The following is a 288358-nucleotide window of genomic DNA, read 5'->3' as shown; positions in this document are numbered from 1 at the left end:
ATAAAGAAACTATAGAATACCAGTAGTTCAAAAACTTGCTATTATATTTCTGTCATGCTGCATTGTTGACAACTCCAATCACCTCGCGCCCTGGGTATTCAGCCAATCAGCGGCCGCCACTGGGACAGAGGTTTAAATAAGTGGTGTAGGCTACATGAGTGTTTGAAACAGACAGGATTGTGTTGAGGGTCCGTGTCCGAATACCCGTACTTGCGTTCTAAATATTAGGCATTTTGGGTATGCGAAAACAGAATGTTTTATAGTATGTGAAATTTAAAAAATGTTGTATGCTTTAAAATGTCAGGACGTCATAATCTTTTCAGCTTTTCATGTAGTAGAATTTGCTGCACACTATTGAGGAAGAGAGTTGTCTTTCAGATCCACATGTTTGCCAGCAGCTGATAATCAGCTGATAATAAGAAGGGGACGCGCTGTACCAAAATGAACGAATGGCGGGAAATAACGCAATTGCACATTAGATGACACATTCTCCATATGGGTGAGTCTAGTATGTTGATATTTGTTGCTTAGTACATACACTTTTACTAAACAGTATGTTCTAAATAGTGTGTAGTATGATTAGTACACAGAATGCAGTTTTAGTAAGTAGTAGGGAAGACAGGTTTCGTACATGGCCATTGTGACTGGCTTATGCGAGTCAGGCTTTTCAGGAAGAGGTGGGAGGGATGAACGAGAGGATGTTCCGGTTTTCAGGGGAAATGAATCGAGCGCCTGTGACTTGACTTCAGCTTTTGGGCGTTAACAAGGCGACACTCCATCTTAACTCATCCTCCACATTTACTGGATTGGTTGAATAGTGCAGAAGAGAACATCACGACTGTTTTTTATCTTAGTCAAGACTGCTACGTTAGGTTAGAAAATCCCTAATCTCGATTAACCCAGAACTAAAGTATTGTGTAATTGGGCAGATGCTCGATTAAGTTCTGGATCCATACGTGTTAAGAGAAGAGATAGAACGAGGATCAGAACCGGAACAAAGAGCTCCATCCCCTCTCTTTGCAAGTTACAGGCAAGTCTATGGGCCAAATGTCCCCTCCCCTTCCAAAATTCAAAAGATGCTAACACACCTGCGAAATCATGATTTGTCCAAAGCACCGGAACTAATGCTGCTCATTATCTCACACATCCAGTTGTATCATGACACATATACAGTATGTTTACATAGTGTGTCCACGAGAGATAAGAAAAACCCCAATGACTGAAGTTTGCAAGACTTTATTTAAGTTATATTAATTATTCTTTATTTGATTGTGCATTGACTGTGTTGCGTTTGTTTGTTACAGCTAGCGCTGTAATCAGTGTGTCTTTCAGTAGGGTCAAAGGTTAGTAATGCTCTTGATGGATGGATCAAAAGGTTTTGTTCCAGAAAAGGAGCTTCTGCTTCCAAAGAGCAACTTGCTACTGCTACTGGGAAGACTTAGGAGGTGGTGATATCCCTTGTTTATCAGTTCAGAAAAGATAGAGTGGGAATTTGAGATGGATTCCCTCAGAGCACCTTTGGAATGTGAATACAAGATGTGCATGTGCCTTTCTTTGCGTTTAGAATGTGCGAGCATGTTACCTTTGGTGCTGCAGATAAATGTTATGGGGGTGTGAGCAGAGGAGACTCTAGCACCTAAAAGCCTACACAGATGTATTTGGGTTCTGATGGGCATGAGTGGGTCTATCTTATATATGTCAAGTTTTGATTCTTGTAGGAGTCAGGTAGAATTAGTTCAACTCCACAGTGGGAGTTCCACCTCTCTCTGCCTCTATGTGTGGGCTGGGGAAATCTAACAGTTGGACTCTTTGAAGATTTTCACAAGAGAGACTAATGGACAGTTATATTTATTAGTGGGCCTCATGCCAAAAACACACATGCTCATGCTTGCATGCGTGCACGCACGCACACACACACACACACACACACACACACGATAAGTTCTAAACATCCACATTTAATGAAATATTTTGTTGCCATAGCAGGAAAACTGGTCCTGAAGAGAAATAATGTAATCACATAACTAACCTTCACATGCTAAAAATAGCTCTAATAATCAGGGGGAGGCCCCTATGTTTCTCTCCATATTCTCTTTCAAAAAGAGAAGAGGGGCTTCTTTCCCTCCCTCCCCTCAGTCTCTCTCTGCCTCCCTCCTCAACAGATGAGACAGACTTGTGGAAAGACTATCTGCTCTCTGTTCTCATGTAGTGATGATAAAGTGAAAATGCAGCCGGTAGATAAACTTCACAGTGCTCAAATTCCTATCAGATAAAAGTAAAGACAGAAATCCATGTCACATATACAGTTGGAAGTTTGGAAGTCGGAAGTTTACATACACTTAGGTTGGAGTCATTAAAACTCGTTTTTCAACCACTCCACACATTTCTTGTTAACAAACTATAGTTTTGGCAAGTCGGTTAGGACATCTACTTTGTGCATGACACAAGTCATTTTTCCAACAATTGTTTACAGACAGATTATTTCACTTATAATTCACTGTATCACAATTCCAGTGGGTCAGAAGTTTACATACACTAAGTTGAATGTGCCTTTAAACAGCTTGGAAAATTCCAGAAAATGATGTCATGGCTTTAGAAGCTTCTGATATCATTTGAGTCAATTGGAGGTGTACCTGTGGATGTATTTCAAGGCCTACCTTAAAACTCAGTGCCTCTTTGCTTGACATCATGGGATAATCAATAGAAATCAGCCAAGACCTCAGAAAAACATTTGTAAGCCCTCCACAAGTCTGGTTCATCCTTGGGAGCAATTTCCAAATGCCTGAAGGTACCACGTTCATCTGTACAAACAATAGTACGCAAGTATAAACACCATGGGACCACGCAGCCATCATACCGCTCAGGAAGGTTCTGTCTCCTAGAGATAAACATACTTTGGTGGAAAAGTGCAAATCACTCCCAGAACAACAGCAAAGGACCTTGTGAAGATGCTGGAGGAAACAGGTACAAAAGTATCTATATCCACAGTAAAACGAGGAAGAAGCCACTGCTCAAAAACCGCCATAAAAAAGCCAGACTATGGTTTGCAACTGCACATGGGGACAAAGATAGTACTTTTTGGATAAATGTTCTCTGGTCTGATGAAACAAAAATAGAACTGTTTGGCCATAATGACCATCGTTATGTTTGGAGGAAAAAGCGTAAGGCTTGCAAGCCGATGAACACCATCCCAACCGTGAAGCACGGGGGTGGCAGCATCAGGCTGTGGGGGTGCTTTGCTGCAGGAGGGACTGGTGCACTTCACAAAATAGATAGCATCATGAGGAAGGAAAATTATGTGGATATATTGAAGCAACATCTCAAGACATCAGTCAGGAAGTTAAAGCTTGGTCGCAAATGGGTCTTCCAAATGGACAATGACCCCAAGCAAACTTCCAAAATTGTGGCAAAATGGCTTAAGGACAACAAAGTCAAGGTATTGGAGTGGCCATCACAAAGCCCTGACCTCAATCCTATAGAAAATGTGTGGGCAGAACTGAAAAAGCGTGTGCGAGCAAGGAGGCCTACAAACCTGACTCAGTTACACCAGCTCTGTCAGGAGGAATGGGCCAAAATTCAACCAACTTATTGTGGGAAGCTTGTGGAAGGCTACTCGAAACGTTTGACCCAAGTTAAACAATTTAAAGGCAATGCTACCAAATACTAATTGAGTGCATGTAAACTTCTGACCCACTGGGAATGTGATGAAATAAATAAAAGCTGAAATAAATAATTCTCTCTACTATTATTCTGACATTTCACATTCTTAAAATAAAGTGGTGATCCTAACTGACCTAAGACAGGGAATTTTTACAAGGATTAAATGTCAGGAATTGTGAAATACTGAGTTTAAATGTATTTGGCTATGGTGTATGTAAACTTCCGACTTCAACTGTAGGAGACAAAAGACACATACAGTGCCTTCAGAAAGTATTCATACTCCTCGACTTATTCTACATTTTGTTGTTACAGCCTGAATTCAAAATGGATTAAATATATTTTTTCACCCATCTACACACAATACCCCATAAGGACAAAGTGAAAACATGTTTTTAGAAATCTAGCCTGTGCTTAGGTCCATTCTACCTGTAAGATTTATGGGAAGATTGATCTTTATGCATGTTGTTTGTTGTCACTTATTAAGCATTCTAAGTATTTCATATTTTTTGTGGTCCACTTAAAGAATAGCTGTAGATCATGAGTTATTATTTTGTGTTGCCATTATTTACATTTTTTATCCTGATATTTTAGAGTATTCAGAAAATATTTTTAACAAGGGTGGCATTGAGTTTTAAATATTAGTCAGGTATATCAGCAGATCGTTGGCAAATAAGTTTAATTTATATTCATGTTTACCAATACTGATACTTGTTACGTTTTGGTCCTGTCTACTTATTTCTGCAAGCAGTTTAATTGCCAGTGCAAACAGGAGGGGGGGACAGAAGACATCCCTGTCTTATGCCCCTTTCTAAAGCAAATTCATCAGACAACATATTATTTGTGTATATTTTTGCTTAAGGATATTTATATGATTTTTTAAAAATCTATTATTTCAGCTGAAAAGTTGAAGGCTTCCCAAGTTTTGAATAATCAGCAATTATTGATAAATCTACATATAGTTCTTTTGCGTATTGTATTATACTGAAACATGTTCTAGTATTTGTTTGTAAGCTTCTATTTTTAATAAACCCTGTTTGATTAATATGTATCAAGTCTGGTAAGACTTTTGCCATTAAGTTATTTACACCACCTACCTCTCATAACATTGAAGAAATGAAAAGACTGAAGAGAGAGGGAGATGAGAGAGGAGGAATGAACCAAAGAAATACCATTCTCTCTTTCTTTGGTGTGATGCTGTGTGTGTTATATTGTGTCTGACAGATGAGAGACGAGGGTTTCCTTTCTGCCACTTCTCTCCAGAGAAAGACACTAAGGGACTGTGCTGCTGCCCTGACCACACATATGATATATCTGCACATTTTAAATCTGCCTGTCAGCTGAAGAACTGACTACAGGATTTATCTGCAGTGTCAATCAGACAAGTAAGAAGAGAAGGGAAAACCAACAAATATTAAACCACGGCACAGTACAGGGATAATCTGTCAAATCGAGACACTGTGTTGTGTTAGCTTTCAGAGATTGAACTGACATCATGACACAAAGCACCATGATACAAAGCACCTTGCTTTTACATGCTTTGAAAGCTAATATTAATTACAGCGCAGTAATTACAATAATTTAGCGTCTCAGCAACCAACAGTCCACGTAAACATAAAACTATCAGCAATATGGTTCTAATTAATTCATAACTAAACCGTTGAAGGAATTAGAAACCACTAGTGTTGTTTTCTTCTCTTTGGTTGGCTTCAGACTCTGAAACAAGATTTCCCTCTCTCCCACAAAATGTTCCTGTGTTCAATAAAATCTCTCTATTTTCTCCTTCCCGCTGTCCTGTCTGTCATCCATCATTTGCCACATCCCAGAATGGAACAGTATAGCACACTGGATGAACCAGATGCTCCATTGCTTTGTTGGTGCTTGAAGGAAAATGTTATTTTTCTGTTCTCTGCTCTCTCTCTGAATTCTGCAAAAGTCCACATGAAAGTCAGTTATCTGTTTGTTTGTTTTTTCCAACACTGTGAATGGACCGCCTTCTAGGCTGCCCAGGGAGGTTTCACACAGCGGGAGGGTGAAGGCTTCAAACATTATTATTATTTTTACTACAGTATTCCCCAGCCAGGAGTCCCTGCTGCAGAAACCACCGTGGCCCAACCAACCTAATGACCTAATTGCTTCATGGATGGCTTGGGAGGCGGAGCAACCCAGAGAGCCCAACTCAAACCAGCTAATCTAATTGGCCATCTTGAAGCTGCTTGGCTCACAACACTCCAACTACGATGTGGAAACAATCCCACCGACATCGGCCGCAGAGTAATACTTCCAGAGCAACAGGTATAGAAGACAACTGTGTGAGTTATGGAAACCAAACCATAGTAACAAACATCGTACCCCTCTACCTCATTCGTCAGTGTCTAATTGTTCAATCTGACCTCTAGATCATGTTGCAAAGAAAGAATGAAGGATCTAAAATTGACTAGATCAGGAATGGGCAACTGGCGGCTTGCAACAATAAGTTGAGACCCTCAACTTAGTGTTGCGAGTTAGAATAGTAGAATACACAAGATGCAATTTCGAAATTTGGTTGTTCATCATCAGTTTTTCTGTTGTTATGTCAGTCGCTGATAGTCAATTAGCCCTTTATCCATTTATCCAGTGGCCTGTGTCACAACAGGTAGTCATGGGGGGGAGTTGAACAGCAGAGGGAGCTCCTCTCCTCTCCACCCCCCCCCCCCCCCCCCCCCCTTCCCCTCCCTCTCGCCCTTCTCTCCCTTTACTCCCTCTCTCCATCCTCAGAGTACTCAAAGTTGTTGTCCAAAAGTTGTCAAAGGGCTGTCAGAGCCCATTTCATCAGAAACTCTATTATCCCTCCACAGTGGTGATTTTAGCATGTCAATCTTGGTGGGGCAAACAAAACAAAAAAAGTGGGATGCATGCCAGCAAAGCCACTACACAACACAACACTAAACAATACATTAATTGCACTATAACAGTGACAAATGGTGCCCACGAACTGTTAGGGCCTACATAAAGCTGTCCCAACAGCAGAGTCCCAACATCTTACCACTGCTACACCTGGCTATCAGCGGAGCCTTGTCTGGCAGCGAAACAGTTTTCATAATTTACTGCCTTTTAAAAAATCATAGCTGATATGGCTGACTTGCTTAAACAAATGTGGTTTCTAATGACAATTGAGATGTACAAACTATGGCATAAGGGGACGACAAGCGGATAAGAGGCAATCCGTAATTTCGATTAAGACATTAATAAGCGAGCTAGGACAGACGTAGTCAATATAACTATTTGTTTAGCACTTTTGAAATGTACAGCGACAGAATTCAGAACATGGGCCGTTCTTAGAGTTCCCTGTACACCAAGTCAGAACCGTAGGCTAAATAAAGGGGGCATATAAGCAGACAATGAAAGCTCTTACAATATCTGATGATTACATTTCTCTAAAACAGGTTAAAGGCTACATGTGCACCACCAAGTCAAAATTAAGATGGGAAAATAGACCAAAGTATTAGGGTGAGGCACATGGGCTACTAATAGCTTACTACACAACATACACTTAGTATTACTTTCTTAACTACAGTATACATATCTCCCTGGCATATTACATCATTTATGCAGAAGCATACAATACATTTTTGGACTCACCTTGTTGTGCTGTGCTCACTTGAACAGGAAGGTGGCGTGGCAGTCCTTCGTGGGCAAATTTTGTCATCAAAGTCTGGCATTCTGTGGATTTATGGTGCTTTCAAGACAACTGGGAACTCAGAAAAAAAACAAGGTCGAATCATGATGACTTCATTGATCTTCAGGTCGTAGCTCTAGAAAGACAATTTACAATTCCAAGTTGGATGGCCGTTCAAAACGTATTTTCCCAGTCGGAGCTCATTTTTTCCCCGACTTCCCAGTTGTCTTGAACTCACTGAAGTCAAGTTTTCGCAGTTCCAAAACAAATGTTTTGAGCGCGGCACAAATCATGCTTCATTGACAGCATGGCCAATGTTGAATGTTTATCATTTTAAACTTGGAAAAGAGACCCTTAATCCCAGATTTGGGACCACACAGTCACGCCACTGAATAGCAGGCTAGTGATTGCTTTGCAATGCTTGCAGTTAGCCACTGTCACTGATTCCTTCCAAACCACTCATTGTTGAATTTGCGATTTCCAACTTGTTGTGTAATGTTTATGTCCAATGAGCACCGATACGTTTTATCTATAATTTCTCTTCATATGACAAGGATTAAAAAGCATGTTTTTTTTTGCTCTGCCCCACCTGCCCTGAATGACGGGTCGCCACTGTCCCTCCATACCTCCATCGTTCCCCTCCTCCGTAACCTGAAAACATGGGGTGATTGAGACATCTAGTCCCGTGTAGCTCAGTTGGTAGAGCATGGCGCTTGCGACGCCAGGGTTGTGGGTTCGTTTCCCACGGGGGACCAGTATGAAAATGTATGCACTCACTAACTGTAAGTCGCTCTTGATAAGAGTGTCTGCTAAATGACTAAAATGTAAAAAGAAAATCAAAACCACATACCCCTCTGAGTGGTACAGTGTAAAGGCTTCCGCATGCTTCGGTTCGGCTGGCACCTGGACGAACTCGGCTAGGTGAACAGAATGAGTGTTCTCACATACTCCCTTAAAACAGGGGTTCCCAGACTTTTTCCCTTCCAGCATTGGGGAACATCCCGCTCCCACCCTGCGCGCACACGCCACGTCTATTTCTATGGGCACAAGCACTGTTCATGACAAAAAAACGTTCACACCCCTGTTGTTGGTGGAGAGAATTTTGCAGGTTTAAAGCTTATTTCCTGCAATTCTACACATTTTGTCATGGGGTGCAAAGAACATTTTGCAGTTTTAAAGCTAATTTTCTTGCAATTCTATACATTTTGCAATGTCTAATGTGTATTCATGTGATATCTGAGTGACTTAAAAATTACAACAATATCTATGGGCTAAAAAACATAAATAACAAAACGTTAGCTGACATGGGCTAGTTGATCTGGACATTTCTGACAAGTTATAAATAGCTCTCTAAGGTATGCAATGACTAACATGACAAGAGGAACCGATGATGCACTACCCAATTTAGAAATTGCACCTTGTACATTCTACTATTACAACTTTCAAGAGTAAGTTTAAAGCCGGACTGTGTTTGGGAACCACTGCCTTAAAAAATAAGAAAAAAGTGACAATAGTACTGCTTGTCCATCTTGAGAAGACGTAGCCAGTATACACTTTCCTCAAAATAGTCAGAATGAATCGAAGATAACTCAAGATTCTGTCATACATTTTGACGTTTTTGCAGAGGAGATCTTAGTTGCGCAATTTTACATCTAACTAAGATGTCTGGTGCAGTACTTCTCAAGTGAAGAAATTTGCATAAAAACAAGTTGTCTATCGTTGAATGGCAACAAACAGTTCATTGAAGAATCCCTACTGTTAACCAATGACCGACGAAGGGGTGTAGATGTCGGCTACAGATCTTCGGCTTGCCTCCCCCCCAAAAATGTGTGTGCACAAACAGCCGAAAAACCCCTTGCCAAAGACCAAAACAAACAAAATTGAGTTGAATTGCTATCCTTATTTAGTTTGTCTGTATACTCTAGTATTTACGGTATGCTAACAGCTGAACTCAAACATGAAGCAGGAATATGGCTTAAACCACAAGTCTAGTGTTAACAGCAAAAAGCTGCAAATCTGATGTTGAAGAGAGATAGATCTCACTAGACATATCTTATCTCACTAGACATATTCAATTTTACTAATGTAAATCCACCCTAAGATACAAAATGACCATACATGGGGAAATATTTGTTACAGTATCAGTGTTATCTACCTGTTGATTAGGCAACAATTGGATCCACCCCTCCCCATACACTGTGTGTGCGTTTGTTTATGTGCACACATTAGGCTGTGTGTGTGTGTGTAAGATAGAGAGACAAGGCCCATGCATTAACACATGCAATCCACACTTACATTTACTTTATAATAAATGTTTCCTGGAATGTAAAACGTATAGAAGACCTATAGCACGTTCCTGCTTCACGCCCCCCCAACAGTCCTGATCAGTATTATACTGTTATAACTCACATGGTGTCAATATATAGCTAATCCAATCCAAAACTTCCACAGCATGGTTTTGACATTATAGGTCTCTCGGGTTTCATTACCAGCATTCCCCATGGTTCTACTCACTGCTATTCCAAGACACACACACACTCCTAACCATCTGCTACCAAGCTCAATTGAAGGCACCTGACGCTTTACTGTAACCCTGTGAACTACCATCAGAGAGACAGCCACAGTCATGGGGCTCTGGGTAAATGTCTGCACCGGCACCAAATCGGTCACATATGGTCACATACTGTACATATAGTCATATACAGTTTATTAGGTACACCCATCTAGTACCAGGTCAGACCCCCCTTTGCCTCCAGAACATCCTGAATTATTTGAGGAATTGATTCTACAAGGTGTGGTGGCATTCAAGGGTTGCTCAATTGGTATCAAGGGACCTAACGTGTGCCAGGAAAACATTCCCCAGACCATTACAACACCGCCACCAGCCTGTACCGTTGACACTAGGCAGGATGGGGCCATGGACTAATGTTGTTTACGCCAAATCCTGACTTTGCCATCAGCATGACGCAACTGGAACCGGGATTCGTTGGACCAGGCAAAGTTTTTCCACTCCTCAATTTTCCAGTGTTGGTGATGACGTGCCCACTGGAACCGCTTCTTCTTGTTTTTAGCTGATAGGAGTGGAACCCGGTGTGGTCGTCTGCTGCAATAGCCCATCCGTGACAAGAACCGACGAGTTGTGTGTTCCGAGATGCTGTTCTGCACACCACTGTTGTACTGCACTGTTACTTGCCTGTTTGTGGCCCACCTGTTAGCTTGCACGATTCTTGCCACTCTTTTTCGACCTCTCTCATCAATGAGCTGTCGCACCATTCTCAATAAACCTTAGACACTGTTGTGCGTGAAAAGCCCAAGAGGCCGGCCGTTTCTGAGATACTGGAACCGGTGCGCCTGGCACCGACGATCATACCACGTTCAAAGTCACTTAGATCACTTGTTTTGCCCATTCTAACGTTCAATCGAACAGTAACTGAATGCCTAGATGCCTGTCTGCCTGCTCTATATAACAAGCCACGGCCACGTGACTCACTGTCTGTAGGAGCTAACCATTTTATTGAACAGGGTGGTGTACCTAATAATAAACATTTGCAAGATCACAGATTATCACAAGGAACAATAAACCACATATTACAGTGTATGGCAAAGATACTGTATATGCCACTCAAAATATTCATTGAGACTGACATGACATTATGGATATCAAGTCTATTGATAATTTGTTTTTCAGAGATTATTTAGCAACTTTAGAGATTTCAGTTGAGAATCTGTAGAGGTAGAAGATAGCCAAAGCCATCTATCTGAAATGTACAGAGTACTTCACATAATAACTATGTTAACCCAAAACGAACACTACAAATTCCACAGCTAGTGAGCCAGACTGGATCAACAGGTCTCTTATTCACGCCACGCGTCATCTAAAAACAAAACACATGCCTGAACCCACATTGCCAAGGCCCATGCCACCAGTGTTGAATTATACCCCATTACAAAGCATGAACAAGTTTGTCCAGAGGGTAGAAAATAACAGAGTTAGGTAAGGTAGTCTGGTTTTTGACTCACTTTAACCTGGTTGAACTCTACACAGCTCCCAGACCTGTCCCTCTTGGGGTCTTCAGGATTGCCGTCTCCCATTAAGAGCTCCATGTCAAACTTTTTCTGTCCCAGTGGCATCGCCGCTGGGTGTATGTCTGAGTTTCTGTGTGTGTAGACACCGGTTCAGTCACAGGTAAGTTGAGATTCAGCGAGTTTGAGATTCAGTCTGTCTAACTTGACTTCTGTATCCCTCCTCTCTTCTTTTTCTCTTTCTCACCTCTCTCCCTCCGTCTCAGACGTGCCCTACCCACACATTCACATCAACAAGTGTCTGGGTGTGTGTGCTGCCTCAGGTCCTGGTAGCGAACAGATAGAGAGAGGATATCTGAAGCTGAGCCGTATTACTCAGAGTCTTCCATTTGTAGATGGAGAGAGCCTGGCTACTCTAACCACTGCTCCGCTCTTTGGCTGGCCTGGCTCTCTCCTGGCTGCTCCATGCATGTTGTCCCATCCAAAGTAGCTCCAGTGCGGGTGGGTGAGTCAGGCATTGTGCTCCTCTGTACAGGCTAGCTCTGTCTGTCCCTCTCAGCTCAGCATTCTGTCAGATGGAAGATCTGCTCACACACACAGGCCAGGGGGGAGGGGATAGGGGAGGGGGGTAGGGGGTGGGGTTTGGGGCACCCTCCATACAGATTTTAAAAAGGAGGGAAGCAGGGAACAAATCATCACAAATGCCCCACACCCCCTCCCTTTGCTGCCCCCGCCCTTCGTTGCCCGGTCACCCTCCCCAATCTGGTCAACAGAGTTGTGGGGTGATGAGTGTGCATGTGAGAGGGGAGGGGAGGGGGGGGGACAGTGTTTGTCACTGCTTTGCAACCTATACACGCACACACACACACACACAAATAGACACGCTTTATCATTGCAGATATCTGTATGGATGCTGTCACTTAACAGATTATGCGCTATCTCCAAATTCCACACGTTACTCTTCTCCACCTCTGGGTGACTTCTCATAGAACTCCTCTATAGCCAGTCAGCTCTTCAATCGCTCTTCTCCCCTCTCTGTGTCCTCTATTCGCTTATCTCAACCTCTCCTTCCGTTTATGCTTGTAGATGAGAGAGGCCAGGGAGAGGAGAGGGGAGTGGAGGAGACAGTGGATCACTTAAGCCTCTGTGTGGTGTCCATTAGCACATCAGGGGAGGAGCAGGCAGGGTTACAAGGGGTTAATGACTGTCTGGCTGCTGTTGAACACCACACAGAGGCTTAAGTGATCCACTGTCACGGAGGCTCGCCGCACTGCTAAAGCTAACTCTCTCTTCTCTGCTCTTATCCTTCTAGACCTATCTGCTGCCTTTGATACTGTGAACCATCAGATCCTCCTCTCCACCCTCTCCGACTTGGGCATCTCCGACGCTGCTCACTCTTGGATTGCGTCCTACCTGACAGGTCGCTCCTACCAGGTGGCGTGGCGAGAATCTGTCTCCGTACCACGTGCTCTCACCACTGGTGTCCCCCAGGGCTCAGTTCTAGGCCCTCTCCTATTCTCTCTATACACCAAGTCACTTGGCTCTGTCAAATCCTCACATGGTCTCTCCTATCATTGCTACGCAGATGACACACAATTAATTTTCTCCTTTCCCCCTTCTGATAACCAGGTGGCGAATCGCATCTCGCATCTCTGCATGTCTGGCGGACATATCAGTGTGGATGTCGGATCACCACTTCAAGGTGAACCTCGGCAAGACGGAGCTGCTCTTCCTCCCGGGGAAGGACTGCCCGCTCCATGATCTCGCCACCACGGTTGACAACTCCATTGTGCCCTCCTCCCAGAGTGCAAGGAACCTTGGCGTGACCCTGGACAACACCCTGTCGTTCTCCACCAACATCAAAGCGGTGACCCGATCCTGCAGGTTCATGCTCTACAACATTCGCAGAGTACGACCCTACTTTACACAGAAAGCGGCACAGGTCCTAATCCAGGCACTTGTCATCTCCCGTCTGGATTACTGAAACTCGCTGTTGGCTGGGCTCCCTGCCTGTGCCATTAAACCCCTACAACTTATCCAGAACGCTGCAGCCAGTCTGGTGTTCAACCTTCCCAAGTTCTCTCATGTCACCCCGCTACTCCACACACTCCACTGGCTTCCAGTTGAGGCTCGCATCTACTACAAAACCATGGTGCTTGCCTACGGAGCTGTGAGGGGAACGACACCTCCTTACCTTCAGGCTCTGATCAGACCCTACACCCAAACGAGGGCACTACGTTCATCCACCTCTGGCCTGCTAGTCCCCCTACCTCTACGGAAGCACAGTTCCTGCTCAGCCCAGTCAAAGCTATTCGCTGCTCTGGCACCCCAATGGTGGAACAAGCTCCCTCACAACGCCAGGACAGCGGAGTCACTGACCACCTTCCGGAGACAATTGAAACCCTACCTCTTTAAGGAATACCTGGAACCCTACCTCTTTAAGGAATACCTGGAATAGTATAACAGTAATCTTCTTCTTCTTTTTTTTTTAAAGGCTGGTTGTCCCACTGGCTATCCTAAGTTGAATGCACCAATTTGTAAGTTGCTCTGGATAAGAGCGTCTGCTAAATGACTTAAATGTAAATGTAAATGTTGAAGCCTACGGATATGAACTAGCAGCTAGCTAATAGAGAGTAGAGGGTAGAGTATTACTTTATTAATCCCAACTTGGGAAATTGTTTTATCACAGCATGCATAATAACAAGCTAAGATGCTAGCTAGGCTAACATCTATGTTTTCTTGCTTCATCTCACTCTCAAAAAAATTCTGTAACACAAAATACATTCCATATGTCTGTCAGTCTTTGTGCATGTGTGTATGTATGTCATTGTACTTGTAATTGCTGCAAATGACTTGTCCTTTGGGGACAATAAACATTTATTGAAGATCATCTTTCACTCTATAAGCTCAGGGTTTAAGGGGGCTGTGTTGGCTTTCTGCCATAACTGTCTGAAGCTATAAAGCTCTCCTCTCACTCCCTCTGTCTGCTTCTCTCCCCTCACCCACTCCATCTCCCTCTCTCCCCTCTCACCCTCTCCATCTCCCTTCATCTTTCTCTCACCCTCTCCATCTCTCTAGCTTGTTTATGTCATCTGTAGGATGAACTCTTCACTCTCCCTCTGTCTCCTTCCTAAAAGTGTTTACCCATCACTGAAGTTTTATGGCCCCGCAAAATGAAAGGAGAAAACATAAATCTCTTGATATGGAACCAGCAATTACTTTTTTGACTGCTATCCAGGCAGTAAATATAACATAACCTATATTCTTGACATGCCAGAGTTAATCTGCTGAGGGAAAGTTTATAAAGACGTGGTTTACATGTAATTACCATTAGCCTTGTGAGTCTCTGGTCATGGGTGTCTGGTTGTTATTATGCCCAGTCTAGTAACTGGAAGAGGGCAGGTGACAGGTTGAGTCATATAAACAACAAAAAGGTGAGGTGAGTCACTGCCTGGACACGACAGACAAAAGGAAAGGACTCATCACTCAGTCACAGGGGGATCAAGATATTATCACTGCTGTGTGTGAGTGCATTACTGGGTTACATGCAGGTTGGTACTGTATGGGCTTATGTGGTTGGTATGTTATTGTGTCTGGTATGTTATTGTGTCTGTCGCCCTATGCAACAATATATTGATTGTGATGTCAAAATGAGACAAATATTCCTAATTAATGTCTCCCACTGTTAGAGGCTAATATTCCATATGGTGCTACCCCTCCCCCTCTGACGTGCCTCAGCAAACAGTCTGACCTGTGTATCTCCTTATGGCCTCTCCACAGAGACCCCTATTTTTACGACATAATGGTCATTACCTGCTCTTAAGAAACTGCATTTAGTACCTACAGCTTTATTATGTTAGAGAGGGAGAGAGGTGGGGAGCCGTGGGGGCAATATACCAAAATTACACTCAACCCAGGGTCAAGAGAGAGTAAACATTAGGAAGAAGAGAACCAGTGTTGCTAGGCATGGAAAGTATATATGCAGTGACCATAAAGCCTTCATGTATGTGCACTCCAACCATACATCCACACTCCACCAGTTTATATCCCTGGCTTTCCATTGGTCAGTTGGAACAATGGGGCCGTCTATTCCCTCTGACAGGTGTCCTGACCTCCTCTTGGCCATTCGTCATCAACAACGCTCCAGGTAAACATTCCTGAGAAGTGATTGGGTGAGGAGAAGAGGAGGAAGGAGTCGGGGTGCAGTCATCCAGTAAGGTATGCCGTCAATCAGTTGGCTATGCTATAGAACTGTAGTGGGGTTATGAAATGTTTATGTAGCTACAGGCCAGTGGTCTCTTTAGAATTGATTAAAGAACAAGTACACTGAACAGTTGTCTGTATACTCTGCAGAGATAGGTTAACAATACCTTATAGATAGGTTGACAATACCTTATGATTTAGTGCTGTAGTCTATAGAAAAGTTACGGACACAGCTTTGGTATAGCTAGTGACCTACAAAAAAGAACGAAACATAACAATCCTTAATCTGTCCATAAATTGTGGCCTAGCTGGCCCCCAGGGCACATTAAAACCACAGCACACAAAAACAATAGTTGCGGTCAGTCAGTGTTGCAATCCCTGCCTCTGTGATCATGCAGGCCAGGGCTATGTATCAACCCTTCACTCACATGACCGTGTTGACATAGTGATGACTGTAAGAGATAGGAGTGATCCTGAGCATGTTGCAGAAATACCACACATGCCTTTATCACCCCAGATCCAATGTCAGAAAAGCGAAAAGTGAAAGGTTAATGTTATTCTTGAAAAAGTTGAGTGGTTTTAGCAAGGGCTTGGCTGAGCGCGTGTTTAAGGATATCTCTACCTCTATCTCATCTCCTCTGACCTAATCTCCACACATCTGCTCTCACATGGAGTGGTGGGAAAACACTGCGGTTTCCATCTCTCTGAGGAATCCAAGTGTGCATCCCCCTGCATCCTCTTCCACTCACACACCTCTTTCTCTCATTCACCCGATATGAGCTAGGGCTGAAGTCACGCGTGACTTCTTAAAACCTTATGTAATTCAATCATTCTTTAACCAGGCAAGTGACCTGAGGGATGAAGACAGCTTGTCTGTCGAAACGTTGGTTATTAGGTTATCAAATTATTGCATCTGAGCTCCTAGAGTGTGCGGCTCTCCTTTTCTTTTTCAAGTGTTCTACTCCATTAGCCAGCACCTCGCCTAAACAGGTGTGTGTTTCTTTCGCCTCCAAAGTGACCTGAGGGAACCTTGAAAAACAGCAGGTGAGGAGAGAAGAGAGAGCGAGAAAGAAATTGTGTATAATCTACCCACTCATTAGTCTTCTGAGTAATCTTGAGCGGTGTTCTGCATAAAAACAAAGGCAGTGGTGACTACTGACTGTTGTGTCTATTGTTTGGTACAGGGCACGCAGCAGGCTGGCACTGGCAGTAATCATACGGATTCATATTATGCTGGTAAGAGAGAGGTATAAAATATCCATCTCTCTCTCTCCCTCCCTATCTCCATCCTCCCATCTAATTTCCTCCCTCTCTCACATCTATTAAGAACACACAGTATGAAAAATGTATGCACTCACTAATTGTAAGTCGCTCTGGATAAGAGCGTCTGCTAAATGACTAAAATGTCAATTGGATCAAAAAATTAAATAAAAAAGATGTCCCCCAAGCAGTAATTTGTGTTAAATTATCACTGCTAAAGCTGCTTTAGGAATACCACTCATCTATCACATAAAATTACAATAAGAATACGTTTAGTTTTCCACGATCCAGCATGTGATGTACTACCAAGAATCTTAGAGTGACTATAAACCCTAGCGTCTGATCTCGCCAGTAGCCAATAAGCCAATAACTCCAATCACGCATGGCCTTTGGAAGCTGACTCCATGCTTCTGCTCTGACTCAGTTTCCATTGACCCATATTGTGTTTTATACATGCTAAAGTTATCACCATCGTCGATTTTATTATCCGTTTATATTCTCCCTAAGCTGCATTGTCACGATCGTCGTAATAACCGGACCAAGGCGCAGCGCGATATGCGTACATCTTTTAATGTGTACTTTAACAATAACAACCAAAACAACAAAACGATACGTGAAGTCCTAAGGTTAACAAAACACAAACCTCTCAGGAACAGGATCCCACAAATGACAAGTGCACAACAGGCTGCCTAAGTATGGTCCCCAATCAGAGACAACAAGACACAGCTGCCTCCGATTGGGAACCACCCCGGCCAACACAGAAACACACGATCTAGAAAAGAACACATAGAAAACAAAACATAGACACTACACATAGAAACTAACACCCTGGCTCAACATATAAGAGTCCCCAGAGCCAGGGCGTGACATGCATGCTGCTAGCGTGTTGCTGACCTAATTCTGGGGCTGTAGATGCATTTCTGTTGGGTTCAATCCTCTCCATGGCTGACATATGATGCAGGGTCTCGTTAATCTAATTTATAACAGCCATCATGACGCTGTAAATTAGCCCCCTTTGTGAGAGAGGCTCTCTGGCTTCAGTGCTAATGGGAGAATTAGCGTCATCCGCTAACTTGGCTAGCTCGAAGCGCTAATCAGGGCTATTCATCTGCAATGGAGACAATAGCCTAGCATGCTAAAGCCAGGCGGGCAGCCATCAATAATCAGTAAGGGAGAATATCAATCAGCTGGCTAACCCAGCGTGATTGGTCATTAAAAACATCACAAATGTCAAAGGTGAAATCACCTAAGGATGCACATATTGATACATAACATTGCTAGTTATCTTCTGCAAAAACAAACTGATAGTTGAGTAGTCCACTTTATTTTTATTTTTATTTTATTTTTTTGTTGGGTAGATCAGCTTAATATTGCAGATAGATTGTAACTTCCATCAATGTAATTGTCTGCATCACTTCCAATCCCCCATGTTTTATATATATATACTCCCCTTTATTACTTTTCAACCCCGCCATCCTTTCCCTACTTGGGGTAAATTAGTGAACAACAATGCTTAAGCCTCTACTTCCAGCTTATACTTACTTTCTACATTTTATGGACACAGTCAATTTTACAATAATTCTATTTTATTTGTTTTTGCTCCTGAACTTCTTCTACTCTCAACCTCTCTGATCATTTTCATGATGTCCATCCGGTTTGCTTCTATATGCCATATCTTTCTAACTGTGCTCTTTCCCAAAAGCTCCCAACATACAACCTATATACTTATTATGGACACAGTGTGCTTACATTATTAGTTATCTTGTTATTATTTGTTGTTATTTGTTATTAGTCCCATCCTTCAACTCCATTCAACACCTCCCATCTATCTCTTAACACCATCCATATAGGATTTCTATTTGCCATATATATATTTCAACTGTACTGTGATGTTTTACAAAAGTTCTGAACCTTTCTATTCTCATTGCTTCTACAGATTGTGAATTAAAAATAAACATTTTTGCTAAAAGTATTATTATATTATTGATCGATTGACTATGACTTTTCAGATCACCCAGTAATGCTATCTGCAAGGTTAGCTCCAGGTAAATATTGCAATCCTTTAGCCATTCCTGGACCTGTGTCCAAAAACAAGCTACAAATGGACAGAACCAAAACAAATGATCTAATGATTCTGTCTCTTCACAGCAAAATCTGCAGAGCTGGGAAGATTGTATCCCCCATATAAATAACATTCTATTGGTAGCAAGAATTTTATATAATAATTTAAATTGAAAGATTCTAATTTTTGAATCCGGTGTCGTTTTGCATCTCAGTTCATAAACACTATGCCATGGGATTGGTACGTCAAAAATCTCTTCCCAACTATTTTGCAATCTATATGGGACAGCTGTCAATCCTTTGGTCCTTAAATGAAACTGATATACTTTTTTATTTATCACAGTTTTCCTTAAACAATTATGTTCTTTAATGCAAGGCCGACAGACAAGTTCCTTACTTTCTCCCCCTTCCACTTTCCTCTTCCATTTTTGCGGTAAGGCTGCAATTATTTGGTTGTAATTTTGGGTAGAGCAGACATTTCCATATGTTTTTGTTAGCTGCATGTGCGACATAACTCCACCAGTCCTACCGATGATATCATTTACGAAGATTATACCTTTTTTAAACATTTTGTCAAAAAATAAAGGTTTTTTGTCAATTAGTATATTTGAATTTAACCACAATATTTGTTGCATTATTTGTTCTGGAGTTTCTGGAGGATTAAATTGAAATTGCAACCAACTTTCTATGGCTTGTTTTAGAAATAGTGATATTTGGGAGATGATTTCCTTTTCAAATAACTGAAAATGAGTGGTTGTAATCTGAATAAAGGGAAAAAGGCCATTCTTGAACATTGGGTGAGACAATCTTACTAATTTGCTTGAGAACCAGTTCGGATTTAAGTATAACTTGTGTATGACTGAAGCTTTTAGTGATAGGTCTAATGCTTTAATATTTAATAATTTCTGTCCTCTGAATTCATATTCATTATATAAATAGGCCCTTTTAATTTTGTCTAATTGCTCATGTAAGTCGCTCTGGATAAGAGTGTCTGCTAAATGACTAAAATGTAATGTAAATGTCTGGCTTGCCGTTCCAAATAAAATTGAATATTTTTTTCTCATATCATTTCAGAAACTGTTCGCTAGGCGTAGGCAAGACCATAAGCAAATAGTTAAACTGGGATAATACTAAAGAGTTAATCAGGGTGATTTTTCCACAAATTGACAGGTATTTACCTTTCCATGGTAGCAAGATCTTATCTATTTTTGCTAACTTTCTATCATTTATTTCCTTTGGGATATGTATTCCGAGTATATCCACATCACCATCAGACCATTTTATTGGTAAACTACATGGTAATGTAAAAATTGTATTTTTTAGTGATCCAATACGTAATATAGTACATTTGTCATAATTTGGTTGTAATCCAGACAGGTTAGAAAATGTATCTAGATCCTCTATGAGGCTGTGGAGGGATTCTAGTTGTGGATTTAAAAGAAAACATGAATCATCAGCGTACAATGACACCTTTGTTTTTAAGCCCTGGATTTCTAATCCTCTGATATTAATTTTGGATCTGATTTTAATAGCTAACATCTCGATGGCCACAATAAATAGATATGCCGATAGTGGACAACCTTGTTTCACTCCTCTTGACAGTTTAAAACTTTCTGAGAAATAGCCATTATTTACTATTTTACACCTAGGGTTACTATACATGATTTTGACCCATTTTATTAGAGATTCTCCAAAATTGAAATGCTCCAGGCATTTATATATAAACCCCAGTCGTATTTTATCAAATACCTTTTCGAAGTCTGCTATGAATAGCAGGCCTGGTTTCCCAGATTTTCCATAGTGTTCTATTGTTTCCAATACTTGCCTTATATTATCTCCAATGTATCTTCCATGTAAAAAACCTGTCTGATTAGAATGAATAATATCTGACAATACCTTTTTAATTCTATGCGCTATACATTTTGCTATAATTTTTGCATCACAACACTGAAGTGTAAGGGGCCTCCAATTTTTTTAATGGACTGGATCTTTATATTTTCCACTTGTTTCAGTAATAATGAGATCAGACCTTCTTCTTGAGTGTCAGATAATCTACCATTTACATAGGAGTGGTTAAAACATGCTAATAACGGTCCTCTTAGTATATCAAAAAAGGTTTGGTATACCTCGACTGGTATGCCATCCAACCCTGGAGTTTTCCCGGACTTAAAGTCTTTAATTGCATCGAGAAGTTCCTCCTCTGTAATTTCACCTTCACATGAGTCTTTCTGTATGGCTGTTAATTTTACATTATCAATAGAAAATACATCTCTACAATTAGCTTCAGTTAGAGGAGATGGAGGCGACTGAAAAGAAAACATATGCTTAAAGTACTTTGTTTCCTCCTTTAAAATATAATTTGGTGAATCATGGGTGACTCCGTCAATTGTAACCAGTTTCATTAAATTATTTTTGGTAGCATTCCTTTGTTGAAGATTAAAAAAGTATTTAGTGCATTTTTCCTCATATTCCATCCAGTTTGCTTTATTTTTTATAATATATTAAACTTGATTAGTCCACTTTCACTGTAGTCCACTTTAGTGTGGACAAGAGACACAAGACTTGTCATCACAACATCTAGTAAATGTCAGAAGAAATGGGTCAGAATATGTTTTTCACCCCAATCTTGCTGATACTGGGGAAATAATTTGATCCCAATTGACCTGAAATAGCTGAAGCAAAGTCATGTTTGTTCATTGTATGAAGAGTACTGGAAGGGGGGGGAGAGAGAGAGAGAGAGAGAGAGAGAGAGAGAGAGATAGAGAGAGAGAGAGAGAGAGAGAGAGAGAGAGAGGGGACAAACAAGGAAAAGAGAAGGAGGGGAGCAGTCCCTTTGAGGAATTTTGCTTGCTTGCGTGTGTGTCTGTGTGTGTGTGTGTGTGTGTGTGTAGAGGTTTCTCAATGACAGGGGCACATAAGCCCAACCAGCCAGGCATGAGGCTGATGACTAATTTCTGCTTGGAGGGCCAGCCCAGCACCCAGCACTCCTTCTCTGTCAACTACAATCCTCCTCTCATCCTCCTCTCCCTGCCAGCACTTTGCATGGCCCCTCACTCTGATTCTCTGGTTCAGGGAAATACTCTGGAAATACCATTTCAGTCGTGCTATGGCCTATTTCAAAGCAACACCGCCAGCCTTCCCCCCTATACAGCAGCACTCTGTCAGGCTGGCTGAAGTAAACTTGCCATGAATGGAAACCAAATAAACTCGTTTACAGTTTTCAGATGACTGTACTAAAAATCCTGACATTTGTTTGTATCGTTCATGTAGCAGCAAATTCGTCACATTGGACATGTTGTGTTATCTGCAAATAGAGGTAACAGGTTTGTCTACACAGTGTCAAATATGAATAATGGTTTACCGCCAAAAATTACTTTCACTCTCTGACGTAGACGTTTGCAGACTTCAAACGTAGTCTAATAGCTCCAGCTTGATGCCTCAAACCCAAATGAATGGAGAAGATGGACAATGTATAAATGGGGGACATTAGGCAGTGCACATCTTCCGCAGTCATTTGGAAGGCATACAAGTATAGCATGGATCTGCAAAACAGATGACATTGGCCGTGGACCAATCTTAGCTTTAAACCTCTTTTGGGGTTGGAACCATATGAAAAATATAACATTTTAAGTGAGCTTTCACTTTAAATCTTGTTGACAACTTGAAGGATACTTCAAAGCATATTCACTTTTCACTAATGAAGGAAAGCACGTGCAACACATTTACTGATACAGTAGTGGGTCTACATATCAAGTATGCACTGAGTGTACAAAACATTAGGAACACCTGCTCTTTCCATGACATAGACTGACCAGGTGAATTCAAGTGAAAGCTATGATTCCTTATTGAGGTCACTTGTTCAATCCACTTCAAATCAGTGTAGATCAGCGCTTCCCAAACTAGGGGTTGCGACCACATATGGGGTTGCCAGATATGAAAATGGAGTCACTGGAGAATTTCCAAAATCCTGGTAAAAAAACAGAAAACAATTTATATTATAATATCGTCTTTGTCTCTCAAAATCATTATAATGTGGTTAACCTTAAAAATCTAAATGAAAATTATTCAAATCTAAAAGTTAAAATTCAACCAGAGAGGGTCTTTAGATCATGGGAAAAGGCCTTGACCATTGGACTTGATTCATTCCCACAGTGAATGGCTAAGCCCGCTACGCTATGAAACCACACATTATTGCAGAGACTTTGATATTACCGTCCGCAATTGATATGGTGAAAACAATGTGTGGGGAGGCCGCCAGCAGAAGAACAGAAACTCACGTCAATAACTTTGTCAGATAACACTGTGAAACTAAGAATTGATGCTATAGCTAGCAATCATGAGGAAACTGACTGAAAGACTCAGAAACTCCCCAGTTTATGCTCTCCAAATGGATGTTAGCTGTGAGAGCTGAGATGCCCATGCATTTACTTTTGTTGGCTACATGTCGGGGGATGCAATTCACGAGGACATATTGTTCAGTCTCACAATTCCAGAGTATGAAATGGCACAGGGGATGTTCAGTGTGCTGCGTGGCTATTGACGAAAACCTGATTCCATGGGATCGAATGGTGGGCTTTTGCACAGACGGGGCTCTATCTATAACGGGATGGGGCGCAGGCCTCTGCACTCTAGTTATGAATGTGTCTCCCTCTGCCATGTGGACGCATTGTATGATACACCCACTGAGCTATAATGGATACACGAGAGCAACTGGCGGCAAAAGAGCTGAGCGCAGAACTCTGAGATATGCAGCAGGTAACTTTGATTGTAAACTACATTGCACATGCCTGTTTGCAAAACTATGTGGAGATATAGGATCAAATCATGACAATGTTCTATTTCACACCGAAGCTTGTTGGTTATTGAGGGGGAAGTGTTGGAAAGATTTTTTGCGCATTGAGAGAGGAACTGTTGTCATTCGCATTGGATGTAAAAAACAGACTTTTTTGACTTTCTGTGTAATGAAAATAAAATGTGTCTCCTTGCCTATGTAACATACATATTTGGGAAACAAACTGAACGCAAGCAGGCTGGGGAAATAAATAAAATGGTGATGAGATAAGAGAAATTATGTCAGACTCATTTGCAATTTACTGTCATAGCCCCACATAAAAAATATATGATGGTGAGTTGAGAATGCAATCCGAAATACTGTTAGAATGTTTAGCAATTGGGCCTCCCGAGTGGCGCATTAGTCTAAGGCACTGCATCGCAGTGTTGCGGTGCACTACAGCCTGGGGTTTGATCAACGGGCCATGACCGGGAGTCCCATAGGGCGGCGCACAATTGGCCCAGCGTCGTCCGGGTTAGGGGAGGGTTTGGCCGGGGAGGCTTTACTTGGCTCATCGCGCTCTAGCGACTCCTTGTGGCAGGCTGGGCACCTGCAGGCTGACTTCAGTCGTTAGTTGAACAGTGTTTCTCTGACACATTGGTGCAGCTGGCTTCCGGGTTAAGCGAGCGGGTGTTAAGAAACGCGGCTTGGCGGGTCATGTTTCGGAGGACGCATGACTCGACCTTCGCCTCTGCCGAGCCCGTTGGGGAGTTGCAGCAATGAGACAAGATCGAAATTTGGGAGAAAAGGGGGTACAAAAATAAAATAAAAAATGAATGTTTCGCAATTGACTGCCATTTATTTATTTATTTAGCCTCAATTAAAAAAGTAAACATTGGCTGTTAATTACATCTCTTATTTTCACATGGTTGGGGTTGCGAGAATTTTCAGATACCAAAATGGGGTCGTGGGACAAAAAAGTTTGGGAATCCCTGGTGTAGATGAAGGGGAGGAGACATGTTAAAATAGGATTTTTAAGCCTTGAGACAATTGAGGCATGGATTGTGTATGTGAGCCATTCAGAGGGTGAATGGGCAAGACAAAAGACGTACCTTTGAACGAGGTATGGTAGTAGGTGCCAGGCGCACCGGTTTGAGTGTGTCAAGAACTGCAACACTGCTGGGTTTTTCACACTCAACAGTTTCCCGTGTGTATCAAGAATAGTCCACCACCCAAAGGACATCCAGCCAACTTGACACAACTGTGGAAATCATTGGAGTCAACATGGGCCAGCATCCATGTTTAACGCATTTGACACCTTGTAGAGTCTATGCCCCAACGAATTGAGGCTGTTCTGAGGGCAAAAGGGGGTGCAACTCAATATCAGGAAGGTGGTTCCTAATGTTTTGTACACTCACTATGTTTAGGATGATTACACAGACAGCACATACCTCAACACACTAACCATACATCACATTTACGGTACCTTGATGTACGGTAAAAATGTAGGCCATAGCTGAAAATATGTGATCATGATTCTGTAATGTCCTACTTCAACACTGTCTGTTCTATATGACAGATTTACATGCCGCTCTCGAGACTCATGAATAATGTGATTTACCTACATGTATTCCAGCAGTTTCTTTGATGATTTCGATGTGGAAAAGGGGGCACTCGCATGCTCATGGTCAAAGTCTTATTCTTAAAAGGCATTGGCCTATAGAACTTTTCACATACGAAAGAACATGCAACATCTTGAATTCTTGCCATAAATCTGTTATTCAGACTACTAACCAGAACATAGAAAAGTTGTGTTTTGACTAGAGACACTGTGGATATCAGTAATACACTAGGTAACCACTGTGGTCCAAAACGGATGGATACAAAGGCTGTGGATGCTGGTTAATAGAACATGGCTCTTCAGTGAGCTACTATAGTTAGAGGTATTTGTATATTACGGCATTACTCACGTCATTGGGTTTCTTCATTATAGTGTTATTAATAATGATACACATTCAACATTCCCTTACACACCACTGGACATCTGTCTTTTGCAAAAGTGTATGTGTGTGTATTTGTGTGTGTGTGATGATCCAAAAGCAACGGCTCATCCAAACACTATCTGTTTTATTAGACGAGGCAGCAGAGGCTTTTGCCAAATATGGTCATAAAAGCATCACCTTGGTAGCAGTGTTTTCTCATTATGCTGTCTGTCAGTGTGGTGAGAGCTAGCTAGCAAAACAGCTCTATTGCCATCCATCTGCCTCACAGCATAAACTTTATCCATGTTCAGGGTATTGCTGTTACCCCTTTTGAAGAGTAACAATTGCGTGCTCCTGTTTTAATGCTGCCGAATGAGCTTTATGTTTCATGACTTCCGCCGAGGCTGCCTCCTCTCCTTGTTTGTGCAGGCTTCGCTGTTCGTCGTCACCGGCCTTCTAGCCACTGCCGCTCCTCTTTTCATCATTCCATTTGTTTTGTTTTGTTTTCACACACACCTGGTTCATTACATTTACATTTTAGTCATTTAGCAGACGCTCTTATCCAGAGCGACTTACAGTTAGTGAGTGCATACATATCCCCTCATCAGTGTCTGTATAAGTACTCCCTCTGCTCCCCATGTCTTGTGTGTTATTGTTTCCATGTGGAGGTGTCGATAGCTCGGTGGAGCATATTGTACTTTATCGCCGGGATATTCACCCTTGTGTTTTGTTTTTCCCAGTGCGCCGATAAGTCACACTGTAGTTGTTTTACGCATTGCTGCGAACCGCTGTATTGGCCGAATAAACCATTATTCTGTGATTTACACCTCCTGCGCCTGACTCCGTCCAAATCACCCGCTACATTATGTTGGTCGCTCTCTGGTCTCCTCTCAACCACGTTGTCTGTGGATGTTACCACACACACACAGAGACACACAGCCCCATGCTCCATTAACAGGAGAGCCTCTGAGACTCAGAGAGCAGATCAGGCAGGATTTCTTCACCCTATCCCGCTAGTAGCCAAACCCCACACAGGCAATCAAAACCACAGCTCCACAGATCTGGAAACAGGCAGATGGGCTGGCATGTTGGGCAATGCCCAGGAATTCCTCTGGGACTGGCAGCGAACCCACCACTAAGCTATGTGTGGCACCAGGACCTTGCTTTACCCAACTCTAAAGATACCCCTATGTCTGTAATGGTCGCTCTGAAGTTCATCCACATAATAACCTTGAAAATATTTGAACATGTAGCCGAGTTGATTTCTGTAGGTCACTCTGTAGGAGGTCCTTGAAGATGCCATTAGAAGAAGTGTAGTAGGATCATTGGGATTCCCTGGTGGAAACAGTCCTCTACTATAAAAGTCCTCAACTACTATAATGCTTTTTGTCCAGCAAAGCCCAGACCAGCCAGACCTAGCCCAGGCTGAATCCAGGCAAGTCCCCTTACCCCCAGTACAGTGGACCCCAGATGGGGAAGCTGTGAGCAGGAGAGGAGGGACCTGTGTGTATCATGGTGAAATAGAGCAGATCTAATTCCCCCAGGGGGAGGGAGGGATGGGGGACTGGATGGATGGAGGGAAGGAAGGAAGGAAGGGGGGGAGTACAGGAGAGAGAGAGGCTCAGCTCCATGTTGTTGTTGTTTATGGTGGCTGATGATGAGGTCTCTAGACACTCTCCGTGTCCATGGTTATGTATAGCCTCTCCTCCCCCCCCCCCCCCCCTCATCTGCTAACCCCACACTCGCCTCAGTATAAACGGTTGAATGTGTACTAAATGCATTTAGATAGGTCCCTGGATAGTTTGTTAAATACCAAGTCTCCATCAGCATAATTTTTTTTTTTTCACCTTTATTTAACCAGGTAAACCAGTTGAGAACAAGTTCTCATTTACAACTGCGACCTGGCCAAGATAAAGCAAAGCAGTGCGATAAAAACAACAACACAGAGTTACATATGGGGTAAAACAAAACAAAGTCAAAAATACAACAGAAATAAATATATATACAGTGTGTGCAAATGTAGCAAGTTATAATAATAATAATATAATAATATGCCATTTAGCAGACGCTTTTATCCAAAGCGACTTACAGTCATGCATGCATACATTTTTGTGTATGGGTGGTCCCGGGGATCGAACCCACTACCTTGGCGTTACAAGCGCCGTGCTCTACCAGCTGAGCTACAGAGGACCACAAGTTATGGAGGTAAGGCAATAAATAGGCTATAGTGCAAAATAATTACAATTAGTATTAACACTGGAATTAGATGTGCAAGAGATGATGTGCAAATAGAGATACTGGGGTACAAATGAGCAAAATAAATAACAATATAGGGATGAGGTAGTTGGGCGGGCTAATTTCAAATGGGCTGTGTACAGGTGCAGTGATCGGTAAGGTGCTCTGACAACTGATGCTTAAAGTTAGTGAGGGAGATAAGTGTCTCCAGCTTCAGAGATTTTTGCAATTCGTTCCAGTCATTGGCAGCAGAGAACTGGAAGGAATGGCGGCCAAAGGAGGTGTTGGCTTTGGGGATGACCAGTGAGATATACCTGCTGGAGCGCAGACTATGGGTGGGTGTTGCTATGGTGACCAATGAGCTAAGATAAGGCGGGGATTTGCCTAGCAGTGATTTATAGATGGCCTGGAGCCAGTGGGTTTGGCGACGAATATGTAGTGAGGACCAGCCAACAAGAGCGTACAGGTCACAGTGGTGGGTAGTATATGGGGCTTTGGAGACAAAACGGATGGCACTGTGATAGACTACATCCAATTTGCTGAGTAGAGTGTTGGAGGCTATTTTGTAAATGACATCGCCGAAGTCAAGGATCGGTAGGATAGTCAGTTTTACGAGGGCATGTTTGGCAGCATGAGTGAAGGAGGCTTTGTTGCGAAATAGGAAACCGATTCTAGATTTAACTTTGGATTGGAGATTCTTAATGTGAGTCTGGAAGGAGAGTTTACAGTCTAACCAGACACCTAGATATTTGTAGTTGTCCACATACTCTAGGTCAGACCCGTCGAGAGTAGTGATTCTAGTCGGGTGGGCGGATGCAAGCAGCGTTCGGTTGAAGAGCATGCATTTAGTTTTACTAGTGTTTAAGAGCAGTTGGAGGCTACTGAAGGAGTGTTGTATGGCATTGAAGCTCGTTTGGAGGTTTGTTAACACAGTGTCCAATGAAGGGCCAGATGTATACAAAATGGTGTCGTCTGCATAGAGGTGGATCTGAGAGTCACCAGCAGCAAGAGCGACGTCATTGATATACACAGAGAAAAGAGTCGGCCCAAGAATTGAACCCTGTGGCACCCCCATAGAGACTGCCATAGGTCCAGACAACAGGCCCTCCGATTTGACACATTGAACTCTATCTGAGAAGTAGTTGGTGAACCAGGCGAGGCAGTCATTTGAGAAACCAATGCTATTTAGTCTGCCAATAAGAATGCGGTGGTTGACAGAGTCGAAAGCCTTGGCCAGGTCAATGAAAACGGCTGCACAGTACTGTCTATTATCGATCGCGGTTATAATATCGTTTAGGACCTTGAGCGTGGCTGAAGTGCACCCATGACCAGCTCGGAAACCAGCTCACGATCATAGCAAGTATGCTACTGTTGCTATACATTACTGTTTTATTGGAATTTAGTTGGATAATAGCTCATACAAGGCTCTATTTATTCACAAGTGAGTCTTAAAAAATATGTAAAACTACCACACACATGTATAAATCAGGAGACACAAAGCTCTTTTTTTAAAGCAATTCCCTCTGGGTATGATGGGTTTCGGAAGTATCAGTGGTATGTTGGGCTCTCTCTAGTTCTCTTCTCTCCGTTTCTGATGTGGCTGTATTTTGGGTGTGTTGCAGGGTATATATAGTCACATGCATCCAGAAGGCACCAATCAAGTTAACCACAATCCCAAACTCCTCCAGGAAACCCCAACATGTGGCCGCTCTAAAAACAGCCTGTTGATTGGCTGAGAGGGTAGCTAAAAACAGCCCACTGATTGGCTAAGAGGAAGGCAGGAGGGAGAAAGGTTAGAAACGACTGCACTAATTAGGATAAGTGACGATAGGACCAAACTCAATCTTAACTGTTGGTTCAAGCAAAACATTGCTTATGCATGGAGGAAGACATTTTGTTATGCAACATCCAAGTCACATTCAACAACATCACACACACACAGATGCTTTCTCCTCATGGAGTAATTGCCTTAGCAATCTGATGTTATTGTTTTACAGAATGGGTTGTGAAGACACCACCGAGGAGAAAATACATAGATGAATACTAAAAGAAACAAGAGTGTAAGTCAAACCTCTGAGTCTATATGAAAGCAATGGAAGATGACATACTCTGACAAACAACCACATCATTCAAAGGTGGTTAGCCACAGCAGAATTTATGACTGAGGGAGTCCAATATAGGGGGTGGCTGTATGGTGCCAATATAATGCTGATGGCACAACCCCATGCTTACATGATCATGATGATGAATGCTCATGTTTAGCTAATGAAAGTGTTATTCACTGCTTCTAAAGATGTAGAGGCGCTCACTGCTTATGAAGGTGTTGTTCAACTCTTATGAAGGTGTTATGTTGTTCATCTGTCATTATTCAAAGCATCCTGTCTCAGCTACATTACAAGAGCCATGACCTTCCCTTAATGAACTGGTACTTGTTTCAGATGCTGTATATGTCCTCCTGTGTAAGTAAATATCGCAGAAGCTCTATGACATAAACAGCATTCCTCCCTACATATTAATAGCAGTGTTTGTGTGTGTACTGTTGTACTGTACGGTGGGTCAGCAGGAAGTGGCAGTAAGGGATGAACAGGGGGCACTGAAACATGCTGTTCTTTTCCCATCATCCCCCAGCCTGAGTATAAAAACATGTGGCGACCGACCGGACTCCCTACTGTGTGCCCTCTCGACTCTCGAACTCCCACAACCCCTTTCCCTGCCACAATGTATATGTATAGGTTTGTTTGCGTGTGTTTTTTGTGTGTGTTTTTTTTACTATCGTTGTGGGGACCAGAAGTCCTCACAAGGATAGTAAAACAAGGAACATTCAGACATTTCGCCAGTCCAGACAAGGAAAAAGGCTATTTTAGGATTTGGGGTTAGGGTTACAATTAGACAGTTAGGATTAGAATTAGGGCTAGGGGTTAGGGTTAGGGAAACTAGGATTTTTAGCGGGAATCAATTGTTTAGTCCCCATAAGGATAATAAAAAATGTGTGTGTGTGACATGCATGCGTATGTTTTAGTGCATGTGTGCATGTTAGTGTATGTGTATCGGGAGAGTAAGGGGTCAACCCAACAAAGCTTGCCTGGATCTTGCCTCTCCCTATCCCAATTTTCTCCCAGTTTCTCTAGCCTGCAACTAAGGGCCATTAAGGGACAGCGTATCCTCCTATGCCCTCTCTCTATGCTGTTACATAAATCCTCCCCGTCCAAACCCCTCATAGCTAAATATGTGGGAAATACAATCAGCTGTATATCCTCCCATTACACAACCAGTACATGTCATCACTGGAGAGAGAGAGGCAGAGCGAGGGAGAGGCAGAGAGAGCGAGAAAGAGAGAGAGAGAGGCAGAAAGGAGATCAGGTGGGCCGTTTCCTTCCTCAACAAAATTAACTCTAAATGCCTTGGCTTTGTGGCTGAAGCTAGCCCGCGGCTAGGAGTTAGCGGTGCTTAGCGTAACATAGAGCTAACCTCCACCTGTATCCTCTCCACAACATCCCCTCAGGGACCCTGGCTGCTGCTTCTACATGAAACCAACCTCCGGTCAAGCATGAATGTCAGAGGAACGTTGTGGAAATGTGTTATAGGGGTGGTAAAGTGGAGTTGTGGTTTGAAATGCTGAGAAATGTTTTTTGTTGCTGAATGACAATCACCCAAGAAGGAACGTGTGCCTGAAGTACTGTAAGACTATCTAGATATGAATAATCTAACAAACAGCAGATTGTCCTTGCATAACCTACGTCAAAAGGTGAGAGACCCATGGTTTCTAAAGGTAAAGTATTGTAGTAATCTCCTACCCTGAGCCAGGTTGATTGTTTTTCCAAACTTCAATTGCACTCACAAGATTAGGTCATAAAAAAAAGGATTAGGTTAGAAACTACTGGATTACATTACAGTATATACACCACATGAACTGAATCCTTTCATAACAGAGGAGATTTTTGTCTTGAATCCTGGGAAAACAAGAGGATAGTCGTTTACTTTAATAGAGGACTTTGATTGATTTGTTTCTTCCATCATGTAACCGTTACGTGGGCCTGAGGGACGGCAAACAAGGTGCATACTTGGACTACAGAGGCTGCCGGAGAGCATTGTGGAGAGACGGTGGAGTCTGGTCTTACACTGTAGTGTTCCTCAGACTTCCCATTTTCACCGATCAACCATTCTTCGAACACTTTATTTGAAACAACCATAGACCATGATGTGTGTGTAAAACCAGACAAAACTTGTTTACACACACAAACAACAGAGCCAATGTAGGGTGACTAGCTAAATGCTTGTCCTCATTATAGTCTTTGCAGGTAGTAAACAACAAACACTTATCAAACAGCAAATTCTTGAAAGCAGGAAAACAAAACCAGATGGACATGATCTGGCTGAAGCTGTCCTCAGATATGCAGGTACGTTATAAACATCTATGACACGTAGGTCTATACATACTGTATATACAGTGCCTTCCGAAAGTACTCCTACCCCTTAACTTATTCCACATTTTGTTGTGTTACAGCCTACATTCAAAATGGATTATGTAGATTCTCACCCTTCTACACACACACACAATACCCCATAATGACAAATTGAAAACATGTTTTTAGAAATGTATTGAAAATGAAATACAGAAATTTCATTTACATAAGTATTCACACCCCTTTGCTATGACACTCCAAATTGTGCTCAGGTTCTCAAGCTCTGTTAAGTAAGATGGGGAACGGTGGTGAACAGCAATGTTCAAGTTTTTCCACAGATTCTCAATGGGATTCAAGTCTGGGCTTTGGCCGTGCCACTCAGGGACTTTCATATTCTTGTTCTGAAGCCATCCCAGCGTTGGTTTGGCTGTATGCTTGGGGTCATTGTCCTGTTGGAACATAAATCTTTGCCCCAGTCTAAGGTCGTTTGCACTCTGAGGCAGATTCTCATCAAGGATTTTCCTGTGTTTGGCTCCATTCATTGTTCCCTCTATCCTTACCAATCTCCCAGTCCCTGCCGCTGAAAAGCATCCCCATAGCATGATGCGGCCACCACCCATGCTTCACGGTAGGGATGATGTTAGATGGGTGTGTCACGATCGTCGAATACAGTGGACCAAGGCGCAGCGTGATGAGGGAACATACTTTTTTTATTGACCCCCACTCCCTCTCTAACCCCCCAAAGCGCCCCTGGTCCGGTCTGGCCCTGCTGGCTGGAGCTGGACTGAACACTGGTGGAGCGGATCGCTCCAGCTCCGGAGTGGAGCAGCTGACCGGTGCCGGACCAGGCACCGGTGGAACAGGCACGGGCTGTGCCGGACTGACGACGCGCACCACAGGCTTGGTGCGGGGAGCAGGGACAGGCCGAGCCGGGCTGGCGACGTGCACCGTAGGCTTGGTGCGGGGAGCAGGAACAGCCCGGGCCGGGCTGGCGACGCGCACCATTGGCTTGGTGCGGGGAGCAGGAACAGGCCGGGCCGGGCTGGCGACGCGCACCATTGGCTTGGTGCGAGGGGCAGGAACAGGCCGGACCGGGCTGGCGACGCGCACCACAGGCTTGGTGCGGGGAGCAGGGACAGGCCGAACCGGGCTGACGATGCGCACCACAGGCTTGGTGCGAGGGGCAGGAACAGGCCGGACCGGGCTGGCGACGCACACCACAGTCTCGGTGCGAGGGACAGGAACAGGCCGGACCGTACTGGGGACACACACCACTGGCCCTACGCGGGGATCAGGAACGGGCCGGACCGGACTGGCAACACACCCCAGTACCTCTCGCCGTGCCTCTACATCCTCCTTCCCCCTGGTGACCAGTGACTCCCGTAACCTGGCGGCCTCCTGCTGCCCCGTCGTCCACGGCGTGAGCCCCCCCCTAAAACGTCCAGCCTCTCTCCTCCTCCCACTGCTTGACCCAGTCGAGGTTGATGTCCATTAGCGACCTCTCTGGCGTTGGCTCCTGGACACGCTGCTTGGTCCAGTCATGGTGGGATCTTCTGTCACGATCGTCGAATACAGTGGACCAAGGCGCAGCGTGATGAGTGAACATACTTTTTTTATTATTCACCACGAAACAAAACAACAAACGATAACGTGACGTCCTTGGTTACAAACACTTAACCACACACGGAACAAAACACATAGAAACAACACACCCTGGCTCAACAAAACAGAGTCCCAGAGCCAGGGCGTGACAGGGTGATGTGCTGTGGCTGGTTTTCTCCAGACATAGCATTTTGCATTCAGGCCAAAGAGTTAGATTTTTGCCTCATCAGACCACAGAATCTTTTGCCTTATACTCTGTCTTTCACGTGCCTTTTTGTAAACTCCAGGCGTGCTGTCATGTGCCTTTTTCTCAGGAGTGGCTTCCGTCTGGTCACTCTCCCATAAAGCCCAGATTGGTGAGGTGCTGAAGAGACTGTTGTCCTTTTGGCAGGTTGTAGTTCTGTCAAAGTGGTCATTGGGTTCTTGGTCACCTACAGTGGGGAGAACAAGTATTTGATACACTGCCGATTTTGCAGGTTTTCCTACTTACAAAGCATGTAGAGGTCTGTAATTTTTATCATAGGTACTTTTCAACTGTGAGAGACAGAATCTAAAACAAAAATCCAGAAAATCACATTGTATGATTTGTAAGTAATTAATTTGAATTTTATTGCATGACATAAGTATTTGATACATCAGAAAAGCAGAACTTAATATTTGGTACAGAAACCTTTTTTTGCAATTACAGATATCATACGTTTCCTGTAGGTCTTGACCATGTTTGCACACACTGCAGCAGGGATTTTGGCCCACTCCTCCATACAGACCTTCTCCAGATCCTTCAGGTTTCGGGGCTGTCGCTGGGCAAAACAGACTTTCAGCTCCCTCCAAAGATTTTCTATTGGGTTCAGGTCTGGAGACTGGCTAGGCCACTCCAGGACCTTGAGATGCTTCTTACGGAGCCACTCCTTAGTTGCCCTGGCTGTGTGTTTCGGGTCGTTGTCATGCTGGAAGACCCAGCCACGACCCATCTTCAATGCTCTTACTGAGGGAAGGAGGTTGTTGGCCAAGATCTTGCGATACATGGCCCCATCCATCCTCCCCTCAATACGGTGCAGTCGTCCTGTCCCCTTTGCAGAAAAGCATCCCCAAAGAATGATGTTTCCACCTCCATGCTTCACGGTTGGGATGGTGTTCTTGGGGTTGTACTCATCCTTCTTCTTCCTCCAAACACGGTGAGTGGAGATCAGACCACATGACCTTCTCCCATTCCTCCTCTGGATCATCCAGATGGTCATTGGCAAACTTCAGACGGGCCTGGACATGCGCTGGCTTGAGCAGGGGGACCTTGCGTGCGCTGCAGGATTTTAATCCATGACGGCGTAGTGTGTTACTAATGGTTTTCTTTGAGACTGTGGTACCAGCTCTCTTCAGGTCATTGACCAGGTCCTGCTGTGTAGTTCTGGGCTGATCCCTCACCTTCCTCATGATCATTGATGCCCCACGAGGTGAGATCTTGCAGGGGGCCCAGACCGAGGGTGATTGACCGTAATCTTGAACTTCTTCCATTTTCTAATAATTGCGCCAACAGTTGTTGCCTTCTCACCAAGCTGCTTGCCTATTGTCCTGTAGCCCATCCCAGCCTTGTTTAGGTCTACAATTTTATCCCTGATGTCCTTACACAGCTCTCGGGTCTTGGCCATTGTGGAGAGGTTGGAGTCTGTTTGATTGAATGTGTGGACAGGTGTCTTTTATACAGGTAACGAGTTCAAACAGGTGCAGTTAATATAGGTAATGAGTGGAGAACAGGAGGGCTTCTTAAAGAAAAACGAACAGGTCTATGAGAGCCAGTATTCTTACTGGTTGGTAGGTGATCAAATACTTATGTCATGCAATAAAATGCAAATTAATTACTTAAAAATCATACAATGTGATTTTCTGGATTTCTGTTTTAGATTCCGTCTCTCACAGTTGAAGTGTACTTATGATAAAAATTACAGACCTCTACATGCTTTGTAAGTAGGAAAACCTGCAAAATCGGCAGCGTATCAAATAATTGTTCTCCCCACTGTATCTGACCAAGGTCCTTCTTGGAAACTTTCAACACTAGAAATTGTTTTATACCCTTCCCCAGGTATATGCCTCAATCATCACAATTTTATCTCTGCGATCTACGGACAGTTCCTTGGACTTCATGGTATAGTTTCTGCTCTGACATGCACTGTCAACTGTGGGACCTTATATAGACAGGTGTGTTTCTTTCTAAATCATGTCCAAACTATTGAATTGGCCACCGGTGGACTCCAATCAAGTTGTAGCAACATGTCAAGGACAATCAAAGGAAATTGGATGCACGGGAGCTCAATTTGGAGTGTCATAGCAAAGGGGTGTGAATACTTATGTAAATTAAATATTTATACATCTAATTTTTCAATAAATGAGCTATTTCTAGAAACATGTTTTCACTTTGTCATTATGGGGTATTGTGTGTAGATGGGTGAAGAAAACAAACAATTGAATCCATTTTGAATTCAGGCTGTAACAATAAAATGTAGAATAAGTCAAGAGGTATGAATACTTTTTGAAGGCACTGTACATAGAGAGACACATTCTCACGTAGACAAGTTTTCTGTCAGTGAAGAGATGTGCTTGGAGTTCTCTCCAAGTTTTGTTTGTCACTTCCAGATGGCGGATAAGGCAACTATTTGGGTCAGTGATGTTTCACACTTGTTTTAATCCAAAAAAGGCCACCAACTTCATCAACACTTGTTGGCGCTCTGAAGGAAGGGACCTGAGTCACGCAAACAAATCTCACAACTAAACAATGTTACCATCAAACTATCATGTCATGTTTAACACACTTTCAACAAAATACATTTTCACAAAATATGCCGACGGCATGGGCCTAGGCACTTAACCAGTGTTGACTGTAGATCCATGAAATAGTGATTTTATATTAAGCAGATGCTACAGCTCTATTTAAAATCAAGCAATATGTTATGAATGAACCATTAACATCAGGGTTGGGCTATTCTCTTTATTTAGAGTTTATTTACTATTAACAGAGATTGGTTTGTTCTATTTACATGTGCAACTTGGCACATTGATAACCCACTGAGTTGAATGTGTGGGGTAAAAATAAAAACGCCCACCTAGCTAAAACTGCAAGAGAAGAACACTGAATTCCTGGAGTCATGTAGACAATGTTGAACCAGGTCAAAAAGTCTCCCCTGCCTCCTCTCACCTCATCACTAAGTGTCATTCAATGGGCTGATACCCATCTAAGGGCTAGCTTATGCAAGGAATTATGTAAGATAATTCTGTAAGTAACCCTAAACACCTAGCACTTCCATGGTACAGCCCATCTCTCTCTGTCTCTCTCTCTCGCGCTGTCCATTCCGATTCAACTTGCAACAATTTCACAGTCCTACTTCTTCTCATACAGTACGTCTCCCCTAATACAGCTGTTTGAAGTTCATCTAGAAATTATGTGCACAGGGCTATACACTGAGTGCACAAAACATTAGGAACACCATCCTTATATTAAGTTGCACCCCCTTTTGCCCTCAGAATAGCCTAAATTCGTTGGGGTATGGACTCTAAAAGGTGTCAAAAGCGTTCCACAGGGATGCTTCCCACAGTTGTGCCAAGTTGGCTGGGGATCCTTTGGGTGGTGGACCATTCTTGATACACATGGGAAACTTGAGTGTGAAAAACCCAGCAGCGTTGCAGTTCTTGACAGGAAAGAGCACGTCTTCCTAATGTTTTGTACACTCAGTGTACGTTCATTAGTGTGTCAGGTTTACAGCATGTCACTCTGTGTTGAACCTGAAATAGACCTGTGTGTGTTTGTGTCAGTGTGTAAGGGAATGAAAGATGGCTCTCTTTAAGCAGATGAGCCCAGTAATCCTATACGGTACACACACGTTATTGCAGGGCTGAGGAGGCTCCTTATGGGAGGTCTTCATTAAGGAGGTTTCACAGGCTGTCAGTGTTCATTAACACACACGTCCACTCTTCCTCATACACATATCACTGACGCTACTTTCCAACCCATTTTTTGTCCTACGTGCTCTCTTCTTCTCTTTCATTTCCGCTTTATTCATGTTTCACACAACTCCCACCTCTGTCAACCTGACATTTCATCCCTTTCACCTCTCCTCGATTCCCCCTCTCATCACACCTATTTTCACACTTTAGTCCTTCACTCCACAGTTCCAAATCTTGATCAAAGTGTCAGCATACTTCAACCGCAGGCTTACGTGTTTTGACATCACAAATGTAGACAGACCCGTACAGAATATTCTTGTTTAGTAAACAACTATATATATTTTTAAAGACCACAGTAATCTTATGTGCTATATTGGGAGACCTGGCTGGAACCATAATCATACTGTAACTTCGCTGAATCTAAAAACGAATGTGGTCAAAAAAGCGAGAAAAATCCAAACTAATCAATTGAGTCCCGTTATCAGAGACTAGGCCTACTCTACGTGTCCTCCACGTTGGACTGTGCAAGCTAGGAGCATCGATGCTGCATTGGCAGAGCTCTACGCTGAGGGGGAGGATGATAGAACATTCTGGAGACGTTACAGACATTCTCCAGTGAGCTCATCTAAACACATACAAGACCCATTCTGTAATCAAAGAGAGCCTGGAGAGAAGAAGAGGAATGGGGGAGGGTCATTATTTGAATGAGTAGCGGTGCAGCATCTGCTGCTGAGGGAAGGTTTGAGTCAGGAGGCAAAACGTGGCGCCAACGCATGGATGTCCTGCACCTGTGCTCAGGCACGCTATTGGCCAGCGGTGTGTGTGTGTGTGTGTGGGTAGGGGGTCGTAACCTGATCAAATAAGATACTAGAGAAAGGGTGGGGGTGCATGAGAACCTACTAAAAACCCTGTTTGCTATAGCATCAGATAAGCTCTGCTCCATGTGCATAGTGTGAAGCCAGGTCTGTTTACTGCACACACACACACACACACACACACAGAGTCTCTCTAAATGGATACCTGCTTTCTGTTACACAAATGAGGAGCCTTGACCAGGTATCTTCTTCACACACAGTGTTCACATTTTTTTTTTTTTTATTCCAATTCCCTCTGTGGAATAGTACTAAACTGAATATTAAACTGTAGTACAAAAATGAACACCCTATATCTGGAGTATGAAAGAGACAGGTATGCATCATCACTATGTGCCCGTGGCACATTCCCCATCTAATAATAATTGTAATTATGTGTGTGCAATGCTATTCTGAGGAGCCATGATGTTAATATTATCACCATATAAAACTCTGGAACCAGTCAAGCTAGGTCAACAGTGTTTTTGGGTGTTATTTTCTTCAGCACATGCAGAGTGCATTTCCAGAGACTGATAAAAACATGATTATGGAAATGGTACCATGCGAGGAGCCTCGTACAGGAAGACAAGCCCCCACAGCATTGTCTGTTCAGGATAAAGATTAAAGCCTTAGTCAATCGTTGTCAGTTAATGGCTCATTGTTCCTGACAATGACGGGGGCTGTTCAGCTCTGAGGAAGGTTGCTGTTTTGGAGGGGGGTCCTGGTTCTGGTCTTGGTTCCAGCACCAGTCATCCTTATTGACTTATTGCCAGTGCCTAATCTTCTGTCTAGGCACTGGCACTGAGGCCCGGAAACAATCTGTCCTGGTCCACTAACCAGGCCCTGAACAAGGAATATTTTCTTCACAGAGAGACATCCATGTCAAATTCTGTTCCCCTTGGTTAAAGTCTACATCCTGTTAGGGTTTCTCCACCATCAATTCACCTAACTTCTAAAACTTCTAAAACTAATCTAAGTCCCTCCCCCTTACTGTACACATACTTCTAACTCTCACTCCTAAGACTTCATTTAGAGCTAAAGTTAATAATTAAAACACCCACTAGGGCGATGGTAAGAATATTAGAATACCTATTGTGTTGATCAGGTATGTCAACAGTCAGGGCTATTCTTCTGGCACTGTACATTCTTAACAAAGGGCCAAAAGCTACAGCCAATTCCTCTGTGTGTCAATATCCTCAAAAGCTAAATAAACTGGTCTTGATTTCTGCACTGCTGAAGCATACAGTACTGTAAATACCTCTAGACAAAGCCCATGAGAACAATGGAGGATTTAAGTCAAAGGGCGAAAAGTCACGTTGCCACTTCCTCCACATATTTAAGGGCATGCTACCTGAATTAACAGATGGTTTTATTCCAATCTTGAAGTTGAAATGAAGGCATTAAGAAATTCTGAGAATTGGAATGTGGTCATACAGGAATCAAGTGAATGGGGCAATGTTTTTACATTATGGTTGGTCTGAAAATGTCTTCTGCTCAATCTCCAGCCCCATTGACTTATATTCACAGAGAGAAGAGCCAGACAGTGCTGGGGCCAGGCGCGGGCGGTATGACTGGATTCCCATGTGGCCCTCACTCCGCACTGTAAAACAAAGAAAAGACACAAAAACGCACAACGCTCAAATATTTAGTCTGACTCAAGCTTAAGAGCTAAGAACTTTCTCTGCTTCTCCTGCAACTAGGGCAGGTTTTTTTCCACCACCATTTTAAATATACTAATCTGATCCACTTGTGTGACATCATCTGTTTGACAGGAAAGAGCCTATAGAACGCAACCATATTAATTCCTCTCATCTCTCACTCTGAGTTGACTATTCTATTGGCTCGTGCAATATATCATATATCTTAAATATATAAAATCTTAAATATATCTTAATATCTTAAAACAGCCAGAAAACCCAGTTCACAGTTATGTTGTTGTGCCGATATTCAAATGTCAATGACAACCTTTATTTTTCTCATCCTAAATATTGTGCACACTCTTCAACAGCATGCAAACCATTGCATAAAAGTCAATGTCTGTCACAGATTGAGCTGCTGGACGACACCAATGAAATTATTTTTCCAGATCACATTCAAAAAGTGATGTCATTTCAGTCCTGTCTCACTGGAACTCTCCCTGGCCCTTCACTCCTGTAACCGGTCACTGCTAATCAAATCCTGTTCCCCAATAAACTGACAATACCTCAACGATATATCCATGGTAACCAATTGTTTTACAAGATGGTGGCGGGTTCCAACGGGCGAGGTCATTGGAGTGGGCAGATTAGTTCCACATGTACACTAAACAGAATTATAAACACAACATGTAAAGTGTTGGTCCCATGTTTCATGAGCTGAAATAAAAGATCTCAGTAATTTTCCATACGCACAAAATACTTAGTTCTCTCAAATTGTGTGCACAAATTTGTTTACATCCCTGTTAGTCAGCATTTCTCCTTTGCCAAGAGAATCCATTCACCTGATAGGTGTGGCATATCAAGAACCTGATTAAACAGCATGATCATTACACAGGTGCACCTTGTGCTGCGGACAATAAAAGGCCACTAAAATGTGCAGTTGTCACAACACAATGCCATAGATGTCTCAAGTTGAGGGAGAGTGCAATTGGCATGCTGACTGCCAGAGCTGTTGCCAAATAATTGAATGTTCATTTCTCTACCATAAGCAGTTTTAGAGAATTTGTCAGTACGTCCAACCGGCCTCACAACCCCAGACCACATTTATGGCGTGGTGTGGGCGAGCGGTTTGCTGATGTCAACATTGTGAACAGAGTGCCCCATGGTGACGGTGGGGTTATGGTATGGGCAGGCATAAGCTACGGACAACAAACACAATTGCATTTTATTGCATTTAATTTGAATGCACAGAGTTACCGTGATGAGATCCTGAAGCCCATTGTCGTGCCATTCATCCGCCGTCTTCACCTTATGTTTCAGCATGATAACGCACGGCCCCATGTCGCAAGGATCTGTACACAATTCCTGAAAGCTGAAAACATCCCACTTCTTCCATGGCCTGCATACTCACCAGACATGTCACCAATTTAGCAAGTTTGGGATGCTCTGGATTGACGTATACGACAGCGCGTTCCAGTTTCTGCCAATATCCAGCAACTTCGTACAGCCTTTGAAGAGGAGTGGGACAACATTCCACAGGCCACAATCACCTGCCTGATCAACTCTATGCGAAGGAGATGAGTCGCGCTGCATGAGGCAAATGGTGGTCACACCAGATACTGACTGGTTTTCTCATCAACGCCCCTACCTTATTTGTAAGGTATCTGTAATCCCAGTCATGTGAAATCCATAAATTAGGGCCTAATTAATTTTTTGGAATTGACTGCAACTCAGTAAAACTGTTGCGTTTATATTTTTGTTCAGTATAAATTACTCAAACCGAGTTGGATGGAGAGAGACATTAGTCTGTATTGTGTAAACATAGGGGTGTAGGCCCTGGCTGATTGGTCTATGCTTACATCTGGCTAATATAGTCCAGTACATTACAAGAGGCAAAAAGTGGCCTAATAGCCACACTTAGCAGTATCTTCATAACCCCCCCTCAAGAGAAATCATGATTTGACAAGCTCTTCATCAGACAGTACACAGAGAACAGCGTCAGTGCGTCTGAGTGTGTGTGTGTATGAGCACGCCCGTGTGTGTGTCTCCCTGTTTGGTTGAGTGCTAATGCAGCCTTGCGTCACCCAGAGCAGTGTCTTCTCTCATTAGGAAGTAGTGTGGCGCCTAGAGCCGGGAGATAGGAGCTAACTCTCAGTGAATTAACATGAGGGGACGTCCATGGCCATGTGACTGTTAGCAAGGTTAGTGGTTTTGCGAATGCCAGGCAGTCAAAGGGCCGTTTAAGGGACCATATGAAATGTGACTGGGGAAGAGCGATCGACGAGAGTGTAGAGAGAGACATGAGGCAAGATAGGGACAGAGAGGGCAAGCCTGGAGAGAAAACAGAAGAGGGGCGGAAAAGGGAGGGAAGGAGAAAGAGAACATCAAAGACTAGAGGGAGTGCCTGCAGAGGGCATGGGTAGCCCAACAGGGTGAGGGGGTGACAACGGGGAAAGGGGTGAGGGTGGTTGTGAGGGTTAACTTGTGTGCCTCCAGACATCTGCCAGTCAAATCATCGCTTGGTTGAACCCATGACCTCGATGAGATACGTCTCTACCAAATACTGATGTCATTCCTTAGAAATCAACAAGCAAACAAGGCTATCAAGCGCCCAAACGGTTACGTCTCGTCTTGTGCTCGCCCTGCAGCTAGCTCAGTCAGAACAGCACAGGCCCTTAGCGGAATAAAAAGAGCACAGAGAAAGATTGCCATATGAGAATACACATCCATTACAGTCTTGAATTGAGCTTTGATAAAGGTTTTCATCAAACAAAACCTCAATTTGTCTTAATAAAAAGTATTTAATACCTATTTCCACAAAACGCATCATCATGGTTGGTTTTATATACAACAATGGCATGCCTTTGAAGCTCCAGACCATTTCCGGAGACCTTCTCCCTTACCTCACCAACTCATCCTTGACCGCTGGCCATGTCCCTTCAGTCTTCAAGAGAGCGAGAGTTGCACTCCTCCTCAAAAAACCTACACTCAATCCCTCCGATGTCAACAACTACATACCAGTTTCCCTTCTTTCTTTTCTCTCCAAAACTCTTGAGCGTGCCGTCTCTAGCCAACTCTCCTGCTATCTCTCTCAGAATGACCTTCCTGATCCAAACCAGTCAGGTTTCAAGACTGGTCATTCAACTGAGACTGCTCTTCTCTGTGTCACGGAGGCTCTCCGCACTGCTAAAGCTAACTCTCTATCCTTTGCTCTTATCCTTCTAGACCCATCTGCTGCTTTTGATACTGTGAACCATCAGATCCTCCTCTCCACCCTCTCTGAGTTGGGCATCTCCGGCGCTGCTCACTCTTGGATTGCGTCCTACCTGACAGGTCACTCCTACCAGGTGGCGTGGCGAGAATCTGTCTCCGCACCACGTGCTCTCACCACTGGTGTCCCCCAGGGCTCAGTTCTAGGCCCTCTCCTATTCTCTCTATACACCAAGTCACTTGGCTCTGTCATATCCTCACATGGTCTCTCCTATCATTGCTACGCAGACGACACACAATTCATTTTCTCCTTTCCCCCCTTCTGAGGTGGCGAATCGCATATCGCATGTCTGGCAGACATATCAGTGTGGATGTCGGATCACCACCTCAAGCTGAACCTCGGCAAGACGGAGTTGCTCTTCCTCCCGGGGAAGGACTGCCCGCTCCATGATCTCGCCATCACGGTTGACAACTCCATTGTGTCCTCCTCCCAGAGTGCAAAGAACCTTGGCGTGACCCTGGACAACACCCTGTCGTTCTCCGCTAACATCAAAGCGGTGACCTGATCCTGCAGGTTCATGCTCTACAACATTCGCAGAGTACGACCCTACCTTACACAGAAAGCGGCACAGGTCCTAATCCAGGCACTTGTCATCTCCCGTCTGGATTACTGCAACTCGCTGTTGGCTGGGCTCCCTGCCTGTGCCATTAAACCCCTACAACTTATCCAGAACGCTGCAGCCCGTCTGGTATTCAACCTTCCCAAGTTCTATCATGTCACCCCGCTCCTCCGCACACTCCACTGGCTTCCAGTTGAGGCTCGCCTCTACTACAAGACCATGGTGCTTGCCTACGGAGCTGTGAAGGGAACGGCACCTCCTTACCTTCAGGCTGTGATCAGACCCTACACCCAAACAAGGGCACTACTTTCATCCACCTCTGGCCTGCTAGCCCCCCTACCTCTACGGAAGCACAGTTCCCGCTCAGCCCAGTCAAAGTTATTCGCTGCTCTGGCACCCCAATGGTGGAACAAGCTCCCCCACGACGCCAGGACAGCGGAGTCACTGACCACCTTCCGGAGACACTTGAAACCCTACCTCTTTAAGGAATACCTGGAATAGTATAAAAGTAATCCTTCTACCACCCCCATCCCCCACAAAAAAATGTAATAAAATAAAAAGTGGTTGTCCCACTGGCTATCATAAGTTGAATGCACCAATTTGTAAGTCGCTCTGGATAAGAGCGTCTGCTAAATGACGTAAATGTAAATGTAAGAGATCTGAGCCAAACATTCTCCATAACTAGAGCTGAAGAGACTTCCTGCATATCTCAGGAAGCTATTCATTAGAGAGGGCATGGAACCTTTTTCCTGTAGATAAGACTCCTCTCTATCCTAAAATCAGACATGACTAGAGAGAGAAGGCCGGGGCTCCATCTTCAAATGTCCAATCAAAATGACTATGATGATGGATAAATGTATGGAACCAATGGCAATGCCTTCCTTGAATTTGCCATACTTCAAGAACTGTCAAAAAAGACTCATCAGGATTTCCATTTGTAAATATGTTTTAAGGCTGTGAGTGTATGCATGGCATGGCCAACATGTGTATTGTGTTAATGTTTCATCACCTGAGTCACATTTTGAAGTGTTTTTACAGCACAGTGCGCAGGTGTTTTCATCACGTATTGTGTGTGTGAGATTGCCAGGAGATGTCTCATAGCTTCTAATTTTGGTGTGTAATTGTGGTGTTGCGTGTGGCAGAGATGGCAGCTCTGTCATTGTTCTGTCGGTCTACTCTCAGTGACAGATTCAGTGAATACATACAAACTGCATTTCTACTGTTCATGGAAGGAAAAAGAGGGCCCAATGGCTTTTCAAATAACAAGGCTGACAAGCTGGAATTCTGATAGTTTGTATGTGCATGACCCTCATGTGCATTGAGGACACATCTGGTGTGTGTGTGTGTGTGTGTGTGTGTGTGTGTGTGTGTGTGTGCGTGTGTGTACTCGCCTGTGAGTGACTTTCTTCCTAAAGATACATCTGTTGTATCATTTCTCAAAAGCGTACAGACATTAGAGCTCTCTTCATATAATGGCAGAGACACAGTGTACAGTAAAGTCTAACCATTCACACTATAATATCCCAGGAGTGGACTACACAACAGCTCTGTCTCACACTGACAACACTGAGTCCATGTGATGATACACACAAAGATCATAAGCCATGAACTTGAACAAGAGTCAAGACAGACAAACCATGCCATGAGGATCTATACATTATTGAGTAACAGCAACGATGTAATGCCAGTAATGCTTATGTGATACAGGAGGATGAAGCTGAGGTTGAGATTATGATTTGGAGAAGGTATGTTGATCCTACATCTATGCCTGAAGGCAACATCTTCCCGGAGCCATGTGAAGAGGCCCAGACCCACTGGACACAGACATCAGTTCAACGTCTAGTTTTGATTTATATTTGGTTGAGTCGTCAACTAACGTGAATTCAACATGAAATCAACAAAAAATGTCACCATGTCATTGGATTTAGTAAAAAATTTGGGTTAAAAATAAATAAAAAATGCCCTTACATCGATGGCTTTTTGCAAATCCAATCAGTTTTCCACATTGATTCAACGTCATCACATTGATTTTTTTGGTTGAAATGATGTGGACACAATGTTGACAACCAGTTTCTGCCCAGTGGGGAGCTTCTATAATAGACTGATGGATGACAGCAGAGCAGCCTATTCCAATATCCCACTGAACCATTTTACCTCACAGGCCTAACAGAGAGCCAGAGGACATGGATCCCACTTGAGCCTATATCCATTCTCTTCATATCCAGTGGATTTTCCATTCATTTGTCTCATCTAGCTTGGCTGGGTCGCCACCGGACCAGGTGTGAGCCTGAGTCGCAAGAATCTCAATGAAGATTGATAATAAACAGTGGTCTAAGTTGTATGGACTCCAATACACTTTGGTTTATACCAGAGCATAGCTGGGAGCTTTAGTAGTAGACAGTGGGAGAAGGTATAACTCACCTAGATAAAAAAAATAAAAACTCATTCTGATTGGCTGGGCCTGGCTCCCCAGTGGGTGGACCCGGCTCCCAAGTGGGTGGACCCATGGCTGCACCCCTGCCCAGTCATGTGAAATCCATAGATTAGGGCCTAATTAATTTTTTTCAATTGACTGATTTCCTTACATGAACTGTAACTCAGTAAAATCGTTGAAATTGGTGCATGTTGAGTTTATATTTTTGTTCAGTGTATAAGCTTGTTTTATTCCTTTGTTTGTAAACAAACACTGCATAGCCTCAAAACATGGTTAAAACTAGAGGATAACAGGTGACTGACATCTCTGCCTTTTTTGTTGAGTGCTTCTGCCTCAAATTAGTCCTTTTGGAAGTTTTTCCTTGGTAAGCCCTTCTCATGTTCAAGTAGTGAGTCATCATAGATAATACATTGTGGTGTGAAAACCAAATAATTTGCTTGTCATAAACTGCATTTATGGACCACAATTACTGGTACACATCAAGAGTTGAGACGTTTGTCTCTCCCAAGTTTTCTAAAGAAATAGTGGTCATATTCATAATATTGATGTAGTGATTCATGCATAACATGGCCTGAGAATTAAATCAAAGGATATTATGAAGCCCAACAAAAATGTAATAAGTGCCATATTCTGCACTTAAAAAATATGAACTATAGTAAAGTTTGTGTTTCTTACGGTACTTATTGTGAATGGAGGCTTTGGCTGACCACCAAACATCTCCGACACGTATACCTACTCACCTCTCCTAGTTCTATTGTCCACCCAGGACTCAGGGCCCACAGAGCCAGGACTCCCATCACAGAGCAGCTGACAGATTATGATAACACACCCACACTCCCTCTCTATTTCATAAGCACACACAGTAGAACCCTCGGTGGTGACCCCCGCCTCGCCCTGAAATTTGTGTATTAATGCTGAGAAGCAGGTCAAGCATTCTGAAAGTGCAGTAAAGTGAAATAATTGTCACACTGATTTACCCAGACGGTTTAGGGCTTACCACTCAGCTACACCCCCACATCTAAAGGCCCCACCCTCCGGCCCAGTACCATGACAAAAGCCCCCATTTCAAAGGCAATGGTCCCCGATCAGAGGGGAAGAATCCCTGTTTATGACTGACGGGCCCTGGGATGGTCAGCAACAGTATGATTCGTGCCCTGGCTAACGAAGGACCTCTGATGAGACTGTGTGTGGTGGTTGAAAGTCCCTTTGGGTTTGAAATATGAGTACTGGCTCCAGGACCTGAAGACCATCTGAAGACCGAAAGCCTCGGAGTAATACATGGAACCAATGAGCACATTGAGTAGGATCACTGTATTGTGGGGATACAATATGGTCCTCTGTATCTCTCCCCTTACCTTTTATGTAACAAGGTCATTTCACTAAAAGAGCAATACTGGTTGTGTCACCTGACCTGGATTTAATTAGAAGATCTGTCTCTATGTTCCATTCACAGCCATTGTAGATATCTACAGATGTACACTAATGAGTGGTGGAATCCCCCCCAAAATTGCAGCACAAATATCTGTTTGTCGTTTTGATCATATTGATACATTAAGAGTGCCTATGCACATGGTGGAATCAATAAGTACTTTTCAGGTCAACAGCTCTTCCTTTTGTGTGCATGGCAATGGGCTTTTAGAGCGGAGGACAAAAAGGCTGAAAAGGGTAAAGAGACAAATTGTTCATTCCTTGCCCCTGCTCTTTTCACGTTGTGACCGAGTGGCCCAGAGAGGAGGTGCGAGGGGGGCACTTAGTACCAAACCCCAAGTCTACTGGAGTGTCTGCTGACCTTTTCATGTGTTCCAGGGACACAGGCCTGAGCAGGGAGGCGAATGCTGTTAGCACACCATACTGGGGCGGGGGGGGGGGGGGCAACGTTTGGGCAAAGGTTTATGTTTTTAAGCCCAGTGGCAAATGTGAAGCTGCCTACAAAGATGACAGCTTCAGACATAACATCCTCCTATCAGAAATGATATGCATAGACCTATAGAATGGGTTGTGATTCAGAAATAGCTGGATACAGTGAGGGATAGGCAGTGACAGCTAAGGTCTATGTTAGACAGCAGCAGAGAAATCAAATGCATCTCAATTAAGCTTAATTAACCTCCTCATTAAGTGGAAGTGGTATGATTCTGTTTTGGGGGGGGGAGTGTTATTGGGTATTGTTGATATGAAAAATGGGGTTTGGGGAATCACCCAAGGATGGTAGTGACCCACATTTGGGGGGGGGGGGGGGGGGTTCTTCCCCAGTTGATCCCCAAAACCCCCTGGGCAGCCCACCTCATTGGTTCATTACCCGCGGTAAACACGCTTCTCCCCCTGCCAGTCTGTAGCGTCTGCAGCCAGCCCTGGTAAATACCATAGGCCAGATTCCTCCACAGCCCCAGACTCGTATATCGCTCTGCACTCTATCCATCTGTCTGTAGGGTAAACCCATGCCTCTTTGTTTGCCATGTCTACTCTACCCTCCTCCCTATGCCACTTATGGTTTGCAGCCAGGAAGCAACTAACCAACCAATAAGAGGGAAGCTTTTTGGGACCTTGACACACCTTATAAGTGCATAGTCATGCCCATGGGCCATCTATTGAGCGGAAATGTGCATAGCCACATAGGCCTACAGTACACACACTATGCCATACTAGACTGAGACAAAGGACTCCTTTCTTTGTCCTAACTGGTCTAGGCCTATGGTCCCTTGCCATTCAATCATTTGCATACAAACCAGTGCTGGCTGGTTCTCCTTTCTACCTGCAAGCATTTTAACACCATCACAAAGGTAGTCTCCTTTCACTTTGGGTTGAGGCCAGGAGCCATATTTCATGTGACAGTGCAACAGAGGTGAGAAATGTATTGTTACAATGTGTGCATCTCAAGCTGTTCTCTGGGCTAAAACCTGCCAAATATATAAAGCTCACCAGCCTCACCTGGTTTAATGTAGGGCCTACTTTTTTTATTTACCTCAGGGTGGTGGACGCAGGCTGAAGGGCAAAGTTGTTGTATGGTTTACTACATTACCTATGCCGTCCAGAAAAGCTGTCACTTACCATTATTCGGTTCCATTGCAAGGCTCGCGCTGTCCTCAGGCACGGGGTTTGGAATACTGCAGCTGTGCACAAATCGAAGTGATGTCTCCTCAGCCCCACTGCTGTGCATCAATGAATGTATACTGCGGGAATAAAACAAAAATGTCAATATTTACTAAATCAATCTGACACTAAATCAACTGAGTAGCTTAGCTGTTTCTCCAAAAATGTAGCTAGGCTAGTGGTAAGTTAAGTTCAGAAATATGTTAGTGTGATCTACTGGACTATAGTAGCCACAAGAAATACATTAAGCCTTTAAGTACTACTGAATACTAGCCTGACCTTGAACGCTCTCAAATGCAATCACACACAGACTATTGGGGATGTTAGGCCACTAGTGGCCAAAGCCTTAAGGCCTACTACTTAAAAAGTTATTTCAAATGCAAGTTAAAATACTAACAACAGCCATGGAATTGTCTCTACAAAAGACATGAAAATTGCCAGTTGGTCACAATAATGACATTTAAACAAATCTACAGACATTAGATCAATTTGGGCAACTTACATGTAAAACTCCTTTCAAACTCTATTTTCTCACTCTCTGCTCCAAAGCACTTGTTTCACCTATAGGCAATAACATTTACATGATTAACATATACATACAACAAATTTAAATAATATTGATCATTTAAAATAAAAAGTTTAGAATAAGGACACTTTCAAACACTGAAAAATGTAATGACACCAAAGAGACATGGACACATGCTGTAGGCACCATAGCGGTCTTCTCAAAATGGCTGATTGCAGTTGCGTTTTAAAGGGATAGCGGTAATTCATTTAACCCTTTTATTATCGCCCCATAGGTCCCACCTGTTACATTAGTTTCAGTACATTTTACATTTAAGTCATTTAGCAGACGCTCTTATCCAGAGCGACTTACAGTTAGTGAGTGCATACATTTTTCATACAGTAAAGGTTGAAAAAAAAAACTATGCATGATCTGAGTTCAAAACAGTGTCTTATCTGTAGACTAGCCTACAAACATATTTAAAATGCAGGGAGTTGTCATCATCATGCACTTACCTGTGCATGGTGAGGGTGTTCTGTAGCCTACCTGTGTGGATCACAGGATTCACAGACTGCATCAAAGTGCAGGGTTCAGGCGGCAGGTCAAGGATTGCTATGCTATGGCGCCACCAAGTGGGGATTATTTTGTTCTGCAGCCTTTTCCATCCTCTCGCGCCATCTGCTCGTGCGTGCATGTATAAGCACGTGACATATTTGGAGCGGAAAAGGAGTTTACCAGAATTCTTTCGATTGATAATTTGTGGAGTGCACAGGAGTCGTCAATTAAAAAATGTCGAACAGATCGCCTCAAGCCTGAATTGTAAAATATGCGTATAGCTTACACTCTACCAGGTAAATTGTTATAATTCTCCTTTCCCAGTCATGTTGTTTAGAGTTGTAGCTACCTGTCATTGCACACCTGTTGTAATTTCGGTTCACGTTTTAATGAGGTAGCTAGCCATCTACCCAATATACCTAGCTAGTGAAGTTAGCTAGCTACGGTCCATTTTCTGAAGTAAACAGGCACACTATGTACAGTGTAATGCACAAAATGACAAGTTTGAGAACGTTTACATCTTGTTGATTTGAACTAAGGTTATCGGAGTTTGGTCCAGACACGTCACGTCTGCATGCCAAACTTGCACGCGCTAACGTTACAGTAGGGTTTCACAGTATGAGTCAAAATAGCCATAAACCTAGCGGTCAAACAAGGAAATGGTTCCAATCGTTTTTCCACCATTTATTTTTCCCGAAGGGGATTTTAGAAACACTTAAAATAAGGGCTGTGTTTTGTGTAAACGTGACGTTTTGATAACCGTGTACGTCTCTCTAAGACCAGGTGACTTATCAATATATTCGCCCGTATTTAACCCCCCCCAAAATGAAATGCAAATTAGCTGCTAATGTGGCTATCATAAAGAACTTAAAATGCCATGATCATCTGGACTAGACTGCGAATCGAGGCAAAGGTAAGAATCTATGGATTAACTATCTAATGTTAGCTAAATTTAGTAATGAATAAATTGGCAATTTCTTTAAATTGACAATTATGTGCACTGTATTGTGCAAGTTTTAAATTGACACAGTACCAGTTAGCAAAGGTGTCAGCTAGATATGATGTGCTGGAGCTTGCAGGGATTTGTAGTCTTGCATGATGTCTACTTTGATGCTAATTGGCATTTTCAAATCTGAGCGTAAATAGAGCTGAATATATTGATAAAAGTCACCTTGTCTGAGAGAGAGTTACATGGTTATCAAAATGTCATGCCAGGGTAAGCCTACATGAAACACAGCCCTTATTTGAAGTGTTTCAAAAATTATATTTTGGGGAAAATGATTGGAACCATTTCCCTGTTTGACCGCTAGGTATTATGACACCTCCACTGTGGGGCTCTATGGCCTGCCAAGACATTTGTACTGGACCATTATGGCACAGGACAAAATGGGGTTGCTAGATAAAGCACCTCCTTCCCCCAACCTCAACAAACTGCACAAAGTGTCATAAGATACAGTTGAAGTCGGAAGTTTACATACACCTTAGCCAAATACAATTTAAACTCAGTTTTTCACAATTCCTGACATTTAATCCTAGTAGAAATTCCCTGTCTTAGGTCAGTTAGGATCACCACTTTATTTTAAGAATGTGAAATGTCAGAATAATAGTAGAGAGTGATTTATTTCAGCTTTATTTCTTTCATCACATTCCCAGTGGGTCAGAAGTTTACATACACTCAATTAGTATTTGGTAGCATTGCCTTTAAATTGTTTAACTTGGGTCAAACGTTTCGGGTAGCCTTCCACCAGCTTCCCACAATAAGTTGGGTGAATTTTGGCCCATTCCTCCTGACAGAGCTGGTGTAACTGAGTCAGGTTTGTAGGCCTCCTTGCTCGCACATGCTTTTTTAGTTCTGCCCACAAATGTTCTATAGGATTGAGGTCAGGGCTTTGTAATGGCCACTCCGATACATTGACTTTGCTGTCCTTTAGCCATTTTGCCACAACTTTGGAAGTATGCTTGGGGTCATTGTCCATTTGGAAGACCCATTTGCGACCAAGCTTTAACTTCCTGACTGATGTCTTGAGATGTTGCTTCAATATATCCACATAATTTTCCTTCCTCATGATGCCATCTATTTTGTGAAGTGCACCAGTCCCTCCTGCAGCAAAGCACCCCCACAGCCTGATGCTGCCACCCCTGTGCTTCACGGTTGGAATGGTATTCTTCGGTTTGCAAGTACCCCCTTTTTTCCTCCAAACATAACAATGGTCATTTTGGCCAAACAGTTCTATTTTTGTTTCATCAGACCAGAGGACATTTCTCCAAAAAGTATGATCTTTGTCCCCATGTGCATTTGCAAACCGTAGTCTGGCTTTTTTATAGCGGTTTTGGAGCAGTGGCTTCTTCCTTGCTGAGCGGCCTTTCAGGTTATGTCGATATAGGACTCGTTTTACTGTGGATATAGATATTTTTGTACCTGTTTCCTCCAGCATCTTCACAATGTCCTTTGATGTTGTTCTGGGATTGATTTGCACTTTTCGCACCAAAGTACGTTCATCTCTAGGAGACAGAACGCGTCTCCTTCCTGAGCGGTATGACGGATGCGTGGTCCCATGGTGTTTATACTTGCGTACTATTGTTTGTACAGATGAACGTGGTACCTTCAGGCGTTTGGAAATTGCTCCCAAGGATGAACCAGACTTGTGGAGGTCTACAATTTTTTTTCTGAGGTCTTGGCTGATTTTCTTTAGATTTTCCCATGATGTCAAGCAAAGAGGCACTGAGTTTGAAGGTAGGTCTTGAAATACATCCACAGGTACACCTCCAATTGACTCAAATGATGTCAATTAGCCTATCAGAAGCTTCTAAAGCCATGACATCATTTTCTGGAATTTTCCAAGCTGTTTAAAGGCACAGTCAACTTAGTGTATGTAAACTTCTGACCCACTGGAATTGTGATACAGTGAATTATAAGTGAAATAATCTGTCTGTAAACAATTGTTGGAAAAACAAGTTTTAATGATTCCAACATAAGTGTATGTAAACTTCCGACTTCAACTGTATGTTTTTTAAATTTCATATTTCTTTTTAGAGGACGAAATCGTTGTCAATGACCTGTGTTCCCACATCTTCTGCACACTACCTGTCTGCGCTCGCTGGAGTTCAACAATGTAATTCTGGAACCTGAATGCAAGGTACAGTACTGGCACCTGATGTCTGCCATACAACACTACATTAAATTGATGTTCACATACATAGTATTTCAAAAGGGGAGAGGCTGGAAATGCAATGGTGAATGTATACACTTCTTTGTATGTCTATGGGCCCTGTATTTTCACATTTACAGTAACCTATGTCAATGCCAATTTATACTACTTACCGGCAGGCTACTTGGCTGCAGTGTGAATGAGTAGTGTAGTTGTAATATATGAAGTGGTGTCCTGCAGGTTGAGTCCACTCTTCCATAAGGAGGGGTGGAGGGAATGCAGGTGGACAGCATGATCATCTGCCTCATCTACACTGCCAAAATGAACAAAATGAAAAGGTATACAACAATTTATTTCACACACTCAAAGTCCAGGTAGCAGATAATGGACCCTAACAGATATTTATATAGGTGGTGTATATTAACTAATATACATGGGTTCTAACTTTAAATGATTTGTTAGTTTACAATTGTATAATTTATGCTCCCCACATATAAAAACCACAAAGACTGCCAGAAAACCCAGAACGCAAGATCGTAATTTCTATGACTCATTTACATTACATTTACATTTACGTCATTTAGCAGACGCTCTTATCCAGAGCGACTTACAAATTGGTGCATTCACCTTATAGCCAGTGGGATAACCACTTTACAATGTTATTTTTTTTGTTGGTGGGGTAAGGGGGGGGGTTAGAAGGATTACTTTATCCTATCCCAGGTGTTCCTTAAAGAGGTGGGGTTTCAAATGTCTCCGGAAGGTGGAGAGTGACTCCGCTGTCCTGGCGTCGTGAGGGAGCTTGTTCCACCATTGGGGTGCCAGAGCAGCGAACAGTTTTGACTGGGCTGAGCGGGAACTGTGCTTCAGCAGAGGTAGGGGAGCCAGCAGGCCAGAGGTGGATGAACGCAATGCCCTCGTTTGGGTGTAGGGACTGATCAGAGCCTGAAGGTACGGAGGTGCCGTTCCCCTCACAGCTCCGTAGGCAAGCACCATGGTCTTGTAGCAGATGCGAGCTTCAACTGGAAGCCAGTGTAGTGTGCGGAGGAGCGGGGTGACGTGAGAGAACTTGGGAAGGTTGTCTTTTTGTTTTTGTCTCCCCACTTTGGTTCTGAAATCACCATCACCCACTAATTAACTTGTCATTTTTGCAGTGAAGTGTTTGAGCTAGTAATGTATCAATATTTATTGTTTATAAATTAGTTATGAGATATATATATATATATATATATATATATATATATATATATATATATAGCTCAACTTTGGATTTCACCCCATCACAAAATCAAATGGTTTTGATGTTTTTATGGAGAGATCCTCTCCTCTTGCTTCAGCCATGCAGTGCGCCTGGCAAAAGTGATTGCTCGTTAAGAAATGATCAACCCTGTATATCTAAAAATGACAAACTATTGCTGATGGTGAACCTGAACAATAAACATAAAATATATTGTAAGCCCTGTTCAGCAGGTATAGCCAGATGAGTTGTCTCCTGTAGCTTACTTTTATTCCAGTATTCTCTATTTGCACATCATCTCTTGCACATCTATCATTCCAGTGTTAATACTAATTGTAATTATTTTGCACTATAGCCTATTTATTGCCTTACCTCCATAACTTGCTACATTTGCACACACTATATATATATTTTCTGTTGTATTTTTTACTTTGTTTTGTTTTACCCCATATGTAACTCTGTGTTGTTTTTATCGCACTGCTTTGCTTTATCTTGGCCAGGTCGCAGTTGTAAATGAGAACTTGTTCTCAACTGGCTTACCTGGTTAAATAAAGGTGAAATAAAATAAAATTAAATAAAATAACACAATATTCAACATTGCATAGATAACAATAACCTAGCAAATTACATAGGTTGTCACTCAACTAATAAAGCTTAATATCACACAAGCCATTTTAGCATTTGAATGCTGAAGGTGCAGTACAGGTCAGGAACAAGATTAGGAACAGGCCACATACCTCACGAAACTGGGCACAGTGCATGCTAGCAGATCCCCCATAGACTTAGTCATTGCGCTAACGCTAGTTAGCATTGGCTCGCAAAACTACCTTTAACTTCCTTCACACTGGACAGAGACATAAAAATGGTATCCACTAATTCATCTGAATCTGGGGAAGTAGATGAAGGGCCTCATTGCCAAAATACCGAAGTATCCCTTTAATGTGTATTGGGCTTGACCATAATGGCTTTAATCAGGGCTGATCAAATAGTGAGTGGATGTTCCCATTCCTTACTATGGCTATTATTTTTCCTGATGTGTGAAGTGTAATTCCTGCATTGTCAGGAAGGGGGCGCTGGTGGCGGAGTGGAGGCGAGGATGAGGGCCCTGGACACGGCCATGCAGAAGGCCAAGCAGGTCGGACAGCACCCCTCCCTGAAGAGCTACTGCGACCTGGAACAGGTACGCACACGCTCTAAACTGCACCTCCTGGTTGTCGTGGCACTTCAAGGAAGACTATGTGTGTTTATGTTGAACAGTTGCTGACTGTATGTCCAGTCGTTTGACCTGAAGGGTCTGTCTCTGGGCTGAGGTAAGTCAATAAAGTTGACCTGAATTACAATTTGAACGCCCATAGCTATGTGGACTGACCTGAACTCTGCTACTGTAGTTTGAACTCACATCTGACCTAAGGTGCGTGTTTGTGTGTGTTAGCTGTATAGTTCAGCAAGATGAGCTGGTTAGGAGTCTGAAGGTGTGTCTGAAGATCAACATTGGGAATGCCAAGATGTAAGTCCTGTAATTGACAACAGATATATTATTATTTTTATTTATTTTTTACATGGTTTATTTACTACCTTCCTCTGTCTGACAGAGGAGCCGGTCCACATAGGAGAGCGAGAGGCCCCAACAGCAGGCAGTGCCCAACAGGAATGATGAGACCTCCCCCATCCAGCACCAGGGAGCCTGTTCCCCTCTCCAGGAGCAGGTAAGCTTGAGGATGACTACGCCTACCCGGGGCCCCTCTCCCAGCTCTGGCCCTCGCCCCTTCCCCAGATCCAGACCCATCTCAGACTCCAGACCCAACGTCATCATGGAGGAGATTGAACAAGGAGGAGGAGACAAAGGGAATTTAAAATCCAGCCATCAACTCACCACAGCCTCATCCAAAAAAGGTTAGTGACAATGTCACAGCAACATTTGGAGCAGGGGTCGGCAACAAGTGTTTTTTTTTTTTTTTTTGGCCCCCAAAAAGATTGTAGTTTTAAAATAGAATATATATATATATATATATATATATATATATAATAATAATAATAATAATAATAATAATAATAATAATAATAATAATATGCCATTTAGCAGACGCTTTTATCCAAAGCGACTTACAGTCATGCGTGCATACATTTTTTTTTTTGTGTATGGGTGGTCCCGGGGATCGAACCCACTACCTTAGCGTTACAAGCGCCGTGCTCTACCAGCTGAGCTACAGAGGACCAGAAATATATATATATATATACTGTTAGGATTTTATTTTTGGGTAAAAACAGGCTGTAAAATCACCAGAAATTCAGGTAAAAATGATTTTAATTCAGGAAAGCTGTTCCCAAGTAGTCCTACAAATAAAAAGAGACGTGGTTGTCTCAATGTAATCAAGGTATGAAATTATTCATTTTCAAATACAATCTGTTTTTGAGTTTACTTGTGGTCTATTTGCAATGTACAAATTATTATAATTATGTTCTGGCCCCCCGACCATCCGCTTGGACAAATATCGGCCCGCGGCCGAATTTAGTTGCCTACCCCTGGTGTAGAGAGCATGGCAGTCTGCTGAGGTAAACCGCATCCCATTACCCAGAGAATAATAATGGTTTTTCTTGGTTCCTGGTTGTAGTTATCCCAGCACACCTGTCTGAGCTGCAGCAGGCCACTGAGAGCCCAAAGGAACAGTAAGAAGATCCAGGAGGACCTCCCACCTGTCAGTCAGGGCAAAGGTAGAGGAGAGACGTATGTCTAGTCTGGATGCTGTTGATCTATATTTCACATGACAACATACACAACAATTTCTCTCTTGCACTGTCTCGCCCTCTCAGACCTGCGAGCAGTCGCTCCACCTGGACAGCCACAACGTGAATTAATCTCCTAATACCCGACAGGAGCCATGGCCATCATGACCATCAAGGTGACGCCACATCACACACCACACTGTTGACAGTCTGTCACCTCACTGTTGAGTGTTGTCGCATATTTCACCATCCATGATTTAACACGAGTCTCTCTGTACTAACCTTTTCCTCTCCTCTCTAAGAGAACACAGAGCAGCGTCTGGTGCCGGTCTCCAACCGGGCTGGGAAAGACGTCGGCATCGCAGACTTCCTGGTTAGTGAGGACTTCGCCCTGAAAGAGAGGAGGCCACGGTGAGTAACAGAACTCTGTGTGGATGTATGTTTGTGTTTACAGTTGAGTAGAAGATGTTTCCTAGGACCCATGTCTATCTACTGGCTCTACTTATCTGCCCTCTCTCTGTCCCCGTGTCCTGTGCTATGGAGCGTCCCCCATGCTTAAACTAGAGGAGTTCTCCAACTCTGACTCCAAGGGCCATCAAACGGGACACCTGACCCAGAAAACCAGACCCCCTCCTCTGACCAGTTAGTCTCTACCCCTCCCAAGCCGGTTACAGCTCATGAAGTACGCTTCATCACATTCTCACCTCCGTCTCCAGGCTTCTCACCTACATCTTCGTTGTCGTTCAGGGGACGCGCTGCTGCTCTAACTGGCAAACTGCCTTTCCACTCTGATGCTGTAAGTAGCAAGTTGGTTGTCTCTTCTCTCCACTCGCGTGCTGCATTCTGTTGTTATGTGAACGACTGGCTGAGCCAGGCTCGAGCCTTGGATACAGACAGTATTGCTCCACGCGCGCATCACTTGTTCGCTTACAGCCAGTAATGACCCAAACTCGCATATTAGACAAGCCCCCCCCCCCCCCCCCCCCCCCCCCCCCCCCCCCAAAAAAAAAAAAAAAAAAACTGTTGCTCATCTGATCTACACAAGTCACGTAGGTTACCTATTTTGGATTTAAAAGAGCGAATTCCGCCGAAAGGTTACTAGTTTGCATTCCTGGGACTCTCTGGATGGGATGATGCTCAGCAGGATCATGGTTCACCACCAACATGGCTCTGTAGACCAGGTTGTTGCAGGAGTGAGGGTTGGGTATGTTGTTTTAACATTACCCTGGTTTTAATCCTTCCTCTTTTTCTTCTAATAGTCATTGAACCAACACTATTGTCTAAATCCATCTGTGATTCTTCTAAGGAGCTGGTGTCATCTCACCTAGATCTAGAGGACTGGGAGATTGACAAAGAGGTACGTTTGTTATTCACAGTGCCATCTGCATGTAAGATATAGTTTAAAATTGCCTGTATGCACACTGCCATATATACTGCCAATTACATTTATTTATTGAGTGTGAGATAGTCAGTCATTCCCACTGCTGTGCTGTCTTGTCCTGTGTCCAGGGGTTGGATGACCCAAAGCCAGTACTGAGGGTGTTCTCCTACCCTGACCTGCCTGAGAAAGGAGAACTCTTCCGGGTCCAGATCAAACACCTCCGAACCCCTAACGAGGTACTATCCCTAGCCTACCTTAAATCTGAAATTATTTTTTGTGCCTTTGTGTGACATTCTTCTCTACTGTGTGTGTTGGTGTTCCTGTACCCTCTAGAGGGCAGTAGTGGGGAGAGTCTGGAGGAAGCTCTGAAGAGTCCTTGACAGGATGGACCGTTTGGCCATGTTCTCGGACTTCACCATTGGTAAACCAAAACACTAGCAACAGCACTATCCATGGATTAAACTTCACACCTAACCCTTAATGCTTTTACGACAACATTTTCATAGGGTCTTGTGACAGGGACTTATAACAAGAGAACACTGCTAGTTGTAGTGGTAATGTGCTGACTTGTTGATCCTGTGTCTCCATCTCTCCAGAGTACAGTGATGGGAAGTTGGGCTTCGCTGGTCTGAACCTTGTCAAGGTCCTGGTCAGACACGTGGTCTTTGGGTCTGACGACACCCTGCCCACACATACCTCACTGTGGGCCCAATCATAACTGAAGATTGGAGCATAAGTCAATCCCATCGATATGCAAAAGTTTGAGTTATGGGAAGGAATAGGGTGGCTTTTTTCCCCTTCCAATTAATCTTTAGTCCGTTTTCACAAACTCAACCATTACGAAACAAATACGCAAAAGTAAAACCCGGCCCATCAGTTCCCTTGTAAGGCCATCAAGGTGCGAGTGGCGGGCTTCAGACCCCCCCCCCCCCCCAAACTGGAGAAGGAGCGCCTGTCCTGCCGGCCAGTGTGGAGCATGAAAGCTGCCCTGGAGATGATCGGCCCTGCTGCACTGCATCCGTTACCGTGAGCAACATCTGCCTTAGTTACCACCGTCATATCAGTGTCAGTCATAACAAGCTGGATACACAATGACACTGTGTAGTTATGGTAGTGGATTATTTGCATGCACTGTCACTGGCAACATTGGTCTCTGCACAACCAGGGCGATGGCAGCAGAAATCTCTATGTATTGTGGTTATTCACCATATACCGTTCACATACCAATTAGGTCATTGTCCGGTTAGCCATCTCAGCCAATCATCATAATGGTGATTAATGAAGCATGTGTAGTTAATGATAATGGTGTTGTCTTAGGCCACTGAACTGGAGCTGGCTGTGTTCCTGTATGATGGGGATGGAGCTCTGGTCTGCCTGCCTCTAATTAGAAAGGACTGGCTGACTTTGACACTACAGCAAATGTCAAAAGGTGGGTTTGAATCTCACTCAGGAGTGCTTTTCAAAGAAAGTTTAACATATGTTAACACTGCTCAGTTTGGTCAAGCTAGCAATGTCAAGTCTTTCTGTAATCTGCATATGATATCTAGTACTTCTCTCTGCTTTGACCCCTCCAGAGATGTGGACACGTTCTTCAGTTTAATGTTTGTTGTGCATTGAGATTATGCTGCCTGAAAGATTTAAGTACTTTGTGATTCAACATTTTATTTTAAGTTCAGTTTTTTTTTTGCAGAATGTGTAAAGAAGCCTCATGGGCTAAGCACTTTATTTTCTAAATATTTTACATCTGAAATACTGTCTGAAGTTTAATTTTAAACAATACCTGAATGTGCACACCAAGTGATTTGATAAACATTTATTTTACAAAAGAATGTACAATCAACTAAGAAAATAAATATGAATTTGACATTTTTACAAATAAAATAGTCACACACTACATTCAACTCAAACACACTAAAAACCTATTTGTCAAACAACTCTCACCAACAGAAATGTTCAAAGGTGCTTCAGCCTTAGTTCCCATGACAATACCTCATATTGCATAAACAATCCTAGGGCCTGTTGTCTATGACAATGTTGCCATGCTTGTCTTTAACTCTGAGGCGTCCGGTGGGGTAGCGGGTCTCCTGTCTGCCATCTGTATAGACCGTCTTCAAAGTGCCATCTGGGTACTCCCTCCTCTTATAGTCGGCTGTGTGGACCTCCTTCTGGCCTGTGTTGAACTGGATCGCCTTACTGCCATCCCTGGAGGAGAACATAAGGACAGTGGTGAAAGATACCCAAACAAAACCACTAACTTCACGAAAGGGGCAAAGATTGGGAACTCCTCATCAAGACCTTTTAAATGATCAGATGCATGCTAGAGTTAGTGTAGGTGACATTTAGATAGATACACAGGGGTTTGAGCTCCATGGACATACAAGTTAACTTGGATGATGGTCCCGTCAGTGAGCACACTCTCTTCCCTCCCATCTGGATACAGGTTTTTGACTGTCTGGTCAGGGAATGTGATCTCCTTACGGCCATCCGGGAAATGCTTCTCTGCAGAAGGAAATTAGGACTTATACACGTTTTGGGTCAGAACAGTGGTGGAAGAGGGGATCATTTAAGTTTAATAATAAAACAACGTTACTATCGAATAAATGCAATCAAAGTCTCACCAGTCTGGTTGTTGGGGAACTGCAGAACCTCGATGCCGTCAGGATAGGTGGTGTGAGTGGTCTGAGCATCAGCATAGTAGTAGATCTGTAAGAGGACCATATTAGTTGAGATACTTACACATAGATCTGGGATTCATGCAAGTCTAATATACAATTTACACCACTGAATATGAAAAGGTGTTGCGCTAAGGCCAGGGAAGGGTCACTGTCAATGACTTACCACTCTCTGGTCAGCCATGACCTGCTTGATGTCCCCGTTGAAGAAGGTGACTTTGGCTGTCTGTCCGTCCGCTGACACCTCCTTCCTGGTCCCATTGGGAAAGATGATGAGTCTCCCTCCACAGGCCAGAACCCTCTCCATCTAAGACAAGAACACATACCCAAGTCAATGGAAAGCACTGAGCTTCTGAAAAAGCACTACATAAATCCAATAATATAATCTATTAGCAAGACAATACCTGCTTTGCGTGACAAACTGAATTCAAAAGTATTTTCACAATTTCCTCCCAATCCTTCTTCTCACCTTTCCATCAGTGTGGGTGATGACATCCTGACCTGGCTCTTGTTGGTCTTTGACCTCGGTTGTCTCAGTCTGCAGACCTCGAGCCCTCTGTGGGTAAAGCCAGACCGTGCATTCAAACACCACAGCAGCACTCCACAACAAAGGTGGTATATACACAGATCCTATTAAATTACTAATATGTAATTCTATAGGTGCATAGCAGTGTTGAGCTATGCTGTGGCAGTGCTTTCATTAAATAATCAAAAACGCCAATGATTTATGTCAGATGAAGGGTGTATCATCCTAACTCACAGGGGACAGGTTGTGTGAGTGGTCGTGGCTCTGTGCTGGGTGGTGGCTGCTGGTCAAAGATGCTGGTCTATCCTCTGAACTGTAACTGTGAGCGGGGCTGGGTGCTAGTGTAGGGCCTGACCTCTTCAGGATGCCCCTGATACCTCCTGTTAAAGACAGACAATGTAGAACAATACCTCCACCTATAACTGAATACTAAATAGTCCATTGTAAATATCATGATCAGTCCATATTGCAGCTACCTTCCTTGTACCTTGAGTGGAGGGGCTGTGTCCTGATGGGCTGCCTTTTGAGGAAATGCTGCTCCTCACCGTGTCAGGAGGACTCTGAACAAACAAATACACACTGCGTTAGGGTTGTCATCCGGAGTCCAGCACAGGACAGAGAATTTAACGACCATCAGAACACAGAGACTAAAACGGGAAAATCACAAGATGGTGGTGGTAGTAATGAATCTAAACTCACTGCCAATTTGAGGCACCTGGCTTCAAGAGCAATGTAACTGTCCAACGGCCTGGGTCCCTCCCTCTCTCTCTCCTCTCTCCTGTCTTTCTCTCTTTCGCTGTCTGTCCCAATCTTCCCCCAGGTGCTGAGGCGTAGTTTCTCCAGGGTGCGGACCTCGTCTCTCAGGTCACTGTTGTCTGAGCTCAGGGAGTCTATCTGCTGCCGGAGACGGCTGTGTGTGGTGGACCAGCGGCTCTCTCTCCGCTTCAATTCCTCCTGCAGGGAACTCAGCTGCTTCTTCATGGCCTGAGGGCGACGGTGGCAGGGTCAATGGGGGTTATAAGACCTCTTCAAAATAAAGGGGGAAAAGTGTCTCTCACCTGGATCTCGTCGCGCTCCCTCTTGTCTGGTATGGCTCTGGCGGCGGAGGCGTGCTTCTCAAACACCTTGCGTTCCTTCTGCAGCTTCTTGGTCTCCTCCCTCTTGAACTCCTCAAACCTGGCCAGCTCCTCAGCCTTCCGCTGCTCAAACTCTGCCCTCTCCTTCCTGGAATAGAGACAATCTATGTCAGACACTTTTATACCCAAGATTAATCAATTTAATATTGTAGAAAACCATAGACGGGTGGGTTGTTTAGCAACAAAACGCCTTGGGGCAAAAGAGACAAGGTTGGCTAAAGCCCTATTTGGATGGGATTCGTTTTACTGGGGGAGGTTGGGTAATGTAATTATGTGCACGAGCACAAAACACCACTCCAAATGTTTATTGAAAACGTAAATACATTTGCACACTGATCATTTGTCTCTCAACATTACAGTTGTAGGTTAGCTAGCTAGCGATTTTTAGCACGACGTGGTCCTCTGTAGCTCAGCTGGTAGAGCACGGCGCTTGTAACGCCAAGGTAGTGGGTTCGATCCCCGGGACCACCCATACACAAAAATGTATGCACGCATGACTGTAAGTCGCTTTGGATAAAAGCGTCTGCTAAATGGCATATTATTATTATTTTATTATTATGAGTCAAAGCACCTCAAAACAAGACATTGTATCAATAAGATGCAACGAGGCGAAATGAGCCACCTACGATTCCCCACATGGCAGCTTCTTGTCATTGTTCCATAATCATAAAACCACATAGCGTTCTGCCTCTGCGGTGCGCGCGCATTGTTTTTGTGACGTTGTCAGGCAATCCGTCTATTGAGGGAAACCCTGCCCATTCCAGTTCAGACTAAATGTTTGTTACCCGAGTTTCTCCTGGTTCTTCTCGTTCTCCTGTCTGAGTCTGGCCAAGGCAGCATTCTCTGTCCTGAAACGTTCAATCTCCAGCTCCAGCTCCAGCAGCCTCTCCCTCAGCTGCCTGGACTGCTGCTGCTGGCCTGACCACACACGAAACAAAGAGTTTTATGCTGGTGCTACCAACTTTGGAAGGGAAAAAAAGTCAGAGCCCTGCTGTTGACGTACTCCAATGAGTTAAGAGTGTATGCACTGTGTCTCACCTGATCCGTCCTCAGTCTTCCTAGGCTCTGGTTGAGGTGGGGGAGAGGCCTGGGTTTTGGGCTTTAGCGAGGGGAACAGCCTGGCCATGAGCTGGGAAGCGGGAGGAGGATCTGGCTCCTGGTTGGCTGCTGTGATAACAGACACCCTCTCCAGCTCCGTCCCTTTGGCCACAGCCACCTTTCTCTTCAGTGTCCTCTCTGGGGGTGAAATGTCATTCACTGTTGCTGTGGGAGTGTGTCGGTTTCCTGTAGCAGCGCCTCTTGTTCTGCTGTCATCCTCAACGATGCTGCCAGCCTCCTCCAGGTCGTTCCAGGTGTCGTCATCATCAAACACCAACAGACCCTCGTGGTCCCCCTCTTCTCTGTCCTCCAATAGGGTGGAGTCGTCAATGTCACTCTCCCTGCCCTCCTCTGCCTGGCCTGAGCCACCCTCTCTGTCCTGATATGACCTCTTGTCGTATGGAGGGTTGGATGCAGGGAGCGGGTTTTCCCAGAGGTTGCTGGAAAAGGTAGTCTGGTATGATGGTCGGGCTACTTCCTCCCGATCCCCGAATTCAGAGCTACTGCGGAACAAGACGTCAGCGATTTCCTCATGTTGTTTGACGTCGCTCACTTTATCTTCCTCCTCCTCCTCATCATCCTCAGTGGCTTTGCTGTTTTCCCTCATCACAACCTCCTTTGCCCTCACAGCAGATACTCCTGGTGATTCAGATGAGCTGGTCCCTGTGCCTTGGCCACTTCTACTGGTGCCCCCGCTGTGAACCCCTTTAGGCGGCGAGGGGGATTTGATGGGCGTGGAGGAGAGGCGTCGCGGGTGGCGCCCCCTGCTGCCCTGAAGGGGGTGTTGCTGGTCCAGCTGCAGCACCTGTAGGTTTACATTTATTAAGCAACAGTGTAGATAGGCTCAGTGGCTAGTTCAGTGTTTGCGCTGCACTCATTTTGCTGTGGCGCTGCGCCACGGTAAAATTGTTGACACCAGGCAAAAAAATATGAAAAATATTTCTGCTGAGGTGCACTTTGAAGATGCTAGAACAGTCCACATTTACTTTCTCTGCAAACAAAACAAGTAATTTATAGAAAAATCAGACAACACCATAATAAACAAAATTTTTAACCCAGAGTTTTTAGCAGTGGCATGGTTAAGCATGTTACCGCTCTGCAACTAGCAGTGAGTGCATAGGGGAGAGTGGGCCTATAGTAACACCGGTGAGACGTAATATTTTTAGTTGAGTAGTGGCAACAAGGGAAAATGTTGGGGGGGGAATGGTGACATTAAGTTTCTGTGAGAAGTACAGGCAGGGGGCGTATTACACCGGGTGGCAAGTTACCTTAACAGGTAGGCCTACATTATATTCACTGTGTTTATGCATGTTTTTTGGGACATCAAATTCATCAATAGGATAACAACTAGTTAAAAGATCACATTTGGGATCTGACTAATGATCAGCCCAATAGGGTAAATGCAGATAGGCAACCCATGCTTCAGCCTATTTATTTGCACTGCTGCATCTGTTGGGCTACAGGTAATAATGTTTCATGCTAATAGAATACCTGATAACATGGACCATGCATAGGCTATATACATGGCCCAATATGTTCAAATAATTTTACAAATGTGTTATTGGGCTCATTCTGGAGGTGAAAAATATATTTTAGATGGTGTCAGTCAGCATACTTTTATTTTCATTCATTTTGGAGTAGAATGTCCTTTTAAAAACAGTCACCAGAACTGAGCTTCTCAGTCCTTCTACATAAAAATTATAGGAGGGACCCCCTCCCCCCTTCAACTCCGCTCCACGAAACACTGGGCCAGTTTATTAGGTACACTACCCTGTTCACGGAAATTGTTCGCTCCTACAGACAGTGAGTCAGTGAATATAAAACAGGCTGACAGACATTCAGTTACTGTTCGATTGAACTAGAATGGGCAAAACAAGTGACTTAAGCGACTTTGAGCGTTGTGGTATGATCGTCGGTGCCAGGCATGCTAGTTCCAGTATCTCAGAAACAGCCGGCCTCTTGTGTTTTTCACGCACCACAGTGTCTAGGGTTTACAGAGAATGGTGCGACAAACAAAACATCCAGTCAACGGCAGTCCTGTGGGCGAAAACAGCTCGTTGATGAGAGGTCGAAGGAGAATGGCAAGAATCGTGCAACCTAACAGGCGGGCCACAAACAGGCAAATAACGGCGCCGTATAACAGTGTGCAGAACGGCATCTCAGAACACACAACTCGTCTGTCCTTGACACGGATGGGCTATTGCAGCAGATGACCACACCAGGTTCCACTCCTATCAGCTAAAAACAAGAAGAAAAACAAGAATTGAGGAGTGGAAAAACAATCGCCGAGTCAGGATTTGGCGTAAGCAGCATGAGTCTATGGCCCCATCCTGCCTGGTGTCCACGGTACAGGCTGGTGGTATAATGGTCTGGGGAATGTTTTCCTGGCACACGTTAGGTCCCTTGATACCAATTGAGCAACGTTTCCATGCCACGAAGAATTCAGCCTGTTCTGGAGACAAGGGGGTGTCCACCCGGTACCTAATAAATTGGCCACCGAGTGTATGTGAAACATACATAAAATGTTAAGCCATTCATTATAAAAATACATTACAAACCTTCATGACGAAGGATGAGTTAGAGGAGAAGGAGAGTTCCTCGGCTGCCTGCTCCAGCAGCTCAAACTCCCCCAGCTCCACACTCTCCTTCTGACGGTCACAGTCCCAGTGCTGCAGCTTCTCCTGGAACGACAGCTCAAAGGAATACTCCGGAACACCCGAATTTCCCTCTGCTGCTCTATCCGGTCTCAATGGACCACTTCCATTCCTCTGCAGGGCTCCAGTCCTCTCTTCAAGCCCAAACTGTTTAGTTACAGCTGCAGGAGTTCTACTCACAGGCTGAGAAGTCCCACCCACCTTGTTACTAATCACCTCCCTTGGCCTTAGACAGTTAGTCATCTCCACGTTCTGTCTCTGGTGACTGCCCAGGACTCTGGGTCTCACTGCGGCCGGCTTGGCTGCCTTGCCCTCTGGTCTGACACTGTCCAGGAGTGGTGAGCACGGGTCTCTTGGTCTGTTCTCCTTGTTGAGCACAGCAGTCTTGCGCTGTACGGGTGGGCGCTGACTGACCTTCTGGGTGGGCTCTGAGGTCCAACGGGTGCTGACCTTGGCCTGGGGTTTGGGATCTTTTTGGGGTCTCCCTCTGTTGGGCAGAGGGGCTTTGCTTCGGTTGGTGAATCTGGAGAGGCCCTCCCCTCGCCTCAGGAAGGCTCTCTTGGTATTAGCTCTCGGACTGGCTCCCTCAGCTGCCTCAGGGCTCTGTTGGAGAGACAGCTTAGCATTAGCAATGTTCCATGCAAAACAAATGGAATGGTCCTGTAGCTCCAAAGACCACCATACCTAAATCAACCTCAAAACTTGTCATTTGGGTGAGCTACCATTTTAGTTTATCCACAGCCCATATTTAGTGTAGTGACAATAGGGTTTGTCTCTGACCTGCTGCTGCTGGGTGGTCTTCAGTCTCTGCTCCTCCAGCCTCAGCTGTTCCTCCAGGAGCGCCTCAAACGTCTGCTTCTGCCCCCTTATCCCTGGTTTAATGGGCCTAGAGACGACCATAGAGACACGGGAGCACACAGCCAAATCATTTCTTTGTATTCTGTGCTGTCAGTTGACTAAGAATAGTGAAATAAATCATGTTAGACATTTCCATCTCAAATATGAAGTTAAACATTTACCTGTCCTGTGAGTCTAGTTCACAGTCATCTCCTCTGTATGCTTTGCGGTCTGCAGTCATAGAGGGATCAGAATGGGGAGATAACGTGACTTCCTCATCCTCCTCATCACCACCCCTATGATCAGCATCTCCACTCAGCTGATGATGTTTGTGTGGATTGCTCCATGCTTCTGTCCCTGTTTGAGTACAACAGAGGTTAAGTCCATCCTCATGTAAAAGCACTTTTAAATGCTTTTAGGCACCGGAGCACTTTTCCTACCCAGTTTTTGGTCCTGTTCCTCCACTTCCTGCTCCTGGCCCCTTGGCGGCTGCCGGAATGTAGGCCCCTGTCTACAGAGCTGGGAAGACGCAGGCCCTTGTGGGGGGCCTATAGGGAAGCTCTTGGCTGCTGGGGGTCTGTGAGAGAGGGGGGAGCCCCCCAGTAGAGTGTTCTCTCCCCAGTCTGCTCCCGTCAACCTGGAGGTCTCTATGTAATCTGTGAGAAATCACAGTCTTGTCTAAATCAGAGGTGTCAAATTCAATAACTGTAGCTACAGTGAGGGGAAAAAAGTATTTGATCCCCTGCTGATTTTGTACGTTTGCCCACTGACAAATAAATGATCAGTCTATAATTTTAATGGTAGGTTTATTTGAACCGTGAGGGACAGAATAACAACAACAAAACCCAGATAAACGCATGTCAAAAATGATATAAATTGATTTGCATTTTAATGAGGGAAATAAGTATTTGACCCCCTCTCAATCAGAAAGATTTCTGGATCCCAGGTGTCTTTTATACAGGTAACGAGCTGAGATTAGGAGCACACTCTTAAAGGGAGTGCTCCTAATCTCAGCTTGTTACCTGTATAAAAGACACCTGTCCAAAGAAGAAATCAATCAGATTCCAAACTCTCCACCATGGCCAAGACCAAAGAGCTCTCCAAGGATGTCAGGGACAAGATTCTAGACCTACACAAGGCTGGAATTGGCTACAAGACCATCGCCAAGCAGCTTGGTGAGAAGGTGACAACAGTTGGTGCGATTATTCGCAAATGGAAGAAACACAAAAGAACTGTCAATCTCCCTCGGCCTGGGGCTCCATGCAAGATCTCACCTCGTGGAGTTGCAATAATCATGAGAACTGTGAGGAATCAGCCCAGAACTACACAGGAGGATCTTGTCAATGATCTCAAGGCAGCTGGGACCATAGTCACCAAGAAAACAATTGGTAACACACTACGCCGTGAAGGACTGAAATCCTGCAGCGCCCGCAAGGTCCCCCTGCTCAAGAAAGCACATATACAGGCCCATCTGAAGTTTGCCAATGAACATCTGAATGATTCAGAGGAAAACTGGGTGAAAGTGTTGTGGTCAGATGAGACCAAAATCGAGCTCTTTGGCATCAACTCAACTCGCCGTGTTTGGAGGAGGAGGAATGCTGCCTATGACCCCAAGAACACCTTCCCCACCGTCAAACATGGAGGTGGAAACATAATGCTTTGGGGGTGTTTTTCTGCTAAGGGGACAGGACAACTTCACTGCATCAAAGGGACGATGGACGGCGCCATGTACCGTCAAATCTTGGGTGAGAACCTCCTTCCTTCAGCCAGGGCATTGAAAATGGGTCCTGGATGGGTATTCCAGCATGACAATGACCCAAAACACTGGGCCTAGCCAGTCTCCAGACCTTAATCCCATAGAAAATCTGTGGAGGGAGCTGAAGGTTCGAGTTGCCAAACGTCAGGCTCGAAACCTTAATGACTTGGAGAAGATCTGCAATGAGGAGTGGGACAAAATCCCTCCTGAGATGTGTGCAAACCTGGTGGCCAACTACAAGAAACGTCTGACCTCTGTGATTGCCAACAAGGGTTTTGCCACCAAGTACTAAGTCATGTTTTGCGGAGGGGTCAAATACTTATTTCCCTCATTAAAATGCAAATCCATTAAACATTTTTGACATGCGTCTTTCTGGATTTTTTTGTTGTTATTCTGTCTCTCACTATTCAAATAAACCTAACATTAAAATTATAGACTGATCATTTCTTTGTCAGTGGGCAAACGTACAAAATCAGCAGGGGATCAAATACTTTTTTCCCCTCACTGTACCTGCTCCATCCAGCCTGCTGAGTAATAACACAGCAATAATACGGCAATAACACTGAGTGTGATTTCAGTACCTGCCCCATTCTGCTGAGCCACATGCACCATGCCCAGTAACCTTTGTTGCTCCTCCTGGAGATGGACGAGTTCCTCCAGCTGGTGGGCTTTCAGCTGCTCCTGCATGTGCTGCTGCCACTGCCTCAGCTGTACACACAGCACATACAGTACCCATAAGCACCGCTACAACACTAGACGTAGGCCTACCTATCTGGAAGTGACAAGCCATTCCAAACAGTCATCATGAATCTCAAATATTTTATGAACCCATTCAATACTGTTTTCTTACCTGTTCAAGTTTGAGCATTAGGGGTAGGTCCTGAGACTGCTCTACAAACTTCTCCATACTGTCCATCTCTCCAGGTAATGTCAACCCTTGAGACACTGTATGCAGTCCAGCAAATTGTCTGTCAGACAAAGTCCTATCCCCCGGTCGCTGATTCTGTTGTTTGCTCAATTCTGTCCCGGGCTCAGCATAATGGACGAGGGAACTGACACTGAGGCAACTGCTACTACTGGAGACCGGGAGGGGAACAAACTGAGAGGCAAAGGAGTCATTCACGTCCCGGGACCTCCAGACAGAGCTGTGTCGAAGAGACTCAGCCAGGTCCTGGGAGGCGTTCAAGATAACCCCGGCACGGGAGCTGCTCGGCATCCATCGGGCAAGGAAGTTTGTTTGGGACTGCTGAGCCTGCAACCCAGCTGGAGATGACATGACTTGCTCTCCAGACAGGGCTAATCCGAGATTAGAGCAGATTTTAGAGACAGGTCAAGAGTAAGAAGGTGTGCTCCATTCAGCATGCAAGATCAAGTGGCTGGTTACCTAATTTAGCTAATTATACTACATGTCACATTGTGGTTAGGCTTTACCTACAGAAAATTACAGTTTAAAAGGACAGTTGTTAGCAACAGCTTAATACCTGTACTGTAGTTTGCTAACAGTGCATTTCCACATCAAGACAATTTACACAGTAACGTTAGTCGCAAGAAGTGGTACATCCCTGAATAGTAAAGTACCTGTAACTAGTTAGTACAATGACATATGGTTTATAGTGTTAAACTACTTACAGCAGCTTCGTTAGCAGGTTAACGTTACCTGGCACTGCATTGACAACGCCTTGGTTTGGCTAGCTAACGTTAGCTAGCCGCAAGCTTGCAACAAAGTTTTACCATGGCAGGCAAGTAAGACAAAAGTTGTGCTTTCATATTATAATTATAGATACATAGCTAACATACATAACGTACCTTGTTTACAGACAACGAGTTTACGTATTCAAGGTATTTTCAGTGTTTGAAGACAACAAATGAGAGTTTCGAAATATACCGCTATCCCAAAACAAAGCCCGCGAGAGAGAAAAATAGGGCTTCTTCTTCTATGGGTTTTATATCGCGGTTGGCAACCAACTTTAAGGTGCATTACCGCCACCAACTGGACTGGAGTGTGGACCAGCGACAGTGAAGGTCTAAATCCTACCCAATAATCTCGTCTCCCTAAGGAAACGAAATACATAATGAAATACTACATCCCCTGAAGATTTCCCCAGCAGTTCACTTCATCCTGGCTCTTCAACCCCATTACTCCTCAAATCTAATAACAATCGCTCTCTTGCCACTTATTTTTAATCACTGTTCTTATTAATCCCTTGGCTTCTGCTTTACTGCTTGACAATTTTATGTCAACATTAGGATGTTTAAGAGCCTGCTTGGCAATAATATCCACTTCTTCATTCCAATCCATGACCAGGAAGTAGTTTTCGAACAATTCCCATTGGTCAATACAACATTTCAAGAAGTTCAAATGCATTTCTGAAGGATGCACTGGAGTCTCTGTGTCTCACCACTTCCACTGAGCCAGGTAAGACCCTTGCTAAATACTGGACTATTTGGCTAACCGCAACATTTTCTACTGTAATGTCATTGTAAAGAGAGAACTTCAAGCACACACTCAACTGAATATTTTGTGTTTGAAAGGTCTGTTTCAGAGCCCCAGGGTGGTGAGGGTGATGCCAAGCTGATGCCCGCTCCCAGCCATTACAACCCATTCAGCCGCCCAGGGGGCACCGTCCTCCTGCCCTCCTCCAGTACCAGGCCTCAGATGTATGGAGGTATGGAACAGGGCTACACACAAACTTGATATTCTAGCACAGGGTTCTTCAAATCCGGTCCTGGAGGGCCGAAACACCTCTGTTTTTCATCCTCTCCTTCTAATCAGGGGCTCATTCAGACCTGGGACACAAGGTGAGTGCAATTAACTACCAGGTAGAAATAAAAAACAGAAGTGTTTCGGCCCTCCAGGACCGGAATTGAAGAACCCTGTTCTAGCATATGTCTCTCCCCTTTCCAGTCATATTTTGCATTTCTCATTGAGCTAACAGTTTAACTATTTTATAAACTTGGGTCCCTGGAAGACACAATTTCTCATTTGGGAAGTGTCTCATGAATCCCTTCAGTAGTCAGATATAGTCAGATCTCCATTCTTCGTCAGTTAATCTTCTGCCTGTCCCTATCTGTCCAGTGAATCCCCAAACCCAGGCGTTCTATGGAGGCAGGATGACAGAGAACCATCTGCTAATGGTGAAGAAAGCCACCTCTGAGGCCATCGACCACCTCCGCAGCTCCCTGGAGTCCTGCCCCAACCCTGATGCTGAGACTATGGACCCCAAAGGCATCAAGACAATACCTCCTTGTACACTACTCAATGCCTCAACCTTTCTAAACCTCATATTGTACACACTGCTGTCTATGGGTATGGTACCCTAATCTAATGCGATGTTGTGGTTGGTCAGGTGCCTCTATTGGCCCATCAGAGACAAGCCCTGGCCTGGCTGCTGTGGAGAGAGACCCAGAAACCCTGTGGAGGAATCCTGGGTAAGGTCAACCAGCCTCTCTGTGTAGTTGCTTAGATTGCAGTAGCCCCAGGGGTTTTATAAGGAGTTCAAAAAACACTATCAACATTTCTCTCCTCAGCAGATGACATGGGCCTGGGGAAGACCCTTACTATGATTGCTCTTATTCTGGCCCAGAAAAGAAGAAAAAGGAGGAGGCGGGGGAAGAGAAAGATGCTGTATGCCAGTATGTAATTCAACACAAATCAACCACAAACTAATTACTGTAAAACTTCAATTAATAGCCCAGGTGTTTATTCTAATCACTGAACACATGCGCTTATTAGAGACAGGCTTTTATTTGAGCCAGGCGTCGATTTCCTTAATGCACACAGGTTTCGCTCATTTGCATAGTTAATTGTTTAATTCCAGCATTCACTTCCAGCATTTTAATCAATTTCTTAATTTCCTGCACTGTGTTATCATTTACACACTGTCATGTTTCTTTTGTCTTAGTATTTAGGAAAAAAACTACTTTTCCTTGACAGAATAATTCTTATTCTCTTTGACTGTGCTTTTATGGCAGTTCTTATTTTCACCACTAGAGGGCGATCAAGCACTTTCTGGGGGTCTGTACTCCCAAAGTTGCTGTTTTTGTGCTTTCCAGTTGGCTAGCAGTTACCAAAGGCTAGCATTTTTAAATTGCCGATAAAAAAATTAATGATTGGCATAATTTTTTGGAGTCATTACTGATTATTATTTTATTTTTATTTTTTTATCAAACATTAAAACTCGTAAACAATTAATGGTCATTCATGGCAACAAAATTGTAAACAATTCATTTAGACCCGGCGTTTATTTGAAACAGCCGTTTATTTGCTGAATTGTGTGCCGTTGCCCGGCTATTAATTAAAAGGGTCAGGCGGCTATTTGAGACAGCATTTAATTAAAGTTTTACGGTAGTTACATTTTTGTTGAATTCGGTATTGTGTTGCAGACTCTAGCCTGGTGGTATCTCAGGGCACTCTGATCATCTGCCCTGCCCCTTTGGTGCGTCACTAGAAGAAGGATATCGAGAGACACTACTGTCACAAGAATTTGAATCTCAAATTAAACCTAAGCTTGAATCATTACCAGCGGTTGTAAGGCTCTGGTTTTAATCATGAATAATTCAAGGTCCACAACCAGCAAGAATGATCTGTATGTTTAATCATGGAGAGCTCTCCCGCCAAAACACATAACCAGCCTTTATATATGCTTCACACAAAGGAACTTTGCTCCGCCCACCTTTAGGCGGCCTTTAACCAGTTTCTCAGTCCCCTTCATCCTGGAATGTTTGTCTCAGCAGTTTCTAACTCACCCCCTCTGTTAGTGGGTTTATAATGATAACCCTAACACAGTTCACACAGTCATCATCAGTATTGGGGTGAACAATTTTAGTCATAATCATAAATCCTCTATCAATCCACCCTTTGACTACATTTTTTCACCCTTAGGATAAATGTATTTACAAGCATGATCAATCTGATCTTCATATGTCAGAACTAATAAACGTTTCATCCAATTGCGGTCTTTCAGGGTCAAAGTCCTCGTCATCCACCAAGCCTGGAGGATTGTTTTTTCACATTCCACTGGTCAGAGTCCGGATTCCCTCCATATCTCACCATTGGTTTAGACACTGCATTCTCCAATGCCTTACTCACCAACCCTCGGACACAGGGAACAAGACAACAACCACATAATACAAGAATACCCATATAAACACTGGCTGCCCCAAGATGGTGGCTGCTATGGTTTTTCCATTTACCAAACATTTCATCAAACCACCCTATCCAAGATGTACTAACTCCTGAGTTCTCAGCCCATTCTTCACTTAGAGCAGTTAATTCTGCAAGAGCTCTGGTGACCGTCCCATCCGGTGCGGTGTTGTTAGGGATAAATGTGCAACAATGGCCCACCATTCTATAGACACCGCGCCTTTCTGCCTGATCTAGAGCCAACCTCTTTTCCTAAGTCATGAGTGAGATGGCGGATAATTGTTCAGAGATCCCTTTTACTGCATCCCTAGTCTGGCCAATAAATCGTTGTTGGTCGTAATAGATATAATTAATCCAATCCACAATTTTGTTTATTGTCACCCACCAAAAGAACGTGTTTGTAAACCCTTCCCCTAATTGTTTCATAGCTTGGTATCCATCCGATACCCCCCTAGGTATCCCAATCGCATCCATCTAAATAGGGCTATTCTCCTTCTTCTTAAAACTCCTCCTATGTCTGTTTAACCCTTTCCTTGGTTCCTGGTGACTAATTCTAACTAGCTGAATCAGTAGAACCAGGGCGCACGTATCTAGCCACCCTTTTGGCATTCTCTGCCTTATACTGCCTTTACTGGCACACGCACACCACACATCGGTTACAGGGGCTGTAAGGTTCAGAATTCTCTCCTGTGCTTCTGAACTTAAGTCAGTCACATTACTACTATCTCCAATTGATAATTGGTGATGTCTTTGTTTCTCTTTACCCCCCATCTAGATGTTCAGTCCCGCCCGGTCTCATATCCCCGTCCCCAAGTGTGTTTAAACACTTGAGTCTAGGAACAACCCGCCGTGGGGCCAAACACAAATATAATGGGATTTTATAATCCCAAGTTGCTTATTGACATGTACCCCACCCGTTGGCTACGTCCCTAACCCTTATTTTGAATCCTACAGTCTGCCCTTCTCTGACTCCCATTTTGTAGGCCACTCGTCCTTGACGGTCAGTATGTCGGGTCGCTTCTCTTCTCTTTTACTTCTTAACAATGGTAAGGGCATAGCGTAATTGGTGGTGGATCTTGACATATCAAGACCATTGCAGAGACTATGATGCAGCTCAAGTCACCCATATTCCCAAAAACCGCCAACCCTCTCCTGTCCTCAGTCTTTCTGCTTGGTACTACCCCATACTCACACCCTGAGAACACACTACAGTAATGATAGGTCGGGGTAGGATATCTACGTTAACAGAGGTGATCCCCAGACCCTATTGGTCAAGTTCTTCTCTCTAACTCTGCGTGTGTTCAGTGGTGCTTGTATGTGTTCTTACCTTTTTGCAGTGGGTAACGTGGACCCAGGTTGCTCTTTCTGCTATTCTAATGGCAAAGGCAGTGACCAATATAACCTGATAGGGCCCTTCCAAACAGGCCTGCTTCCAGTCTTTCTTCTTTAGGGACTGGATCCTCACCAGTCACCTGGTTAGATAGAGTGGGTCACCTTCTCCTTTAGTTCACCTGTGGGGCACAAAACCTCTGACATACGTGTGTGGTTAATAAACTACCTTCTCACGTGTTCTGCTAGGGTGCTCTCAATTTCTATTTCTGCCTGCTCCGGTCCTCCTAACTCGGGTATTCTGTATGGTCTACCAAATCCCTTCTCCAATGGCAATAACCCTTCTTTATCTGGAGTTCTCCTGATCGTCATTAATACTATCGGTAGACCTTGTACCCCATTTCTTCCTGCTCTCCTGTGTGTTTTCCTTAACCCCTCTCTAATCATACCGTTCACATCAGTATTCTCTTTCTAGACTGTATCAAAAAATTATTTTTTTAAAGTATTTTGTCCTCTCCTTCGTATATTTATTCTTTAATCCTACCATCTACTATCATCCCCCCTCTTGACACATGTCTCTGCCCATATGTCAATATTACCACCTACCTAAACAATCACTTAGGTAATATTGGTAATTTATCATCCAATTGCCATCCCTTATTTATTTTTGAGACTGTCCCTTGCTTCTTTATTGCTCCTCCCACTTCCTTTGTCTATTATGGCGGCTAAATTCGACTTTCATTCAGTTCAGAATCAATAGTAATCCAATCAATCAATCCCTTATCTTGTAAAAACACTCATGTTTAGTTCAAACTCTGTTCTACCCCGGCTCTCCCGGACTTGACCTGAAGACTGATTGTTGGACATGATAGGTCCCTACTCTAATCTTTCCACCATACACAAACCCCCTTCATGCTGTAATCAATCAAGAAGATAGCAAAGGAGAGACAAAGGTTTTAGCCTGAACTCTGCTCAACCCTGGCAGCTTTTTCCTCTCTATTTGAGGAGAGAAGCAAAAGGCTCCCTTCTGCTTTCATTCACTGATAACAATCTGCAAATGTACCAATAAATTCTCTTACCATCATTACTACCCCCTTTTCTGAACACATGAGTCACAACGTCACTCATGCGTTCAAAAACAAAATACCAACATTGTTTTTTCAACCATAATAAAAATGAAATTAAAATGACAACATTTGATAATACCTCAACTTACTTCTATCCCGTAAAGTAATCCAAGATTAGTACAATTGACTAGCAACAGGTATCCCTCATTCAGGGAAAGCTCTCTCTCTCTTCTGTTATTTTATGGTTAAAATCATATATATTATTACCAAATTATAATCTTCTTCACACTTTTCACAGTATTATAAATTACCCTCAACTTGATCAAATAAACTATCTTAAAGTCCTCCTCTCATGCCTTTAGAATTACCAGTGTGGATGATTAATTAACACCAGAAAGTCAAAACAGAGTTCAGAGGCCATTGAAATCATTCAACGAACTGTTCCATCCCAGTATAGTAAACATTACCATCATTCTAAATATTTCATAAATGTTACTTCTCCCAAGTGTTCATTAAGTCCTCATGACACTTAATTTGGTAGCTCACTTTTACGACCTAAAGACTGCCTAACTCCACTAAACTACTCCCCCTAGCCCTGGGCAACATTCCAATGAGATCAGCGAATCTCTTTCTCCAGGAAGAGAAATTATACATTTTGTTAACCTTCAATTACCATCAGTAATCTAAAGATGGTAAGTACACACAAAACATGATACAGATATCCCCAGTCCTAACTCATCAATAATCGTTTGTATCAGTCTAATTCCTCATAACTATTCCATAAAACCACTCAAAATTCCTCGAGTATACAATGATTATGTTTAATTGATTACCCTTCAGATCATATCCTCTTTAAATCTCACAATGATTATTGAACCCCTAAATCTGCTCCATGTGATCTCATCTCAAATGATCCATTATCAATTATTTGATCAACACCATAGGAAAATCTGTCTCCCCTTCTATTGTTCCTGTCGCCCCTGTAAATGTCATATTTCATTCATTAGCCAATACAATCACATACTCCGTGTAAGTAAGACATTATATTTTATCCCAGGCATCCCCTTAACATAATGCTATAGGAGACAATCAATCCTGGAAGACACTAGATAATACCAAATTTCATTAAGTTTACTACACCTTCTAATATAAACCTATAACCCCTTTCTATTAATTTAATCATCGCAACCTGTTGCATTGATGTTATTAAAATATAAACCTATTGTTTAATAACTTCATACTTATAACCAATGTTTATTCAATTCATCATCCTAATAGTCACAACTATATCCCATTGTTCAACGTACCATAAACAGATTATAGTTTTAGAAATCACCAATTATTTTCATACAACACTGGTGTTACCCAACCTATACAATTAAGTAATAACCATTAGAATTTGTCAAAGAAATGCTTTTCATTCAACTATTCAAACTTCTGCTCGATACAGTCAAGCAAGTACAACTCTTTTACCCACGAACTAGAACCATAAATTATTTTCCTTTGTTCTCAATTCAAATCATTGTCCCAACTCTATAGCAATTTTCAGTTTGCTATTCAATTTCTTTAACTGTTCTCTCTGATTAGGCCCTAATTAATAAAACAAATACTTGCTATCGTTGATAAGCATACATTTAATTATATTCCTGTCATTTGAACTATGTACTGTCTCTCACCACCCTCTACATACATTGCCAGTCACTCCACAAAATCTGCGATCCTTTCAAAGCAACTACTTCCAGTTCATAGAGCAAGTGACGTCACCAAATGAAAACCGCACTAGCTCTCACCTCATTCAGCAACACAAAAACTATCTCTCCCCGCACCTATTCCTGTTGAATAAGTGAGTCTTTCTATTGAACCCAAACCACGCTACAAATCTTCCATTCAACATCACCAAACCAAATACTCAGTAGTATTCGGTTACCACCCATACCAGCCGTTGAATTCCACTCATACGTACAGATTTCACCTTATGCCATTGAAATGCCCAATAAACCATAATAGTTCAATGGAACCCTATATTGGCTTTCTACTATATTATACATTACTTCTATAACCACATTAGTTATGGTCCGATTACCCATTAAACCTTATCACATGATCCAACAACGGTACAACCTTAAACTCATATTCTCTACTTTCTCACCCATGACGTACGTCTACGTTTGGGTGAGCAAGTTCATACGTGTATATCGTTAGAAATTTATATGAACCACCCAAATAATCCCTTGTGGTGTTTTTAGCCAATTCTTAATCGACACAAATCACTTCTTCAACTTTTTACCAGCGGAACCAAAACAATAGACTGTCATTTCCCGGACACTGCCCTTTCCTTTATCTCTGCAGTCGTGATGGTTATGACCTGTTTTGTTACATTATTTACACGGGGCCTCACACTCTCTTGCAAAATGACCTTCCTTGTTACAGTTAAAGCACTTCCTCTTATCTCCTCCCCTATTCTGCCTCCCTGACTTATTATAGCTCTCTAATCTCTTCAACTCTCTGTGTTTAAATTCTCTAGTCTTTCCTTACTCTCTTCCGAGCCTCCAAAAGCCATACTCTCGCTGTGTCTAGCCCCTCCCCTCGCTGTTTCTTCAAATCCGTTCCACAATTTACATGCATCTGCCTAATCATAGCCTCTAATTTCTCTACATCGAGATGCCCAATAAATCCATACCTCTTCTCCCAAATGGATCCATAATACATATTTCTTTGATCCCTGCCTAACATACAGTGGGGAGAACAAGTATTTGATACACTGCCGATTTTGCAGGTTTTCCTTCTTACAAAGCATGTAGAGGTCTGTAGTTTTTATCATAGGTACACTTCAACTGTGAGAGATGGAATCTAAAACAAAAATCCAGAAAATCACATTGTATGATTTTTAAGTAATTAATTTGCATTTTATTGCATGACATAAGTATTTGATCACCTACCAACCAGTAAGAATTCCGGCTCTCACAGACCTGTTGGTTTTTCATTAAAAGCCCTCCTGTTCTCCACTCATTACCTGTATTAACTGCACCTGTTTGAACTCGTTACCTGTATAAAAGACACCTGTCCACACACTCAATCAAACAGACTCCAACCTCTCCACAATGGCCAAGACCAGAGAGCTGTGTAAGGACATCAGGGATAAAACTGTAGACCTGCACAAGGCTGGGATGGTCTACAGGACAATAGGCAAGCAGCTTGGTGAGAAGGCAACAACTGTTGGCGCAATTATTAGAAAATGGAAGAAGTTCAAGATGACGGTCAATCACCCTTGGTCTGGGGCTCCATGCAAGATCTCACCTCGTGGGGCATCAATGATCATGAGGAAGGTGAGGGATCAGCCCAGAACTACACGGCAGGACCTGGTCAATGACCTGAAGAGAGCTGGGACCACAGTCTCAAAGAAAACCATTAGTAACACATTACGCCGTCATGGATTAAAATCCTGCAGTGCACGCAAGGTCCCCCTGCTCAAGCCAGCGCATGTCCAGGCCCGTCTGAAGTTTGCCAATGACCATCTGGATGAACTTGAGGAGGAATGGGAGAAGGTCATGTGGTCTGATGAGACAAAAATAGAGCTTTTAGGTCTAAACTCCACTCGCCGTGTTTGGAGGAAGAAGAAGGATGAGTACAACCCCAAGAACACCATCCCAACCGTGAAGCATGGAGGTGGAAACATCATTCTTTGGGGATGCTTTTCTGTAAAGGGGACAGGACGACTGCACCGTATTGAGGGGAGGATGGATGGGGCCAAGTATCGCGAGATCTTGGCCAACAACCTCCTTCCCTCAGTAAGAGCATTGAAGATGGGTCGTGGCTGGGTCTTCCAGCATGACAACGACCCGAACACACAGCCAGGGCAACTAAGGAGTGGCTCCGTAAGAAGCATCTCAAGGTCCTGGAGTGGCCTAGCCAGTCTCCAGACCTGAACCCAATAAAACATCTTTGAAGAGAGCTGAGAGTCCACATTGCCCAGCGACAGCCCCGAAACCTGAAGGATCTGGAGAAGGTCTGTATGGAGGAGTGGGCCTAAATCCCTGCTGCAGTGTGTGCAAACCTGGTCAAGACCTACAGGAAACGTATATGATCTCTATAATTGCAAACAATGGTTTCTGTACCAAATATTAAGTTCTGCTTTTCTGATGTATCAAATACTTATGTCATGCAATAAAATAAAAATTAATTACTTAAAAATCATACAATGTGATTTTTTTGATTTTTGTTTTAGATTCCATCTCTCACACTTGAAGAGTACCTATGATAAAAATTACAGACCTCTACATGCTTTGTAAGTAGGAAAACCTGCAAAATCGTCAGTGTATATACAGTGGGGAGAACAGTGTACTTGTTCTCCCCACTGTATATCTTTCATCCCCCGTTAATTCTCGGACCTCTTTAGAATATTTATTTCCCATGGTAGAAAAAGAAGAAATCCCCCCGTTTCCCTTATCATTTAGTAATAATTCAATCAATAATTATTTTCCTTGGGACTTATTATTAGGTGCGACTTTTGAGCAAATGTTATGATCAGCTTTTGTAATCAACCATTTAAATTATTCAACCCGTAACCCAGAGTGTTTTAAGACCCCGGTTTCATGAAACGGATGGGACAACCATTTTTTCTCGCCAATTTCGCGTATTTCGATGGATCATTAGGTCTCACACGTATACAACCTTATATGATTTTTTGCTAACACTATCCGTAACCCAGAGGTCGTAAAGCTCTAGTTTCATGAAACAGACAGAGTTAGAGCAAATCCCCAGTTGTTTATGACTCTTGACTTGTTTAAATGTATCTATCTCACACAATGATAATTATCTCCCTTCCTGTTTATATTGTAAAGACTGTATCTTGTACAATCTCAATATTAACTAGTTTATTTTGGTATTGGCCTATTACTTTGAGTCATTTCAGACCCCCTTCCTTCCTTTACTTAAGTTACTGTGCTATACCACTCTAGAATATGGCAAGTCTTATGAGATTTTGGTAATTATTCTCTGCGCTTCACAATAATTACTATTCTGATACAGTTCAAATCATTTCACCAAAATTAATGAATAAAAATTACTGACCTCCTCCTTGCAGTTGGAATTTAAATGCTTTTTCAGATCTCGTCAACGTCTTTATCGTTCATAAGGTTCAAACCGTCCTGTTTATAACCTTAACGTCAAAGGTCAGGTCTATTCTATACGGATGTTATCATCCGCCCGTGCACGGTTTTCGGTGTCCTCAGAACAATAAAGACGTATTTTTGAGATCCGGCTCGAAGTACCATTTGTCACGAGAATTTGTATCTCTAATTAAACCTAAGCTTGAATCATTACCAGCGGTTGTAAGGCTCTGGTTTTAATCATGAATAATTCAAGGTCCACAACCAGCAAGAATGATCTGTATGTTTAATCATGGAGAGCTCTCCCGCCAAAACACATAACCAGCCTTTATATATGCTTCACACAAAGAAACTTTGCTCCGCCCACCTTTAGGCGGCCTTTAACCAGTTTCTCAGTCCCCTTCATCCTGGAATGTTTGTCTCAGCAGTTTCTAACTCACCCCCTCTGTTAGTGGGTTTATAATGATAACCCTAACACAGTTCACACAGTCATCATCAGTATTGGGGTGAACAATTTTAGTCATAATCATAAATCCTCTATCAACTACAGTGAGGGAAAAAAGTATTTGATCCCCTGCTGATTTTGTATGTTTGCCCACTGACAAAGAAATTATCAGTCTATAATTTTAATGGTAGGTTTATTTTAACAGTGAGAGACAGAATAACAACAAAAAAATCCAGAAAAACGCATGTCAAAAATGTTATAAATTGATTTGCATTTTAATGAGGGAAATAAGTATTTGACCCCCTCTCAATCAGAAAGATTTCTGGCTCCCAGATGTCTTTTATACAGGTAACGAGCTGAGATTAGGAGCACACTCTTAAAGGGAGTGATCCTAATCTCAGTTTGTTACCTGTATAAAAGACACCTGTCCACAGAAGCAATCAATCAATCAGATTCCAAACTCTCCACCATGGCCAAGACCAAAGAGCTCTTCAAGGATGTCAGGGACAAGATTGTAGACCTACACAAGGCTGGAATAGGCTACAAGACCCTCGCCAAGCACTTGGTGAGAAGGTGACAACAGTTGGTGCGATTATTCGCAAATGGAAGAAACACAAAAGAACTGTCAATCTCCCTCGGCCTGGGGCTCCATACAAGATCTCACCTCGTGGAGTTGCAATGATCATGAGAACGGTGAGGAATCAGCCCAGAACTACACAGGAGGATCTTGTCAATGATCTCAAGGCAGCTGGGGCCATAGTCACCAAGAAAACAATTGGTAACACACTATGCCGTGAAGGACTGAATTCCTGCAGTGCCCGCAAGGTCCCCCTGCTCAAGAAAGCACATATACAGGGCCGTCTGAAGTTTGCCAATGAAGATCTGAATGATTCAGAGGAGAACTGGGTGAAAGTGTTGTGGTCAGGTGAGACCAAAGTTGAGCTCTTTGGCATCAACTCAACTCGCCGTGTTTGGAGGAGGAGGAATGCTGCCTATGACCCCAAGAACACCATCCCCACAGTCAAAAAATGGAGGTGGAAACATTATGCTTTGGGGGTGTTTTTCTGCTAAGGGGACAGGACAACTTCACCGCATCAAAGGGACGATGGACGGGGCCATGTACCGTCAAATCTTGGGTGAGAACCTCCTTCCCTCAGCCAGGGCATTGAAAATGGGTCGTGGATGGGTATTCCAGCATGACAATGACCCAAAACACACAGTGGCTCAAGAAGAAGCACATTAAGGTCCTGGAGTGGCCTAGCCAGTCTCCAGACCTTAATCCCATAGAAAATCTGTGGAGGGAGCTGAAGGTTCGAGTTGCCAAACGTCAGCCTCGAAACCTTAATGACTTGGAGAAGATCTGCAAAGAGGAGTGGAACAAAATCCCTCCTGAGATGTGTGCAAACCTGGTGGCCAACTACAAGAAACGTCTGACCTCTGTGATTGCCAACAAGTGTTTTTCCACCAAGTACTAAGTCTTGTTTTGCAGAGGGGTCAAATACTTATTTCCCTCATTAAAATGCAAATCAATTTATAACATTTTTGACATGCGTTTTTCTGGATTTTTTTGTTGTTATTCTGTCTCTCACTGTTCAAATAAACCTACCATTCAAATTATAGACTGATCATGTCTTTGTCAGTGGGCAAACGTACAAAATCCGCAGGGGATCAAATACTTTTTTCCCTCACTGTACCTCTACCATGGGCCCAACCGCCAGAAGAACGCCAAAGTGTAAGACACACTAACACACACATTTGTCACCTAAAAGACTGTCACACTGTGTCCAAGCTAAAATACCACCACAGCAGGACTAACAACTCAACTCGAACCTGTCTACCCAACAGCAGTCAGTTATTCCTTGTCTATTAATCTCTCTGATCTGATAGGAGGAGCATCGCCTGAAGATGTCTGAAGAGGAGCAGTCTGCTTACGATGTGGTGTTTGCACAGTCCAGGTAACAACTATGTCTGATTGGTATCTGAAACTTCTCTCTCTGGGTCCTTTGGTCATTGCACTACAGCTTATGACACCTGGATGACTGATTCTTTAAACCTTTTCTCTTAGGTCCACTCTGTAGAACTATCTGAAGAGACATGAGGGAGACAACGGTAAAAAGGGAGACAACTCCAATCCCTTCGACAAGGGTAAGAGAGGTCAACTATCTTTCTGTTAAAAAAAATTAGTTGTCTCTTTCTCTAGAGGCATGTGAATTTGGACCGGATACCAATGTGCGCTCTTATTCTATTTTATGTGTGCACGCGTCTCTCTCTCTTCCTGTGTTCTCCTCCCAGAACTCCACCAGCACTGTTCACATCCTGTCTCTACTGCTCCGACTCACAGTCCTGTTAACACCTGTCTCTATTGAAGAAGGTACACACACACACACACACACACACACACACACACACACACACACACACACACACACACACACACACACACACACACACACACACACTTCTACCTGTGCTCCTCTCTTTGATCTCTGGGCTCTATGGAACAGACAGTGTTTATCTGTTTTTACCTGCTGCTCTTCCTTCTGTGTGTCTTGCTCCACAGACTCTGGGTCAGTTGTATCTGTCTTAACCTGCTGTTCTCTTTGTCTCTTCAAAGACCCTGGATCAGTCAGAGCTACAGGGGGGATGGGATCACCCTCTCCCTGGAGGAGCAGCTCAACGTCCTGTGCCTCTCCTTCGATCCCTTGGGCCCCGACCCCAAAGCCACCGTGTACTCAAAGGGAGCAGATTCTCCACTGATCTCTGCGAGGACACCCACAAGAGCACCAAGGTGATGTCAACCACCCCCTGTACACTCAAATGTTTCTGTTTTATTTAGGGCTGTCAGAGTTAATCAGTTCACTCAAGTTAACTCTTTGACATTTTCATTAATCGCATTGTCTGAAAGCGTTCAAAAAACACGAAAACATCCTAAATACATAATCTATTCAGCTAAAAACAACAATGCGATATCAAAACAAGTTGACATTGAGGTTAAAGAAAGTGTGCTTTATCAATTTACCTGATTTTGCTTCCCACTACGTTGGACAAAATCAAGACCTCAATATTCTTGTAAGGCTTTTTGTATAAAACATCTTAAATTACAGCTCAATTTGAGCAAATTCTGAATTTGTGACTAATCACAATTAATCACAACAAATCCTGCGATTTAACTTGATTATTCATTTTTTTATAATTTTACAGCCCTAGTTTTTATATACAGTACCAGTCAAAAATTTGGACACACACACTCATTCCAGAGTTTTTATTTATTTTTACTATTTTCTATTTTGTAGAATAATAGTGAAGACATCAAAACTATGAAATAACACATATGGAATCATGTACAAACCAGATTTTATATATATTTGAGATTCTTCAAAGTAGCCACCCTTTGCCTTGATGACAGCTTTGCACACTCTTGGCATTCGCCAAGGATAAGTTCATTAGAGTTAACTGCACCTCAGATTGCAGCCCAAATAAATGCTTCACAGAGTTCAAGTAACAGACACATCTCAACATCAACTGTTCAGAGGAGACTGCGTGAATCAGGCCTTCATGGTCGAATTTCTGAAAAGAAACCACTACTAAAGGACACCAATAAGAAGAAGAGACTTGCTTGGGCCAAGAAACATGAGCAATGGACATTAGACCGGTGGAAATCTGTCCTTTGGTCTGATGAGTCCAAATTTGAGATTTTTGGTTCCAACCACTGTATCTTTGTGAGACGCAGTGTAGATGAACGGATGATCTCCGCATGTGTGGTTCCCACTGTGAAGCATGGAGGAGGAGGTGTGTGGGTGCTTTGCTGGTGACACTGTCAGTGATTCATTTAGAATTCAAGGCACACTTAACCAGCATGGCTACCACAGCATTCTATAGCGATACGCCATCCCATCTGGTTTGCGCTTAGTGGGACTATCATTTATTTTTCAGCAGGACAATGACCCAACACACCTCCAGGCTGTGTAAGGGCTATTTGACCATGAAGGAGAGTGATGGAGTGCTGCATCAGATGACCTGGCCTCCACAATCCCCTGACCTCAACCCAATTGAGATGGTTTGGGATGAGTTGGACCGCAAATTGAAGGAAAAGCAGCCAACAAGTGCTCAGCATATGTGGGAACTCCTTCAAGACTTATGGAAAAGCATTCCAGGTGAAGCTGGTTGAGAGAATGCCAAGAGTGTGCAAAGCTGTCATCAAGGCAACGGGTGGCTATTTGAAGAATCTCAAATATAAAATGTATTTTGATTTGTTTAACACTTTTTTGGTTACTACATGATTCCATGTGTTATTTCATAGTTTTGATGTCTTCACTATTATTCTACAATGTAAAAATAAAGAAAAACCCTTGAATGAGTAGGTGTGTCCAAACTTTTGACTGGTAGTGTATATGCACATATATGTGAATATAAGGGAGAAATACACACTACCGTTCAAAAGTTTGGGGTCACTTAGAAATGTCCTTGTTTTCGAAAGAAAAGCAAATTTTTTGTCCATTAAAATAACATCAAATTGATCAGAAATACAGTATAGACATTGTTAATGTTGTAAATGGCTATTGTAGCTGGAAACGGCTGATTTTTAAATGGAATATCTACATAGGCGTACAGTGGCCCATTATCAGCAACCATCAGTCCTGTGTTCCAATGGCACATTGTGTTTGCTAATCCAAGTTTATCATTTTAAAAGGCTAATTGATCATTAGAAAACCCTTTTGCAATTATGTTAACACAGCTGAAAACCTACTCTGCATCTCACAAAGACACAGCGGTTGGAACCAAACATTTCAAATTTGGACTCCAGACCAAAGGACAGATTTCCACCGGTCTAATGTCCATTGCTCGAGTTTCTTGGTCCAAGCAAGTATCTTCTTATTATTGGTGTCCTTTAGTAACGGTTTCTTTGCAGCAATTCGACCATGAAGGCCTGATTCATGCAGTCTCCTCTGAACAGTTGATGTTGAGATGTGTCTGTTACTTGAACTCTGTGAAGCATTTATTTGGGCTGCAATTTCTGAGGCTGGTAACTCTAATGAACTTATCCTCTGCAGCGGAGGTAACTCTGGATCTTCCTTTCCTGTAGCGATCCTCATGAGAGCCAGTTTCATCGTAGTGCTTGATGGTTTTTGCGACTGCACTTGAAGAAACTTTCAAAGTTCTTGAAATTTTCCGGATTGACTGACAATCATGTCTTAAAGTGATGATGGACTGTCGTTTCTCTTTGCTTATTTGAGCTGTTCTTGCCATAATATGGACTTTTACATAATAGGGCTATATTCTGTATACCACCCCTCCCTTGTCACAACACAGCTGATTGGCTCAAATGCATTAAGAAGGAAATAAATTCCACAAATTAACTTTTAACAAGGCACACATGTTAATTGAAATGCATTCCAGGTGACTGCCTCATGAAGCTGGTTGAGAGAATGCCAAGAGTGTCAAAAGCTGTCATCAAGGCAAAGGGTGGCTACTTTGAAGAATCTCAAATATAAAATATATTTTGATTTGTTTAACACTTTTTTGGTTACTTCATGATTCCATATGTGTTATTTCATAGTTTATGTCTTCACTATTATTCTACAATGTAGAAAATAGTAAAAATAAAGAAAAACCCTTGAATGAGTTGGTGTGTCCAAACTTTTGACTGGTACTGTATATGTATTTATATGTGTGGATAGATATATGGGCATATACTGTATGTTTCCATGTGTTTGATGCCATCCCATTAGCTCCGTTCCAGCCATTATTATGAGCCGTCCTCCCCTCAGCAGCCTCCAATGATATATTGCCATATAGTACTTTTCCGTATGGGCGTTTCTATGGGCTTATTTGGACCTAAGCTTGTCGCCTGCCTTCCCGCCCTTGGGACGACTCCCATTGTTAGGGTGTAGACATCAGCATCTCATCAGATCTCTGTTTGCAGTCGAAAGTCTTGTGCTGTGGCATTTATTTTTTAAGCCACTAGAGGGCAACACATTGTATAAGGGCGTGGCGTGTTAATTGGGCGTGTCGTCGTGTTATTCTTCTATACAAGGAAGTTTACAGTTGCTGGTAAAGATTGTCCTACAGTGGCAAAATACGTGTGCGTACAGTTACAGCCACCTGTAACATATAATATAAAGTTCTTCACTGCAAGCAAGCCATAGTAACGGACGCCTACTTACGGTAAAACTATTACATATTTTCTTTACAGGTTTTAATGTATAGCATTTTTCCAAAGATACTGATTTTACTGTACCTACTGTCGACAAGTGGGCTACTTACGCAACTGGTTCTGCACTGATTTTAATTTCAGGTTGTGCAGTAGCTGACTGAACTCCACCAACCAAATTCATCAAAAACGTCCTTCACCATGGAGTGGAGTTTGGTTAGCTAGTTGCATAGCTGTATACGACAGGAGCTTATGACTGTTGTTCCGTTTTATGTGCTCACATCCATGTAGTTATATACATTTGATTGATAGTCTACATGTATTACCATTATTTGTCCAGGTAACTATAACATACATTTTCAACCTGACAAAAAGCTAAAATAACTGTTGTTACCCTCGCACTTCCGCATCTGTAACTGATCAAGACTTACAGTATCAAGACTTACAGTACCAAGACCTAGTTGCAGTCCAAACGCAAAGTAGACAGCCCTCGGCCCTAAACCCTCAGCCCTTGAATTACGTTTTACGTCGTCACATCCGAGTGTACCTTAAACGTCCCTTGCCCAAGCGAGGGAGAGTGATGATCTGAGAGGCAACGTCCTTGGTGGAAATCTTGAATTTGAGCTTAAAAACAACCAACCTAAAACTATTAATGTACCTAGCTAGCTAGCACTCCTGTCAGGTAGCTAGCTACAGTTACCCATAGCTGGCTAGCTAGTTTTATAGTTTGGTCATTTATTCCAAAACATTTCAGATTTACCCCAAAATATCTTTATAAATCTAGCTACATTTTATAGGCTCCTCACTATGAGACTAAGCCAATTTGAGCGTCATTCCCATTTGCCAACGCTAAAATCAATGTAATCTATATATATTTTTTTTGCAAGCTAGTGTCATAATTGTTTCTTAGGGGAAGGGTTAGCTAAAAGGTTAAAGGTTAGGGTTAGGGTTAGGGGAAGGGTTAATTAACAATGCTAAGTAGTTGCAAAGTAGCTAAAAAGTAGTAGGTAGTTGAAAAGTTGCTAAAATGCTAAAGTTGTCCATGATGACATTTGAACTCGCAAACTTTGGGTTGCTAGACGTTCGCGTTATACTCCCACCCATCCACCCTGACCAACCACCCTACTTTTGAAGTAACCATCTGTCTTATGTAACAATACCAAACATAACATATCATGCTTAATGGAGTGTCTCGGATTTACGTACAGAATAATACGAAATGCTCTGAGACCAGGATGGTGTGTTTGATAAGACCATGTCATAAAGGTTTTCCTCTCCTTCAACAGCAATGGCTCTGTTTGACAACTGTGTTGTGGTTTTGGAGCTGAAGAATTTGCCTTATAAGGAGAAGATGAGGCTGAAGCTGGCAATAACAGAGAATGGGGGCAGCATTTCCTATGTGATCAATAAGCAGGTCTGGTGCACAGTGACACAAACATTTGAATGTCTCACCTTCATTGGTTAGATTCAAACATGTTGGAGGTAATGATTCATTATTTCTTTCTTTCTGTCTTCCCCACAGTGTACTCTCATAGTGACGAGCAGCGTGTCCAGTCTGAGCTCCAGTCGGGTGCGGAGCATGAAGAAGCACCAGACTCCAGTAGTAGGGGTGGAGTATGTGTCCCGCTGCCTGGAGAAGGGAGTCCTGCTGCCTGTAGAGGACTACTGCCTGTCCCCCCCTACCTCTCCCTCTCTTTTCCCACCCAGGCCTGCCTCTCCCTTGCCCTCTCAGTCAGGTACAAACCAAACCTTTCCCCGTTCAGTCAAGTACAATCTTGCCACTTTCCCAAATTTAAATATGCTTTATTGGTGATCAAATATACAACGTTACACAACAATGTTGCCCAAACAGTTGTCACTAAGGCAGGTAAATAGACTCAGGAATGAATAGATGCTTTATCTTTCTTATCAATGCTTTATCTATAAGTAATCCCTAAGTAATAATACAACTCAGCTTCTTCATCACTGTCATCTTTGAGCATTCTCCTCTGACACAATCACAATGGGTGTCTCTCTCTGTTCCCAGCATGTTGACTCCTTCACCCAGAGCGGTCTTTTGAGTTAGTCAGGAGGCTATTTTCTGCCCACAGTTGTGTCTTTAACTGACAAAGGCTCTGTGTGCTCTCTATGGGTGTGTTTCATCGCAATCTTTTCTTTGTTTGAAGAACGATGCTCTTTTGACGAAGGGGTGTGTGTGTAATTTATGGACGTTTTGAATAGAATTGAACTTTGACATAGGGTGTGTTTGTGTGTGTTAGTGTTGAAGGTGACGAGCCAGCCGGTTGCAGAACAGAAGTCTGAAGTTCAAGCCAAGAAGGTGGGGAATCAGAAGAGAACTGGAACTTACCTGAGTAAATTCAGGTGTGTACCTACTTACCTGTCAATCATTGCCTGACTATATGTCATACCTTTCCTTCCTGACTATAACCTGGTCATGGCTGCACATTCGATTACACAGGCCTTATACCAGAGTACTAACCAGTTGAATAACCTAGGTTATGTAGTTGTTGTATGCAACCTATGTAATTGCCCTGCAATAATGTAGTAACAAGCTACATGACTCGTTTGTGGTTTTATTTTATTATCTTTTAGAGTGTATACTGAAAGTGACAATGATCTTCCAACATATCCAACAATTTTCCTTGTGGCCAAATACTCAATTTTTGAAAAGGTAAGCCCCACCCATAGGGAGTACAGTTTATTTAGCTCACGTCAGCTTTACTTGTTGATCCTGTTCCATGACATAGCGGTCTTTACTTTGGTTGTTTAGTGTGTGTGTGTGTGTGTGTATATGTGTATCATACTATACAGTGTGTGTACCTGTGTTTTCCAGGCTAACAGCAGCACATGGTCGGTGTTGGAGCTGCAGAGTAGCAGCGGAGAGGGGGGGCAGCAGCAGTACCGTGTGGTGAGGTACTGGAGAGAGGACCATGGTGCTAAGGTGAGCTCATGTCTTTGGTCACTGATTCACAGGATCCATGGATTCTTGGCTAGTTATATGATGTACATAGGTTGTCATTAGGTTGAACTATCCCTACTATCCCTATTTGGGTGGACTATCCCTACTACCTGTTTGGTCTGCTGTTTCTCCCTTGTCTTTCTGCCTGTCTGTCTGTCAGTCAGCAGCTGTGCAGGACAAGCAGGTGTTCCTCTCTGTGTCAGAGGAGGCTGTGGAGGTCTACCAGACTCTCAGGAAGGAGCTGCAGGTCAGAGGACTCACACTGAGGACCACCCTCCCTCCAGAGGCTCCGGACCTGGGCTCTGCCAGCCTGCAGCAGGTCAGACACTCCCCCTTATGTATAGATGTATAGTTTCTTAAAATACAGACAGACACAACATATTATATCAGATTTGCCCTTTTTTACCCATCACCTGAGAAATACCTTAATAGATGTTGGCACTCCACTGTAAGATTTGGATTCTATGTGATTCTGTACAGCAATACAGTAATCAATGCCGTGGTTGGCAGTCAGGGGTGGTTGATTGACATGTGTTGTGTGATTGACAGCTGCTGCTGGAGGAGAAGCTGAGCTGCAGCAGCCTATCACAGGAAGTGGGCGTGTTCGTGGAGCTGTTCTGGGCAGAGGCCCTTGGTTGTCTGGACAATGTCCTCAAGGTTCCAATCACCAGCCTCAGTCTCAACGATGTAAGTGAGCTGTGGTTGGCTCGCGGTGTTTATGATGCATACTGTATTAACCTGTCTGTCTGTCTGTCTGTTGGTCTCTGAGTACTTGTGTTCACAAAAGCTGTATTGTTGTTGTGTGTAGGTGAGCAGGGCTGAGGGGCTGCTGCTACAGGTCCAGAGGAGGCTGAGGGAGAGACAGGGGGAGGGGCCAGACCCTGAGGTGGCCTCTCTGATGGAGGAGGTCTACACCCTCCTTCCACACAAAACTGATCTGTCCCACCTCCCTCTCCACACTAAACTCATCTCATCGCGACTGGACCTCTGCCAGGTAACACACACTATGTTATTTTTTAGCAGAATGAACACAGCTTAAGTGACATGGGATCAAATCCCACACCAACATCCATCTATCTATTCTATCTATTCTATCTATTCTATCTATTCTATCTATCTAATCTATCTAATCTATCTAATCTATCTATGTTGTAGTTGATCAGAGACGTGCTGAATGTGAGCGAGGCCACACTGAGAAGCCCCATCCCTTCCTGTCTGGGGAAGTACCGCGCCCTAAGGTGCAGCATTGAAAGAGTTCCCGCTGGTCCTGAGTTTCTGTATGTCACCGAACTTCTACAGGACAGGTACTGACCCACTCCAGCAGGGCCTAAAATCAACCTTTTGGTACACCAGCCACTGTGGTAGGTAGATGAAAAAAATCTACCAGCCACTCAGCCATAACTACATATAAAAAATAAAACAGATGACCATGCTTTGTAATGTTTCTAAAATAATACATGTATTGGTAAGAAGTAATGTGGTGTATTGCTCAATTTCATTACATTTCTTGTGACCTGAGACAAAATGTTCAGCTGCCCCTTTAAGGCCGGGAGGTTACCGTGGTAACAGGGCCACAGGACTCCTGTGGTGTGTGTGTGTGTCTTAACTTTGTAGACTTTCGAGTAAATTAGACCAACTTTTTTGCCTGTGCGCAGCGCCTCCAAAAATGTATCTAACAGCACTTCACTCCGTGCACACAGCTCCCCTGCCAGGCAGTTTTGCTGCGCTAGGTGGAATATAGGATTCCTATTTCTTTGTGCAATTAGCAGCTATGGAACCAAAACGCAGAAATACTTTGCAAACAGCTACTGCAGCATTTTTCAAACCCAACTCGCACATGTGCTCATACTTGACTTTATATTTGCGAATGTAATGCTCGGACTGTAGAGCCCTGCAAATTGACCACCCTCCAACGTGGCTGGTGAAATAGACATTCTTACACGCCAATACCTAAATCTACCCATTGGTGGCGGGTGTTAATTTTATGCCCTGCACTCCAGTGTGCATGTGTGTGCTTGTGTGTTTAACTCTCCATTGCTCTCCTACAGACAGGTGCAGATTTTACAGGTGCTGAGTGTAAACAGAGGGGTGGAGCTACAGATGTTTAGGGAGGAGCTTGGGAATGTTAAGCCCCTCCTCCACTCCTCCAGCCCCAGCAGCTTTGTGGGGATCCTGTCTCGGTGAGCACACACACGCGCACACACGCACACCAATGATTTACATATTGTACATGACTGACGTGATATGTTGCCAATTCTCTGTCTCTAGTGGTCTGTTGCTGCCCAGGGTTGGAGTGGAGCATCATGGGATTGAGAGAACAGACATTGGGAACTTGGGCGGTGGCATCTACTTCAGTGATTCTATGAGGTCAGTCGACAACATTATATGCCAAATAAATTCTATTGCGACAATGCAAATATATTCTGTTTGCATATGAACAGCACTAGTTTGAAATGATGTAATATATTCTCTGTTTATCAGCAGCAGTGTGAAGTATTGTCAATATACTATCTGTGTGTATCCTCAGTACCAGTTTGAAGTTCTCTAAGCCCAGTGTGACGGACGGCTGTCGGCTGTTGCTGGTGTGTGACGTGGCATTGGGGCGCTGTACGGACCTCCAGAAGAGGGACAGCAGCCTGACTCATGCCCCTGAGGGGTACCACAGCGTACATGGGGTTCGCCGCAACCCCAACACACCCTCTGAGTTTGAGGTAACCCTTTTTTATATTCTGTGCCTTCATTTGTTCAGTGCTAATGCTGACATTGTTCAGATCGTGCGCGTGCTTCCGTGCGTGCGTGTCCCTGCGTGTTTGTGTTTCTGATATATGTGTGTGTATTCCAGGATGATGAGTACGTGGTGTACAGCCCGGAGCAGGTGAGGCTGCAGTATGTGGTACAGTTCAGACTGGAGGAGGACCAGCTGAAGGACTTCCAGCCCACCATAGATACTTCCTCTACCGAGCTGCCACTTCCTGTCTCTCTGTCTGACCTCTGTAAGAACTCAATTCAATTAAATAAATATTTATTGTAAACATACAACCAAACTCGAGGCCGTATTTAAAGCTGACCCAATAGAAACAGTAACAAAGCATTCTCTCCACCCCTGTTTCGGTAAAAAGCTGAGGGATTGGGCTGGAGAAATGTAACCCTCTCAAATTCATAGACCGAGCTATGCATTCAAGGACTGACCATCCATGATATCAAAATTATAGTTTTAACCATGTTTTGAGGTTATACATATAAAGTCTAAAAATGGATGTAGCAACTGCAGATTGCCCCTTTTTTAAAGTGCAAAAATATAGATTTACAATAAGTACATTTGCTTATTCTGAGGCTGTTATTGACGACCTGTCTGTCTGTATGTAGTGTCCCGTGATGAGGCTGAGGAGGATGTTGGGAGCTGTAAGAACCCTCTGGAGGAGATGACTGCAGGCCTGTTGGACTGCTCTGGACAACCACTCCCCCTACAGGCTGTTCATGTCAGGGCCAGGCTGATGGATCTGCTCTCCCAGGTACCACTGGACTGGACTATACTTGACTGGACTATACTTGACTGGACTATACTTGACTGGACTATACTTGACTGGACTATACTTGACTGGACTATACTTGGCTGGACTCGACTGGAACAAATGTCACTGAGTTTTACTTGACTATACTTGTCTGGACTGGACATCAGTCCCTAAGTAACAGGCCTCTCTCCTATTGGCTACCAGGTCATCATCTTCCAGACCTACACCAATCAGAGCACCGCCCCCATCGAAGCCAAGTACGTCTTCCCATTGGATGATTCTGCTGCTGTGTGTGGCTTTGAGGCCTTCATCAATGGGAAACATGTAGTGGGACAGGTAATTCACCCCCACCCTCTCAGTAGCACACAGTGATCAGTTCTGCATGTGTAGTATTGTGTTGTGAGCTGTTATCCCTCTGTCCCAGGTGAAGGAGAAGCAGCAGGCGCGTAAAGAGTATAAACAGGCCATAGAGAGAGGCCATGGAGCTTACCTAATGGACCAGGATGCACCTGTACGTCTCTCCCTAACTCCTTACCTCTGCAGACACACTTTGTCACTTTACATCTTTAAAAGTAATTTCCTCTCAATCTTAAATAAACATGCCCCATTCAAAAAATACAGAACTAAGAACAGATATAGCCCCTGGTTCTCCTCAGACTTGACTGCCCTTGACCAGTACAAAAACATCCTGTGGCGTACTGCATTAGCATCAAATAGCCCCCGCGATATGCAACTTTTCAGGGGAGTTAGGAACCAATATACACAAGCAGTCAGGAAAGCAAAGGCTAACTTTTTCAAACAGAAATTTGCATCCTGTAGCACTAACTCCAAAAAGTTTTGGGACACTGTAAAGTCCATGGAGAATAAGAGCACTTCCTCCCAGCTGCCCACTGCACTGAGGCTAGGAAACACTATCACCACCGATAATCTACAATAATCGAATTTCAACAAGCATTTTGCTACGGCTGGCCATGCTTTCCACCTGGATACCACTACCCCGGCCACCAACTCTGCACCCTCCGCTGCAACTTGCCCATGCCCCCCCGCTTCTCCTTCACACAAATTCAGACAGCTGATGTTCTGAAAGAGCTGCAAAATCTGGACCCCTACAAATCAGCTGGGCTAGACAATCTGGACCCTTTCTTTCTTAAACTAGCCGCCAAAATTGTCGCAACCCCTATTACTAGCCTGTTCAACCTCTCTTTCGTAACGTCTGAGATCCCCAGAGATTGGAAAGCTGCCGCGGTCATCCCCCTCTTCAAAGGGGGTGACACTCTAGATCCAAACTGTTACAGACCTATATCCATCCTGCCCTGCCTTTCAAAAGTATTTGAAAGCCAAGTTAACAAATAGATCACCGACCATTTCGAATCCCACCGTACCTTCTCCGCTATGCAATCCGGTTTCCGAGCTGGTCATGGGTGCACTTCAGCCACGCTCAAGGTCCTAAACGATATTATAACCGCGATCGATAATAGACAGTACTGTGCAGCCGACTTCATCGACCTGGCCAAGGCTTTCGACTCTGTCAACCACCGCATTCTTATTGGCAGACTAAATAGCCTTGGTTTCTCAAATGACTGCCTCGCCTGGTTCACCAACTACTTCTCAGATAGAGTTCAATGTGTCAAATCGGAGGGCCTGTTGTCTGGACCTATGGCAGTCTCTATGGGGGTGCCACAGGGTTCAATTCTTGGGCTGACTCTTTTCTCCGTGTATATCAATGATGTCGCTCTTGCTGCTGGTGACGCTCAGATCCACCTCTACGCAGACGACACCATTTTGTATACATCTGGCCCTTCATTGGACACTGTGTTAACAAACCTCCAAACGAGCTTCAATGCCATACAACACTCCTTCAGTAGCCTCCAACTGCTCTTAAACACTAGTAAAACTAAATGCATGCTCTTCAATCGAACGCTGCTGGCACCCGCCCACCCGACTAGAATCACTACTCTCGACGGGTCTGACCTAGAGTATGTGGACAACTACAAATACCTAGGTGTCTGGTTAGACTGTAAACTCTCCTTCCAGACTCACATTAAGAATCTCCAATCCAAAGTTAAATCCAGAATCGGCTTCCTATTTCGCAACAAAGCCTCCTTCACTCATGCTGCCAAACATGCCCTCGTAAAACTGACTATCCTACCGATCCTTGACTTCGGCGATGTCATTTACAAAATAGCCTCCAACACTCTACTCAGCAAATTGGATGTAGTCTATCACAGTGCCATCCGTTTTGTCTCCAAAGCCCCATACACTACCCACCACTGTGACCTGTACGCTCTTGTTGGCTGGTCCTCACTACATGTTCGTCGTCAAACCCACTGGCTCCAGGCCATCTATAAATCACTGCTAGGCAAATCCCCGCCTTATCTTAGCTCATTGGTCACCATAGCAGCACCCACCCGTAGTCTGCGCTCCAGCAGGTATATCTCACTGGTCATCCCCAAAGCCAACACCTCCTTTGGCCGCCATTCCTTCCAGTTCTCTGCTGCCAATGACTGGAACGAATTGCAAAAATCTCTGAAGCTGGAGACTCTTATCTCCCTCACTAACTTTAAGCATCAGTTGTCAGAGCACCTTACCGATCACTGCACCTGTACACAGCCCATCTGAAATTAGCCCACCCAACTACCTCATCCCTATATTGTTATTTATTTTGCTCTTTTGCACCCCAGTATCTCTATTTGCACATAATCTCTTGCACATCTAGCATTCCAGTGTTAATACTAATTGAAATTATTTTGCACTATAGCCTATTTATTGCCTTACCTCCATAACTTGCTACATTTGCACACACTGTATATATATTTTCTGTTGTATTTTTTTACTTTGTTTTTTTACCCCATATGTAACTCTGTATTGTTTTTATCGCACTGCTTTGCTTTATCTTGGCCAGGTCGCAGTTGTAAATGAGAACTTGTTCTCAACTGGCTTACCTGGTTAAATAAAGGTCAAATAAAAATAAAATAAAATAAAAACATTGAACAGGAAATAGAATGTGTCAAACGTGAACATGCTCTCTTTAGTACAGTGTGTCATATGCTGAGCTCTCAGATCATTCTTTTAAATCAGATAATGATGATCCTATGGTTGAAATCATCTCTGGTTTCAGTCATATCATGTCTTGCGTCATGACGGTGATGTAATCTTTGCGCCCTCAGGATGTTTTTACCATCAGCGTTGGGAACCTGCCTGCCGGTGCCACCGTCCTTATCAAGGTTACCTTCGTCACCGAGCTGGTCGTCATGGAGGGCTTGATCAACTTCTCGTTGCCCGGTAGTGTGGCACCATGGCAACAGAGCTCAGCGCTCAACCAAAGGACTCAGGTAGGAGGGACTAGATTGATTGGTTGATTGATTTATTGATTGATTTACATGTTATTAATGATGCGTTTAGGTTTGCGTCATGTGTGTGCCGTTGTGTGTGTCTCTAGGTGACTTTGGAAAAGGTGTGTGTGACCAGCCTGGATTCCCAAGGGTGAGTGTTCCTCTTAACCAGCTCTGTAGATGGATGGGGACACCTTTCCTGTATCGTTATCATTACTTCTGATATTCCCTAATAATCCCTTGTCCTCATACTGACCTGTAGGGTCTGTCTCTCCTCATACTGACCTGTAGGGTCTGTCTCTCCTCATACTGACCTGTAGGGTCTGTCTCTCCTCATACTGACCTGTAGGGTCTGTCTCTCCTCATACTGACCTGTAGTGTCTGTCTCCCCTTAGGCAGTTCAGTCTGGACATGTCCATTGAGATGCCCAATGAGATCATCAACCTGCACTGTCTCACACACAAAGTCAAGATCAAGGTAACACAGCAGACCGAGCAGTGTATGTGCTTGCTTCCGTGTGTGTGTGTGTGTGTGTATTTCCATGTATGTGCGTGTGTGTAACAGTGTGTGTGTTGCGTTAACCCCAGAGGACAGACTGTAAGGCTGTGGTGAGGACATGTCCAGGTGAGACTCTGGGTCCAGATGGGTTCCTGCTCTGCTTCAGTCTGGCTCAGATCCACCTGCCCAGGATGTGGGTGGAGAAACACCCAGACAAAGACAGCCAGGTCAGTATCTCTCTATCTCTCCCTCTGTCTCTCTATACTGTACATCTGTCTCTCTTAAATACAGCCCGGTCTGTATACCTCTATCTCTCCATCTTTCCTTCCCTCTCACTGTCTAGTCATATCCATCTCTTTACATGTCCCCTCCTTCCAGGCCTGTATGTTGGTGTTTTACCCAGACTTTGAGCCCAGCCCCAGCTCCAGCCCCATGTCCGCCTCCAGTGAGGTGATCCTGCTGTTGGACTCGTCTGAGTCCATGAGAGGAGAAGCTCTCCAGAACGCCAGGAGAATCGCCCTGCAGCTCCTTAACACCCTGGACCACCACAGCGTTCGAGTCAATGTCATCTCCTTTGGCTCAGGTGGGCTCCTATTCAACCAGTCTCCAAACTGAGCTAAATCAACTTCTAAATCGATCTCATGTATCATGTCATTTGCATTCGCTTTGTTAGTGGGGGATTTTTTTTGTTGCTTACTTCAGACTGAAGAGTTTGACAGTAAGAGGCTGTAACTTTTTTCCCCATACTCATCTGTCTGACTGTGGTTTTGTCTCATAGACCAGAAGGAGGCATTCCTCTCTGCCAACCCTCTAGTCGAGGCCCTCCAACCAGCCAAGGAGTTCATCATGGTGAGTGCTGACAGAAAGGCCAAGGGGCCAATCGCAATTCCTTTATCATTAGTCTCTAGAATATTAGGAATATTAGAATTTTTCTGAGCATATAAAAAGCATATTTTAATGGAATATTCACAATAATTTGATTATTATGTGCATGTACAGTGCCTTGCAAAAGTATTCACCCCCCTTGGCGTTTTTCCTATTTTGTTGCATTACAACCTGTAATTTAAATAGATTTTTATTTGGATTTCATGTAATGGACATACACAAAATAGTCCAAATTGGTGAAGGGAAATGAAAAAAATAACTTGTTTCAAGAAATTCAAAAAAAATTATAACGGAAAAGTGGTGCGTGCATATGTATTCACCCCCTTTGCTATGAAGCCCCTAAATAAGATCTGGTGCAACCAATTACCTTCAGAAGTCACATAATGAGTGAGATTGCATACAGGTGGACTTTATTTAAGTGTCACATGATCTGTCACATGATCTCAGTATACAGTGAGGGGAAAATAGTATTTGATCCCCTGCTGATTTTGTACGTTTGCCCACTGACAAAGACATGATCAGTCTATAATTGTAATGGTAGGTTTATTTGAACAGTGAGAGACATAATAACAACAACAAAATCCTGAAAAACGCATGTCAAAAATGTTATAATAATAATAATAATATGCCATTTAGCAGACGCTTTTATCCAAAGCGACTTACAGTCATGCGTGCATACATTTTTTTTGTGTATGGGTGGTCCCGGGGATCGAACCCACTACCTTGGCGTTACAAGCGCCGTGCTCTACCAGCTGAGCTACAGATTTGCATTTTAATGAGGGAAATAAGTATTTGACCCCTCTGCAAAACATGACTAAGTACTCGGTGGTAAAACCCTTGTTGGCAATCACAGAGGTCAGACGTTTCTTGTAGTTGGCCACCAGGTTTGCACACATCTCAGGAGGGATTTTGTCCCACTCCTCTTTGCAGATCTTCTCCAAGTCATTAAGGTTTCGAGCCTGACATTTGGCAACTCGAACCTTCAGCTCCCTCTACAGAATTTCTATGGGATTAAGGTCTGGAGACTGGCTAGGCCACTCCAGGACCTTAATGTGCTTCTTCTTGAGCCACTCCTTTGTTGCCTTGGCCATGTGTTTTGGGTCATTGTCATGCTGGAATACCCATCCACAACCCATTTTCAATGCCCTGGCTGAGGGAAGGAGGTTCTCACCCAAGATTTGATGGTACATGGCCCCGTCCATCGTCCCTTTGATGCGGTGAAGTTGTCCTGTCCCCTTAGCAGAAAAACACCCCCAAAGCATAATGTTTCCACCTCCATGTTTGACGGTGGGGATGGTGTTCTTGGGGTCATAGGCAGCATTCCTCCTCCTCCAAACACGGTGAGTTGAGTTGATGGCAAAGAGCTCCATTTTGGTCTCATCTGACCACAACACTTTCACCCAATTTTCCTCTGAATCATTCAGATGTTCATTGGCAAACTTCAGATGGGCATGTATATGTGCTTTCTTGAGCAGGGGGACCTTGCGGGCGCTGCAGGATTTCAGTCCTTCACGGCGTAGTGTGTTACCAATTGTTTTCTTGGTGACTATGGTCCCAGCTGCCTTGAGATCATTGACAAGATCCTCCCGTGTAGTTCTGGGTTGATTCCTCACCGTTCTGATGATCATTGCAACTCCACGAGGTGAGATTTTGCATGGAGCCCCAGGCCAAGGGAGATTGACAGTTCTTTTGTGTTTCTTCCATTTGCGAATCATCGCACCAACTGTTGTCACCTTCTCACCAAACTGCTTGGCGATGGTCTTGTAGCCCATTCCAGCCTTGTGTAAGTCTACAATCTTGTCCCTGACATCCTTGGAGAGCTCTTTGGTCTTGGCCATGGTGGAGAGTTTGGAATCTGATTGATTGATTGCTTCTGTGGACAGGTGTCTTTTATACAGGTAACAAGCTGAGATTAGGAGCACTCCCTTTAAGAGTGTGCTCCTAATCTCAGCTCATTACCTGTATAAAAGACACCTGGGAGCCAGAAATCTTTCTGATTGAGAGGGGGTCAAATACTTATTTCCCTCATTAAAATGCAAATCAATTTATATCATTTTTGACATGTGTTTTTCTGGATTTTTTTGTTGTTATTCTGTCTCTCACTGTTCAAATAAACCTACCATTAAAATTATAGACTGATCATGTCTTTGTCAGTGGGCAAACGTACAAAATCAGCAGGGGATCAAATACTTTTTTCCCCTCACTGTATATACACCTGTTCTGAAAGGCCGCAGAGTCTGCAACACCACTAAGCAAGGGGCACCACCAAGCAAGCGGCAGCATGAAGACCAAGGAGCTCTCCAAACAGGTCAGGGACAAAGTTGTGGAAAAGTACAGATCAGGGTTGGGTTATAAAAAAATATCAGAAACTTTGAACATCCCACGGAGCACCATTAAATCCATTATTAAAAAATGGAAAGAAATATGGCACCACAACAAACTTGCCAAGTGAGGGCCGCCCACCAAAACTCACGGACCAGACAAGGAGGGTATTAATCAGAGGCAACAAAGAGACCAAAGATAACCCTGAAGGAGCTGCAAAGCTCCACAGCAGAGATTGGAGTATCTGTCCATAGGACCACTTTAAGCCGTACACTCCACAGAGCTGGGCTTTACGGAAGAGTGGGCTGAAAAAAGCCATTGCTTGAAAAAAAAAATAAGCAAACATGTTTGGTATTCGCCAAAAGGCATGTGGGAGACTCCCCAAACAAATGGAAGAAGGTACTCTGGTCAGATGAGACTAAAATTGAGCTTTTTGGCCAGCAAGGAAAAAGCTATGTCTGGCGCAAATCCAACACCTCTCATCTCCCCGAGAACACCTTCCCCACAGTGAAGCATGGTGGTGGCAGCATCATGCTGTGGGGATGTTTTTCATCAGCAGGGACTGGGAAACTCGTCAGAATTGAAGGAATGATGGATGGTGCTAAATACAGGGAAATTCTTGAGGGAAAACCTGTTTCAGTCTTCCAGAAATTTGAGACTGGGACGGAGGTTCACCTTCCAGCAGGACAATGACCCTAAGCATACTGCTAAAGCAACACTTGAGGGGTTTAAGGGGAAACATTTAAATGTCTTGGAATGGCCTAGTCAAAGCCCAGACCTCAATCCAATTGAGAATCTGTGGTATGACTTAAAGATTGCTGTACACCAGCGGAACCCATCCAACTTGAAGGAGCTGGAGCAGTTTTGCCTTGAAGAATGGGCAAAAATCCCAGTGGCTAGATGTGCCAAGCTTATAGAGACATACCCCAAGAGACTTGCAGCAGTAATTGCTGCAAAAGTTGTCTCTACAAAGTATTGACTTTGGGGGGGTGAATAGTTATGCACGCTCAAGTGTTCAGTTTTTTTGTCTTATTTCTTGTTTGTTTCACAATAAAATATATTTTGCATCTTTAAAGTGGTTGGCATGTTGTGTAAATCAAATGATACAAACACCCCAAAAATCCATTTTAATTCCAGGTTGTAAGGTAACAAAATAGGAAAAAATGCCAAGGGGGGTGAATACTTTCGCAAGCTACTGTAAATGTTGTCCTTGATCATATTCTCATTTTCTGTATTATCCTTTCCCCTGTTGTTGATGTTAGTCCTCCCCACCTGTTGGGGGCAGCACTGAGCTGTGGAGGCCCCTGCGCAGCCTGAGTCTGTTGCCTCCGTCGCGGGGCGTGAGGAACCTGCTGCTGCTATCAGACGGCCACATCCAGAACCAAACCCTGACCCTGCAGCTGGTCAGACAGCATGTCCAGCACAGCCGCCTTTTCACCTGTGGCCTCAGCCCAACAGCTAATCGGCACATGTTGCGGGCCCTGGCCCAGGCAGGGGGAGGGGCCTATGAGTTCTTTGACACAAAGATAAAGCACACCTGGCGAGAGAAGGTACCAGCACACTTTTACAGCGACCTCTCCTATGTCTTTAGATGTCTATATATTATCTTTGGTTCCAACACAACCACATAACATGAGGTCAATTTGGGTGAACTATCCCTTTTAAACAGATGTTTTTCTGTGTGTGTGTGTGTCTCAGATGGCGTGTCAGGTAAAGCGTATGGTGTCTCCAGGCTGCAGCTCTGTGTCTGTGAAGTGGCAGCAGTTTAACCCCTCAGCTCCCCCTCCTGTCCAGGCCCCCTCTCAGCTCCACGCACTCTTCACTGATTGCCACACCCTGGTCTATGGCTTCGTGCCACACTGTACACAGGTATACTGTCACAGAGGTGTGTGAGTGTGTGTGTGTGTGCGTGGACATGACATGCACAGATCACAAAGTGCTGTGAGACTAATTTGTCCATGTGTCGGGTGCTGTAGGCCACTCTTCTTGGAAACCTGAGTGGTCAGAACATTGAGACCATGGTGTCCACCACTGAGCTACAGAAGACCAGGGGCACGGTGAGACCACCACACTCACCTCACCTTACTGTTTACACTGTCTCAGTCACACCTGTAATACACCTCTGTGTGGACACGTGTGTTTCAGTTCCTTCATAAGCTCACAGCGAGAGCCGTTATCAGAGACTATGAGGATGGCAGTCTTCACACCAACGAGGCCGAACATGAGGTGTGTGAACATTAGATTGTGTATGGAGTAGTGTTGTCACAAGCAGTATCGCGATACTACAACATCTTTCTTGCCAAAAAAGAAAACACAAAGCAGACTAATGGTCCTTTAAAAACCTACTTTATGTAAAATATTGTGTGCTGTAGCTTGGAAAACAAATGTGACTCTGGGTGACAACATAAGGCTGTTTTTTACCAACATTAGGACTGTTTTCCTCAGGAAATTAAGGCTGCTTCATGTTTTTTGTTTCCTTTCCTTCCTTCCTAGTATCGCGATACTGGGTATGGAGTGTGTACACTGTACCTGTGCTGTTCTGTGTGTACGGAAAGTTTTGTTTTATATATATATATATATATATATATAGTATCAATTCTCTCAGGGGAAGAAATCGGTGATGAAGTCCTTCATCATTGAGCTGAGCAAAGAGTTCTCCATCCTGTCTCAGTTCACCAGCTTTGTTGCCATCGAGGAGAGGGTACGTCTGCCAAACACGAGTGTGTGTGCGCACACACGACAATACTTCAATACAAATGTAGAAGAATACAATGTTCTGATGTGTTCTTTCTCTCCCAGGACTCAGAGCAGCCTGACGTGGGCTTCACAGATGTTCCCAAACTCATCTCAGACGAGGACGTCGACTTCTTACCTTACCTTCGCTGGCAGGAGGAGGAATATGAGGGAGATGGGATGGACTCGGGATCAGACTCAATGTCAAACTCGAAGGATGATTGGCCGGTGCGTGTTTTCTGCAAAAATATCTGTCAGGAGAGGGGGGTGGAGGAGGAGTTGGAGGAGCTTGGATCGATGGTTCAATTCCAGATGGATGACGAGCCATGGAAAGGATCTGTGAATAGGAACTTACGTACCAAATTCCTCTCTCAGAGTGCTACGGATGAGGTGTCTCTTGGTAGGAGACATGATTCCTGTCAATTCAAGAGCTCTGTGGTCTCAGCCAGGCCAGTGATCGCGTCTGCTGCTACCGAACCACCGGATATGACTGAAGGAGTTGTGATGGAGAGAATCATGATGGATGAAGAGATGGAGTGCTATGATGACATGGTAGTGATCTGCCTCTTTCTTGCTGTTACCTATAAAGAAAATGATTCCTGTCAATTCATGGTTTAAATCACTGAACTGTTGTCTTTGTTTTACAGGACTTTGGTTTACAGGACTCTGAAGACCCCCTTGGTGGCTCAGTATTCATGCATGCTCTGTCCCCTTCTTACTCCCCAACCTCTCCAACTCGCCACACAATTCAACCCTATATAAGTACGTCATCCATATTCGTTTCGTCAATCAACGCATACGCTGCTTCCAAACAGCTGGATATGACTGTGGAGACAACTGTGGAGACGGAGTTAACCCCTGAGCTGTCTGAGACCTTCCAGTCTCTCCCAGAGAGAGTGAGGCCGGCAAAGGGTGGAGGGGCAGGCTTTGGACGTGCTGTCTTTGGACGGGTGGGTGGACACAGGAAGGTTTGTGCCGATCCGGCCTTTGACCCAGTAGAGCCCCAGATTAAGTCTCTCTCTGTTGCTGATGCTCTTCGTCCTCCTCCCTCTGTTCCTCATCCTCAGCGCAAGTCTCTCCTTGTTGCTGATGCTCTTCCTCCTCCCTCTGTTCCTCATCCTCAGCCCATTTCTCTCCTTGTTGCTGATGCTCTTCCTCCTCCCTCTGTTCCTCATCCTCAGCGCAAGTCTCTCCTTGTTGCTGATGCTCTTCCTCCTCCCTCTGTTCCTCATCCTCAGCGCAAGTCTCTCCTTGTTGCTGATGCTCTTCCTCCTCCCTCTGTTCCTCATCCTCAGCCCATTTCTCTCCTTGTTGCTGATGCTCTTCCTCCTCCCTCTGTTCCTCATCCTCAGCGCAAGTCTCTCCTTGTTGCTGATGCTCTTCCTCCTCCCTCTGTTCCTCATCCTCAGCGCAAGTCTCTCCTTGTTGCTGATGCTCTTCCTCCTCCCTCTGTTCCTCATCCTCAGCGCAAGTCTCTCCTTGTTGCTGATGCTCTTCCTCCTCCCTCTGTTCCTCATCCTCAGCGCAAGTCTCTCCTTGTTGCTGATGCTCTTCCTCCTCCCTCTGTTCCTCATCCTCAGCCCAAGTCTCTCCTTGTTGCTGATGCTCTTCCTCCTCCCTCTGTTCCTCATCCTCAGCGCAAGTCTCTCCTTGTTGCTGATGCTCTTCCTCCTCCCTCTGTTCCTCATCCTCAGCGCAAGTCTCTCCTTGTTGCTGATGCTCTTCCTCCTCCCTCTGTTCCTCATCCTCAGCGCAAGTCTCTCCTTGTTGCTGATGCTCTTCCTCCTCCTCCCTCTGTTCCTCATCCTCAGCGCAAGTCTCTCCTTGTTGCTGATGCTCTTCCTCCTCCACCCCCTGCTTCTGTCCTCTGTTCTCCTGGTCCTCCTCCATCTCGACCACAGTCTCTCTCTGCCGCAGTTTCAGATTCTCTTCCTCCTCCCTCTGCTCTTGTCTCCAATGAGTATCACGCAATTAGATACCAGATGGGGGTTCATCCCAGACCTGGAGTTGGGGCTGTCTCCCAGGTTCTCAAAGCAAGGTTTCCAATCAGCAAACTTCACGGCTCTTTGCACGGGGCCACAGCCAGTACAAGTTCAGTTCCAGGTTTGATGCCGTCTGGTGGTTTATTTGGGGTTTCTTCAGCAGGAGCAGCCATTTCTGTTGGTGGAAAGTGGCCTCCACCTTCCCTTAGCCTTGCACCATCAGCAAAGTTACATTTTGGGGCTGCAACTGCAGGCGGACCACCTCAAGGCTCGCTGTTTGGCTCCCCTTCAACCAGTTCTATGACTACAGGTTTAGCAGCCCCTGGTGTCTCATTTGGATCTCTTGCGGGAATGAAGGCCATCCCCCCACTCCCTCCTCCTGGAGGCTCAGCCCCACCAACGGGGTTCAGTTTTAGGGCATCACCTACTGGCGGACCACCTCAAGGCTCTGGCATCTCCCTTTTACCCACCACTAATGGCGCCCATCTGACCCGTCCGTTAGGGGCCTTACATGGTTCTACAAGGTCCAGTTCTGAGGCCACAGGGCCACCTGGATCCTCTCTGTTTGGTAGCTCTCTCAGTACACTACAACAACATCATGTACTACCACAAGCACAAAAACATCGCGGCGTAAAGAAAAAAGGACTAAGGTATGTGTCAGTCCATCAGTTTGTCTGTCAGTTTGTCTGTCTGTGTATGTACTCTATTGGAGAGGTGTATTGTTACGTGTATCTCTGTGGTATCCTAATGAGGTGGGTTTTGATTTCAGGAGGGGTAGTCTTGAATTCACAGAGAATACTCTTGATGTAGTAAAATGGACAGAGATTTTTGCCCTCCAGCACTCTGTAAGTACAGTAAACTTTCCCTTTTCTCAAGGCCTGTCTCATCTGCATAGGAAAATACTATTATTGATAGAACGGATATACGGAGATATTTTTTTCTATTGTTTGATAGTGCATGGATTGAATTCAGAAACAGATTTTCCAGACACTCAAAGCACTGTACATGTTATGGGGAGGGAAACTCACTTCATCCACTTCCAATGTGTGGCACCATTCACCAATGAGCAATGGCAGCCATTTTGTGCCAAAAGGCTATCACCATGAAGAGGTATGATTTTCTATTTGTTTGTTCCAGGAAGGTTATTGGGAGTGTTCTGCCAGCCTGGGTTCCCTCCTCTGTGTGGATGTGGACTACTTTGCAAACGTCTTCCTGAAGAAGAAAGGCATCAGCTCTCTAGGTAGGCTACACTACAGACTGATACTCTCTAGGTAGGCTACACTACAGACTGATACTCTCTAGGTAGGCTACACTAATAGACTGATACTCTCTAGGTAGGCTACACTACAGACTGAGACTCTCTAGGTAGGCTACACTACAGACTGATACTCTCTAGGTAGGCTACACTACAGACTGAGACTCTCTAGGTAGGCTACACTACAGACTGATACTCTCTAGGTAGGCTACACTACAGACTGATACTCTCTAGGTAGGCTACATTTTACATTTACATTTTAGTCATTTAGCAGACGCTCTTATCCAGAGCGACTTACAGTTAGTGAATACATATTTTTTTAATACTGGCCCCCCGTGGGAATCGAACCCACAACCCTGGCGTTGCAAACGCCATGCTCTATCAACTGAGCTACATCCCTGCCGGCCATTCCCTCCCCTACCCTGGACGACGCTGGGCCAATTGTGCGCCGTCCATGAGTCTCCCGGTCGCGGCCGGCTGCAACAGAGCCTGGATTCGAACCAGGATCTCTAGTGGCACAGTTAGCACTGCAAAGCAGTGCCTTAGACCACTGCGCCACTCAGGAGGTTAAGGGTACACTAATAGACTGATACTCTCTAGGTAGGCTACACTACAGACTGATACTCTCTAGGTAGGCTACACTACAGACTGATACTCTCTAGGTAGGCTACACTAATAGACTGATACTCTCTAGGTAGGCTACACTACAGACTGATACTCTCTAGGTAGGCTACACTAATAGACTGATACTCTCTAGGTAGGCTACACTAATAGACTGATACTCTCTAGGTAGGCTACACTACAGACTGATACTCTCTAGGTAGGCTACACTACAGACTGATACTCTCTAGGTAGGCTACACTACAGACTGATACTCTCTAGGTAGGCTACACTACAGACTGATACTCTCTAGGTAGGCTACACTAATAGACTGATACTCTCTAGGTAGGCTACACTACAGACTGATACTCTCTAGGTAGGCTACACTACAGACTGATACTCTAGGTAGGCTACACTACAGACTGATACTCTAGGTAGGCTACACTAATAGACTGATACTCTAGGTAGGCTACACTAATAGACTGATACTCTCTAGGTAGGCTACACTAATAGACTGATACTCTCTAGGTAGGCTACACTAATAGACTGATACTCTCTAGGTAGGCTACACTAATAGACTGATACTCTCTAGGTAGGCTACACTAATAGACTGATACTCTCTAGGTAGGCTACACTAATAGACTGATACTCTCTAGGTAGGCTACACTAATAGACTGATACTCTCTAGGTAGGCTACACTACAGACTGATACTCTCTAGGTAGGCTACACTAATATACTGATACTCTCTAGGTAGGCTACACTAATAGACTGATACTCTCTAGGTAGGCTACACTACAGACTGATACTCTCTAGGTAGGCTACACTACAGACTGATACTCTAGGTAGGCTACACTAATATACTGATACTCTCTAGGTAGGCTACACTAATAGACTGATACTCTTTAGGTAGGCTACACTACAGACTGATACTCTCTAGGTAGGCTACACTAATAGACTGATACTCTCTAGGTAGGCTACACTACAGACTGATACTCTCTAGGTAGGCTACACTACAGACTGATACTCTCTAGGTAGGCTACACTACAGACTGATACTCTCTAGGTAGGCTACACTACAGACTGATACTCTCTAGGTAGGCTACACTACAGACTGATACTCTCTAGGTAGGCTACACTAATATACTGATACTCTCTAGGTAGGCTACACTACAGACTGATACTCTCTAGGTAGACTACACTACAGACTGATACTCTCTAGGTAGGCTACACTAATAGACTGATACTCTCTAGGTAGGCTACACTACAGACTGATACTCTCTAGGTAGGCTACACTACAGACTGATACTCTAGGTAGGCTACACTACAGACTGATACTCTCTAGGTAGGCTACACTACAGACTGAGACTCTCTAGGTAGGCTACACTAATAGACTGATACTCTCTAGGTAGGCTACACTACAGACTGATACTCTCTAGGTAGGCTACACTACAGACTGATACTCTCTAGGTAGGCTACACTACAGACTGATACTCTCTAGGTAGGCTACACTAATAGACTGATACTCTCTAGGTAGGCTACACTACAGACTGATACTCTCTAGGTAGGCTACACTAATAGACTGATACTCTCTAGGTAGGCTACACTAATAGACTGATACTCTCTAGGTAGGCTACACTAATAGACTGATACTCTCTAGGTAGGCTACACTACAGACTGATACTCTCTAGGTAGGCTACACTACAGACTGATACTCTCTAGGTAGGCTACACTACAGACTGATACTCTCTAGGTAGGCTACACTACAGACTGATACTCTCTAGGTAGGCTACACTACAGACTGATACTCTCTAGGTAGGCTACACTAATAGACTGATACTCTCTAGGTAGGCTACACTACAGACTGATACTCTCTAGGTAGGCTACACTAATAGACTGATACTCTCTAGGTAGGCTACACTACAGACTGATACTCTCTAGGTAGGCTACACTAATAGACTGATACTCTCTAGGTAGGCTACACTAATAGACTGATACTCTCTAGGTAGGCTACACTACAGACTGATACTCTCTAGGTAGGCTACACTAATAGACTGATACTCTCTAGGTAGGCTACACTACAGACTGATACTCTCTAGGTAGGCTACACTAATAGACTGATACTCTCTAGGTAGGCTACACTACAGACTGATACTCTCTAGGTAGGCTACACTACAGACTGATACTCTCTAGGTAGGCTACACTACAGACTGATACTCTCTAGGTAGGCTACACTACAGACTGATACTCTCTAGGTAGGCTACACTACAGACTGATACTCTCTAGGTAGGCTACACTACAGACTGATACTCTCTAGGTAGGCTACACTAATAGACTGATACTCTCTAGGTAGGCTACACTACAGACTGATACTCTCTAGGTAGGCTACACTACAGACTGATACTCTCTAGGTAGGCTACACTACAGACTGATACTCTCTAGGTAGGCTACACTACAGACTGATACTCTCTAGGTAGGCTACACTACAGACTGATACTCTCTAGGTAGGCTACACTAATAGACTGATACTCTCTAGGTAGGCTACACTACAGACTGATACTCTCTAGGTAGGCTACACTACAGACTGATACTCTCTAGGTAGGCTACACTACAGACTGATACTCTCTAGGTAGGCTACACTACAGACTGATACTCTAGGTTTACAGAGGCGCTACAGATGGTACTGCGTACAGCACAGTATATCACTGGGGCCAAGCTTCCTGCCATCCAGGACATACACTACCAGTCAAAAGTTTGGACACACCTACTCATTCAAAGGTTTTTCTTTATTTTTTACTATTTTTTACATTGTAGAATAATAGTGAAGACATCAAAACTATGAAATAACACATATGGAATCATGTAGGAACCAAAAAAGAGTTAAACAAATCCAAATATATTTTATATTTGAGATTCTTCAAATAGCCACCCTTTGCCTTGATGACAGCTTTGTACCAGCTTCATGAGGTAGTCAGTCACCTGGAATGCATTTCAATTAACAGGTGTGCCTTCTTAAAAGTTAATTTGTGGAATTTCTTTCCTTAATGCGTTTGAGCCAATCAGTTGTGTTGTGACAAGGTAGGGGGTGCATACAAAAGATAGTCCTATTTGGTAAAATACCAAGTCCATATTATGGCAAGAACAGCTCAAATAAGCAAAGAGAAAATACTGAAAATGTCAAGAACTTTTAAAGTTTCTTCAAATGCAGTTCGCAAAAACCATCAAGCGCTGTGATGAAACTGGCTCTCATGAAACCGCCACAGGAATGGAAGACCCAGAGTTCTCTGCTGCAGAGGATAAGTTCATTCATTAGCGTTACCAGCCTCAGAAATTGCAGCCCAAATAAATGCTTCAGAGTTCAAGTCACAGACACATCTCAACATCAACTGTTCAGAGGGGACTGTGTGAATCAGGCCAATAATAAGAAGAGACCTGCTTGGGCCAAGAACACGAGCAATGGACATTAGATCTGTCGAAATTTGTCCTTTGGTCTGGAGTCCAAATTGGAGATTTTTGGTTCAAACCGCCGTGTCTTTGTGAGACGCGGTGTGGGTGAACGGATTATCTCCACATGTGTAGTTCCCACCGTAAAGCATGGAGGAGGAGGTGTTATGGTGTGGGGGTGCTTTGCTGGTGACACTGTCGTTGATTTATTTAGAATTCAAGGCACACTTAACCAGCATGGCTACCACAGCATTCTGCAGCGATACGCCTTCCCATCTGGTTTGCACTTAGTGGGACTATCATTTGTTTTTCAACAGGACAATGACCCAACACACCTCCAGGCTGTGTAATGGCTATTTTCCCAAGAAGGAGAGTGCTGGAGTGCTGCATCAGATGACCTGGCCTCCACAATCCCCCGACCTCAACCCAATTGAGATGGTTTGGGATGAGTCGGACGGCAGAGTGAAGGATAAGCAGCCAACAAGTGCTAAGCATATGTGGGAACTCCTTGAAGACTGTTGGAAAAGCATTCCAGGTGAAGCTGGTTGAGAGAATGCCAAGAGTGTGCAAAGCTGTCATCAAGGCAAAGGGTGGCTATTTGAAGAATCTCAAATATAAAATATATTTTGATTTGTTTAAATCATTTTTGGTTACTACATGATTCCATATGTGTTATTTCATAGTTTTGATGTCTTCACTATTATTTTACAATGTAAAAATAAAGAAAAACCCTTGAATGAGTAGTTGTGTCCCAACATTTGACTGGTACTGTATATACTAGGTAGTGTCAGAGGAAGGCCCAAAAAATTGTCAGACCTCAAGTCACCCAAGTCATAGACTGTTCTCTCTGCTACCGCACGGCAAGCAGCACCGAAGCGCCAAGTCTAGGTCCAAAAGGCTCCTTAACAGCTTCCACCCCCAAGCCATAAGACTGCTGAACAATTAATCAAATGGCCACCCGGACTATTTGCATTGACACCCCCACCCCCTTTGTTCTTACACTGCTGCTACTCGCTGTTTATTTTCTATGCATAGTCACTTTACCCCTGCCATAGTCACTTTACCCCTGTACAAATTACCTCGACTAACCTGTACTTGACTTGTTACCGGTACCACCTGTATATAGCCTCTATTGTTATTTTATTGATACTTTTTTAAACTATTATTTTAATATTAAATTTTTTTACTTTAGTTTATTTGGTAAATATTTGTTTAACTCTATTTTCTTAACTGCATTGTTGGTTAAGGGCTTGTAAGTAAGCATTTCATGGTAAGGTCTACACGTGTTGTATTCGGCGCATGTGACAAATACAATTTGATTTGATGTGTGTGTCAGGTGTGAGGGCCCATGCTGACATCCTGAGGCTGGTGGCCAGTCTGCTGGTGCTGCAGCTGATGAGGGTGAGGAGGCTGGAGGAGGGGAAGCTGCTGCTCAGCCTGTTCCGTCTGGACCTGGACCACTCTCCTCCTCAGCCCAGGTACAGTAGGTCTCCTCTCTCTGCTCCACCATATAACACCCCAAGCTTTGTTTAATCTAGAAAGTGTGAGGGGAAATTCATGTCTGTTTTTTTTTGTTTGGTGCATTTCTCGATGCCTGCATGCACTAAATATGGTTACTGTGTGTGTTCTCCCAGGTGTGAGCGCTGGGAGGCGGTGAGGAGGGCGGTGGACTGGGTGTGTTGGGCAGACAGGGAGTACCCGTGTGTGTGCAGCAGGCTGGAGTTTGGCTGGGACTGGGAGTCGTCCACACGCCAGCTCCTGGGGATCGACCCCCCACACCCCCTCTCTCCCCTTATCCTCCTCAGGACCAGAGGGGGAGTGAGGGCCCAATGACTTCCAGAAGAAGAAAGGTGTATGACCAGTATATCTGCAGCTTTTGCTTTTACTCTTTCGCTTATTATGCAGTTAAGGTGTTATACTATACTGACAACCTTTTCACTGATGCACTTTTATTCAAATCAGTTTTGTAATTGAAATATGTGCTTTGTGGGGTAATTCCAAATCTTTGCATTTAAAGGTGTGATTTTATGTTTGCTCAAAATACAAGAACGATCATTTCTAAAATGTATTGATACTCCTCAATCTATGGTCATTTTCTATATCCATACAGCTGTCATTGTGTGATTCAGTCATACTAATAAGACCTTCCTCTAACTTTCTTCCCGTTTTCTGTGTCTGACTGAAATAATCATCTGTGGTGGATAAGCAGAGCAGCAGGGATAATGTGGTCATGCTATTGGTCACTATTCAATCCTTTTCACACAAACCTTAAAGCCTTTCTTAAAGAATGTATTGATTAAAGTGTCTCTGTTTCATGCTATATAAACATAGTCAGCTTGAATCAGTGTGTGTTACAGCACGAAAGTCAAATCCAAAAGAACCTGACTTGCTAGTGTTGTGTTCACTTACCAGGTTCACCACAAGGTGTCGCTATAAGAAAGGTAAAGGTTAATGACTGTATTAATAAAGATGTAAAGCGATGCACACTGGGTGAAGAATACAATGGATGCCTACACCATACAGTAAAGCCACGTTCGTCTTACCTTTCAGCCTGGACTCTATTACTGAGTAATGTCTTCATTTACTACATACTACAGAACAGCTGGTTGAATAAGCCCTCTGGGTGTTCTGGATCCACTAGCTGCTGAAACTCTCCATAACTCTCATATTCTTCTGACAAAAAAAAACAATCAGAATCTGAAATAGCTTGCCATGATTCCACGACATCCACATCACTGTCAGTCCCCCTTCCTGTTGTCCTGCTGTCACTTCTGACCCCTGATGACCTGAAGGTGTCGGAGGAAGATCCTCTTGGCCTACTCTTCAGCTATTTTCTCCAGTTCTGTCTTCAAATGATTGTTCACTTCTTTTGACAGAATTTGTGCCAGATAATAAAGCCCCCACCAACCAGAGGCAAGCCAATGACCTGGGAAAGAAAGTAGATTGTCATATATTTGTCAGTGAAAAGATCTGATCCAAATCAAAAAGTTTTTAAAGTGACAGTTGGCTATAAAGCCACTATTCATCCATCCCTGGGCAGTCTAAATATTTACATAATCATTATATTTTAAATAGGTGTTAGACATATTCACATGTTGGATATATTAGTATTAAGGCAGAGAAGTAATAGCTACTTGTTTGTAGAAATTGCTTCTTCTTCAGATGTTCCAGAGTCTTCACCTGAACGAACATCACAGGCAAAATCATAGGCTGTGTCACACACTTGAGGGGGCATTGTTTATTAGCACACATGTTTTTGTCTAGCAGCCCAGGGGGAAAATAATGATCTTTTTTGGGGGGGCACATTTTTATTGGAAAATGTTACTTACTTGCAACATGGCCTTTAAATATGTACAGTGGGGAAAAAAAGTATTTAGTCAGCCACCAATTGTGCAAGTTCTCCCACTTAAAAAGATGAGAGAGGCCTGTAATTTTCATCATAGGTACACGTCAACTATGACAGACAAAATGAGAAAAGAAAATCCAGAAAATCACATTGTAGGATTTTTAATGAATTTATTTGCAAATTATGGTGGAAAATAAGTATTTGGTCAATAACAAAAGTTTCTCAATACTTTGTTATATACCCTTTGTTGGCAATGACACAGGTCAAACGTTTTCTGTAAGTCTTCACAAGGTTTTCACACACTGTTGCTGGTATTTTGGCCCATTCCTCCATGCAGATCTCCTCTAGAGCAGTGATGTTTTGGGGCTGTCGCGGACTTTCAACTCCCTCCAAAGATTTTCTATGGGGTTGAGATCTGGAGACTGGCTAGGCCACTCCAGGACCTTGAAATGCTTCTTACGAAGCCACTCCTTCGTTGCCCGGGCGGTGTGTTTGGGATCATTGTCATGCTGAAAGACCCAGCCACGTTTCATCTTCAATGCCCTTGCTGATGGAAGGAGGTTTTCACTCAAAATCTCACGTTACATGGCCCCATTCATTCTTTCCTTTACACGGATCAGTCGTCCTGGTCTCTTTGCAGAAAAACAGCCCCAAAGCATGATGTTTCCACCCCCATGCTTCACAGTAGGTATGGTGTTCTTTGGATGCAACTCAGCATTCTTTGTCCTCCAAACAGGACGAGTTGAGTTTTTACCAAAAAGTTCTATTTTGGTTTCATCTGACCATATGACATTCTCCCAATCCTCTTCTGGATCATCCAAATGCACTCTAGCAAACTTCAGACGGGCCTGGACATGTACTGGCTTAAGTAGGGGGACACGTCTGGCACTGCAGGATTTGAGTCCCTGGCGGCGTAGTGTGTTACTGATGGTAGGCTTTGTTACTTTGGTCCCAGCTCTCTGCAGGTCATTCACTAGGTCCCCCCATGTGGTTCTGGGATTTTTGCTCACCGTTCTTGTGATCAATTTGACCCCACGGGGTGAGATCTTGCGTGGAGCCCCAGATCGAGGGAGATTATCAGTGGTCTTGTATGTCTTCCATTTCCAAATAATTGCTCCCACAGTTGATTTCTTCAAACCAAGCTGCTTACCTATTGCAGAGTCAGTCTTCCCAGCCTGGTGCAGGTCTACAATTTTGTTTCTGGTGTTTATTGACAGCTCTTTGGTCTTGGCCATAGTGGAGTTTGGAGTGTGACTGTTTGAGGTTGTGGACAGGTGTCTTTTATACTGATAACAAGTTCAAACAGGTGCCATTAATACAGGTAACGAGTGGAGGACAGAGGAGCCTCTTAAAGAAGAAGTTACAGGTCTGTGAGAGCCAGAAATCTTGCTTGTTTGTAGGTGACCAAATACTTATTTTCCACCATAATTTGCAAATAAATTCATTAAAAATCCTACAATGTGATTTTCTGGATTTTTTTTCCTCCGTTTGTCTGTCATAGTTGACGTGTACCTATGATGAAAATTACAGGCCTCTCTCATCTTTTTAAGTGGGAGAACTTGCACAATTGGTGGCTGACTAAATACTTTTTTCCCCACTGTATCTAATGTGTGATACATTTGTCAGTTACCATTGAACATTTGACAAGCATTGAGTCTTTTTGCATTATATATAAAAAAATTAAAAAAACGTACAAACTGTTACTTACAACTGAGTCAGTCTTGTTTTCAGTGATGACAAGTCTCTCCTCATAGGTCAGGTTTGTTCTACAGGGAAGTCCCACGTGTGGTTGTTGGTCTTATAGCACACATACCAGTCTCAGTTTATGAGAGCACCTATCCAGTTGAGTACTAAAGTTAGAAATGTGATCACAAGTTTGGTAGATGAACAGAAGCAATTGCAGCAGCTGTAATTCCTGAAACACACTCTGCATCTCTTGCGGCAAAACGTCTTCTGCTAGATCTTAACAATTAGCATGATAACACAAGTTATTATAATGGGTGGACACAGCATCTACAGTATGCCATGAGGGCCTATGGGTTATACGCTGTCCCATGCAGGCTTGAAGAAGCACGGAATGTTCAATATGTACTGCAGAATGAAGACAGCCAGGAAAACTAAAACACTTGCAGCTTTGGTCAGCAGGGAGAGAAGTCTCTGAGGAAAGTCAAAACTGAAAATTTGCCATGGTGGCTGAAAAAAGTCACAATTCTACAAGGAATTATTCAAAATAGCAGTTTTTGATTCTATGAAGGTATCGTATCTGAAGATTATGCCTTTGTTAAATGTTTTTCATGACGAAATGGAATGTTGGTTGTTCAGGCCAGAGGGGGGAGGTTTTATGATGTTATTTGAAATGTGCCGCTTGGAGGGTGACGCCCGAGGGGAGACTGGTGATTGGCCAGAAGAGGGGAGTCACTCCTCTTTTTGCATTGTTTATAAATAGGGGGTAAACGATGAGACGGCAGAACGGCCATATCAATCTGGGAGCCGTTCTCCGGACATCGCGAGTCTGTATCTATGCTGTAAATTCGTGATTTTAATAAAAGCCTTTAACACGATGCAGCATGGCGAACTCTTTGTTGACAAGCAATAATTGCCACCATTCATCATATACGACATAATGGCGCCCAACGTGGGGCTGGTTTTGCGTCTCCTCCTTGTTTCAGTCAACCGCCGGCCTAACTCTCTCTGAAGCATGGCCGAAAAAAGGGTGAGTGTTCTTACCGCTTCGGAGTTTGTTAGATTGGATATGACTTGTGTACATTGAAGAGATGTTCCATTATAACCTGGCCTCAGGTGGCGTTGTGGCTGGTCGACTAGAGTCTGCTAAAATTTATTTCATTGGTAACGGGTGACAATGGCAAATTTAGAGCAAAAGGAACGGTAGAACTTTATATTTCATTGGTAACGGGTGACAATGGATTGGCAATTAATGTTGGGATACGTATGCATTTTTAGGGCACCGTTAATCTGGAAAGACCTCAAAACGGGGCGACTCGCAGGAGTGGGCCAGAAATCCAGGGCTTAGTTAGACTGAGTCAGGTTGATTCCTTAAGCGGGAATTATGAAGTGAATGGTTGTATTTATGTTATACTCCTCCTCTGGCCGACGGGAAATTGGTTGGGGGTAACCTCTTGATATGAGATTCATCTTTCAAGGCAGCATAAAGTTAGACGGGGAGAATTGGACGATTATTTATTTGGCAACGGTGCAGGATATTGATTTGTGTAGTAGGCTGCAGTTGGCTAGAGGCTGAAGCTAAGGCTGGATTGTTTTGGGCCACGTGGTACATCGTTGCTCAGGCTAATTTTTGTAAGGCTAAAGTGTGAATCATGCTATAGTGTACCTTAGGTTAAGCTAAATGCTAATGCTACATGCTAATTGTGTTGCGTGCTACATGCTAACGTATCCTTAGAGATTCCGTTGCGACGGGTGAAAGTCTCTTAAACTTGTTTATGTGTTTGTAAGTCAGGTTATATGTTTTGTGAGCGCTGGTAAATGTTGTTTGACTATAAGGGGGAAATGGGGAATTACAGCTGGACTGTTATTATGTTTGGGGAGAGAGAGTAGAGAATCTTCCTTCCACGGTGAAATTGTATTGAGGAATGGGTATGCGCATGCGTTTAATTTTGCGACACTACAGTACCAAACGTGGGAGTTGGAGTTTATGGCACGAGATTAGGGAACGTTTTGTTTTACGGCACCATGAGGGGATGCTGAGACTCAAGTATGAAGTTAAAATGATATTTGCGCATGCGTGATTTTACGGGGCTAAAAACTACAACATGTGGTTATGTGCTAAGCCTACAAAGCACGGCATTATGGGTAAGGGTCATAGGTCCCATGTGGGGGGTCGGAAGGGATAATAGTCACAGAATAAGAGAGATTTTGGGGAAAAATCTCTTAGGTGTTAAACGGCTGTTGTTCGAACGGGAAACTATTTGGCGAGATGTAGTAAAGTTATAAATCAAATATATGTTGACGGAGTATAATTAATTAAATTAAAAGACGATTAAAATTAAATGAAATGTTTTGGAGCGATCTATGTAATAAATGATATTTGCGCATGCGTGGGATTCTGTAAAACAACACATTGGTTAAACTGCAGGGGGAGACAGAGGAACACAGACGACGGAACAAATACGCATAAAGAGATTTTAACACGATGATTCTAGTTTAAACTGCGATTGGTTAAAGATGAAACTTGTTTTGTAGCCTATTGAATTTATACAGTAAATATAGGATAACGGATTATAATAGATTGAATTAAATAATTAAATAACGGATTAAAATAAAAAAGGTTTTTGAGCGATCTATTTAATTCTGAGTTTAGTCTTAGAGTGAATAATGTAGAACGAATGAATATTGAATGGTTGGAAATACTCAGTGATGGCATTAACTACTAAACGCTGTTCTTGTGTCTGTGTCCCTTGTCATGAGAGACAGGAGAGAGGGGGAGCGAGGAGATACAGGAAGTGATCACGTCACGTGGCAGAGGATCAAGTCAAAAAGGTTTTGGTACTGATTATGGTTACAAAATCTTTCCCTAACAGGATATGTGATGTTGTGACCATTTCGCATAAGCTTGGCAAACTGATTCATTAAAAATTGCATTTTGGAGGCTATGTGCATCACTGGGGTTTAATTACAGATGTGTTGGGAATCCAGGATGGATTGAGGATTCTTCTGTAAATTTATGATAATTAGAGCTATAGAGCAAGGGGGTTTATGGGGATTGTAGTATTGAAGGGTTAGAGGCTTTGTTTTTGGGATTGCTTTGAAGTTGACTAATTTACTTGCATTTGATGGGTTGTGGTAATATACTCAACACTAATTGATAAGTTGGTGACATAGGATATAGGAATAAAATTGGGTTTAATTAGTCAGGATTTATTTGGAGTTGTTAGGGTTATATTAATAATTTAAGGGGGAAGCCAGAGGCTATACAGTCTAAAATAACATAGTTCACAATAAAGGAATTTAAAAGGGTTGATATAGGGGAAAATTGACTAAAATAGTAATTATTTAACTAAGGTAGTGTTAGGAGAGACTAATGGCAGATGTTAGTACACCTTTCTCACATACGGATTCAGCAGAAAGACATCATCCAGCAGGGTGATTATGGCATCAGAGATGAAGACGAATACGAGCAGAAACGACGATGAAGATGAATCCAGAAGACGGAAGAAAATGAGATGTCTGGAACGTGAAGGAGAAGAGGATGATGTTGATGAGAGGTCATGGGTGGAGGTGACTCTGTGATCAGAGGGAAGTGGCAAGAGAGGAAAGAAGAAATGGATACTAGAGATTTGATCTCTGATGAAAGTTGAAGGTACAAGAGCAAAGAAGAAATGGAGAAGTGGAAGAAGTAACACGACTGGATGAAGACCTCAAGAATTGAAGGAGAAGAATAATACAGTGAGGCCAAAGGAAAGGCCACTAGTAAGAAGATGATATTTCAAGAACAGAACTTAGAAGATAACCTTTTGAAGAATACTGATAGGTCCACAACGAGAAGAACCGGACGAAGAAAACTCTATCAAATACAACTTATAACTGGTGGTGGAGAAGAAGAAAAGAAGTGTTGGTTATGAAGACTCAGAGTGAATCAAATCAACAATCACTGTTACAGCTTTAACTGAACAATATCAAAGGCAATTGTACCAGCCAAGGGGGGACCAGATGTTCCATATCGACTGTCAGTTTCTGGACAGACACAGAATTGTAGAAGAAGAAACAGAGGAAGATCAAGGAGCAAGTGAAGATCACCTGTGCTTCAGGTGAACACTAAATATTCTAGAGTGCCTAGAATATCCGGAAGGGGTGCATTGCTGAGAGCATCGATTAGAGAAGAAGAGAAAATAGCTAACAGTTGAAACCACTGGCCATTAGAAGTGATAGTGAATAGGGGAAAACTTATTTGGGTTTAGACCTAAAGAGGTTAAACATCTCACTAATTGATAACGAATTAGGATAGGGATTTGAGGTAGTAAAACGGTTAATTACTCTTAAAGTACTAATATTAGAAGATACTGTTATTGTAGTGTTGGGAAGAGAATTGAAGCGTACAATAAGATGCACACTAGACGACTGACTGTCTGGTAGAATATTTTACGAAGTAGGGTTTTTTGGGAATCATTTGCTTAAAAGATAATATCATAGGAAGGATGATAATGTATTAGATTACCTGTTAGACAATCTGTCTGGGAAAATAAACTTAATAGAGTGACTGTTATTCTGGGTTACATCCTGACACAAAGAGATTTGAGGTTAGGCTAAAGGTGTTTAGTCGGTTTTGCCAAGTCTGTGTGTAATGAGTCAGAAGCAGGTGGGAAACTTTCCCAATCACATATTCCAAAAATTTGGTGGTAAGAGATTTTGTCAATAAATCAGGGGAAAAGGTTTTAAATGTTATGAGAGAAAAGATTAGATTAAAATAAGTTAGGGGTAGGCTAGGTTGAAGGAACTCTGAGACAGTAAGCTAAGTTTTAACGGTAGTAGTAAGAGAGAGAGAGAACAGTAATGAATGACACTTTAGAATAGGAAGATCAAGGTAATTGTGGGTACCTTTTGTTATAATCAGAAGGTTTAAAGTTTAGAGGTAGAACTGAAAGGGGGAAAACGTGACACTAGTGGTGATGGATGGAAGTACAAGGAAAGAGTTCAAAGTCTTAGGGGAAAACTGGGGGAAAACTAGGAGTAAATAAGGACATTAACACTTCAGTCTATTAGAACAACAGGGAGAAGCAATTTAACTCTTTCAACATTGATAGGTATTAAAGTCATAAATATATCGCATTTGATTATAAGGGAACCAATACAGCACCAATTTTAGGGGAAAAATACTTATTAGGGTTTAGGATGGGGACGTTTCTCCCATATGGAGAGATAATTATGGAGAATAAGTATTGTTATCAGGACCAGGAGTAAAAGGAGGTATAGTTTAGAAGAGGGTTAGGAGTGACTGTTCACTTATGTTGCGTAATATTATAGAGAAAGGTTAGGGAGAATATATGTGTACTTATCTAGTGCAAGCATTAGAAGTTGTTCCGGTTAAGAATTATGGGTTAAAGGGCTATGTAATTTGTAAGGTGACGCCTATAATGGAAGATTTGAAGTCTGTAGAAGTTTCCACAGTCACAGAGGGAGTTCAGGAAGAGTAGATTACAGTCACTCCAACAGTAGATAAGACACAGAGGATAATGGGAATGGGAACTTTTGCACTAGAAGTAATTAGGGTTGATACAGCAGCTAAATCAACTACTTTAAGGGTAACTTTGGAAGGGATTAATGATACGATGTAGGGAGTATGACATCGACAACAACTTTTCTGAAATAATGACTCAGGAGTTTATGTTACGGATGGAGAGGGCTGTCAATGATAGTACGAATAGGATTAAAATAGGAGAGCAGATATTAATAGAAACAATATAGATTAATCTGAAATGGAGAATATAGATTCATCATGGAAGCTGCAGGATGGGGTCTTTTGATTTTGATGACAGAGGGGGGGGGCATCTGATCAGTGCTGCTCGTTCCTCTGTTGTGAAAATTAGAGATAGATTAACTCATTCTGTAAGAATCAGTGAGGAATCTTGAGGGTTGATGTCTGTTGGGGATGCCAGCCCAAGACGTGTTAGACGGTCGCGCGGCCTCTGGCAGGTGTGGGTCAGGGTTATGCTTTGTCATGACTGTGGTATCGGCAACAGTCATTGACAGATAAAATAATGTAGTTGTCAGACCAGTAGGGTTTAAGTGTTCTTGGGTAAATGGATTACCCTATGGGAATTGTTAGATGGAAAGTAAAGTCAGGTAACAGTGGAAACCTGAAATATTCAGGTGAAATATTGAGGGATAAAAGTTGTTTTTGTTCTAATAAAACATATGAGGTAAGGGGTATGTTTATGGGAAGATCAGAGTGTGATGTTATATGATAATCTTGGATAAGTATGACCTTAAGGGTAGTAATGACAAATAATAGGTTACTTTTTATATATCAGGTAGTAAGAAGAGCAGGACTTTGATGGTTAAAAGATTAGCTTTTGACTGACAATGTGACTATGGGAATTTTAGAGATATTTGGTGGGTTTGTGATGATAGAGTATATTCTTACCCTATGGGGGATAGGATGTTGTTACAGGTCAACGTTTAAGCTTCCATATGAGGTTTTTACCATTAAAAGAGGAGTGGTACCAACACAGAAATCTGAAGCTAGGGTTGAAAATGGGGTGAAAAGAGACATGGCTACATGTCATAGTCTTCAAGCCTATCATTGAAGGGTAAGTCTAAGGGAGAAGGGGGGACTTCATTCATGGTATGGTGTAACATTTGGGAAGATAATATTGATAAATATTAGTTATACTTTGAGTCCAGATAGTTCAGATAATATCACTGGGGTTATAGATGCATTATAAGGGATGTGTTTGGGAGGATGCAAGATCAATTAGGCCAGTAGGGGCAGTGATGGGTCAGATTCTAGTTTAAGCTTTGATAACACTGTGTGATGTTTGTACTGACTTTTGAGAAAGTTATGAGATTGAGATAGGTTGGAGAAGTGGTGCCTGGAGACAACACTCAGATGCCGGTGTTGACTGTTCCTGATCTGGATAAAGATGGACAAGTGGAACTGATGGATAAATATCATTTTTTTTTTTATGAGTTGATTATTTTTCAAATGGTTTTTTCAATATTAGTATGATTTTTAGTATGATTTATGAATCAAAGGGGGGAATGGATAATGTGATTCATGCATCATTTATGTATCATTTTTTAAATTCTTAGGTGAAATGGAGGTTTAATTTGAAAGTGGTTGTTTTGCAAAGGATACTGTTTGGTCGTTTATTTTCTTGTCATTCCAGAAGCATTTGGGAGAACATGTGGAGATTGGAATACTCAAACAAAGACAATATGAAGGGACAATATGACTGGAGGAGATGAAACAAGGAGGGTGTGGCTGATTCCATCATCAACAAGTCCATTGGAAGAGGACACTACAGGGAGAGGAAGTGTAGTGGACTACATTCCAGTGTCTGCAATGAAATATAGACATATTTGATGTGTAATACATAATTGTGTCATATTCTTAGGTATTGATTTTAGTAGAATGATGTTTGATGTTATTGAATGCAGATGAGGATCTTAGATGCTTTTGTTTATTTCGATGGGGTTAGGGACAGAAGGTCTAGGAAGGGAGAGATTCATTGTACGATTCGATGGGTGGACCAGCCGTACAATGGATATTTATGGATAGGATTTTGTTTACATGTGTATTTAATTACATCATAGTTTCAAATGCATTTACATGGTTAATGAGGTTATCTGGAGTACCGACGGTGGTTGCCTGGGGCAGAGGGACCGTGAGAGAATTTTACTGTCTTGATTGATATGGATGGATGGCTGCTGGACAGTTTTTCGCTCTTACACTCCATAGAGATTTCTTCATATGTCATAGTAATGTATTCACACTTCATAAACAGGTATTTCATAGGAAGGTATTTACACTCTAGAGGAGAATGTGTTTGGTTTAATGTTAAAGATACTCAATGAGATAAATGGTTAATAGTCATAATCTTATTCTGTTTGTTTTCGAGACGTTTATGTCGTCTCGAAAGGGGGGAATATCGTATCTGAAGATTATGCCTTTGTTAAATGTTTTTCATGACGAAATGGAATGTTGGTTGTTCAGGCCAGAGGGGGGAGGTTTTATGATGTTATTTGAAATGTGCCGCTTGGAGGGTGACGCCCGAGGGGAGACTGGTGATTGGCCAGAAGAGGGGAGTCACTCCTCTTTTTGCATTGTTTATAAATAGGGGGTAAACGATGAGACGGCAGAACGGCCATATCAATCTGGGAGCCGTTCTCCGGACATCGCGAGTCTGTATCTATGCTGTAAATTCGTGATTTTAATAAAAGCCTTTAACACGATGCAGCATGGCGAACTCTTTGTTGACAAGCAATAATTGCCACCATTCATCATATACGACAAAGGTCTGAGGCTCCCGAGTGACGCAGCGGTCTAAGGCACTGCATCTCAGTGCTCGAGGCGTCACTACAGACCCCCTGGTTCGATTTCAGGCTGTATCACAACCGGCCATGATTGGGAGTCCCCTAGGGCGGCGCACAATTGGCCCAGAGGATGAGGCATACAAAGGTATTGGTATTGGTATGTTTTACAGATCACATTTACCATCCTCCTCCCTTAACTCTTCAATGAATATCCTACAGGCCTCTACATTATGGACAAGGTATGTTTATGAAACCCATTATCAAAACAGTTTTTTTCCTTCACAAAATCCAAGGTATGGATTCACAGACTTCACCCTCCCTACACCTCTGATGAATATAACAGGAAACCTGTTCAATCACCATGCACTGCAAAATCATTCTGGCTATGGATACGGAGAACATCAACACATTAACATCAACAGGCCAGAGGATATACCCATTGGGCTTGGGGCTCAGCTGGGAGTTTACCTCATTTTTTTTTTTTTTTTTTTTTTTTAAACTAAAATATTGTGTTATTGTTATGCATATTATTATTATTATTAATAATAATAATAATAGGAGAGGGGGGGGTAGTTTAAAAATTTACCCCAAAAGGATCTTCAAAGGGGATCCAATAAAAGGAGTTCTTCAAAAAACTTATAGGGGTTCCCCCACAGTTTCAATTTGAAAAACCCCTAAAGGATACTCCAGGAACCTTTTCTTTTTCTGTCCACGTGATACGCTAATCCCACATAGAACAGCAATTCGACATCTTGATTTGATGTAGTCCTGTTCTTTAACTTTGATTCTTCGTTGAGATGGAGATGTGAATCCAACATATCAATTATGAATTTTTAGACAAACTGGAATTAACTGGAAGGCAGTTGCACAAAATATACATCTCCTTCAAATGTTAATATCTGGTTTCGTTGACAACCAAACACAATTCATTATCACTTTTGCAATACAGTAAATAGCCTATTAACTTGTTGACAAGTTAACAAATGTTATGTTGGATTTACTTCAACTAAACCAAAAATACAAGCGAAAGAATAGGATTAAGCCAGTGGCTCAGATGAACTATCCAAGCAGATGCGGTCCTTTAAATGTTGATATTTAGTTGCGTTGACAACCAAACACAATTCAACATTGCTTTAGTAATACAGTAAATAGCCTGAAGTTAAGGCTCTCTTTCAGAATAATGTAACAGTATTTAATTAACCTTAAAATGAGTAACACATCCATGGCCACATTCTGAGGTTAACCTACTGTAATTATAAATGTGTTCTTATGTAATCATAGAAAGAGATAGCAGGTCTGTGGAGATCTTCACAATTGCTATAATAATCTGTGCAGAATCTCGAACAGCATTGATCACTTGCACCACATTTACATTTTAGACGCTCTTATCCAGAGCCTTGCTCAATGGCACAGACAGATATTTCACCTAGTCAGCTCGGGGATGCAAACCAGCTACCTTTTGGTTACTGGCCCAATGCTCTTAACCGCTACGCTACCTGCCACTATGTACTTTTAATGTAATCTCAATTGCAATCCAGGTCATTTGGTTGTGCTATTAGATGAAGCACAGTGATATCACATTCAATTGTATAAATACAAAATATCTGACATTTGTTCCCATTTGAACTTTGTTGTGCTTTTAAATGGTTGAAAGCGCAGTAATAACACATTTAGATGACAACTAAACCAAAAATCAGACAGTGTTTTCCATTGGAATTTGTTTGTGCCAAACCCACTGGCTCCAGGTCATCTATACATCACTTCTAGGCAAGTCTCCGCCTTATTTTAGCTCATTGGTCACCATAACAACACCCACCCGTAGTATGCGTTTCAGCAGGTATATCTCACTGGTCATCCCCAAAGCCAACACCTTTGGCCGCCATTCCTTCCAGTTCTCTGCTGCAAATGACTGGAACGAACTGCAAAAATCTCTGAAGCTGGAGACACTTATCTCCCTCACTAACTTTAAGCATCAGTTGTCAGAGCAGTTTACCGATCACTGCACCTGTACACAGCCCATCTGTAATTAGCCCACTCAACTACCTCATCCCTATATTGTTATTTACATTGTTATTTATTTTGCTCATTTGCACCCCAGTATCTCTATTTGCACGTCATCTTCTGCACATCTATCACTCCAGTGTCAATACTAAATTGTAATTATTTTGCACTATGGCCTATTTATTACCTTACCTCCATAACTTACTACATTTGCACACACTGTATATAGATTTTCTATTGTGCTATTGACTGTACGTTTTGTTTATTCCATATGTAACTCTGTGTTGTTGTTGTTTTTATCGCACTGCTTTGCTTTATCTTGGCCAGGTCGCAGTTGTAAATGAGAACTTGTTCTCAACTGGCTTATCTCAAAGTTGCATATCACGGGGGCTGTTCGATGCTAATGCAGTACGCCACAGGATGTTTTTGTGCTGGTCAAGGGCAGTCAAGTCTGGGGTGAACCATTTTTTGAATGGGGCATGCTTATTTAAGATGAGAGGAAAGCACTTTTAAAGAACAACCAGGCATCCTCTACTGAGGGAATGAGGTCAATATCCATCCAGGATACCCAGGCCAGGTCAATTAGAAAGACCTGCTCGCTGAAGTGTTTTAGGGAGTGTTTGACAGTGATGAGGGGTGGTCGTTTGACCGCGGACCCATTACGGACGCAGGCAATGAGGCAGTGATCACTGAGATCCTGGTTGAAGACAGCGGAGGTGTATTTAGAGGGTAAATTAGTCAGGATGATATCTATGACGGTGCCCATGTTTACAGATTTAGGGTTGTACCTGGTAGGTTCCTTGATAATTTGTGTGAGATTGAGGGCATCTAGTTTAGATTGTAGGACGGCCGGGGTGTTAAGCATATCCCAGTTTAGGTCACCAAGCAGTACGAACTCTGAGGATAGATGGGGGCAATCAATTCACATATGGTGTCCAGGGCACAGCTGGGGGCTGAGGGGGGTCTGTAGCAAGCGGCAACAGTGAGATACTTATTTCTGGAAAGGTGGAATTTTAGAAGTAGAAGCTCAAACTGTCCAGACCTGGATAGTATGATAGAGCTCTGCAGGCTATCTCTACAGTAGATTGCAACTCCGCCCCCTTTGGCAGTTCTATCTAGATGGAAAATGTTGTAGTTGGGGATGGAAATTTCAGAGTTTTTGGTGGCCTTCCTAAGCCAGGATTCAGACACTGCTAGAACATCAGGGTTTGTGGAGTGTGCTAACGCAGTGAATAACTCAAACTTAGGGAGGAGGCTTCTGATGTTAGCATGCAAGAAAACAAGGCTTTTACGGTTACAGAAGTCAACAAATGATAGCGCCTGGGGAGTAGGAGTGATACTGGGGGCTACAGGGCCTGGGTTAACCTCTACATCACCAGAGGAACAGAGGAGGAGTAGAATAAGGATACGGCTAAAGGCTTTAAGAACTAGTCTTCTAGTGCGTTGAGTACAGAGAATAAAAGGGGCAGATTTCCGGGCGTTGTAGAATAGATTCAGGGCATTATGTACAGACAAGGATATGGAAGGATATGAGTACAGTGGAGGTAAACCTAAGCGTTGGGTAACAATGAAAGAGATAGCATCACAGGAGGCACCGATTGAGCCGGTCTCCGCGTGTGTGGGGGGTGGGACAAAGGAGCTATCTGAGGCAGGTTGAGCGGGACTGGGGGCTCTACAGTGAAATTGAATAATAAGAACTAACCGAAACAGCAATAGGCAAGGCATATTGACATGGGAGAGAGGCATAAAGCAATCACAGGTGTTATTCGAGAGAGCTAAGACAACAACTGGTAATGGCGAAGAAAGTTTGGGCTGAGGCTAAACAGATAAACAGGACAGATAAACAGGATGGGGTACTGTGTAAAGGAACAGTCCAGCAGGCATCAGCTGTGTAGCTGAGTGATCATAAGGTCCAGTGAACAGCAATAGGTGAGTCCGGGAGCAGTTCAATGGCTGCTACGGCACAGGCGAGCAGGAGGCACGGCTGTTGATTGCGTGTGCTAGCGGGCCGGGGCTAGCAGATGGATCTTCGTGGTCGTCGCAACGGGAAGCCTGTTGAAACCACATCAGGCGATTACGTCGGCAGACCAGTCGTGATGGATCGGCGGGGCTCCGTGTCGACACTTGGAGGTCCCGTCCGGTTGACAGAGAGGTAGATAGCCGGGAGATGGGCCTGGCTCAAGGTTAGCTCAAGGCTAACTGGTGCTAGCTTCGGGACAGTGGTGATTAGCCAACAACAACATCCATTCGGTTGCAGCTAGCTAGTTGCGATGATCCGGTGTTAAAGGTCCAGCGATTCAGTGATTCCAGCAGAAATCCGATATGTTCTGGGTCGATAGCGCGCTGTGCAGACTGGCCAATAATTGTCCAGGCTAGAGCTGGCTGGTAGGTAGTGCAGGCCACGGACAATGGTGAAAACCGCTAACGGGGGCTAATAGCAAGTAGCTAGTAGGTAGCTAGTTAGCTGGCTAGTTTCAGCTGGTTCGAGATAAAAAGGTATAAGAAATAATAGAATCCGTTCCACATTGGGTGAGGCGGGTTGCAGGAAAGTATATTTAGTTGAAGGATGAAAAGTGAGATTGAGAAATATATACGAAAAAGACAAAAAACAAAAAAACGGGTTATTTACACGAGCACACTACAGAATACACGACCGCACTGCTACGCCATCTTGGTAGAGATATATACATATGAGATGAGTAGTGCAAGATATGTAAACATTATTAAAGTGACTAGTGTTCCATTTCGTAAAGTGGCCAGTGATTTCAATAGGCAGCAGCAGCCTCTAATGTGCTAGTGATGGCTATTTAACAGTCTGATGGCCTTGAGATAGAAGCTGTTTTTCATTCTCTCGGTCCCAGCTTTGATGCACCTGTACTGACCTCGCCTTCTGGATGATAGCGGGGTGAACAGGCAGTGGCTCGGGTGGTTGATGTCCTTGATGATCTTTTTGGCCTTCCTGTGACATCGGGTGCTGTATGTGTCTTGGAGGGCGGGTAGTTTGCCCCCGATAATGCGTTCGGCAGACCGCACCACCCTCTGGAGAGCCCTGCGGTTGTGGGCGGTGCAGTTGCCGTACCAGGTGGTGATACAGCCCGACAGGATGCTCTCAATTGTGCATCTGTAAAAGTTTGTGAGGGTTTTAGGTGCCAAGCTGAATTTCTTCAGCCTCCTGAGGTTGAAGAGGCTCTGTTGCGCCTTCTTCAACACACTGTCAGCGTGGGTGGACCATTTCAGTTTGTTGGTGATGTGTACGCCAAGGAACTTGAAGCTTTCCACCTTCTCCACTGCGGTCCCGCCGATGTGGATAGGGGGGGTGCACCCTCTGCTGTTTCCTGAAGTCCACGATCATCTCCTTTGTTTTGTTGATGTTGAGTGAGAGGCTATTTTCCTGGCACAACACTCCCAGAGCGCTCACCTCCTCCCTTTAGGCGGTCTCGTCATTGTTGGTAATCAAGGCTACTACTGTTGTGTCGTCTGCAAACCTGATGATTGAGTTGGAGGCATGCTTGGCCATGCAGTCATGGGTGAACAGGGAGTACAGGATGGGGCTGAGCACGCACCCTTTTGGGGCCCCTGTGTTGAGGATCAGCGAAGTGGAGATGTTGTTTCCTACCTTCACCACCTGGGAGAGGCCCGTCAGGAAGTTCAGGACCCAGTTGCACAGGGCGGGGTTCAGACCCAGGGCCTCGAGCTTGATGATGAGCTTGGAGGGTACTATGGTGTTGAATGCTGAACTATAGTCAATGAACAACATTCTTACATAGGTATTCCTCTTGTCCAGATGGGATAGGGCAGTGTGCAGTGTGATGGCGATTGCATCGTCTGTGGATCTATTGGGGCGGTACGCAAATTGAAGTGGGTCTAGGGTGACAGGTAAGGTAGAGGTGATATGATCCTTGACTAGTCTCTCAAAGCACTTCATGATGACAGAGGTGAGTGCTACAGGGCGATAGTCATTTAGTTCAGTTACCTTTGCTTTCTTGGGTACAGGAACAATGGTGGCCATCTTGAAGCATGTGGGAACAGCAGACTGGGAAAGGGAGAGACTGAATATGTCCATAAACACACCAGCCAGCTGGTATGCGCATGCTCTGAGGACGTGGCTAGGGATGCCGTCTGGGCCGGCAGCCTTGCGGGGGTTAACATGCTTAAACGTCTTAATCACGTCGGCCACGGAGAAGGAGAGGCCACAGTCCTTGGTAGTGGGCCTCGTCAGTGGCACTGCGTTATCCTCAAAGCGGGCGAAGAAGGTGTTTAGCTTGTCTGGAAGCGAGATGTCGGTGTCGGCGACGTGGCTGGTTTTCCTTTTGTAGTCCGTGATTGTCTGTAGACCCTGCCACATACGTCTCGTGTCTGAGCCATTGAATTGAGGATTTGAGGATCTTAGAAGAACCCTTGTTGAACCCCTAATTTCTTAGAGTGTACGAAGATCGGCCTGCAACACCCTTACAAGTCCCTGAAATGGAACATCCAGGGGGAAAGAAAAAGGGGTCGACCCAGAAACACTTGGAGGAGAGATGTCCAGGCAGAAATGAGAGAGAGCTGCCTAAACTAGTGCAACCTGGAAAAACTTGCCCGGCCCAAACCAAGGGAGATGAAGGACATTCGTCAAAGGCATATGCTTCTATGAATTCAAGGGTAAGTCTAATTGTATTCATATATCCAGGGTTTGGGAATAACTGATTGCATGTAATCAGTTACATGTAATCTGATAACAAAAAAACTAACTGTAATCAGTTACGTTACCAGCAAAAATACGGTAATCAGATTACAGATACTTTTGAAAAACTAGATGATTACTTATTGGATTAATGTTAGAAAAAATAAATACATTATGACACCTTTCTGTTTTCTCAATGACATTCAATTCAGCATTGAAAAAATGCGCAAGTTTAAGTTTGTTCCACCTGAGCACGTCTGAACACAAGTCAGACACCACTATGATGACACACCAAATGCATTTGATGGATCCATTTTGTCTTCTAATGCCTCTTAAGGGGAAAGTAATCAGATTACATTACTGAGTTTGGGTAATCCAAAAGTTATGTTACTGATTACAATTTTGGACAAGTAACTAGTAACTAACAGTGACAATATTGACTCAAGAAGAGTTCAATGTTTGATATTGCACGAATGACATACAGTGGGTGTGGAGCTTCTGTCAATCTCATATGTAGCTGCTGTAGACGACACATCATACGGTACTGTATGTGGACTCTGGTCAAGGGAGCAGCTGGAACTATCATAACCCTGCAAATAAAGACACAGCTACCAAGGAGCCATGGCCTCCCTTGGACAGATCATCTTCTGGGGGTGAGGCCTCTATTCAATGTGTCTTTCTAAAAATATGGTGATTGTTATTCAAGGCCAGCAACAGCTTTCCTTCTTATCACCAACAAGTGCATAGTCAGTTGAACTTTGGATATTGGATATTGTGATGTTCAATTGACTTTGAAGGTTCTTGCTAGATCTTGCTTGATTGTTTTCATCTACATTTCCAGGATGATAGTCATGATCTTCGTAGCCGCTGGACTCATCATCCTCATCTTGTCTGTGTCATTTGCAGGTAAGTCGTGAGCATATGGGTCTTTCTATAAATTAAAGGGCCAATGTGTGACATCAGGGTCAACATTTCTAAATGGTTTGATATACATTTAAATGATTTTCTAGCAGCTTCACATGTGTAGTTACAGGAATAAGTGTCTATATAGGGAAAATGAGACCATAACTCCTAGCAACAACAAAACATCTACATGTCATTCAAAATGTCACATGAAACATGGAGATTGCATGTTTCTTTGTCATGCCTAGTAGTCAGGTCTGTTGGTGCTTTAGTCAACTTCTCTTTAATTTACAGCCATGCTAAACATTCCAGAAGAATTAAAAAGATAAATAACAGCATTTCTATATCTTTTTTTTAATGAAATCATTATAATCAGTAAACTCTTCTAGCTGTGTGTGTGTGTGTGTGTGTGTGTGTTTGTGTGAAAACTAGACATCCCTTTCTTGCTTCCACCATTCCTTGCCTCTCCTTGAAAGTGCATTGGAGCCCGAGGGGAGGACCCTTCCCTCCTCTCTCCCAATGTGCTTTGAGTTGGAGGTGAGGAATGGATGAAACAAGGGGAGAACCTCAATTGCATTTACTTCATTCCTCACATCCTCTCTCCTTGCCTCTTTCTCAATACCCATTGGATAAGGTGAGAGGGGAAGGACCTCTGACCTTCTCATCCAATGAGTTTTGAGAAGGAGACGAGGAGAGAGGATGCAACGAATCAGGTAAATGCAATTGAGATTCTCCCAAGGACAGAGGAAGCAAGTATTTGACAGCTATTAAATGTTTTTTTGACAGTGCCAGACTGACTGACTGAGCTACCATAATACCCATGGCCTGTCCAGAAACCACCCCTAGTCCCTACTGCCCAGAGTCTAGACACTTGTGGAGATCTGAGTGGGATTGATGGGTGGTGACATGGTGAGACCTCCACCTTACCCTCTGATAGGCTTGGTGGAATTTTGGCAGTATTGCTTACACCTGTCCAATTCTCTCAGATCTCCACAAATGTCTAGGGGTAGGAGCTAGGGGTTGTTTCTGGACAGGACCCCAGAACCCTTCGGGTCTGTGGTGGACCTACAACACGACACTTGAGGCATTGGTTGGATGTTTAGTTCCACTGGGTAGCTGGAGACCTGCTGTAAACAGTGAAATGATATATTTACATGTCTACTATTTGTTTCATTACAGTTAGTTAGATGTGCAACCACTGACTAACTATAGCTCGGGTAGATCTCTAGTCTAGCAATGGATACTGTTGTTTTGGCTGTATAGCATCATTTAATAAGATTACCAATGGTTAGCTAGGTAGCTAGGATATATCAGTCAGCTAACTATTTACAGTAACAGCAGTTCATTAATAAGTCAATGCACACCAAATCTAATGCAGAAATTTAGAAATCTTACCTTGTCTTGGCACTGTGGCACGGTATGGGCAGCTATTAATACATTAATTAATAGATAATATGTTCATAGATTCATAGAATGGAGTTAGAAGGGTGACCTCCTACTTTGAAAGGACAGGAAGTGTTGGCTGTGCACTTGGCCAGGCATTCCACATTTAACCCCACCCACATTTGAACATCGAAATATCAAGTTGTTTGGGGGTTTTATATGCATAAACGAAAAAACAAGCAACTTTTTTATTTTTCAATTTCTATTCAAAAACAAATAAATATGCAATTTTCAAGTTCCCGATTGCTCCGTTTTAATTCAGAAAACAAACGGACCGTAATCTTACCTCAATACTGCTGAGCAATTAGTGCTTTTTGAGGTCGGTTCGGTTTTAAAAAACACAGGCTAAAAGGGATTTTTTCTCCCTTTACTCGCATCAGACTGACACTTTACCAGTTGAAAGTATACATAAATACAAGATATTATTGTATTACAAGTTTTATTTAATTTACAATTAAAATATGCAAATGAGGCAAAACCTCCTTAAATATGTGCTAATTTGCATATCACGTGAATCCGTTTTTCAACACATTGCTTCAAGGCAGAATTTTTATTTTTTATTTTATTGTGTTAAGACACTCAATGGTCAGACTTTTACAGATCAGTTTATAAAAATATTGTCATTTCATGGAATTATAAAAAAAAACACTTCACATGTATGACGGATGCATATTTTGCATATATGTACAGATAAAATTACACTTAAAATCAAAACGACACAAGATATCGAAAAAGCCTCTGTAAAAACCTGTGTGTGGAATAATGTGAATGTACGTCAGTTGAAGACTGAGAAAAATGAATTGGCGCACGGGGAACATGTCATTTTGAGAAAATGGCGACAAAGATAGCACGTCTAATACATTTGTTTCAAGCAATAGAGCATATGCTTTGAATACTGGTCTGTTGGGCAAATATGCAGTTTTGGGAAAATTCTCATATCACTTTGCTCAGTTTGACACATACAAGGATTTTGTACGGCTGTTGAAATGTGCAGAACATTAATCAGCTATGCCTGCCAAATATGTACCGCCCTCTTTGAGTTGTTGCTGGTGCCGCTTTACTTTCTTGACGGGTCATGGGACCTGCGCCTACGCTTGGCACACTCCGTTGAAACAGCATCAGCTCTCACAACTCCTCTCTGATTGCTTCCAGTGTCACCAAAGTGCTGTCAAGCCACAATTTGTCCATCACATTTGATATAGCAGTGGCTCCCTCATTAAACGTGGCTACTGCCATACTGGCTGCTGCGTCAATGCGGTTTTTGCCCACGAATACAGTTTTGGAGCATCGCGACCATAGTACAGTGTTCAGACATTCATTTGACATCCTATGATATACAGGTAGCATTTTCTGTGCAACCTCTCCATTAAAAAATGTATGGCGTCCATGGTTTTTGTGACTGGTTGGATTTTCACCATTTTCTAAGGCACGCTGGTACCAGCACCAATGCACACACCTATCCCATAGTTGGAAGTGAATCCTCTTTTGTGCCAAGTGCCGTTAAAGGATACATGAATGTATATGATGGCATCCTCATACTCCTTCAGCAACTCTGCTATGTCTGGGTCTATATCTGCGTATGCTCTTCTAATTAGTTTTGCAGCACTCTCCATTGACTGTAGCCCTCTCTGAATCTCTGCAACTAAAGTACTTATTATGTCTGTCGACATTACAGTCATAACTGCAGGACTAAATATCTGCATGTTACCCTATGCAAATATTAGCATATCAGCATGTATTTACTTTATGTAAAGCAAATGTCTCAGTAATCACAGTAGGCTACAGCCCTATGACACTGTAGGCCTATGTGACAGTCTCATTGTACAGTTATGTTTTCCTATCACTCTGTTTTATTCACTTTGAATATATTTGCTGGAGCAAGGAAATAAATATTATTTATACACAGCAAGTCACCTGACAATAATGGGCTACTCTCCCTTTTTATTTACCTGTCACTCTCCTGTCATGTCTCTGATATGATATGAGATGAGACGCAAGGAAGGAATCCCTAGGACTTTGCTTATTTTCTTTAGAGCTGCATAACCAAGTCCAAGTTCGTGGGCTAGAAGAACCATCCTCACATTTATATAAAATGCCACATCTCCCCTGGATCACTCCTGCATCCTGGAAGAAGTGTAAACACTCCTCCTAAATGCATCACGATCACCTTCACAGTGTGCACATTCTATCATGACAAAATTACAGAATCCCTGGTTGGTGGGGTCTATGGTGATTTTCAGTCCAGTGTTTAGACACTTAGGGCAAATCAAATCATGTACACGTTGGTTTATTTGTGACATGTGGATTAAAAGCCACTGTTGGCTGTCTGGTTGATCGCTGCATGCTGTCATCTTCATCTCAAATAATTTGAGTTGCTGCCGGCTACCTCCTTTTCCTCCTCTACCTGTACTGCCACTGCCTCGATCGGCTGATCTGGCTCATTTTTTCTTTCATTCACTGCTTTTCTCGCATTGGCTAACTGAGATCGCCTATTTTTATTCACATACTGTAGGTACATTCTTCGAGATTTTCTAATTTTGTATTTTTACATGGATTCTTCGCGGGAGATATTTTCAAACAAGGAAGTGCTGCGAGGCACGTGAGGTATTATAACCAATCAGGTTGCCGGAAAGGGCCTTTAAATGCCAGTACCCAATCGGATGTCAGGGAATTACTAATCTTCCAGCACGAAGCGCTACGCCTACAAAGGATATAGCCATGTATGGACTAGCTAACAATATGCTCCGGATAACAAGCTTTTGAATGATATATGATTCAACATGGAGAGTTTTAAAAATAGCGGTTGAAGTTCTACATGAAACGTGCTAACAAGAACGATATTTTTGGTAGGTGTAGTTGACGGAGTTGGGATAAAATGATACAAATCAAGTATTTATATACATTATTGCCGATTTATTTGTACATTTTATGAAAGTATGGAAGTTATAGTTGCAAAATATCCCAAAATCTGAAAATTGACAGATGGAAGCAAAATTATTTCCTGCATCAGCTGATGTTGTTTGATCATGTCCCCACATAACTAAACAGCTAGGCATCAAACGTGCATCAAACAACTATTATGTATAATTATTGAAGAACCCTCTTAATAACAGTATACATTTTTGTTTTATTAATCATATTAAAGTTACTCTCTGTTTGAAACATTGGATTTTGCAATCACATACAGTGGGGAGAACAAGTATTTGATACACTGCCGATTTTGCAGGTTTTCCTACTTACAAAGCATGTAGAGGTCTGTAATTTTTATCATAGGTACACTTCAACTGTGAGAGACGGAATCTAAAACAAAAATCCAGAAAATCACATTGTATGATTTTTAAGTAATTAATTTGCATTTTATTGTATGACATAACAAAGTATTTGATCACCTACCAACCAGTAAGAATTCCGGCTCTCACAGACCTGTTAGTTTTTCTTTAAGAAGCCCTCCTGTTCTCCACTCATTACCTGTATTAACTGCACCTGTTTGAACTTGTTACCTGTATAAAAGACACCTGTCCACACACTCAATCAAACAGACTCCAACCTCTCCACAATGGCCAAGACCAGAGAGCTGTGTAAAGACATCAGGGATAAAATTGTAGACCTGCACAAGGCTGGGATGGGCTACAAGACAATAGGCAAGCAGCTTGGTGAGAAGGCAACAACTGTTGGCGCAATTATTAGAAAATTGAAGAAGTTCAAGATGACGGTCAATCATCCTCGGTCTGGGGCTCCATGCAAGATCTCACCTCGTGGGGCATCAATGATCATGAGGAAGGTGAGGGATCAGCCCAGAACTACACGGCAGGACCTGGTCAATGACCTGAAGAGAACTGGGACCACAGTCTCAAAGAAAACCAGTAGGAACACACTACGCCGTCATGGATTAAAATCCTGCAGCGCACGCAAGGTCCCCCTGCTCAAGCCAGCGCATGTCCAGGCCCGTCTGAAGTTTGCCAATGACCATCTGGATGATCCAGAGGAGGAATGGGAGAAGGTCATGTGGTCTGATGAGACAAAAATAGAGCTTTTTGGTCTAAACTCCACTCGCCGTGTTTGGAGGAAGAAGAAGGATGAGTACAACCCCAAGAACACCATCCCAACCGTGAAGCATGGAGGTGGAAACATCATTCTTTGGGGATGCTTTTCTGCAAAGGGGACAGGACGACTGCACCGTATTGAGGAGAGGATGGATGGGGCCATGTATCACGAGATATTGGCCAACAACCTCCTTCCCTCAGTAAGAGCTTTGAAGATGGGTCGTGGCTGGGTCTTCCAGCATGACAACGACCTGAAACACACAGCCAGGGCAACTAAGGAGTGGCTCCGTAAGAAGCATCTCAAGGTCCTGGAGTGGCCTAGCCAGTCTCCAGACCTGAACCCAATAGAAAATCTTTGGAGGGAGCTGAAAGTCCGTATTGCCCAGCGACAGCCCCGAAACCTGAAGGATCTGGAGAAGGTCTGTATGGAGGAATGGGCCAAAATACCAGCAACAGTGTGTGAAAACCTTGTGAAGACTTACAGAAAACGTTTGACCTGTGTCATTGCCAACAAAGGGTGCTGCAGTGTGTGCAAACCTGGTCAAGACCTACAGGAAACGTATGATCTCTGTAATTGCAAACAAAGGTTTCTGTACCAAATATTAAGTTCTGCTTTTCTGATGTATCAAATACTTATGTCATGCAATAAAATGCATATTAATTACTTAAAAATCATACAATGTGATTTTCTGGATTTTTTTTAGATTCCGTCTCTCACAGTTCGAGTGTACCTATGATAAAAATTACAGACCTCTACATGCTTTGTAAGTAGGAAAACCTGCAAAATCGGCAGTGTATCAAATAATTGTTCTCCCCACTGTACATTATATTGGATATGTGTGCCCATGAAAACTGTCTTCACACCATAAAATAGGGAGATACGAAATGTTACGAGGTTACAGTACACTTCCCGAGATGTCCATACAAAAAAAGAGCCCGACAGCAATATCCAGGAATTTCACAGGATCAAGGTCAATGTGTATTTCAATTGTTAAATGCTTACTATATGATATAACAACAAACAACAGTATCATAAATGTAAGGAAAGAAAGGTAGTTTTGTCACACGACTTTTGCCAAATCTGTGAAGCCTACAAGCATGAGAAAGGGTTTAAACAGGATTTGATTCAACTCGTGAATTATATTGAATGTATCTATGTTCCCCCTTTATATCTTAATGTATTCACATGAAGAAAAAAAAAGGAAATTATTTTTAATGACTTTGTAACAGCTCCAAACAGTTGTCTACTACAATAAATGCTCACTGGTACGCTAGTTTATAGAAAAACCCATATACTGTGTACTCACTTGTGTCATCATCATTGTCAATATCCATGTCATGTCTCTATTAACATGTAACGTGTATTTGAGCATATGTGAGAGTGCGTGCGTACCTGTCTGTGTGTGTGTGTATGTGTACCAGTGTATGTGGGTAACAATAGTCTCTATGTACTGCACACAGTATCTCTGTGTTAATCAAACCTCCTGTATGTTGTGTTCTGTTTTGCTGTGTGCTGTCCTCTAGGTCAGAGTTTCAGGGGTTCCCAGGGCACCGTGGATAGCAATAACAAGTGGCCCATCGGGAACCTGGGGGAGGATGTTATCCTGAGCTGCAAGTTCAAGACTTCAACTAAGAGCGGGGAATTGACCAGTCAGGTGTCAATCACATGGAAGAAGGGACTAAGCGAGGTGGTGTACAATTACGATAAAGGAGCAGTCCAGCTGACGGATCAGAACCCCCAGTTTAAAGATAGAACCCAGCTGTTCTCAGACGCCATAGGTGGAGGCAATGCCTCTCTGTTGCTGAGGAACGTGAAAGTGAAAGATGAGGGGGTGTACTACTGCAGTGTGAACGCCCCTAGTGGCTCGGGGACTGCCAGTGTTAACCTCAGAGCTGCAGGTAAGAAGCAAACTCTTAGGCATTGTCAATATTTCACAATTAATATTTGTAGAACTACACACAAGGTAGCTTACTCTGAAAATATGCTTCATTTCAGCTTTCTCAGCCCCCAAATTGAAGTCGGTAAACACTACCCTGACGGCAGAGGCAGAGAGATGGTTCCCAAAACCAAATGTCATCTGGTTGGATGTCAATGACAACGTCCTAAACGAGAGTGAAACTAGCTTTTTCAACAACTCTGCCGGGATAACACGATTCATCAGCTCCCTTCAGCAAATTACATTGTACGACAGCTACACCTGCATCATCCAAAACCATCTGGTGAAGGCTGTCTCCCAGGCAACAGTCAAAGGTCCAGTAAACACCTTTCAGGGCAAAGAAAATAGTATTTTATACTGAACAAATACCTGGATGAGAAGTGCATGCTAGACGACTCTCTCCCAGTTTAAAAACATTTACACAAGTGAAGTCACTCCCTCAGGTGAGGACACCTACATCCTCTTCAGTCTGTGTCACCATGACAACCTGGCCAACCATGACAGCTAAACAAAAAATAAAGTGACAATTGATGTGGCATTTAACCCTACAGTCTCTTCAGTCTATATCACCATGACAACCTGGCCAACCAGGACAGCTAAACAAAAAATAAAGTGACAAATAAAGTAACTGGTGGCCAGGGTTGGGTAGGTTACTTTCTAAATGTAATCCGTTACAGGGGACGTGTCCGAATTTGATTTAGTGAAATTCACTCATCTTTTCCGACTCACGTGTTTGACAACAGCTGATAATCAGATAAATTGACGCACTGTACCAAAATGAAGAAATGGCGGGGGTCAACACAATCGTGCATCAGATTATGCATTCGGAGCACTATTTTCTAAATTTCACAAACTATAAAACATTATTTTGTCGCTAGTATGGGTATTCGGTCACGGCCAGTTACTAGTTACCTGTCGAATTGTAATCAGTAACATAACGTTTGGATTACCCAAACGTAATCGATTACTTTCAATTACTTTTGGATTTCTTTCCCCTTAAGAGGCATTAGAAGAAAACAAAAAGGATCCAACAAACGCATTTGGTGTGTCATAATAGTGGTCTCTGACTTGTGGTCAAACTCACTCAAGTGGAAAAAATTTAAACATACACCTTTTTTCAATGCTGAATTGAATGTCATTGAGAAAACAGAAAGTTTCTTTTTTTCACAAACAACCTTCCCAAATGTAAAAGTAATCCAAGAAGTAATCATCTAGATTGAAAAGTAATCCATGAAGTAATCATCTAGTTTTTCAAAAGGATCTGTAATCTGATTACAATATTTTTGCTGGTAACGTAATTGATTACAGTTACAGTTCTTTTGTAATCAGATTACATGTACTCCCCAACACTGCTTGTGGCAGTGTGCATACTGTATAGTCAGCATCCTTCCTTTTTATTACAGATACAGAGATATCAGCGATGACTTTTTTCTCCTTCCCTACTGCAGCTGCACCGCCCATACTACAACCCCAATGGCACTTCCAAGCAGCTACAGCCAGTGTCTTTCTCTGGATCTACCAACTAACCTGATGAACACATGCACAGTAACTACTCTTCATAGCCTACAGGCAAGATTACTAAAAGTACTGTCTGTGGTGAAGTGAACTGGTCTGGTGACTATCCACTAGCATTGGGCTGCCTGGAGTTTGATGGACTTTGTGTTGGATTAACAAGTGGTGACAAACTGTGTATGTGTGTGTGTGTGGCTATAGGTTATCCAGTGGTGAAGTGGTGAAATTATAGTTACATAAGGTAATACTATAATAAGCCTACGTAATAAACTATGTTTTGTTTCTATGGGATTCACTGTGGCAATCAGTCTACTGGGCTATCAGTGTAAAATGTGAATCCATAGGACTATATGTTAATTTTTTTTTCAATAAAATGTATCAATTATTTGAAATAGTTTAAGGCTGGTGCTTGTTGAAGTTCATTCTGTGAAAGCCTACATGGGCCATGCAATCTTTCAAACCAGTAGATGGGGACTGAAGGTATTCTGTCTGCTGAGTTGAGGGTCCTGGGACATCCTCTGCTTCAGGTCAGTTCATTTAAGCAATAAGGCCCGAGGGGTGTGGTATATGGCCAATGTACCACAGCTAAGGGCAGTTCTTATACACGACGCAATGTGGAGTGCCTGGATACAGCCCTTAGCCGTGGTACAGTGGGGGAAAAAAGTATTTAGTCAGCCACCAATTGTGCAAGTTCTCCCACTTAAAAAGATGAGAGAGGCCTGTAATTTTCATCATAGGTACACGTCAACTATGACAGACAAAATGAGAAAAAAAAACAGAAAATCACATTGTAGGATTTTTAATGAATTTATTTGCAAATTATGGTGGAAAATAAGTATTTGGTCAATAACAAAAGTTTCTCAATACTTTGTTATATACCCTTTGTTGGCAATGACACAGGTCAAACGTTTTCTGTAAGTCTTCACAAGGTTTTCACACACTGTTGCTGGTATTTTGGCCCATTCCTCCATGCAGATCTCCTCTAGAGCAGTGATGTTTTGGGGCTGTCGCTGGGCAACACGGACTTTCAACTCCCTCCAAAGATTTTCTATGGGGTTGAGATCTGGAGACTGGCTAGGCCACTCCAGGACCTTGAAATGCTTCTTACGAAGCCACTCCTTCGTTGCCCGGGCAGTGTGTTTGGGATCATTGTTATGCTGAAAGACCCAGCCACGTTTCATCTTTAATGCCCTTGCTGATATTTCAAACAGGTGCCATTAATACCAAATACTTATTTTCCACCATAATTAGCAAATAAATTCATTAAAATCCTACAATGTGATTTTCTGGATTTTTTTTCTTCATTTTGTCTGTCATAGTTGACGTGTACCTATGATGAAAATTACAGGCCTCTCTCATCTTTTTAAGTGGGAGAACTTGCACAATTGGTGGCTGACTAAATACTTTTTTCCCCCACTGTATATTGGCCAAACAGTGAGCACCATAATTCATTGGACAGTGACCATTTTTTTGTTATTTTGGTTCTGTACTCTAGCACTTTGAGATTGAAATGAATGACAATGAGGGTGAAGTGCAGACTGTCAGCTTTAATTTGAGGGTATTTTCATACCTTTCGGATGAACCGTTTAGAAATGACAGCACCTTTTGTACATGGTCCCCCCATTTTAAGGTACTACAAGTATTTGTTAAATTGGCTTCACAGATGTGTGTCGTTAGGCAGGTGTATTCATTTGTGTCGTTAGTGAATGCAGGAGAGCTGTTGATGAATAGTATTGATTCTAGACTTTTCTATTGCCTTTGGAGGTTGTTGTTGGGGTGTGACAACATGAGGAAGACAGCAGTGTCGATGCAAATGAAGCTGGCCGTCATAAGGCTCAGAAATGAAAATCAATCAATCAGGAACATTGCAAAAACCCTGGCCATGCCCAAGTCAACAATTTGGTTAATAATTAACAAGAAAAAAACAACCGGTGAACTCAATTATGTCAAAAGACCTGGTAGACCGAGGAAGACCACTGTAGTAGGATGACCGGAGAATACTCTCTATGGTGAAGAAAACCCCCCTGACAACAGCCCAACAGATCAAAAACACTCTCCTGGATGCAGGTGTAGATGTGTCAAAGTCTACCATACGTAGAAGACTACACCAGCAGGACTACAGAGGGTACACTACAAGATGCAAACCACTGATAAGCCTGAAGAACAGAAAGGCGAGATTACAGTTTGCTAAAAAGCACCTAAAAGAGCCCCAAGAGTTCTGGGAAAAAGTATTGTGGACAGATGAGACAAAGATTAACATGTACCAGAGTGATGGAAAGAGGAAATTGTGGAGAAAAAAAAGAAATGCCCATGATCGAAAGTATACCACCTCATCCGTGAAACATGGTGGAGGGGGTGTTATGGCTTGGGCCTGTATGGCTGCCAGTGGAACAGGCTCACTTGTCTTCATCGATGATGTGACTGTAGACAGAAGTAGAACAATGAATTCTGAAGTCTACAGAAATGTTTTATCTGCTCAGATAAAACCAAATGCCTCCAAACTCATTGGACGGCACTTCATCATGCAACAAGACAATGACCCTAAACATACTGCTAGAGCAACGAAGGGGTTTTTGATGGCCAAAAAGTGGAAGATCCTTGACTGGCCGAGTCAATCACCGGATCTGAATCCAATTGAATATGCATTTTACATGCTGAAGAGGAGACTGAAGGCAATACGTCCCCGAAACAAGCAGGAACTGGATATGGCTGCAGTACAGGCCTGGCAGTGCATCACCAGGGAAGATACCCAGCGTCTGGTGATGTCGATGCATCGCAGACTTCAAGCAGTCATTGCATGCAAAGGATATGCGACCAAATATTAACAATGATTACTTTATTCTACATTATGTTAAACAGTCCAATGTATTTTGATGCCCGAAAATGGGGGGGGGCCATGTACAAAAGCTTCAATAATTTCTAAACGGTTCGTCCGATATGTATGAAAATACCCTCAAATTAAAGCTGACAGTCTGCACTTCACCCTCATTGTCATTGTATCCTTTCAAACTCAAAGTGCTAGAGTACAGAACCAAAATAACAACAAAATGGTCACTGTCCAATGAATTATGGAGCTCACTGTATACCACAAACCCCCAAGGTACCTTATTGCTATTATAAACTGGTTACCAACGTAATTGTTTTGTCATACCCGTGGTATACCATGGCTTTATATATATACACAGTACCAGTCAAAAGTTTGGACACACCTACTCATTCCAGGGTTTTTCTTTATTTTTACTATTTTCTACATTGTAGAATAATAGTGAAGACATCAAAACTATGAAATAACTTATATGGAATCATCTAGTAACCAAAAAAGTGTTAAACAAATCAAAATATATTTTATATTTGAGATTCTTCAAATAGCCACCCTTTGCCTTGATGACTGCTATGCCTTGAATGCTTTTCCAACAGTCTTGAAGGAGTTCCCACGTATGCTGAGCACTTGTTGGCTGCTTTTCCTTCACTCTGCAGTCCGACTCATCCCAAACCATCTCAATTGGGTTGAGGTCAGGGGATTGTGGAGGCCAGGTCATCTGATGCAGCACTCCATCACTCTCCTTTTTGGTAGAATAGCCCTTACACAGCCTGGAGGTGTGTTGGGTCATTGTCCTGTTGAAAAACAAATGATGGGATGTTGTATCACTGCAGAATGCTGTGGTAGCCATGCTGGTTAACTATGCCTTGAATTCTAAATAAATCACAGACAGTGTCACCAGCAAAGCACCCCCACACCATAACACCTCCTCCTCCATGCTTTATGGTGGGAAATACACATGTGGAGATCATCCGTTCACTCACACCGCGTCTCACAAAGACACGGGGGTTGGAACCAAAAATCTCAAATTTGGACTCCAGACCAAAGGACACATTTCCACCAGTCTAATGTCCATTGCTCGTGTTTCTTGGCCCAAGCAAGTCTCTTCTTATTATTGGTGTCCTTTAGTAGTGGTTTCTTTGCAGCAATTCGACCATGAAGGCCTGATTCACGTAGTCTCCTCTGAACAGTTGATGTTGAGATGTGTCTGTTACTTAAACTCTGTGAAGCATTTTTTTGGGCTGCAATTTCTGAGGTGCAGTTAACTCTAATGAACTTATTCTCTGCAGCAGAGGTAACTCTGGGTCTTCCATTCCTGTGGCGGTCCTCATGAGAGCCAGTTTAATCATAGTGCTTGATGTATTGACTGACCTTCATGTCTTAAAGTAATGATGGACTGTTGTTTCTTTTTGCTTATTTTAGCTGTTCTTGCCATAATATGGACTTGGTCTTTTACCAAATATGGTTATCTTCTGTATACCCCCACTATCTTGTCACAACACAACTGATTGGCTCAAACGCATTCACTTTTAAGAAGGCACACCTGTTAATTGAAATACATTCCAGGTGACTAACTCATGAAGCTGGTTGAGAAAATTCCAAGAGTGTGCAAAGCTGTCATCAAGGCAAAGGGTGGCGATATAAAATATATTTTGATTTGTTTAACACTTTTTTGGTTACTGCATGATTCCATATGTGTTATTTCATAGTTTTGATGTCTTCACTATTATTCTACAATGTAAAAAATAGTAAAAATAAAGACAAACCCTTGAATGAGTAGGTGTCCAAACTTTTGACTGGTAGTGCAAATATATATACAGTGGGGAGAACAAGTATTTGATAACCTGCAGAATCGGCAGTGTTTCCTACTTACAAAGCATGTAGAGGTCTGTAATTTTTATCATTGGTACACTTCAACTGTGAGAGACGGAATCTAAAACAAAAATCCAGAAAATCACATTGTATGATTTTTAAGTAATTAATTTGCATTTTATTGCATGACATAAGTATTTGATACATCAGAAAAGCAGAACTTAATATTTGGTACAGAAACCTTTTTTTGCAATTACAGAGATCATACGTTTCCTGTAGGTCTTGACCAGGTTTGCACACACTGCAGCAGGGATTTTGGCCCACTCCTCCATACAGACCTTCTCCAGATCCTTCAGGTTTCGGGGCTGTCGCTGGGCAATACGGACTTTCAGCTCCCTCCAAAGATGTTCTATTGGGTTCAGGTCTGGAGACTGGCTAGGCCACTCCAGGACCTTGAGATGCTTCTTACGGAGCCATTCCTTAGTTGCCCTGGCTGTGTGTTTCGGGTCGTTGTCATGCTGGAAGACCCAGCCACGACCCATCTTCAATGCTCTTACTGAGGGAAGGAGGTTGTTGGCCAAGATCTCGCGATACATGGCCCCATCCATCCTCCCCTCAATACGGTGCAGTCGTCCTGTCCCCTTTGCAGAAAAGCAACCCCAAAGAATGATGTTTCCACCTCCATGCTTCACGGTTGGGATGGTGTTCTTGGGGTTGTACTCATCCTTCTTCTTCCTCCAAACATGGCGAGTGGAGTTTAGACCAAAAAGCTCTATTTTTGTCTCATCAGACCACATGACCTTCTCCCATTCCTCCTCTGGATCATCCAGATGGTCATTGGCAAACTTCAGATGGGCCTGGACATGCGCTGGCTTGAGCAGGGGGACCTTGACGGCGTAGTGTGTTACTAATGGTTTTCTTTGAGACTGTGGTCCCAGCTCTCTTCAGGTCATTGACCAGGTCCTGCCGTGTAGTTCTGGGCTGATCCCTCACCTTCCTCATGATCATTGATGTCCTACGAGGTGAGATCTTGCATGGAGCCCCAGACCGAGGGTGATTGACCGTCATCTTGAACTTCCATTTTCTAATAATTGCGCCAACAGTTGTTGCCTTCTCACCAAGCTGCTTGCCTATTGTCCTGTAGCCCATCCCAGCCTTGTGCAGGTCTACAATTTTATCCCTGATGTCCTTACACAGCTCTCTGGTCTTGGCCATTGTGGAGAGGATGGAGTCTGTTTGATTGAGTGTGTGGACAGGTGTCTTTTATACAGGTAAAGAGTTCAAACAGGTGCAGTTAATACAGGTAATGAGTGGAGAACAGGAGGGCTTCTTAAAGAAAAACTAACAGGTCCGTGAGAGCCGGAATTCTTACTGGTTGGTAGGTGATCAAATACTTATGTCATGCAATAAAATGCAAATTAATTACTTAAAAATCATACAATGTGATTTTCTGGATTTTTGTACCTATGATAAAAATTACAGACCTCTACATACTTTGTAAGTAGGAAAACCTGCAAAATCGGCAGCGTATCAAATACTTGTTCTCCCCACTGTATATACCTACATACATATACAAAAGTATGTGGACACCCCTTCAAATTAGTGGATTCGGCTATTTCAGCCACACCTGTTGCTGACAGGTGTATAAAATCGAGCACACCGCCATGCAATCTCCATAGACAAACATTGGCATTTCCAACAACTACTGTGGATATAGATACTTTTGTACCTGTTTCCTCCAGGATCTTCACAAGGTCCTTTGCTGTTTTTCTGGGATTGATTTGCACTTTTCGCACCAAAGTATGTTCATCTGTAGGAAACAGAACGCGTCTCCTTCCTGAGCGGTATGACGGCTGCGTGGTCCCATGGTGTTTATACTTGCATACTATTGTTTGTACAGGTGAACGTGGTACCTTCAGGCTTTTGGAAATTGCTCCCAAGGATGAACCAGACTTGTGGAGGTCTACAATTTATTTTCTGAGGTCTTGGCTGATTTCTTTTGATTTTCCCATGATGTCAAGCAAAGAGGCACTGAGTTTGAAGGTAGGCCTTGAAATACATCCACAGGTACACCTCCAATTGACTCAAATGATGTCAATTAGCCTATCAGTACCACTCTGTGGTATGCGACCTGTGCAGCAACGGGGACGCAGAGAAACGTTGTGAGGTGTGCTGTGTCAACCTCTGTGAGTTATGTTGTCAAGCACACAGGTGAGTGCAAACATTCAATTGGTATGCCTAACCTGACCCGTCGCCAGACCTCAGTCTTAAGGGGGGCATATGAAATGCATGGGAGGGCAGGGCACAATTATTATTAGCCTACAGTACGTATATTCATAATAATCGTATACTCTATTTGCGCAGCACGTAATCATCACATTAAAACATAACCAACAGCAATATGACCAGGTAGCCTATAGCCTACACCACATTACATAGAAGCAATGTTATGAATATCCATAAAACACGGATTACAACCAACACGTGCACATGGTGTACTCAAAGAGAGACAAAAACAGCCCCATTGAGCTATTATCATCTAGCACACTGGCAAAACCAGTATTATCTCCACGTAACGGCAATTGATTCACCACTAAAAACTCCAGCATATCAATTACAGCTGACATGTAGTATCTGTTGCGAGCCAGTTGCTCTGAATTTAAAAGAGTGGAAATCTCTTTTCCTGTCTCTCTACGTTTTTCTGAATCTCTCCACATTGCTTCACAGGCTAAATGTTCTTTTGAAGCTGCATGCTTATTTAAGCCCTTGCCTGTTCCAATTGCATGTTTCCAATCATTAAATCCCTTAATGGAGAAGGTCGCGTCCGATGATACAGATTTGAATTTCCTGCATGCATAACAAAATGCGGAGTCCTTTTCCACCGAGTACTCAAGCCAGTCCCTGTTCAAATACCAGCTAGAGGAAAATGATCGTTTTTTTGAACCAAACATTTTGACTGGATATTTCCTCAACACAACCTGTTTGGGTTTGTCCATGCCGAGGTCACTCACACCCACTGATTCAACAGTCAGTTGTGGCCCAAATGCTGCCCCAGTCGCGGTTGCACTTGACCTGCAGGTCCTGCCAGTCCCAGGGTCGGACTCCATGGAGCTACTAGCATCAGGCTCAGACTGTCGTCCAGGGTCTTCTTCTCCAACTACAACATCAGTCGGTGTCGTATCCAATTTGGCAGAGGAGACTGTTGGTGGGCTTTTCAACCACTTACGGATATCCATGACGAACTGAAGCGAGTAAGCCGGCGAAAACTCATCCAGCTTTCAAAAATGCGCGGTAACTGTTGAGCGGCTTCACTGACGTAGGCTACGTCACGTACGTAGCCTAACTTTCTTTTTATTAAGGCCGTGATAGGCTGTTGCAGTGTAGATTCCCATCAATCAAACAAAATCCCACCATTGTTTCTTTATATTTTTAATGTTTTAATGATAAAGAATGCAACATTAATGCAACACAAAATTAGCAACTATTATAATATAAAATTAAAGTAATTTTTTTAAGAGATCTATGCCTCAAGAGGGGGGGGGGGCTCAAGCATTTTTGGGGGCGGACCCGGCCCCCTATGGCCCGCCCATAGCGACGGGTGTGTGCCTAACTCACGAGTCATGACCAATGTTCCACTTTGTTGCAAGTTAACTAGGATAATGGGGGGTTAATGGGGTCCGTTTTAGCTTTGAAATAGCTGATGAACTGGCCACAATTATTATAACATGGTAATTACATAGGCATGTAATTACTGTGGGGTTTATTGTGACCTACCATATGAGTTCACCATCTCCACCTTCCTGACCCTAGTCGTATTCATTTAAATGTAGTGACAAATGTTAATCCATAATGCAGGACTGTGTGTGTGTTTTGTCTTTCTGCCTGTCACAGAGCCTTGAAGAGTGTTTGTTATACGGGTGGAGAAAGAACCTGCAGCCCAGGTCACTGTTTTTATAACTACATCAAGTTTTTGTGCCTAAGGATAAGGCTGTTTTAGGATTAGTGCCCATGTTTAATGTTTATATACAAAGCCGTAAATTACACAAGGCTTTAGTATCGACGCATCAGAAAATCCAGGCTTAACACATTCCTATCAAACATATTTGTAAATGTGTGCCTTTGTTTATATCTGTGAAAACTACACAGGCTCTGAGATAAGTGATTTCAGTCTGGGGTTTGGCCCACTCTAGTAAGCCTATAGAACAGGTGAAGCAGTAAACTGTGTGTTAAGAGCAACAGCTGCTGGTGCAGTGTTACAGCCAGGGTGCACTGCTTTTACTGGAGCACACACCATCAGTTTCTAGACCAGAGACTAAACTGAGGGTATATGTGCTTATAGACCCTTCCACTCAAGTGGTCTTTCACACCATGTATCCAGGGGAAAACAACCTGTGTCAGCGCTCAGAGGAGAATGTGTGTGTGTGTGTGTTTGTGTAGGGTGCATGTGTGTGAGAGAGAGAGACTGACCTCTAACCTGTCCCCTGGTCTGCAGCACGGCAGGGAGGGCCAGAGAGCGGTGTTCTCCCTGGTGTGTAGAGACTCTGCTGGAGAGCAGATGGGTTGAGGAGGAGAGGCTGTCCTGGTCAGCATGGTCCATAAGGAGAATAAAGACAGGTGAGGAACCATCTGATCTGCAGCACACACATCTACTGGGTGTGCAGGGTTTTGTTCCATCCCAGCACTAACACATCTGTTTGAGTTAATCAAGGTCTTGATTATTACAGTAGGTGTTATTAAGTCAGGATCAGGATGTGATAAAAAATATAATCAAAATCAAATCAACGTTTATTGGTCGTGTACACAGTTTAGCAGATGTTATATGATGCAGCGAAATGCTTGTGTTACTAGCTCCTAACAGTGCATTATAATGTCAAACAAGTACCCAAATAATAAATAATCAAAAACTAGAAACAAGAAATCAAGAATGTCAGAACGAATCAACAACCTAAATAACACTGTATCAGTAATCCAAATGCAATCTATGTGTAAATACACCAAAAATATATGTTAAGAATGATATGTACAGCAGTAGTTATATTACACTGAGATATGTCAAGAATCCAGTATATAAATAAATGGTGTGTATAAACAGTGTAACTAAAATGTAATGTACAGTAGTAGATATATTAGAATGAGCTATGTGAGAATACAGCACAGTGCCTTCAGAAGGTATTCACACCCCATAACTTTTTCAACATTTTGTTGTGTTACAGCCTGAATTTAAAATAGATTCAATTTAGATTTTTTTGTTCACTGGCCTACAGTGGTGGAAAAAGTACTCAATTTTCATACCTGAGTAAAAGTAAAGATACCTTAATAGAAAATAACTAAAGTAAAAGTGAAAGTCACCCAATAAAATACTACTTGAGTAAAAGTCAATAAGTATTTGGTTTTAAATATACTTAAGTATCAAAAGTAAATGGAATTGCTAAAATGTCTTAAGTATCAAAAGTAAAAGTATAAATCATTTCAAATTCCTTATATTAAGCAAGCTATTGACGGATAGCCAGGGGCACACTCCAACACTCAGACATAATTTACAAACGAAGCCTTTGTGTTTAATTAGTCTGCCAGATCAGAGGCAGTAGGGATGACCAGGGATGTTCTCTTGATAAGTGTGTGAATTGGACCATTTTCCTTTCAAAATGTAACGAGTACTTTTAGGTGTCAGGGAAAATGTATGGAGTAAAAAGTACATTATTTTCTTTAGGAATGTAGTGAAGTAAAAGTAAAAGTTGGAAAAAATATAAATAGTAAAGTAAAGTACAGATACCTCAAAAAACGACTTAAGTAGTACTTTAAAGTATTTTTACTTAAGTACTTTAGACCACTGCTGGCCTACACACAATACCCCATAATGTCAAAGTGGAATTATGTTTTTAGACATTTTTACAAATTCATACAAAATTTAAAGCTGAAATGTCTTGAGTCAATAAGTATTCAACCATTTTGTTATGGCAAGCCTAAATAAGTTCAGGAGTAAAAATGTGCTTAACAAGTCACATAATAAGTTGTATGGACTCACTCTGTGTGCAATACTAGTGTTTAATTAAGCCCGAGGGGTTGTAGTATATGGCCAATATACCACGGCTAAGGGCTGTTCTTATGCACGACGCAACGCGGACTGCATGGATACAGCCCTTAGCCGTGGTATATTGGCAATATAACACAAACACCTGAGGTGCCTTATTGCTAGTATAAACTGGTTACCAACGTAATTAGAGCAGTAAAAATACATGTTTAGTCATACTTGTGGTATACGGTCTGATATACCATGGCTTTCAGCCAATCAGCATTCAGGGCTCGAACCAACCAGTTTATAATATGATTTTTTAATGACTACCTCATCTCTGTACCCCACACATACAATTGTCTGTAAGGTCCCTCAGTCGAGCAGTGAATTTCAAACACAGATTCACAAAGACCAGGGAGGTTTTCTATTGGTAGATGGGTAACAAAACAAAAAAGAAGACATTGAATATCCCTTTGAGCAAGGTGAAGTTATTAATTACACTTTGGTGTATCAATACACTACAAAGATACAGGCGTCCTTCCTAACTCAGTTGCCGGAGAGGAAGGAAACCGCTCAGGGATTTCACCATGAGGCCAAAGGTGACTTTAAAACAGTTACAAAGTTTAATGGCTGTGATAGAAAACTGAGGATGGATCAACAGCATTGTCGTTACTCAACAATACTAACCTAATTGACAGAGTGAAAAGAAGGAAGCCTGTGCAGAATAAAAATATTCCAAAACATGCATCCTGTTTGCAATAAGGCACTTAAGTAATACTGCAAACAATTTGGCAAAGCAATTCACTTTTTGTACTGAGTACAAAGCGTTATGTTTGGGGCAAATCCAATACAACACATTACTGAGTACCACTCTCCATATTTTCAAGAACAGTGGTGGCTGCATCATGTTATGGGTATGCTTGTAATCGTTAAGGACTAGGGAGTTTTTCAGGATAAAAAAGAAACGGAATGGAGCTAAGCACAGGCAAAATCCTAGAGGAAAACATGGTTCAGTTTGCTTTCCACCAGACACTGGGAGATGAATTCACCTTTTAGCAGGACAATAACCTAAACACAAGTCATAACACTGGAGTTGCTTACCAAGAAGACAGTGAATGATCCTGAGTGGCTGAGTAACAGTTTTGACTTAAATCTACATGAACATCTATGGCAAGACCTGAAAGTGGTTGTCTAGCAATGATCAACAACCAATTTGACAGAGCTTGAAGGATGTTTTAAATAATAATGGTCAAATGTTGCACAATGCAGGTTTTGGAAAGCTCTTAGAGACTTATCCAGAAAGACACAGCTGTAATCGCTGCCAAAGCTGCTTCTACAAAGTATTGACTCAGAGGTGTGAAAACGTATGTACATTTCTGTATTTCATTTTCACTAAATTTGCAAAATTTTCTAAAAACAGGTTTTCACTTTGTCATTATGGGGTATTGTATGTAGATGGGTGAGATAAAAAAAAAAGGTAATCCGTTTTGAATTCAGGCTGTAACACAACACAATGTGGAATAAGTCAAGGGGTATGAATACTGTATACGAGGCACTGTACACGAAAACACAGTGTGAAAAATAGTATAAAAGGAACAGGAAGTGTCCAGTGTTTAATGTCTTTATGTACACAGAATGTACAAAACATTATGAACTCCTGCTCTTTCCATGACATAGACTGACCAGGTGAATCCAGTTGAAAGCTATGATCCCTTATTGATGTCACTTGTTAAATCCACTTCAATCAGTGTAGATTAAAGAAGGATTTTTAAGCCTTGAGACAATAAAGACATGGATTGTGTATGTGTGCCATTCAGAGGTGAATGGGCAGGACAAAATATTTAAGTATGGTTGTAGGTGCCAGGCACACCGGTTTGTGTCAAGAACTGCAACGCTACTGGGTTTTTCACGCTCAACACTTTCCCTTTCCCGGTTTGTATCAAGAATGGTCCACCACCCAAAGGACATTTAGCCAACTTGGCACAACTGTGGGAAGCATTGGAGTCAACATGGGCCAGCATCCCCGTGGAACGCTTTCGACACCAATGTAGAGTCCATGCCCCAACGAATTGAGGCTGTTTTGAGGGCAAAGAGGGGTTGTGCTTTGTAGTCTCTGTGTACATGGGACAGCAGCATTGGCTGTGTGTGTGTGTGAGAGTGTGTGTGCGTGTTTGTGAGTATGGGCGTATACGTGTGTCATATACACTCACGTGTGTGAGTATATATGTGAGTAAAGGAGTAGGCTTATTCTATAATAAAGGTGTCATACATGGTTTTGAAAGTTTTACTATGAGAAAAGGTTAAGAAAAGTGTTACTTGTGTTCTCTGCAGCAGATTGGAGGCGGCGGTGGTGGATAACAGTGATGGCTCCTATTCCGTCTACTACACCCCCGTGGAGCCAGGGTTCTACTCTGTGTGGGTGTGTGTCAAGGCCCAACACATTAAGGTACTGTACCAACCCCGGGTCAGGGGTCAGCATGCCCCTGTATTTCCATTTTCTATTCAATTATTCCTACTGTCATTTCTGTCATTAATTTCCGTTCACTTCTTTTCTCCTCTAGGGTTCCCCTTTTGTCCTAAACGTGAAGAGAAAGGTCCGGCGGCACGTTCCACTGCTGTTCTTTCTGTTCCAGTGGGGGTTCTAAGGAGGCGCGCTGTGGCTGCACCGGTACCATGCAAGGTAGGTACAGCAGACTACAGAGTACTTGGCTAGGAATGTTTGAAATGGGAAATATAATATATACAATTATCTGTGGAACTCGGCGAGGCCACATCTAAACTCAGCAAAAAAAGAAACGTCCCTTTTTCAGGACCCTGTCTTTCAAAGATAATTAGTAAAAATCCAAACAACTTCACAGATCTTAATTGTAAAGGGTTTAAACACTGTTTCCCATGCTTGTTCAATGAACCATAAACAATTAATGAACATGCACCTGTGGAACGGTCATTAAGACACTAACAGCTTACAGACGGTAGGCAATTAAGGTCACAGTTATGAAAACGTAGGACACTAAAGAGGCCTTTCTACTGACTCTGAAAAACACCAAAAGAAAGATGCCCAGGGTCCCTGCTCATCTGCATGAACGTGCCTTAGGCATGCTGCAAGGAGGCATGAGGACTGCAGATGTGGCCAGGGCAATAAATTGCAATGTCCGTACTGTGAGACGCCTAAGACAACGCTACAGGGAGACAGGACGGACAGCTGATTGTCCTCGCAGTGGCAGACCACCTGTAACAACACCTGTACAGGATTGGTACATCCGAACATCACACCTGCGGGACAGGTACAGGATGGCAACAACAACTGCCCGAGTTACACCAGGAACGCACAATCCCTCCATCAGTGCTCAGACTGTCCGCGATAGGCTGAGAGAGGTTGGACTGAGGGCTTGTAGGCCTGTTGTAAGGCAGGTTCTCACCAGACATCACCGGCAACAACGTCGCCTATGGTCACAAACCCACCGTCGCTGGACCAGACAGGACTGGCAAAAAGTGCTCTTCGCTGACGAGTCACGGTTTTGTCTCACCAGGGTTGATGGTCGGATTCGCGTTTATCATCGAAGGAATGAGCGTTACACCGAGGCCTGTACTCTGGAGCGGGATCGATTTGGAGGTGGAGGATCCGTCATGGTCTGAGGCGGTGTGTCACAGCATCATCGGACTGAGCTTGTTGTCATTGCAGGCAATCTCAACGCTGTGCGTAACAGGGAAGACATCCTCATGTGGTACCCTTCCTGCAGGCTCATCCTGACATTACCCTCCAGCATGACAATGCCACCAGCCATACTGCTCGTTCTGTGCGTGATTTCCTGCAAGATAGGAATGTCAGTGTTCTACCATGGACAGCGAAGAGCCCGGATCCCAATCCCATTGAGCACGTCTGGGACCTGTTGGATCGGAGGGTAAGGGCTAGGGCCATTCCCCCCAGAAATGTCCGGGAACTTGCAGGTGCCTTGGTGGAAGAGTGGGGTAACAACTCACAGCAAGAACTGGCAAATCTGGTGCAGTCCATGAGGAGGAGATACACTGCAGTACTTAATGCAGCTGGTGGCCACACCAGATACTGACTGTTACTTTCGATTTTGAACCCCCCTTTGTTCAGGGACACATTATTCCATTTCTGTTAGTCACATGTCTGTGGAACTTGTTCAGTTTATGTCTCAGTTGTTGAATCTTGTTATGTTCATACAAATATTTACACATGTTAAGTTTGCTTAAAATAAATGTAGTTGACAGTGAGAGGACATTTCTTTTTTTGCTGAGTTTAGTACTGGTGCAGGGACAATGCTAGGTATGTCCTCTATGGGCAATATGCCAATTAGGTGCAGCAGAGTGAAGGCTACTACAGGAGCGGTATGCTAGGTATGTGCAGAATGGGAAATGTGCTTTGTCTGGTGCGCTGAGTGGACAAGTCACATCAGGTAACAGTAAGTCTGTGTCTGTCAGTCTTGAAGTGTGTGTCCGCTGTCCACCATGACATTAAGCACCAGACAGATTTACTAAGCATTTGCACAACGGTCACGATAGCTTTGCTTTTAATCTCTTACTCCTTTCTGAAAATATCAGGTACAAAACTATGAATATTAACACTCTTGCCTTTTGTGTGTGCAGGAGGGTTCCAGGGCTCTGGTCACGGCCATAAGGGTCACCCTGGTAAACACCACTGGTCGTGCTGTGGCAGTGTGGTGGAGGCATCCGAGTGCCTGCCCCGGAGTGTGATAATGGCAGTGGGGGGAACAGTAACAGCAGTGGGGGGGACAGGGACAGGCTCGCCCCGGGGCCATCTCAGAACAGTGGAGCTCTGAGGGACAGGACCAGGACACCCCTACCACCACCAGACATGGGTCTTCAAATCAACCCTTTCAGATGATTAACGAAATACTGGGAAAGAAGTGGTACAGTGGGGGGCTAAAAGTGAGAAGAATGAATGTAACAAAAAAAAGAACTTGAGAGGCAGCATTACTTATGACACATTTTCTATATAATATATACACAAGCTGTAGATTTTAAACACACTACACAAAACAATCTTTGTTGTTTTAAGGAGATCCACTACTTTTACTACTCTAACTATTCTGTCGATTATATTGTTTTGCATGAGCATGTTACTTGGCATCACCAAACTGACTTTGTGCCTTTTATGTATTTGAAAGATCATTCTCTTTCATCTTAAAAAAATCACACGGGCATCACTTGATGATGTGTCGGTACAATATTAACAACAGTTATGAGGTTTCCATCCTGAATACAAAGCATTACATTCATAATAAATGTAGTCATGGTTTAGAATACACAATAGGGTGGTAGTTTGTTGTCACTGCAGTTCCTCTCTCCACCACTTGATGACAGTAGTGTGCTATTTACTCCTATATCAGCCCATCATACCATCTCTGATGGAAATATTCCATTACACAAGAGCGCCTTAGAGAATAGTTATTAGTGGGGACAGTGCCTAATCAAGCGTGATACCTATTTAATTACGCTCTATTGGAAATGAGTAATAATGCAATGACCGTTACATTACATTACCATGTTTAGTTTGTTTTACAGTTGTTGATGTTGCCTACGTGGAAGCTGTACCACTATTTGTTGGTTGAAAAGCTGACTGGTATCATTGTGTTAGACCTGTTCATCGTAGAATCCAGTTTCCAGCCCAACTTGGGTAACATATTAGTAAATTCCCTTTGGACCAGATGGATACAGCACATAGGCCAGATAGAGTACACTGAGCAGGAGGAATCAACTGCATTGTAGCTATTGTTCCATGGTGCGATGAGTAGAGTCAGAGATGATTTTCTTTGTGTGTGTGTGTGACATAAATAAAGACTCCGACAATGGGTCACTCTGAACACAGTGTAACCTGATTTCAGACAGGCCAGAGCCATATCCATCACTCTAACGTACTTACATAGCTATAAATTGACCCTACATCACACAGGAGAGTGGAGTGCCCCATGGCAATCTCCAGGCAATATTATGAACCTGGCCATACAGGACCGAATCTACAGATACTTGGGCCTAAAAGAGCCAGAAATAAACTGGAAGCCAGAGTTCCTGAATACTAGACAGTTCAATTATCCCCACAAACACTGCTCTGACTGACTGAGTCTCCATCAGAGCATCTGATTCCAAACACCACCCATCCAGTCCTGTTTGTGGAGCTCTGTTTATCTAGTACACCTGTCCGTCATGTCACATCATCACCTGGGACTCGTCATCTGTGTTCTTGGCACCATAGGATGGCACAGAGACACCCCATTAACTGGAACATCAGATATGGAGTAACCCTCACCAACCCCCTCCCCATATTATCATCACTGGAACATACAATTGACAGATACCCTCTCTGACGTAGCATGGGAGCCTATCCTCTTGCCCTGGCACAGATCCACTGGGTTGTTTGATGGTACTCTACTTTATTGACTGGGTTTAAACTGTCGTAATTCACCCTCCCGTTCACACGGCGCTCCAAAGTCAGATGCTGTTTCATAATGTTATGTTTACCTGCTGGAGTATGGGGTTTCATTTGCTGCACCAAGGCCTCATCTTTCTAAACCTTAATCTCCCTCACCCTCTCTTTCTCTCACTTGTTCTCTCTTTGTTTATTTTTCCCCCTCCACACTTCTTTTGTCTCTTGAAGTGTTTGTAATGAGCACTTTGTCTTTGCTGCATTGTTTTGTTGGGCTTAAAGTTCACCATGTGTCCTCTCCAGGCCAATGATTCGTACCCCTCTGACATTGATAACCAGAGGTGCAGCGAAGCAAACGGCCCCCCTCCCTCCGGAACTTGGTATGGCTTTAAAGGTGTCAGCCCTTTTGTGTCAGCTCAGCATTTTTGTTTTGGTGTCTTTTTAGGCAGAGAGCCAGCCACACAAATGTACAATTTGTGAGCGAGCATGACTCACATGATGCGTCTCCAAAGAGGACTCTACAGTGATTACGGCACACTCTGTGCCACAGCACTGCACTACTAATTCACTCAGTAAGGGGTGTCACATAAATCCACCCTGTGGTGCGGAGTGGGGCCCGAGCTAATGGCAGCTCAAGGACCCACTGACTGACTTGGGCTCCATCCCCCCCACTCAGCAGGACGTGACCACGTTTCAAGATGGATTTACTTTATGATGTGTCAAGAAATCTGACATACTGTAAAATGGGCAGACAAGACAACACAACCATTATCATACCTTATCCACTGTGTTTAAAGTTGAAGACTGAAGAGATACTTTCAGACTTGGGGTAAAAGTGGGCAGAAAACACATTTGGTCTGGGAGTCGGGATCAAAAGTAGCACTCTGATTGTAAGCTGACAGACTGGAGATGATTAACTGTGCGCTTTGTTTCCCCCACGCTAGGCAAAAAGAGAGTGTATTTTATTGGATCTAGGATCATCTTGTGTCCACTAAATGTCTTTCTACAAAATTACAATGTTGTTTTAGACACTTCAAAAAACGTCCACTTTCCCATAATTCCCTTACCCTTAACTGAAGGCCTTGCAAATAGTCTCCCTAGGCAGATGGGTTGTCTCCCACAATGTTAACTATGTTGCCCTAGGGCCCTAGGTCTGGAATTTCCAGGACTAGCCAAGTGGTTCCCAACCTTTTTCTGTTACCAACAGAATTTTGCTCTGCCCAGAGTACCCCTGAAGAATGGAAGCTCATTCCCGCCATCATTTTGTTTTGTATGTCAATACTATCTCAACATTTCGAGATACTAAGTACACATTTTTTTATATTAAGTAAACCTTACGAGATACTAACTCGAAATGTCGAGGTAGTAGAACATACACTACCATTCAAAAGTTTGGGGTCACTTAGAAATGTCCTTGTTTTTCGAAAGAAAAGCAATTTTTTGTCCATTAAAATAACATCAAATTGATCAGAAATACAGTGTAGACATTGTTAATGTTGTAAATGGCTATTGTAGCTGGAAATTGCTGATTTTTAATGGAATATCTACATAGGCGTACAGAGGCCCATTATCAGCAACCATCAGTCCTGTGTTGCAATGGCACGTTGTGTTTGCTCATCCAAGTTTATCATTTGAAAAGGCTAATTGATCATTAGAAAACCCTTTTGCAATTATGTTAGCACAGCTGAAAACTGTTGTGCTGATTAAAGAAGCAATACAACTGGCCTTCTTGAGACTAGTTGAGTATCTGGAGCATCAGCAATTGTGGGTTCGATTACAGGATCAAAATGGCCAGAAACAAAGAATTTCTTCTGAAACTCATCAGTCTATTCTTGTTCTGCGAAATGAAGGCTATTCCATGCGAGAAATTGCCAAGAAACTGAAGATCTCATACAACGCTGTGTACTACTCCCTTCACAGAACAGCGCAAACTGGCTCTAACCAGAATAGAAAGAGGAGTGGGAGGCTCCGGTGCACAACTGAGCAAGAGGACAAATACATTAGAGTGTCTAGTTTGAGAAACAGACGCCTCACATGTCCTCAACTGGCAGCTTCATTAAATAGTACCCGCAAAACACCAGTCTCAACATCAACAGTGAAGAGGCGACTCCGGGATGCTGACCTAGGCAGAGTTGCAAATAAAAAGTCCAGTGTCTGTGTTATGTGGTGCCACCTCTGAAATCACCACACAATGTTACAAATGAATAAACATTTCCTATAAGTATGTTCTACTATCTCGACATTTTTAGATATTATCTAACATTTTATAAAAAAATTAGTGGAGTGAATGAGCTTCCATACTGACCCCTCATGTTCATTTTTTCAGTAAGCCTATGGTCTCATGAGTCTTAAGTACTCCCTGTGGATAGGCCAAGTAGCCCCCTGGTTGGGAAACACTGAACCAGGCTACCTTGTAAAGCACTAATTGCTGGATCCATATTCATCCATTGTGCATTGTAGTCTTTCACATAATTATTATTTTTTTATACAAGGACTAGCTACAAAGAACAGTCAGTGCTAAATCACAGACATACACGTTGCAAAAAGACCTTCGTAATTGATAGACGCTCCCTAAATGTACCAGGCTGGGTAGTCGATGCTGGAGATTGTGGGAGGAGCCGTAGTTCGTTGGAGAGTTGCAGCAGTATCAACATCCCTTGATAGAGGCTAGCTAGTTAGATAGCTGTAGAGCTATCGACAATGAAATGAGCAAAGGGAAGGCAAAACTACCCAATTAAATCATAGATAGCTAGCTACCTGAAGACATTTCTGAACACGGCTATTTGGAAACGGTGGACTAGGATGCATGTCTGTCACCGATTTACTCAAAGGCATTATTGAGGTGATGCAGCAGAGGCGAAACATCGTAACGGACCGCATCAGGAGGATAGCTAGCTAGCTAGATGCCTTTACAGAAAAAGGCGCAGTCTTTAGCAGGCCAGCTCTTTTCCTAACCTCAACATATCCGAGAAACGTAGCTAGCTAATATTACAATAAAATATTGCGGGTGCACATCTATGTGTTTAATCAGCTAGCTAAGTTAATGTTATTGCGTTTCTCCTTTAGTAATTTTATTAGCTAGATGGCTAGCCAAGCCTGTCAATTCAGCGGATGAACTTGGTATTCTGTGGAGACTCCGCGCGACATCAGACGCAGGCCCGGGTGAGGAAGCTGATAAAATACAATATATTGGGAATATTCATACAAGCTAGCAAGACAATACCGATTTTTAAGCACATAATTTAACAGGAACATAACTAGCTAGCTAGTTATCATTTAACAGTTATTTTGCTACTATTGAAATGGTCACGGGAGAATTTATATCGGTATTAGAACATTGTCGATGATGCGACAATCTCAGATTTTCATTTTTCACTGTTTGAAAGCCTAAGAAGTGTCCTGCTCAATTAACTTACAATATGTGTTAGCTAGGTATTAACAAACAATTGCTTGACCGTATTCCTAGTTATTTGTGTCGAGTTGGTTTTGATTCTGTCGTTGTTTATCAAGCTCATAGCGTTCGGATCACAACCAAATAACATGGATCAGAATGACAGAATTTGCACGGTAAGATTTGTTTCCTCCACAATTATGCTGATGAGATATTTTTTATTGTGACTTACTTTGCTTACAGTTACTATTACACTATTATATTAGTTACTGCAATGGAAATATGTATCGCATTAGATTTCAGGGATATCACTGACAAGTGGAGGTGTTGTGCATTGTTGGCGTGGTGTGATGGTATCACGCGCTCACGCAGGTGATTTTGCCATCTAGCTACGTATCACTATTTGATGTAACCTTTAGCCTGCGGACCTGAAAGTATCTTTCCCTTTTCAAACCGGGTTGACATACATTTCTTTGCCGACTCTCCTTGGAAAACGTTTCCTTGTACTTCATAATTGCGATCAATGAATACAGTACATTCTGTATGGGCAGTTAATCCTTATGGACTAACTGAGATTGTGTTTATCAAAAATACAGTTAATCCCAAAGTCAGATGCGCAAGTGCCTAGGTCTTTTGTAAGGTTAATGACTTGGTATTACTGATTTAAGAACCTCAGTGTTATATTTTGTGATGTTTATTCTGACTGTGAAGACAGGTATTGTTAAGGCTAATGAACCAAAGAGCGTACGGTATGTACCAATAACATACCTGCTCTGTCCTCATAACTCTCTCCTTCAATTTCAGAATAACAACCGTCAATTCGCTGGTGACCAGTCACTTCACTGAGGGACCCCAATACTTGATTTCTGGACACGTACTCACCGCCGGAATGAGATAATACAGCAGCAGATAATACAGCCGTGACATATGTCCACCCTGAGTTAATTTCCACAGTCCAACATGACCACGCCGGCTCTACTGCCACTGTCGGGCCGCAGGATACCCACCCTGTCACCCGGCGCCGCTTCTTTCCCACACCACAGGGCCACTCTGAGGCTCTCAGAGAAGTTTATCCTCCTCCTCATCCTCAGTGCCTTCATCACTTTATGCTTTGGAGCTTTCTTCTTCCTCCCAGACAACTCAAAACACAAGCGCTTTGACCTGGGCTTGGAAGATGTGCTGATTCCCCACATCGAGGCGCCCAAGGAGGCTAAGCATCCTGGTGGACAAGTGGTCATACATGGACAGGGGGGCCACGATGAACACAGACACAGGTAAGAGATGCTGAGGACAGCACACCTATCTTGTGTTGTTGCCTCTGCTTTACACGTCAGTGTGAATTGAAATGCACTACAAAAGTGCAATCTACAAAGCTTTGAAGAAAGATGTCTGACTTGTAACCTTTTTTCTCTGCGCCTCTATGTAGAACTCAGCAGCTTATTGGGCCATCAGTAGGATTTACAGTGCCTTGCAAAAGTATTCAGACCCATTTTGTCTTACAAAGTGAGATTAAAAGGAATTTATGCAACGACTATATTTAAGTTATTACATTTTTATTAATACAAAAAATTATGTTTTTCCACTTTGACATTACATTATATTTTGTGTATATTTTTGACAATGACAAATCGATTTTAATTCCACTTTGTAGCACAATAAAATGTGCAAAGGGGTCTGAATACTTTTCCAAGGCACTGTACATAATAGATATCTTTCTCACTCTCTCTGTCTCTCTCTCTCCGTCTGTCTGTCTGTCTGTCTGTCTGTCTGTCTGCCTGTCTGCCTGTCTGCCTGTCTGTCTGTCTGTCTGTCTGTCTGTCTTTCTGTCTGTCTGCCTGTCTGTGTGTGTGTATGTCTGTTCTTTATCTCCAGCAAAATGTGTGTCCACAGGTCTTATTCAAGAGCAACCTGAGCACTGTGTCACGTCTAAATAGCCAGGTGCAAAACACCTAGGGGTGAGGGAGTGTCACAGAAACCAACACAATAAGAGCTTCCTCTAGCCTTATTGCATCTGGGTTACCCTTAAAATCTCACACCTAGCCTTTGGTTAATGGCTTTGTGTGCAGGATGTATATCACTGACATAGGCCTTTACTGACTGTGCTCAACTCATTTAACTGGTGAATGAAGACACACACACACACCCTTGTAGTCCTATCCCAGCTCAGCGTGAAGAGCGGTGGTGGTGTTCATTCTTAATTATTTCTGTGTGCACAAATCCCAAAAATAATATCAGAACGAGCAATGTCAGAGTCCGGAATATAAATGTGTGTGTGTGTGTGTGTAATGGCTTCACACAGAATGAAAGTAGGGCACTACTAGCATTTTAAGATTTTAGTAACTAGCTTGCCCCTTATATAATTCTTCCCCCCGTTTTAACCTACTTTAATGTTTAGATTTACCTGTAAATTATTATCACAAAAAGCAGAGTCCCTGTTTACTTCTTGCCTGTGAGTGAGGTGGGTAAGGCGGATTTGTCCCTACAGGTGCGGACATTTGTGGAAACGGTCATTAGTTGTAGAGAGCAGTAAATGTTAAAGCTTTCTCTCTGCCTCATACAGCAGGGACCTCAGTGTTGCTACCACCTCCCCTGTGGCACATTTTAATTTGTCAGAAAACTTGCAATAGCTTATTTATTGTCGTTTGATGTCTGGGAAGAGACGAGGCCAGGATCATATGTGGTACACGACGTCAATGTGAACAACACTGCAGTAGTTATTATTTTGTATTTCTGAAATAAAATACATTCAGTCTGACTGTAGATGGGTGAGTTTGCATTGCAAGAAGGCGTCGGTGTGAGACAGAATGGCATCACTTCCAACTCATACGGTCCCTGGAATATGCCTAGCAGGTGGGGTTTGAGGAGATGGGATATAGTTCATCTACATGAAGAATTTTGAAACAATTCATTAGTTTGTTTAGAGTTTATCTTCCTGTGTTTTTGTCACTCACAGCTCATGAAATGTTTTCGACTTTGCATTTTAAGCTGCTGACTCAGCCATTGCCAAAACATCATCATCGTGTGTTAGTGAGGGTCATTTCCATGAAAAAGGACCCATGAGCACCAACGTGAAGTTCATAGACGCATGTCAAATGAAAGCTAAGAGTATTATTATAATTTTTTTTAACCAATCTACACACAATACCCCATAATGACAAAGTGAAAACATGTTTTTAGAAATTGTTGCAAATGTATTGAAAATGAAATATCTAATTTACATAAGTATTCACACCCCTGAGTCAATACATGTTAGAATCACCTTTGGCAGCGATTGCAGCTGTAAGTCTCTCTGGGCAAGTCTCTAAGATCTTTGCACACCTGGATTGTACAATATTTGCACATATTTCTTTTAAAAATTCTTCATGTTCTGTCAAGTTGGTTGCTGTCCTTTGCTCATTGCTAGACAGCCATTTTCAAGTCTTGACATAGATTTCCCAGCAGATTTAAGTCAAAACTGTAACTAGGCCACTCAAGAACATTCAATGTTGTCTTGGTAAGCAACTCTAGTGTATAGTTGGCCTTGTATTTTAGGTTATTGTCCTGAAGAAAGGTGAATTTGTCTCCGTGTCTGTTGGAAAGCAGACTGAACCAGGTTTTCCTGTAGTATTTTGCCTGTGCTTAGCTCTATTCCATTTCTTTTTATCCTGAAAAACTCCCTAGTCCATAACGATTACAAGCATACCCTTAACATGATGCAGCCACCACTATGCTTGGAAATGTAAAGAGTGGTACTCAGTGATGTGTTGTGTGGATTTGCCCCGAACATAATGCAATTTTTGGAATATGTGTATTCTGTAGTCTTCCTTCTTGTCACTCTGTCATTTAGTTTAGTATTGTGGAGTAACTACAATGTTGTCGATCCATCCTCAGTTTTCTCCTATTCTATTGCTTATCATATCAACTTTATTTCGTTGTCCAGAAGCCAAAGGCACAATCCTAGTCATATTAACAACCCATCCTAGTGGTTGCTATTAGATTCCCCCTCTTTCTACGTTTCTAACAGAGATTTTAATCCGTCACATATGGAACCGCTCACATTAGGTGCACTGTTTAAAACTGTGTTTTCCCACGAATTGCATCTTGGCAAATGTTTGAAAATGAAGTTTTAGTAAATGCTTCATTCCAGCAGTTGCATGTTCAATAATAGGTTATGGCCTTTTGACTGTAAGACAATAGGCTTGCAATTGTTGCAGTTTTTCATTAAGCTCTTAATGAAAAAGGTCTGTTCCTGGTATGCGTACATATTATTTTCTCTTGGTCACCTAATTGTACTGTTTGGGAAAAATCTAACCGTTTGTTGACCTGTTAGTCAGCAGAAACATTTACAGAAACACAATAATGTAGAAGTAAGACCCCTGCCAACTAATATCAACAGTACACTTATATTTTGTTTTGGAGAAATGTTTCTGTCTTCTGTAAGTTTAAGAAACATTGTCTTGTGCCTTGAAATTCTGTTACCAAAAACCTACATATCTTTAAGATATTTTCTAATTTCTCTCCCTCATGAGGAGGGAGGATAATGAAGGTTCACAGAAGTAACAAGTAAAGGTAGACCTATCAATTAGTTGTATTGTTTTACTGATACACATTTTGTTGATGAATTATTAAGTGATTAAAACAAAAAATGAAACGTGTTGCTCTATGACACTCACAAGCCACACGAGTCGTTAGAAGGTAAGGGGTTCTTCTACATAGAAGATCATAGGAAATCCCAGGACATAGTGTCTATAATACTGTAATAAGCTCACATAGTTTGGGTCACAAGCTCCAGACACACAGTGGTCACTGACTAGTTGGTTATTAATTTCCCAGTGAGCAAACAATTTCTGTACTTACAGCATTCATATAATGTCATTTTTATCAGGTTTTTGCTTTGGCGGACCTTATTTATTTTATTGGCATTTGTCAATAAAACTCATGAATGCAACTGTTTGTCAAATTGTTTTGTTCTGCTTGTAACCCTGATTGTCCTGAAAAGAAAACGGTAAAACACTTAATTGTGAGGCTAAATATAAGTGTTGGACATGCAGATAATTAAAGTCAGATAAATGAAAAGCCGATTTTTGCTGGGGTCTCATGACTGATAGGGTTAGTGCCTTGTTAGAAAGTGGGCATATTATGCTGTTTAGCTCCACATCTGGTTTGGCTCGCTCCCTCTATTGTACTCGGTTGGGATCGGCCCATTGTTGCTGAAGGGGGTGCAATTTCTTGGCGGCGATATTGAATACCCTCAATGCACATTTCAAGCTTGAACGTTCCAAGCCCTCTTCATATCGGGGGAGCCGTTTCCAGTGCTTTGTCAGGCATTGCCAGCAAGGAGATCTCGTTACATATGGATCAAATTCGTTAAAATTAGAAAATGACATTCACAGAACTTTAAAAGCTACAGCAATGCGCTTGTGAGATATATATTTTTTAACGAGTGTTTCAACATAACCACTACAAAGCTGTTGCTAGTTTAGCTAGCCTCTTCTATAGACTTGACTGATTTAGCTAGCTATCATCAGAGCCTTCTGGCTAACGTTGTTTTACAGAGAAATAGCAGATTCTTGACTACTTGATTATAATGTTGTGGTTGTAACATTTAATAGACATTGCATTAGAACAACAACTAAATAGCTTTATCAGAGACATTTTCAGGAAAAGCAGCTTATTTAGCAAGCCAATAAAATGTCAATCTTACCTTTTTATCTCCGTAGCAGTTTGCTCTAACATTGTCTGGGCACTGCAACAGCCAGATGAAAGCAACTGCACATCTGATCCATTTCCCGCATGTCTAGATTCTACAGGGAGCTAGCCTGTTCTCCTCAAAACATTAGCTAGCTAGCCAACTTAAACTAATGTTAGTCTTAACCAAATGAGTAGTACATAGACCTTTTGCTCTGTTACACAGCATAATAACAACCATAAGTTACATTCTAGCCAGAAGGCTCTAATCCTAGCTAGCTAATCAGCCATCTTATTTAAATTTAAAAGAAGCTAGCTAGCGTCAGCTTTGTGTTGGTAATGCTGTGGATACACTCGTAAAAAATGTTTCCTACAATTTTCACCATTTAGTAATTTCAACAAATTTGATCCTTGTTTAGTGACATCTCCTCCCTCTCTGAGTTAGTGAAGCATCGCGACGGGCCAGAAGTCAAACTGAAGTCAAACGGAAATAAAAAACCCATATGAAGAGGAATGGAATGTGGGAGGTGCTAGAATGCATTGACCATATTGTAAAGGAGTGAGTCCTTGGATCAGTTACATGCTTTTTGCTCATACTATCGTATACTCTCCTAAACAGTAGAAATCGCTTTTTCTATATTTACGGTGTGCTGTGTTTTTGATGTATTTATGTCCATGGTTGAGTTGAATGTTATAAGGTTGAGGATGAGTTGAGAAATCAAATAAGCCTTGCTGCCAGATCTCGCGTTGTTTAGATGTTATTTGCTCGGTACCACCTGTTTCCAGTCAGTTTGTTTTGAATCCTATCAACACATCTAGTTATCTGGAGGGTTCAGCCAGCGTTCAGCAAAGAGATTTGGGAAAAGAACACTCATATATTCGTAGGTATCATTAATGTTATTGTCCATAAAATGCAGGTCAAACCATTGCACGAGGACACTTCCGTTTTTTTAAACAAGGAACATCTTTGTCTTCCAAGTCAGTAAGAGATTGTACTTGGTCCCTCGAAGGAACATTTTGCCCAACCAGTGTCATCATGCTAGAGCCACCCTTAACAGGGTTGGGATCAATTCATTTATTGAGAAATAGCCTACTCACAGAGTCCGTGTGCTCCTCTTCCGAGGGTAGGTGCATCAGCATCAGTCTCTGCCAGAGGAAACCCAATGCCAGAGCTGTGGTTGCACTAAGCCACAGGTAAATGTAATTGCATAAACCGCCTCAGACCCAGCAATGCATCTCCGATAATCAGGTTTATTGCCATGGTAACCCCTTCATCTCTTATTGCCTTGCCATTCACTGTTAGTGTGTTGGCACTAGCACTGGGAATTGCCAGGGACCTCATGATACGATATTATCACGATGCTTAGGTGCCGATTCTATATGTATTGTGATTCTCACGATTCTATATGTATTGCTTTTCGATACTGTGATTTGGTTGGGATTTGATGTTCCAAACATATTGTTCACCATATGTCTGTTGCAGAGGGACAAGAGAGCCATGAGAAAACACGTTTTAATTTAAAAAGAAGATGGAGAACAAGCTATGAAGGAAAAATACTGGAGTTTTGGTGCAGGTAAAGCCAACTAGCGCATACAGTGAGGGAAAAAGGTATTTGATCCCCTGCTGATTTTGTACGTTTGCCCACTGACAAAGAAATGATCAGTCTATAATTTTAATGGTTGGTTTATTTGAACAGTGAGAGACAGAATAACAACAAAAAAATCCAGAAAAACGCATGTCAAAAATGTTATAAATTGATTTGCATTTTAATGAGGGAAATATGTATTTGACCCCTCTCAATCAGAAAGATCTCTGGCTCCCAGGTGTCTGTTTATACAGGTAACGAGCTGAGATTAGGAGCACACTCTTAAAGGGAGTGCTCCTAATCTCAGTTTGTTACCTGTATAAAAGACACCTGTCCACAGAAGCAATCAATCTATCAGATTCCAAACTCTCCACCATGGCCAAGACCAAAGAGCTCTTCAAGTATGTCAGGGACAAGATTGTAGACCTACACAAGGCTGGAATGGGCTACAAGACCATCGGCAAGCAGCTTGGTGAGAAGGTGACAACAGTTGGTGCGATTATTCGCAAATGGAAGAAACACAAAATAACTGTCAATCTCCCTCGGCCTGGGGCTCCATGCAAGATCTCACCTCGTGGAGTTGCAATGATCATGAGAACGGTGAGGAATCAGCCCAGAACTACACGGGAGGATCTTGTCAATGATCTCAAGGCAGCTGGGACCATAGTCACCAAGAAAACAATTGGTAACACACTACGCCGTGAAGGACTGAAATCCTGCAGCGCCCGCAAGGTCTCCCTGCTCAAGAAAGCACATATACAGGCCCGTCTGAAGTTTGCCAATGAACATCTGAATGATTCAGAGGAGAACTGGGTGAAAGTGTTGTGGTCAGATGAGACCAAAATGGAGCTCTTTGGCATCAACTCAACTCGCCATGTTTGGAGGAGGAGGAATGCTGCCTATGACCCCAAGAACACCATCCCCACCGTCAAACATGGAGGTGGAAACATTATGCTTTGGGGGTGTTTTTCTGCTAAGGGGACAGGACAACTTCACCGCATCAAAGGGACGATGGATGGGGCCATGTACCGTCAAATCTTGGGTGAGAACCTCCTTCCCTCAGCCAGGGCATTGAAAATGGGTTGTGGATGGGTATTCCAGCATGACAATGACCCAAAACACACGGCCAAGGCAACAAAGGAGTGGCTCAAGAAGAAGCACATTAAGGTCCTGGAGTGGCCTAGCCAGTCTCCAGACCTTAATCCCATAGAAAATCTGTGGAGGGAGCTGAAGGTTCGAGTTGCCAAACGTCAGGCTCGAAACCTTAATGACTTGGAGAAGATCTGCAAAGAGGAGTGGGACAATATCCCTCCTGAAATGTGTGCAAACCTGGTGGCCAACTACAAGAAACGTCTGACCTCTGTGATTGCCAACAAGGGTTTTGCCACCAAGTACTAAGTCATGTTTTGCAGAGGGGTCAAATACTTATTTCCCTCATTAAAATGCAAATCAATTTATAACATTTTTTACATGTGTTTTTCTGGATTTTTTTGTTATTCTGTCTCTCACTGTTAAATAAACCTACCATTAAAATTATAGACTGATCATGTCTTTGTCAGTGGGCAAACGTACAAAATCAGCAGGGGATCAAATACTTTTTTCCCTCACTGTAAATAAAACAGCAATATTGTCAAAACAATACGATATGTCGTACAAAAAATATCCTGATAGGTAACGATCAAATTTTTTTCCCCCAACAATAGTTGCCATGTATACAGCAGCTGTGGCCTTGCCCTCCTATGCATCTACATTTAGCATGGCAGGCTAGCACCTGTGGATCATAGTTAGGCCTGACACCCCAGTCTGCTGATTTATCATAATTAGTGTGATCTCAGGAATCATACCTCTGTTCCTCGCTTCATTCTCCTTGTCAGACACACAGCGTATGACTAGAAACATCTGCAGATTTTTGTGTTTGTATTTTGAGAGAGCCATTGCACTGAACCATGAAGAATAATAATACATCCACATAGACACTCTAATACACATGCGCACACATACACAACTCTCCCATCTCTGTGCAGAGGTGCTCATAAAGCAAAACATATTGGATTGACGATCTGGTGAAACATCAGTTGACAATCAGCCCATCACACTGAGTAGGAGGCTACTGTGTGACTGAACTTCTTAACTGGGTTTCTCAACCACTGGCTCTGTCTAGCTAAACACCTCACGTTCACCATGGGCACCACTATCTCATCATACATGGTTAGGCCTACTACTAAAAGGCCTATGCTGCTGCTTCTTCTCTCAAGGGTTTTTTATCATGTGAAATCGGTGTAACTGCGAACGCCATGCAGAGCACTGGGAAGGCTTTTGTTTCCATCCATCTCTATTAACATGCTGTTGTGTTTTTATCAGATCAGCTCCCTATGTCTCATTTCCCCTCTTGTTTTGCCTCTTATCTGCTCCTGTTTTTCCTCCTCATGTAGTGCACAGCTGCACCCTCTTAGACTGTTGGAAAGCTGGCAGCGCAACGTGTTGCTGCACGAGGGGAGCTCACATTAAGTTGGTTGCATCCATGGTGAAAGACTGTGTCACATCGCAGGGATATCGCTTTGTGAATACACTGTACCGGGGTCAGCGTTGCTGGCTGTCCAATAATGTATTTTGTGTGTTTCACTTATGACCCAAAGAGAGGATCTGCTCCCTCTCTAGTCTCTACTCTCCTCATGGCTCCTTGGGCTCTGGAGCCAAACATGAGCTCTGTCTCGATCTCTGTCTGGTGTTTCCTCTCTCCCTCTATCTATTTGACATTTTAGTCATTTAGCAGGGACTCAGGACTCAGGTCTCTCTCTACCAGTTTCTGCCATCATGAAATGGTTAGGCAACTTAATGGCCCTTGATGTGGGATTCTTATGGACTTGCTATAGATGGTTTTGTGTTTGTGTGTGTGTCTCTGACCGTTCCCAGATTGTATTCAAGCCGTAAACAGTGCGTGTGGTACATCCTGATCCTAAATGTTACTGTGCTGTAGCCTGTAACTGCTGCTGTGCGGTTGCCAGCCATAGTTATTCAATGTCATCACAGAGCCCACCTGCGGCTCTGGCTAATGAAGTCGGAGCTCCAGCACTGGGAGCACACTGCACATCTGCCTGCCGGAGGAGGAAGAGGAGGAGGAGGAGGAGGAGGAGGAGGAGGAGGAGGAGGAGGAGGAGGGGGGTAGAGACAGACATGGCTGAGAGGGAGCAACACAAATTAAGCCCTAGAGAACATCCCCCAATAAAGCCCCAGAGAACATCACCTAACATGGCTGAGAGGTGTTCTTGGCTATAGAAGAAAAGACAGCCATAGAAATACATGGCTGAAATATGTCTATGACTAGACTATAATGAATGGCCATGAAGATCATGTTTGAAAGATGTTGATGGCTATACAAAGCCCTAGAGGAAAACATGTCTGAAACGCTAGAAGCCATGCAAAAAGCCATGAATACAGAGCACATGGCTGAAAAGCTGATCAATTTAGTACAACACACACACGCCATGCTGCGGTAGTGAGACTCCGCTGTGAGTGAACCACAGGGCCCGTGGCTGAAACAGTAAATGAGGCTTGGATCATCCTGGACTCAGTGCACCGTCACACAGGCTGTGACAAATGGAGAAGAAGACTCTCCAGGATCCTGCTCATTACTTAGGGGACGACAGAGTGTCACGGTGCCAGCCCCTGCCTAAGCAGCGCAGAGTGTGTGAGACACCAGTCGTCAGCGCCTGTTGGAGTGTCTCTCACTTTGTATCTGTTTGTCAGTCTACAGCAGCTCCAGCTCGCTAATGGTGACAACATGCCTCCTTGAGAGAAACACTCGCTTGTGTTTACATGTCTGACTGGAACACAATGCTTTCTCAAAAACAACGGACGGGAGGGGGGTGACGGCATGGCTGGTGGTGCAGCACTTTAGCTTTTGCCGGGTGGCATCACTGCCATCCAACCGAAAGAGACAGAAGCTGTTTTTCAATCTCAAGGCCATCAGACTGTTAAATAGCCTTCACTAGCACATTAGAGGCTGCTGCCTATATACATAGATTTGAAATCACTGGCCACTTTAATAAATGGAAAACTAGTCACTTTAATAATGTTTACACATCTTGCATTACTCATCTCAAATGTATATACTGTATTCTATAATATTCTACTGTATCTTAGTCTATGCTGCTCTGACATTGCTCGTCCATATATTTATTTATATATTCCATTGCTTTACTTAGATTTGTGTGTATTGGGTAAATGTTGTGAAATTGTTAGATATTACTTGTTAGATATTACTGCACTGTCGGAGCACAAGCATTTCGCAACACCCGCAATAACATCTGCTAAACACGTTTATGTGACCAATAACATTTGATTTGATTTGAAAGGAGCTGGAGTCTACACTCCTGTCAATTCAGGAAATTAGTTCAAACTGAGATACTTTTGTGTATATATAGTGTATGTGGACATCCCTTCAAATGAGTGGATTCGGCTATTTCAGCCACACCCGTTGCTGACAAGTGTATAAAATCGAGCACACAGCCATGCGATCTCCATAGACAAACATTGGCAGTAGAATGTCCTTACTAAAGAGCTGTGACCTTCAACATTTCACAGTCATAGGATGCCACATTTCCAACATGTCAGTTTGTCAAATATCTGCCCTCCTAGACCTGCAACGGTCAACTGTAAGTGCTGTTATTGTGAAGTGGAAACGTCTAGGAGCAACAGCGGCTCAGCCGCGAAGTGGTAGGCCACACAATCTCACAGAACGGGACTGCCGAGTGCTGAAGCGCGTAGCGCGTAAGAATAATCTGTCCTCGGTTGCAACACTCACTACCGACTTCCAAACTGCCTCTGGAAGCAGTGACACTGCTACTGTTCGTCGGGAGCTTCACGAAATGGGTTTCCGTGGCCGAGCAGCGACACACAAGCCTAAAATCACCATGCGCAATGCCAAGCGTCTGCTGGAGTGGTGTAAAGCTCTCCGCCATTGGACTCAAACGGTAGACACGCGTTCTATGGAGTGATGAATCACGCTTCACCATCTGGCAGACTGACCGACGAATCTGGGTTTGGCGAATGCCAGGAGAACACTACCTGCCCGAATGCATTGTGCCAACTGTAAAGTTTGGTGGAGGAGGAATTATAGACTGGGGCTGTTTTTCATGGTTCAGGCTAGGCCCCTTAGTTCCAGTGAAGGGAAATCTTAGTGCTACAGCATACAATGCCATTCTAGATGATTCTGTGCTTCCAAAGTTGTGGCAACAGTTTGAGAAAGGCCCTTTCCTGTTTCAGCATGACAATGCTCCCGTGCACAAAGAGAGGTCCATATAGAAATGGTTTGTCGAGATTGGTGTGGAAGAACTTGACTGGCCTGCACAGAGCACTGACCTCAACCCCATCGAACACCTTCGTGATGAATTGGAAGCCAGGCCTAATCGCCCAACATCAGTCCCTGACCTCACTAATGCTCTTGTGGCTCAATGGAAGCAAGTCCCTGCAGCAATGTTCCAACATCTAGTGGAAAGCTTTCCCAGAAGAGTGGAGGCTGGTATACAGTGCATTCGGAAAGTATTCAGACCCCTTAACTTTTTACATATTTTCTAATGTTATATCGATTTAAATGTTTTTTTCTCCTCATCAATCTAAACACAATACCCCATAATGACAAAGCAAAAACAGGAAAACGATTCCAAATGATCGGAGCGCGGGCGTGATTTCCAGAGCAAATAACTGATTCTCAAAATAAACAGGATCCTAAACCAGCGAAGATGGCTGCACTGTGAAGACCCCGGCGCAATGAGAGAGGAAAAGATGCTGTGAATCAGCCATCATATCCTCCGAGCCGCCAGATGTAATTCATTCTATGGAGCGGAAGTGCAATGGATGAAGTAATTTCCATGGGTGAGACACACCTGTGTGCAGGGGAAGTGTTTCATGGCATTACATTATTCACGTCAACCCCCAAAACAGCATCTCTACATTTGAAAATCCTCTTTCACTCACACACTCTCTGTACCTCCCCCTCTCTCTCTGTGTTGCTTGCTGGTGCTGTCAACGCTAGCTAGCTAGCTAACCCAGCATGCTGCTGCGCCTTAAAGCCCTGTTAATTCCCTTTCCGCTACCTTGTAAATAGTCAGGAGGAACATTGAGGGGGAAAAAAGCGAAGGCTTACCCATTCCTCCCTAATCCTCGTTTAAAGAGCATATGCCTGGTCCAGGTCTGGAGATGAGTAACTCCAAACCCACTGTCCATCTGGACTGATGTCATCAGGACCCACACAGATGGAAGGATGGAACTCGACCAAACAGAGAGCTGTGGGATGATGGCAGAAAGTAGGAGAGGGTCAGTTATTAGGGATGCTGGGGTTTGTGTGTGCGTGTGCCAGGTTTACGGATGTGGGGATTGGGGACACAAACTACTTGGCACAAAGGTATGGAGTCAGGGACACACTTATGTTAGATACTGTTTTGTCCACAGCATTCTTAAAGGAATAATCCACCCAAAACCACTAATTCCTATGATTCACATTGTTAACAGGAGTTAACACTGTGAGAACTATTTTTTGTGAAGACATTTTTATTTTTTTTATAATAAGGTTGGTACGAACATCTGAAAATCGTTGTGGAAATCTGTTGCAGCTCAAGTCGACTACAAAACCCACAATGCAATGCTTTCTCTCTGGGCTGGCTGACTAGCTAGGTAGCTATCTAGTAAACGTAGCTACACACAATAATACCAAAATCAATATCAGCATGCGAACACGGCCGGCTCTGGCCTTTTGGAGGCCCTAAGCAAGATTTGGTTGGGGGGCCCCCCACCTCGTGGCAAAACATTTAATTGGCCCCCCTCTTGAAGGTGGAGAGAGATTTTAGTTTTAAAGTTCATTTCCTGCAATTCTACACATTTTGCCATGGTGCATAGGAATTTTTTTTAGTTTTAAAGGCCCAGTGCAGTCAAAAACGTGATTTGTTTGTCTTTTATACATATTTCCACACGGAGGTTGGAATAATATTGTGAAATTGTGAACATGATGATAATGTCCTTATAGTGTAACAGCTATTTGAAAAGACCAACTGAAATTTCAGCCTGTTTTGGTGGGATGGAGTTTTGACATTCCATGGTGACATCACCATGTGGTAAATTAGTTAATAGACCAAAGTTTTCGGAACCCTCTTTCTTATCTGCCAATAACAGCTAATTTTCCCCACTCAGACCACTCTAAGACAGTCCTAGTGAAATTCTTGCTTGAGAAATTGCTCTCTGCTAAGAAGCTATTTTTGTTTGTTTTTGACTATTTTAATTGAAAACATTGACAGTAAGGTACTTAATGGTTTCCCAGAAATTATTTGATATTGAGATAATAACTGCTGCATTTTTAAAGCAAGTTTTCTGTAATTCTACACATTTTGCCAGGGGGTGGAGAGAAATGTTTTCTGTTTTGAAACCAATTTCCTGCAATTCTTCAGATTTTGTATTGACTTAAGCCAAGTTAATATGATATCCGAGCCCGGTCGGTATTCGACTATAATTACTACAAGTTTAGATAGGTGGCTAGACTATTTTGCCAATCTAAAACATGTTCACTGATATGGCTAATTGAGTGACTGTCAGTGACTGATGAGAAAAACTGCTTGTGCACAACCAAATTTCAAAATTGCACATGGTGTATTCTGCTATTCTTACTCTCAATAGTAAGTTGAGATCCCAACTGAGTTCCAAAAACATTTTATTTTTATTTTATCGGGCCCCCCTATCGGTCGCTTATGCCTGGAACCGGCCCTGCATGTGATGTAGCTAGCTAGCTGTTTCCCACAGACACATGCCAGGTCGAGGAGGGAGAGGAGACAATCGCGTTGCCTGATGGTAATATGAAGGAATGAGTTGAATAATTTGGGCCATTATACTTTATCATGACAATATAGACGGATGGATATGTTCTAGACAATAATAAAAATTTCAAAAATTGCCTAAGAAATAGTTACAAAATACAAGAGATTCTCACGTGGTCCATTTATATTAGGCTACTGATATTATTGGTCTATATCAGCCAATAGGCTAGACATAGTTTGAAAGACACTGCCCTCTCATTTCCCCAACATTATTAGACAATTAGGTAATTACATTGTGGTGCAGACTTGACAGACTCTCGTAGACCTGCTGCAAATGTTCTAGCGTAACCATGGCTACACTGCCTCCATTATGCCAGTCAGTGTTTCAATAGTTAAAGGATACGTTTTTTATTTTTTACAAAAAAATCTCAAGTTTTTATGTAAATGGCATGTTATCGAAGGGTCCAGACACCTTTTTTGTGATTTCAGGTTTTTGAGAAACTTAGTAAAAAAACATGAACAAATGTCATTTTAGAAACAGCAAAGCTCTCAGTAAAGTGATTCAGGTCTTTAGATGTTGTACACATTAAAATTGTCATTCTGAACTTTATCCGCAACGTTATATTCCAAAACATGCATCCTGTTTGCAATAAGGCACTAAACTAAAACTGCAGAAAATGTGGCAATGAAATTAGCTCTATGTTTGGGGCCAACACATCACTGAGTACCACTCTTCACATTTTCAAGCATGGTGGTGGCTGCATCATGTTATGGGTATGCTTGTCATCGGCAAGGACAAGGGAGTTTTTTTTTGTTGATAAAAATAAATGGAATAGAGCTTAGCACAGGTAAAATCCTATAGGAAAACCTGCTTCAGTCTGTTTCCAACAGACACTGGGAGACGAATTCACCTTCCATCAAGTCAATAAGCTAAAACACAAGGCCAAATATACAATGGAGTTGCTTACCAAGACGACATTGAATGTTCCTGAGTGGCATAGTAATAGTTTTTACTTAAATCTTTAAAAAATATTGTACAATCCAGGTGTGCAAAGCTCTTAGAGACTTACCAAGAAAGACTCCATTCGCTATTTAAGTGCATAGATGACATGTATTCTTTCCCGCTGCCCCTGTTTCGATACAGTTGCATGATAATGGTCCATTCTAAATCAAAACAAATTTCACACATATATTATTTAGTATATGTAAAGACAAGATGAAATCAAGAATAGTCTGATGGGTGACAATATTAGCCTATCACTTGTGAATTATATATTATCACTTGTAAATGATGCCCAGCATAAGAAACAAATCCTTTTTTTTGCGACTTTTTCGAATCATAGTCACACATCTCATGTAGCCTAGCCCATAGGCCTATATGTTTTGATAAGGTTTGTATCACAACTAAAGTGGCCAAATAACTTCTTAAAATTAAGCACATTAATCCGCTTTTGATTATGGGGTTTTCCCGCTAATGGAACATACGTGCTTATAGCCTACTGCCATGTGCGCATTGCTGCGTTTATAATGTGAAGAAATAGCCTAATAGTTTATCAACATTTTAAGCTAAACGCTCTGATCTGTTGCGTCAGCCACATTGCATAAAAAAAGGTTTTTTGATGCTAGTAGTTGTATTAATTTGGGATCTGTCGCATCCCACTACTGTCCCAGACTATGTTTGGAATATTTATTTATTGCATATAATCGAATAGGTCATCTTTTGTACTAGGGGGGATAGTAGATAGACATACGCTAGTGCTTTTGCTGTTCGTTAGGCCTGCTAATCTTGTTGGTTGACGAAAAGTAAATGTGGACAGTTCTTCCAATATCTTCAATATGGACCTCGGAATTGGATAAGGACGTGTCGACCTTCACTTATAGCCTGTGAGAAAGACCCGATCACGTGATGGAGAGCCATGTGAGTGAGAGCTGCTTCCGAGCGTGCAGCACTGAGGGAGAAGGGCACAATGGCCACTGGCTGCAAAAGGCATGGATTTTTTTAGGGTGCATTATGGCCACACAAAGGGGCTGCCGCCGTGAAATTCGATGCATTATCAAGTGCTTGTCAAATTGTGAATGAGAGACTGATGAAGTGTGTACAGCCTGCGCAAATAACAAAGCAGAGCTCATGCCTTTTCAAACCACTTTTTCTAATCATCATTAGTCGCATCATGCAGCCTTACAATATATAAAAAATCAAAACATATAGCCCAACGTTTGTAGAACAACTGAAGTTACACTAATAACTCTAAATTAAGCATATATGAATACCTATTTATTTGTTAACCGCTCAACACAGAATAGCCGCATGTGCGCGCTCCCTCAAATCGTTTGGAGAAAATATCCTTTGTATTTTATTCAGTTTTGTTCAATTGTGTTCTTCATACTATAAAATAATCCCACGGAATTCTAAGCAAATCTTGTCTGCTAAATAAACTAGTGTAGCCTATAGCCATTTGGCATAGTCAGATCAGGACTAACATAAGGACAACTCAGAGTATGCTATTCTGTTCTTCTGAAATAGACTACTTTTTCTTCATATCATGCTTCTTTAGACCTGTCCAAAAATAAATAATGGATTTAAAATGTAAAATGTATTGTAAAGGTGTAGGCTATATTATAATTATTTATTATACTTTTTTGAATGTAGATGTTCCAAAGGTCTGCATCAGTGGCTTGTAGGCTAGGTGTGGAAGCCAGGAGATGCTAAATGTGTTTTATGTTAATTAACGGTCAATTACCATGAGACCAACAGTTATTTGCTTGACTATCACCGGCTGACGAAATTTCGTGAACGCCACAGCCCTACTCCCTGGAATTACAAAAACACAATGAATTCGTGGGCCAATCATAGCATTTTTGTTGTTAAGTGCAACTGCGACCCAAACTGGCCATTGTTTTATTTGAAAAAATATGGCCCTTTAAAATGTCCATGTATGTACATAAGATGCTGTATACATAATTTTAACATATTAAAACGAAAGATAAATAATATTTGTCCATCCTTTGAGTGTGCAAAGGGTGGCTATTTGACGAATCTCACATATAAAATATATTTTGATTTGTTTAACACCTTTTTTGGTTACTACATGATTCCATATGTGTTATTTCATAGTTTTGATATCTTCACTATTATTCTTCAATGTAAAAAATAAAGAAAAACCCTTGAATGAGTAGGTGTGTCCAAACTTTTGATTGGTGGTGTAAGTATTCAGACCCTTTGCTATGAGACTCAAAATTGAGCTCAGGTGCATCCTGTTTCCATTGATCATCCTTGAGATGTTTCTACAACTTGATTGGAGTCCACCTGTGGTAAATTCAATTGATTGGACATGATTTAGAAAGGCATACACCTGTCTATATAAGGTCCCACAGTTGACAGTGCATGTCAGAACAAAAACCAAGCCATGAGGTCGAAGGAATTGTCCGTAGGGCTCCGAGACAGGATTATGTTGAGCTACAGATCTGGGGAAGGGTACCAAAAAATGTCTGCAGCATTGAAGGTCTCCAAGAACAATGGCCTCCATCATTCTTAAATGGAAGAAGTTTAGAACCATCAAGACCCGACGGAAGCCACTCCTCAGTAAAAGGCACATGACAGCTCGCTTGGAGTTTGCCAAAAGGCACCTAAAGGACTCTCAGACCATGAGAAAGAAGATTCTCTGGTCTGATGAAACCAAGATTGAACTCTTTGCCCTGAATGCCATGCGTCATGTCTGGAGGAAACCTGGCACCATCCCTATGGTGAAGCATGGTGGTGGCAGCATCATGCTGTGGGGATGTTTTTCTGCGGCAGGGACCGGGAGACTAGTCAGGATCAAGGGAAAGATGAACAGAGCAAAGTACAGAGAGATCCTTGATGAAAACCTGCTCCACAGCGCTCAGGACCTCAGACTGGGGCGAAGGTTCACCTTCGAACAGGACAACGACCCTAAGCACATAGCCAAGACAACGCAGGAGTGGCTTCGGGACAAGTCTCTGAATGTCCGTGAGTGGCACAGCCAGAGCTCGGACTTGAACCCGAAATTAATTGAAATGTACCGCTAAATGTAGACCAATAAGTGTACTTCAACAACCTATTTAATACCAATGTTTGAATAATTGTACTTCTATTTTATTATAATTATTTGTTTTGTTTGTTTTTGCTTGGTTTCTTGTGTTATTATTTATGTTCATGACTTGCTTGGTATGATTTGTTCTCTCTTTTTCCATCCGTAGGAAAGAGATGGGAGGGAGGGTGGGGTTGTGGGGGAGAGGGTATATGGGAAATTGGGGTGAGGTTAAAAGTGGCTGAATGGGCAAATAAAAAATTCAAAAATTCCTGTAGGATGAATTAATGTTCAATTGTACATTATGTCATTGTGCAGGAATAATTGTAAAAAAATATGATCAAATGCCTTTGGAAGAGGCTAATGAAAGCAGGACATGATTATGACTGGAGGCATTAATCAGTAAGGTGGATTCGATTGCTCTGGTCTGATGAAGGAAACAGGAAAGTTAGGCAGGGTGCTTGATTGCTCGGGCCTGGGCTCACGTCTTTGTCAAGATAATTGAGTCAGGCAGATGTTGACATGCTCTTAATTGAGTGTTTGACATTATGAGCCTCGCATGAAATCACTGTGACGCTAGAGCGACTCACAATGGCTCCGAGGAGGAGAGAGCGAGTGATGAGAGAGAGGGAGAGGGAGTGAGCACAAGAAAAGGCTAGGTTCAGGCAGATTAATGGGTGAATCCATTACCACAAGTATTTGTGTGCCCATTAGGCCCGGTGCCGTGTAGTAATGTTTCCTGTCGTCATCCTGGCCTTTCCCTCTCACAGGTCCACCTCGGAAGCCATTCGAGCACTGTGGGGGCTGAAAACACCCTCTCATTTCACGCTGCCTGCCGTGCCACACACACACGCACAGGGTTTCCCTTTGCCGGTAAAACTGAAAAGCCGATTTAATCAAATTGTTGCCGGCCAAATTGACCGGGAGAAAAAACAATCCCATTGCAAAATAATGCTTTTTATTCATTGATGGAAATATCAGTCGATGGAAATATATGAGACCATCATGCTTATCGGTTTTTAAGTTAAGTTGCTAAATTTAGTGGAATTAAATTGGTGCGTGTGTATTTTTTTAGTTAGTCATCATTTGTCTTATCACGCGTGCAGAGCATATTTTGAGCGGAATATCACTTGTCAGAACGCAATAGAGCTGCTGCAGCTCCTCAACTCGTTGCTGCTGGAGGGAAACGTGCTTTTATAAGCTCAGTCATTGCGCAACAATTCTAACCAATCGCGTGTTAACTATTTTGATGGCCACGATTTAAAAAGAGCTACTGTTTTTATTTATTTTATTTCTCACCTGGTAATTGAAGCCCGCCTCTCTTTCGCCATTAAAGTCACCCACCACTTTGCAATGTGAGCTGAAGGCAGTATGCATTTTGAAAACATACGTAATTTTACATGTACGTAGCCTAGGTAAAATCCGACCATAGAAACATGGATGCAATTATTTTATAAAGACTTCCTCATATGCCATTGAAACCAGCATTTCTCTCCTGTTCTATTGGTTTTCTTATCAACTTTCTTTCGTTGTCCAGAAGCCAAAAGCACAAACCTAGTCATATTAGCATGTTATCCTAGTTGTTGCGTCTTTAGATTCCACCTCTAAGTTTCGAATGGAGATTTTCATCTCTGTCACATATGGAACCCTTCTCATCAGGTGCGCTATTTAGAATGGTGTTTTCCCACGAATTGCATTTTGGCAAATGTTTGAAAATTAAATGTTATTGGCTACTTCACTACATGTTCTGTTAAGATGAATTACCATAATCTAAATGTGATTTCTGTCATTCTGAGCACTGTAGGTGAACACCCTAATGGGTTACAAACCCAATGCATATGGGTCTGGTAAGTTTCTCAAATGGCCAGTAAATGAATATCTTCTCGGTCATGTTGTCCATGGCCACATTGTCCTAACGTAAACCCTCATGACCGCAATAGTCAGTCAGCGAACATTTATATCACATAAATATCATATGTGAATGCATGTTTGCGAGGACATACTCATAAATGCATAGGACCCCAGCCCTCCGGTGGGTTAGAACTGCCAGTACAGTGCGTCTTTATCTGGACTGAGTCAGTTCTAAACACACACACACACCTCATCACAGTGTAAACACATTTCCTATCAATTAAAGTCTGCAGATAGACACACACATCGACATGAATATGTATGAATGTTTTTAGGCCAGCATTATGTAAGTAGTGTGGAGCTGTTATTTTGGTCCTGGAGAGTGGATAGGCTCACATTAGGGAACCGTATGGTTATGAAATACAACAGACGTTCACTGTGTCTATGCTGGGAGCCAGTTTACTCTTAAAGAAGGGTAATTAGTATAAAATGCCTGTCCGTCTTGGTGAGTTAGTGGCTGCGGTGAAATGCCTCATGTCTGTGCTACAGTAGGTGATCCCTGACCCCCCTTCCCCACATGGTCTCTTTCATTCTCCTCTCCCATCCTTTCCTTTAGCTCTTCGTTGTGCAGCTGTCTATTCTCTGCCGGCCTAAGGGCTCATCTTGGGTGAAGTGAGCCGTAATGGCAGATGTCGTCACAGTATCCACCTGACCCTTTTTTTTTTAGCTCTCTGTAATCTCTCTCGCTCCCCTTTTCTCTTTCCCCTGTCCTTTTTATATTTTTTTCACTGTACCCCTGGGCCTGTTATTCTCTCTCGCTCTCTCCCCCCCCCCCCGCCTGCCTGCCGTGGGGTCAGGTTGTACTGTGTATTGCAGCTGCTAAAATGCACACTGACTCACGGATGGCTTTTAGGGTTCTGTTCTCTCCCTCTCTCTCTCACACGTCCCCTGCTCTCAGTCAGGGTTCAGCCCTCAGGTTCTCAGCCTGCGTCTCCAGGGCCCCTACAGCTGAGTCCACACACACACATTAGACATCTTGTCCCCTCGCACAGAGTGGAACGACAATGTTTCACATCTCTTTAATCTTTTGTTTTAGAAAGCGGTCTCCTACCTCTTGTTGTTGGGTCATTCTATATGATTTCAATCACTTTCTGACTGCACCACTTTTGATTTGAGAATTAATATACAGTGCATTCGGAAAGTATTCAGACCCCTTGACTTTTTCCACAGCCTTATTATAAAATGGATGAAATAGTTTTTTCCCCTCATAAATCTACACACAATATCCCATAATGTGGTCCTCTGTAGCTCAATTGGTAGAGCATGGCGCTTGTAACGCCAGGGTAGTGGGTTCGATCCCCGGGACCACCCATATGTAAAAATGTATGCACACATGACTGTACGTCGCTTTGGATAAAAGCGTCTGCTAAATGGCATATTATTATTATTATTATATTATTAATGACAAAGCTAAAACAGGTTTTTATAAATTTTTGCTAATGTATAATTTCTTTAAAACAGATATCACATTTACATAACTATTCAGACCCTTTACTCAGTACTTTGTTGAAGCACTTTTGGCAGCGATTACAGCCTTGAGTCTTCTTGGGTATGACGCTACAAGCTTGGCACACCTGTATTTGGGGAGTTTCTCCCATTCTTCTCTGCAGATCTTATCTGCAGATCCTCTCAAGCTCTTTCAGGTTGTATGGGGAGCGTCGCTGTACAGCTATTTTCAGGTCTCTCCAGAGATGTTTGATCGGGTTCAAGTCCGGGCTCTGGCTGGGCCACTCAAGGAGATTCAGACTTGTCCCGAAGCCACTCCTGCGTTTTCTTGGCTGTGTGCTTAGGGTCATTGTCCTGTTGGAAGGTGAACCTTCGCCCCAGTCTGAGATCCTGAGCGCTCTAGAGCAGGTTTTCATCAAGGATCTCTCTGTACTTTGCTCTGTTCATATTTCCCTTGATCCTGACTAGTCTCCCGGTCCCTGCCGCAGAAAAACATCCCCACAGCATGATGCTGCCACCACCATGCTTCACCGTAGGGATGGTGCCAGGTTTCCTCCAGACGTGATGCTTGGCATTCAGGCCAAAGAGTTCAATCTTGGTTTCATCAGACCAGAGAATCTTATTTCTCATGGTCTGATAGTCCTTTAGAGTTTTTGGCAAACTCCAAGCGGGCTGTCATGTGCCTTTTACTGAGGAGTGGCTTCCGTCTGGCCACTCTACAATAAAGGCCTGATTGGTGGAGTGCTGCAGAGATGGTTGTCCTTCTGGAAGGTTCTCCCATCTCCAAAGAGGAGATCTGGAGCTCTGTCAGAGTGACCATCGGGTTCTTGGTCACTTCCCTGACCAAGGCCCTTCTCCCCCGATTGCTCAATTTGGCCGGGCGGCCAGCTCTAGGAAGAATCTTGGTGGTTCTAAACTTCTTCCATTTAAGAATGATGGAGGCCATTGTTCTTTGAGACCTTCAATGCTGCAGACATTTTTTGGTACCCTTCCCCAGATCTGTCTCGACACAATCCTGTCTCGGAGCTCTACGGAAAATTCCTTGACCTCATGGCTTGGGTTTTGCTCTGACATGCACTGTCAACTGTGGGACCTTATATAGACAGGTGTGTTTTTCCAAATCATGTCCAATCAATTGAAATTACCACAGATGGACTCCAATGAAGTTGGAGAAACATCTCAAGAATGAGCAATGGAAACAGGATGCACCTGAGCTCAATTTCGAGTCTCATAGCAAAGGGTATGAATAGTTATCTAAATAAGGTATTTCTGTTATTAAATGTTTTATAAATTTGCAAAATTTCTAATAATTGTATCTATTTTAGAATATGGCTGAAATGTAACAAAATGTGGAAAAATGTTTGAATACTTTCCGAACCGCTGTAGAACGTCCCTGTTGAGAACTGGAGTATCAGTAGATGTGTTTTATAGTCTCCAACAATGGTATATTATAGAACAGCAAGAGAACAGGATTGAAAGAGGAACATTTGTCTCGGTTGCAGCTGCTTCTTTGTCTTGAAGTAGGCCTTGCAGGCAAAGTGTTGATAATAAAATGTCTCCTTTTTGATCCTTTTGTGTGTTTGCTTTTCTACAGTACATCGCTCCAGGGAATATATCATAAGCCTTGACCATGTAGCCTAAATCTTTACTTACTTTGTTAATGTTTGAATCTTACTGTTTGGTGCCCACTTCCTTCTGTACCTGTTAGGTGCCTGTCTGAGGTTATTCACTTTCTGGTTATGTTGTAACCGTGTGCTGACTTCCTGGTTGTGTTGTAACCTGGGTGCTGACTTCCTGTTGTGCCCCTTTAGGGAGGAGGAGGAGAGCCTGCGGGATAAGATCCGTGCGGACCACGAGCGTGCGCTGCAGGAGGCCAAGGAGAAGCTGAGGAAGTCCCGGGACGAGCTGCGGGCTGAGATCCAGACGGAAAAGAGCAAGGTGGTGGAGGACCTGAAGAAGAAGAAGGAGGTGCCCAAGCCCCTACCCCCTGTCCCCATGCCCAAGGTGGTGGGGGTCAATGATGGAGACTCCGGGGATCCCGACGTCAAGGAAAAACGAGACAAGATCAGAGAGGTGAGTGGGAGAAGGGGCTTGGGGGTGGATGAATCTATCTGTGTGTGTGTATGTGTCCTTATCTTTGTCTTTTGTCTGTCCCTATGTCACGGTCTTCTCTGTGTGAAAGGGAGAACTAGGAGACAGAGATGTGTCTAATAGTTCAGATGCTCTTTCTGCGATGCTGAGTGGGGACCGACAGACAGCCAACCTGAGACCGTTTCCCCCATCCATCCATTCTTCTAGATAATTACCTTGTATCATCCCTTTCTGAACGCCACTTAGTCAGAACACTTACTGCGGCATGAGGCAAGCCCATTCGCTCTAAACCTTGCTTTTGTCTCCCAATGTGCCTTTTGTTCCCACATAATTGTCATTCAGAGAGTATGCTGCCTGCCATACACTCCCAAATGAGGAGAGCTCATAGCTATACGGCGGCCGTCTGATTGCTTTGTGGTTGTGAGCACCAATCATATCTCTATAGAACAAAGGCCAACTGTCATCAACAACAATGTTTTCATCCCAAGGAGGGAGGATGGCTATTTGTGTCGCACTGTTGCAAAATGTTGTAAAATCTAGCGAGACGCATCATCAACCACTTTTAGTTACTCCTTGTGTGTCACGAATTGTTTAACCAATGTCATGTATCGTCCCTGGATACATCCCTGCCCTATAATGTGTCTACTTGGACATGTAGTGTAGCTAGCCACTAGCCAGGTCAGTGCCCTATAATCAGCAGAGGCTCTTATCCAGAGCGACTTAGATAAGCAATTATGCTCAAGGGCACGTCGTAATATTTTTCACCTTGTCGGCTCAGGTGTTTTGAACCAGTGATCTTTCGGTTACTGGCCCAACACTCTAACCACTAGGCCAACTGCCAGTCATGTCACTGGGTCTTGAAAATGATCTGATTTAAATGTGAACACAAACTAAATGCAGAGGGGATATTGTGTGTAATTGTCATGTCACTCAGCCTTTGTCCCTAGAAATAGAACCCTCTTCAATGTTTAGATTCCCACCATATACACTACATGACCAAATATATGTGGACACCTGCTTGTCGAACATCTCATTCCAAAATCATGGGCATTAATAGGTGTTGGTCCCCCCTTTGCTGCTATAACAGCCTCCACTCTTCTGGGAAGGCTTTCCACTAGATGTTAGAACATTGCTGTGGGGACTTGCTTCCATTCAGCCACAAGCGTATTAGTGAGGTCGGGCGCTGATGTTGGACGATTAGGCCTGGCTCGCAGTTGGCGTTCCAATTCATTACATTTACATTTTAGTCATTTAGCAGACGCTCTTATCCAGAGCGACTTACAGTTAGTGAGTGCATACATTTTCATACTGGTCCCCCGTGGGAATCGAACCCACAACCCTGGCGTTGCAAACGCCATGCTCTACCAACTGAGCCAAAGGTGTTCGATGGGGTTGAGGTCAGAGCTCTGTGCAGGCCAGTCAAGTTCTTCCACACCGATCTCGACCATTTCTGTATGGACCTTGCTTTGTGCACAGGGGCATTGTCATGCTGAAACAGGAAAGGGCCTTCCCCAAACTGTTGCCACAAAGTTGGAAGCACAGAATCGTGTAAAATGTAATTGTATGCTGTAGCACTAAGATTTCCTTTCACTGGAACTAAGGGGCCTAGCCCGAACCATGAAAAACAGCCCCAGACTATAATTCCTCCTCCACCTAACTTTACAGGTGGCACTATGCATTGGGGCAGGTAGGGTTCTCCTGGCATCCGCTAAACCCAGATTAGTCCGTCAGACTGCCAGATGGTGAAGCGAGATTCATCACTCCCGAGAACGCGTTTCCACTGCTCCAGAGTCCAATGGCGGCGAGCTTTACACCACTCCAGCCGACACTTGGCATTGCACGTGGTGATCTTAGGCTTGTGTGCGGCTGCTCGTCCATGGAAAACCATTTCATGAAGCTCCCGACAAACAGTTATTGTGCTGACGTTGCTTCCAGAGGCAGTTTGGAACTCGGTAGTGAGTGTTGCAACCAAGGACTGACTATTTTTACGCGCTTCAGCACTCGGCAGTCCCGTTCTGTGAGCTTGTGTGGCCTACCACTTCACGGCTGAGCTGTTGTAGCTCCTAGATGTTTCCTTTACACAATAACAGCACTTACAGTTGACCGGGGCAGCTCTAGCAGGGCAGAAATTTGACAAACTGACTGTCATGATGCCACAAAGGTGGCATCATGACAGTGCCACGTTGAAATTCCCTGAGCTCTTCAATAAGGCCATTCTACTGCCTATGTTTGTCTATGGAGATTGCATGGCGGTGTGCTCGTTTTTACGGGTGTGGCTGAAATATCCGAATCCACTCATTTGAAGGGGTGTTCATATACTTTTGTATATGTAGTGTACCATATCTCCACCACAACATTCATATTTCCTATTGGGAACAGAAATGCTAGCAGGGATTTTTATGCCATTGAATTCCTTGGCCGGGCTGCCTAAAGCGTTCGTTCGGGACGCCTAAGTCCAAACAATGTGTATATAGTTTGTCTTTTAAATAGATTTTTCGGGATGGAAAAACGCTTTCAGTGTAAACTTAATTGACTAAAACCAGATTTAAATTATGTAGGAAAGATAATGGATCTATATATTTTTCAATAATATAATCTTTGAGAACTAACAATCACCAAAATAAAAGCTAGACAGAGTTAGTTATGTTTGAGCAAAATAACACAGCATTAGTCATGGCAAAATGCATAGAATTACAGAATTTTGCTGCAGCATTACATTTACATTTTAGTCATTTAGCAGACGCTCTTATCCAGAGCGACTTACAGTTAGTGAATACATATCTATTTTATTTTTTATATTTTTTATACTGGCCCCCCGTGCGAATCGAACCCACAACCCTGGTGTTACAAACGCCATGCTCTATCAACTGAGCTACATCCCTGCCGGCCATTCCCTCCCCTACCCTGGACGACGCTGGGCCAATTGTGCGCCGCCCATGAGTCTCCCGGTCGCGACAGAGCCTGGATTCGAACCAGGATCTCTAGTGGCACAGTTAGCACTGCGATGCAGTGCCTTAGACCATGGAAAAATGTGTTGGATTGCAGGAAATTGGCTTAAATATAACATTTCTCTACACCGCCAAGATAAGGGTCCTCTACACCCCTCCCCCCCCAGACACGCCCCTATCACGCCCACCACCTAAGCCCCTTTTTGATCCAGAAAAAAACCTTGATAGCCCTCCTTTTGCTTGAAGAGAGCGCTATTCCCTCCACTTTGATAATGAAAGTGCTGGACATGGCAGTCATTAGGCTTTTGTCATGAGATAGATGTAGTGGTCCTTTGAGAAAGAAAATAATGACAATAAAAACAATAACTTCTGAATACTTTTCCTGTGACATGCACTTTCCCAGAACTGTTGAAATTGTCATATTATAGTGAGTTGAGATGCAATTATTTGATACAGATGAATAGTGGTATTTGGTTTCTTAGTATTATAGCATTGCAGTGCTTTAGGAAAAATGGACAAGGGGATTGCCTACAATATCAGAAAGGCGTGTGTTGTACTGCATTTATAAATGGATATTTGTGTGTGTGTGTGGTATTCCCCATGGAGCTGTGTACTGTGACTGTAAAGCCCAGATAAATCGATAGCTAAAGCAGGGCTTTTAAATGGGATCTAAATGGTGGCTGTACAGGGATGTATGGGCCTATAAAGACCGCACAGATGGAGTTGTGGAATCTGTGGAGAAGAGGAAAAGGCCACCCTCCACCTTTCTTTCTCTCTCACCCTCCCTCCATCTCTCTCTCCATGAGCAATCCCCACCGTACATGGCAGATGGCCCTGTGTGATCTTACTGTCATCCATACAACACCACTCTATCCAAGATGGTGTGTTTTGTAAATATCACACGTCTACTTTAGGGCAGGGTAAAGCGCTGTCGCTCTCTCAATTCAATTCAAAGGGCTTTATTGGCATGGGAAACATATGTTTACATTGCCAAAGCAAGTGAAATGGATAATAAACAAAAGTGAAATAAACAATAAAAAATTATCAGTAAACATTACACTCACAAAAGTTAAAGGAATAGAGACATTTCAGATGTCATATTATGGCTATGTACAGTGTTATAACGATGTGCAAATAGTTAAAGTACAAAAGGGAAAATAAGTGGTCCTCTGTAGCTCAGCTGGTAGAGCACGGCGCTTGTAACGCCAAGGTAGTGGGTTTGATCCCCGGGACCACCCATACACAAAAATGTATGCACGCATAACTGTAAGTCGCTTTGGATAAAAGCGTCTGCTAAATGGCATATTAAGTAAACATAAATATGAGTTGTATTTACAATGGTGTTTGTTCTTCACTGGTTGCCCTTTTTTTGTGGCAACAGGTCATAAATCTTGCTGCTGTGATGACACACTGTAGTATTTCACCCAATAGATATAGGAGTTTATCAATATTTGGATTTGTTTTCGAATTCTTTGTGTGTGTGTAATCTGAGGGAAATATGTCTCTCTAATATGGTCATACATTTTGCAGCTCAGTTTCCACCTCATTTTGTGGGCATTGTGCACATAGCCTGTCTTCTCTTGAGAGCCTTGTGTATGTGCGTGCTCGTGCGCTCCCAGCATGGCCATCTGCCATACACTCACTCTACCACAGGGTAAATGACACCATTTTGTGTTATTTGTGAAACAGAAAAGTAAGCATCACCATGCATCTATAGAATAAATAAATATGAGAAAATAAGATCCATTCCCCACAGCACTATGCTATAAGCCTAATTCCCCATCTAACACGACTCTCCACTGTGCAACCGATTAATCTCAGAGAGCCAATCTAGGTTTCTGCTCAGTGTGATACACACTGTAGTAAACTATGCCCATCGGATACAGCCCTATATCCCCAGAAGAGAAACACTATCTGGTGACCAGCATCCATGATTCATGAGAATGTATGCCTCTATACATTATGTGTGGATGTCATGGCTCTATATTTCAAGTGTCCTCTCTGCTAGAACCCACCTCGGTATGTGTGGACTTGTTTGGCCACATGATTCCATTACCATTTTGCTGTTGTTTAGCACATCTCCGAAATGGAGACAGTGAAAAGAAAGAGAGATGGGCTGAAAAGACATGTCTGTATTCCAGGCAAACCATAGCAGCTAAATGCTAAGTATAAGCCTAAGAAGCAGGGTGGTGCTAGGTTTGATTAGCACTGGGCTGATGGAGAGAATGTGACCGAGGAACTGGGACAGGACAAAACAGACCCACAATTCCGCTCACCTCGGGACTGTTGCCACGGTAGCTCACCTCAGTGTTGTCTCTATATGTTGTGTTTGAACAGATTAAATGGAAGCAGGGATAATAATTTATCTGCCTGGATTAGCGTGAGAGATGAGAGAGGTAGAAATGGATAGGCTTGGGCGGTATCCAAATTGTCATACCTTCATACCGACCTTGTGCATTACCGGGATATTCGGTAATATTGGCACTGAACAGAAGGGGCTCTGTTTTCGAACCCTGCTAATCCGAAGGTTAGCAATGCTAACAAGTATATGTTCAATCTCATAGAGAATGCTAACTATATGCTAATGAGCACATTGAACATTTTTATACAGTCTCTGACCTAAACTTTACAAGTATACTAGTAACAAAAAAATGCTACTCTGCTGCACGCACAAAACAAATATTAGACAGCAAGGCTCTTGATCAGGGAGGGGATTTTCTGCTGTTACCAAGCGAAGCTAACTAGCTGCTAAGTTGGCAAACCAAATGCACAACTGCAGAGCATTTAGCACATTTTTTGACTGTTAATAGTTAAAAGATATCTAGCAGGCAAACATTTAGTCTTGAATTCTGTACTGTAACTAGATCATATGGTGCGTACTGCACAACAGTGAGTGACTCACAAGGCTCCGGTCTCGGTCTCTCATCACTGTGTGCTTGTAAACAAACTGGGGACTACCAGTAACCTTCATAATGAAAAATTATGTGACAGGTGAAATGAAGAACGCAATCTTCTTTATCTCCTAACGTATTGCACAAGTTGACTGCAGGTGTTTACTTAAAAAGTAGCAAAAAATATTCAAATGTATAACAAAAACTTAAAGGAAGTAGATTCAACAGTGTTGACGGTATTGAAAAACCTCCCGTGGCTTTTTCCAAATTCCTCGGTATACCGCCCAAGTCTAGAAACTGAGAGCAGTTTTTTGTTCCATGTGGTCATCCTCCTGGCTTACAGGGTTGCGTGCCTGCCTGCATGTGTCCAGAGGTTTGACTGCTTCACAATTGTTTTTATGATGCAGACTCTGTGTGATGCTGAGTGGTGTGTGTTTGAGAAGAGGTAGGAAGCTGCACGCAAGATAACTTATTAGTTTCACATTTTTTTATGGTTTATTTTTAGTTGTTACATTTCTGTTGCCCCATAAAACGTAATGTTCTCCCTATTGTATAGTATTTCTACTTCCCTGACCCGGGCAATCTCGTCATTACAATGCAATAATCCATTTAGTATCCTTTCAACTCGAACAATAAGCAGTACTGGGAAATGGGAACAGGATTGTGATGTCCATGCCCTCTCTGTGTGTCTGCCTTTTGAAACTCTCAATGACAGGTGAACTCTCCGGCTCTGTGATATTAACTATATTCTCTCAGGGAGCATCTGTAAACGGACAGCCTCTGATTCATGGTCCTCTCACCATTCATTAGGGACCGTTCAGTCTTGGCAGGGAGAGAGAGAGGAAAGGAGTGTTTCTTTGTTTAGAGTGTTGGCAAGGCTCTCTGGGACCTATAGAGGTCAGAAGAGGGGTGTGGTGTGTTGGCCAGCGATACAAGGAGCCCTGGGGGGAGAGGACTAGGGAGCACAGGGACCAGTTCAGTGCCAGGATCATGGCTGACCATATGCCCAGCATAGGGGAGAGAGAAAGAGGGGGTGGGCGGGGGGCATAGTGGTGCACACAGTACCCAAGGTCGGAGAGACAGGGAGAGGGAGGCAGAATATCAGTTAATATATCCCAAAGAAAAGTCACAGCAATGTAAAGAGGAAGTGCCAGAAGGAATGGGCTTCTCAACCAAAAAAGGGGATTTTTTAAAACATTATCAACTCTAATATTGTTCTACTACCAAAACTTGTTCACCTGACTGCCCTGTTTACTGGCTGTGATTGGTATTCTGACAGGGGTGTAGTTCCTAAACCTGCCACTAGTTGTGCTTCCATGTTCACACATTGTGACTGGGTCTGAAACCATGATGAGCATTCTCAGTGGTTAGATCAGTGTGAGAGGACCATATGTTACAATGAAGCAGCAGCCGTATCATCCTCTTATCTGTTAGGACCCGATGCTAAGAGCTGTTAAAGGGGCCCATCTGAGCTACTTTACTGTCTCCTTTTAAAGGGAATTCATCACCCGGCCTGGGTGCCATGAATGTATTTACATCAGTCACATTTTCACTGCCCTTGTGCATCTTCTGAAGGGCCGTCCGCTAGAGTAGGAGGATCTTTCGGAGGGGGAAGGATGGAAAATTGAGGGAGATTTTAAATCAATCAGGCTGACTCCAGAGGTTACCCAGGACAGCACATTCATAACTCCAGACACAGCTCCCCAAACTTCCAAAGCACCGCAGCAGTTCCCCTCGCTTCTCAAGGTAATTCCGAGCCCACCCGACATCAGGACAGATTTTTCTCTGCAACCCGCATTGAATTGTTTCGAGAGCTGAAACGTGACCCACCAAATAACATCAATTTATTTAATTGTTTTTATGACTCCAGAGTAGTAGGACATTATTTCCCTATTCAACCGGGACGGTTGAGCTAATGTGCACTAATGTGATTAGCATGACTGTTGTAAGTAACCGCAAACATTATATGACATAGACATGTCTTATATGGGCAGAAAGCTTAAATCCTTGTTAATCTAACTGCACTGTCCGATTTACAGTAGCTATTACGTTTACATTTTACATTTTAGTCATTTAGCAGACGCTCTTATTCAGAGCGACTTACAGTTAGTGAGTGCATACATTTTCATACTGGCCCCCCGTGGGAAACGAACCCACAACCCTGGTGTTGCAAGCGCCATGCTCTACCAACTGAGCTACAGGGGACTGATACCATGCTATTGTTTGAGGAGAGTGCACAACAACAAAACACTTATCACGGCAACGGGTTTGATACATTCACCTCTGAAGGTAAATAATGTACTCACATTCAGTAATCTTGCTCTGATTTGTCATCCTAAGGGTCCCAGAGATAAAATGTATCATAGTTTTGTTTGATAAAATCAATTTTTATATTCAAATGTAGGAACTGGGTTCTACAGTTTGAACTCAGCTGTCTCTGGCTTCACACCCACCCCGCCCGGCCATCTAGATGTGTGAAAGTTAGTGTATAAGCTAATGATCCATCATGTATGACATTCCAGGGAGTGTGTAAACTTACATTTTGTATTACCATATCAGTTTTGTATGTTCTATATAGTTATGTACTTGAAAATGTATCAATTGACCAATTCGGCACATTTGGGCAGACTTGATACAAAATAGTCCAGTATTGCAATGCTTCACTGGATCAATCTGAAACTTTGCGCACACACTGCTGCCATCTAGTGGCCAAAATCTAAATTGCGCCTAAACTGCAATATTATATTGTGGCCTTTCTCTTGCATTTCAAAGATGATGGAACAAAAAAATAAATAGAAAACGCATGTTTTTTTGTTTGTATTATCTTTTACCAGATCTAATGTGTTATATTCTCCTACATTAATTTCACATTTCCACAAACTTCAAAGTGTTTCCTTTCAAATGGTATCAAGAATATGCATATTCTTGCTTCAGGTCCTGAGCTACAGGCAGTTAGATTTGGGTATGTCATTTTAGGCGAAAATTGAAAAAAGGGGTCCGATCCTTAAGAGGTTAAGAACAATATATTTTTATTTTTACAGTGAGAGCACATTGACAACTCAAATTGCTCTGAAAAAAAGGGCCTTCTTATTACTTTTGTATTTATTTATTTATTTAATCGTTATTTAACTAGGCAAGTCAATTAATTGTTATTTACAATGATGGCCTACCAAGAAGCAAAAGGCCTCCTGCGGGGATGTTGGCTGGGATTTAAAAATACAAATGTAGGACAAAACACACATCATGACGAGAGACTTTACAACACTACAAAAAGAGAGACCTAAGACAACAACACAACATGGCAACAACACATAACACAACATGGTAGCAACACAACATTACAATAACACGGTACCAACACAACATGGCAGCAGCACAACATGGTAGCAGCACAAACATGGTACATGTTAGACACACACAGCAGCACGAAGGGCAAAAAGGAAGAGACAACAATACATCATGCGAAGCAGCCACGTGTCAGATTGAGTCTTTGAATGTAGAGATGGAGATAAAACAGTCCAGTTTGAGTGTTTTTTGCAGCTCGTTCCAGTCGCTACCTGCAGTGAACTGAAAAGAGGAGCGACCCAGGGATCTGTGTGCTTTGAGGACCTTTAACAGAATGTGACTGGAAGAACATATGTTTTATGTGGAGGATGAGGGTTGCAGTAGGTTTTAGTAGGGGTTCTGAAAGACACTCATGGGGGTGTCCACTGAAAGTTGACTAGCAACAACAACTGGGACCTAAAAGAGACACCCACCATGAGCGCCCACTAAATTAGGTAAACAAAGGAAAAACCCACACCAAACTTAAAGACAGGAAGCAAACCAAAAAGTTGAGCTAAACAAAAACAGGGAAGATCAGACAAAGGAAAACATTTATAGAAATCAAATAGGGAGACTCATCTCTCAAGACAACTGGAGCACTCGACCAGCCACTCTTAAATAGCACCTGGGCCAGCACAGTTGAAACACCTTCTGACTAACGAGATGGACAAGGCAGCATTCTTCTTACCGAACGACATTACCTTTGTTTTGGAGGAGTTCCGAACAAGGCTAAGGGCAGAGAAACTTGTTGGACACTAAGAAAGATTTGTTGTAGAGCTTATAACACAAAATCTGGGCAGGGGCCAGCTGAGTATAAGACTGTATCGTCTGCATGTAAGTGGATTAGAGAGCTATCTACTGCCTGAGCTATGTTGTTGATGTAAATTGAGAAGAGCATGGGGCCTAGGATCGAGCCTTGGGCTACTCCCCTGGTGACAGGCAGTGGCTGAAACAGCAGATGTTCTGACTTTAGACATTGCGCTCTTTGAAAGAGGTAGTTAGCAACCCAGTCAAAGACCCCTCAGAGACACCAATACTCCTTAGCCGACCCACAAGAATGGAATGGTCTACCTAGGGCTGTTACGGTGACCGTATTACCGCCACACCGGCGGTCACGAGTCATGACAGTAGTCAAATTCCAAGTGACCGTTCAGTCACTGTAATTATACTTCTCCAAGCTCTGATGCTGCTGATGGTCATTAGTAGCCTACCAAATTTGCTAACTGCCTGTACTCAGCACCCTATTGTCCCTCTAATCACTCAGACATCAATGCAAATGTTATCGAAAAGCTAATCAAACACTTAATGAGAGCTCATGAGCTCATGTTGCACAACATTTCTATAAGCTATGAGAGTGATGGCCTCTATTAAAAAGAGGAGGATCCCATCAGTTTTCTATAGGCTAGTTCTACTATATTTATTTCTCAACTTTCCTAATATTAAGCACATTGCTTCTCTTTACGGCAGGAGTATAGCCTACCTGGCTGGCATGAAAATGAAACACGGGAAAAGCGTCCTCCATTCGCTATTTAAGTGCAAATATGACATTTTTCGAGACAGTTCCATGATAATGGTCCATTCTAAATCAAAACAAATTTCACACATGCACTACCAGTCAAAGGTTTGGACACACCTACTCATTCAAGGGTTTTTCTTTATTTTTACTATTTTTTACATTGTAGAATAATAGTGAAGACATCAAAACTATTAAATAACATATATGGAATCATGTAGTAACCAAATAAGTGTTAAACAAATCAAAATATATTTTATATTTGAGATTCTTCAAATAGCCACCATTTGCCTTGATGGCAGCTTTGCACACTCTTGGCATTCTTTCAACCAGCTTCATGAGGTAGTCACCTGGAATACATTTCAATGAACAGGTGTGCCTGGAATTTGTGAAATGTATTTCCTTCTTATTGCGTTTGAGCCAATCAGTTGTTTTGTGAGAAGGTAGGGGTGGTATACAGAAGATAGCCCTATTTGGTAAAAGACCAAGTCCATATTATGTCAAGAACAGCTCAAATAAGCAAAGAGAAACGACAGTCCATCATTACTTTAAGACATGAAGGTCAGTCAATACGTAACATTTCTAGAACTTTGAATATTTCTTTAAGTGCAGTCGCAAAAACCATCAAGCTCTATGATTAAATTGGCTCTCATGAGGACCGCCACAGGAATGGAAGACCCAGAGTTACCTCTGCTGCAGAGGATAAGTTCATTCATTAGAATTACCAGCCTCAGAAATTGCAGCCCAAATAAATGCTTCACAGAGTTCAAGTAAGAGAGACATCTCAACATCAACTGTTCAGAGGGGACTGTGTTAATCAGGCCTTCGTGGTTGAATTGCTGCAAAGAAACCACTACTAAAGGACACCAATAATAAGCAGAGACCTGCTTGGGGCAAGAAACACGAGCAATGGACATTAGACAGGTGGAAATTTGTCCTTTGGTCTGGAGTCCAAATTTGAGATTTTTGGTTCAAACCGCCGTGTCTTTGTGAGACGCGGTGTGGGTGAACGGATGATCTCTGCATGTGTAGTTCCCACCGTAAAGCATGGAGGAGGAGGTGTTATGGTGTGGGAGTGCTTTGCTGGTGACACTGTCTGTGATTTATTTAGAATTAACCAGCATTGCTACCACAGCATTCTGCAGCGATACGCCATCCCATCTGGTTTGGGCTGTTTTTCAACAGGACAATGACCCAACACACCTCCAGGCTGTGTAAGGGCTATTTTACCAAGAAGGAGAGTGATGGAGTGCTGCATCAGATGACCTGACCTCCACAATCCCCTGACCTCAACCCAATTGAGATGGTTTGGGATGAGTCGGATGGTAGAGTGAAGGAAAAGCAGCCAACAAGTGCTCAGCATATGTGGGAACTCCTTTAAGACTGTTGGAAAAGCATTCCAGGTGAAGCTGATTGAGGGAATGCCAAGAGTGTGCAAAGCTGTCATTAAGGCAAAGGGTGGCTATTTGAATAATCTCAAATATAAAATGTGTCTAACACTTTAATGGTTACTACATGATTCCATATGTGTTATTTCATCGTTTTGATGTTGTCACTATTTATTCTACAATGTAAAAATAAAGAAAAATCCTTGAATGAGTAGGTGTGTCCAAACCTTTGACTGTCTATTATTTAGTATATGTAAAGACACGATTAAATCAAGAATAGTCTGATGGGTGACAATATTAGCCTATCACTTGTGAATGATGCCCATCTTAAGGCAAACAGCGCATGCTTTCTTTTGTGCTACTTTTTCAAATCATAGTTGCACACCTCATGTAGCCTAGCCCATAGGCCTATATGTTTTGATGAGGTTTGTATCACAACTAAAGTGGACAAATAACTTCTTAAAATGAAGCACATTAATCCGACTTACAACGGGTGTAGAGCCTAACTGGCATACATACACAGCGCTTGAGTTTCAAGTTTAGGGAAGATAATTTTCACCATTAAAAGGCACCTTTATAATAAAAGCATTACATGCATAATCACATTTTGTGGTCACTTTTGAGAATGGTGTTTTCCTGCTACTGGAACATTTGTGCTTGTAGCCTACTGCCATGTGCGTATTGCTGTGCTTATAATGTAAAGAAATAGCCTACTAGTTTATCAACATTTTAAACTAAACGTTCTCATCTGTTGCGTCATTATCATTGCTTAAAACAGGTTTTTTGATGCTAGTGGTTGTATTAATTTGGGATCTATCGCGTCCCACAACTGTCCCAGACTTTGGAATATTTATTTATTGCACAGAATAGAATAGGTAAACTTCTGTACTGTGGGGGATAGTAGATTGACATAGGCTAGTGCTTTTGCTGTTCGTTAGGCCTACTCATCTTGTTGGCTGACGAAAAGTACATGTGGACGGTTCTTCCAATGTCTTCAATATGCACCTTAGAATTGGATAAGGACGCGCGCAGTTGCGTCCCCAATGTATCTGTCTTCACTTGTAGCCTGTGAGAAAGACCCGATCAGTAAGAGGTGCTTCTGCACGCAGCCGGGAGAAGGGAATTATAATTATTATATTCAGCCCAACGGCACAATGGGCACTGGTCGCAAAAGGCATGGATTTATTTAGGGGGCGTTACGGCCGCACAAAGGGGATGCAGCCGGGAAATTTGAGGCATTATCAAGTGCTTGTCAAATTGTGAATGAGAGACTGATTAAGTGTGTACAGCCTGCGCAAAAAAACAAAGCAGAGCTCATGCCTTTCATGCAACTTTTTTCAAATCATCATTAGTCGCATCATGCAGCCTTAGACTGTATAAAAAATCAAAACATATAGCCCAACATTTGTATTACAAATAAAGTTACATAAATAACTCTAAATTAAGCATATAGGAGTACCTGTTTTTTTGTTAACCGTTCAACACAGAATAGCTGCATGTGCGCCCTCCCTCATCGTTTGGAGTTAATATCCTTTGTATTTTATTCAGTTATGTTCAATTGTATTCTTCATACTATAAAATAAAGCCATGGAATTGTAAGCAAATCTTGTCTGCTAAATGAACTAGTGTAGCCCACAGCCATATGGCATAGCCAGATCAGGGCCTAACATAAGGACAACTCAAGAGTATGCTATTCTGTTCTTCTGAAATAGACTACATTTTCTTCATATAATGTTTCTTTAGACTTGTCTAAAATAAATCATGAATTTATTGGGATGGTGTAATCTATATAAAATGTATATGTTCCAAAGGTCTGCATCAGTGGCTTGTAGGCTATGTGTGGAAGCCAGGAGATGCTAAATGTGTTTATGTTAAATAATGGACAATCACCGGCTGATAAAATGTCATGACCGTCACAGCCCTAGGTCTACCGTATCAAAAGCTTTGGCCAAGTCACATAAAATAGGCGCACAACATTGCTTAGAATCAAGGGCGGTGGTGACATCATTTAGGACCTTTAAGGTTGCTGTGACACATCCGTAACCTGAGCGTTTTGTTCTAAACAACATTCAATATTATTTAGATAATAAAATAAGTTAATTAAAACTTAAATAAACAATATCCAGAATTAACTATATAGTGTGCAAAAATACATTTATTTAGTAGGCTAGAGCCTAGGCCAGGGGTTTTAATAAAACATTTAAATATACAAATATAATTTGGGGAGGATTTTAGTTTTTGGTCAAAAAATACTAAAATCACCAGGGATTCAGCTAAAAATGAGTTTAATTTAGGAAATATTTTTCCGAAATATTTGCACAAATAAAAGAAAGAGTCTCAATGTAATCAAGGTATGAAATGATTGTTATTTTAAAATACAATCTCTTTTTGGGCTTAGTTCTGCTCAATTTGCAGTGTCCAAATTATTATAATTACCATTTGCAACGACAAAAATCGTCCCGCCACTGATTTGTAGTTGCCTACCCCTGGCTTAGGTTATACTCAAACCTTTACCAGTGCACTGGTTTAAACTTGATATGGCCTGTGTATGGTCTAAATGAAGAAAAGCCTGAATTAACATAATAATTAACAGATAGTAAACTGAATTAGGCTATTGTAAACAAATGCCTTCTTGCACTTTTTGCTGGCTGTGTATCCATCTAACGGGTTGTTGTCATTGTCCACAATGACTCCAAAATCCTTCCAAACCAAACTGGAGATTTCACTCGCGCAGCACTTGTTTCCACAATGGTGTATTTCATAAACATTCTTTTTATTTCTCCGGTTAGACCTACATTAGCCATTTTCAGGTGAGCTACTGTAGGCTAGCCAGTGAAAGTACACTTGGCAACATATTCTCATGTGTGGGGATGAAACAAGTTTCAGCACCACACAAATAATGGACAGTTCTCTGATCCACTGCGTGTGTGGCTGGTAGCCTATATGCCTGCCTCACCTTTCACAGAATCGAATTCACAACGCAATGCAAAACAACAATATATCTTGATTTAACACATTTCCGTCCCGGAATATAATTGTTCTGAACCGCGAGCCAACCCGCAGGTTGGTAGAATGTTTTCATTACACCCACCAGCTTTTAGCGGATCAACTGCAGGGAACCTTGGGTATCCAACCTAATGCAGGACTCTAGGATGGGATGGTGGGGGGGTAGCTTCTGCTTTATGAATCACCCGTGGGTGATGGTTGAGGGCAGGGTGTGCATCCTGACAGACCCGGCCTGGACGCTGGGGGTGGGTGCCTGGTAGCCAAGGGTTTGACTGCCATTGTGAAGGTCAGAGCAGAGCTTCTAGCTGGCTGTTTCTCAGGACAGGAGACAGGAAGGCAGAGAGAGCACTGGCCGGCCGCACTGCGGACCTCTAAGTTTATAGGCTGTCCATCTCTGTCCCGTCATCTTCCTCTGGCCTGTGTTATGCAGGAACAGGAAGTATTCCAGTAAACTACAACTTATAGTCTAACCTGTGGGTGGGGGTGCTACTCAGATTGTTAGGCGTCATTCAGCTGGATAAAGGAAGGTCCTGTTCAGTCACACTGATTCATACCACCCTCACTCACTATCTCTACCTGCTCTTGTCTATTTCTGTCTCCGTCTTTGTCTCTTTCTTGCATACAATCCCCCTCTCTTTCTATCCCTCTTTTCCTTTATCTCTCTGCTTTTATCTGCTTAGATACTCTTTATGTAGTGCTGTCTTTTTGCATGCTTCTCTCTCTCTCTTTCTGTCTCCCTCATCTCTCCCTTCCCTCTTTCTGTGCCTCTGCTCCAGTCCTGGCCTTGCTTCTCCAGGAAGTGGTCCAAGAGATGTGATTTACTCTAAAAGGATGTCACCCTCACGGTTCTCTGCAAAGCGCGCTTTGAAAAAGTGATCAGCCGGGGAAATAATGTATTCATGTAACGCGCCCAAGAGCTCAGCCCACAACAGGCAACGTCACGCTCCTCCTCCCAAAAATCTGATGATATTTAGAACAAAAATCACATTACAGCACCAGAGTGCTCAGATTATGAAATTACAAGGTGATGTGATGTGTCCACTTTAGTGTGTACATATTAGAACTGGTTATGAATTCTCCAGAAATCTTAATAATTATATCTGCCGTTCTCATCAACCCCAAGAGCTGAAGAGATATACACATCTCAGTGATAGTGGACGAGCAGAGAGAGAGAGGGGCAGAGATTTTAATCTCGTCCAGACTGACCTTACTGGGCCACTCTCTGGGACTGGAGTCCGTTCCAAGGCAAGGTCGGGCGTATAATGTGGCATGATTAATACATCTACAGAGGTATCTACACCAATATCAATATTCAAATGAATCCACAATCTGTAGAGATACAACACCAGACCCAGTTTTCTCTATGCAGAGGGAGATGGTTTTATATTAGCCTCTTCTTTGGTTCTAAAGGCAGACATTAATCCACACCATGATAGATAGTGGGTAGAAATGACTACATAATTATCCTGGTGTGGATATGAACATTATCAACATAAGCAATGTCAGCGCAAGACAAAGACGGCATGACCTCTGCTATGGGTGTAACGGTTCGCCAAACCCACGGTTCGGTACATATAGCAGTTTTGGGGTCACGGTTTGGTTTCGTTACAGAAGGAAAATGAAATACCAACAGTTACTGTAGTTAATTTGTTTATTTAAGAAAATACAAAGTGTTTGTGTTCCTGATTCCATATATGATCATGAGCACTGGCGTAGCGCAGTTTCTCTGGACTAGGGTTTGGCTGTATCCAGGTTTTCATATCGTCATACCATCGTCCTTTTCTCATCCAGGGATTTACGGTATTACCGGCATAGTACACAAGGGGGCGCCAAAAAATGCAAAAAAGCTTATTAGGCGTCTATTACAAGAATGCTAACATAATTAGTACAAGTAACAGCGAATTTACATGGAGGCTGCTAGATAAATATGCTAATGAGCGCAAACAAAGTTAAACGAATTGCAAAGACAGGCAATCATGCTCATAAAGTTACACATATATATAGTTGGAGCTACTGAATATAATTTTTGGTGAGTTTGGACATTTAACAGCAAATGTGAACGAGAGACATTGTGCAAATGAACAAAGTTTTGACAACGATAAAGTCTTGCGTTCCTATTTTTTATTCATTTGCGCAGTTGGCGTTAGGTGCGCTTGATTCAGCAGCCCTGGCGCTAGCAAGGCTAAGTTTTCCCATTTTGAACCAGGCCCAGAGAGAAAATCAAATGCACCTATATGCCTACCGCTGGCCAATCAGATAGCTCAGATCACCATGTCTGCACAGTTTCCTCAAGCCATAGACTGTAAAAAGAAAGCTCGAACTCACAAAGAAGAAATTCTAAACGTAAAAAAATTAACGTGACTAGAGAGAGACTCAACGAATTCAGCAAAGAGCTGCTTTTTTTTATGTTTAAGTTATTCAGCACTGTCAACACTTTTATAAGCCATAAAATGTGCATACTCCAGCACTGCAGCTGCAATGATGAGTATAGCAAAGTGTTCTGATAAGCTTGCGTTGTTATTATTAGTGTCACGCTCGTCGGATATAGAGGACCAAGGCGCAGCGTGGAAGTTGAACATACTTATTTATTAAATGATACACGAACAAAACAACAAATCGATACGTGACGTCCACAGGTGCAAAACACAAACCAACACGGAACAAGATCCCACAAACACTGTGGGAAAACCACCTGACTAAATATGGTTCCCAATCAGAGACAACCAGCAACAGCTGATACTCGTTGCCTCTGACTGAAAACCACTCTGGCCAACATAGATATACAAAAACTAGACTAGACACAACGAGCACAAAACATAAACTCTACACACCCTGGCTCAACTTAAGAGTCCCTAGAGCCAGGGCGTGACAGTACCCCCCCCCCCCCTAAAGGCCCGGACTGCGACCGCGCCTAAACATCACCGAACAGGGGTGGGCATTCCTCGACCACCACCCTCTACTAACCCCCCCGTAGTGCCCCTGGTCTGGTCTAGCCCCACTGGCTGGAGCTGGACTGGACTTCGGTGGAGCGGATTGCTCAGGCTCCGGTGTGGAGCAGCTGACCGGTACCTGACCAGGCACCGGTGAAACGGGCACGGGCTGGCGATGCGCACCACAGGTTTGGTGCGGGGAGCAGGAACAGGCCGGACCAGGCTGGCGACGCGCACCATTGGCTTGGTGCGGGGAGCAGGAACAGGCCGGGCCGGGCTGGCGACGCGCATCACTAGCTTGGTGCGGGGAGCAGGAACGGGCCGGGCCGGGTTGGCGACGCGCACCATTGGCTTGGTGCGGGGAGCAGGAACAGGCCGGGCCGGGCTGGCGACGCGCACCATAGGCTTGGTGCGAGGGGCAGGAACAGGCCGGGCCGGGCTGGCGACGCGCACCATAGGCTTGGCGCGATGGACAGGAACAGGCCGGACTGTACTGGGAACACACACCACTGGCCTTACACGGGGATCAGGAACGGGCCGGACCGGACTGGCAACACACTTCAGTACCTCTCGCCGTGCCTCTACATTTTCCTTCCCTCTATACACCAATGGCTCCCGTAACCCGGTGGCCTTCTCTCCTCGTCCACCAACTCGCCCCTTATCTGCCTCCAGTGGCCCCGTCGTCCCTGCCATGTGCCCCCCCCTAAACATTTCTTGGGGGTGCCCCTCGCCTGTCCGACGACTGCCCGGTTGGCGCCGCTTCTCCTCTCCTGCCTGGGCACGCTGCTTGGTCCTGTATTGGTGGGATCTTCTGTCACGCTCGTCGGATATAGAGGACCAAGGCGCAGCGTGGAAGGTGAACATACTTATTTATTAAATGATACACGAACAAAACAACAAATCGATACGTGACGTCCACAGGTGCAAAACACAAACCAACACGGAACAAGATCCCACAAACACTGTGGGAAAACCACCTGACTAAATATGATTCCCAATCAGAGACAACCAGCAACAGCTGATACTCGTTGCCTCTGACTGAGAACCACTCTGGCCAACATAGATATACAAAAACTAGACTAGACACAACGAGCACAAAACATAAACTCTACACACCCTGGCTCAACTTAAAAGAGTCCCTAGAGCCAGGGCGTGACAATTAGCGGCTTGTCTTTTTTAATAACAAGGAATATTTCACTTTCTCTGGTCATAGGAGTAACAACATGAATTGATGTATGAGGCAGAAATAATGCAGTGCGACTTCAGTTTAGCCATCAGCTGGACTGTGTCCCCTTTTCTCAGTGGAGGGAGGGAGAGTGGAGGGACAGTGAGTTGGGTGAGAGGCAGCCTCATCGCTGCTCCCTCCCTCCCCTCAGACTGACTATCAGATGCAGGCCAGTAAAAAAAATATGAATAATATTATGTTCACTCAGCTGGGTCTCATGAGTAATACGACAAATTATCTATTACCAGTGTGATCATATACCAATTAAAAAACGTATATAATTTGAAAATGGTTTGAGAAGAACATCATTGGCTGGGCAATTCAAGCATTGCCAATATGCAGTGATAATGTATTGGACCTATATCCTACTGCACAAACCTCATTGCTACAGAACTGTTTTTAATTGGTTAATGTTGCAAAGTCTTATGTTTTTAAGTTCTTGGCTTGCATTTTGACTCAGAAAGTGATCTTGATTTAGAAAAGTTGGTGACCACTGTCCTAACGTATTGCACAAGTTGACTGCAGGTATTTACTTAAAAAGTAACTACAAATATTAAAATGTATTGAAAAACTTAAATGGTTTCAACGGTATTGATGGTATTTAAAACCCATCCCGTGGCTTTTTCCAAATACCCCGGTTTAGGGTATATATGCTATACCGCCCAAGCCTACTCTGGATGCCCGCAAAGTCGGAGTTTGGGCCCCCCACCTCCCTAAAAATGTAAATCTAAGGTGTCAGCCACTCACAAAGTATAGACTACCAATCACTGTCCATGGTTCTGGAATTGCGTCGTCTACGTGGCTGGCTATCGATAGGGTATCACATTATGTGGTGCTAGTGCTTGTATTAGTCTATAGATTTTCTTTAATGGATACCTTTTTTTTGGGCGGGGGTTCTTCATTTTCTCATGTTAAGCCTGACGTTTATGTTTTACGAAACTATAGGCCTACAGTGTCGCAATGCTGCTATTTAAAATGCTGACTGGTGGCGATAATGTATTTACTTATTCAGTCATTAAAGTGGGAAATTCAGACATTGCAGATTGTAAAATAAATGTTCGATGCACCAGCATACTAATTAGTAATCAATTGATTATTATTTTTATTTTTTTACATAACTGTCCTGTAGGCCTATAGCCTACTTTAGCCGTCCTCACACTCTCTCGCAGATTGGATACAAAGTTTGTGCTGCGTAAAACTAGGTTATTCATGCAAAATAATACAATAAATCCACCGTCAAAACAATAGCTTAATAGGGACAATGCCTATTAGCCTATCTATAGCTACAGTGCCTTCAGAAAGTATTCACAACCCTGGACTTTTTCCACATTTTGTTGTTACAAAGTGGGATTAAAATTGATTTCATTATCATTTTTTGTCAACCATCTACTCAAAATACTCTGTGAAAGTGGAAGAAATATTACTTTTAAAATGTTGTATTAATGGAAAATAAAGCTAAAATATCTTGATTAGAAAAGTTTTCAAACCCCTGAATCAATACATGTTAGAATCACCTTTGGCAGTGATTACAGCTGTGAGTCTTTCTGGGTACGTTTCTAAGAGCTTTGCACATTTTATTATTTTAAAAATCATTCAAGCTCTGCCAAAATCAAATTGCTTTTTGATCATTGCTAGACAGTAATTTTCAAGTATTGTCATTAGATTCGTAAGCCGATTTTAAGTTAAAACTGTAACTAGTACACTCGAACATTCAATGTCGTCTTGGTAAGCAACTCCAGTGTATATTTGGCCTTGTATTTGGTAATTGTCCTGCTGAAAGTTGAATTTGTCTCCCAGAGTCTGTTGGAAAGGAGACTGAACCAAGTTTTCCTCTAGGATTTTGCCTGTGCTTAGCTCTATTCCTTTTCTTTTTATAAAAAAAAAGAAACTTGTAAGTCCTTGCCGATGACAAGCATACCCATAACATGATGCACCCACCACCATGCTTTAAAATATGAAGGGTGGTACTCAGTGATGTGTTGTGTTGGATTTGCCCCAAACATAACGCTTTCCATTAAGGATAAAAAGTTAATTTATTTTCAAAAAATGTTTGCAGTAATACTTTAGTGCATTATTGCAAACAGGATGCATATTTTGGAATATTTTGTACAGGCTTCCTTCTTTTCACTCTGTCATTTATGTTAGTATTGTGGAGTAACTACAATGTTGTTGATCCATCCTCAGTTTTCTCCTATCACAGCCATTAAACTCTGTAACTGTTTTAAAATCACCATTGGCCTCACGGTGAAATACTGTATCTGAGCGGTTTCCTTCCTCTCCGGCAACTGAGTTAGGAATAGTTATCATTGTTGTGACTGGGTGTATTGATACATCATCCAAAGTGTAATTAATAACTGCACCATGCCCAAAGGGATATTCAGATGTCGACTCTAGGGGGTTAAATGGCAGCGTCAGCCAATCAGCTCCTTTGTTGTTCAACGCGACGTGCCATTCCATAATGACTGCTGTGGCTACTTCTAGCTAGCATGAGGATGAAAAGGGCAGTATTTCAATCTTCTCGATGTATCCGTGTGGATAAAGGTACAATTTGGAGTACAGTGAAGTAGCCCATCCCTGCATTGAGGTACTGTATGTTTTTCAACCCATATCTCGCACCGGAGCCACGGTGTCTTAATGTAACCATGATTACGTTCTGATCCCAGTGCAGCTCAATGTAAACAAGCATAACTGTAGGTCGGAATCTGCTTTCTACTGCTAGACAGACCAAGATAATGATTGTTATTTAATAGATGTTTTCATCCAATGCGACTTAGTTAACACATAGGCTAAAGTGCATTCGGAAAGTATTCAGACCCCTTGACTTTTTCCACATTTTGTTACGTTACAGCCTTATTCTAAAATGGATTTGAAAAAATGCTCATCAATCTACACACAATACCCCATAATGACAATACCCCATTTTGCACATGTATTTAAAAAAAAAAACGGAAATATCACATTTATGTAAGTATTCAGACCCTTTACTCAGTTCTTTGTTGAAGCACCTTTGCAGCAATTACAGCCTCGAGTCTTCTGGGGTATGACGCTCCTAGCTTGGCACCCCTGTATTTGGGTAGTTTCTCCCATTCTTCTCTGCAGATCCTCTCAAGCTCTGTCAGGTTGGATGTGGAGCGTCGCTTTACAGCTATTTTCAGGTCTCTCCAGAGATGTTCGATCGGGTTCAAGTCCGGGCTCTGGCTGGGCCACTCAAGGACATTCAGAGACTTGTCCCGAAGCCACTCCTGCGTTGTCTTGGTTGTGTGCTTAGGGTTGTTGTCCTGTTAGAAGGTGAACCTTCGCCCCAGTCTGAGGTCCTGAGCGCTCTGGAGCAGGTTTTCATCAAGGATCTCTCTGTACTTTGCTCCGTTCATCTTTCCCTCTCCTGACTAGTCTCCCAGTCCCTGCCGCTGAAAAACATCCCCACAGCATGATGCTGCCACCACCATGCTTCACCGTAGGGATGGTGCCAGGTTTCCTCCAGACGTGACACTTGGCATTCAGGCCAAAGAGTTCAATCTTGGTTTCATCAGACCAGAGAATCTTGTTTCTCATTGTCTGAGAGTCTTTAGGTGCCTTTTGGCAAACTCTAAGTGGGCTGTCATGCCTTTTACTGAGGAGTGGCTTCCATCACTCTACCACTAAGGCCTGATTGGTGGAGTGCTGCAGAGATGGTTGTCCTTCTGGAAGGTTCTCCGATCTCCACAGAGGAACTCTGGAGCTCTGTCAGAGTGACCATCGGGTTCTTGGTCACCTCCCTGATCAAGGCCTTTCTCCCCCGATTGCTCAGTTCTTTCCGGGCGGCCAGCTCTAGGAAGAGTCTTGGTGTTTCCAAACTTCTTCAGGTTAAGAATGATTGAGGACAATGTGTTCTTGGGGACCTTCAATGCTGCAGAAAGTTTTTGGTACCCTTCCCCAGATCTGTGACTCGACACAATCCTGTCTCGGAGCCCTACGGACAATTCCTTCGACCTCATGGGTTGGTTTTTGATCTGACATGCACTGTCAACTGTGGGACCTTATATAGACAGGTGTGTGCCTTTCCAAATCATGTCCAATCAATTGAATTTACCACAGGTGGACTCCAATCATGTTGTGGAAACATCTCAAGGATGATCAATGGAAACAGGATGCACCTGAGCTCAATTTTGAGTTTCATAGCAAAGGGTCTGAATACATATGTAAATAAGGTATTTCTGTTTTTTATTTTTAATACATTTGCAAAAATGTATAACCTGTTTTTGCTTTGTCATTATGGGGTGTTGTGTGTAGATTGATGAGGAAAAAAATGTACACTTCCGGTCACTTTTTTGGTTACTACATGATTCCATATGTGTTATTTCATAGTAATAATGAAAAACCCTTGAATGAGTAGGTGTTCTAAATCTTTTGACCAGTAGTGTATTTATTCCATTTTAGAATAAGGCTGTAACGTAACAAAATGTGGAAAAAGTCAAGGGGTCTGAATATGTGGCCCTTGTGTGAATTAAACCCAAATTCTTGGTGTTCTTAGTAACCATGCTCAAACCAACACAGCCAGAACCATGAGGTTGGCTGTGAGTTTCTTACAAGTTTTTCTGGCTCAGAGATGAATCACCAGAGATGTCGGTCTGTGTGTTTTGTCTCCATCTCTGTGGAGCGTGGGTTTTATTTAACAGACACGAGAACCCCACCACAAGCTGTCATTTCCCAATGCTTCCCTCCCCAAGCTCAGAGTTAGACAGGCAGGATGGCTGCTAACCGACGAGTGATGAGCAGAAGGCCTTCAACAGTCACTGGGAATAAAAGCCAAGAGTAGAGAAGACCACAGTTGGGAACATAGCTGGCACTGTATTATTGCAGTGTGCAGATTCTCCCTCTTTTTGCTGAGGCACATTATTCCTCTGTCTTATAGTGTGATTTGTGAATCCCTCATCAGTGCTCCCATGGTCTCAGTGAAGAAGCTGAGGCTTAGCTAAGCTGGGGAAGAATGTGGACGTCTGAGAGCTGAAACCAGACTGAACCAGAGCCAACCAAAACCCTCTCCCTTTTCAAAGCCAGATTTAAATACTTGCAATGCCACATAACACATTACCATTCTGGTGTTCGTCCCAAATGGCACCCCTTTACCCTTTAAAGTGCACTACTTTTGACTAAGGCCCATAGGGTGCACTACATAGGGAATAGGGTGCTGTTTGGGACACAGCCCTGGCCTCGTCTCACTCTACAGGCAGCAGCAGCGGCATGGTAACGTATGTGTGTATGTCTGCAGTGAACTTGACATTCAATATGTTCTCAGGAAGGTAACCTAACCTGTAGGAGCAGCATCTATTGAAACGTAATATACAGTCATGCATGAAGGGAGAGTTTCGTTGGCTATTGGATTTTAGTGGTACACTAAGTGAAATGTCCAATCAGTGTGTAGAATGTAATATACATTTGAATATTCAGTTTGTGTAAATCCTATATTCCTCAACAGATGGGCCAATCAGCATTTGATAAACTGGCCAATTGGAGGTCTACCTTGTCATCGGGAGCCAATGGTTAAGTGGTGTTGTCCCAGTGTGTTTGTGATTTATAATCTCCTGCGTGTGGAGACCGAGTGCGTCATAGAACGCCAGCAAGCCAAGAACACAATGAAACTCCTGGCCCTCTGTTTTATTGGCTTTGCTCCCTCCCTCCCTGGCCTTGGTGCTGCTGGGAGAAGAGAGGCGAGAGGAGAGGCTGGCAAAGGAGAGGAGGAGACTCTGGCACAAACAGGAGGAAAACCTGGTCTCACATTTTTGGATGGCTGCCATAACAGACAGGCAGACAGAGACAGACCAACAGGGTGAGAAAATGTCCTCCTCCAGACTAGGGTGATGATTTAGGAGGGAAAATGCAAATGGTGAGCGTGCAGTAGAGATTTGGGAAAGCGTGACTCTTTCTGCCAGTCAGCAGTATCGTCCTCACAGTTTCCCTTGAATTTCCCTTGCGTCTCCTCTTCTCTTGTTTGGTCAGCATCCCTGTCTTCATGTCAAGGCTTGCCTCACGATCCTGTCTCTTTCTCTTTTATCCTGTTCTCTCTCTCTTTATTCTCTCTCTTTATTCTGTCTCTTTATTCTCAGGCCATCTCTTATGGTTCCTCTGTAAAGGTTGTGTTTTAAGAATACAGCCATGTTTTTATCCACAAGACAAACGTGTAGTCAGTGCCTCCAGACAGTCAAGGATAACACGATGAAAAAGCGTAGAGAGAGGAGCCCTACGGCTACAATTTACCAATATTGTCTGAAGAGAGGTAGTTACATGGCGCACAAACACTGTGTCCTGTTCACCCATCCATGGTGTGAGATGTGGTGAGGGACCTGCTGGCCATTGACCTAGAAACTGAGTGACAGTGGAACTGACAGGGTTGTGGTCACACTAGGAGCTGGAGTGGAGGTGGGGCCAGTGGCTGAGGGGGCACGGGGTTGTCAATCTCAGTAGCATCATTTTCCAGAACAAAGGCCTAGGTGTTGTGCCGTTCTCTCTGTCCAGTGTCGAGGCTGCAATGATGGTGAAAAAAGGGTTGCGTGTTAACGCTGATTGTTTGTTTCTCTTTGTGCTATCTAGTTAAGATGTTTCATGCAGGACTGTATGTATGAGTCGTTAAAAAAGAAAGAAATGTATGTGACAAGCCTCTTGTCTCCCTTTAGAGTCTATAGTTCAAGATGATTTCATGGTGTTGTAGCAGACACAACAAAATGCCACGATTGTCTTTCTCTAAATGTTCTGTTTCTATTCCAGATGGAACAAGAGTCAAGACTCACGTTATGTTACTGTATTGCAGATGTGTCTAAAGCCCCTGTGTGTGTGTGTGTGTGTGTGTGTGTTGTAGATGATGAAGCATGCGTGGGACAGCTACAGACAGTACGGATGGGGTCACAATGAGTTGAAACCTCTCGCCAAGAAAGGACATTCCACCAATATCTTCGGTAAGTGCCATGTCGTTATTCTGAACTACACACACACACATAAATTCACCTTTCCTCTCCTTATACGCACACCCTCCCTCAGAAATACTGTACATGTTCGTGCTTGGCTGTATCATCCATGAACAGTGGATCCCATCCATCCAACCAACCCAGTCTCTCTCTATCAGTTTCTTGGTTGTTGCTGCTGTTACTGTTCAGCTCTGCAGCTGCTTTCTGAGATAAAGCAGATCAGACAACTTGGACTGCGGCTCATTTGTGGCGTGTGTACTGTGTATGTATGCGTTTTCTGTATGGAAAATTAGAATGTTCCATGGAGCAAATTGTCCATAAGCTCTTGTGGTGTTTGATGAGCTGCTGTTAAATGGTGAATGAGCTGCAGTACTGTTGTGTGGTCTGTCTGTCTCTCCTGGTTCTCTGTGATGGTGGCTGGATAGATATCCGCGCTGGGTAGTGATCTCATGTTGGTTGGCCAGAAAACACAGAGGAGAGGAGAGGAGGCAGAACCCCCACACTGATGAGTACCATCAGCTCACACTTCTCACTAAAACACATTATTGATGAGTTTCTCTCTCTTGCTCTCACACTCTCTCTCTCTGCTTTTGTAACTCGTTCCTCTCTCACTCTTTCTCTCTGTTTTTGAGAGGTGCAGTCTCTACAGACAGGACTACTAGGCTATATTGATCCTTCAGTGTGTGTGTGTGTGTCAGTTGTTTGTTTGGTGTGTATCAGAGGGAACATGTTGGAAGAGGCTTTCAGACTCTGTGATATCTGTGCTTCCCTCCCTAGAGCCCCCCTCCTCTCAGCGTCTCATATATTCTCATCTCTACTGTCTGTCTCTGCAGTGCCTTTACATGTCAAAGAAAGGGGAATGATCTCTGTGTGTTTGTGCTAACCCAAGCCTATCTATGCTTCGCCCACTATGATAGTGGTACAGGCCTGGATTTGTAAAAAGAGGATTGGGTGTCCATTCTCCTCATGGCACCAGTCTCTGTCAGATAACCCTGTTAGTGTTAGTGTTGTGTTGAGTAGAAACATAAGAGCTGATGTTCACAGTAGATAGTGAAAGTATAATCAGGCTTTTGTTTTGAACACTGAATGGTTCAGGCAGGAATAATAACAAACGCCTGTTCTTGTAATGGAGGACAGTTCAGTTGAGGCTGGGGTGAGAGAATGTGGAGCTGAGACTGAGCTAACAATACAGCAGTGTGTTCAGATGGAGGGAACGGAGTGGAGTGGTAACAGAGTTGACGTCATGCAGAGTTGAGGGGTAACAGAGTGAAAGTCATGCTGGGTTAACACCCCATAGTCGATGTCCGCGCCCCTGCGGAAATGGAATTAGCATAATAAAAGTATCCCCATAAAAATCAGTCAGTTTAAGCTAGAGATCTGTCTCAATCTACTGCATCCGCCGATGTCGCATTTCCGCAACTGCGGTGAAAGGTGACAGAGCTAGAGTGGCGTTTGTCAGACCATGAAACATCCGGAAACCGGTCTTCTCACAAAATCGTCTGTAGCGTCCGAACGGTTTGGCCTACAAACTATAATGACCCTCCTATGGAAAGATGAGACTCTCACAAAGACGATGGCGTTCTCCGTATTGCTCTTCGACCCCCACAAGCGTCTCGGGACTTGTCTGAAGTCGGTACAGCCCATCTGCCAACTTCTGTCTGTAGCGTCCGAACAGTTTGGGCTACACACTAAAAGTGAGACTCTCATGAACACGTACATGTCGGTTGTTTTGCTCTAGGACACCCACAGACCCACCCACAGGATTAAGGGGTAACAGAGTAGACGTCATGCTGGGTTAAGGGGTAACAGAGTAGACGTCATGCTGGATTAAGGGGTAACAGAGTAGGCGTCATGCTGGGTTAAGGGGTAACAGAGTAGACGTCATGCTGGGTTAAGGGGTAACAGCTGAGGTAGTCTCGCGTAGCCATAGCCCGAAATCAAGTTGTTGTAACAAATTTAGTATTAGCCAAAATGGCTAGAATGGTCCGCTGACTTCTAGTGGCTAGATTTTTATTGGATGTTACATTTCAACAACCCTCCCCCACATACAGTGGGGAAAAAAAGTATTTAGTCAGCCACCAATTGTGCAAGTTCTCCCACTTAAAAAGATGAGAGAGGCCTGTAATTTTCATCATAGGTACACGTCAACTATGACAGACAAAATGAGGAAAAAAAATCCAGAAAATCACATTGTAGGATTTTTAATGAATTTATTTGCAAATTATGGTGGAAAATAAGTATTTGGTCACCTACAAACAAGCAAGATTTCTGGCTCTCACAGACCTGTAACTTCTTCTTTAAGAGGCTCCTCTGTCCTCCACTCGTTACCTGTATTAATGGCACCTGTTTGAACTTGTTATCAGTATAAAAGACACCTGTCCACAACCTCAAACAGTCACACTCCAAACTCCACTATGGCCAAGACCAAAGAGCTGTCAAAGGACACCAGAAACAAAATTGTAGACCTGCACCAGGCTGGGAAGACTGAATCTGCAATAGGTAAACAGCTTGGTTTGAAGAAATCAACTGTGGGAGCAATTATTAGGAAATGGAAGACATACAAGACCACTGATAATCTCCCTCGATCTGGGGCTCCACGCAAGATCTCACCCTGTGGGGTCAAAATGATCACAAGAACGGTGAGCAAAAATCCCAGAACTACACGGGGGGACCTAGTGAATGACCTGCAGAGAGCTGGGACCAAAGTAACAAAGCCTACCATCAGTAACACACTACGCTGCCAGGGACTCAAATCCTGCAGTACAGACGTGTCCCCCTGCTTAAGCCAGTACATGTCCAGGCCCATCTGAAGATTGCTAGAGTGCATTTGGATGATCCAGAAGAGGATTGGGAGAATGTCAGTTGAAACCAAAATATAACTTTTTGGTAAAAACTCAACTCGTCGTGTTTGGAGGACAAAGAATGCTGAGTTGCATCCAAAGAACACCATACCTACTGTGAAGCATGGGGGTGGAAACATCATGCTTTGGGGCTGTTTTTCTGCAAAGGGACCAGGACGACTGATCCGTGTAAAGGAAAGAATGAATGGGGCCATGTATCATGAGATTTTGAGTGAAAACCTCCTTCCATCAGCAAGGGCATTGAAGATGAAACGTGGCTGGGTCTTTCAGCATGACAATGATCCCAAACACACCGCCCGGGCAACGAAGGAGTGGCTTCGTAAGAAGCATTTCAAGGTCCTGGAGTGGCCTAGCCAGTCTCCAGATCTCAACCCCATAGAAAATCTTTGGCGGGAATTGAAAGTCCGTATTGCCCAGCGACAGCCCCAAAACATCACTGCTCTAGAGGAGATCTGCATGGAGGAATGGGCCAAAATACCAGCAACAGTGTGTGAAAACCTTGTGAAGACTTACAGAAAACGTTTGACCTGTGTCATTGCCAACAAAGGGTATATAACAAAGTATTAAGAAACTTTTGTTATTGACCAAATACTTATTTTCCACCATAATTTGCAAATAAATTCATTAAAAATCCTACAATGTGATTTTCTGGATTTTTTTTCCTCATTTTCTCTGTCATAGTTGACGTGTACCTATGATGAAAATTACAGGCCTCTCTCATATTTTTAAGTGGGAGAATTTGCACAATTGGTGGCTGACTAAATACTTTTTTTCCCCACTGTACATGCCTGTAGAAGTGCCGTTATGGTGTTTTCCGACTAGGTAGGACACATTTTGCAGAGATTTGTTGCAATTGCTAGTTTGCAACATTGCAGAAAATGGAACTCTTGCTATTGCAATAATCTAGTGGGGACCTTTGAGCTCTGCCCAAGCAAGCATTTGTTTGGTTTGACATGTTGCGAGGCGTAACTAATTTACACCGGGTTTCCAGCCCTTTTTAGCTACTTTCTGCCATTGACTTCACCAGGCTTTCCAATTAGGGAAGCCTGGTTCTCTACAGCTGAGGTTACACCACGTGTCAAACTTGGAGAATACACTCTGGATTATGCAACAGGCTTGGAGAACACACTCTGGATTATGCAACAGGTTTGGAGAATACACACTGGATTATGCAACAGGTTTGGAGAATACACACTGGATGATGCAACAGGCTTGGAGAATACACACTGGATGATGCAACAGGCTTGGAGAATACACTCTGGATGATGCAACAGGCTTGGAGAATACACACTGGATGATGCAACAGGCTTGGAGAATACACTCTAACTGGCATTCTGTTACAGGCTACTCTGTCTGGCAGACTGGGCTGCAGGGTGTTCAGTGATACTGATGATAACCTACCTATGCTCACATGGGATGCAGTCCAGCAGTAGCAGAGTTTACAGTGCTACAGCTGAACTGCTGTCCCGTTTCTTACGTTCCCCAGCAACAAAACCAAAGAATGTCACTCAAACAGAAGTGGGAACTAACAGAGTCACTGACAACAACCAAAACAGCCAGGGTTTTAGGAGGGGTTCTGAAAGACACTCATGGGGGTGTCCACTGAAAGTTGGCTAGCAACAACAACTGGAACCTAAAAGACACCCCATGAGCATCCACTAAATTTGCCCAGGAAGTGGCAAAAAATACAACACAAAAAACACCAAACTTAAAGACAGGAAGCAAGCCAAAATGGTGGAGCAAAACGAAAACAGGGAAGATCAGACAAAGGAATGTTTTTCTAGAAATCAAATAGGGAGACTCAACTAAAGGTGTTGACCCTCCATCTCTCAAGACAACTGGAGCACTGGGCCAGCCACTCTTAAATAGCACCTGGGCCAGCACAGGTGAAACACCTTCCAGCTAACGAGATGGCAACCAGCACAGATGTAACACATACTGACTAACGAGGTGACACCAATCAGTGTGCCCTATGTGCTAACGAGCTATACGTGCTAAAGTCCAACCTCAAAACATAAATGGAAAAACCAAAACCTGTAACACGTGTTACTAGAACAGATATGTTATTAACAGTATCACTGAGCCTGATCCTCACCCTGCAGCACTAAACTCAGTGCTGTAATACTCTGTCTGTGGCCCAATGACACAGAGCCAGGTAAGGACAACAACAGTCTTACCACACTACAGTCTGTGGGCGTAGTCCTTACCTTGTGGTGGATGTTGTGGTGATAGTGGTTTAGCCTACCAGTGGGTTGCTGACTGTCACCATAGGATCATATCCCTAACTGTCTGCCTTGCCTACACGCATAACAGGGGATCATAGTCACTCAGTCAGTCCCATCAACTGAGCATTGATTGAGTTGGAAAGCGTTTGACCTGTAATCGAGGTCAGCCATCGGTCACAGAGAGCAGAGCAGCGAGGGCCATCCTGTTTATTGTGGATGGATGGAGAACAGACAGACAACATACTTGGAAACTGCTCTCCGGGGAGCACCGGGTCGGGTTACATTGATCAGCACTGTAAACTGGACTGAAAGCCACACCACTGGCCAGGCAGTCCCACTGCAGGGCCAGGCAGACATCATACACACAACAATGTCAACAACCTTCTCATGTTTATTAACATTTACTACATTAATGTGGCCGTATAAGGAGATGTTATTTTTTAATCAAGTGATGTTTGTGGTGACATTTGATTGATTGACTCTAGTTGGATTGGCAGTGTTGGCAGTGTTTCCAGTGCACTTTGCTAACTCATGCACTGACTCCTTATGCAGTGTCTGTCTTTGTGTAAGTACATGTCTACTTGCATTGCCTGGATGTTGAGTGTACTTTAACCAAGCCCAGGAGAGCCCACAACTGAGGATATCATGCAACCAGGGCTGCATCTTATTCCAAAACGTTGCTCCCTCTCTTCACTCCTCGTTCACTCTGCTTCACAGATCGGGTAGGCTGATGCATAGTGACATCACAAAGTACGATACCCTTGTTGCATTGTGGGATGGGATGAGAGCGGAGACATGATATGGACACCTGCCTGCCCTTCCTACAACCCTAGACAGCACAACAGGGCTCACATTGTATTACCCTCACACAGCAGAATCCAGGGTGCCTTCCAGGGAGCATGTCTCCCTCCACCCCCACCCTACTCTATGGTCAGCTCAGAAAGCAGTTGCCATAGCGATTTGAAGGGGCAGCTGAGTTCAGGTTTGTTTGGGCACCTGGTCGTCCCGCAGACCCCAAGCTGCAAATTAAACAGGCTTTGATCCCCAGGCCTGCTAATCAATTACTACACTACAGACCTGCTAGCACCATGTGTTCCTATCACAACAGTCCTGCACGGAAGGATAAATTAAACGATTAGGTAATTCGATCATAAATGTGGATGCCATCCCATGGTCAACAGCTCCCCTTCCTTCATTTACATTTAAGTCATTTAGCAGACGCTCTTATCCAGAGCGACTTACAAATTGGTGCATTCAACTTATGATAGCCAGTGGGACAGCCACCTTTTTTTATGGGGGGGAGGGGGAGGTAGAAGGATGACTTTTATACTATTCCAGGTATTCCTTAAAGAGGTAGGGTTTCAAGTGTCTCCGGAAGGTGGTCAGTGACTCCGCTGTCCAGGCGTCGTGGGGGAGCTTGTTCCACCATTGGGGTGCCAGAGCAGCGAATAGCTTTGACTGGGCTGAGCGGGAACTGTGCTTCCGTAGAGGTAGGGGGACTTGCATGCCAGAGGTGGATGAACGTAGTGCCCTCATTTGGGTGTAGTGTCTGACCAGAGCCTGAAGGTAAGGAGGTGCCGTTCCCCTCACAGCTCCGTAGGCAAGCACCATGGTCTTGTAGTAGATGCGAGCCTCAACTGGAAGCCAGTGGAGTGTGCGGAGGAGCGGGGTGACATGAGAGAACTTGGGAAGGTTGAACATCAGACGGGCTGCAGTGTTCTGGATAAGTTGTAGGGGTTTAATGGCACAGGCAGGGAGCCCAGCCAACAGCGAGTTGCAGTAATCCAGACGGGAGATGACAAGTGCCTGGATTAGGACCTGTGCCGCTTTCTGTGTAAGGTAGGGTCGTACTCTATGAATGTTGTAGAGCATGAACCTGCAGGATCGGGTTACCGCTTTGATGTTAGCGGAGAACGAAAGGGTGTTGTCCAGGGTCACGCCAAGGTTCTTGCACTTTGGGAGGAGGACACAATGGAGTTGTCAACCGTGATGGCGAGATCATGGAGCGGGCAGTCCTTCCCCAGGAGCAGTGTTTTCTGTGGTAATCCATGTTTCCGTCAGCGCCAAGAAGTCGAGGGACTGGAGGGTAGCATAGGCTGAGATGAACTCTGCCTTGTTGGCCGCAGAACGGCAGTTCCAGAGGCTGCCGGAGACCTGGAACTCCACGTGGGTCGTGCGCGCAGGGACCACCAGATTAGAGTGGCAGCAGCCACGAGGTGTGAGGCGTTTGTATGGCCTGTGCAGAGAGGAGAGAACAGGGATAGACAGACACATAGTTGACAGGCTACAGAAAAGGCTACAATAATGCAAAGGAGATCGGAATGAAATTAACTAAACATCTGGGAAAGCGAGAGAGTGGGGCCTCCCTCACTTACGTTTCACTGAAACACTCAAATATAACTCTCCCAACTTCCACTTTAGAAATTATAATTGTTGTAAACTACAGCGGTTCAATGTTTTCTGGGAACAGACTCCAACTTAGTTTATTCAGCTAGCTAACTTGGTACAGTATTCTTCCGTGCAGCCCGTTAGTTAGTTAGTTAGTTAGTTAGTTGTTTTTCAGCATGTAGGTCATGTCTTTATATGATCGGTTCCCAGTAGGGATGTTAACCGTTAATCGGTTAGCCTCCAAAAATACATTTGACCGGTCATGCTTAGCGATCTATAAGTTAATTTACATAATTTAGTGGAATTTAATTCCCGCCTGTGTATTTACGTTAGTCGCCATGAATCTTATTTAACACATGCGCACAGGATACAGAGCCTAGTTTGAGGAGCGGAATAGCCTATCACCTGTCAGACAGCACGAGAGCAGCTCTTCAAAAACCTGGTACTGGAGTGAAACGTTATTTTTATAAGCCCAGTCATTGCGCAACAAATAACAATTATAAATGCAATTGCGTGTTAACTGTTTTGATGGCCATGATTAAAAAGAGCTACTATTTTAATTTCTCAATCTCAACTCGTAATTAAAGCACGCCTTCCATTCGCCATTCGGGTACATAGGCTATAAGCAGACCGCCTGCCTTCCCGCCTTTGGGACAAAGACTGCTATTATTAGGGCGGAGACAAGACCATCTTGTCATTATATATAGTATCTCTGGCTATAGTCAACGGTAGGCAGGGCATCACCACCACTTTGCAATGTGAGCTTGAGGCAGTATAGTTGTTTGAAACCTGAACATTTTACTTTACATGAGGCATGTCTTACCTTGCTTCAAAGTAGCATAGCCAAATCCAACCATAGAAACGTGAAGACAATTACAGCATTTCTCTCCTGATCTATTGGTTTTCATATCAACTTTCTTTCGTTGTCCAGAAGCCAATTTAGGCTTTTCATCTCTGTCACATATGGAACTGCTCGCATTAGGTGCGCTGTTTAGAACGGTGTTTTTCCACAAATTGCATTTTGGCAAATGTTTGAAAATTACATTTTATCAGCTGCTTCATTACAGGTTCAATAACAGGCTAAAGCCTTTTGACAGTAAGACAATAGGCTTGCTATTGTTGCATGTTTCCATTAAGGCTCTTAATGAAAAATGTCTGTTCCTTGTATGCATGTATAGTATTTTCTGTTGGTCACCTCATTTTACTGGTTGAAAAAATGTTAATGAGGGTTGGTTAGTCGGCAGCAAAATTGACCGAAATGTGCATCCCTAGTTCCCAGGTCGGAATAGCACACTTGTGCATTCCGGGAAGGGCTGTGAAACGGTGCCATTGCAATGCACCCGTGGGAGCGGTCTAAATCACACACACAGCACAGCGGGCGCAGGAGAGAAGAGAAGAGGTGAGGGAGAAAAACCTAGAAGCGGATGTCTGATAATGGGATGAAGAACTAAAGAGGATAATTCAGAACCCAGAGGGCTGAGCCTGACTGAGGAGAGAATACACATACCATCCACTGTCCAGGGGGAGGGGGGAGAAAACAGGGAAAAGGAGAGGGAGGGAGGTGCTGAGGAAAAGCAGTTGAGGGAGATGGAGAGAAACATGATGAGAGAGAGAGAGAGAGGGAGAGAATATGAAGCAAAATGAGGAAGAGGGAGGGAGAAAACTGAGGTGTCTGTGTTCAGACTGGCGATAAGATCTGGATAGAATTCACCAGTGGTAATGTATGGAAGACCTCTGGAAAAGACAGGGAGGAGTGTTTATCATACAATATGAATCAACCTGAGAAAATTATCCACTCCAGTTACGCCAAAAACCAGGATGGTTGAGGCAGGTTTCACAAAGCAACATAGGATGTAATCGCTAAGACTTCAACATTCCAAACGATTCCTACAGTGGCTCTAAATATGAGCAGCTATTATGACAGCGATGGAATCCTCCAATCCCGCCTCAGGGGACATGGGATTGACAAGGCTAAGGCCCTCCCCCTAGTGTTATATTCTCACCTCTCCTCCTCAATATTCATAAACTCACTACAATATTCCCTTTCCTATCAGCCCCCCTGTCGGAGCACTGATAACATCTCCAATTACACATATACTCTTCTGCTGATTGTCGAACTGTGTTCCCCGGGTGGCTAATATCCTCCTAATGAACAAAGTAATTTCCTTGTTGGTCGACCGTGTTGGAGAGCGGAAGCGTGAGAGAGGGAGCATGTCTCTGCTCTTGCGGGAAATGATACAGCAGTGGTGATGTTTGCTGCGTTAGTCTTACAGCTCCCCGAGGCCTGTTGTGCTGTGCTGTGGGATCAGTGGGATGGATGCTTTAATAACTGTGGCAGTGGATGAAGCAGTGTTTTCTGTAATTACATGGATTAGCCAGCCAAATAGAAAAAGTATCCAGCCATGGAGTTCCTGGCTGTTGTGGTCTGTGAGGGCATGAAGAACGAGCTCTATTTTGGTGGCCTCTGGTATATTCTAATGCCTTGATTCCATCTGAAATACACAGCTAAATTATTGAATACTTTAATGACTTTACCTCCCAGATTGGTCAAATTAGTTGTGGTATTGAGAAGAAAGACATGCATTTACAATTAAAATGACTTAAAATGTGTGAATTCAGTGTGTTAGTTGTTTTGGATATCGTCTAGGCCTATGTGATCAGGACGATCTTCTAAGGAAGATAACCTTTTTTAACATTAAATCTGTCTTCTCTTGAAATGAAAGCATATTTACAGTTTTGCTGCAAGATATGATTTGCCACAATGATGTCTTCAAGTTATGTATTTTATTGACTCTGCTGCTGTGGACACTTAGGGTAAGGAAACCATGTGTTATTTTGTAATTTGGGTGAACTATCCCTTTAACAGTTTGACCTGTCAATCAATCACTGTAGGTGGGAATTTGAGGGAAGGCGGTAGATTAGTAATCTAGTTAGAAAAAGGAGTCCATTTAGTTTCAATTTCAATGTAGTTTATTGTGGCAAAAACCTAAAAAAAAAAAGGTTGTGTTCTTTCAAGTAAACATAAAATTCCTTTTGAGAAACAATATAGAATTGCAGGAAAATGGTTTAAAAAATGCAAACATTTTCAGGGGGAGGACCCCAGACCCCCCACCAGATTGTGCACCCCCACTTTTATACTTTTATACACTTTTGTGGTCCTCTGTAGCTCAGCTGGTAGAGCACGGCGCTTGTAGCGCCAGGGTAGTGGGTTCGATCCCCGGGACCACCCATACACAAAAATGTATGCACGCATGACTGTAAGTCGCTTTGGATAAAAGCGTCTGCTAAATGGCTTATTATTATTATTATTATTATTATTATTATTATTATTATTATTATTATTATTATACAAGGCAGGAACTCATGAATAGACCTACAGGTATGATTTAAAATTAAGCAGGTGTTTTAAACATGAGCTTTGCTACACAAAAAGCAGCAGTTGACTACTCCATTGTCGACACTTTAATCAAATCAGTAGGCCTATATCAATATCTTTATAAGTATCATGCTTTTATAACCTTCAATCTGTTTTCATATTTTGGACCAGATTGAGGCTCTCTCTCCACCACCTATTATTCCTGCAGTGAGGATTCAACATCTTCATCGAATGTTTTCATAATTTATCTGCAGATAATCACCAAAAAGCAGTACTAGCCTACCAGTATGCAAAAAAATTTTTAACACAGGTACCAAGAGGCCAGACAATGAGTCTTATCGGCTTTAGCTGATAGCCGGCGCTTATGGAAGACACTGATGAAGCCTGAGTGTGGAGGGACGATGTGGTGGTGATTACTTTATAATGACAGCTGGAGGGTCCAGAGACACTGATCTCCGCCGGAAGGAATGGAGGAGGGAGATGAGGCTGAGCCTGGTGGTGAGGCTGGTTAGAGCAGCTGCCAGCCTGTATCACATTCTCACTAAGGGCTGAGAAACTCCCCAGTCAATACCTGCCCGGCACTCAGAAATGAGCAGACACCTCCAATAAGCCAGCATGCCCTAACTCTCTCTCTCTCTCTAGGGAGTTGGGTGTGTGCGGTGAGCTTCTCATGTATTCATGTTGGTTTGTTTGAGCATTTTTGTGTGTGTGTTTGAGATATTTCATATCAATCCATAATGTAGTAATACATTAGTGCAGGACTACACAATAGTGAGTACTGTGCCAGTTGTAAACACCCGTCTGTTTGGTGCATATGTTCTGTAGCGTACAGTGGGTTTGTAGGGGTGCGTCTTACATGGGCTCCGTCCTTGTCAAGTTAATTGGCGTAATCTAAATCCTCCAGTCCCTTAGAGTGAAGTGGATGATTGGGGAGGAATCGTTGCATGTCGCCCTGATTAACATCCAGTGGCTCCACGGTATTTATTTATTTTTCTCAGTACTGCTAGGGAGTTTGGGGGTCGGCCTGGACCTGCTGGCAGCGTTAGAGACACAGTAAGAAGAGACTCTGCATCCAAAAGGGCTCTGGTCAAAAGTAGTGCACTATATAGGGGATAGGTGGCTAGGGTACCATTTCTGACACGGCTAGAGACTGAAGCTAGCTCTGCTCCCTCCCAAAATGATTTTTTCTTCTCCGCTCCTCCATTTTCTTCTCCGCTCCTCCAGCTCTCCCCTTCTCCCCTATTCCCAGCATTTCACTCCGATTAAACTTTTAACAGGCAGGCTGATGCTAAATTGGACGGCAGGCAGGAAGGCAGACGGATTTGCCGGCTGCCGAGTCCACTAGGAATGTGTAGAAGCCTCTCAAACACAACAGAGGAAAAAGGGGGAAGAAGAAAGTTTGAACTTTATTGACAGCCTAAAGGAGCACAAAATGAGCTTTTTACTCCCCGCCTAATGTTTGACAACACATCAAATGTGACAAGAGAAGCTGTGTTCTTCTGAGTAACGCTACAAACTATTGGATGGGCCACTCAGGAGCCAATTCCCAAAAACTCTGTGCAGCTCTGGAGTAGTTAAAATTTTCTTTAAATATTAATATTAGTACTAACGACTGGAGTGGGCCACTTGAAGATGGTAGAGGACGTCATGTTCAGAAAATCATCATGCAGGGAAAGACATTAGGGAGGAGGAAGGAAGAACATTTACTGCTGCTGCTCACCACAATGTAGGTGTCCCTAGAACGAGGCCTCACTCACATTCACTCGCTCACGTTCATATTTACTGAGCGTGTAGCTCAGTAAATATTCATCAGGCCACTTATGGTGACTGGCTGGTCTCACAGCACACAACCCACATCACACAACCCACAGCACACAACCCACATCACACAACCCACATCACACACTCCCTCTGGAGATGGGCCACGGTGGGGGGAGAGGGCTTGAGAGAGAAAGACATGGAGAGATGGAGGAGAGAGAGAGAGACATGGAGAAGAGAGAGAAGCTCCAAAAAGCAAAACTGTTTTAGGCAGGGGCCAACAGAGCTAGGAAGGAGAGGTACCTCACCTTTTTAATGGGAAGAACAATGGTGTGTCCTAGGTCGGAGATTAATGTTCTCCATACTGAGAGTGATTGCATCTTCCGGAGGTGTAGTTATCACCAAGACTAGAAGTCTATGCTGAGAGACTGGATGTGAGAATGGATTTTCTCTGGGTGTGAAAAGTCGACTTGTCAGCAGATGCGAACTCTAACACACACACACACTTCCAATTCTCTCCCACGCACACACTTCCATTCTCTCCCACGCACATGCACACATACGTGCGCACACTCAGTTTAAAATCCAACATCTCAGCCCACAGAATCTTGACTCATCCAGTGCTTTAGTCAATGGTTTAGCCTACTCTATGTCAATGCATGACTAGCAAAAATAGGTGAAAGGTTAATTGTACCCTGTTTCTAATAAAACAGCCTTAGACCTAAAAGAGCCATATACATTTACATTTAATTCACTTATAAAATATTATTTCCATAAGAACAGTCCCTGGTAAGGCACTTTCTTTAAGCACAAACGAGAAATGTACCCTGGTTTCCCCTTTCAGAGTCCTTGAGCTCAAAGTTAGGCATTGATAGATTAACATAATCACATTGTGCGATTACACTGCCTTCAGTACCTCCATAGTGCTGCTGTTTGAAGGATCTGGTGACCTTTCTTTTCTTCAGCAATGCCACTGTACTGAACGCACTGAAGTCTCCACACACAGTTCTGGTTGGCTGAGCTTGTGTATTCCCCCAAGTAGCTTGCTAACTTTCCAGAAACTTTCATACTCTTGGCCTTCAGCCATAGAAGTAATTTGTTGACATTTTACACAAGATATGGTAATCTGAGAGGGGCCTGGTACACTTAAAGGAACACAAATTGGACATTACAAAGGTTTCTGTAGAGAGATGGAGCGCCAGTAGAAAGCCAGAAGGCAAGTCGTCCGCCTGGTTAGTTTAAAGCCCACATGATCTCTGCTTTAGTCATGCACATCAATAATTATGGGGAGCTTTTTATAGTTCTTCTCCCTCTTTTAAAAATATAAAATGAGAGAGAGAAGAAGAACTACTTTCGGCAAAGTCCCTCCACCCCCAAAAGAGTTATCAGATTACTTATCCTATGTAATCTCCAATGTAATGTTCTCAGACCGAAGGCATCCAGCAAACTCTTGTCATTGTTGATATTTTGACTCTCCAGGTACAGCAATAATAGACGAGCAGAAAAAACGAATGTCTGTAAATCCTCATTGGGATTCCGAGCTCTACTGAGATGTTAGGGCTGGGAATTTCCAGGGACCTCACACTACGATTTTATCAAGATACTTAGGTGCCGATACGATATGTATTGCGATTCTACAGGTATCACGATTCTATATTAATGCGATTCGATACTGTGATTTTGTTATTCGACGTTCCAAACATATTGTTCACTGCCTTCAGAAAGTATTGATACCCCTTGACTTATTCCACATTTTGTTGTTACAGCCTGAAATTCAAAATTGATTACTTTTTTTTCTCTCTTCTCACCAATCTACACACAATGCCCCATAATGACAGTGAAATCATGTTTTTAGACATTTTTGCAAATGTATTTAAAATGATATACAGATATCTCATTTACATAAGTACTCACACCACAGAGTCAATACTTTGTAGAAGAACCTTTGGCAGCGATTACAGCTATGAGTCTTTCTGGGTAATTCTCTAAGAGATTTCCACACCTGAATTGTGCAACCTTTGCCCATTTATTATTTTCAAAATTCTTCAAGCTCTGTCAAATTGGTTGTTGATCATTGCTAGACAACCATTTTCAGGTCTTTTCAAGTCAAAACTGTAACTCCGCTACTCAGGAACATTCAATGTCTTCTTAGTAAGCAACTCCATTGTAGATTTGGCCTTGTGTTTAAGGTTATTGTCCTACTGAAAGGTAAATGCATCTCCCAGTGTCTGTTGGAAAGCAGACTGAACCAGGTTTCACTCTAGGATTTTACCTGTACTTCGCTCCATTCAGTTTCTTTTTTATCCTGAAAAACTCCCTAGTCCTTAACGATTACAAGCATGCCCATAACATGATGCAGCCACCATTGAAAATATGGAGAGTGGTACTCAGTAATGTGTTGTATTGGATAAGGCCCAAACATAACACTTTGTATTCAGGACAAAAGTAATTTGCTTTGCCAAATTTTTTGCAGTACTACTTTAGTGCCTTGTTGCAAACAGGATGCATGTTTTCGAATATTTGTATTCTGTACAGGCTTCCTTCTTTTCACTCTGTCAATTAGGTTAGTATTGTGGAGTAACTGCAATGTTGTTGATCTATCCTCAGTTTTCTCCTATCACAGCCATTAAACTCTGTAACTGTTTTAAAGTCACCATTGGCCTCATGGTGAAATCCCTGAGCAGTTTCCTTCTTCTCCAGCAACTGAATTAGGAAGGACGCCTGTATCTCTGTAGTGACTGAGTGTATTGATACACCATCTAAAGTGCGTTTAATAACTTCACAATATTCAAAGGGATATTCAATATCTGCTTTTTTATTTTTACCCATCTACCAATAGGTGCCCTTTTTTGCGAGGCATTGGAAAACCTCCAATGCCTGCTGTCAATAATGATAATAACACTGCAACTCCTGCAGAACTACAGCCTTGCTGGTCCTCTTGTCGTTATAATAGAGTTACTGATAAGACCCGGGCTGCAGGGTTCAACCCGGCCACAGCAGCACCCACAAGTAGTCCAACCAGCCACTGGATTAGAGCACCAGGACTCTAATAAAATAAAATATAAGCCTAGTCAGGCTGTGGTATTAACTAGAGATGTAGGCCTTGAACTAGAACTGTAGCATCAAAAACAGCAACAGTATTAAGACTATTAAACTGAACTTCAGTATTAGAGTTGTAGTATTAAACTGAGCTGCAGTAGTATAACTCTAGTATTAATCTGAGCGGCAGTATTAGAGCAGAAGTCTTAAAAAGAGCACAGTATTAGAGAGTATGATAGATAGACCTAGTGACCTACTGTTAGGGGGACAACACCACAACACTTCCTACTGTTAGGGTGACGGCACCTTCTACTGTTAGGGGGACAGCATTGTACAATGATAAAACACAGAGCCAGGACTGTGACCTGACTAGGAAAAACTCTTGGCCCAGGAGTTGTGCGTTTCATTCATTTGACATGGGCCTCATATACTGTGCATATGGTAATAAGTCACTTTTGTCACACAGTTTTTTATTTTTTCATGAGACCCTATCCCTGTGTGTGTTTCTCCTCTGTCCAGGTAATTCCCAGATGGGGGCGACCATAGTGGACGCCTTAGACAGCCTGTACATGATGGGCCTCCACGACGAGTTCAAGGATGGACAGGAGTGGATCGAGCAGAACCTGGACTTCAGTGTGGTGAGTAGGGAACAAAACCTCTTAGTTACTGTACTCACTCCAGGAGTGAAAAAATTGCACATAGCCACCTTCTTCTGGCCTATAGTATTCAGTGCCATACTGTTGAACCTTCAGACAACATGCTTGATGCCACTTGTACCTGGAAATCAGATCTACTAACAGCCATACAGCCAGGGGGTGCTAGAGTGTCAGCTAACAGACTCCCTGACAGCAGATATGAGCTGTGCTTTGCAGGCAGGCCAGGCTACATACACAATGCACTGGTGTTTTAGCTCTGACCAGTAGTGAAGCCTGTTGATACATGAGGAGAGGAGCATCTAGCGTTGCTGTCATGGGAGGGAGGGAGAACTGGACACACGCTGGTAACCAGGAGACGGGAGTAGGAGTCATGGAAACGATGTGGGCAGGGAGAGCGTAGCAGACTGTGCTGATGCAGAACACAGACCTGGGGAGTATAGAGCCCACAAACCAGACCACATATAAGGGTCAATTGTGTACCATCAGTGTATACCCTCAACAGACACCAGTCAGCCTCTCTCGCTGAGCATCTTCACCTCCGTCTTGGTTCTCTGCTCTAAAAATCTTTCACTCGCTCGCTCGCTCCCTCTCCCCTCCCCCCTCTCTCTTTCTCTCCCAGGATGGAGTTATTAAAGCCCTGCAGAGCTAATGACATCGCAGGCTGTGTGTGTGTGTGTGTGTGTGTGTGTGTGTGTGTGTGTGTGTGTGTGTGTGTGTGTGTGTGTGTGTGTGTGTGTGTGTGTGTGTGTGTGTGTGTGTGTGTGTGTGTGTGTGTTCTGACTGGCTGATGCTGTGAGAGGTAATTAACTTCTGGACCACTCCAGTCAGCTCTGGGGGAGAGATAGAGAGAGACTGAAGGAGAGGGAGAGCGAGACTGAAGGAGAGTGAGAGCGAGACTGAAGGAGAGGGAGAGCGAGACTGAAGGAGAGGGAGAGCGAGACTGAAGGAGAGGGAGAGCGAGACTGAAGGAGAGGGAGAGCGAGACTGAAGGAGAGGGAGAGCGAGACTGAAGGAGAGGGAGAGAGAGATTGAAGGAGTGGGAGAGAGAGACTGAGGGAGTGGGAGAGCGAGACTGAAGGAGAGGGAGAGAGCGAGACTGAAGGAGAGGGAGAGAGCGAGACTGAAGGAGGGGGAGAGCGAGACTGAAGGAGAGGGAGAGCGAGACTGAAGGAGAGGGACGGATGAAAGATGGAGAAAGAGATGAGAGCAAAAATGGAGGAGTGGATGGATGGATGTTAGTAATCTCACTGCCTTTAGGCATTAAGATATAGGCATTAACAGTTAATCTCATAAACTGTCATGGATGTTATGCTTGTCAATTGTTATTCCCTGATCTCCCTCCCTTCTCACGCCCCTGATGAAAATAGCAATTCCCAAATGAGAAATGGGAATGATTTCAAGTTCTTCAAAATAGTTGTGTTTTGAAGTAAAGTTTTGTAGCTTGCGGTGGCTCCAAAATACCATTTGAATCTTATTTTCTAAGACTTCAGTGTAAGAGCAAAGATTTCCAGTTACTGACTATATTAAAGACATCAGTCTTTGTCAAACTTAATCATGGGTTTACGGCTTCATAGAGGGAGAGAGGGTGGGTGTGTGCGCGCGACTTTGTGTTTGTGTGCGTGCAATGTATGTGTGTGAGTGTGTGTGTGTGTGTGTGTGTGTGTGTGTTTGTGAGCTCGTACATGTGTTAAAGCCTCTACTAATGAATGATTAAATAGCTGCCATGTTGGCCTGTACTTTGTGATGAGTCATTGTTAGCTGGATGGCTCCTGGAAGGCCTGTACTAGAGCACCCTGCGATGATGGATGACTCTCAATGCAGTCGGAAATTAATCGTCACGCTTTAAAAATGACTGAATTAATGGAGTCTGTTTAGCCAACGCTGGGTTAGGAATTAATATATCAGAGTTTAAAGTAAGATTTGATGTGAATCGATAGCATGTGGGAGATGAATTAGTACATTATGTCCCGCTGGGATTAGATTAACCTGATTTAATATGGAGTAACATTCCTTATTTACAATTTCAGATGGTTTCGAAGGAAAATTCTGACATGTTTTAAATGTTACATGCTGTATTTTTTTGAATATGAAAGCCACATATGTCAAAGGAGTTGAAACACTGTAGTTAAAGTATATCTTTCTGTTGTCATATTCTTAAACATGATAAATTCACGTCTTTATAGGAGTCACATGAATGACACCTGAATAACTGTGAATGATTGTTATGTGTGCATAACCTGAATGATTGATGGTTAAGGAGATGACATTTTCAGTCACCTGAATGACACCTTTTTTTTGTACTGTGCAGTTTGTGTGCATCACCCGTATGACGGCGATCATATTTTGTGCTGTGCAGTAGTGCGCGTAGCCTGACCAACATAGGGGGTTTTACGACAGCGCTCTGCATCTGGCTCCTAAATGTCAGTGTAACAGGTAGCGGTGCTGACGGGGAGGTGTATGCTGACGAGAGCTGGCCTTGAGCTTTATGAGCTCTCACCACCATCCTTCAGAGGGGGAGCACGACAGGGCCGGGGTGTTCCAAAACACCCCCTTTAACAAATCCCCCCTCATTCTCCCCTCCTCCTCTTTCTTCCCCCTTCTCCACTCCCCCAGGGTGACAGTTGGATTAACAGCCCATTGAGGCTGTTACGGAGAAAATATTGAGGTTATTACATAGGGAACCAGGCTGTGTTTGTGGTAGTACTGGGAAAGGTGTTCTCTGTATTAGTCTGACAGGAATTTGGTGTTGGTCTCCATTATGTCCTCCTCCCAGAGTGCAAAGAACCTTGGCGTGACCCTGGACAACACCCTTTTGTTCTCCGCTAACATCAAAGCGGTGACCCGATCCTGCAGGTTCATGCTCTACAACATTCGCAGAGTACGACCCTACCTTACACAGAAAGTGGCACAGGTCCTAATCCAGGCACTTGTCATCTCCCGTCTGGATTACTGCTACTCGCTGTTGGCTGGGCTCCCTGCCTGTGCCATTAAACCCCTACAACTTATCCAGAACGCTGCAGCCCGTCTGGTGTTCAACCTTCCCAAGTTCTCTCATGTCACCCCGCTCCTCCGCACACTCCACTGGCTTCCAATTGAAGCTCGCATCTACTACAAAACCATGGTGCTTGCCTACGGAGCTGTGAGGGGAACGGCACCTCCTTACCTTCAGGCTCTGATCAGACCCTACACCCAAACGAGGGCACTACGGTCATCCACCTCTGGCCTGCTAGTCCCCCTACCTCTACGGAAGCACAGTTCCCGCTCAGCCCAGTCAAAGTTATTCGCTGCTCTGGCACCCCAATGGTGGAACAAGCTCCCCCACGACGCCAGGACAGTGGAGTCACTGACCACCTTCCGGAGACACTTGAAACCCTACCTCTTTAAGGAATACCTGGAATAGTATAAAAGTAATCCTTCTACCCCCCCCCCACCCCCACCCCCCCATTTAAAAAAAAAAAAGGGGTGGTTGTCCCACTGGCTATCCTAAGTTGAATGCACCAATTTGTAAGTCGCTCTGGATAAGAGTGTCTGCTAAATTACTTAAATGTAAATGTCTGAATGGTAGGCTATTTGAATTCAGGTATGTGTGCCATTACACACACTCGTGTTTGTGGTATTACTGTGCAAGATATCTGATGTGAATTTGGCACAAGGCTGCTCTGGCAGTTCCGTGCAGTGTCTTTCTTTCGCTCTCTCACTCTCTCTCTTTCCCTGCTTGATTCTCCTCTCCTCTGTTTCTTCAGAATGCTGAGGTGTCTGTCTTCGAGGTCAACATCCGCTTCATCGGAGGACTGCTGGCCGCCTATTACCTCTCTGGACAGGAGGTAACTGCTCATCTAGGATTAGTTTAGTGTGTGTGTGTGTGTGTGTGTGTGGCTTAGGGCTGAGCCCATTTAGTTAACTGGTCGATAGGCTGTTGGTCGACTGATATTTCTTTAGTCGAGCAGTCGCAAATAGATACATTTTTTCATGGTGCACAAGACACCTGTCTGATTCGTGCCAGTCTCAATGGACTAATCCATTGCGGAGGCCACGGTATGGCACAGTCCATCACTCTAAGACATGTGCTACTGTAATGTATATGGTTATATTATGTAAGAATAATGGTGCAACACTAATAAATATAATATTATTTTATTACAAATACGCTTTCTCACGCTTTGTTTAGTGGTCGCTGTCCACGGTTCTGAAACATAGTTTTCAGTGCGCTGTTGAATTGGCGCCTTTCCCTATATGTTGCTATGTGCATAATAGCAAAGTTAACCAGCATATTGGTGTTGAGAACAATGCAGTGGAGGCTGCATTGTTTTTAACACAGCGTGGCCATTTGTGTGTCTCAATTATTAAATCAAACAGTGCGCATAAAACACGTGTCAAACTCATTCCACGGAGGGCCGAGTGTCTGCAGGTTTTCGCTCCACCCTTGTACTTATTGGATGAATTAAGGTTACTAATTAGTAAGGAACTCCCCTCACCTAATGAAAACTATGAAAAATCCCCCCCCCTCTCTCTTTTGCTCCCCCTCTCTCTCTCTCTCTCTCTCTCTCTCTCTCTCTCTCTCTCTCTCTCTCTCTCTCTCTCTCTCTCTTGCTCCCCTGCCACGTGGTAGCAGTCATCCCCCTCTCCCTGCTCCTATTAGAGGAGTGTGAGTGGTGAAATTGAGCTCAAGCCATGCGTCTCGGCCTCTCTGCCGGTCCCATACTCCTCATCTGATGGGAACAGATCCCTGGCCACGCTCCCTTAATGATCATCCCTCCTTCTTCCCCCTACTTCTCCTTCTTTCCTTCACTCACTTGCTTAACTCCTCTTCTCGTTCACTCTCTGACGTTCACCTCTCCCTCTCTCCACCTCTGAAAAAATGGTGATAATTCTGCAGAGGCTGGAGGAGTGGTGTGATAGGGAATCAGAAAGATGTTGAATGGGGGGGATGGGAGGGGTGATATCGTTCGTGAGAACGCTTTATTCCATGTCCCCGGGGTGTGTGTGTGTCAGCCTGAGGAGAACTAGCCCCGCCACATAGTGATTGATGATGTTTACTTCGCTCCTCTTTCCCCTCATCCCTCCCCTCCATCCCCTCTCTCCTCTCTTCTTTCCCTTCTCCGCTCTTCTTTCCCTTCTCCGCTCTTCTCCCCTCCACACTGCCCTCTCCTCTCTTCTTTCTCTACTCTTCTCTTTAACTACTTTATGTTCCCTCTCTTGTCACAACCTTCTCTACAAAACCCTTCTCCTTTCATTTCTCTCCTGAAAGGTGCTAGTGCCACTGGGACATGAGCAAAGCAACATGAGCAAAGCACTTAACCCTAATTTGCTCCAGGGGCGCTGTACCATTATGGCTGACCCTGTAAAACAACACATTTCACTGCACCTATCCAGGTGTAGGTGAAAGGTGCTAGTGCCCCTGGGATATGTAGTTTAGGTGAAGGGTGCTAATGCCTCTGGGATACAGTGCCTTCAGAAAGTATTCATACCCCTTAGCTCTATTCCGTTTCTTTTTATCCTAAAAAAATCAGAAGACAAGCATAACCATAACATGATGTAGCCACCACCATGCTTGAAAATGTACTCAGTGACGTGTTGATGGATTTGCCCCAAACATAACGCTTTGTATGCAGGACATAAAGTTCATTATTTAGCCACATTTTTACTTTAGTTCCTTATTGCAAACAGGATGCATGTTTTGAAATATGTTTTATTCTGTACAGGCTTCCTTCTTTTCACTCTGTCATTTAGGTTAGTATTGTGGAGTAACTACAATGTTGTTGATCCATCCTCAGTTATCTCCTATCACACCATTACAGCCATTACCTGGGGCGGCAGGTAGCTTAGCGGTTAAGAGTGTTGTGCCAGTAACCGAAAGGTCGCTGGTTCTAATCCCCGAGCCGACTAGGTGAAAAATCTGTCGATGTGCCCTTGAGCAAGGCACTTAACCCTAATTGCTCCTGTAAGTCGCTCTGGATAAGAGCGTCTGCTAAATGACTAAAATGTAAAAATGTAAATGTAATTACTCTGGATCCTGATCTCTTTTGACGAACATATCAAGAATTTAAGGGAAGCTTTTTTTCCATCTTCGTAACATTGCAAAAATCGGAAACTTTTTGTCCAAAAAGGATGCAGAAAAGCTCATCCATGCTATTGTCAATTCTAGATTAGACTAGTGCAATGCCCTACTCTCTGGCTACCCGGATAAAGCACTAAATAAACTTCAGTTAGTGCTAAACACGGCTGCTAGAATCTTGACTAGAACCAAAGAATTGGATCATATTACTCCGGTGCTAGCCTCCACTGGCTTCCTGTTAAGGCTAGGGCTGATTTCAAGGTTGTACTGCTAACCTACAAAGCATTACATGGGCTTGCTCCTACCCATCTCTCTGATTTGGTCCTGCCATACATACCTACACGTACGCTACGGTCACAAGATGCAGGCCTCCTTACTGTCCCTAGAATTTCTAAGCAAACAGCTGGAGGAAGGGCTTTCCCCTATAGAGCTCCATTTTTATGGAATTTAGTTTGCCTATCCATGTGAGAGACGCAGACTCGGTCTCGACCTTTAAGTCTTTACTGAAGATTCAACTCTTCAGTAGGTCCTATGATTGAGTGTAGTCTGGCCCAGGGGTGCGAAGGTGAACGGCAAGGCACTGGAGCGACAAACCGCCCTTGCTGTCTCTGCCTGGTCTTTGTGGTTAAATATGTGTTTGAAATTCACTGCTCGACTGAGGGACATTACAGATAATTGTTTGTGTTGGGTATTGAGATGAGGTAGTCATTCAAAAATCATGTTAAACATTATTATTACACACAGAGTGAGTCCATGCAACTCATTATGTGAATTGTTAAGCAAATGTCTACTCCTGAACTTATTCAGGCTTGCCATAACAAAGGGGTTGAATACTTATTGACTCAAGACTTTTCAGCTTTTTGCATTTTGTTAATTTTTAATTCCACTTTGACATTATGGGGTATTGTGTGTAGGCCAGTGACACAATCTCAATTTAATCCATTTTAAATTCAGGCTGTAACACAACAAAATGTGGAAAAAGTCAAGGGGTGTGAATACTTTCTGAAGGCACTGTATGTAGTTTAGGTGAAAGGTTTTAGTTTCTCTGGGATATGTAGTTGAGGTGAAAGCGGCTGGCGCTCTACTGTCAACAGAGTTTGTGCATAGTAATAAACTCTCCGCAGGTAGAGCAAGAACTAGAGAGGGAGAGCGAGAAAGGGAGAGAGGGAGAGACTGGGGGAGGTAGAGAGAGAGAAACGAAGAGAGAAACACAGAGATCTAGCTGATTGCAAAGATAAAACCGGAGAAGGGAGCTGGGCTTGTAATGTAAGATAATGAGCTGAGAGTTAAGGAAAACTGCAGACACTGACACACTGCTGCTAGACATGGCCTGCTGGAGCCACCCTGCAGAGAGAGGGAGGGAGGCAGATGGAGGGAGTGAGGGATATTGTGATACACAGCACAAGACCTAGACAGCTGTACAATTATTTTTGCTTCTCTAACCTGTCTCTACGATACATGTTTTTCCTCCCTCCATCTCCCTACTTTGCTATCCGTCTTTCAGTGAGGTGCTGTGAACCGAGGCTATGGGTCTGTCTGTTTTGCTGGGGAGCGCTTGACTCCTTCTCATATTGTCAAACATGGAGCCCATCAAAGGCAGAACACTGCTTCCTCTGTCACACTGACTGACTGGCCGCAACTGCACCTGCAGGCAGCGAGAGAGGGCGAGAGGAGGAGGAGGAGGAGGAGGGGGGGGGGAGGAGGAGGAGGAGGAGGAGGAGGAGGAGGAGGAGGAGGGGGGGGGTTGTGGGAGGTGAGGGAAGAGCGAGCGATGTGGGGGGAGAGAGAGAGCAAGAGATGTGATTGCTACACTGCAGATGAACAGTACCCATGAATATGGATGTGAGAGATTCAGCTATGTCTTACAGGCCATATATTGGGCTCCCGAGTGGCGCAGCGGTCTAAGGCACTGCATCTCAGTGCTTGAGGTGTCACTACAGACCCCCTGGTTCGATTCCAGGCTGTATCACAACCGGCCGTGATTGGGAGTCCCATAGGGCGGTGCACAATTGGCCCAGCGTCGTCCGGGTTTGGCCGGTGTAGGCCGTCATTGTAAATAAGAATTTGTTCTTAACTGACTTGCCAAGTTAAATAAAGGTAAAATAAATAAATAAAATATAGAAGATAATCATGCAATGACTGGCTGAGCTGGAGGGCCTACAATCCTCTTGTTTGGAAGAATGGCCTGAGCCCAGGTAAAACCGCTGCTTGATTAGTCAATTCAGTCATGCAGTTGTGGTTAAATCCCCAAGAACACAGTCCCATGGATTTCCAAGCATGTTTCAATAAAGCACTAAGGACTGATACAATAGAATATAATAGATGACAAATAATAAAGGAGCAACAAGTTAAAGGATAAATAACTAGCATGAAGAACAAACATAGTAAGCCCCATAGAAGGACACACTGCGTTTGTTGACTTAATCCTGTCTTTCCCTGGGGTCCTTGAGGGCCTTTTTTCCTAAACAGGCTCATTCACCAGATTTCACAGTATACCTTCTAATCTTTTTATGGGACTCCTTTACATGTACACAGTGACATCCTCCCCCGGAGAGAGAGATATGAGAGTTTGTGTGTTTGTTTGTGCACGTGTGTGTGTATCTCTGTATGCATGTGTGCTCTCTGGCAGGCTGAGTGGCACTGGGGTTCTATGCCAGGGAGAGCAAGGCTCATATCCTCCTATGTGTAATAACAGGATCAACTCCTCCTATGTGTAATAACAGGATCAACTCCTCCTATGTGTAATAACAGGATCAACTCCTCCTATGTGTAATAACAGGATCAACTCCTCCTATGTGTAATAACAGGATCAACTCCTCCTATGTGTAATAACAGGATCAACTCCTCCTATGTGTAATAACAGGATCAGCTCCTCCTATGTGTAATAACAGGATCAGCTCCTCCTATGTGTAATAACAGGATCAGCTCCTGAGTTAGAGGATCGGTTGGAGCAGCTGATTGCAGGCAGAACTACGACCAGCCAGAGCCAGCGCTACAAATCTGCAGCCTGGGAATACTGCCAACCTCCCCGGCCTGCCGACCTGGCCTCATAGCTAATCCTGATGGAGGGATGGAGAGAGAGGGAGAGAAAGCTTGTTCAGCCCCAAATTGCCCTTGTTCTTGTTTGCCTGGTCTATGGGACTGAAAGAGGGATGGAGAGAGAGAAAGAGAGCGAGGGCATTCAAGCCAAGGGGGATTGAGAGCGAGATAGTGGGTGCTCTCTCGTTCAACTCAAACTCTGCCCTCGCCCCTTTCTTTGGTGGGCTACAGGTCAGGACGAAAGAGCCATTGAGAGAGAAAACATTGTTCAACCCAAGCTCTGCTCTCAGCACTTATTTTCTGGTTCTTTTTCAGTAGGCACATAAAAAAATAACTCTTATTGGAATTTCAGGTAGTGCCTCCATTTCAAAACATCTCTTTCAGATGTTATGAGTGAAGAGCCAAGGGAAGGTTTGTGTGAAGATGGAATAGCCTATATCCCTCAGTCATTGGTTGGCGTGTACAGTAATGCATTTTAATAGGCTCCAGGTAAAGCTATCTTCGGGCAGACAGGACGAGATGGAAACATCAACAGTACAACAGAGGGGATCAGAGACTGACAGACAGAGAGAGAGAAATTAAGAGAAAGAGAGGGAGTGATACAGACCAGCCAACCGGCATTCATTTTGCGTACCATGCATGCAATTTGAGGTCAAAGTACGCGGGTACGAAAAACGACCCTAAAATACAGAAAAATAGGCTTCTAGTTGGCACATTGTGGTTTTTGACTCAACCGTCTGAAGTTGGAGCTGAGCCAATCAGAGGACTTGGGCGAGGAGAAAAAGTATCTAGTTCTCCGCTCCGGCCTGCCCCCGTAGTCATAGTACTATTTTTCTCCCTCGAGCTGGATGGCAGCTCTCCACTTCGTCCATTGATACCACTGATGTGTGGTGAAAATGGAGAACAAACTGTTTGCCAAAAATGTGTTCAAAAATGGTGTGTTAGTCAAGCACATAGTTAGCGCCTTCACTCAGGCATCATTACGACGAAGGTAGTTAGCAACGGCGTCGCTGTGTAGATAGAAACAGACATGGCAGAGAGAGCTAATACCGTCCTTTACAGAAAGTTATGTTGGACTGTTAAAGATTAGTAGCCCTATGTTAATTTTTCAGTTCTTGATCTGCCCACTTGATATATCTGTAGGCCTATCAGTAGGCTGATGATGTGATAATAGTCAGTTCACCAATAACAACAAGGCATGTTGTATGAATGGTAGCCTAGTAGTCAGACCTAACTTGATGGATGAGGTCAGTGATGGAGATCTGAAACAAGCTCTAAAAGGCCTAGTTCAGTTATTTCATATTCCAAATAGCCTACAGTAAGCTAGACTACTACAAAATTAAGAAGCCAGTTTACATTTTCACTAAACTATCCACATAAAGATACATATTAATTAGAATAATCATTACCCCTAAATTTAACCTAGTGTCATTGAGACTACCTCAATTTAATTTAGGATCAAACATAAGACTTTTGTGTTTGCTACATTATTTGATATAATTTAAGACTAGATTTCAGGAAATGGCAGTTAAATGCTCCAACTTCCTGTGGGGGATGTTGGTGGGAGTGAAGGGGGCTGCTGGGAGAGGAAAATGGCGTCCCTTGAGAGGGCAAGAACAAGATGTATGTCAGGAGAAGTGCAGTATTATCATGAGACATATACTTGGAATACGGAGGAGGAATTGAGGGAAAAAGAGATGCAGAGGAGGTCGAAGAGAGAGAGGGAGGAAGAGGGTGAGCTTGAATCGGTTAAAAATGGCGGGAAAAAGGGAAATGGATGTTCTTTGGGTGGTGGACCATTCTTGATACACACGGGGAACTGTTGAGTATGAAAAACCCAGCAGCGTTGCAGTTCTTGACAGAAACCGGTGCGCCTAGCACCCTGTTCAAAGGCACTTAAATCTTTTCTCTTGCCCATTCACCCTTTGAATAGAACACATACACAATCCATGTCTGAATTGTCTCAAGGCTTTAAAATCCTTCTTTAACCTGTCTCCTCCCCTTCATCTACACTGATTGAAGTGGATTTAACAAGTGACATCAATAAGGGATCATAGCTTTCACCTGAATGCACCTGGTCAGTCGATGTCATGGAAAGAGCAGGTGTTCTTAATGTTTTGTACACTCTGTTATTCTAATGTGGTTCAACTGTTATTCTAGTGGTCTCTGAGGGGGAGTTCTGCCCTCCACCTCCGCAATATGCTCAGCCTCTCCTGTAAACCAATTCAGATGCTTTGTCATGTTCATTTGGCCACTGTTTCTCTGTCCTGTGTAAACGCTTACCGTTTTCTCTGCTGTCTTGTTGTCTCTTGTAAAAAATATGTTCTCCATCTCTGAAGCTTTTTCACAGCTTTTCCAATAAAGCTTTCATTCACCCTCTCTCTCCCTCTGTCTCTAGGTGTTTAAGGTGAAGGCGGTACAGTTGGCTGAGAAGCTGCTCCCTGCCTTCAACACTCCCACAGGCATCCCCTGGGCCATGGTCAACCTCAAGAGGTCAGTCTCAGACCAAAACGCAACCTTAGATTTACATCTGACCACAACCTAACCCTAGATCTACGTCCACAACTGCAACAATGGCATGTCAGCAAGATTCTCTACTCAATGATTTGAAGTTGATCCTTTCTCTTTCCCTGTGTGTAGTGGTGTGGGGCGTAACTGGGGCTGGGCATCAGCAGGCAGTAGTATCCTGGCAGAGTTTGGAACCCTCCACATGGAGTTTGTCCACCTCACTTACCTCACTGGGAACCCTGCCTACTACCAGAAGGTGAGACACCTCCTTAGTACTGGTGTCTGTCTGAGTCTGTGTGTTCCCCTGGGTGAGAGATATCCATGTCTCCTCTAACCCTATCAGGTGATGCACATACGGAAGCTGCTGGCCAAAATGGACCGACCCAACGGGCTCTACCCCAACTATCTGAACCCTCGTACTGGTCGCTGGGGCCAACGTAAGTACCTCTTGTCTCGCTCAACTTCAGAGAATAACACTGATGTGTGTGTGTGTGTGTGTGTGTGTGTGTGTGTGTGTGTGTGTGTGTGTGTGTGTGTGTTAGCACCAGGGTTGAGCTCAACTCAGAATTTTTGAATTTACTCCCATTCAGCTCATGAGTTGAAATTCAAATTGAGTTGGCCACACCCCACAGGATGTATAATTTGAGTGACAGGAAGTAGAATTTAATTCAGCACAATTTAAATAAATTCCACTCAGTCATAGAACATGAGAGTTTCATTGAATCTGATCGGTCACACTTCCAGATACCAAACAATATATCACTTTTCTCTGGAAACAATGTTCATATACTCTTAACTTTATTCTTAACCTTCGTGCTTAGAATAGCCAATTATATTTCCACCAACTATTTCATTTGGCCTCAGGGTCAATTTGAGGTTTAAACTATTGCATTCTGGGGAATGTAGTATTTTCCCCATATTGAACAAAATGTAAGTGATTAATGAAATATAATAACTTAGAATATTTGCATACAGGTTTTCATTTTAAGAGTTTGTCCTGAAAATTAATTGTTTCAACAATATTTATATAACAACATGTTTTATGTACAATATGTATATTTGTATAGACTACATCTAATATAGAATAGAAGAAGCATTTGAATTTCATTTAATTTTACTATTTTCTTTCATTCAAATTCGAATTGCAATTCTGTGTCCTGTTTACTACTTCAATTAAAATTCAATTTAAGAAATTAACTGGAATTTATGAGGCATTCTCAATTCAATTCTGAATTGAGGCCAGCCCTGGCGCCCACCACTGTGTGTGGGTGTGACAGGTGCAGGGGGCGCTAGGCTCTGTAAATTAATGTGTGTGAGTAGTGTTTTTCTTTTTTATAAATATGTATAATTAGAAGTTTTTGGCAGGCGGTGTCTTAACTAACTCTGTTTATTACCCTGACTGAGAGAGAGGTTTAATTACTGTCTCTGCCTCTCACTGCTCAACCTGACCCCCCCCCCCCACACACACACACACACACACACACACACACACACACACACACACACACACACACACACACACACACACATACACACTGTGCCCTACTATGTCTACCCCTCTCCAATGTTGTTTGTGTAGGTTTTTGTTATTTCTCTTTTTTTCTCAATCTCTCCATCCCTCCATATGAAAATGAATTATTCATTTCAACTTCTCTCTCCTCTCTTTTGCCAGGGGAATGCCAATTTTGCATAGAAAACATTTTACTATGTGTCTGTGAGTCTCTTCAGCTCATCTCTCTTGATCGCTCTCCTCTCTCTCCTCTCTCCTCTCTTCTCTCTCTCTGGGCACACTTTTGCTGTGAGTGTGTGTCTTTGGAAGAGATGGGAGGAGGATTGTCACTCAAAGTAATGAGCAGTGTGTGTGACTATGGAAAATACACAAAGTAATCGTGTTGCCATAAATCTATACCTCTGTGTGTGAGAGATGTGAATGTTTGTGTTGTAGCCATATAGAAAGTGGCAGTGTTAAATCAAAGACATGTCTGTAGGTATTTCAAACCGACCCATGGAGAGAGTGACAGACATACAGACAGACCTACGAGTAATGTTATCATAATAAAGCCCCAGCTGTCAACTACTGTAAAACTGTCTGTTCCAGCAGCACCTTTGTTAGCATTAGCTCTCTCCTGACTAACATAACACACCACTGAAACATCTGCTGAAGAAATGCCCATCTCTCCACTACACGCCTCTCCCCAGCGCTGGACATGCTATGCTAACGAGCCCAGCCAGCACATTTCACACAATATTCACTTACCATTAGCCATAAGCATTTAGCCGTAAGCCCCAGCACTAGCTGTGGACTAGGACCGCCAATGGCTCTAGCCCCACTGCTCTCAATGACTCCCTCAGCATTGGTTAGCATCGTTAGCTTCACTGTTGATTAACACTGCTGAGTCATAAGCTGGCTAGCTGTGTTAGCGTCAGAGCATGGCTTTAGCCAGAGGGAGGCGGAATGCTATTCATTGACTACAGCTCAGCATTCAACACCATAGTGCCCTCAAAGCTCATCACTAAGCTAAGGATCCTGGGACTAAACACCTCCCTCTGCAACTGGATCCTGGACTTCCTGACGGGCCGCCCCCAGGTGGTAAGGGTAGGTAACAACACATCTGCCACGCTGATCCTCAACACGGGGGCCCCTCAGGGGTGCGTGCTCAGTCCCCTCCTGTACTCCCTATTCACCCATGACTGCATGGCCAGGCACGACTCCAACACCATCACTAAGTTTGCCGACAACACAACAGTGGTAGGCCTGATCACCGACAACGATGAGACAGCCTATAGGGAGGAGGTCAGAGACCTGGCCGTGTGGTGCCAGGATAACAACCTCTCCCTCAACGTGACCAAGACAAAGGAGATGATTGTGGACTACTGGAAAAAAAAGAGGACTGAGCACGCCCCCATTCTCATCAACAGGGCTGTAGTGGAACAGGTTGAGAGCTTCAAGTTCCTTGGTGTCCACATCACCAACGAATTATCATGGTCCAAACACACCAAGACTGTCGTGAAGAGGGCACGACAAAGCCTATTCCCCCTCAGCAGACTGAAAAGATTTGGCATGGGTCCTCAGATCCTCAAAAAGTTCTACAGCTGCACCATCGAGAGCATCCTGACTGGTAGCATCACCGCCTGGTATGGCAACTGCTCGGCCTCCGACCGCAAGGCACTACAGAGGGTAGTGGGTACGGCCCTGTACATCACTGGGGCCAAGCTTCCTGCCATCCAGGACCTCTATACCAGGCTGTGTCAGAGGAAGGCCCTCAAAATTGTCAAAGACTCCAGCCACCCTAGTCATAGACTGTTCTCTCTGCTACCGCATGGCAAGCGGTACCGGAGCGCCAAGTCTAGGTCCAAAAGGCTTCTCAACAGCTTCTACCCCCAAGCCATAAGACTCCTGAACAGCTAATCATGGCTACCCGGACTATTTGCACTGCCCCCCCACCCCCACCCCATCTTTTTACGCTACTGCTACTCTGTTAATTATTTATGCAATGTCACTTTAACTCTACCCACATGTACATATTACCTCAACTAGCCGGTGCCCCCGCACATTGACTCTGCACCGATACCCCCCTGTGTATAGCCTCCCTACTGTTATTTTATTTTACTTCTGCTCTTTTTTTCTCAACACTTTTTTGTTGTTTTATTTTACTTTGTTATTAAGAAAAATGCATTGTTGGTTAAGGGCTGTAAGTAAGCATTTCACGGTAATGTCTACACCTGTTGTATTCGGCGCATGTGGCAAATAAAATTTGATTTGATTTACACAATAGCATCTCTTAAGGTCCTGCTGGCTAACAAATGAAGCTAAACAGGGTAGTCTGTGAGAGATTGATCAAGTGTGTGTGCGTGTGTGTGCGTTTGTTTGGCTACCATCTGTGTCTTCTCGCTGAGCGAGAGTTGGCACAGCCTCTGGCTCACTGTAATGTGGTGTCACTGTAATTAGGCCAGCTATAAAGGCTTAATCAACTTCTATTGGGACATTGGGGACATTAAGATGGAGTACATCAGAGAGAGAGTAAACAACCACGATCATCTAGTCTCTGCCATCATACTGTAAGGGGGACAAAGCGTCTCCATGTCGTTTTTTTCTGTAACTTAAAAATCCTTCTCTGAAGAATAGTGTTGGCTCTGGTTGGAGTTTGGAAGAAAACATCCAATGAATAAATTATCTTCTCCCTTTTTGTCCTTCCCTCTTATTATTTCTCTCTCCCTCACTTTGTCCCTCTTTTCCCACCCTCTCATCTTTCTCCCCCCCCCCCCTCCCTCCCTCCCTCCCTCCCTCTCTCTTTCTCCTCTCTCTCTCTCTCTCCCCTGTAGACCATACATCAGTAGGAGGTCTGGGGGACAGTTTCTATGAATACCTGCTGAAGGCCTGGCTCATGTCAGACAAGACGGACACAGAGGCCCGCAAGACCTACGACGACGCCATTGAGGTACGCACCACCTTTACCTGGTCTCCATGGAGGCGAGCAACCCTTAACTGTCTCCATGGAGATGGACCACCTTTATCTGGTCTCCATTGAGATGGCTTTGATTGACATACACACAGCTGTGTTTCAACTATCCTACCCTGAATTAGCAACTACCTTGCTCTATATCCTTCTTACCAGATAGTTAGGATTGCGCCTCAACTCCTCAAAGTCCTTTAACTGCAGTGTAATGGGCTCCATCTTTGCATTTTAATCAGTGAGTGATTTAACAGGAAGCAGATGCCTGGACTCTGTTGCCAGTTATTGACATTGATTGATCAAGTACAGTAGGTGCCAGGGAGAGGAGGAGAACAGACGATTCTGCTGCTTCTCTCAAGGACTGGAGCTGAGGACACTTAAACAACTTTGTTCCTGTTCCCTCTACTGTGCCAGGGACTAACTACCTGTCTTCTATCTCTCTCTCTCCTCCCTAAACACACACATACACACACCTACTCCTTCTACCATCACCACACATATCCTTTCCGCACCTCCTTCCAGGCCATCGAGCGCCACCTGATCCGTAAGTCCAACGGCGGCCTGACGTTTATCGGGGAGTGGAAGAACGGCCACCTGGAGAGGAAGATGGGTCACCTGACCTGCTTCGCCGGGGGGATGTTTGCTCTGGGGGCCGACGGCTCGCCTGACGACAAGGCCGGACACTACCTACAGCTGGGGGCTGAGATCGCACACACCTGCCATGAGTCCTACGACCGCACCGGTGAGACAGAGAAACACACACACACTTAAACATATAGAGAAATCAAATAAAGTTTAGGTATAAATGGTAACTTATTATGGGGTGGTTTGGTTGCCATGGATTTGAGTTGTCGCCAAGAGAACATAAGTGCGATGGTGAGTCAGATTTTGTGTGAGCTTAGAATAATGATGTGTTGGGTTTTTTAAGTGTGGTTACCATGGGAATTGGCTGATCTTCCTAAAAGTAAAGTTTTACAGTGATGATATTTTCTAGTTTTTTATCCGGCTGTCTCTTTTTATGAACTTGTGTTCTGTTCCCACACACAGTGACAAGGCGTGCGGAACAAATCTGTCTGCTGCTTGATCACTGTAATCTGTTCCTATTACATTCTAACTCCAAACGTTTAATTGGCAGGAAATGTGTTGTGTACTTATTGCTCAACCAGAAAAATCAATGGATATTGAATCCCTCTTTTTTCTCTCTCTCTCCATCTCCCTCCCTCTCTCCATAGTGTTGAAGCTGGGTCCAGAGGCCTTTAAGTTTGACAGTGGCCTGGAGGCGGTGGCGGTGCGTCAGAATGAGAAGTACTACATCCTGAGGCCAGAGGTCATCGAGACCTACTGGTACATGTGGAGGTTCACCCACGACCCCAAATACAGGCAGTGGGGCTGGGAGGCAGCACAGGTGAGCCACTGGAAAATCACTCAACTATTATTACTACTACCATATTGCCGTTATGCTTTTACCTATCCATCCATTCCCAGTCCCTTATGAACCCGCAGCAACTTCTCTGCTTGGCTGAAGACTCAAACTGCTCTATGTTCGCTACATACTTCAGTTTGAGACTGCCGTCGTTGAAGTTGTTTATGACAGCGATTGGATCAATCAAAACGCCGCTTTACCCACGTGTGTTCTGGCTCTGTCCCAACCCAATGGTTTCTGGGACCAATCATAATGATTAGAATGTGTTTGCGTTCTAGAAATTGTCGGGGAGGTACTCAGATCCAGACTCATTGCAGAGAAGAAAGGGCCTGGCGTAGCGTTTGGGTAGCCGGGCAACTTCTCTGCACCAGTGTAGATCTGAAAGAATTGGATAAGTGCATCGACCCATTGCATCTGTAAAAGGAGAGAGGATCAGTGTGAACACACAACAGACTAATGCTACTTGAGAAAGGAGTATTCTCTGTTCTTATCTTTTTTCTCTCTCCAGTTATCCTCTTTTTGCCATATTTTTTCCCTCTTAAGGCTTTTATTTTCAACGGTCAGATTGAAACACTCTTCTGCCTCCCCTTTCTCTCACTCGTCCTCTCAACCACTCAATCACACTGCTCTCTCCTTCTGTTCCTTTCTCTGGCTTCCCTCCTCTCCCTCTCTCCTCCTCGCCACCACTCATCTATCTCATCTCTCTCCCTCTTTCCTCCCTTCTCCTTATATCTCCTCTCCTTTGCCCCCTCTATCTATTCCTGTGTGTTTGTGTGTGGAGTGTTTTTTGTGTTGGTGCTCTTGAGAGCTGAGCGCTGTTGTGGTTCTGAATGCAGCCTGAGTAATTGAGTGGAGATGGGAGCTCTCTTCTTAATTCTACCACTACTGCTCCTCTGCACCACGCAACCCTCTGTCCTTCCCTCTCCTCCTCTCTCTGTTCTCTCTTTCATTTTCACTTGCTCTCATTTTCTATTTGTGCTGTCTCTCTCTCTCTGCCTTTATATTCTTTCTTTCTCTCTCTGATCAGAAACGTAGCTTTGCTTTTCTCGGTGACTATGGCACTCTCTCCCTCGCTCTCTCTGTTGCTTTCACCCTCTGTCGTGCGCTTTCTCTCCCTCTCTACCTCTCATAAAAAGCATCAGACAGGTTCTACACAGAGTTTGATCTCCCTACCTTTCTCTAGTGCTACACTGTACTCGTGCACCATCACATCAGATCACGTTTGATCACACACGTTTTCCATAAGTACATGGAGTAGCAAACCCGGGCATGCCCCCTGGGATTTTTTTCCCCTCTATTTTGGTAGCCTCTAGTACATTCTAATGCCTTGATTCCATCCAAAATACACAGTTAAATTATTGAATACTTAAACAACTTTACCTCCCAGATTGGTAATATGAGTTGTGGTATTGCGTAGAAAGACATGACTCTACAATTAAAATTACAGAAAATCTATGAATTCAGTGTGTTAGTTGTTTTGCATATCATCTAGGCCTATGTGATCAGGACGATCTTCTAAGTAAGATAACCTTTTTTAACATTAAACCTGTCTTCTCTTGAGATTAAAGTCATATTTACAGTTTTGCTGCAAGATATAAATTGCCACAATGATGTTTGTTATTCATATTATGTATTTTATTGACTCTGCTGCTGTGGACACTTAGGGTAAGGAAACCAATGTGTCATTTTGTAATTTGGGTGAACTATCCCTTTAACAGTTTGGCTTGTCAATCAATCACTGTGGGTAGGGTTGTCAAGGGAGGGGGCAGGATGTTTGTGAGTCACAGAGTTGGTAGGGTTTCAGACCTGTCAATCAAATAGTGTGGGTGGGACTTTGAAGGAAGGCAGTAGATTAGTAATCTAGTAAGAAAAACTAGTCTAATCTACTAGCGGTGTAACGGTACAGGTATTCGTACCAAACTGTTTGGTACGGGGACCTTGGTTCGGTCCGCACTGTGAACCCAAAATAATACATAGAAAAAATATTTACAAAATAAAAACACTACGCCTATATGCTATGTCTACGCTGCCTTGTAGGACTATGCCTCTTGAATAAATCTGAAATGGTAAAAAAACTAACATTTCAGGCTATTCTGTTAAAACAGCTAGAGCCTATGCACATGTTGTAATCAAAATTCGAATCTTATTTGGTGCATTTCAAACTGTCCTTTTGTGAGGCGCAACCGGGTACTAGTTCTGTACGATGGCGAGTGGTGGATAAACCAGAATTGGAGGATCCTCCATCGTTTAAATCTCCAGTTTGGGAACATTTTGGCTTCCTAGTAGATTACAACGGCGATGGACAGAGTTGTGGATAAAACGTTAACATTATGTCACCACGCTCAATGAGAATAGCCTATGTAGCTGCCAACACCTCAAAAATGTTGACACATTTACACCAACATCACCCCAGTATACCGGAGCAAGACGGAAACGCAAAGAAACAACAACACAACATTGCCTCCACTCTGCATTCAAGCAGCCTTAGGCAGCTGATTCTGACTAGGCCAAAGAAATTACAAGCACGATAGGTAGGCTATGTTTATATATATATATTTTACAGTCTTTGGTTTATAGCGGCGGATATGCACCAATTCTCGGTGGTTTTCAGTTAATTGACCAATAAACCCTGTGTTGCGCTTACTTAACAGTGACAACCCATCACATTACCCCGGAGTGGGAGATGTAACATGCTACAGACACGCCCTCTTTATGCTTATCTGGGACTGAAGGAGGCAGTGTCATGGTGCGTTCGTAACAAAGATAAAAGTGGGAACTTACCACAAACGACTGGGGAAAATCCACTTGAATGGCCCTCCAACTGGTAATTACTAGTGCGAAACTCGTCTATCATCCTGAGCACCCACTTCTCCCACATGGTAACCTCTGACGCCACCTATTAAGTAAATGGTATCTATAATAGTATTTTCGGCAGTTATATGCAACAACAAAACTTTATTTATAAAAAGCAATCTATTAATGTGGTTTTTGAACTATTTAATTTGTTTACAAGCATGATAGCTGTACTTTTAGTTGACGCAGCTTGTTGGCCATTAGCCAATCGGTATTTCTCAACCAGTTCAAATCACATGAATGCATCCAACTGGTATTTATGACTTCACAACTTGTAAATTCCCAATTTATTTAGAAACTTGAGAGGCCCAGCATAACAATCCTATCACAACAAACAATGCCAGGAACATTGTGAATGCTGAACATTGTAAATGGCATTTAATTTTCCCGCTGTACCGAAATGTGACCCCAAAACCGCAACACGTACTGAACCGTGGGTTTGGTGAACCGTTACACCCCTATAGTCTACTCTTTCAATGACATTTATTGTGGCAAAAACAAAATCTAGTCTACTATTTCAATGTAGTTTATTGTGGCAAAAATCTAAGAAAAAAGGTTGTGTTCTGTCAAGTAAGCATGGATTCCCTGTTGAGAAACAATATAGAATTAAAATAGTCCCATGTAGCTCAGTTGGTAGAGCATGGCATTTGCAACGCCAGGGTTGTGGGTGCGTTTCCCATGGGGGGCCAGTATGAAAATATATGCACTCACTAACTGTAAGTCGCTCTGGATAAGAGCGTCTGCTAAATGACACACAAAAAAAATTATGGTTTGTAAAATGCACATATTTTCAGGGGGAGGACACCCAGACCCCCTGCCAGATTGTGCACCCCCACTTTTATACCAAGTGAGGCACCCATGAATAGACCTACAGGTATAATTGAAGAATGAAGCAGGTGTTAAACATGGGCTTTGCTACACAAAAAGCAGCAGTTGACTACTCCTTTATTGAGACTTTAATCAATACAGTAGGCCTATATCAATATCTTGAATAAAACCATATAAGTATCATGACATCAGGATTTAGAACCTTCAATCTGTTTTCTTTTATCATATTTTGGACCAGAATGAGGCTCTCTCTCCACCACCTATTGTTCCTGCAGTGAGGATTCAACATCAGACCTCTACATGCTTTGTAAGTAGGTAAACCTGCAAAATCGGCAGTGTATCAAATACTTGTTCTCCCCACTGTGTATATATATATATATATATATACACACACACATATAGACATATATATACACACATATAGACATATATACAGTGGGGAGAACAAGTATTTGATACAGTGCCAATTTTGCAGGTTTTCCTACTTACAAAGCATGTAGAGGTCTGTAATTTCTATCATAGGTACACTTCAACTGTGAGAGACGGAATCTAAAACAAAAATACAGAAAATCACATTGTATGATTTTTAAGTAATTAATTTGCATGTTATTGCATGACATAAGTATTTGTTACATCAGAAAAGCAGAACTGAATATTTGGTACAGAAACCTTTGTTTGCGATTACAGAGATAATACGTTTCCTGTAGGTCTTGACCAGGTTTGCACACACTGCAGCAGGGATTTTGGCCCACTCCTCCATACAGACCTTCTCCAGATCCTTCAGGTTTCGGGGCTGTCGCTGGGCAATACGGACTTTCAGCTCCCTCCAAAGATGTTCTATTGGGTTCAGGTCTGGAGACTGGCTAGACCACTCCAGGACCTTGAGATGCTTCATACAGAGCCACTCCTTAGTTGCCCTGGCTGTGTGTTTCAGGTCGTTATCATGCTGGAAGACCCAGCCACGACCCATCTTCAATGCTCTTACTGAGGGAAGGAGGTTACATGGCCCCATCCATCCTCCCCTCAATACGGTGCAGTCGTCCTGTCCCCTTTGCAGAAAAGCATCCCCAAAGAATGATGTTTCCACCTCCATGCTTCACGGTTGGGATGGTGTTCTTGGGGTTGTACTCATCCTTCTTCTTCCTCCAAACACGGCGAGTGGAGTTTAGACCAAAAAGCTCTATTTTTGTCTCATCAGACCACATTACCTTCTCCCATTCCTCCTCTGGATCATCCAGATGGTCATTGGCAAACTTCAGACGGGCCTGGACATGCGATGGCTTGAGCAGGGGGACCTTGCGTGCGTTGCAGGATTTTAATCCATGACGGCGTGGTGTGTTACTAATGGTTTTCTTTGAGACTGTGGTCCCAGCTCTCTTCAGGTCATTGACCAGGTCCTGCCGTGTAGTTCTGGGCTGATCCCTCACCTTCCTCATGATCATTGATGCCCCGCGAGGTGAGATCTTGCATGGAGCCCCAGACCGAGGGTGATTGACCGTCATCTTGTACTTCTTCCATTTTCTAATAATTGCGGCAACAGTTGTTGCCTTCTCACCAAGCTGCTTGCCTATTGTCCTGTAGCCCATCCCAGCCTTGTGCAGTTCTACAATTTTATCCCTGATGTCCTTACACAGCTCTCTGGTCTTGGCCATTGTGGAGAGGTTGGAGTCTGTTTGATTGAGTGTGCGGACAGGTTTCTTTTATACAGGTAACGAGTTCAAACAGATGCAGTTAATACAGGGAATGAGTGGAGAACAGGAGGGCTTCTTAAAGAAAAACTAACAGGTCTGTGAGAGCCGGAATTCTTACTGGTTGGTAGGTGATCAAATACTTATGACCTTGTTCTTATTTTTTATTTGATTTATTTCACCTTTATTTAACCAGGTAAGCCAGTTGAGAACAAGTTCTCATTTACAACTGCGACCTGGCCAAGATAAAGCAAAGCAGTGCGATAAAAACAACAACACAGAGTTACATATGGGGTAAAAAAATACATAAAGTCAAAAAGATACAACAGAAAATATATATACAGTGTGTGCAAATGTAGCAAGTTATGGCGGTAAGGCAATAAATAGGCTATAGTGCAAAATAATTACAATTAGTATTAACACTTGAATGCTAGATGTGCAAGAGATTATGTGCAAATAGAGATACTGGGGTGCAAAATAGCAAAATAAATAACAATATAGGGATGAGGTAGTTGGGTGGGCTAATTTCAGATGGGCTGTGTACATGTGCAGTGATCGGTAAGGTGCTCTGACAACTGATGCTTAAAGTTAGTGAGGGAGATAAGAGTCTCCAGCTTCAGAGATTTTTGCAATTCGCTCCAGTCATTGGCAGCAGAGAACTGGAAGGAATGGCGGCCAAAGGAGGTGTTGGCTTTGGGAATGACCAGTGAGATATACCTGCTGGAGCGCAGACTACGGGTGGGTGCTGCTATGGTGACCAATGAGCTAAGATAAGGCGGGGATTTGCCTAGCAAAGATTTATAGATGGCCTGGAGCCAGTGGGTTTGACGACGAACATGTAGTGAGGACCAGCCAACAAGAGCGTACAGGTCACAGTGGTGGGTAGTAAATGGGGCTTTGGTGACAAAACGGATGGCACTGTGATAGACTACATCCAATTTGCTGAGTAGAGTGTTGGAGGCTATTTTGTAAATGACATCGCCGAAGTCAAGGATCGGTAGGATAGTCAGTTTTACGACGCCATGTTTGGCAGAATGAGTGAAGGAGGCTTTGTTGCAAAATATGAAGCTGATTCTAGATTTAACTTTGGATTGGAGATGCTTAATGTGAGTCTGGAAGGAGAGTTTACGGTCTAACCAGACACCTAGGTATTTGTAGTTGTCCACATATTCTAAGTCAGACCCGCCGAGAGTAGTGATTCTAGTCGGGCGGGCGGGTGCAAGCAGCGTTCGATTGAAGAGCATGCATTTAGTTTTATTGCGTTTAAGAGCAGTTGGAGGTTACGGAAGGAGTGTTGTATGGCATTGAAGCTCGTTTGGAGGTTTGTTAACAGTGTCCAATGAAGGGCTAGATGTATACAAAATTGTGTCGTCTGCATAGAGGTGGATCTGATAGTCACCAGCAGCAAGAGCGACATCATTGATATACACAGAGAATAGAGTCGGCCCGAGAATTGAACCCTGTGGCACCCCCATAGAGACTGCCAGAGTTGCAAGTTGCAGCGGAGGGTGCAGAGCTGGTGGCCGGGGTAGGGGTTGCCAGGTGGAAAGCATGGCCAGCCATAGCAAAATGCTTATTGAAATTCTCGATTATCGTAGATTTATAGGTGGTGACAGTGTTTCCTAGCCTCAGTGCAGTGGCAGCTGGGAGGAGGTGCTCTTATTCTCCATGGACTTTACAGTGTCCCAAAACTTTTTGGAGTTAGTGCTACAGGATGCATATTTCTGTTTGAAAAAGCTAGCTTTGGCTTTCTTAACTGATTGTGTATATTGGTTCCTGACTTCCCTGAAAAGTTGCATATCGCGGGGGCTGTCAAGGATGTTTTTGTGCTGGTCAAGGGCAGTCAAATCTGAGGTGAACCAGGGGCTATATCTGTTCTTAGTTCTGAATTTATTGAATGGGGCATGCTTATTTAAGATGGAGAGGAAAGCACTTTTAAAGAACAACCAGGCATCCTCTACTGAGGGAATGAGCTCAATATCCATCCAGGATACCCGGGCCAGGTCAATTAGAAAGGCCTGCTCGCTGAAATGTTTTAGAGAGTGTTTGAAAGTGATGAGGGGTGGTCGTTTGACCGCGGACCCATTACGGACGCAGGCAATGAGATCCTGGTTGAAGACAGCAGAGGTGTATTTAGAGGGTAAATTAGTCAGGATGATATCTATGAGGGTGCCCATGTTTACAGATTTAGGGTTGTACCTGGTAGGTTCCTTGATCATTTGTGTGAGATTGAGGGCATCTAGTTTGGATTGTAGGATGGCCGGGGTGTTAAGCATATCCCAGTTTAGGTCACCAAGCAGTACGAACTCGGAGGATAGATGGGGGGCAATCAATTCACATATGGTGTCCAGGGCACAGCTGGGGGCTGAGGGAGGTCTATAGTAAGCGGCAACAGTGAGAGACTTATTTCTGGAAAGGTGGATTTTTAGAAGTAGAAGCTCAAACTGTTTGGGCACAGACCTGGATAGTATGATAGCGCTCTGCAGGCTATCTCTACAGTATATTGCAACTCCACCCCCTTTGGCAGTTCTATCTAGACGGAAAATGTTGTAGTTGGGGATGGACATTTCTGCATTTTTGGTGGCCTTCCTAAGCCAGGATTCAGACACTGCTAGAACATCAGGGTTGGCGGAGTGTGCTAACGCAGTGAATAACTCAAACTTAGGGAGGAGGCTTCTGATGTTAACATGCAAAAAACCCAGGCTTTTACGGTTACAGAAGTCAACAAATGATAGCGCCTGGGAAGTAGGAGTGATACTGGGGGCTGCAGGGCCTGGGTTAACCTCCACATCACCAGAGGAACAGAGGAGGACTAGAATAAGGATACGGCTAAAGGCTTTAAGAACTGGTCTTCTAGTGCGTTGGGTACAGAGAATTAAAGGGGCAGATTTCCGGGTGTTGTAGAATAGATTCAGGGCATTATGTACAGACAAGGATATGGAAGGATATGAGTACAGAGGAGGTAAACCTAAGCGTTGGGTAACAATGAAAGAGATAGCATCACTGGATGCACCGATTGAGCCGGTCTCCGCGTGTATGGGGGGTGGAACAAAGGAGCTATTTGAGGCAGTTTGAGAGGGACTTGGGGCTCTACAGTGAAATTGTATAATAAGAACTAACTGGAGCAGCAATAGGCAAGGCATATTGACATGGGAGAGAGGCATAAAGCAATCACAGGTGTTATTCGAGAGAGCTAAGACAACAACTGGTAATGGCGATTGTCTTGGCGAAAAGTTTGGGCTGAGGATAAACAGATAAACAGGACACGGTACCGTGTAAAAGGAACAGTCCAGCAGGCATCAGCTGTGCAGCTGAGTGGTCATAAGGTCCAGTGAACAGCAATATGTGAGTCCGAGAGCAGTTCGAATTGGTGCTACAGCACAGGCGAGCAGGAAGCACGGCTGTTGAATTGCGTGTGCTAGCGGGCCGGGGCTAGCAGATGGATCTTCGTGGTCATCGCAACGGGAAGCCTGTTGAAACCACAGACGATTACGTCGGCAGACCAGTCGTGATGGATTGGCGGGGCTCCGTGTCGACACTAGGAGGTCCCGTCCGGTTGACAGAGAGGTAGATAGCCGGAAGATGGGCCTGACTCGATGCTAGCTCAAGGCTGGATGGTTAGTTATGGTGTCTGTGGATAGGTGGTCTAGCCCAGGCCCGAAGTACAGATGGAGGTCTGGGACGCTGCAGTGTGTGTTCACACACACATCGGATGCAGTGTTCCATGAAAAATATAAAATAAAGTTCCAACCAATGTTCCTTCTAAGATGCGCGAGAGTGCACAGCTCCCCCGAAGCACAAGATTGAACTTCCCTCAACTTTCTAGAGTTTTCCCAATTAGTTAACGCTATCAGCGTTTCCCTTTACTGTGGGAATTGTGATCGAATCAACGCAATATTAGCCACTTTCACTGCAACATACCGAAACAAAACTAACTATGCAAGATATTTTGTTGTAGGCAGAACGCATCGGAGTAGGATTCTATTGCATTGACAGGCACGACTCTACACAGACCGGCGCCATAACCAATCAGAGCTGCAGTAGGCCTGTATGCAAATAGACCATTGCCACATATGGATATGTGCCATTCACTTTGAACTGGACTGTTTTTACAGCATGAGCAGTCGTGAGTAGATGTGCTTGTTTTGAGATCAAAGCGAGAGCTACAGCTGCATGTAGCCATGTGTGTACATTTGTTGTTCATATCCTTTGCTAGTTAGTGAGTTATTAGCCCAGTTATAGATCATTTGTAGTCAGCAATGGGGGAGTGATTGCTTCCTACAAGAACACAAAACGTGTGCATTTCTAGACATCTTTGAAAAGCAAGTCAGGTAAAGAGCTTTTTTTTTTGTCTTAAAGTGGTATTGTTGTATTTTGAGACATGCTTGAATAAGCTAAGTGGCCAATGGGCAGAGGGTAGCATAATTTGTCTGATTCTCTGTACTAATGGTATGGGAATAATGATGCATTTTATTTTGTAAAGTGGTTTCTTGCATCAAACAACACAACAACAAAAAATCTGTCACCTCCTTGTCTGAAAGACCAGTGGATAAACAGGTTAATGTCAGGCCCTGCATGTTCTTTTTCCCAATAGTCTCATGGAATGTAGGCCTACATTGAACACCACACATTGGCTGCTACTGTATGCTGAATGATAGAAAAATGTTATGGGATGCATTTTATCCATAGCTTTTGATGGTAGGCCACTCTGGTAGGCCTACATTATGATTAAATAGCCACAGTAGCCTACTTGACCACTGTTAAAACTAACTTAAAGCAGTACAGACTCAGTGTTCACAGTAAATGCGCGCCGGATGTTGCAGAGCATTTTCTCAACGCTCAAGTTTGCGCTCAGCAGACCTGAGATTTGCTCAGTGATTAAAAACATTTGAGGGAACATTGGTTCCAACTCCTTCAGAGGGATTCTGTTGACCGCTACTAACTCATAGAGGGACATTAAGAGAGAACAAGACAAGGACATATTTAGGGGGGGCAGCAAACTCATCGTACTCTGTTTAACTGTGTTAGTTAACAGATCCACCATATTTTACAGAGACATTAGCTTAAAATCGCAATTAAACGCATTGATTCTATAGACTGGAGTGGTGATGGATAGAGAATGTCTCCTCCAACCCTCCCTTAAACAAAAATTGCAATGGAATAAAAGTCTACCCATATCCTGACTTAACCCTTTAACTCGTGGGAATTGGCCTATATGGATGGGGCTAAATTGAAATGTTTCTTACAGAAGAAATATGAAATGCATAACCATGGTAGCAATTAAAAGGGAACAGTTTGGATATTATTGGAAAAAATATTAGAATCAAGGTGAGGACACAACTGTTCACCTGACAAAATAATAAATCCAAACATTACACTGTTGATTGTATGTGCATTTTACATTTACTGTACTTTTAAAATCTGAAAATACTCTGGATACATTAATGAAATGATAGGGGCAGGTGCAAGGACTAACTGGTGTCTCCCAAGTGGCCACACACCTCTCCAAAGTGTGCACAGTTCCTAAGTAATTTCAATGCACTTTTATGAGTCAAAGAAGAGTCTATATAACTATAAGGTGTTTTTCTTTAGCTCTCCTAGCTGTGCTGTTGAGGAACTAGAGCAACCACACTTGTAGTTGTTTTGTTTGGAACATAGCCCTGCATCCCGCCATCTCACAATTACTGTTGTTATTTACGCAATCCAAAAACTGCACATTTAAAATCGTAATCTATGTCAGGCAATTCAGATAAACTTTTTGGTGCGCATAGAAAGGAGTCAACAGTGTATTCAGGTACATGTTCCACAGCAAATGTTCTTCACAATAGACAAACAGGTTCATTCTGTTCAGAACAACCCAGGGTATGATCAAACAGGCTCATTCTGTTCAGAACAACCCAGGGTATGATCAAACAGGCTCATTCTGTTCAGAACAACCCAGGGTATGATCAAACAGGCTCATTCTGTTCAGAACAACCCAGGGTATGATCAAACAGGCTCATTCTGTTCAGGACAACCCAGGGTATGATCAAACAGGCTCATTCTGTTCAGAACAACCCAGGGTATGATCAAACAGGCTCATTCTGTTCAGAACAACCCAGGGTATGATGCCATGTCATCTTGTAACTGTACATAATATAATAATAATAATATAATATGCAATTTAGCAGACGCTTTTATCCAAAGCGACTTACAGTCATGCGTGCATAAATTTTTTTTGTGTATGGGTGGTCCCGGGGATCGAACCCACTACCTTGGCGTTACAAGCGCCGTGCTCTACCAGCTGAGCTACAGAGGACCACAACATCGGTACATCTAACATCGTGATCATAAACGTTGACACTGTATATCTTTCCCCCTTCTGAAAACCAGGTGGCGAATCGCATCTCTGCATGTCCGGCCGACATATCAGCATGGATGACGGATCACCACCTCAAGCTGAACCCTGGCAAGACGGAGCTGCTCTTCCTCCCGGGGAAGGACTGCCCGTTCCATGATCTCGCCATCACGGTTGACAACTCCGTTGTGTCCTCCTCCCAGAGTGCGAAGAGCCTTGGCGTGACCCTGGACAACACCCTGTCGTTCTCCGCTAACATCAAGGCGGTGACCCGATCCTGCAGGTTCATGCTCTACAACATTCGGAGAGTACGACCCTGCCTTACACAGGAAGCGGCACAGGTCCTAATCCAGGCACTTGTCATCTCCCGTCTGGATTACTGCAACTCGCTGTTGGCTGGGCTCCCTGCCTGTGCCATTAAACCCCTACAACTCATCCAGAATGCCGCAGCCCGTCTGGTGTTCAATCTTCCCAAGTTCTCTCACGTCACCCCCCTCCTCCGCACACTCCACTGGCTTCCAGTTGAAGCTTGCATCCGTTACAAGACCATGGTGCTTGCCTATGGAGCAGTGAGGGGAACGGCACCTCTGTACCTTCAGGCTCTGATCAGTCCCTACACCCAAACGAGGGCATTGCGTTCATCCACCTCTGGCCTGCTGGCTTCCCTTCCTTTGCGGAAGCATAGTTCCCGCTCAGCCCAGTCAAAACTGTTCGCTGCTCTGGCACCCCAATGGTGGAACAAGCTCCCTCACGACGCCAGGACAGCGGAGTCACTCACCACCTTCCGGAGACATTTGAAACCCCACCTCTTTAAGGAACACCTGGGATAGGATCAAGTAATCCTTCTACCCCACACCAATTTGTAGTCGCTCTGGATAAGAGCGTCTGCTAAATGACGTAAATGTGCCCTTGAGCAAGGCACTTAACCCTAATTGCTCCTGTAAGTCGCTCTGGATAAGAGCGTCTGCTAAATGACTAAAATGTAAATGTAAATGTATATGACATGAGTTTTATGATATAGAAATATGAAGTACACATTTGAACTCATGGGTTCATGGCTTGTTTGTATGGCATCAAAGCGGTATTTATTATAATCCTCAAAATCTTTCAAAATACATAGTCATCTTAATTTACAGCATTTCCCTCACTCAGACAACAAAACATGTGCAAATGTTGCCCAATTAGCAGGAGGGATGGGGGCAACTTCTTGTTGTGTGCGGTGCTCAAGTTCAGAACGGCTGTCAGTCAAAACTCATACAGCTCTGACGTAATTTATGGCATGTTACTGTACAGCCACTGCGTTCCAATTTAGGCGCTTATCAGTGCCAAATCTGCAATTTTCAAACCATATGATTAACAGTGCTGCTCTCTGTCTCCCCCTCCAGGCTATAGATAAGTACTGCAGGGTCAGTGGGGGGTTCTCCGGGGTCAAGGACGTCTACTCGTCCAACCCAACCTACGACGACGTCCAGCAGAGCTTCTTCCTGGCCGAGACGCTCAAGTAAGTCCTCAGCCATTTTGGATCAAGACTGCACACCCAGTAGCTCTCCAGGAGAAGGGTTGGCCAGCCCCTGTTCTAGGGTGATATTACACTGGTTGTTGTTTTAGGCTGAGGTGAGGTGGAGTGGATGGGGCAGCTCCCCTGTGTCCTGTTCATTCACTTCCAATTGGTTTGAGATGGGGATGTCCTGGCCTCGCAGCTCCCAGAATGCACTGAAACTGTGTGCTCTACTACCCTCTGCTGGTGACTGTTTATTGCTGTTCACATTGTCTCACCTGTACCATACAAATAGCACTGATGAACAGAATATAGCAGCTGAATATTGTCTACTCTCTCCCTCCTCCTTCTCACTCTCCCTCTCTCTATCTTGTCCAGGTATCTGTACCTGTTGTTCTCCAGTGATGACCTGATGCCTTTGGAGAGCTGGGTGTTCAACACGGAGGCCCACCCCCTGCCGGTACTGCACCTGGCCAACCTCACCCTCCCAGGGAGCCAGGCCCAGCGGTAGAGACCATGGGTCCTCCAGGGGACCATAGCAGCCCTGCCTGCCTGCCTGCATCTCTCCCTCTCAATACTACAGACTGCAGAAGGAGAGAGCTCAGACCATTGTAGAGTGGAGGGGACTGGAACAATAGCCTCTCTCTCGCTCGCTCCCTTTCTTATTCTTTAATTCTCTCGCTTTCTATAGCTCTCTCTGCTGATCAGAAGGACGGAGGGTGCGTTTAGCTTTTGTGATTGGCTAGGAAGCTCTCGTAATGTGACTTTTTTTTGTCAGGAGGCTTGATTTGTTTTGACCAAACTGTCTCATAACGGACGCACACAGGAGCGAGAGCGTGTGTATGGAGTCTGAACAAACAAACAGACGGACAGACTCTTCTCTGAAGGGATATGTATATTCCAGACAGTCAGACTGACAGTAAAACTGAAGACTATGCGATCAGTGGGGTTTGTTGATTTGTTTTTTCATTCTATCTTTTGGACGCTGATTGGCGGGGACACAACAGTGTTACCCTCCTGGTCCATCTGTCATTTTCTGTTTACTGTCTTGACCTGGAACTGTATCAGTGTCGCTTTGTGGACGGGGGCAACGGCTTAATGCGTCCTCCTCTGGCACCTTTCAAAAGTGGGTCGGTGAAATGGAACTGATATCCCTTGCATTCTCTATGCTACATTCTGCCATTTCTGTTCTCTCTCTCTCTCTCTCGCTCTCTCTGTCCCTCCATCTCTCATCATTAGCAGGTGACATACAGTAGCTTAGCCTGGCCTCAAATAATTTTGTTGCTGCTATTCAACCGATGCTGCTTCTCTCTCCTCTCAACCTTGTCTTATCACTCCATTCCACCTCCATCTTCTCTTTCTTGTCATATCTCTTCACTTCTCCAATCACTCCTCTCGCCTGGTTGATTTCTGTTCCTGTCTTTCCATAAATCACTAACACTCCACAGGCAGATTGGGACAGGGCTTGTTTTGGCCGTGATTCTTGTATGCTGATAAAATGGCCCCCGTGGATAAATTGTTATGCACTTTGTTGTTTGGATTACTGAAAGGGAAAAGGGAGTGGAGTTACAGCACTGTAGGAGCTGAAGACACAAAGCCCTCCATTTATTATCTCTGTGTCTTTGACTCCTTTTAAATTGACTGACATGGAGCCATATTGTTGCTCTACCACTACCACTGATGGGTATGGCCTGGCGTTTTTCCTGTTCAGGAACAACTCCCCACCCTACTGATGGGGTTCTACCTAAACTGTTTCTTGTTCTCATTCCAATCACCACTCGCAAATTAGGACTTGGGCTCTGTTGAATGTTATGCCATTCATTCTCTATGGGCTGTGTTCTTAATGGACCTTTTGTGTTTCATATGAATGTTGTTTCTGCAACAGTAGATGGAATACAAGGAACTCTGCTGTGTTCAGTGAGGAATATGTGATTGGTGCATTGGAGAGGTTGGGGAGGGGGATACTTTAGGTTTAGGGGACTGAAGGTAACACTGGGAAATAGAAATGTACCCTGGAAGAAAGAACATTTTTGTTGGACGTATCAATTAATTTAAAGCCTTATCAAGTGTTGCTATGTGATGCCTTTGGCCAATACTGTGTTTTTTTTATTTTTTCAATTTTCATTTTACAAAATGTTATTCATACACAAGCTCATACACCACTTACTTGTCTAAGAGCAACCCAGCTGTCCCTCTAGCAGACCCATGATGATGAAGGAATAGTGATGATGATGATGATGTTGGGGTTGGGCTGATTACAGAACCACTCACCTTGCCAATCGATAAAGCCATACTATATTTGTGTTGCTGCTTAGCTAATTGGTTGGTTTCTGTCACTCATTTCTCATGTCTTAAATGAGTACTACCTGGCTGCACCTGTACAACACCTGTCCCACCGTCTCACTCTATTTATTTTTCCTCAGCTTCTTTCTTTCTCTGTCACACCCTTTCTACTCCTTCATATCCCTCCAGTTTCTATTCCTCTCTTTCTCACCTGCTATCGCTCCCTCTGTCCCCATCTGTCGGCAGCTCAGTGTCTCCCTTCTCCTCGTGGTGGTGGCAGTAGCAGCAATCTACTGGTGTAGAATGTTATGAAGTATGTTTATCACCTCCATCTCAATCTCTGACATCCTCAATCTGACATCACTGCTTCCTGTCTGGGGAGGAAGCCCAGGCATTCTTTGCCACTGTCAGGCGCCGGGAGGATGTTGATTTTGAAAAAAGTGTTCCGTATTTGTATTTTTACTGAACAAAAATATACCTGTAAATATGTTTAAAATGAGACAATAAAGATGTTATGAAAAGTGAACAGAATAACTAAAACCGTGTCTTGGTAATGTTTGTTTCCTGTTGTTTACTCTGTTCCCTTATCTAATGCATTTACTCGCAGGATTTAGCTTGCGGTGTTCAGCACCTTTTTACTATACCTTTTGATAGAAGGTGAAGTCGAGTCTTCTCTTTCAGCTCCTGTCCTGAGGGGGGCAGTCTTGGTTAATAACCAAAATACAAAACATCAATTCAACAGCTAGTATGGCTTAACAATAACGTTTCATTGATTTCAAAGATTTTAAGATTCTATTCTAGACTTTCAACACCCAAACTTGTGATCGGACGCTTGGCAGTAATGACTTGTGTTATAATCCCAGTATCTAAAGATTAAAGTTTACTGTGCTGTCCCTCATATGTGGTGCTGCCTGGGAATTACAGGAATTGCAAAGAGAACTCCGGCACACTTTATCTTTACGTGTGTCGTTGATTGTCTGTTTACGTTTCAATCTGGGACCTTTCTGCCCCAGTCAGTCAGCTGTGCCCTGCTCTCCATGATGTTATCTGAGTATGAAGCCCTTAACAGTTACAGGGAGCAGCAGGTCACAGTCCTGGCATGCAGCCTCTGCCCACATCACCACAGCATGGCACTCTACACTCTCTCTCTCGCTCTTCCTCCCACTTTCTGACGGATGTCTGCTTGGCACCACTCAACCCCCTGTCTGTCAAAGCCTAGAAGAAGTAATCATGACAGATGTTAATAGAAGACAAGTGGTTATATTATATAACTGAGTCATAAAACAGTATGTCAGTGCAGAGATATATTTTTTTCAGTTTTGTTTTGTTTTTTGTTGATTTGAGCAGACCAGTTCAGTAATGTTTCCTCCATCTGTCCAAATAGGGATGGCGGTCTCTCCTGCTCGCATCCACCCCTCATTTCTCAGTCTGTCATCAGTTGGCGTGATAATGGGCTGACAGGTCAGGATGGATAGGCAGAGAGCAGGGCCTGACCCTTGGACATCCATCTGACCTGAGGAGAACCCTTGTGTCATATCGTTTCCAGATGAGGATCTTCAGACGTACAGGCCGCATCTTAATAGTCTAAAATTGCTTCCTCTCCTCTTCTTCATCCGCACGGGTCTGAAAGCACAGGATAGGTGAAAGCGCTATGGTGTTTGCATACTGGTGATTTGCTTCCACCTGTCCAGGTCTTTCAGATCACTGCAGATCGAGGAAAAGAGACAAATAGAAAACACAAAGCCACTTGAGATGAACCCACTACTAATGTATCGGTCCAGATGGCCAGAAAGAGGACTGGCAATAATGCAGCATAGCAAAACACATGAGTAAACTAAGCCTTGTCTGTTTCTAGAAAACCTTTCAATTACGTTATAAGGATATATTTGACTGTGCTCTTGAAGAAGGGGCTAGTCGGATGTGGGTAATAAAGAAGCTTGGGACAATATTTGGGCATTGATTTCTATCGCTGGTTATCTGGCCACTGATTGCTCCTCTAAATTTCCTTATTAGTTGACGTCAAATATTTGTGTTGTCTATGAACCGGCAGCATGTCCTGCTCCTGTAGGCTCATTCATCTGCACACAGCCTGGAGTGGAACAGAGGTGAGTGTATGTGCGCGTGTATTTGTGTGTAGAGGAACAGGACCGGTGTGTTGAGGATGGGACGCTGCCAAGGTTACAGTGATCTGAATGGGTAAATACAGACTTGATGTCCCAAGCAAACAACTCTCTTTCACTTTTCACATACACAGTACAAAGGATTCGAGAATCTTCACTAGACAAGGAAGCCTTGAAATGGGGCGATAATTATTAAGATCACTACTATCCCCACCCTTATGGAGTGGCAGCACAAGAGCTGATTTCCATACTTTTTGAATATTCCCTGATAACAATGGTAAATAACAAATGTGGGTTATTGAGCCAACAATGATGGGCACTGCACACTTAAGCAGACCAGGATCCAATTAGTCAGCCCCTGTGGATTTCTTGTCTATTGCTAGCAAAGCATCCAGGACTTATTTTTCTGTAAATAGCCTAAAAGAAAAGCTTTTACTATTTTTTCTCTGATCATTCAGCAAGTTTCCCCTATCATTATCCAGCCCAATATCATTGTGAATAGGCTTAGAAGTTCTTCATAGATAGCCCACTGAAATAAAATGGTGATTAAATGCATCAATTATGTCTTTTTTTTCCATAATGAGGCCAGTGTCTGAATTAATTTGTTGTGACAGAGAGGAGGAAGTAGAACCCCTCAGGGATCTGACAGTTTTCCAGAATTTTGTCGGGTTCCCATTACAATCTGAAAGAGCGGTTACATAATAATCAGATTTAGCCTTTCTGATTTGTTTTACACAATGATTCCTCAGTTGCTTAAAAGCTTGCCAGTCCAGGCCTAAGCCTGTGTTCTTGGCCTTGACCCAAGCATCATCTCCTTTATGAATGACTTCTGATGTGTACCAGGCATTCGATCTACCTTTAACCCTTCATTGTTTTAAGGGAGCATGATTATCCACAATAGTATTGAAGACATCTGCAAAGAGGCTGAAAGCTAAATCAGGATCAGGGATAGCTGAAATACAATCCAAGGTCACTAAAATAAAGATCATGTAAAAATGCCTGTTCACTGACGTTTTTAAAGTTCCTCTTTGTGATGACACAAGGCTTAGATTTTTGTATTCGCACATCTCTAACACAAACAACAGGGCAATGGTCACAAATGTAATGGGCAAAGACACCAGTAGAAACTCTCTGGTGTATTCGTTAAAATAAGATCAATCAGAGTTGACTTTGAAGGATCTCAATGGTTGGGCCGTGTAGGCTTAGTCACCAGCTGGGTTAGGTTTAGATCATTACACATGTTTTTTAGATTGTCTGAAGCCTGCATTTCCCAATCATAATTTAGGTCACCCAGGATAATAACTTCTGATTTAGTAAAAGAAGACAACAAACTAGGTAACTCCTCGAGTGCACCAAGGTTAGCCGAGGGAGGACGGTAGACCCCTGTAACAGTTATGGATACATTTTTCCCCAGACAAAGTCTTAAAGATAGTAGCTCAAATACTTTGGCAAGGGAAATGGATTTCAACCACCTCTACCATGTCTGTCAGCTCTGAACACATGATAACCCTCAATATTAATGTCAGAGTACAGAATGTCCCCAGAGATCCAAGTTTCAGTCAATACCAGAATAACCGGATTTGTCTGCATAGCCCAGATCTTGATGTAATCCAGTTTAGGAAGTAAGCTCCTAATGTTCAGATGCATCAACCCAAGACCTTTAGGATTTTTAAAGTTACATGAAAACTCCAACTCAAACAAGCTACGTTCAAAAAAATTTTTCCAAGATGGCGTAGCAGTGCGGTCGCTTTTATTCATTGTCCTTGTGTAAATATCCCGTTTCTTGTTTTTTTGTCTATTTTGTATATATTTCTCAATTTTTACTTTTCATTCTTTAACTAAATATACTTTCCTGCAACCCGCCTCACCCAACGTGGAAAGGATTCTATTATTTCTTTATAACTTTCATCAAGAACCTTAAGCTGAAACTAGTGCAGCTGCAACTGAATGGCTACTTGCTATTAGTCACCGTTAGCGTCTTCACCACTGTCCGTGGCCTTCACTATCCACCAGCCAGCTCTAGCTCTAGCCTGGACAATTCGTCGGCCAGTCTGCACAGCGTGCTATCGACCCAGAGCTTATTGGACTTTCTGCCGGAATCACTGGACCCGAGCGCCGGATCATCGCAACCAGCTAGCTAGCTGCAACCTGTTGTTGGCTAATTACCATTGCCCTATAGCAAGCACCAGTTAGCCTTGAGCTAGCCTCAGGCCCATCTCCCGGCTATCTACCTCTCTGTCAACCGGACGGGACCTCCTAGTGTTGACACTGAGCCCCGCCGATCCAACACGACTGGTTTGCCGACGAAATAGTCTGATGTGGTTTCAACAGGCTTCCCGTTGCGACGACCACGAAGATCCATCTGCCAGCCCCGGCCCGCTAGCACACGCAAACTACAACTGGGCTCCCTGCTAGCTGTGCTGAAGCACCAATTTGAACTGCTCTCGGACTCACATATTGCTGTTCACTGGACCTTATGATCACTCAGCTGCACAGCTGATGCCTGCTGGACTGTTCCTTTACACGGTACCCTGTCCTGTTTATTCTGTTTAGCCTTAGCCCAAACGTTATCGCTATTTCCAGTTGTTGTCTTAGCTCTCTCTAATAACACCTGTGACTGCTTTATGCCTCTCTCCCATGTCAATTATGCCTTGCCTATTGCTGTTTGGGTTAGTTCTTATTATACAATTTCACTGTAGAACCCCTAGTCCCTCTCAAACTGCCTCAAATAGTTCCTTTGTTCCACCCCCCATACACGCCGAGACCGGCTCAATCGGTGCCTCCAGTGACGCTATCTCTTTCATTGTTACCCAACGCTTAGGGTTACCTGAACTGTACTCATATCCTTCCATATCCTTTTCTGTACATAATGCCCTGAATCTTTTCTACAACGCCCGGAGAACTGCCCCCTTTATTCTATGTACCCAACGCACTAGAAGACCAGTTCTTAAAGCCTTTAGTCGTATCCTTATTCTAGTCCTCCTCTGTTCCTCTGGTGATGTAGAGGCTAACCCAGGCCTTGCAGCCCCCAGTATCACTCCTACTCCCCAGGAGCTATCATTTGTTGACTTCTGTAACCGTAAAAGTCTTGGTTTTCTCCACGTAAATATCAGAAGCCTCCTTCCTAAGTTTGAGTTATTCACTGCGTTAGCACACTCCGCCAACCCTGATGTTCTAGCAGTGTCTGAATCCTGGCTTAGGAAGGCCACCAAAAATTCAGAAATTTCCATCCCCAACTATAACATTTTCCGTCTAGATAGAACTGCCAAAGGGGGTGGAGTTGCAATCTAGTGTAGAGATAGCCTGCAGAGCTCTATCATACTATCCAGGTCTGTGCCCAAACAGTTTGAGCTTCTACTTCTAAAAATCCACCTTTCCAGAAATAAATCTCTCACTGTTGTCGCTTGCTACAGACCCCCCTCAGCCCCCAGCTGTGCCCTGGACACCATATGTGAATTGATTGCCCCCATCTATCCTCCGAGTTCGTACTGCTTGGTGACCTAAATTGGGATATGCTTAACACCCCGGCCATCCTACAATCTAAACTAGATGCCCTCAATCTCACACAAATTATCAACGAACCTACCAGGTACAACCCTAAATCCGTAAACATGGGTACCCTCATAGATATCATCCTGACTAACTTACCCTCTAAATACACCTCCGCTGTCTTCAACCAGGATCTCAGCGATCACTGCCTTATTGCCTGCGTCCGTAATGGGTCCGCGGTCAAACGACCACCCCTCATCACTGTCAAACGCTCCCAAAAACACTTCAGCGAGCAGGCCTTCCTAATTGACCTGGCCCAGGTATCCTGGATGGATATAGATCTCATTCCGTCAGTAGAGGATGCCTGGTTGTTCTTTAAAATTAATTTCCTCTCAATCTTAAATAAACATGCCCCATTCAAAAAATACAGAACTAAGAACAGATATAGCCCCTGGTTCTCCTCAGACTTGACTGCCCTTGACCAGCACAAAAACATCCTGTGGCGTACTGCATTAGCATCAAATAGCCCCCGCGATATGCAACTTTTCAGGGAAGTTAGGAACCAATATACACAAGCAGTTAGGAAAGCAAAGGCTAACTTTTTCAAAAAGAAATTTGCATCCTGTAGCACTAACTCCAAAAAGTTTTGGGACACTGTAAAGTCCATGGAAAATAAAAGCACTTCCTCCCAGCTGCCCACTGCACTGAAGCTAGGAAACACTATCACCACCGATAAATCTACAATAATCGAGAATTTCAACAAGCATTTTGCTATGGCTGGCCATGCTTTCCACCTGGCTACCACTACCCCGGCCACCAGCTCTGCACCCTCCGCTGCAACTTGCCCATGCCCCCCCCCGCTTCTCCTTCACACAAATCCAGACAGCTGATGTTCTGAAAGAGCTGCAAAATCTGGACCCCTACAAATCATCTGGGCTAGACAATCTGGACCCTTTCTTTCTAAAACTAGCCGCCGAAATTGTCGCAACCCCTATTACTAGCCTGTTCAACCTCTCTTTCGTAACGTCTGAGATCCCCAGAGATTGGAAAGCTGCCGCGGTCATCCCCCTCTTCAAAGGGGGTGACACTCTAGATCCAAACTGTTACAGACCCATATCCATCCTGCCCTGCCTTTCAAAAGTTTTTGAAAGCCAAGTCAACAAACAGATCACCGACCATTTCGAATCCCACCGTACCTTCTCCGCTATGCAATCCGGTTTCCGAGCTGGTCATGGGTGCACTTCAGCCACGCTCAAGGTCCTAAACGATATTATAACCGCGATCGATAATAGACAGTACTGTGCAGCCGTTTTCATTGACCTGGCCAAGGCTTTCGACTCTGTCAACCACCGCATTCTTATTGGCAGACTAAATAGCCTTGATTTCTCAAATGACTGCCTCGCCTGGTTCACCAACTACTTCTCAGATAGAGTTCAATGTGTCAAATCGGAGGGCCTGTTGTCTGGACCTATGGCAGTCTCTATGGGGGTGCCACAGGGTTCAATTCTTGGGCCGACTCTTTTCTCTGTGTATATCAATGACGTCGATCTTGCTGCTGGTGACTCTCAGATCCACCTCTACGCAGACGACACCATTTTGTATACATCTGGCCCTTCATTGGACACTGTGTTAACAAACCTCCAAACGAGCTTCAATGCCATACAACACTCCTTCAGTAGCCTCCAACTGCTCTTAAACACTAGTAAAACTAAATGCATGCTCTTCAACCGAACGCTGCTTGCACCCGCCCACCCGACTAGAATCACTACTCTCGACGGGTCTGACCTAGAGTATGTGGACAACTACAAATATCTAGGTGTCTGGTTAGACTGTAAACTCTCCTTCCAGACTCACATTAAGAATCTCCAATCCAAAGTTAAATCTAGAATCAGTTTCCTATTTTGCAACAAAGCCTCCTTCACTCATGCTGCCAAACATGCCCTCGTAAAACTGACTATCCTACCGATCCTTGACTTCGGCGATGTCATTTACAAAATAGCCTCCAACACTCTACTCAGCAAATTGGATGTAGTCTATCACAGTGCCATCCGTTTTGTCTCCAAAGCCCCATATACTACCCACCACTGTGACCTGTACGCTCTTGTTGGCTGGTCCTCACTACATATTCGTCGCCAAACCCACTGGCTCCAGGCCATCTATAAATCACTGCTAGGCAAATCCCCGCCTTATCTTAGCTAATTGGTCACCATAGCAACACCCACCCGTAGTCTGCGCTCCAGCAGGTATATCTCACTGGTCATCCCCAAAGCCAACACCTCCTTTGGCCGCCATTCCTTCCAGTTCTCTGCTGCCAATGACTGGAACAAATTGCAAAAATCTCTGAAGCTGGAGACACTTATCTCCCTCACTAACTTTAAGCATCAGTTGTCAGAGCACCTTACCGATCACTGCACCTGTACACAGCCCATCTGAAATTAGCCCGCCCAACTACCTCATCCCTATATTGTTATTTATTTTGCTCATTTGTACCCCAGTATCTCTATTTGCACATCATCTCTTGCACATCTATCATTCCAGTGTTAATACCAATTGTAATTATTTTGCACTATAGCCTATTTATTGCCTTACCTCCAGAACTTGCTACATTTGCACACACTGTATATATATGTATTTCTGTTGTATTTTTGACTTTGTTTTATTTTACCCCATATGTAACTCTGTGTTGTTGTTTTTATCGCACTGCTTTAATTTATCTTGGCCAGGTCGCAGTTGTAAATGAGAACTTGTTCTCAACTGGTTTACCTGGTTAAATAAAGGTGAAATAAAATAAATAAATAGGCGGTTGCAGGCCCTGTCTGATGGTTGATATTGATATAGTTGGTATGGCTATAAGATTGCATAAAACTGCACCATTTGGTCTATCCCTATTAGTAATAGAGGAAGGAGAAGACATTTGAATTACTTTCCCAAGGTTAACGCCATAGGACCTGAGGCCACAGCCAATGTCAAAATAAGGAACTCTGAAAGTAACCAATGATGGAACGTTATAAACTGACTTATATGGGCTTTGGTTGCTATCATGCAACAGCCCAAGCCCTCTACGTGATTTGAAAACCGAGTGGGTATTCAAGTTCATGGAATTCACATTTGAACTAAAAGCACTAGGTGAGCAGACCACAGTGGGCTTCTCTTTTGAGCTAACAATAGGAGATCTAAGGGTGCAGTTCAAACGAATGGGGACAAGGTTACAACTGACAACACCCCTGGCAGTATAGACAACAGTAAGACGATAACACTTAGAGTGGATGGGAGGTATTACCTGAGCGGGACTTGGTCTGTCTCTGAGTCAATATCATAACGCAGCCTTGAAATATGAAGAGAGGGTCCAGGCTCCTAGATGGTTTGGGTGGAGTTCATCGTCTCTGTAGAGCATCTTTTCAAATATTTGTGTTGTCTATGAACCGGCAGCATGTCCTGCTCCTGTAGGCTCATTCATCTGCACACAGGCTGGAGTGGAACAGAGGTGAGTGTATGTGCGCGTGTATTTGTGTGTAGAGGAACAGGACCGGTGTGTTGAGGATGGGACGCTGCCAAGGTTACAGTGATCTGAATGGGTATATACAGACTTGATGTCCCAAGCAAACAACTCTCTTTCACTTTTCACATACACAGTACAAAGGATTCGAGAATCTTCGCTAGACAAGGAAGCCATGAAATGGGGTGATAATTATTAAGATCACTACTATCCCCACCCTTATGGAGTGGCAGCACAAGAGCTGATTTCCATACTTTTTGAATATTTCCTGATAACAATGGTAAATAACAAATGTGGGTTATTGAGCCAACAATGATGGGCACTGCACACTTAAGCAGACCAGGATCCAATTAGTCAGCCCCTGTGGATTTCTTGTCTATTGCTAGCAAAGCATCCAGGACTTATTTTTCTGTAAATAGCCTAAAAGAAAAGCTTTTATTTCCAAAAAGTGTCTAAATTGTCAATAAAAGTTAAGCCAACAGAGTGGCAGTAGTCTTTAAGCCAGATATGAAGTGCTAAGAGCCTGCTGAACCTTTCGCAGCCGTGACCCACCAACCCCTTTCATGCTAACATCATGCTTTCATTTGTGTTTGGAGCTCATCATCAGTTTATAAGTTCCAATGTTAGCAAGATAAATGTCCCTTACCTTGAGCTAAGAGCTCTTGGGGCATCTAAGCCCTCATGGGGCATTTAAGCCCTGAACGATGCCTAACAGGGCAGCGATGTCTTCCAGTCTGTGTGCCACCCCCAAGACCACAGCCAATCAAATGCAAGCAACAACGGAGCTAAGAAGACTACCTAGCTAACTAGCTAGCTCACAAAACTAGCCTTAGCTGCGTTGTTCCTTGCAGGCGATTGGCTGTAGTCTTGGGGGTGGCAGCAGCCTGGGATTCAGTACTGGCTGTCAGGCATCGTTCAGGGCTTACAGTGAGGGAAAAAAGTATTTGATCCCCTGCTGATTTTGTTCGTTTGCCCACTGACAAAGACATGATCAGTCTATAATTTTAATGGTAGGTTTATTTGAATAGTGAGAGACAGAATAACAACAAAAAAATCCAGAAAAACGCATGTCAAAAATGTTATAAATTGATTTGCATTTTAATGAGGGAAATAAGTATTTGACCCCCTCTCAATCAGAAAGATTTCTGGCTCCCAGGTGTCTTTTATACAGGTAACGAGCTGAGATTAGAAGCACACTCTTAAAGGGAATGCTCCTAATCTCAGTTTGTTACCTGTATAAAAGACACCTGTCCACAGAAGCAATCAATCAATCAGATTCCAAACTCTCCACCATGGCCAAGACCAAAGAGCTCTCCAAGGATGTCAGGGACAAGATTGTAGACCTACACAAGGCTGGAATGGGCTACAAGACCATCGCCAAGCAGTTTGGTGAGAAGGTGACAACAGTTGGTGCGATTATTCGCAAATGGAAGAAACACAAAATAACTGTCAATCTCCCTCGGCCTGGGGCTCCATGCAAGATCTCACCTTGTGGAGTTGCAATGATCATGAGAATGGTGAGGAATCAGCCCAGAACTACACGGAAGGATCTTGTCAATGATCTCAAGGCAGCTGGGACCATTGTCAATTAGGACCATTGTGACTATACTTTTTCCCCTCACTGTAAATGCCCTGCATACACTTTGGATGGTGTATCAATACACCCGGTCACTACAAAGATACAGGTGTCCTTCCTAACTCAGTTGCCAGAGAGGAAGGAAACCGCTCAGGGATTTCACCATGAGGCCAAAGGTGACTATAAAGCTGTTACAGAGTTTAATGGCTGTGATAGGAGAAAACTGAGGATGGATCAACAACATTGCAGTTACTCCACAATACTAACCTAATTAGTGAAAAGAAGGAAGCCTGTACATAATACAAATATTCCAAAACATGCATCCTGTTTGCAACAAGGCACTAAAGTAGTACTGCAAAAAATGTGGCAAAGCAAATTACTTTTTGTCCTGAATACAAAGTGTTATGTTTGGGGCAAATACAATACAACACATTACTCAGTATCACTCTCCATATTTCCAAGCATAGTGGTGGCTGCATCATGTTATGGATATGCCTGTAATCGTTAAAGACTTAGGAGTTTTTCAGGATCCAAAAGAAATGGAATGGAGCTAAGCGCAGGCAAAATCCTAATGGAAAACCTGGTTCAGTCTGCTTTCCACCAGACACTGTGAGATTAATTCACCTTTCAGCAGGACAATAACCTAAAACACAATGCGAAAGCTACACTGGAGTTGCTTACCAAGAAGACAGTGAATGTTCCTGAGTAGCCGAGTTACTGTTTTCATGTAAATATACTTGAAAATCTATGGCAAGCCCTGAAAATGGTTGTCTAGCAATGATCAACAATCAATTTGACAGAGCTTGAAGAATTTTTTAAAGAATAATGGGCAAATGTTGCACAATCCAAGTGTGGAAAGCGCTTAGAGACTTACCCAGAGAAACTCACAGCTGTAATTGCTCCCAAAGGTCCTCCTACAAAGTATTGACTCAGGGGTGTGAATACTTATGTCAATTAGATATTTCTGTATTTTATTTTCAATGAATTTGTTAACATTTCATTATGGGGTATTGTGTGTAAATTTAATCAATTATGAATTCCGGCTGTAACACAACAAAATGCGGAACAAGTCAAGGGGTTTGAATACTTTCTGAAGGCACTGTATGCCTTTAGAATTCCATGTGGACCAATTCATCAGTGTATTCTGAAAAGCTATCCAAGGATCGTTCCATAGTGTTGTGTTTTTTGGGAGTGATATTGGCTCTTGTGGAATCCGTTTCATTTTCCTCCATATTGATATGGTTTTCTGAACTATCAAGTTCTTAATGTTCTTAGCTTTAGGGAATCCTTTGAAAATAGACACATGAAAAGATTATAGCGGTGAGCATGCGCATCTTCATTATTTACCCATAGTTCCTCTTTAGTGCATTTAACAATATGTATCAAGTAAAAGCCTTGGGTGGCGGGTTGACACAATTCCAAGTCTGGGAGGTTAAAACCACCCTCAGACTTAGGGAGATATAAAATGTCCCTTTTTATTTTGTGAGTTTCATTTGCCCATATAAAGTCTGTTATGGCAGAGTATACTTTTTTAAAGAATGTCTTCAGTGGGGTAATTGGTATTACCAAGAACTTTGGGAGCCATGCCATTCTGAAGAGGTTTATTCTACCTGTAATATTTATGGGAAGATAGTTCCATTTAAATAGATCTGCGTTCATATTGTTGAGTAATGGGATAAAGTTATCTTTATATGTTTGTTGTCACTTATTAAGCATCTATTAAGCAAGTATTTGATATTTTTTTGTGGTCCACTTAAAGGATTGCTGTAGATCATGAGTTATTATTTGTATTTTTCCTATTGCCATTATTGCATTTTTTTCCACATAAATGTTATATATTTTAGAGTATTCTGAAAATATTTTTTGTGTAGGGTAGCGTTGAGTTTTCAATATTGGTCAGGAATATCAGGAGATCATCTGCAAATAAGTTTAGTTTATATTCATGTTTACCGATACTGACAACTGTTACGTTTGGGTCCTGTCTAATTATTTCTGCAAGTGGTTCAATTGCCATTGCAAACAGGAGGGGGGAGAGAGGACATCCCTGTCTTGTTCCCCTTTCTAAAGCAATTTCATCAGATAATGTATTATTTGTGTATGTTTTTACTTCAGGATATGTATGGAATATTTGTTTTACATTTATTATTACAGCTGGAAAGTTGAAGGCGTCCAAAATGTTGAATTGAAAAGGCCATTCAAGGCGGTCAAAAGCCTTTTCGGCAACTACAGTGTCATGACTTGCCCTCATGGGCTGAGGATCAAAGATGTCATTAAAGACGGTGGAACAACATAACTGTATCTCCGGGGGTGTACACTTCCCAGTTATGAGGCATCTAATTGTTGTATAAAACGAATGATTAAGTATAATAATACTTTTGTGAAGATAACAATGTGATTTTAGCATTCTAGATGAGATGATTGTTTTCCATATTGACTTGTTCTCAGTAAGTGGCCACGCCCAGATGAGCACAAACATGATGAAACGCCCCCTTTTCTACTTTTGTATAAAACCCCTCGTGACGAAATTCACATTAGACCAGCCGAAGTACAGCGCAAGCTGAGTATGGCAAAATGGTTTAAAACTACAACTCCATTACCAAAGGGAGACCAAGCAGACTACAGTATAAGCCGGATGTTGCAAATGGTTGAATTTCTACCAGACCAGGAAGTGTGAAGCTGAAGCTACACGGCTTAAAATGGTTAGACCAGAAAGACCAGAAAACGTGAGAGTGGCGACTGCATGTTTGAAATGGTGAGAAACTCTGAAACTCTCAACCTCTACACGAGGTGAAGAAGAAGACAATGCACTAGACCTTATCATCTCAGTCTGCAGCTGGCATGTATAGTCATCTAGAGAACTTTCACTAAAGACACGATTTGGGAAGGACAATCCCTCTCAGACAACCGTTGGTACATCTGACGTATCTATTCTAACAGATCATCTCTACGAACTACAGGGTACGCTGAAGTATCTATTCTAACCACCACTACGACCAGAAACTCTACCAAGCAAGCAAGTTTATTTATATAGCACAATTCATACATCGAAGCAATTCAATGTGCTTTACAAAGATGTTTATCAAAAATAATGAAAACATCATAAAAAAAAAATAATAATAATAATAATAACAACAACCTGGATTTAAAAATGGATACGTTTGGGGCACATCTAAGATCTTCTGGTAGTTTATTCCAGTTGTGTACAGCATAAGTGCTTAAACGCAGCTTCTCCATGTTTAGTTTGGGCTCTGGGCTCTACTAGCTGACCTGTGTTCATGGATCTAAGAGCCCTGCTCGGTTTATATTCTTCAAACATATCAGACATGTACTCGGGTCCTAAACCATTCAAAGATTTATAAACTAAAAGCACCACTTTGAAATCAATTCTGTAACGGACTGGAAGCCAATGTAAAGATTTAAGAACCGGAGTGATGTGCTCCGTTCTCTTGGTCCTGGTTAACATTCTAGCAGCTGCATTCTGAATGAGCTGCAGCTGTTTTACAGTCTTTTTCGGGAGTCCTGTTAAGAGGCCATTACAGTAGTCAACCCTACTAGAGATAAAAGCATGGATGAACTTCTCTTGATCTATTTGGGACACCAAGCCTTTGATTCTGGCTATATTTTTTAGATGATAGAATGCTGTTTTGGTGACCGCTTTGATATGACTGTTAAATGTGAGGTCTGAGTCTATCAGAACACCAAGATTACGCACTTGATCGCTGGTTTTAAGGACCCGAGAATCCAGCTCTTTACTAATACTTATTTTTGTTGCCAAACACAATAATCTCAGTTTTATCTTGGTTTAATTGTAGACAATTTTGGTTCATCCGGGTATTTATGTGCTCTATACAGTGACACAGAGAGTCTATTGAGCTGTTGTCATACGGTTCGAGAGCCATGTATATTTGAGTATCAACAACATAGCTGTGGTAGTTAATGTTGTTGTTCTGTAACATTTGGCCCAGAGGTAGCATATAGAGATTAAACAGAATCGGTCCGAGAACTGATCCCTGTGGAACTCTGCATGTCATAGCCACCCTATCAGATTCAGTTGTTTATTTTCTTCAGTAGCATAGAAAAATCATTTTTCAGGATCTCAGAGCCAGTTTTCCTTTGTAGAATGTCAAAAGACCCAGTGTGGATAATAATCTGCATGTTGCTTGGATGTGTAGAGAGAATAACTGGCAACATTTCTGTTAGATCTCTGACCGATGTGTCAGCCATGGTTAGATTTTCAGTCTTTGCCATTCTGATATGCTTGGTTATGTCATCCTCAATCAATGTAGTATCTGGCATATCAAACGTGGAGTTAGCAAAGTTTCTTCTTTCCCTCATCCTATCAGTGGTTTTAGGGCTATTTCTTGGATTTTGATTAGCCCTAATGCTAGTGTTGTGATTAGCTTCCCTATTTACACACATTTCGTTCCGAGTCAGTGGTTCGTACCTGTTTTGCAGTGTAAATTCAGGTGGTGGATTGAGGGTTGGTGCTCTCTTATTTGATTTCTTGCTGGATTTGCCTCTGCGGCGCACAACATCAGACCAAGTCCAAGGAGTTGATGCCTTCGGTCTAGCCCCGGTGCTATGCCAGTAAGATGTGTCATTGGGAAAGGCTGGTTTGAAAGCCTCTGCGGTTAATCCAGTGGTATTAGCACATGTCCAGGGGAGAGTGTCAGCCAGGTCCGTGACAAAGTGGTCAAAATTTGAAGTAATCCCTTGTATACCAATCTGTGTCTGTCCTTTAGCATTTGGTAGCTCGACCCCTAGAGTAGCTGCTACAGCAGGGTTCTTCAATTCCGGTCCTGGAGGGCCGAAACACCTCTGTTTTTCATCCTCTCCTTCTAATCAGGGGCTAATTCAGACCTGGGACACCAGGTGAGTGCAATTAACTACCAGGTAGAAATAAAAAACAGAAGTGTTTCGGCCCTCCAGGACCGGAATTGAAGAACCCTGTGCTACAGAGTCAATGAATTGTTCACTCTCACGTATTTCAAGCTGTGTTATCGTCTCATTCAGCCGTTCGCTCTGAAATTGTTCTGATCTGTTCACCAGTTTTGACTGCGTTCTATCAAGTATAGGGAAATCTTTAGAGCTCTCTAGCCTTAGGTTAGCTTGTTTTGCTATATTAGCCTTAGCATTTGTTGATTCACCTACCGGACAAGACCCACAGTCCGACCGGAGGAGCGCTCTGGTGACTAAATCTTCTAAGCGGTTGATCCGTTCCTCCAACAGCTGTCTTAGCTCCTCCATCACAACGTGTAGTTGAGGTGTTATATTTGAGGTTTTACAGTAGGGCTGTAGAAAACGCGAAGGAAAAAACTTCTGAAATTCCGTCAATTCCGTCCTACACAGCTGCTTCCTGTTTCAAAGCATTGCTGTGCTCATAGCTATGTGCTCATAACTAATTTCAAACAGTTAAGTCTTTACAAAGAGCATAATTTAATTGAGAAAAGTGAATAGTACAGCAAAATAAAATGGGTGTTGAATGTCAGCTTTATCAAAAGGACATATTACTAAAAACATTAAAATACATCTTCTTACAAGCAATGACAGAGCGGCATGGACTAAGATACAGTAGAATATTATAGAATAGAATGCAGTATATACATATGAGATGAGTAGTGCAAGATATGTAAACATTATTAAAGTGACTGTAAACATTATTAAAGTGACTAGTGTTCCATTTCTTAAAGTGGCCAGTGATTTCAATAGGCAGCAGCAGCCTCTAGTGATGGCTATTTAACAGTCTGATGGCCTTGAGATAGAAGCAGTTTTTTATTCCCTCGGTCCCAGCTTTGATACACCTGTACTGACCTCACCTTCTGGATGATAGCGGGGTGAACAGGCAGTGGCTCGGGTGGTTGATGTCCTTGATGATCTTTTTGGCCTTCCTGTGACATCGGGTGCTGTATGTGTCTTGGAGGGCGGGTAGTTTTCCCCCGATAATGCGTTCGGCAGACCGCACCACCCTCTGGAGAGCCCTGCGGTTGCGGGCGGTGCAGTTGCCATACCAGGTGGTGATACAGTCTAACAGGATGCTCTCAATTGTGCATCTGTAAAAGTTTGTGAGGGTTTTAGGTGCCAAGCCGAATTTCTTCAGCCTCCTGAGGTTGAAGAGGCTCTGTTGCGCCTTCTTCACCACACTGTCAGCGTGAGTGGACCATTTCAGTTTGTCAGTGATGTGTGCGCCAAGAAACTTTAAGCTTTCCACCTTCTCGACTGCGGTCCCGTCGATGTGGATAGGGGGGTGCACCCTCTGCTGTTTCCTGAAGTCCACGATCATCTCCTTTGTTTTGTTGACGTTGAGTGAGAGGTTATTTTCCTGGAACCACACTCCCAGAGCCCTCACCTCCTCCCTGTAGGCGGTCTCGTCATTGTTGGTAATCAAGCCTACTACTGTTGTGTTGTCTGCAAACTTGATGATTGAGTTGGAGGCATGCTTGGCCACGCAGTCATGGGTGAACAGGGAGTACAGGAGGGGGCTGAGCACGCACCCTTGTGGGGCCCCAGTGTTGAGGATCAGCGATGTGGAGATGTTGTTTCCAACCGTCACCACCTGGGGGCGGCCCGTCAGGAAGTCCAGGACCCAGTTGCACAGGGTGGGGTTCAGACCCAGGGCCTCGAGCTTAATGATGAGCTTGGAGGGTACTATGGTGTTGAATGCTGAGCTATAGTCAATGAACAGCATTCTTACATAGGTATTCCTCATGTCCAGATGGGATAGGGCAGTGTGCAGTGTGATGGCGATTGCATCGTCTGTGGATCTATTAGGGCAGTAAGCAAATTGAAGTGGGTCTAGGGTGACAGGTAAGGTAGAGGTGATATGATCCTTGACTAGCCTCTCAAAGCACTTCATGATGACAGAGGTGAGTGCTGCAGGGCGATTGTCATTTAGTTCAGTTACCTTTGCTTTCTTGGGTACAGGAAAAATGGTGGCCATCTTGAAGCATGTGGGAACAGCAGACTGGGAAAGGGAGAGATTGAATATGTCCATAAACACACCAGCCAGCTGGTCTGTGCATGCCATGAGGACGTGGCTAGGGATGCCATCTGGGCCGGCAACCTTGCAGGGGTTAACATGCTTAAATGTCTTAATCACTCAGCCACGGAGAAGGAGAGGCCACAGTCCTTGGTAGTGGGCCTCGTCAGTGGCACTGTGTTATCCTCAAAGCGGGCGAAGAAGGTGTTTAGCTTGTCTGGAAGCGAGACGTCGGTTTCGGCGACGTGGCTGGTTTTCCTTTTGTAGTCCGTGATTGTCTGTAGGCCCTGCCACATACGTCTCGTGTCTGAGCCGTCAAATTGCGACACCATAATTTGCAAATAAATTCATAAAAAATCCTACAATGTGATTTTCTGGATTTTTTCTCTCTCAATTTGTCTGTCATAGTTGACGTGTACCTATGATGAAAATTACAGGCCTCTCTCATCTTTTTAAGTGGGAGAACTTGCACAATTGGTGGCTGACTAAATACTTTTTCCCCCCACTGTATTTAGTTGATTTCTATTTTTAGTGATTATTATTTTGTCTGATGATAGTTGCTTCAGAATTGTTGAGTCTAAGAAGGCTGTAGGATCAGTCCAACTGTTGTTTAATTGATATATATTTTCATAGAAGCTTTAACAATTGTCATGAATAATGTTTTTGTTTCTAATGAAAGCATTTGTATCCTTATTTTTTAAAATTATAACTGGTTTGGCGTGTATTCATTTTGTAAGGGCTGCGAGATGTTTACCAGGTTTATTTGCCATTAAATAGTATGCTTTTAGTTTAACCTGTAGTTGTTGCCTCTCTTCAAAAGTAACAGATCATATTCCTGCTTAAGTTCAGACATTTTATTTTCTTCTTTAGCTTGTAAAGATTTTTTACAGGCTTTTTCTAAGATAGTGATTTCTTTTTATTTAATTGTAATTTCTAACTCAAATTACATTTTTGCCAAGTATGAGATTATAATTTCCCTAATGTACGCCTTAAAAGCATCACAAATTATGGGGTTGGCTTTTCTCTGTCCTCTGTCTACATTTGTAATGGTAAAGGTTTTTATTTTTTCATTTACAAACAGTGCATTAGGAAAGTATTCAGATCCACATTTGAATTACAGCCTATTATTATTATTCAAAAATTGATTAAATTGTTTTTTCCCCTCATCAATCTACACACAATACCCCATAATGACAAAGCAAAAACAGGCTTTAAGAAATGTATATAAAAATATATATAAATCACATTTATATAAGTATTCAGACCCTTTACTCAGTACTTTGTTGAAGCACCTTTGGCAGCGATTACAGCCTCGAGTCTTTTCGGGTATGACGCTACAAGCTTGGCACACCTGTATTTGGGGAGTTTCTCCCATTCTTCTCCGCAGATCCTCTCAAGCTCTGTCAGGTTGGATGGGGAGCGTCGCTGCACAGCTATTTTCAGGTCTGTCCAGAGATGTTCGATTGGGTTCAAGTCCGGGCTCTAGCTGGGCCACTCAAGGACTTTCAGAGACTCCTGCATTGTCTTGGCTGTGTGCTTAGGGTCGTTGTCCTGTTGGAAGGTGAACCTTTGCCCCAGTCTGAGGTCCTGAGCGCTCTGGAGAAGGTTTTCATAAAGGATTTCTCTGTACTTTGCTCCGTTCATCTTTCCCTCGATCCTGACTAGTCTCCCAGTCCCTGCTGCTGAAAAACCTCCCCACAGCCTGATGCTGCCACCACCATGCTTCACTGTAGGGTTGGTGCCAGGTTTCCTCCAGAAGTGACACTTGGCATTCAGGCCAAAGAGTTCAATCTTGGTTTCATCAGACCAGAGAATCTTCTTTCTCAGAGAGTCCTTTAGGTGCCTTTTGGCAAACTACAAGTGGGCTGTCATGTGCCTTTTACTGAGGAGTGGCTTCCATCTGGCCACTGAATTTTTTTTGGTACCCTTCCCCAGATCTGTGCCTCAACACAATCCTGTCTCAGAGCTCTACGGACAATTTCTTCGACCTCATGGCTTGGTTTTTGCTCTGACATGCACTGTCAACTGTGGGACCTTATATAGACAGGTGTGTGCCTTTCCAAATCATGTCCAATCAATTGAATTTACCACAGGTGGACTCCAATCAAGTTGTAGAAACATCTCAAGGATGATCAATGGAAACAGGATGCACCTAAGCTCAATTTCGAGTCTCATAGCAAAGGGTCTGAATCCTTATATAAATAAGGTATTTCTGTTTTTAATTTGATATACTTTTGCTAAAATTTCTAAAAAACTATTTTCGCTTTGTCTTGATGGGGTATTCAGATTGTTTAGGATATATTTTTTTGACTCCATTTTAGAAAAAGGCTGTACCGTAACAAAATGTGGAAAAAGGGAAGGGGTCTGAATACTTTCCTAATCCACTGTCTATAATACATTTAGGATATTCTGTAACTAAGTGCATTTCTGTTGGTGTAATTAACTATGATACAGGAGAATGATCTGATTTCACTATGTCATGGATTTTTTTTACCCAGTAAATTGTTGAGTGCATTTTTGGAAATGAAAATGTAGTCAATTATTGAATAGCTTTTCTTACTTTGAGAAAAAAAATGGGTAGTCTTTTTGAGGTTTCCTGTAAATTATTTGTAGATATTTCATTTTTCAGCCTCTTTGGAGGTTCCTTGAATTTGCCTTTTTTATTACTATGTCTGTCTAACTTTTTGAATGTCTGATTTAGGTTGCCTGCTAAAATAATAGTTCCTGTCTGGATTTTATCTAATGTAGCTAGTATTATATCTAAAAACACCAGAATTGCCCCTGGGGGGATATACAATGAAATCAATGTGTATTTTTCATTATTTAAAGTACAATTTAACATTAGAAAACTGCCTTTTTGGTCCGTGTGCTGGGCTATGAGGGAAAAGGGTGTATTCTTATTTATCAGGATGTCTACCCATCTGCTGTTACTATGGTAGGTAGCAGCATAGGCCTCTTCAACCCAGTTTCTCTTTAAATATTACATTTAGCCTTTTTTGAAATGTAACTCTTGCATGAAAACCACATCTGCTGACAATCTCTTTAAATGTTCAAGAACCTTATGCTTTCGTTTGCCATCATGGAGCCCGTGCACATTCCATGTAATAAGTTGGATTTTGTTGGTCTTTACTTTTTAGAATCAAAGTTAACCTTGTCTGTTCCGTCTATCATTGAAGAACCAGATAAAACATTTTAGCAGACATGTCATATGAGGACGTGTCACGCCCTGGCCTTGAGAGCCCAGTTTTCTTTAGTTGGTTTGGTCAGGGTGTGAATTTCTATGTGTAAGATCTAGATATTTTAGATCTATGTTGGCCGGGTGTTGTTCCCAATCAGAGGCAGCTGTCGATCGTTGTCTCTGATTGGGGATCATACTTAGGCAGCCATGTTGCCTACCTATGTTGTGGGATCTTGTTTCTGTGTATTTGGCTTGTTTGATGTTAGCCTTTAGAACGTCACGTTACGTTGCTGTTGTTGTTTTGTTCGGTGTTTATTCAATAAACGAACATGTACGCATACCACGCTGCACCTTGGTCCAATCCTGTACTCAGCGTTCGTGACAGGACGGTGGACATTCCATGGGATGGGAGAGTCATAGTATTGTTCATTTATTTTTTTACGATCACACTGACTATCACCTGTTTCACTCAATGCAATGCCCCCAGCTTGGTCAGAGGATGGAGTATAGTGCTACTCTGTTGCAATACCACTGAATGAAAACATACTATTGTGCTGTATCAGGGATGGGCAACTCCAGGCCTTGGGGACCTGATTGGTGTCACACTTTTGCCCCAGACCCAGCTAACACACCTGACTCCAATAATCACCTGTGCTTGCTAGGGATGGGGAAAAAGTGTGACACCAGTCTGGCCCCCGAGGACTGGAGTTGCTCATCCCTGTGCTATATGATGGACAACTACCAAGCTGATTTGTCAATATCAAATCATGATCTGCATGGGTCACGTAGAGTATCAAAAGTTCAGTAACGATTTGCTCTCCTGCTGCGCTGACACTGTATAGACATGTTTACAATTAATATTATTCATGCTTAGTAATGTCTTCCATCCATAACATGTGGGCTGTCTAAAACATGTTGTATTAGTGTCTGAGAGATATTTGGGAAACACTGATGGATTGGGCTTGTAGTTCCTGCTGTGTTTATGTTATTAGTCATCCTTGTGTTTTATCTGGCCTCAGTCTCCTACAAAAACGTCTGTGTATGTTAGGAGAGAGGGGATCCAAGATTTATGAGGGAAGGAGAGCAGCAGGGAGAGAGGGATAGAGTGAGGAAATGGGGTAGAAAGGGACAGGGATAATATGGATGGGAGATGGAGGCAAAGGGTATATGGGCAGGGAGAAAGAACGGGAATGGATAAAGATCAAGAGAGAGGATAGAGAATCTTCCTCTCATGTGGAAAAACTGACCCTCTCTCTCTTAAACAGCTTGGTGAGGTTACTGGAAAACGTGAGGTTGAATATGAGATAATGCACAAGGTCTGGTAATACACAGACCACGTCCCCATAAAGTTGGTAACACTCAAACGGAGTCCCCATAAGGCGAAAGTTTATGGGACCATGCTTCCTTTGTGATTATCATTTAGAAAGTGTCAACCTTTGCTCTCCCAAATGAAGGGTCGGGAATGGGGACTGATCCCTTTTGGGTTGTGGCTTAATTTAAGTTAAAACAGGTTTTGACTAGGTCAGAGTCTGATTTTGTTTACCTCATGGGTCAGAAAAATAACTTATAAATATTTACATGAGTCCCTCCCAATGCAAGGGGGATTGGAAACCACTGTCATCGCAGACAAATTAACATTGAGGCTCGCGTTAGACAAGGTGACTTTTGACACCAGTGACAACAAGAGGATCATTCCAGTAAGAGACAACGCTCTCCCCCAATCGGACGCAACACTTTGAAGTCAGCCCCTCCAAAACAGACCAATGCACCTCTTTCAACTAAGACTCTTCACTTTCATTCAACACCCCATTAAGTTCAGTTCAGGGGGAAGCCTTGTAGCCTACACTCAGCTCAGCCCTGCAATTGCACAGCACTGTAAGTATGTTTACCCCTGGATTACCTCATGGCTCTGTAACCTCAGCCTCTGCACTTTCTTAACTTGGCTCCGTCTTCATGGAGAGTGACAGACACATTTATTTTCAGCTATGCTCTATTAAACAGTAATTGCTGAGCAAGGAAAGGGTCTATAGCAGTCAGAAGGCACTGCAGCGGAGCCTGATGAACATGTTGTCTCTGACCTAGTCAAGGTGAAATGTCACAGAGGGATCCCACTACAGAATGTCCTATACTGTATGTACCATTATAAAAACACGAGAGTATAATTATTAACACATAGAATTAGTTAATTCTAGAATCCAGATCAACTAATTTTAAATACAGCACTTCCTCTCAGGTTGAGCTTTATTTGAAAGCACTTTGTCTCAATGCACTGTATTTAGAGAAGATGAAAGCGAAACGTCCTGCCCTCTTCAACTCAGACCCGTTCTGAATCCCTAGCCCCTAACACCCTGGCTTTAGATCTGAAACGCAGTCCAGGGCTTTCTCCATTATGCAGATTGGAGTCCTCAGGAAGAGGCTCCCTGCGTCACGCCTGTGTGTCTGTGGGAGGATCCTCTCCAGAGGGCTACCTGAAGATGTTTGTTTTTTTACTGCGACTGAGAATCAATAAGACCTGGGGGCTGCTGATGATGTCAGAGGAAGTGCTAGGTTATCAATGTGACACTGCATGAGTCACGCTGCAGAGAGAGGCAAGATTTGCACGGACGTCGGCGAACGTACTGGAGTGTTTAATGTGTTAATGGCAGCTGTGTGTGTGTGTGCGTGCGCGTGCGTGTGCATGTGTGTGTCGACGTGTTTAACTATACTTGTGGGGACTAGAAGTCCCCACAAGAATAGTAAACAAACAAAAAGTTTACCAACTGGAAACATTTTGTTAGTCCCCACAAGGTCAAATGCTATTTCTAGGAGGTTTAGTGTTAAGGTTAGAATTAGGTTTAGGGTTAGGAGCTAGGGCTAGGTTTAGGGTTAAGGTTTTCGGGTTAAGGTTAGGGCTAGGTTTAGGGTTAGGGGTTAGGGAAAATAATATTTTGAATGGGACTGAATTGTGTGTCCCCACAAGGTTAGTTGTACAAGACTGTGTATGTGTGTGTCTGTTATGTCTCTGTGTGTGTCTGTGTCTGTGTCTGTGTATACCTACTGGTTTGATTCCCACCATAATAAAGAGTGTGTGTACTGTGCAGAAGAGCGTTTGTGTGGGTTTAATTGCTGCTGTGCGTGTCTGTCCATGTGTGTGCGTGCGTGCGTGCGTGCGTGTGTTTAATGTGTTAATGGCCCCTGCCTACCCATCCGTGGCATGGACAGTGAGTCACATCCCCTTGGCACAGGGCCCAACAGCAGCAGGTGGCACTGCTTCTACCTCTCAACACTGTTTCTAGCTCTCAACACTGTTTTTACCTCTCAACACTGCTTCTACCTCTCAACACTGTTTCTACCTCTCAACATGGTTTCTACCTCTCAACACTTTGTTTCACCTCTCAACACTGTTTCTACCTCTCAACACTGTTTCTACCTCTCAACACTGTTTCTACCTCTCAACACTGTTTTTACCTCTCAACACTGTTTCTACCTCTCAGCACTGTTTCTACCTCTCAACACTGTTTCTAGCTCTCAACACTGTTTTTACCTCTCAACACTGCTTCTACCTCTCAACACTGTTTCTACCTCTCAACACTGTTTCTACCTCTCAACACTGTTTTTACCTCTCAACACTGTTTCTACCTCTCAGCACTGTTTCTACCTCTCAACACTGTTTCTACCTCTCAACACTGCTTCTACCTCTCAACACTGTTTCTACCTCTCAACACTGTTTCTACCTCTCAACACTGTTTTTACCTCTCAACACTGTTTCTACCTCTCAGCACTGTTTCTACCTCTCAACACTGCTTCTACCTCTCAACACTGTTTCTACCTCTCAACACTGTTTCTACCTCTCAACACTTTGTTTCACCTCTCAACACTGTTTCTACCTCTCAACACTGCTTCTACCTCTCAACACTGTTTCTACCTCTCACAACTGTTTCTACCTCAACACTGTTTCTACCTCTCAACACTGTTTCTACCTCTCAACACTGTTTCTACCTCTCAGCACTGTTTCTACCTCTCAACACTTTGTTTCACCTCTCAACACTGTTTCTACCTCTCAACACTGCTTCTACCTCTCAACACTGTTTCTACCTCTCACAACTGTTTCTACCTCAACACTGTTTCTACCTCTCAACATTGTTTCTACCTCTCAGCACTGTTTCTACCTCTCAACACTGTTTCTAGCTCTCAACACTGTTTTTACCTCTCAACACTGCTTCTACCTCTCAACACTGTTTCTACCTCTCAACACTGTTTCTACCTCTCAACACTGTTTTTACCTCTCAACACTGTTTCTACCTCTCAGCACTGTTTCTACCTCTCAACACTGTTTCTACCTCTCAACACTGCTTCTACCTCTCAACACTGTTTCTACCTCTCAACACTGTTTCTACCTCTCAACACTGTTTTTACCTCTCAACACTGTTTCTACCTCTCAGCACTGTTTCTACCTCTCAACACTGCTTCTACCTCTCAACACTGTTTCTACCTCTCAACACTGTTTCTACCTCTCAACACTTTGTTTCACCTCTCAACACTGTTTCTACCTCTCAACACTGCTTCTACCTCTCAACACTGTTTCTACCTCTCACAACTGTTTCTACCTCAACACTGTTTCTACCTCTCAACACTGTTTCTACCT

At 43.3% G+C, this 288358-nt stretch overlaps 5 protein-coding genes and 1 long non-coding RNA gene across 7 annotated transcripts in view; 5 read left to right on the top strand and 1 right to left on the bottom strand.

Moving 5' to 3' along the window:
* The window catches only part of LOC311130081, a 19716-nt gene extending 5511 nt beyond the window's left edge, over positions 1–14205 (top strand). Inside the window, exons 2-4 of the long non-coding RNA XR_014613332.1 lie at positions 379–499; positions 5727–5952; positions 12651–14205. This is a non-coding gene — a long non-coding RNA (uncharacterized lncRNA). The remainder of the gene's footprint in view (positions 1–378; positions 500–5726; positions 5953–12650) is intronic.
* Positions 14206–50870: 36665 nt separating this feature from the next.
* LOC311129598 (uncharacterized protein) lies at positions 50871–60110 on the top strand. Its single transcript, XM_084161939.1, has 14 exons — positions 50871–50980; positions 53719–53821; positions 54074–54171; positions 56131–56247; positions 56500–56574; positions 56660–56960; positions 57680–57779; positions 57879–57967; positions 58094–58433; positions 58508–58587; positions 59098–59148; positions 59301–59408; positions 59506–59593; positions 59769–60110. The coding sequence occupies exons 9-13, from the start codon at positions 58343–58345 to the stop codon at positions 59539–59541; spliced, it is 366 nt and encodes a 121-aa protein (XP_084018065.1). The 5' UTR covers positions 50871–50980; positions 53719–53821; positions 54074–54171; positions 56131–56247; positions 56500–56574; positions 56660–56960; positions 57680–57779; positions 57879–57967; positions 58094–58342; the 3' UTR covers positions 59542–59593; positions 59769–60110.
* Positions 60111–61038: 928 nt separating this feature from the next.
* On the bottom strand, positions 61039–71127 carry LOC311129597 (centrosomal P4.1-associated protein-like; the record flags this gene model as incomplete). Its single annotated transcript, XM_084161938.1, has 17 exons — positions 61039–61374; positions 61551–61671; positions 61791–61875; positions 62011–62151; positions 62314–62400; positions 62605–62750; positions 62858–62930; positions 63070–63354; positions 63429–63594; positions 64292–64424; positions 64545–65409; positions 67163–67861; positions 68039–68144; positions 68278–68452; positions 68536–68751; positions 70433–70559; positions 70702–71127. The coding sequence occupies 17 exons, from the start codon at positions 71125–71127 to the stop codon at positions 61182–61184; spliced, it is 4044 nt and encodes a 1347-aa protein (XP_084018064.1). The 3' UTR covers positions 61039–61181.
* A 17874-nt stretch (positions 71128–89001) lies between these two features.
* On the top strand, positions 89002–115155 carry LOC311129002 (protein mono-ADP-ribosyltransferase PARP4-like). The gene is made up of 35 exons (XM_084161237.1): positions 89002–89108; positions 90381–90508; positions 90617–90830; positions 91353–91455; positions 91687–91765; positions 91928–92035; positions 92214–92372; positions 92603–92740; positions 92862–93047; positions 93209–93357; positions 94102–94233; positions 94322–94420; positions 94581–94764; positions 94896–95046; positions 95420–95565; positions 95770–95901; positions 95990–96076; positions 98733–98897; positions 99005–99048; positions 99293–99374; positions 99485–99622; positions 99774–99978; positions 100174–100244; positions 103865–104152; positions 104301–104471; positions 104579–104659; positions 104748–104828; positions 105208–105303; positions 105402–105563; positions 105711–105887; positions 105983–107967; positions 108087–108162; positions 108455–108557; positions 113950–114091; positions 114248–115155. Exons 2-35 carry the CDS (start codon positions 90383–90385, stop codon positions 114444–114446), a joined length of 6459 nt encoding a protein of 2152 aa, XP_084017363.1. The 5' UTR covers positions 89002–89108; positions 90381–90382; the 3' UTR covers positions 114447–115155.
* An 18010-nt stretch (positions 115156–133165) lies between these two features.
* On the top strand, positions 133166–142758 carry LOC311129366 (V-set domain-containing T-cell activation inhibitor 1-like). Of its 2 annotated transcripts, none has more exons than XM_084161632.1 (5): positions 133166–133284; positions 133473–133537; positions 140545–140919; positions 141017–141271; positions 142406–142758. In XM_084161632.1, exons 1-5 carry the CDS (start codon positions 133253–133255, stop codon positions 142486–142488), a joined length of 810 nt encoding a protein of 269 aa, XP_084017758.1. In that variant the 5' UTR covers positions 133166–133252; the 3' UTR covers positions 142489–142758. The 2 variants fall into 2 exon arrangements, with proteins under 2 accessions (XP_084017758.1, XP_084017757.1); XM_084161631.1 differs by having other exon boundaries at positions 142361–142758.
* Positions 142759–162225: 19467 nt separating this feature from the next.
* Positions 162226–263435, top strand: LOC311129440 (mannosyl-oligosaccharide 1,2-alpha-mannosidase IB-like). The gene is made up of 15 exons (XM_084161723.1): positions 162226–162686; positions 163035–163091; positions 163720–164189; positions 187188–187449; positions 213525–213621; positions 229797–229915; positions 233677–233757; positions 241426–241520; positions 241668–241791; positions 241879–241972; positions 245859–245974; positions 246512–246731; positions 247222–247394; positions 260504–260619; positions 260995–263435. Exons 3-15 carry the CDS (start codon positions 163876–163878, stop codon positions 261125–261127), a joined length of 1944 nt encoding a protein of 647 aa, XP_084017849.1. The 5' UTR covers positions 162226–162686; positions 163035–163091; positions 163720–163875; the 3' UTR covers positions 261128–263435.
* Positions 263436–288358: the final 24923 nt, after the last annotated feature.

Source organism: Coregonus lavaretus, assembly GCF_964263955.1.
Source record: "Coregonus lavaretus genome assembly, chromosome: 5".
Lineage (NCBI taxonomy): Eukaryota > Metazoa > Chordata > Actinopteri > Salmoniformes > Salmonidae > Coregonus > Coregonus lavaretus.
The sequence above is the reverse complement of the archived record's forward strand: the minus strand, read 5'-3'. Positions and strand labels throughout refer to the sequence as shown.

Coding starts and splice junctions, on each gene's coding strand:
- LOC311129002 (XM_084161237.1), top strand. CDS start 90,383: ATGGCTCTGTTTGACAACTGTGTTGTGGTTTTGGAGCTGAAGAATTTG. Junction 94,421..94,580: donor TACTTCAGTGATTCTATGAG/GTCAGTCGACAA, acceptor GTGTATCCTCAG/TACCAGTTTGAAGTTCTCTA. Junction 108,558..113,949: donor GAAAGGCATCAGCTCTCTAG/GTAGGCTACACT, acceptor TGTGTGTGTCAG/GTGTGAGGGCCCATGCTGAC.
- LOC311129440 (XM_084161723.1), top strand. CDS start 163,876: ATGACCACGCCGGCTCTACTGCCACTGTCGGGCCGCAGGATACCCACC. Junction 187,450..213,524: donor AACGAGACAAGATCAGAGAG/GTGAGTGGGAGA, acceptor TGTGTGTTGTAG/ATGATGAAGCATGCGTGGGA. Junction 241,792..241,878: donor ACCCTGCCTACTACCAGAAG/GTGAGACACCTC, acceptor TAACCCTATCAG/GTGATGCACATACGGAAGCT.
- LOC311129366 (XM_084161631.1), top strand. CDS start 133,253: ATGGCCTCCCTTGGACAGATCATCTTCTGGGG. Junction 133,538..140,544: donor CTTGTCTGTGTCATTTGCAG/GTAAGTCGTGAG, acceptor GCTGTCCTCTAG/GTCAGAGTTTCAGGGGTTCC. Junction 140,920..141,016: donor TGTTAACCTCAGAGCTGCAG/GTAAGAAGCAAA, acceptor GCTTCATTTCAG/CTTTCTCAGCCCCCAAATTG.
- LOC311129598 (XM_084161939.1), top strand. CDS start 58,343: ATGCTTAAACTAGAGGAGTTCTCCAACTCTGACTCCAAGGGCCATCAA. Junction 58,434..58,507: donor CAGACCCCCTCCTCTGACCA/GTTAGTCTCTAC, acceptor CTCCGTCTCCAG/GCTTCTCACCTACATCTTCG. Junction 58,588..59,097: donor TGCCTTTCCACTCTGATGCT/GTAAGTAGCAAG, acceptor GATTCTTCTAAG/GAGCTGGTGTCATCTCACCT.